Source organism: Oenanthe melanoleuca, chromosome 5 (genome assembly GCF_029582105.1).
Source record: "Oenanthe melanoleuca isolate GR-GAL-2019-014 chromosome 5, OMel1.0, whole genome shotgun sequence".
Taxonomy (NCBI): Eukaryota; Metazoa; Chordata; class Aves; order Passeriformes; family Muscicapidae; genus Oenanthe; species Oenanthe melanoleuca.
Window position 1 is genome coordinate 51,237,462 of NC_079339.1, and position 236,534 is coordinate 51,473,995.

Sequence of the window (236,534 nt, forward strand, 5' to 3'; positions counted from 1 at the left end):
CCCAGCTCCTCAGCAGATGCTTCCATGCCATTTAATGCCACTGTGATGAGCATCATAAGGCATAAACCTGGCATTAGGGGAGCAACAGGGACATAAGCTACCCCTTCTGGGACTTTTGAAGAGCCAGACCAACTCCTCAGGGCTGGAGGAGCTGCATGCTCTGGGACATGCCAAATGTGGCTTAAAAAAAACATGGCACAGCCACTTTGTCCCTGGGTGAACAGACTTAACTGCAAGACCAAACTTGTTTCTGTGCTCTGTGATAGGAGCTGGGAAACCCCTCTAGGGGCAGATGCCACTTAGTTATTATTTTATTTTTAATTCAATACTTATGCTCTGATCATCGCTGTTGACCCAAACGCAGCATGACAATTCTCCTACACACCCCAGAGACAGATGAGAAGTCCATTCCAAGTCAGCAGAGGGATTCCCAGGGCTGCTAAAGCAGATGGGAAGTAGATACAACACAAAGCAGATGCAAGTAATAGAAGGGGAGAAAATTGTAGGAAAAGAGTAAAGGAAACAGAAGGTTACACAGATATCTCAATATATCCTTTCATTCCTCCCAGATATTAATCAGTCTTGTCTCCAACCACAGCATGTCTTCTACTGAAGAAGCACCATTCTCTATCCTCCTTCTCTAAATGTGATCCAATATCTTCTCCCTTGACACTGGAAGTGGGGAGCAGGCACCCAGCTGTCACATTTGCAGCTGCCAAGGTGGAGACAAAATATTCAGGCAATCCTGGCTGAACCACTCATGTCTGCCAGTGATCAGCTGTCCATGTTGTCCTGTTCCACACATTCTCTGAAACCAGAGAGCTGCATGTACAAATCGACCTTTAACAAATTTTTCTTTCTTCCTCCATCTTCTTTTTTAACAAACCATCTCCCTAGATGGGTCACACAACAGCAATACTCCACTGCAGCAGCTCTTAAGTACAAAGATAGTTTGACAGATGCTACCACAGGACTGCTTAGAAGAAAAAACACCTTGTAAACTCCATTCTCAGATGATAAAATGTGTCACATGGATCATCCCCATCCCAGCCCAAGAGCACTATTAGTGTCAAGGGCAATAATAAAGAAGATAAGGAGTGCAGAAGAGCATGTGCAGCCCACCCTAATTCCCCCCGTCACTAACAAGTCAATGAATCAAAGCATGAAAGTGAATGCATGCAAAAGTGTTTAAAGCTGAAGAAAGCATCCCTTATTCCCTGACAGGGATGGAGAATGCCTGTGTCAGCAAAACAAAGCCTCAAAAGCAGTATGGAAAGCTGAGCCTGAAGCTGTGCTGGCAGCTCTGTGCTCTTGGGTGACTTTGGATAATGTCAATGTTCATTCTACAGGATGTGGATGGTGCCTCCTTTCCTGCACTGTTACTCATCTGGATTTGGCCTTTTTCCAAGTTCCCCTGGTAGGTGACCATTCTCTGCCCAGCACACAGGAACTCCCACATTTAGGCAAGAATCCTCAAAACTTAAGTAGAAATCCACACAAACTGTGCTTGGCTGCATTACACACAGAGGCAGTGAGGCAAGAGGCTCTGTAGTGGGCTCAAGACCACTAGACATCCTCTTTGGAATCAGGACATCCCTTGAGGAGATTGCAAGTGTCCTATTTAGTGACCCTTCTCCAACACAATCATCGTTACTGGTCCAGAATACTCCTCTTTGTATTTCTCTCTCTTGTCTCCACTTCAGAGGGCCTGTGATATTGCAGCAAATTGGCAGAGAATGAGAGCATTCAGGCAGTTTTTAATCAAACCATGCAATGGTTTCCCTTCTTGTTCTGCCAGACAGGACTCTCACCATCATGCTCTGTAAATGCCCTCTGTTCTGGAGCAGGAGCAGGAGCATCAGCCTGGAGCCTGACTCAGGTTCTCCATGTCTGGAAGGAAAGGGCTCATTCAGGACCTGATTCAGAGCCTCCTGACACTCAGGAGAAGGGCTCATTCCAGTCCTGATTCACGCTGCTGTGATCTGATTCAAACCCTCCTGGCCCAGCAGGGAAGTGGGACCGTGACTCAGATTTCCAGGTTTGGAGCAGCGTGACTCAGGAGACACATGGACCACAGCTGGGACAACTGCTCCAAAAACACCTCTGCTGCTCTGCTCTCTACTGGGGTCATGCCACTGCCTGGGCACTTGGGATGAGCTGTTCCAAGATGCACTTTGGAGCAGGTCACTACAACAAAGCTGCATGTTCAGAGAAGAGTGTGGCTCCAGGATGTTCAGGCTGCAGTGTCCCCTGGATAAATAGGTGCTAATCCACCTCTGGCAATCACTGCATTTCCAACCTGTTGCAAGAACCTGCCTGGCAGAGCCCCTCCTCCTGCCACAGAGCCAGGTCTTGCTCTGCAGACGCTGTTGGACTGATGCCCTTTGTGTCCTGCCGAGAAGAATGCAAGGAGCTTTCTCGGCTTCAGCAGCTCAGGGCTGCTGGGTTTTGTACCTCGTGCTTACACTTATGGGACCTGACAGTGGCTCTTTAATTCTTAATCCTTCTGAGAAGCAGACTGAGTGTTCCTTCCAGCTTGGATCAGACTGGACCTCATTAGCTCCTCTCACTTGGTGGCGCCCAGAGGAGGTGGCAGATGAACAGACCCAGGAAAATCACAGCCCATCACTGTGGTGTTACTGTCATCCAGCCCTGTGAATTTTATACTAAATTGGAACTGAACTCCTCCATAAAGCCCCTGAGGCTTTCCTGGTATTTCTGATTTTCCTTGATATATTTTCCTTTTTTGCCTTCCAGATTTCCACTTGTGTTCAGAACAGGAGTTAGGGTGGACCATGGCATGCAGAGTGCTGTGTGGTCTGTCTGAGGGTCCTCACTCTCAGTAGTGGTGAGTGTTGAGTGGCTCCACATCTTCAGGGCAGGTATGTGGGCATGTCTACATGGGGGAGGCTGGAAGCTTTAGGAAATCTTCCCTGACATCATTGATGAGCAGTGAGAAGAGCAACCAAAGGCTTTAAAGAATCCAGGGCACGATCCATAATGTGATCTTGTGAGCAGAAAATTCTACTGGTCCTCTTGGTAAGCACACTCCTTGCATGAAGCCTGACCAGGTCAGCTTTCAGGGGCTCAAGGCATCAACACATCCCATTGGATCCTGATCCACATTGCCCACTGCTGTGTGCTCAGATGGGGCTTGATCCGCCTTCCCTGGGAATCTCAGATGTGTGAACCACATGAGAGGAGAGGAGAGGGAGAGGGAGAGGGAGAGGGAGAGGGAGAGGGAGAGGGAGAGGGAGAGGGAGAGGGAGAGGGAGAGGGAGAGGGAGAGGAGAGGAAGTTTTCTCCACAGAAAGAGATTTGTATCTCACACTACTCTGCAGAAAAAATTAGCTGGGATGGAGGTGGGCTGTTGACTTTGTCAGCTGATTTGTATCTACTGGGACCAGCCTGGAACCAACAAACACCATGGCTGCAGATTGGGCTTGTGGAAGCTGTTAGGTACTCCAAAAGGAACAATAATGATCAAAATCAAACATACATAAAAATATCACTAAATATAGCAACATTTGACCCCTTCCCACAGACCTGGGAGTCAAGAACCAAAGAAGGAAACCAGGATATCTCCAACATCAGCTGCCTCTGGCTATTAGCAGAGGGCAAGAGTGAATGACCAAGCACTCTGGCTTGAAGCCTTTACACCACTGAGGGTCCAGCCTCCTGTAAGGAGAATTTTGAAATCTTTGAAAGATGAATTCATAGCAGATCCCAAGATGCAGTGAGACCAGTAGGAACTTCTACCATGGAATTTTATACCAAGAAATGCAGAGTTTCCTTCTGCTCTTTAAGTTTTCTTCCACAGAATAGTGTCTAGTTCAGAAAGGGAAAAAATGCCTGGCAGACTGAGTGCTGCCTGAGCACTCAGAATGGAAAGAGGCAGAACTTCTCCTAGGCATTGCAGCCCTGGGATTGTTTGTCTTACTAAAAAAAGTGATCCTAACTTGTTTTAACCCTGGGATCCCCATCGTGTTCCACAGTGCACATCAAATCATTCACAGGGAGCTGAGGCTGAGGGCTCAGCATTGCAGATGGAATCATCCCCAGCTCAAGAAAAGTCCATCTCTATGGGAACAGAAAACAGGCAGGGCCCTTTGTCTAGGGGGGGAACAGGATTATTTGGATTGGCTTTCCAAAGAGGCAAGCAAGGACCAGAGCCAGGTACCAGCATCACTTCTGAAAAATCCACTTTTTAAGAACTGAGAAAAGTTTCATTGTTATTTGCTGCTTTTGTCTTGGCTTCGTTAAGAGTAGCAGGGCCAGAGAGGAGGGGCAAGGTTTGTTAAGGACTTAAGCCTTGTCCAGCCTTCACACAGGATCTCAGCAGAACTTTATTTCCCTCATGTTGCTCATACTGTGGGACTTCAAAATGCACCAGAGCCTTGGCCACTAAGCATCAGCCTCCCAGCAGTTAATGCAAAACACACCGTAGCACAGTTAAGTAATTCTTTCTCACAAGATGCAGCTGCAATTTGTCCTTCACTGTCACTAAAACCAAAAAAAGCTGGGAGTAAACTGTTCTAGGGCAGAGTTAAGTGACCAACAGTTTTGCTACTATGTTGGCCCTGAATGTATTTTTTTCCAGAGATTGATACAGGCTGAGATATTTGCATTTGCTCGCTCACTCTCACATGATCTGCAGTGTTCCACTCCCCGAATTTTCATCGAGAGAGGTTTATTAGCAGATAAGTAATCTGTGCAGCCACGTTACCGTTTTGTTCTCCGAAGAGCAGCATGTGCACTGCAACAAATCACTGGCACAGCCAAAATGCAGAAATCATGGCTGCAGGCAGCAGGAACAGCAGAGGTCACAGCACTGTCACCTCTCCTTCCAGTCACATCCAGCACCTTGGGCGACCTTGCTGACATTTCAAGCAACACACACAGCATTTATCTGAGCACTGTGTGAGCCAAATGTAGTCCCACACACGATAAACTGAGCCTCAGCTGCCTGAGTGAGAGCTCTGTGTTTGCAGGTTGTCCTTTTTCTAGTAAAATATTTCCTGTCCCCTTTTTCAGTAGGGGCAAAGCTGGTTGGGCAGAACTGAGGTAAGAGCAGTCAATCTGAACACAGTGAAACAAATGATTGATCATGTGGTTTATGCTGAATTAATAACCTGGGCCTCTATTGATTTCGTGGTTGTAGCTCCACTGGTTTCACTGCCCTCTGCCTGCTCACATGAACTTTCTTTTTGGCCACTTAAGATGCCTTTGTTAAAGGATGCAGCAGCACACCACTGTATCACCCTGCACTTGCCCTGTTCCCAGCCTCATCCTGAGCACAAGTCTGCTGATGCCAAGGATCTCTGCACACTGCAGAGGCCTGCTGACATTCAACTCACTCCCAAGATCTTTCTTTTAAATTAAGAAATCAAGAGGAAGTACAATCATCAGAGAAATCATGCTTTTGTATTATCTGCTACCCATCTTTGGAAGGTGAAGGTAAAAAAAAAAAAAAAAAAAGCTTTTTGTGAAAAAAATAGCCCTTAGCTGAAAGAGATTCAGGCTCTTGTTCCTCAGGCAGAGAAATCCCAGCTTAGTTATTAAAGTCACAATCATCTTTCTCTGTTTCTGATTTTTTTTGTCCAATATATACTCAAGCTCCTGGCCCCTGCTCTTATCTGACCTTTACTGAAAGACCTTTCTTAGATCTGGCTGTTCTGTACCACATTGCCAAATATCTCCTACCTTTACCAGCTGCATGGGAGCTGATTTAATTGCTCTTTTAAAAAATCATCTTCCCCTAGACATTTCTTTTTGTAATTACCCAAGCCTTTGTTTCCCTTTCACTGTCTGATAAGTGCTATTTATATCCACAGCTGCTGAAGTATCTTCTTCCCAATAGCAGGTGAAGAAGGTTCCTATCACAGCACATGCTCTAAAAATCCTAATCTGTTTTCTGAAGTCATTTGATGCTACCTGTCTTTTGTCTTCTGGAAACTGCCTCTCTATATTTTGGTGGCACATACTAAATGACAGGAATATCCCTGGCAGGGGGAAAGTAATGAAAATTAAAGGAAAGCAGCAGGACAATACAGCTAAGCTGATTGCAGGGCTGAAAGTGGTGGTCCCACCTCCCCTCACCTACTAGAAAGCACTGGGTTTTCTCCAGATATGTGGAGGAACCAAACAGGTATCATCCTTTTCCCTGTGGGATTAGTTTTTCACATTGTCCATCCCCTTAAACCTCCTCACTCTACTGGCACGAGAAGAAAAGTGGAAGCAGCAAGGGGAGAAGATGGAAGAAAACAGCTATCCCATACATCCCTAGAAGTATGCTTGGGTTTGGAGATCTTTATCCTGGGGTATTTTATTTTGATGGAGTTATAAATCTCCCCCATACTTAAAGGAGACTCATGGAACTATACACTAGTGATTAAATAAAGTCCATCCTAGACAAGTGGAGAACAGACTGGCTGAGAAGGAAGCCATACATGAGGTCAGTTGCTGCTGGCCTTGTAGCCTGTGCTGCAAACCTTATGCAATGCTGCAAACCACACTCAGACTATGCTGAAAGCCTCACCCAGACCCATTCCACACAGCTGCACCCAGGCAAACATTCCAGGGTCAGCAACACCTGTGCTGCAAAGACCAGAGTCAGATTTTCAGCTGTGATATCACAAAAATCAAACTTCATTACACCTGGAGATGTTGAGCCATTTGTCTGTCCTACCATAGGGCAGGATTCACATCTGAACTCAGACAGGCTTGGATCCCTTTTGTGTCTGTCAGTCTTCAAAGCAATTGTGGTTAAAATTAAAGCTTGTGTTAAAACTGACCCTCATACTAGCAATTTCACTGTAATTATGGAGAACCTTTTCTATTTAACCCTACACAACAGTGCCTTCAGGCTCTGCTGTGTGACCAGTGATTAAAATTAAAAAGTCCATCCTAGACAAACGAAGAACAACACAACAGAACTGGCTGAGAAAGGAGCTCAAGTACAGCTGTCTGTAGCTTAAGGGCTGGTTTCTGCCACATGTGAATTTGCAGACCAAAGCACTTTGGAAAGAACATGGAACCTGCCCACTGCAGCTGTGCCAGGCAGCACAACTGCTATAGGTCAGTCCCGTGGGTGCCTCCATATCCAAGGGAGCCATTGCAGGATTCATCCTTCAAAATCTATGCACATTGCCTGGGCATACAGAAAGGTGAACCAATGTGCAGCCATCAGACCTCAGTCTCAGGAGTTTTGCAATTGCTCCTTGTACCAAAGGAGGAATGAGCCCACTGTGGGTCTATCTGGACAGAGGTCAACAAGCTGCCCCCCAGCAAATTGCTGATGGTGTCTGCTGGCTCCAGCTTCATCAGGTGCACTGCGGGCACCAATGTGCTACACAAATTAATTTTAATTCAAGTCCCAGTACCTTGTGCTCAAGTTCAATGTCCTGGCCTCTCATGTGAGACTGACAAAATGTATTGTGGTTCTGGGAGGTCTCTTAACTCTCCAGTGCCAAATACTTTAAAGGGCTGTTGATGCTAAAGGGATGATCTGAGTTATTTACACCAGAGGCAGCTGGATTGAGCCACTGTAACATCCATGGGGACAACTCCCCAAATAAACATAAAAAGTGCAGAACATGTAATGATGTGTCACATGAAAACAAAAAGCAGGCACTACTGTGATCCCCAAGCTCCATGCCATAAAGAGAGGCAATAATTCCATATTAAAACAGTTACAAGGTTATCCAAGGAGGGGAAAGGGTAGGAAGCCAAAACTGAGTCATGAGAAAAAGAGAAGAATCTTCCTGTTAGAAATGAAGGAAAAGTCTTCAGAGTGAGACAAGCCCTTGGGAGCAGACCAACCCCTGGAAGGGATCTGGAATGGCACAGCGAGGGTGTTGATGGACTTGAGTATGACCACATGGGTCTGGATTCTGAGGGCAAAAATGCCAGATTTGTGCTGTGCAAACACCTCTGCCAGGACATTTATTGTGGTTTCTACCTACTGTGCCAGGCCAGCATGCCAGTGCCTGTGTGTCACTGAGAGCAGACAGCCACTGTGAGACACTGTGTCTTGGGAATGCTGTACACATGTGTGCACTGGGGATGAGGAAATGTCTAGTGGTACATTATGTGTCACTGGAACTGAATAACCTCTACTCACAAAAGTCACTCTGATTTTGGACCTCTCTGCCCAAGTTGAGCACAGAAGAAAATGTTCAGAGAAACTGCCAGGTGAAAAACAGTCCTTGCCTGGGTGTTGCAACAGAGGGATCCTCTTGCAGCAGAGGGATGCCAGGAGCACATCCCTCAGTAAGCACCATGGGGCCAGCAGGAGAGACAGCCCCTCCTCTGCAGCAGGGACACAGCAGCAAAGGCCCCTCTGTGCCACAGCCTGGCAAGGGCAGGAAAATGCCCTTTGCCTTCCTCAGTGCACTCCCAGGGCCTTTATCCAGGAATGCTTTGTAAACAGAGGTGTGTTTGCTGCAGTGTGTTCCCGACTGGGCTGGCTGGAGCTGCCCTGGCAGGGCAGAGCGTGGAGAATCCGCCCTTCATGTGCTGCAAGGCAGGTGCTGGTGGCACAGTGCCAGGGACAGCCATGCCACAGGGCTGGAGGCCCTTTGCTGCTCTCAGAAGATGTCCACATTCCCCAAGGGGTTCTTGTCTGTGCCTGAAGCCCATTCACATTTATCTGTGGATGCAGAGGGGCTCCCACCTCAAGGTGCTCTGAGCTCCCCTGGGCAAGGGCTGACCCTCACCCACCACCTTCCTCCTCAAAGCATCCCCCCAGTTTTCACCAAAATGACCTGGCCCCATTCCTAGTGGCATCCCCAAAGGCAGCACACATGGTGAAGACCTTTGGCTGTGCCCAGCCCTTGAGGATTGAGTCTCCCCTGCAACAGCCCAGTGCTGGCTATGAGAAATCCCGTCTGCCCCATCCCTTCCCAGGACAGATTTGCATATTGGGTCAGGCTAGTGTTTCCAGCCACTTGATTTCCAGGGGATAATATTATTCATGAAGCTATTTGCAGTCCCCAAATCCTTGGTTGCTGTTTGTTGCTTTCTTTCTCACTCCCTCTTCCCTACTTTTTACTCCCCCCTTGGCTGTTGGTCTGTTAAAAAAAAAAGTTTCCCTTGGCTGCACTTTCAGCAGGACATTTCAAAGTCAGGCTGAGATGGGTATTAAATGAGGATAGATGCCAGGTTCCCTTTCACTACATCCCAAACTACTAGAATAGCACTGAAAGCTGTAAATTAGGTCAGCTTTGCACAACAGCTTCCCGAGCCTTTTCTGCCTTCGGGGGACTATTGCTTTAAGCAGATCTGGTGCAGCCTGTCTTGGGGGACTGCTGTGATGCAGTGGCAGCTCTCCAGGGCTGCCCCCACCTCTACATAGACACAATTTGGGACCCAGATCTGCCCCTCTGAGGGTGCACAGTCGAGGGGAGGCACAGGAACCCCACAGCACCCCAAGGCTGGGGCCTGACAGTGATAATGAATGTGGGGCAGGAACCCAGCCCACAGAGGGGACAGGGTGGGTGCAGGCAAGATGGGAGCAGCAGCTCCTGGATGAGCAGCAACAGGCTGAGCAGCAGTGCTGAGGCCTGAGATTGACTGGGGGAGATTCCCATTGAGTCCTGTGTGGCTTCCAGCACATCACTGAAAAACCTTCTTTTTGGATATCAAAAACTTCTTTTTGGATACAGCCAGTGAAGCAGGAGGATTCCTGGTGCTGAAATGATGCACCCTGCATCTCTGGACAGAGGGACTGAGAGGCAGCCATCTGCATGAGCTCTCTTCTGCCAGATAAACCATTGCCACCTTGCTACACCATTCACAAGGTGAAGCCAGCTCCCTTTCGTGAACTATTAGCTCCCATATTTTGAAAACCTGGAAGTGAGCAAGTGGGAATATGGCAGGAAATATTTTAAGAGAGATTCCTGTGGAAGAGAATTTATGGTGTCATATGATTTTTCTGACTTTGCAGAGCACTTGCTGGTGCAGCACTGAGAAGAGCTACAAACAGAGCAAAAATATGGTTTTTTTCCCCAGAACACTCACCTGGCCCTGCAACCCACAGCTCAGGGATGTTCTCATTTAGGAACCATGTCTGTGTGTTTAGTAGCCCTGGGCATATTTGCTTTCAGTGAGTTTGTCTAATTGCTTCTTGAGCCTGTGTAACCTTGGGGTGACAAGTCCCACCCTTCACATTTGTGTTTGGGCAGTGTGCAGGCTGTCTCCTCTCTGCTCACTTGATTTCAGAGTCCTGCCCCAGCCCATGTGGCACCCTCAGCATCTGTCACCAGATGGGACAGGACCATCTCAGGGACAGGTATGCAGAGAGGAGAGAAGGAAAGAGGAATAGGTCCAAGTCCTCAGCCATTAATGGAAACACAGGAGCACGAGGAATGTAATTAGTGTCTTGGCACAGTGCTTGGGAAAGCCAGAGAGGCACATCAGAGAGGGGAGGAGAAAGGGATCAGGGGATAAGCCAGGGAGCAGAGATCACAAAAACAAAAAGCAAAGCACTGGGCCAACATTGTGAGGCCCTTGAAGGCTTGGGCAGCTTCACCATTCCTCTTCTGGTGGCTTCAGGGACCTGGGGGACCTCTGGGGATGTAGGAGACAAAGCCTGTGGTGTGAAAAGATTCTTCAAGGACCTGCAATCCTTTCCAAACCCCTTCTACCCTGAATGCCAATACTGTGTTTTCCATGGAAATGTCAGCAGCAGGAGAGAGAGAAGAGCTGTGTCCTGGGTGGGAAGGGCAGGACTAGCAAGAGCAGCCTCACTCCCTTGCACAAGTCTAAGCAAGTACACAGATACAGATTAGATAGGAAAATCTTCTCACTGCCCTGACACTTGCAGGAAGCACCGTGAAGGTTCACACATGGTATCCCCTTGAGACCTTTGCATGCCAGAGAATGGCAAGAGGAGATGCAGAGGGGAACAGAGAGCTCCTTACTACCCTCTGTGGCAACATGGTCCAAAACAATGAGAAAACAACCATTTTCTACCCTGAATTGCAGCAGCAGAGCTTCAGCAAAGCTCTGAGTTGGTTAAAATTGCAGGAGTGGGCTGCAGCTCACTGTCCCGGCTCCCTCCCAAACAGTGATCTGTCATCCCACAGCACAGCCACTGCATCCCAGGATGAGCACAGGGCAAACAGGGAGGAGAAAAGGCTTGGACTTCTCTGCTGAGTGTTTATTTGCAAGATGCTGTTGTGTTTGGAAAGAGTTCCAGGCAGGATGTGCCTGCAGTAAACATAGGAAAAGGGCTGACGCTGGAGTCGAGTGGAAAGGCTGGCAGTAGTCTCAAGTTTAATTAAAGTGGCCCCTCCTGGGGTAGCATGTGACTCTGAATGATGGCTGATAAAGACAGGCCAGCTGCCCAGGGCTCATTTCTCAGCGTGCTCTGGAGGTGCCTTGGCCTTTTGGGTTTTCTTTCTAGGAATGGCCCAAAGAGACACCAGATACATCTGGGAAAAGACACACATGGATTTAAACACTGCAACATCTGACAACTTTCTTCAACCTCAAAAGCGTGTCTGAGATAGAAACAAAGCCTAAGTTGTCAGAGAGAGTTGTGCACAGCCTCTCTCCACTGCAATCTTTCCTCCTGGACAGGGAGAAAGAGGGATGTTCAAGCAGCTCCAGGCTGGGTCAGGCTCTGTAATGTCACAGTTTCCATGCTCAAAATGGCTGAAGGATGTGGATGGATTTTCCATAGAGCACTGCCCCCTGCTGTGGGCTCACCATTCCCACACACTTCACTCCTCACAAAACCTCCTGGTAGGAAGAAATCTGCAAAATCATGGTGGCCTCACAAAATTCTGGGTCATTCATTGCCCGTGTGTGTGCTCGATGTCCTGCCATGGAGCTGCAATGAAGTGCGTGAGGTTTAACCAGGGCAGGGGCTGGATTCTGCACCTGAGACAGCCTGGCTGTGTCTATGGGCTGGGCATGAGGGCTGGAGAGCAGTGCCGAGGAAAGGCACCTGGGGTTCTGGTCCATGGCAAGGTGATCATGAGCCAGCAGTGCCCTGGCAGCCAGGAGGGACATTCCTGTCCTGGGGACATCAGGCACAGCTGGACAAGGGAGGGATTGTCCCACTCTGCTGTGCTCTGGGACAGTCTCACCTCCAGTCCTGGGGGAAATTCTGGGTATCACAATGTGAGAAAGACATAAAGCTATTAGAGAGTGTCCAAAGGAGGCCATGAAGATGGTGAAGGGTCTGGAGGGGAATCTTTGTAAGGAGTAGCTGAGGGCACTTGGTCTGTTCAGCCTGGAGAAGGGGAGAGAGCTCATTGTGGGCTTCAGCATCCTCACAAGGGTAGCAAAGGGTCAGGTATTGATCTCTTCAGTGACAGGACCTGAAGAAACTGCGTGAAGCTGGGTTGGGTGGGTTTCTGTTGGATATCAGGAAAAGGTAGTTCATGCAAAGAGTGATTGGGCACTTTAATAAACTCCCCAGGGAAGTGGCCACAGCACCATCCCTGACAGAGTTCAAGAAGCACTTGGGAGTGTTCTCAGGCACATGGTGAGATTCTTGGGGTGTCCTGCTCAGGGTCAGGAGCTGGACTCGTTGATCCTGAATGGCTCCTTCCAGTTCAGCATATTCTGTGAAAACAAAAGGAGGAGAGAGGGACAAGGAATTCGGTCAATGTATCCCTTTACCTCCACAAAATCCCCAGCTGATACCTGAGATCTGGGGGCATCTGGGTGTGCAGCAGCTGCAGCCCAGGCCCTTGACACCAGGACTTAGCCTGCAGCAAGGCACATTGAGTGTCTGACACAGCTGGGGGTGACAGGTGGGACCAGTTGAGCCCAGTTGCAGCAACCCTGGGGCAAACCCACATGCACATGATGGGCTTGATTTTACTGCTCAGCAGGGATGGAGGGAATACACCTCCAAAGCATCACTCACCCTGGTGGCAGGGAGGTGCTGGCACCAAGCTGAGCCCTCAGCTGTGGTGCTGGGGAGTGACAGCCCTGCTCAGCAGTGGCACAAGCACTCTGGGAATGTCCAGGCTGCTCACAGGGATCCATGCTGTAGGAGCTGTGTCCAACAAAGTGCTGCTGTCACCAAAACTCTCCCAACCAGTCAGGACATAAGAGTGCCCCCCAATGACATTGTATTTGCAGCCACCAGACCTCTGACTTGCTGGCAAAGAGCATGTCCATTTGGAACAACAACATGATTTTCACTCTGTGATTCTTTTCTCAGCTTTTTCCAGGACTGATGTGTAAAGCTCAGGGTGAGTGTGGTAACTCACAGGTCTGATTTCTGGTAACTCGATCTGCTGTTGAGTGAGTGCTCTGCCTGCAGCTGTGCTGCTGGACAGCCTCCTTTTTAGGGTGGATAATGTGTTTCAAAGGTGCCCTCACGTCCTATGGAGGTGATGCTGGCCTCATTTCTGGTGGATGAGTGGGGTAGCTAAAGACCCAGCCTTTCACCTGCTCAAGTCCATCACAGCTTTGCACTTGTCTTCAGGAGAAGCTGGCAGCTACTTTCAGTTAAAGAAGGAAGAGAAAAGCTGGAGGAATTAAATAAAGGCCTGTTAGAATCCAAGCTGCAGGAGGAAAAGCTAGTATTTTTATAAGGAGGATACAGAGAGCACAGGAAATTTTGGAAACTGCATGGATTTTAGATTAAATGAGCTTAGTGTGCATTTACTCTGAATAAACCATGAAATATCTTGTCAAAAGTCTACCCTACAGTAGATTGTAAAGTATTACATGGTAGATTATAAAATGACTAGTGGGAGAATACCTTGATTGGCAGATAAGAAGAGGTGGCTGCTGTAGTGAGATTCACAGAACGAAGCCCCAGGGCACTGCTACCTACAAAGAGCAATTCCACCCACACCACAAAGGGAAGGGAGAGGAGAGTTTCTTACACGGCTGTAATTGGGACCTTGGGAAGCAGAGATGGAGATGGCTCTGGGAGAGATTTTTTTTCAGCCAGGAAGAAGGCTTTTTTGGTTGACATTCACACTTGGAAAACCTGTTGGTGTTGGTGAACTGCCAAACGCTCAGAGAACCATTGCATCATTCCATGTTGGTTTGGGAGACACAAGGCTGGATTCTGCAACCAGGCATCTTATTCCTTACGTCAGCAACTCCCAGCAAAAGGTAGAAAATTTATCTTTGTAGTGGCATCTGTGGCTGAGCTAGGAACTGAAATAGCAGGTACTGAGTAACTGCTCTGCTGGCCTGGAAAAGTCACCAAGGTGATGCAGTGTAAGGTGTATTTCTGCATTCTTCATCCACTTTGCAGTCTTCGACAGCCAAAAGAAAAGGTTTGGGATTGATTTTTTTTTTATCCTTCCCACTTCCATTTGTTTTCTTGATGGCTCAGTGCTGTCATTAAATTAAATTTATCCAGGCTATAGGAGAGTGAATTTTTGCAGGGATTAAAATAGGCTAACATTATGCCATTGAAAAATTCCTTAGCTTGCTACTGAATGAAAGCTCAGTGCTGACCTGCACAAGTATTTCTGCCCAGGAACAAAAACAGGTCTAAAAGACAGAACTGAGAAGACAGCTGGCAGGATGGAATTAAGAAAGAGAATGTCAGCTGCCTCTCCAGGGACCAGGCCTCTTTGAAATGAGCCCTGCCAGACAAAATAGAAGTCTTGTTGCTGGGCTCAAGCAAAATGCTAGCAAAGGCCAGATCTTGTAAGCCCCAAGGCTGGGGTATATCAGTGTATGATTGAAGGGGTAGGAGTGGGTGGAATGTGAATGCTCCAACTCAGTATTAATGCTCACTGGTCTCTGCTCCTCAGCACACCCAAGAGAAAGGAAATGAGTTTGCCCTGGCCCCAGGACTGGCACCCATCAATGCTGAGGGCAATCCCTGGTGTCCCTCTTGTGCCAGCCCCCTGCAAAGGACCAGGGGCAAGGAACTGTGCCCAGTGCACCAGGAAGATGGACAGGAGTGTTCTCCCCACTGTGCCATGATGATCTGTTTAAAGTTTAAATAGGGTTTCCCACTAAGAAGCCACTCTGTTAGCTGGTATAGGCAGACTTCACATGAGCTGAGGATCTTATTGAAATGCCACCAAAGGGGAGGAAGGTTTTCCCTTTATCATACTGGTATGACTGAAATCTCAAGGCCAGAAGGGGTTTGGACAGAAGGAAGGATTGTAACCCACCTCTGACCATAATTATTTCAAGGCAGCTGTTCAGGCAAGGCATGGGCACTCTTTGTCCTGCCATAATTATTTTTGCAAGGTGTTTTGGTTTTTTTAATTGATATATCCTGGAAACAAACTATATAGGAAGTTCACTGTTATAAGATTCACGCTGCTAACCATATGGGTCCATACTGTGTCTGCTACATAGGACAGATTAATAACAAACCTGTACTTACTTCTGTGTAGATAAGAATAAATATTCATCCCACCAGCTGGTAAATTCCATTTCAACTACTGTATATAGTTATATGACTAATTCCCTTAGTGCATAAATTGTTCCACTATAACAAGGATATCTGTTTTAGACAAGAATAGCCATTTAATTTATCTACATGAGTAGCTATCCCAATACAGATGTATTTATACCAGCACATCTGCAAGAGAGCAGATCCACCCTGCTCAAAAGGAGTTTTGCCATGTTAGCTGTGTGCACAGCTCAGCATGAAGGCACCTCCCAGCAGAATCTGTCAGAGAAAATATGGTCTGCTATAACACGTGCTCCTCTGCAAGACCCAGTGAGTCCCTTTCCTCCAACAGTACAGGGAGGTGAACAACAAGTAGAGCCAGTGTAGAAACAAAAGTAAAACAGATTACCTCTGACATCAAGAGAGCTTCAAAGAAATCGTGTCTTTCCTCCTGTGGGGAAAGTGGAGTTGTTTACTCCTCTTTTGGTCCAGCAGCAGTGGGTGTAATTAAAGGCATGGCCTGATTTGTTTGACTCATTGACAGCCTGAACAGCCACCTCATGTTTTGTTTGAGCACACCAGCAGCCAGCCTGTTTTGCAGGCTGAGGTTTAATGAGGGAACAGCCCCCATTCTAAGAAACCTCTCTTTTCCCCTGGGCCACCAGGTTCTTTCAGCATTTGACACTTCCACAGAGCTTTCCCCCCTTGTGGGCTTTTCACATTGCTATTTTTGGGAGATTTCAGACTTGCAGCACAACCTTTGCCTGTTCAGTTTCTCTCTGACTGTAATAAAGCCGCCCTGCACCCCTAATCATCTCAGTTTGGTATTAAATTATCCATCAGAGCTCCTTTGGTAGCAGAGGGAGTTGATTGTACTGTTTTTACAGAGGATAAAAATAGCAACCATTGCAGGCAAGGGCAGTGGGGAGGGCTGAGGCAAATGGAGGCAGCACTTCTACTGTGACTGAAGTTGATGCCTTCACCTGCAGACAGCAGGGACTGGTAAAAAAGGATCTCGTTTCTGTAATAGATTGAAATATAAACAGTGGTGTCTGAATCGGTGCTGATGGCTTTGATCTGTTAGGTAGGGAATGAGACACTGGATACTGAAAATTGCCCTGCAGTACCCTGAAAACTCCCAGTCACCAGCTCAGAACCCCAGCCTGTTTCTTCAGCTGGCTCCATAAGACAGCCCTGCTTCCCTTTTCAGTGCCAGCTCTGCACCAAGCTTGCACTCCCATCTTTTCAGGAGCCACAATGAGCTCCTGGGCTCTGACAGGGGAGAAAACAGCTCCTTGGAATTTCTGCAGCTGTTGAACAAGTGGGGCACCCTCCTGTGCTGCTCTGATGAGCCCCCAGCCCCTGCCAGCCCCCTTGCAGCTGCTGCACTCCTGATCCAGGCTCTGACATCCCTTCTCCACCTCGCCCATTGCTATCATCAGTGCACTGTGGCAGCTCTCTCTCAGACCTGGCTGACAAACTGCCTGGAGCCCAGAGGCAGGGCTGACATGCAGAGGCAGGAGTCATCTGGGAGAGGTGGGATTTGCCTCCTGGAGCAGGGAGGAGGTGGGATTTGCCTCCTTTGGCCCACGCACTCCAGAGCCCCAGTCACCAGAATGTGGTGTGCTGCTTTCCCTGCTCCCTCAATGGGCTGGCCCAGGAGAGCACAGCCATCTGGCAGCTCCCATGTGTGAATGACGCTGCTAAAAAAATGAGGATTTCACATTCAGATCCTTTTTTTTTTTTTTTTTTTTTTTTTTTTTTGCAGAAGTGCCAATCAAGTGTGTGCTACTTGGACTGGTAAAATGGTTTAAGAATTTTGCCAGGATTAATGGAGCTTCATACAAGATAAGTGGAAAGAAAATCAATAGGAGCACATTCCCCTGCAAGTCCAGGTAATTTTGTGTCCATATTTCAGTTATTCTGGGGCTAAAGGTGTAGAAAGACCCCAATTATTAGGAGCACTTCAGGAGACAGCAGGAGAATACAGTGCACCTAAATGCAGAACAAAGTACACCTTTGGGTAGTGAGTTTATATCTTTCATCTAGAGAAAGGGATGTGCACTGGTAGCAGACAAAAATCAGTTCTCCTTTTCCCTAGGATGAGGTACTGGTGGCAAAAATTTCAGGGATCTGAATCTACATCCTTTGGTACAAGAAGAGAAAAAAAAAAAAATAGAAATAGGTAGTGAATCCTTTACTCTTTCCTATCACTTTTTAGGCCACTGTCAGAACTTATGAACCCTCTCAGACACACACCTGTTCATCAGGACCTCCCAAGGGACATGCCATTTATTGATCTGTCATCACCTTTTTGCAGTATTAAGCTTTTATTAACCAATAACTGGATGCTTGTGTCTCAGAAATATTGATGCTCTGCTATTTCAGCACTGCACATTTTTTGGGCAATCTTTCCCCAAAAAGCAGAGATCCCTGTCCATCCCCACCCCACATGCTTTCTGGGAGTGCCTGTGCTCTACAGCTCAAGCAATCTCTGGGAACACATCTCATACTGTCACATGCAAAAAGCTGGATACCATTGGAAGTGAGACATGGTGCTAAATTCCCAAGAACTTGCTTGGAGTCACAGAGCCAAGCCACAAGTGTGAGTGCTTCAGGCCAGCTCCTGGGGCTGGAGTCATGTGCAGAGAGCTCAGGGGTCCCGCGTGGGAGCAGAGGAACTCGGCACAGCACGTGCAGACAGCTGCAGTCTCAGAGGGACCCAAACCAGGAGGATCTGCCAAGTCCCCCAGGCTTCCAGCAACACAGACATTTCCAGGAGTGCTGGATGCAGGAGAGCCTGGGTGTGGGACTGAGTGGCCACACTAAGGCTGAATTTGGTGCAGACCAACTGTGAGAATCTGCCTTCGTGTTTGTGTGGCTAACCACAAGTTATTCAGCCCTAGCAAAGTTTTTTAACTGTTGGAAACACTAAGGCACAAAGGAAAAACAGTCCAAGATGATCCTGCTTTGCTAAAACTTACATCTGCAACTTATAAAGCAAATTGCCATGGTAAACAGCAATCAGTGAGGCTGAATCATCTCCCCATCCTCTGCACATTTTCACTTTGACATTTGTTGTCCTTCTTCTTCTGTTTAACGAGCGAGTGAAAGATATTTGAAACTCAAGTCAGGGTGTCCTAGCAATTCAAAAGTATTATAAAGAAAATAAATGCATTTAATAACTCATTAAAACTTCTCAGTGCAAAGAGAGAAAATAGAATGATTCACCTGTGCTATTATGAATTTTATTCTGGTCTGGAGCAAGTCAGAAATAATAAATCTAAAGATCTAAAACAATTAATACACTGCTTTGTGTCTGCCTTTCCTTGCCATCAACTCCATTAAACTTTACTTGGATAAGTTAAGCTTTGATATTTACATATTATGCATGAGAGATATGCATTGACATACAAATACATGTAATCTCAATATCTGTCTATATACATAAAAATTCTGAGATAAATAATGTATAAATAAGTATATAAATAATAACAATAAATATACAATTAACATATGTAAATTCTGATATATATTATTTAGGAGAAACCTGTAAAAAAGATGAGCATTTCATACAGATGAGTTTTGTGAAGATAGCAATGTGATGACTGGTCTCTGGGTTACTAACATTCCATTAGCTCTTTTTCCAGCCTATTACTCATTTCAGGAAAAATGTGTCTTTCTGAATAATCTTCATTTGAGTGCCATGTCATCCAAAACTTCACGAGGCAAATATCAAATTCAAGGAGCAAGATAAGAGACTTTATATTCTCTGTGAATGTCCCAGTGGTGTGCAGACAATACCTTTGCTTTTTTAAATAGTAATATATTGTTGCAGATTCAGGGCTAAAGTTATTGCTAGTGCAAACTAAGCAACTCTTCACTGACTTGAATAACATGCAATAAAATCTGGCAGGAACAAATCAGACCTAAATCCAGCCTGGAAAATATGGAACAGCCAATGCAGTTTTTTGCAAACCTGGTGATCAGGGTGGTTGGAGCAATGGCTTGCTCTGCAGAGAGGAGCTGTGACATGATGCATAGAGCTGTAGGCTCAGTTATTTATAAATCCTTGGGAGATTGGTGGGGATCCTAGTCAAAACCCAAGAATGCACTGAAAACATGAGAAAGGAAATCATTATACAAACAAGGTTTGTATACAAACATTATACAAACAAGGAGCTCTGCTTGTCACCCAGTGCCAGCAGGACCTCTGATATGCTTTCCCTGACCCCACGAGGTGATGATGATGGAGCATGGCACTGACACTGAGCTAGGGGACTAATTCCACCTGAGGAATTACCTGTTCCAGTGTGCAGTGCAAATGCATGGACTGATTCCATGGTGTGCAGCCCTGCCATGCCTGGCCTGCAAGAGGTAGTGAGACACTGAAAGACACTGAAGTTACTGAGACACAACAGGGACAGGGGACCCTGTGGGACAGAAATGCCTTTCTTGTGACAGCTGTCTATCTGTGGCAAGCAAGAGAGCTGCCCAGCCAGGTGTGTCAGCTCTAGGGAAAAAAAGGTGAACAAAAACAGGAGGGGAGGAGGGATGTTGAGGCATGGTCTGAATGAGCTATCACTGTTATTCAAGTGCAGATTTAAACAACAGGTGGATATACATATTTATAGAGTGCATAGCTGGTAACTGCCTGGGTTTGGCTGGTACATCTCTGTGTGAGAAGCAGGAGATGAACCCAGACAATTATACCTTGAAGGGAGCCCCCCCAGGTAAGACTTGAAATTATACACTACTCAATTCCAGTCACAACCAGCATCCAGTTGCCTGAATTTCCAGAGGGACATCAAACTCCTCCTGACACATCCTCATCTTGCCCAAAGCTTCAGTGGTTGCCATGTCTTGCACTCCCAGTGACATCTCCTTGCCCAGAAGCACCTGCTGCCCACTGAGGGACAGGAATTGCCAACAGCAATTAGCACTACCTGAAGCTACCCATTTTTCCATGAGTGATTTTGTTCCTTATACACAGAATGCCCTTTTATTTATAAGGGGAAGAAGAAAGAGTGTTTGCTTCCCAGCCCAGGGAAATGCTGCAGTCAGGTCATACATCACTGTGTAAGAAAGTCAAATAATTATTCCCCTGACAGAGGTACGACACTCTTTACAGAGATGCTTTACACTTAGTTATAATGCCTGAGGCATCACATTTTCTCTGGGATAACACATGGCAGCATATTTATCCCAGGGCTTGTAGGACTCCATGTTGTTCTTCATAACTCACAGGTATAAAATTTGTCCTTGTGACCTTATGACATTCAAGACAACACAAAATCAATAAAGCACATTGAATCATCAGCCAGCTTAAAAAACTAACCCAGCTGCAAGCATCGTTGTAACAGCGACAGATGAGCGTTACTATTAAACAGTCAGAAGTGTCATTTGTCCCCAACCTGCTCCATTGCTTCGGTCTTTGGGGTATTTCAGAGCAATTCCTTTCCATCGTGTCATTTAAGCAGTAAAGGGGCATCTTTTATAAGCTGAGAAAGGGCTGCGGCAGCAGCTGACATGATTTATGTTTAATAAAGGCCCTTTTAGCGCCAGGAAAGAGGGGCCCTGCCAAATCTCAGGCGTCTCTCGAGCCGCTGCTATTGTCCCTGGGGCAGGAGCACTTTTTAGGTTCCCTCTCCATCCCTGCGAACAAAAGGACAGCTGTACGCTTGGCTGGCTCGGGACGGGGCGCTTTGTGCACCATCAGTACCCTGCGCACATCATTCACGGCTCTTGAATAAAGATGACCTCTCGCAGGACGGGATGAGGGGGGAAAAAAGCCTCTTTATTCAGCAGGGCTTGAATTAGCATGAGGACAAGGAAACCGTTCCTTGGAAGTCACAGGATGAGCCAGATAAATAAACACGCAAACTACAGGTTCCCTTCAAATAGTGGGTGTTCGGGAGTTGAGCTGTAAAATCCAAGGGGAGCTGTAAAATCTAGTGGGAGCTGTAAAATCCAAGGGGAGCTGTAAAATCCAAGGGGAGCTGTCCCCGCTCGGAGCGCCGCATGTCCCGGCTGCTCACCTGCTCCTGGAACAGCTTTTGGGGGTTGTGGCCATTGCGGCCCTGCAGGAGGACAAGTGAAACCTGCAAGGTGGCCAGCGTGAGCTGCTTTCCACCACCTCGATGCTTCCAGCTCCCTCGGCCCGAAGCCGATCATATTTGCCTTTATGTTCCCGTATTTGCGCAGTCTGGCGGGTCGGGCAGCGGGCAGACAATAGCAAACCGAATTTTTTCACATGCTGGGTTTCCAATTCAGCAGCTTAGCACCATGTATGCCGCTGCAATTAAGAGCCGTGGGAGCAGCGGTAAATGGAGTTCTCCTCCCCCATGCCTCCCTCCTGCCCGTGGAACAGGCTGTCTCTCGCCACCCACCGCAGCAGCACAATCGCTGCCCTTATACTGCGAGCCCGGCTCCGCGAATTGCCCGTGACCCAGCGGCCAGGGGCACGGCAATGAGCACCAGCGTGTCCTCCAGACCCAACCTTCACTTCGGATTAGTTTTCAGCTGGAGTCCTGCTGTGCCAGCTCTAATGGCCCTTAGAAACACGGATTTCTCTCCTGGAAGTCTTAGCAACAGCAGAGTGAGCTTGGACTAAAGATAAGGTAAAGGCGGAAGGCAAGGAGTGAAACAGAGTTTAAAATTAAATTAAATTCCAAAATGGTTTTTGAAGCAGCATTACCACCTTCTCTGGGTTTTCAATGCTCACGGTAGCTGCTGTTCTCCTATATGTTTCACCTCTCGAAAATTATCCCATCTCTCTTTTTCTCTTTTTTAATTGCACTCTTTTTGCCGAAAAATAATTTGAATATGTGGCACTGGCCGTAGTTGGAGGCTCCGAGTAGAGAAAAACGTGAAAAAATACATTTTATTTCAGGATTTGTGATTTTCAAGTCAGTCTCATCACTTCTAGCCCTCTGCAGCCAACAGCACAATGAACAAACCAGAGTCTTTACTGTCATTCTTTTGGTCTGTAAAAGTTTCATGACTCTCCAAATAATCCCTGGCAGAAAAATGCACAAAACACAAAGCAAGGCAAATTAATGAGATGGCATCAGCCTGCTCCAGTGGTCTGGGTTACTTTGGGGTGGAGATTAACACAGGGCAGCTCCAGCCTTAGGCAACGAGGTGATTTGTGCAGGTGGGCATTATCCTCCTCACTCTTAAAAGGACCAGAAGCCAAGAGTTTTACCCCTAGGGTGTGGTTTATCATTGGAAAACTAAGTATTAGGACATCACTATTCCATGTAAAACATGCACATACATGGAAGGACATGACACATTGAAGACTTCTGACAGTGGGTAGACAAGAAATACTGCTGGAATAAAGACATTTCCTGTTGTACATTAGTCCTTGCACTTTAAATGACAGAAAATGAGCCATTTGAAAGATATTTCCATGTAAACCACTTGCTTATTTTCTCCTACTCTTGCCTTCTTCCAGCTCCTTACCCTGCACCTCAAATGTGTCTTGTTTGCTTCAGTTCATCTCATGGGGAAAACAACATTCTGAGTGTAACTGAGGCTGAACTCAACATCTGCAGCAGGAGCCACTGATGTGATGGCAACACACCTGCACCACTAACAGCCATGCTGGAGCTGCAGCAAGCAATGAAAGAGTCCACAAAGGAACTGAAACACAATAAAAATTTCTGAATAAGGCCGTGAGAAAACTCAAGTGCATCAAAGGGGATGCACTAAAACTGAAGGAACTTCTGAGGAGAGTAACTAGTGTGAAAATATTATCAAAAGTGCTTGTTATTTAAGAATGTTATTAATACAAGGGAACTCCTGCCATCATTGGAGGTACTCTGCCTCTCAGTTTCATTATGGAAATGCTTCCCTCAGGCTCCATCTGCCTGGTTTTCTGCTGCAGATGAAGGTGACCCAGAGGGAATTTGCTACCACACAACTCCTACAGCAAAGCAAGCCTTGCTGCAAATCAGGCAGCACAGCCTGGCGAGCGCTGCCTGAGGAGGCTCTGACAAGCATAAGGCTGGCAGGACAGCACCATCAAAAAATCCCCATGTGACAGTGTGTGCTTCCTCCTCATGCAGCTGGACGTCCTGGCAGCAGGCTGGAGTTTGGGAGAGTGATATGACTCATGTAGGGCTTTTTCTGGGAACATGCTCCAACAGGACATAAATTATAGTGAATGCTTGGATTGGGCACTGTCCTGGATGCAGGCAAGGCATGAGAGCTATATACAAAGGAGAGGCTCCTACCAGAGAAATCAAAATGCTGCAGGTCCCAGTAAGGGAATATATATATTTATCTCTCATCTTCCATTGCTCTTCTAGAAGCATTCACAGATTAACCATGCAGTACAGCTGGGAATACTATAGCAAGCTTCACTAGTCAGTGTTAGCAGAAAAAAATGAGGCATAAAATGTGAAGTATTTCATTAAAGGCCAACAAGAAGTCATAAACAGACCTCCTGCCTGTTTTTCAGTACTCATGAGGAAAAAAAAAGTAAAGAAAACCAAAACCCAAAAAATATTTGGAGTTAGGCTTTGCCAGCTTTAAAGGAAAAGATAAAATACAGAGGGACAGACTTGGCACTAATGGAAAATTCCCAGGTGAGGCAGAGGGGTGAGACCCTCAGCCTATAAGTAAAGCCAACATGACAAGCAGATTTCAAATACAAAGCACCTTTTAAATATGTACATAAATTAGACAAAATTAATAATCTCATGGTTTATGTGTGTTATAACTCAAGAAGATGAGAGTGAATAGCTGTATCTCAAGCATTGACTGTACCATGGGGGACTAGGATTTTCTGGCAACCTCTATGCCAGTACAGTTCAGCAAGCAGTTGAAGTGAGCCTCTTGCCAAAAGGCTCAGTCTCATAAAAATTGTTGGTAGTGTTACACACCCATATGACTCAGGGTCTCAGCTTGTTCAGCTTTACTCCACAACAGAAAGAAGCACAGATAGGCCCTCCTAGCTTAGACCAACAGAATTTATGAGAGCCTATCACCCTGCAGGTTGTAGTGCCAGTCCAGCTGCTGGCTGACACCTTTGCACTAGTTCTTGGAGCTCCAGGTGGGATGGCTGGACAAACACAAGGGAGATGCTCAGTGTCTCTGAGAGACTTTGCCCTAAAAAGCCCTGTGGTTCCTCTGCTGCTGCTGTGAGAGGACAGAGGAGACATGGCATGAGCCAGCAAGTTGCCAGGAGTATTCCCAGCAGAGGATGAGCTCAGCACTTTTTCCAGCAGGATGTGGGGCGAACATCTGTTCAGGAGAGGTTTGGGAAGGAGATTCCCTTCTCCCTCAGGCATGCCTGCTTCAAGCTATGGAACACTACATCCCATGGAAAGGTTACCCAAGGAAGGGCCATTGCCTCCTCTCCAATGTGCAAGTGGTTAGACACATGCAGTAGCTCATTTTTTCACATATCCATGGAGATGACTCCCTGTCCTTCTGGCAGTTTTCCATCTTTACTAAGCCCCAGCAGCAGCTGAGGGGTGCAGCCTTGTGGGGAACATATGGGAGCAGGGGAGGTAGGAAGGGGACAGCAGCATGTGAAGGAGCAGAGCATGTGCTGGAGACTCCACATCATCAGTGGGACAGGCAGCCTGGAAAAATAGGATTTCAAGAGTTGTTTTCTGCAGCCTGGGTTATAAACCTCAAGGTCTATAATCTGTTGCAGGGGGGAAATTCAGGTGCTTTGTGCATCTCCTGCTGGCTTTGTATGGACTTTCTCCAGCTTCTTAAATTTCTAACCTAGTTCTTGCTTAAAAGGCTTGATTTCAGTGGGGGGCCATGAACTCTGCCTGGTCTGTGGCATGAGCCACAAGAAGAGCAATGGCAGAAACTTGTGTTTCCTGGTGAGATGGCATTTGTGTGTCCCTGGTTGGAAAGAGACGTGCAGGAGGCCCCTGAGTACATCTCCCTCACTTCCCTCAGCTCTGGCATGTTCTGAGCAAAAACATGGGCAGACATACACCCAAACCATACTTTTTGGAGTATGAGTGGTCCCCAAGTACCTCATTAAAAAGAGACTTATCTCAAGCCTCGACACAGGCTTTAAAGCACTGAATCCTAGTCTTTGCTGTAGTGTGGCAACTTGATGCAGTGTTTACAAACATTTGCAGGCATAGCAGGATAAAACAAATGCCACCAGTCCTCCAGAAAAACGCACGATTTATTTCCTACTTCACACACAAATATTTGTGCTGTTCTGTCTTTGAGAGCTGCTGAGTGAGAGCAGTGCAGCAGCCTCTCCAGCCGGCTGAGCAGGGAGCTCTGCCTGCACACAGCCCCATATGGGCACAGAGATAGTGGGAGTGGTCAAACTGGGACCCACAGCAAATAATCCTGTAAAAATTCATTTTGTACAGGCTGCTATCTTTCTGGATGGGAGGAAGGTTACATTTATACTAAGTAAAACCCTGTAAGGACTTCAGAACTTCTTTTTCCTTTTTTTTTTTTTTTTTTTTTTTGGCTAAGAAATAATAAGATAGTGTTTATAGTTCATCCATGCAGAATTAATGGCAGATATAAGAGGGAAATTTAATGAATTTAATGAAAAGCTTGTAAGCATATAATTCTATGTAAAACTATAAAAATTTCCCCAAACTCTCCAATCCATCCCATCCTTCTCCCACCTCCACTGCTGCCCTCAGTGTTACTCAAAGGGCTGCCCAGGCAGAGGGGCAGTGGGGAGGGTACCCAGTCCCTCTGCTCCCCAGAGGGAGAAGCCAGCAAAGGAGAATTTTGTTTCTTCTCCCACACTCTCAGCACTGAAGCAGCTCACAGAAAATTACTGGGAAAGACAGATCCCACAAAACATCAAACCACCAGCTGGAAAAAGTGCAGATAAATGCATGGTTTCCTTCCCATCCACAGCACTGCTAAGGGGTTTTTCACCACAAGCAGATGGGATGGGATATAAATACATTTACAGCTCAGGGGAATTTGCTGCATCACCTCTGCTGCTGCAAGTCTCTCTGCAGGCTCCTGTTTTAGGGAGATTATTTCTCCCAGGTCCCAAAAAGGGAGGTTGGCCTTGGCAAGGTAGGATTTATGTGAGGCTGTGGCTGCAGAGAGAGGTCAGCCTGGCATCATCAAAAAGGCTTTGGGAAGAGCAGGCAGCAGGACACAGCACTGAGCAGCACAGCAGGGTTGAAGCAGACCAATCCAGCATCCACAGGGAGACACAGGATGCAGGGAGGGCTCAGCTTCCCCAGTCTGGGGCAGCTCCCAAAGCTTCTTTGCTTTAGTGCAGACAAGAACTTGGCCTCTATTTCTCCCCTAAAGCGTGTTTCCACTCGTCATCACTTCTGTGTCCATGCTGCATTTGCTTGGACTGATGACAGAAGCCCTGTCTGAGCAGTAACCACTCACATTTACTGACCAGGGCAGGCTCAGATGGGGAGGGGATGAGTCCCTGCAGATCTCAGCTGCTCACTATGCACTTAGGTTCCCTTCCCCAGACAGACCCAGGCAGCTCATCCCTCCATCTGGGCACTGCTGGGAGGATTAGTTGGCATACATGACATGGTTACCTGAGATAACCATGAGATAATCCAGCCCAGGGCTGGATTCAGTGGCTGAGGAGCTCCCTCTGTTTCTAATGTTTGCACAGACTTCTAAGCCAGAAGCACTAAGCACTGCACATTAATGTGCAGCAAACTGTTTGCTGAGGGCCAGATGCTTACAGCAAAGAGGGATGCAGCTGGGGAATGCTGCCAACGGATAGGATGAGCAGTTGAGAGGAAGGGGTTGGAGTCTGTCTGTTAGCAGGAATGGCATTACAAGGATAGCTTTGATTTATTTCCCCTTGCAGAAGGTGCACATGGTGGGGTTTGCACCCCAGGCTCCCTCTGCAGCTGTGGTTGCAGCACCCTGGGATGCTTCAGCTCAATGCACCAGCATTTGACCTGATGTCTCACCTGGTGCCCAGGGACCTTCCCCAGGCTACCCACACCTTGCCACCTTCTCCATGACATTGCCATGGGCAGTGAGCCACGGGGCCCCTCTGAAGGCAGGCTGGAGAAAAGGGGAGGTGACAGGGACAGTGGCAAGAGAAGGGGGTGCCTGAGGGCTGTGGCAGCCTTGCACCCCAGCCCCAACTCCAATCAGGCATTGTTTCCCATAAAGCATGGGTCACATTAGCCAGACACAGGTGACATTTATTTCTTTTCCTGCCTGAGCTGTGTCTGAGTGCCTGTCCATATGCTGGCTCGCTGGCAGCCCTGGGCACCCGGGGTGTGCTGTGCCCGTGGTCAGATGGTGAGTGGCTTCACCCCTGCAGGGAGCTGGCTCTGAGCTGCATCCTCAGGTGCTGGCTCTGCCTTCCCAAGTCCCATGTCACCAGCTTTCACCACAAGCCAGCCCCAACTGTGGCATTATGCCCTACCAAGTGTCACTGGGGGACCCTACTACAGCTTCCAGCCCTGACAGTAATCACATTTGGACCTCTTTGGGATGCTTAAAATGAGCAGAGCAGCCTGGCCTGTTTTACAGAAAGCTGCTGCTCCAAGTCCCAGCCCTGCTCTCACACTTAACTGAGAATTTGCCTTGCTCCTATAGTTGCTCCATTTCTATTTCCCTGCTGTGCTCCCACCATCACTGCCTGAAGATGTAAATATCTATAAAAAGCAATCTCTGTGCAAGCATCATCTCCATCGTGTCCCACAGCTCTGAATAACACTGAACATGGGACTGCTTTGTGGTCACTACCCAGCTGTGACTTTAAGGGGCTGAGAGGGACGCCATGCTAAAGATCTTCCCACTCGCTTCCTGGGAAGAAAGGAAAGAGAAAAGAGACCAACTAGTCCTGATTAAAGGCTTTTTTTTTTTTTTTTTTTTTCCCAAAGCGGTCTCTGCATGCAGAGATTTGGTTCAAGGAGCATTAAAATCACTGCTGTCAGTTGAGAAAGAAGGGGCTGGAGGGAATCTGGGCCATTGGCATTGTGCAAGGGTTGCTATGGCAATCCTGCAGAAAGGCAGCTTAATAGGCTTTCTTCCCAGGAAACCCAAAACTGCGGCTCGCGGGCTGCAAAGCGGCGCGTGCAAAAATATTTTCATGAATAGCATCTCTGTGGAAAATTTTGTTGGCTGTTTGCAGCCTCTGTTGGGAAGCAGGGCGGTGAGGAAGGTGGTGGAACATCACCTAGAGGTGGCAGGTGACACGAGGAGGGGACAGGGACACGGGGACCAGCGGTGATGCGCAGGGAACGGCAAATCTCTGCACAGCACAGGCGTGTGAGACTTAAAAACACAGAGCATGGTGATCTGCCCTGGCACACCGAGAGATGCTTTAGTGAACAGGCAGGACCAACAGGCTGGCTGCCCTGAATTCTCTGTCTCCATTCACTCTTATTCCCAATGCAAAGTTTCGCTGCCTCTCCGCTCCCCCCTGTAATATTTATCACATTAAAAAAATAATGGTATCACTAAAATATTCATGAACACTAGCTGAACATCCTGCATTTTTCAGAGGAAGCTTCAGAGAATTCCAGTGATTCAGGGCTTAACTGAAAAATCCTTAACTATTGGGGATTAGGGAAACATATTCTATCTTAATGGAAGGAAAGAAAGACTGGGGATTAAAACATGAGACTGTGAGAGAGGATATCTCTGGCTTTGGCAGACCTGCATTTCATGACGTCTGGAGAGTCACATAAATCCCTCCATGCTTCTGTCCCTCCCTACCACCTGTAAGCTGGTAACATTACAAGCAGTTATTTACTTTTCTGGGTACTACAAGATTTCATTATTTTGGTGTTCTTGACAGCATGTTATATAATATATATTTTTATATATAATTTAACATAAATTACAATCAAATATGCATGTGTCCATCTTGCTGGGGAAAATATAAACGGCTCACCAGCCTGGCATATGGCAAGGAAGATTTTCCCTTTTCTTTGGCAGTAAATGCCTTGTGCTTTGGAGCAAAGAGAGCTGAGTATCTCTTTGCTAAAGCCAGGAAATTCCACGTTATCAGAATGTGTAGCACAGAGCTAACCCACAAGTCTTAAAAGGTCATGAATTAGGTTTAAGCTGCTGTACTTTTTGCTGTAGCTCTTATTATCCATTTCATCTGCAATTCCAGTGAGGATCTCTCTCAGGGCACCAATAATGAGAGCATCAGCTGAATAAAACCCTGCACTTATTATAAAAGACAGATGTGTGGCCAGGAGAAAAAAAATTAAACCAGAATTATATTATATTTGAAAATCAGAAGAAACCATAGAAAAAATTACTTGGGATGAGTCAGGATAGGAAAACAATAGATAAGGGTCTGAATGCTGTGCTCCCCACTGAGCTTGCAGCCGTCTGGCAGAATGATGCCATTTCCCTGTGTTATGTAAAGGGATTACTGCCCTCACAACACTGAGAGTCTGAGCTCCTAATTTTTAGATTCAAAGTCAGGCTCATGTATTAAAACAGAAATCAGAAAAGGGTGAAGACTTTGGCATCCAACTTTTTTTTGTGGGCTCACCTCAGGAAAAATGGTATGGCTGCCTTTTACTTCTCTCTGTTAACAGAGACAAGACAGATGTAGGAAATTTCAAACAAGTTATAGCAGTCCTTCCTCTGTCACTAGCAGGCTGTGATGCCAAAAATGTAACAACACACTAATTTGTAATAGTTGGGGAAAATTATGTCTAGAGGAGAAAAGCAATGCCTCAAGGCCCCACAACCTGTGAAGGTTTTTTGAACTTCTTCTTGAACTTCAACATTAAGCTTCTCTCTTAACTTCATTATGTAACTTAATTAGATTATGTATTGCTAAAAATTCAGAACTTGGTCTATTTTTTAACCTATGAGGTAATGAAAAGATGGTATGGAGGCAGAGCTGCAGCTGCTTCATTGTACCCAGGTGTGCAGTGGGGAAACTCCTACAAGCTTGTTATCTCTGTTCTTTGTAGTGAATGACTACAGCACAGTGCCCTCTGTTTATCTTTCAAGCCCTTTCAGGTAGTTAATGCACAAAAGGTATGAGTGATCGATTTTTTCAGGAGCCAGGCAGCACATGAATAATTTTAGCAAAGTCTTCTTCCCTGGAGCCAAAGCTGGAGGAGAGATTACAGACCTTCAGGGACCTCAAGCAGATCTCTAAATTGAAAGCTACAGTGAATCCAATTGAAAAAAAAAAAAATCAATTTTCATGTGATTATAACTCATCTGCATAAAATGAAGTTGTTTCACTGCTTTTTTTGGCAAGCTTAAGCTTCAACAAGTCCTTTTCTTCACACTTTCAAAATTACTTACTTGCATTTCTCATTTTCTCACCTTTGTTTCCCTGAAGCCCTGAATGTCAGAGGATCAAAGAATTATTTGGGTTACTGGCTTAGGGGTTGCCTGAAGCCTACAGTGGGACCTTGCTTCCCTGAGCCTCCAAGAGCTGTTGTTTGGAGCTGAAACCCCACTGCATTATCTGAATAACAGGGGCTTCCCTGCATTCAGAAAACCTATTCTAACAGCAGCTACGAGCACTTAATCCACTCAGTTTTGCTCCCTGAAGATTCAACCAAAGTTTACCCAGTGCTGGCTTGTCTGAAGGCATTCAGAAATTGCCACAAAACCTCCTTTGGAGCAAGCTAAAGCAGCCGGGTGATTACAATGGATGAGCTCATGCTTTTCCCTGTAACAAGCACGGCTTTGTTCATAGCTCTGGGGATGGGAGCCGTGAATGGCAGGGAATACACTAAATATCAGGGTCAGATGATGCAGGAGTAAGGAATTAAATTGTTTTCTGTGGTGAGTAGGTCAGAAAAGTTAAAAAATATGTTTTACAAATACGCTGGGCAGAAGGGGAGAATACTGAGCAGAAACCATTCAGCCCTGCTGTCTTCTGCGTGTGAGTAGTATTTGCCATCTGCCACAGAGCCTGATCTCCCTCCCATTGATGCCAGTTACAAAATCCTGGCTTCAAGCAGCAGAACAGAGATTTTATAGTCTGCAGTGCTGTTCTGCAGTGCTAACCACGAGTGCTTTCATTTCACCCTTCAATTGTGTCACTACAGTTCTTCCTGTAGAAGCACTAATGTAGAACCAGCACACTAATAATAAACTAATGCTGGTATATCTAAGTTAAAAATGCTCTACTGCTAAAAAATTATCGAGGAACAAACCAGGAAGGTATTTGAAATATTAAGCTTTTATCTAGATGTGTGATTCTAGAAGAAAAAGCTCTCAAGTGAAATTCTTCCCAGGTGAAACCGCATACAGAACAATAGCAGAGACTGCAAATACCATTAAATGGCTGAAAAGGTTAAGGATTTATGTAAAAAAAACTGGAGATCTTTAATTCAGGTTCCTATTTTGAGATCAGCTTGATGATAGGAGATTAAGACAAAGACAGGCACAAACTCAGAACAGATGCCAAGATATGCTAGTTTACTACAGGAGAACAAATAGTGGAATTATTCTACTTTGGCAAAAATATTAAGCCACATAATAAATATTTAGATAAAGAAACATTAGGAAAATATATAATTTCTGTACTTCTCTTCTTGGATTCTTGTGTATTAAAACAATGCAGTAGCTGGATGATTAATTTTGCAGGATTAAAGAAAGGGAGTTAACCTGAAATGAATCACAGCTCATGAAGTTTATGTCATATTCTTGAATTGAAGGAATTTCCTCCATCCCAGGAACATTGTGAGTGACATCTCTGCTGAACAGCATGCTCAGAGTGCCACCTGATGGCTAAGCCCTGCTTTTTACTCATCCAAAATGTAACAGGGCCATCCCTGAGCTCATGGCTGTTTTCCTAAGTAACAAGAAAATATTCTGCTTAATTTGCAAATGCTCCTTTGTAGGTGTATCCTCAGTGTTACATTCCCACCAGTCTGATAAAGCAGACTGGTCCACTCTGGATCTTCACTTCAGAGGATGCATTTGGGGCACACACTGTGGCACTCAGTGGGGCAGGGATTGAAATGAGGTGGGGGACACCCCACCATCCAGGGAGGATGGGTCTGGGAGATCATTCACAGCTCCAGGTCACCTCCAGAGTGGAAGGAAACAGCTCCAAGCTTCAGAGAACCAGAGCCTATGGATTTCAAAAGATGCCTCAAAATCCACATTTGTGAATTAAATGAGACAGCCTCAGTTAATACTTCCTTCTGCCTTCTAAAATTCCCCCAGATTTGCAGTTGAGGATGACTTCTGGAAGCATATGCTGGATGAGCCAGGTCACATCTACTGAGCTGCATCCTGGATCTGATTCCTTTCTATTGACACTGGAGAGAAAAAGACAAAATATGAGATTCTTGCCTGGCCTCTGCCAGGTCAGAAACAGCAGCCTCTTTCTTCCTTCAGCACTCCACATAGAAGTGAGATCTTGTCCTTGGATGCCTGCTGGAAACAGGGCCATGCTCACACCTTCCCTTTCACTCATCTGCAGGTTTTGACAGAGGGAAGGAGAGCATTTGCTCTTCTCACTGAGGGCAGCAGGCATGGACTTGCTTTCTGGGGAGGGGATGTCCAGGTGCTCTTCCAGAGACAGGCACAATTCCAGCTGACTTCTATTAAAAAATTATCTCATTCTGATACCCAGTTTTAATGTAGAGTGTCTCCACTTTGCCACCTGCATGGGCCAGCACCTGTCAAGTCATAATGCAGCCTGAGGTTTGACTCTGTAGCAGAACAGCTGCAGAGGCTGATGCCAGAATGCAAAATAAGAATGACTGAAATATTGCTTTGTGTTCCTACATATCTCAGGAGAAACTGCAGGCAAGGCTTATACACAGTAAGCCATGGTTTTATCTTTCCCAGAAGGAAGCAAGAAAGAAGCTCATCATTGTTTTTTAAATAACTATATTTAGTCTGTTAAACAGTGTGTCTCACTCCTCTCCTAGGGCACGATCAGATAAGATTTCAAAATAAGCATTCATTATGCTACTGTTTGCAGGAAACCCACATCAAGGACAATCTTGCTTTATTTTAATCCTTGGGGGGTAAAACACAAATCCCTCTAAAATCTCACACTCTTCACAGAAAAACAGAAGAGGCAGCATTATTTATAACAGATGAAGATATTGATCCAAGCTGATATATAACAAAACAATATTTCACTATGACAATAGTGGCACACTAGAGCAGAGGAATGGAAACAGGTGGACTCTTCACCCCTGGAGAAAATTCAATTGGAAAATGCCTTGAGCACCTCCACCTGAGTTCAGCCAGGCCTGTTTTGGGCAGGAGGTGGGGGGAGATGACCTCCAGAGGCCCCTTGTAACTCAGATCATTCCCAGTTTCAGTGATGCTGACAAGGAGACACCCTCTCACTGCTCAGCAGCCCATGAATTTGGCATTGCCTCTCTCTCCATGGGAAGGCTGCAGTCTCTGATTCACCCAGCAGTCATGTCAGGCCAAGTCCTGCAGCATCACCCCTTGGGGAGCTCTCCTGGCTGAGGCTGAAAACATGAATGTGTGCTGTCCCACATTGCTGTAAACTCACAGAGGTCATTACCACTGAGCAAACACAGGGTTTCAAATCCAGCTGACAAAACAAAGTTTGGGGACCATGTAGCACAACCTTTCCTTTTGAAAATCCCCATTAAATGTAGGCACATTTCTTACTCATCACAAGTTTCCCACAAAACCTTCCTCCAGTCCATACATCAGAACTTATCCCCTTTTCAGCATCCAAAAGCAAAGCTTTTTATTAACTGCTTCTGTCAGCTCATTCAGATGGGCCAAAATGCAGTCCTTGCTGGGCCTGTCTGGACCTTTCTTCTGCTCAAGATGGCTTTTGATTTCAACTGCTTCCCTAAAGCCCCTCTGAGATGGACAAAATAGGAATTTCCAAGAGATGCCTTCCCTCCATTCTCTTACAAAAAAGACTCCCAAGTTTCTCTTCAAGTCAATTTTACATTTATTATATAAGTTAGTTCTGCTTTGTCATTGCAGCCTGTGAACATGTGGCCCTCTGAAAATAATTAGTTTTGTACGGTGGATATCTGCTGCATTTTTTGACCGGTTTGGATTGGAAAATTCCTGACCCAACACCTTTTTCTGCTCAATTTTCACTTTATAGTTGCCAGATTTAATAGCTGCTCAGAGTTAACTGCTTGCACTGCAAAGCCCTTCAAGGTCTGAAAACCTCAGGGACAGCCTGTGGAGGGCCACAGGGACTTGCCTGAAAAGACACTCAGTGTTCCTTATGGGTGATGGTTGACATCACAGATTTCAGCCTGATGGTGCAAGGAGAGAGCAAGCACTCACAACATGAAACACACCCAAAGCAGGGAGGACTGGACTTCCCAGCTCTGCTGCCACTGGGGTCCCCCAAGATCAGAGTAGGTCTGGGCTAACAGCATCCACTGCCTGCCCTCATGACCCTATTTCCATTACTCTCACAATGTCAAATATGATTCACAGACTCTAAAAACCAGAGGGAATGCTGCAGCACTTTGGTGGGACTCCTGAGTAGCCCAAACCAAAGTCTCTGCCTCTAACCCCAGCAGTTATTCTTAGCTTGTGATGTGGACAGGTATCTGCTGGGACTCAGGCTCATGACATGCTGTCTCACGTAGAGTTACCAATAAGGAAAATAAATGGGCTGTGTGTCATGTCCAGAGTTTAATTAAATGGGTATTGAATAGCTCAGCTTCCCCAGTGAGCAAAAATCAGGAGGTACTGGGACACATCAGCCTCCAGAAATGTGTCATGGTATCACTGGTCACCATCCTCCCTCACCAAGGTCACCAAAGCATTTGGCAATGCACCAGAGTTTCCTACAGCCTCTGAGAAGAGTGTGACCAGCAGAGCCACCAGCTGGCACCTTGTTCTTCAAAACTCTTGAGGTTTAAATAGGGAAAGGAAGGGAGGAGATGAGCCCATGTGCCCTGACATTTCTGTTCACACAAACACAGACTGGCTGAGGGCTTGTGCTTGCTCCTCATCAATGCAACATTGGAAACAAACCCATCAGCTGAAACACCTTGCCCTTCATGCAACCCAAACCAGTACCAGCCCTGCAAGCTGTGACTTCACTTCTTTCCATGAGCTCACACAAACAGCTGCAAGCCATCCCCAAAAGTCACAGCCCTGACTTCCATGGAGGTGAAGCAGAAATGAGGGAGATGCCTTCAGGAGCTGCTGGTGGCAGAGGCATCCTGCAGGGAAAATCCCTGGCTGCAGGAGTGTTAATGCACCCCCAGAATATGTTCATAAGCTCCTTCAGCAAGCTCCCTGCTAATCCTCAGTTCTGAAACACCTGTGGAAGAGCTGATTACAAAGTGCACATGGGCTGAGGCATGGACAATTTGTGTTCCTTCTTCGAGCATCCCAAGGGCCACATGGAGCCCACTGACCATCACACCACCAGGGCAGGGGTGAGCTCACCCAGTGCCTGGACTCAGTCCCTCCATTTGGGGCTGCTGGGACACATGTAACTCCCCATGCTGATTAAAAGGACTGTGGGAGTGATGCCTTAAGTTTTCTGTTCTGCTTGGGTGTGTTTTTCTGTTGTGCTTGTTGGTGAATGCAAAACAGTCCTATTCCAGCTAAGGACTCAAGGACAATCTCTTCAAACTTCAGGCCCTAAGCATAAACATAGTGAAAAGAGGAGGGCGAGCAAGCAAGGAGGATGAAACTTCACAATTTGAGGGTATTAATTGGACAGCTGACTCTTATAAAAACGTGAGATCTCGTGACCAAGGCCTCTTTTGTTTCCATCTTGGAGCCATCCAGGCAGGAGCCATGACTGGTACTGCCAGGGTGTGGCCTTTGGAGGCCTCTCAATAAATATCCATTTATTCCCCTTAACTCTGTGTAGCCTCTGTTCCAGCTCCTCTAGGCATCAGGAGGTGCAAATACTGGAGGGGACAGAGGCAGGTGGGTGAGGGGGCCAGGGCTGCAGGAGGGTGCTGGCTTGCCTGTCTGTGGGTCTAATGAGCCTAAATACTTTGATTAAACACTGCTGAAAAGCATCTGTCATGTCTGCCACTGATTTGGCTGCTTAATTCAGGATTCCTGAACAGTTACAGGGCATTGTGTCAAAACCAGAGAAGACATTACATTTGCTGCTTGCAGCACTAAGGAATTGCTGCAAACCTTTTCCTTTGGGGCTGCAGAGATAGCTCTTAGGGTCGAAAACAGAGTGGATAAAAAGTGAGCTTAACCTAAAGACATAAATGTGGAATGCCTCATGGGAAGCATAGTGCAGAAAATGGCAGCAGTGGGATTCAGGAAAACACAAATTAATTGCTGCAGCTCAGGGCATGGAGGAGCAATAATACTTTTATTTTGTACAGAGCTGATGTTTCCAAGTCCCTTTCTCATTGCAGGTCACTGGAAGCCTCTGGAACATCTCCCACCCTCTTTGAGCTGAAGAGTCATGGAGCCACACCACAATAGCTTGTACCTATCGCTTCCTCTCCTTTTATTGTTGTTCCCTCCTCAAAAGAGATATCTGTGTCCTGTCTACAAAAATGCTTTGAGACCCTTGAATGCAGAAGTGCAAAGAGGATCAGGCAGCTGCCACTGCTGCTGTCCTCAGGAAGGCAGGCAGGGCTGCCAGGCTGAGCCTTGGCTGGTTTGTTAGCAGCTGAATGTGCAAAAATTAATTAAATATATGTAAAGCAGAAGACAGGAACCAAATTCCTTTAGTTCATTCCTCAAAAGTACATAAAAAATGTGAATGCTTTCAGGTTTCAGATATGGGGAAAAATCCAGGAAGAACCTGTTTTTCCTTCCTGGTTTTACCTGGTTGCTTATCCTCATTATTCTCCCCTGACATTTGCCAGATCTCCTCTTCTTCATATCCATCCCAACTACAGAAACAATGCTCTGTTCTTTCTCCATGCAGCCAGTCTCCCTTACCTGGCACTCAAAAGTACGAATACTCAGCTGACTATGTGACTACAGATGGAGCCACAGCCTGCACAATGAAAAGATCCATCACTCAGAGAATGAAAACCCGGGGCAGAAGGAGCATGACCTCGCAGGAGACACTCCTGGAAACAAGTGAAGCAGTGGTTATCTGCCATGCCATGCCTGCCCACTTCCAGGCTGCTCTCAATATCTCACACCAGAGCTCTCAGAAGCTTCCTGGCTGTACAGGGAATGTGGATTTCCCTCTTGAGCCTGGAGCCACAACCACTTGGTGTCCGCAGCAGGAGTGTGAGCACAGCCCTCCCTGCTCACAGGTGGAGCTAATGTGTTAAATGACCTTCTACCATCTCATGTTGTTTGCAGACAGGACTGTCAGGCCTGGCTGGCACTTGTCCTGCCAAGTCCCTGAGGCAGATCAGTGTTGGCAGACAGATGGAAAATCGCTGCCTCCCTTCTTAGCTTTTATTTGAGGAGGTTAAAAAAAAATTCTGCTTCTTACTGGCAAAATTTGTGAAGTTAACTACAGGAGATTAATAACTACTAGATTTTTTATATTGTTTGAGACTACTCAGCACAAGGATAACAGCTGCTTTTTGCTTCTGAGAAAGGTCTGGAAAGAAAACACCACTCAGCTATTCAGCCAGGTGCTTCTCATCAAATGAAAAGTCATTTGCTTCACAAGGAAATGCTTCTAAATTTGGATTCACCTCAGCAGGAGGGTACCAGGTACGTGCACTCTGTGCTGTGAAGAAGGTCAGAAGAAAAATCCATGCTTCAAGCATTAAATAGTGGGCTAGAGAGGGTGGACACTGGTGGGGTAAAAAAATAGGGAATGCAATATCAACAAAGGTAAATGAACATTGAACAGTGTTGTGTGCTGGTACCAGTGTGGCAGCAGTACATCCTCTGTGGAAAGCCCTGTACAAGCCTATTTTTATCCTTCTTCTTTGAGTCAGAAGCAGCAAACACAACACTCTGGCGCCGTCTCCAGACAGTAGGGCTGGTTCTTGAAAAAAACATTCCTGTTAAAGCATCTGCATCTCTCACACCTACCCGCTCACATTCAGCATCTCCAGAGAAAGTGGGCAGTGTTCCAGCCTCCTGTGGAGGAACAAGAGGATTTAGTTTTCTCAGTGCCCTGGGCATTAGTAGCAGGTTGGTGCTGCAGCAGCAAGGCTGGGGCTCTCCCAGGGCAGTGGGGTGCAGTACAGGGCAGGGACACCTCTGTGTTTATCTAATATACCTCGGGTGGTCACTGTGACACAGCCTGAACTCTCAGAGATGGACCACGGATCACACTAGGCAAAGCAGCCAGGAATGAATTAGTGCACAGATAAAGCTCTTTCTGGTGAGACATGAGAGACCTTTGGAGAAAAAGTGAGAAAGTTGTTTATTGAGGAACATGCAGGCTGGTGAAATGTGCCCAATGTGCTCTGAAGACAAAGACCCCAAGGAAACCCTACACAGACCATGCTGGGACAGGCTCCACACAAACACAAGCTGACACAGGGGAGGATGTGATTTTGAATCTGAAGGACAAAGCCAGCACAAGAACAAATGGTTGGTTGTCAGCAGCCCTAGGTGGCAGGGAGGCTCGGGACCAGGGTGATGGGAATATTTTGGGAGGAGGTTGGTGAGTTAAAGGAGGGGATGTGGAAGAAGTGGTGTTTGCCACAGCCAGGGCCAGCAGGCAGCAATCCCCACAGTGCCAGCCAGAGCTGTGCAGGTATGTGTGTGCTGGCTCTGGTCCTTGGCATGGCAGCCAGCAGTGCCTGGCTGGAGGCTGAGCTGTGTGCCCAGGCACAAGCCTGAGCCCCACTCTGGCTGATCTCACATGAAGGGACTGTGCTCACCCTGAGCAGCTCTGAGCTGTGTGCCCAGGCACGAGCCTGTGCCCCACTCTGGCTGATCTCATGGGGAGGGACTGTGCTCACCCTGAGCAGCTCTGAGCTGTGTGCCAGGGCACAAGCCTGAGCCCCACTCTGGCTGATCTCACATGAAGGGACTGTGCTCACCCTGAGCAGCTCTGAGCTGTGTGCCCAGGCACGAGCCTGAGCCCCACTCTGGCTGATCTCACATGAAGGGACTGTGCTCACCCTGAGCAGCTCTGAGCTGTGTGCTGGTGATAGAGCCCAGGAGCTGGAAGGGTGCCCTGGGTGTGTCCCACTGCCTATCACCACCAAGGGCCTCCGAGTGCCTTCATTTGCTTGCCCTGCTGTACAAACAAGATGGACAGCAATTCTTGGAAATGCTGCCCTTCTCCACATGCTGAGCCAGCAGGAGTGGAAGAATGAAGCCCCCAGCACACTGTGATTCACAAGTACACACCAAGCAGAAACTCAGGATCAAATTTTTGACTGAGACTGCCTATGGCCCATTTCTTTTCTGGCCATGCTTATATTTATTAGCTGCTGTTGTTGTAAGGCAAATCTCCTACTGTTTTATCATCAATATAGGGTGTTCTTGGGAGGTAAGAGCTGGCTTAGGTTGGGTCTTCAGTTCATATTGCCCCTGAGGTAAAAGCTCACGGTCCCAGGCAGTGCTGGTTCTGCTAAGCAGGTCATATTGCTGTTACCATCTGGCCTTTCATGCCATCTCCTGCACATACAAATGACTTTGCTGGCTAAGTAATAGAGTCTGCATTTATAAGCCAGAAACAACCGAGAGAGAAAAACCAGCTAGCTAAGCACTAGGGTCATGATATTTTCTGAAAGGAGCTCTATTAACCTAAACCTCTTTCTCTATTAACCTAAACCTCTTTCTGCTTACTGAGTTCCTTAGTGCTTCTCCTAATATTTACATTTGTGAAGGGCTTTTAAAAAACCCTTCATGACAGCATTTATGTTGATGAGTTGTATTTAAGAAATATACTCAGTCTGAAAAATGCAGACACATTCATCTTCTTCCACTTTAGTGTTTCATTTTTGGAAAATCATGATCTTTTCTTGACTGGGCACATGATGAGAGCAGCTGCAGTGACCTGTTTGAGGCGTTTATCAGACCCCTCACAGCCTCAGTCCTTCAGGAATTTAACACTAGAGGCTGAAGACATATCAGCACCCTCTAAACATCTGCCAGTGCTTTCTTGGCACTGGGAGCAGACAGGTTCTCCTCTCCCTCTGCACAGGCCAGCCCACTTGAAGTGAGGAGAGGCTGAGGATTTTGCAAGTCTGCATTCCAGATAACTTTGGAGAACCATGTGTTTAGGGATGAAAGTCAGAACTGGGTTCTTTAGATGAGGGGAGGAGCTGAATCCTGTTCCCTACAAATCCACACACAGTAATCCCTCTGACTTCCTGCACTGCCAAAATGCCATGTTTGTTTTATTTATTCTACTAGTTGTTTTGCAAAAAGGTGAAGCCAACAAAGAAGTAAAGGCCCTGCTGCTTTCAGTTAGAAAAGTGACAAGCCAGGTTGGCAATAAAAGCCCTGATGAAAGCTGAGGAACTGCTTTTCCTGTTCTGCACCCTGTGACAGTACAGCAGCCAAAAAGCACTGCAGCTTTTTTTGAGAAGTGTGTCACGCACTCCAGTTATAGACAGAAAGCAGCAGATTAGGTTGTGCCCTGTTTCTTTCAAGACTCTCATGGATTTAGGGGACCAGGCATGAGTCTAGTGCCCAAGCACAGGACCATGTGAGACAAAATGGGCAAGCAGAGAAGAAATGGAATTTCTCACACCCTGCAAGGCAGCAGCCGTGCACAGCAGAGAGCAAGGATCTGGAGTGATGTACAGAAATAGAAATCTGGTGCTGTGCCTCCCCCTTCCTTCCCAAACAAACCTATTTCCACCAAACTGCAGTGACACCTCATCTGAGGGACCTTGTGGCTTCCTGCTCCAAAGTAGAGCCTGGTGAGATTAAAAGGTCACAGCAAATACCAAATCAGAAGGAAAATCAAGGAGTGGCACAAGACACTGCAAGGTGTTGTCAGGGTGGGTTTTCCACCTACACGGAGGAGGAGAGATGAGAAATCCTACAGCAGGGTGATGTGCTGCCTTGAAGAAAAGAACAATGGTCCAAGCAGACAGCAGACACTCCCAACACACCCAGCAGCTCACACAATGCCTGGAAACATCCAAGTGCCTGCTGCAAAGAAATGAAGTGTTTTAACCCTTTGATGTGAGGGAAGAGGCTGCTTTCATCCAGTCAGAAGCTCCACAGTTTGAATCTCAAAAAGAGCTGGGGGTGCCTTTTTAGTCCTGTGCTTCTCCAGGTGGGCTGATGCCCTTTGCATTCCACAATGGGAGGATGGAAGGAGTTTCTTCCTACAGGATGACTTCATGTGAGGGAGAGTCTGGGATTAAGCTAAGGCTGGCAACCACAAATGGGAATTGCAGTGCAGGTGTTTGAGCAGGAAGGTGAGAATCCCATGGAAAGGCCTTGGAGACACCAAAGCTGACATCCCAATATTTGCATTCAAAAACAATATTGGAAACAGGTTCAGTGATCTGTGAACTGCTTGACCCCTGGGAAGGGTTGCTCTGATGTAAATTGTGGTGGCTTATCTCTGCAGTGGTGGCTTATCTCTGCAGTGCCTCTATGCAGGGTTGGAGCTGTGGTGGGACACTGAGGTCAGGCTGGAAACTCCAGTTCAGCCCATGGCTTCAGACTCAGGCAGGTACTGAAGTCATGCACAGACATCTACCCTTCTCCCCAGGGTCACCAGTGTAATTCCTCACTGTGCTGGGTATTGAACAAATAGAAAGATCTAATCACTAGCCCAGGAACCAGCAACTCGAGGCCAGATATCAACAGATTTTCCCATGCCTGTAGTAATGATTGCCACCCACTTCTACTTCCTTCTAAATACTGCCTTGGAAGCTAGAACACAGATCAGAAATACAGAGTACACAGAGAAAGCTTCTCCTTAAAACACAGCCTGGCAATCACTAATGCAAGTGATACAATGCTCTGTCTGCCATAATCCAGACTATGTGGAAGAGAATGTGTCCATTGCCAAAGAGCTACACAAGCCTATAAAACCCCAGAGAGAGTGCTCTGGATTGCATGGGCAGATGAGCATGCCAGAAAGCAGAAGACACTCCTATTTTCAGCAGCACAACATGTAACACTAAGGAGGGGTGTGGGAATAAGGACAAGGCCTAGCAAAATGAAAAGTTCCTAGTGCCTATGGACATCTCTTTAAATGCCCTGTTAGAGCTTTCTGAGCAGCTCTTTTTCTTCAGATGTTTGGGAACTATCTCTGAAGGAGGCCTCATTTGGAGGTTTCAGACCAAATAGCTGAAATGTGCCTGGCACAGCTCTCACCCTTGCTGCAGGCAGGCCAGGGGCAGGAACCATGCCAGGAGTCCTGCACATGATGGGTGAGATCAGACAGGTCCAGGCTTAGGCAGGATCCTGTGCTGAATGTGAGTCAACTCTGTGATGCTCTTGCAAGGGAAGTGTTCTTGGCTGAATTTATAGGACTGTAATAGCTAAAATATGAAAGGCAATTATGCCATGCTACTAATTGTCAATGACTCCCCAGCTATAGTCCTGTGTCCATTTTTGGGGATAGTACTTCAAGAAATAGGCCTGTGGTGAGCATATTTGGGAGAGACACCTCAGCAATAGAAATGTCAATAACATGGGGTTATTCTGTGATGGAATACTGAAGCTGTTTGGGTGCTTAGTCTATAAAAGCAACTGCTAAAAAGGGAGCTGAGGAAACAGCTATTTTCTGCCAATAATAAGGGATTAGTTATTTATTACTCACCATTACTTATTCTCCAGACTTATGAAGACGGAGTAAGAAGAAAAAAAACCTCTGCACTATTTAAATCTTTAGATGAAAAAAGGAATCAAGCTGTTAGGAAAAAACATGCTAATTATAGAAGTAAAGAGCTAGAACAGGCTGCCAGCAGATGTGGATTCTCTGAGAAGATTACACAAATATTGGTCACTCATGATCTGTTGATATTAATCCTCTCTTGATGCAAAGGTTTTTCTTGAATGCTCTCCTTACATCCCTCCCAGGTTACTAATTCTTTTGTGGTCTAAGTCACCAATTCTGTCACTTTAATGTCTGCCAGACTCCTGCTGCCTGGGTTCCTATGAAAAAATGCCTTCATTTGGTGGCTGTGGGCTCCTGAAAATGTGTACTCCCACACAGACAGTGAAGGCATGCTAGAGATGATAATCTAAATTTTAACACCCTGCATACTGGGTATGGTGCAGCCTCTCCCACCAACTGGCCTCCAAAGCCAATTAGGAACAAGGAACAGCCCTGAGCTCCCCAGGCTGCTCTGAAATCAACCTCACCAATGTCAGTGAAATCTGTTGAGGCTGTGACAAAACTAGGAATGGTATACTCAGAGTAGGGTTTCTATTATTTTCAGGAAATTCTATAAATGGGAAGCCAGATACTGAATAAGGAGTTTCAAAAGAAACACTGAATAGCTTTTTAAGCATTGTTGTTTAGCCACATTACCATCATAGGATGGCTCCTTGTCTGTAAGAATTTAACAGAACCTTACAGCTACTCTGAAATGGACATTATGTCCAAAGCAGGGTAAGCTAAATTGTCTTTTTTCCCCATTTTCAGTCTGGCTCATTTCCATCTATTTGTATCTTTGCCCACACCATCCATTAGCTTAAGTAATTGTCCTTTTGTCTTTGATTCTTAACCTATTTAGAGAGGACAACCTTACATTTTTTTCTGCAGTTTTCGTTTTTCTGGGTTACAAAACCAGGTCTTTTACTGCCTTCCACTGATGCAGGCCCTTCACTCTTCTGGTCTGTGTTGCATCCCTTGTGGTCATCAAGCTTCCCTAAGTGGGAATTACCAAAAGTGTACATGATATCTCAAAGGGGGTTCCTTACTCCTCTGATATTTCCCTTGCTGTAATGGAGATATTGTCTCTGGTGCATTCTAGGAACATCTTCATCATCTTTATGTTCATACTACAGGGATAGCTAGAAATACTCAAGAAAGCTCTCTGTGAGGTAGTGTCAAAACTGAAATGGCTACTGGAAGTGACCACTCAAATTTCCACATGAAGCTTTGTACATCTTCAGTGAGCCAAGATCAATGTGCCTTGCAATGAATACAAATATTGCATGTGCTAGTTCCCAGTCATACAGCATCACCCTATAAATCATCATCCCTTTTAGCATCATCCCACAGTAAGGAAGTCAGAATGCAACTGCATCATGAACTTCGGACATAAAGTGGCTATTAGCCATTTTGTGGCTAAATTTGTACCATTTGATCAGAAATTGCACACTTGCTGAAGGTCCAGACCTTTTCCACACTCAGGTCCTTAAGACATTCAGCAGCTGATTTTGCTCTCTGGATTTATAGGAATGCATCCTTATGAACTGAGACCAACACCAAATTTTCTATGGTTTAACCTTGTCCTGTGGCCCCCTGTTTAGCAGAGTTTGTCTAAAACATGGGCACCTGTGACTGTTATCCTTGATTATTTAGACCTGGGGCCTTGACCCCAGCCCTTCGGCTGCGTTCCTGGCCAGCTCTCAGACCTGCTTTAGCACCAGCCTTGTCCTGTGATCTGCACTCCTGGCAGAACCTGGATTTTGTCTCAGGTCCTGCCCTGCCCTGCTGCCTCCTGGAACCCCATGCCATTCTCCATTTTGTCTCCTACCTTCCACCAGCTGAGTATATCAGCAATATCAGTATTTTTAGTCACCTTGTTTGCTGTTCTTCTACTTCCTCATGGTTTCTCATCTGTTGCTGCAACCTCCTAACATTCTCTTTTTCTGTACCAGGAATGAAGTTCATAAAAGTCCTCCCAGCTGCCTTGTATCTCAAATAGCTTCTTCTCAACTAGCAGGACCTTCGTCTCAGAGAGCCATAACACAGTAAGTCATGGAGAACATGTATTTTTTCAGTGTCTCCAGGTCTGACCAAGTGAGGAAAATTTATCTTTTCCAGAGAAATGCACCCTTAATGTCAGATGTGAGGTTTGCACCAGGACAGAGAAATAACTCAGCTGTCAGTGAAGTGGTGCAAACAATGCCCACAAAAGCATTAGTAACTTGGGAAGAAACTCATGCTTGGGAAGAACAAGATGGACCAGATATGATGAAATTTGCCACAAAACTGAATTAATGGTTATAAATGAAAAGACAGAGATGAATACAGCAGAAACACAATGGCTTTGTAGACACAAAGGAGACAATAAATTGGCTCCTGCTTTGAAAAGGGATGCTGAGAAATGTTCCAAAACACTGAGTTGAAATGAGGCTATTCTGAGGCTTTCTGAAACAGCCACTGGCTTTACTGCATGTCAATAATCCTTCCAGCTAGTACTCTGCAGACTCTTAGTGATCCCTGGGACTTTTAGAAGCTCCCAAAAGGCAACAGTGGTCAGCAGATTTTAATTAGCCATATATATTTCTGGAGTTTATACCTTGAAGAAGGTTGAAAACCACAGTGCACAACTCATGTGAATGTCCACTTGTGTATATATGTGCAGTAAGATTATTTTGAGTTTATTAGATATATTTTCTTAAGACTTTACTGTTCTTAATAATGAAAACTTGAACATATCTATACATGACAGCAATGTAAATCATTCTCCTACACTATGGCCACACTTACTAAATAGTCTTCTGTTTTAACTGATGATTTCAAAGACCTTTGCCATGAATTGGAGTGGACTTTCCCTGCATAACCTTTTAATCTAGTTTGACTACTATTACACTTGCCTAAGTAAACTCCTACTTCCAGTCGAGTGAAACCATCAGTGAGAGATTCTGATCTAAAAACCACTCACACATAGTTCCTTCAAACAATGACACACCTTATTGATGCAAAAACACTCCAACACAGCAGAGGTTGAAAATGTTCCTAATCCCCTTCTGCACTAAAAACTATAAATTGCTAGAGAACTCAAATGGCAAAGCAAGCTGGGCATGAAGATGATGCCATGAAGAATGTACTGATAATAGGTAATACAGTTTTACAATTGCAGTGCTACAGAACTAATATTAATACTTTTATTTCTATTTCCTTTGAAACAATACATCCAATAGTGTACATGTATGGACTCCATGTTGGAAGTTTTTGTCAGAATTAGAAAAACTGAAAAAATTGCAAAGTACTACTTATAGTTTGTTTTGGATTCAGAGAATAGAGATTTTCAAAGGAGCTCAGCCTGTTTGGGTGTATTTGCTTGGTAGCCAAGCAAATCCAGAGCTGAGAGGCAATTCAGCTGTGGCCTATAAATATATTGCAGACTACACGCTAGGGGAGAAGAAAAGCTTCTCATGAATATGTTTATGTTGGAAATTAGAAGGTTACTCAGTCCTCACAGCAATGATGCTTTGGAACAACCTTTCACTGGAGAAATGAAGCAAAGCCATTTAAAGTGGCTTCTTGATTAGCTGCAGGGATGATCCTGTGGCTGGCTGTGACAAGAAATGAGTGTTTGGGTCTGTGGACAGGCTCCTTTTCAAAACATGCCCTTACTTGCCATGGTGGGAACTTTAGATGCTGAGTGTTTTGGAAAATCTGTGTTTTACTACATGTCTGAAAGTGAGCAGAGACTATTCATAAATATCCATTGATGATGGAGCTCTTCAAACCTCCTTTTCATGTGTTATTAACATGAGGCATCTGGAAGGTAAGAGACACTTGATCACGGGCTCCAGCTTGATTTGAATAAAACGTTACAAAGAATTTTCTTTAAAAACCTAATAAATTCAGCATAAACACACAAAAGATATCCTACTCAGACTTGCTGGCAGTTATTATACAACCCCTTCCAATTACTGGGTTATTACAGGGTATAACCTTCGTGTTGCATACTGCTTTATGCAAGCCATGCTGATATTTCATGTTGCCAAGACCACACATTTCAGAGAGAATGACGGTAATTATGGTATCCCTGGAGATGGGTGGCACCCTCTTGCCCAAGGGCACTCCAAGGCTAACCCCCATCAGCTACATCTTGCCCAGGAGGAACACTTAGGGTGACATAGGGTGGAAAACAATGTGGAACTGCAGGGTGTAGACAAGGTACAACTGCACCAAGCCAAAAGGGAGCTGTGCTTTGCTTGCTTTTCTTCTCATAAAACTAAATTAAGTTAACCTGACAACTACATTAGTTTTTTGTTTTGTTTTCCTCCAGCCTTTCTTGTCTCTCAGTTCTTTGGGGTTTCAATTTGGTTTATGCACTCTTGGTGGCCATAGATTGGTTTGGGGTATGTGTTCTGGACCTTACTAAGGACATTGCACTGCAACATGGTGTTTCCTCCCTCACAAGATGCTTTTGATTAGCTGCCTGAAATACAGGTTTCACAAGGAACTCCTGTGGTACAGAATTTTGTCTGGCAAAACTAATTGAGGAGAAATGGCCCAATTAAGAAACTCGTTGTACTTTTCCATTTCTAATGGCAAACTGCAACAATTTATGTCCTGTAGGAAGAGTTTGCAGACCTAGAAAAGGTCCTCATTACTTTTTGAGCTGTCAAGCAGTGCAACTCATGCAATCATCTGCACTTGGCAGTCCCCAGAAGCAAAGGCTGCGTAGAGAAAGGGTAAGTGTTGTGCAAAGCCTTCAAGAAAAGCACAGCTCATTCTCAGCTTCTTCAGTTAATGACCATCTTTTAGCTGACATGTACATGCCTACCCATATAACTGAAAGAATTGTGGACATCATTGTTTCATGTAGCAAATCAGAATGATACCCAGCCCCACTACAGCTCAGCAAAAGCTTTAAACATAATTTCTCAGTTTCATCTAAAAGTGAGTGTTTCAGGGAATATTCCCCTAAGAATCCACTTTCTCAATGAAAGCTCAGCAGCAGCAGAGGAACAGACACAGAGCTCACTCAAAACATCAGCTCTGAAAAACATTTGATCCTGTCTCTGCCACCATTTCCCCTAGCAGGAATGTTTTCCTGGATCTTGCCATTTAAATGTCTCCTACTGGCAGCAGCTTGAACCCCCAGGCCTTCAATCCATGAGCTCAGCACTAATGTCCTTCCACTCCTTAAGTTCTCAGCCAAGAATTCTCCAAAGGAGAGGATACACCTAAAATAAATAAAATAATATATAAATATAATAATATAATAAAATAATAAAATATGGTGTTTTTCCAGTTGAACCATTTCAAGCACCAAAATACAAACAAAAATATTCTTACAAGATGAATTCTCTCCCTTGACAAGTAAACAGGCAATCAAGACAGGTCAGCAGCTGGCAGAGCAACATCTAGAGCCATGGCCCAGAGGATTTACTGGTCTTTGAAGAATGTATTTTCTTCAAATAGTATCTATTGTTTAAAGGGAAAGAAGACAGTGAAGTTGTTACCTATGGGAACATTCAACCTTTATAAACCCTGCTCTTATCCAGTATTTTATGGGTAAGGCTTTTCCAGACCCTGTGTAGTACTTTGACGTGACTGTACTTTGTACAAAAATACAAAGCCAGACCTTGGCATTCTTTTCCTGCCTTAATGATTCTATGATCACTTGTGACATGAAAATGCAATTGAAAGCTACTGGTTTATTTTCCATACACGATTCATTTGTATTGCCTCCATCATACCCCATTAGTGAAGCAGAAAATTCCTACTTCTTTGTAGGAGTTGATACTTGACACCTTTGCTTCTTCCTCCTCCAGTTATTTAACTATGCAAGTTGATCTAATGACTTGCTGCTACTGAAATTCTTACCATTTGCTCCCTAGCCCATGGCTGCACCACCCCTTCACTTCACAGCAGCTCTGGCCTACGCACATTTCTAAATGCTAGTGTGGTTCATCAAACCCCCTGCACCATTTTTGTCGTTTCTTTTTTCCCATTTCATTGGATTAAATCAGCTCACTGGAGTTGGCCAAGCAGCAGAAACTGCATAAAGCCAGCAGCTTTCTGAGCAGAAAGAGAATTCCCAATTTCCATCAGCAGCAAGCCGGCAATGTAGCTCACTGCATTTCCAAAAAACACACTGAGCCAACAGAGAAATCAAGGAACCTGCCTCAAGTGCACAGCCTAAAACCAGATTAGCTGAGCTCCTGCTGAAGGCTCTGGAATCCACACAGACTTTGCATGAAGTCTCATGCCATCAATTTCACCAGCTCATCTGCTCAGGCAGCATCCTTCAACAGCAAAGTGGCAAGATCTGAACACTGCCACGAGCACTGCTGCAGTGATCATCCAGAGCCCTGGAGGCTGCAAAGCTACTGCTGAGGAATGCAGAGAAAACCAGTAGGCACCAGATTTAGCAAGTAGGAGCGGTATCCACATGAAGAACTTTATTTTAATCAATACAGAAGTGAAAAAGCAAACTTTTAAAGGAGGGGGGAAAAAAAGAGAGCTTTATGTATGTATGCTTAATAAAAACGCTCTAAACCAAAAATAATTTACATTCTGATAACTCACATTCAAAAATAAATAGAGAAAGGCATCAGGGCATAACATTCAAAGGAATATCTAGTAAAAGCAGTAATGTATTTGTATTAATAATCAAGAATTTAACACTGCAATATTTAATCTTGGATCTGTGAACACAAATGTCACCTCCTACACAGCAGTAACTGAAGACAGGTACACCATTAGGAGCACAGACAAGTTTCTGTTAAATTTAAAAGGTAAGAATTGTACTTAACAAAAATCTTAAAATGAAATCCACAGTTCTATCTCCAAACAGAAAAACCACTCTGAGTGGCAAATAACAAAAAATAAACACTGAAATAACTAAAGAAAACTAGTTTAAAAAGAAATTTAGTTAACAAATAGGAATCACGATGCAAGATTACCTCTCTCCCAGAATATCCACTCGATTATTTTGCTCTAAGGTACGTAACACACCACACAGAAAAGTTATTTTATTATAGTATAGTACTAAAATGCAGGCTTTTGCCATTTGGTCCATTTACATTTTATTGATTATTTTAGCCTGCTGTATTGGAAAGAAAAGTGTGTCTCTCAATCTTTGGATACAAAAACCAGAGAAATTACATTCTTCAGCATAAAAGCAAATTTTTTAGAAACCTGTGCATTTCTTTTTTGGTTTTTTTGGAGTTTTTTGTAGGTTTGTTTTTTTTTTTTTTGTTAAGCACATATGTTTTATTATTTTCATTCATGCAACAACTGTGAATTAATCCCATTCCAGATGAGGATTTTACCATAAAATTTAAATAGTCAATTTATCAGAGTACAGAACAAAGGAAAAAAGCTTAATCCACATAATATCTTGCTACTGGACTCTACTCAGCCAAATTACACTAACCTTACAGATTTGCATTCTTAGAGATGCAGGCATAACAATTCATTCAGGAAAACCTAAAAGACACATTTATAATAGAACAGCTCTGATAACTATACTTACTCATTTTTACATAAGAGGCTCAAACACTTGTAAAACTACATGTATCTGCCAGAGAATACAGACACTAAATTGTTTAAAACAAACTACAAGTAACCACTGCAGACCTGACAGTAATACTAAAGAAAAATTATTAATATCATTACAATATCAATTCCTTATCTTTCCTAAACATGTAAGTGCAAATCACAAGTTGCAATTCAAACGTATAGAGAGCTTGAAATGAGTAAAATAATTCAGGTGTATGAACACCTGCATGTAACAATATTAATATTCTGTGTTAGCCACATAATATTCAAATAGAGATTGAAATTTTAATTAGGGGAATATTTATTTTTTTAGTGAAGGAGAGTTAAATTCAATGGGGTTGTGTCTCTGAAGGAGCAGGAAGAATCCTCCAAGAAACATTCTGTCATTGCCAAATTGTGCCTTAGGCACTGTACTCAATTATGTAGGTTTTGGCAAGCAGATTTGCAAAGCAATCACCTGTACAATCACAAACAAAATCTATTCACACTCTGAAGGTATGCAGCCTTCAATCAACATCTCACAGTAGGTTATGAACAAACATATTATTCTTGTAGCAATAGGCACAGAAGACCTGCCCAAAGTCCCCCCACCTCCACACCAATGCTCTAGTTTTTAAGCAGAATATGTATTTCCCAAATTTGATACTCATTCTCAGGACTCTATAGGACAACTGTCACCTATTGTATTATATTAGCTTGACATATACTCCAGTAAAATTAGATATATACCTGAAAAATCCAGTTTGCAAAGATTACAAATATATCAAGCTGCCAGTAAATAGTTCCTATATCTACATATGAGGGTGCAAGTTAGCAGTGTCATAAAGGCACTTGTCTCTCACAGACAGTACTGTCTTCTCTAATCAGTCAAAAATAGATCTTAAAAATATTTATTGTAACATCCGAAATGGTTTTTACTCCTTAAAGTGGTGCAAATCATCACCTATAGAACAATAATTCATTAGTTCATCCTGAAAAAGCTGAGTGCAAATTATCCATAATTGAATATATCTTTATATATATATCTATATTCTTTATATATATCTACATATACTTAAATCATTTTAATGCCATGCTCTCAAAAATGCCAAAAAACATGCTATAGTAGAAATGTGAATGGCACTAGCAGCCACAAATAAAATGGTAGGTGCACAAAACAGTAAAACCAGCTAATTTATGAAGCTACTAAATCAAGTGAATGAGTTGCAATGAGAGACATTTGCCACAAGTCTTTCCAAGACATGCTTGAAGCCACACCTGACCATGTAGCACGCACTAACATCATTAGGGACATCTTTATAGCTGGCTACCTAATTTTACAAAAATAATTCCAAAATGCGTATTTCACTTCAAAGTGAACTCTGTTTCTGTTTTTGCCAAATGTGATATCCAGATGCAACAGCAGAGTTTAAAAAGACACCTAAGCAGCCACTAAATAAAGTTCAATGCAGTTTTCAAGGGTTTATGAATGGCAGTTTAAAATCCTCTAAATCCCCTTTATCTGTTAGGTATAGGACAGATTTTCCTCTCCAAGTCTCAGTACCTTAAAGCAGTAACTTGAAAGAATTTCCACCAACAAAAGACCTGGTTTTGCAAATCAAAGGGCTCAGGTATTAAAAAAATTGACATAATTGGCTTTGCCTATGTAAATGCTAATTTTCAGCTGGCACTATAGCTCCATTAACTGAGAAATCTAGATGGTATGATGGATGGAATAAATCAAGTACAATCCAAAAGCCAGCAGGCTTTTTGCCCTTAGTACTTTATGTCATAACAGCACATTAACAGTACATCCAGACTGCTGTGAAGTTGCTGGATGCAGCTTCCTGCCTGAATACTAATTTTCATGTCCAGTCTCCTGAATAGTTTTGCCAGTACTATACCATAAGGAAGTTTCTGTATCTTAGAAAAACCTGCATTCGCTGAACATTTCAAAAGGCTACTGAAACCAAAACAAGAAAGAAAAAAAAAAGAAAAAAAAAAAAGAAAGAAAAAAAGGAAGCTATTTGATCAAGTATTAAGCTATTCCTTCAGAGAATTGCACTTCTTTGCTTATAGCAGTGACCAGAATTGCTGATGGTGTACTGACAGTTGCCATGGTAAGTGGGTGACTGCGTGGGATAGCAGACATATAGCCAAGTCAACTGCTTATGCAATCTCCATGATTTCAGCAAGCACAGAACACTTTATTATGTGCTGCCAATGATCTTCATAAAGTGCTGAAGGGAAGAATGTTCTTCTGTGTCAGGCCATGGTTGTTTCAGTATTCCCATTCATCTGTTTTCATGTCCAGATAGTAAAGAATATTCTGTGCCAGCTTTACTGCCTGCTTCCTGGCAGCCTTACACCGCTCATCACCTTGTGGATCAACAGCATCCAGGGCTAGAAGTTGTTTTGTAAGAAGTTCTTCCAGTCTCATGTAATTTTTATCTGTTCTGTTTCCATCAAATGAAATCACCTCTTGCTGAATTTGAGACAAGTTTCCAAGTACAGTCCAAATTGATTTATAAGACTGATGTTCAGCAGCAGTTTGCTCTGAAAACATTTGCCTTTTTTCCAGTGCTTCCTTCAAATCAATATATGTTATAAGAGTCTGAACTTCAATTACTGCTCTTCTCCTGGCCTCTCTAATACAGGGATTTTTTCCTGCACTCACTTCATCTAGGTGGGCAATTAGTCCCTGTAACTCTGCTTTGGATCCCAGATACAAATCAGAAGCATTCTCTGTTTTTAAAAGTAAGGAATTAATTTCCTTCATCTTCTTACGGATCTCTTCAATTTTTAGAATGGACTGATTCTGTGCCAAATCATAAGCATGTGTAGAATTTGCTTCTTCATCCAAGTCCAGGTATCTCTGCAATTTATTGATTTCTTCTACTACTTCCTTTCTGTAATTTCTTATTTCCGTGTGACCGCAGACATCTAAAGCATCCAAATCAGCAATGAGGCCTGTGAGCACACAGGACAGATGCCTGCAGGTGTCATTACTACTCACTCCCATGAGAAGCGCAATGAGAGTTCCTCTGGCTTTGTTCACATCACACATTACAGAGTTAATTTTGGAGACAGAAGGATGTGCATCATTAGAGAGTGGCAGGGACAGCTGTTGCTTTACACCACTCTCTATAATCTCCTGGACAGCACATATCTTTGTCAGAGTGCGGTACCTTGCTTTGCGTAGAGAAACTTTCCCTCCTGTTTTCACCTGGGTAAGCCTCAACACAATGTCCTGAATTCCGTCTTCAAATTCATCACTGATACAGTTTCCTCCTTTGTAAAAAGGCGTGATCTCACGTTCCACAAGTGATTGTGCCTCCTTGAATAAAGCCTCTATTTCCAGTCTGCGTGGATGGTTTGCATTTTGTTCCAGTTCCTTCAGCAGCCTCTCCGTTTCCTGGGCAGCTCGCTTTCTGGCTTGCTGGATGTCCCCCTTGCCTTCGGTGTCTACAGAATCTATTTCAAAAAGCTGTTTCGTAAGGGTTCTTTCCAATTTCTTGTAATCTCGGTCGGTAGACAGACCGCTGAAGAGAGCCACTTGCTGTTCAATCTCTCTAACTTCTTTCTGTATTTCGTGTAACCGTTTTATGGATGGGTGTTGGTTACCCATATCCATTCCTCTTCCCTCCTCCACCTCCAGATGAACTACAAGGAAAATGAGAACAGGACTTGCTTAAGTGCTACAAGAACACACATTTCAACTTTCACATTCTGAAACACTTCAGCATTACAGCGATTTTAAGTCTCTTCACCAATAGTATTATACCACTTGGCGGATATTTCACAGCCCTTTAATTTTTTACACCTTTCTCCCGGTCGGGCCGCAGGGGCGATGATTGAGTTGCCACACGCCCAGCTCTCGGCTGTTCACCCCCAGCCTTCCGCCCTGCCTTCCCCACCTGCTCTGAGCTGAGGCCGCCGCACAACAAACAGGGCACCCGCACAACAAACAGGGCACCCGCAGCCCGGGAGAGAACCGGGGGAGGGGGAGAGCAGCGGCCGAACCCGAGCGCCCCCGGGGGCCACAGCCCCGGGGCAGCGCTCCTTCCCCTCACGTACCTTGCTCTCCTTCAACACACGCTGCCCCCTGCTCCTCCATGGCCGCAACCTCCCGCCTCCCCCGCGGCGGGGCCCAGCGCAGAGCGGAGAGGAAATGACACCGGACCGCCGCCGAGGCACCTGCGGGAGGCTGCTCCCCACCGGCCCCGCAGCGAACCCGCGCGGCGCCCGCGACCCGCCGCGGCCACGCACTTACCCGCCGCCCGGCGAGGACCCGCTGCCCGGCCCGGCGCTGCGCCACGGGCCGAGCGCCGCGAACCGCCCGAGCCCCGCCCGGCCCGGCCGCGCGGAGGGAGGCGGAGGCCGAGGCGGGCCCGGCCCCGGCCCCGGCCCCGGCCCGGCCCCGCCCCGCCCGCAGCGCCCGCGCGGCAGCGCCGTAAAGCGCGGGGCCATGGCGGCCGCACGGCTGCTGCGGGCCGCTGCCTGCCGCCGCCTCTCCTGCTCCGCCTCCTGCAGCGGCGGCCGCGCGGCTGAGCGCGGGGAGCGGCCGGACAGCGCGGTAACCCCGGGCGGGGGGCGGCAGCTCCTGCGGGGGCCGTGGGGGAAGCCTCGGGGGCCGCCGGAGCTCTGAGTGGGGAGCGCTCCCGGGTAACGCCGGCGGGCGGGGGCGGCCGGCAGCAAAGCGCGTTCCCCGCGGCCTCTGTTTTTTGCAGTGTTTGTCGAAGCCCCCGTGTCTGTTGCTGCAGGGGCGCTGAGGTCCGGGCTGTTGGGTAACGCCAGGTGTTCCGAACCTGGCTGGGGCAGGCACGCGCCTGTGTGTGGGCACATGCATGCAGGAAAAACGCCGGGCTGAGGAAATCTTAGAATTATTAAATATGCTGAGTTTCAAAGGATCCACAAGCATCACGGAAATCGAGTTCCTGGCCGTGCACAGAACAGCCCTGAAAATCGCAGCATATGTCTGCAGAGTTGTCCAAAAGCTCCTTGAGCTTGTCTTGCTCGGGGCCGTGACCCCGTCCCTGGGGAGTCTGTTCCGTGGCCATCAGCCCTCTGCGTGAGGAGCCTTTGCTATCCAGCCTAAACTTCCCCCGACGCGGCTTCATCCTGTTCCCTCGGGTGCTGTCACCGGTCACCAGAGGGCAGAGATCAGCACCATAAAAAACACACACTTGCTAGTTCTCTCCGTGAAATATTTTAACAGAATAACAGTGATGGAAAAATGAAAACAAACAAAGAAGTTGATTTAAAAAAATACCTCATGGTAAAATTTTACCTCGTGGTAAAAGAGTTAAACGTGTCTTCTTTGTAGTGCATTTTTAAGTAAAAGTAAATTGTAAATGTACGCCAGTGGTTTTGGTCACAGTAAATAAATGTGCTCTATTTCTGAAGTTGCTGTGCTTGCATGCTGTAAGGCCCCGTGGCGTTTGGGGATTTATCCCAGATGGAGACGTTCCGCTGATAACGCTGGTGTCTGTGTTCCCCAGGGCCTGGGGTTCCGCCCCCCCGCGCACTCGCGCAGCGACTGGATCGGGCCCCCGGACAGGCACTCCAACCTGCGCCCCATCATCTTCTACGTGCCCCCCGACGAGTCGGCGCTGGAGCGGCGCCTGCGGGAGGCGCGCCAGGAGGCGCAGGCCAGCAACCAGCGCTTCTGGGCACGGCACAACCGCGCCTTCCGCCAGGTGAGCCGGCCTCGCCCCGCTGCTGCTGCTGCTGCTGCTGCTGCTGCTGCTGCTCAGCGCCCGCCCGCCCCGAACTGCGGGGCTTGGCCTCTCTGAGGTGGGGCTCCGTTCTGCCCGCTCTTAGTGCGCTCAGGGTCACGGAGGAAATTACGGTTTTGTCCTTCATTTCGTTAAACGATGCACAAAACTCAAAATCCCGCATGTTTTATTGCTGCTTAGTGGCATAGAGTATTTGCCTTTTTCCTGTCTTGGACTGAAAGTGTAAAGTTGTAGCCGCCCTACATTCAAGACCTGTCTGTGACTAGAGCAGCTGTTGAAAATTATTTCATGACTGGTTTTTCTCTTATCAAAGTGAGAGAAATTTGGTGTAATTACCAAGACTACGTGAGGTCAAATATATGTCCCATTTCACTGGCAGTGTATCCCAGCAAGACTAAAGTCTGTCTGTCTTCTTTCTTGATTTTAGCATCTCTCAGCCAGTGTGGCATTTTTTGGAAGAACGGTAACAGTTCAGTAATTCACCATCATTTATGATGTTGAACATCATATTCTCTCAAAACTTGCAAAAATCCCCCAAAAAATGCTTGTTTTTTTTAAAACCACAGAACTGTTAAATCTGTAAAACTCACACACAAATGATTAATGTGCTTCCATCTAAATAATTTTAATTTTCTTATGCTGCGTGTTTTTTTCTATGCTCGAAATCTCAGTTATACAGGTACAGCACATTTCCTTAGTTTCTTTTATAAACTCAGAGTTTAAATCCTGTCTTTACTCCAGAAATCAGTTTTATAAGTATCAGTAGGACACTTGCATGCAGGTAGCAGGATCTAAGTGAGCAGTTTAACTAACTCACTGGATTAAAAAAAGTGTTTAGTTGACACTTCCAAGTATAACAAATATTGCTAGTTATTTCAAAGGGTGCTGAACAGCACATTGCTATATAATTAAAAACAATGGTTAACTTCAAGGACTGACTACATCCCATTCTAATGTGGAAAAACATGTTTTAGGAAAAAGAAGAATTTATTTATTCAAGACTGAAAGCCAAGGGTCTGGAAATGAGAAATGAATCAGGTTAGTGAGATCTTTTTTAATAGTTTAGGATACATTCTGCATTCTGTTTAACTTCAAATTTTGTTAGTTTATGCTTTTTGTGTTCTGTCACAAGTCTTAGGGGTAGGATTTAGAAGTGTTTTCAGGAGCGTGATAAAAAAAGAGATGAGGAGCTTTTCAGAGATGTGCATGTGGGGGTCAGATCATCTGTTGCACTGTTCTCCCCCTAATTCCATTCCCTCAGCCAGGGGGAATGTGCTGAAATTCTAGCCCAGCAATATAATAATTGTGTAGCTTGAGGAGAAATAGACTTTTTACTTTCACACCTCCTAGACCAGTGAGCTGGCTGAGATAAACATACAGAGCATTTGCCTCAAGTGCATGTTCTGGTTAGGTGGATAAACTCAGTCTTTGTCTTGAGGTCCATGGTGTGTCCAATGAATACAGTATTTTTCCTTGAGGGAGAGTAAGACAGCTTCTGGGGAGATGGCAGCTGCTATCTGCCTGTGTCTGCCTGAGCACAGTAGCTGTAAAATAGTTGTCTCTCTAATTCATTGTGTGAAAATGAAAACAAAATGCCTTCATAATAATAGTGAATTGGGCATTGTAGTATGAGGTTGAACACTGTTTGCAGAATAATGATCTGTTTGAGTTTAGTGAAGCATCTGCTCTGACGTTGTGTATGTCACAGACCATTATTTTTCTTTTCTGTTTGTATCCTGGTGATCAGTGTGTGCTTGAGAAGTACTTTTAATTAAGATCTATGTTGTTTCAAAAACACTTCTTTTATATTGCTATTTTGTTTTGGTTTTTTTTTTTTGCTTTTATACTCTAGAAATAAAAGAAAATGACTACATACTTCCATTAAAAATAAATTTGTATGTACTGCATGCCTTTAGTCAGCCATTCTGTAATACAACTGTGTATGTTTGTAAAAATGAAAATATACATGGACAGTTGGAACAAAACTTACTTTTTTATGTAATGAATCAGTTTTGCTGATACCAGTATGAAGAAACAAATTAACTATAGGTATTAAGCTGGCAACCTTCAAATGGTTTTAGATTTAATTTGTCCCATAGTATGTTAATACATTAACATACTAGTTTTTAAAATAATGACAAATAGAACCAATCAGTAATTTACATTTCTATGATCAATCTCAAGAGCCTTAAAATGCATTTTGGAACAGTAACAAGTTGAATGTTGCAATTCCGTCTCCCTCATCATATCCATGTTCCCTGGGGCATTGAAATTTGATATTACTTTAGGGACATTTTGTGCCAGGTTTGTGTAGGAATTGTCTGGTAGAGTTGAGAATATTTACTGGTTCTCAGGATTAGACATCAGTGCTGTAGCCATAAGTCTTCCTGTTCTTCTTTTCATATTCTGGTTATGAAAGTGGCGTATTCAAAATCATATTTGCTTCTTCTCAAAATAATTGCCTGCTAGATTGTTTGGAAGTCTGACATCTAAGAACATAAACTTTTTGCCTGAAGTTACTTGAAATTTATCAACAGTAATAGAAAAAGAATTACATCTGAAAATACCGTGTCAATTGTGGATAGTATTCTTTTGATATTTATGGACTTGCTTTAGGGGGGGGAAAATTAAGTTACTAAATGCTCTTATTGGTACTGTTTAGGCTTCAGCCCTGTGAGAAATTTTTTTATGCAAAGGATAGATACATTTAGATCTATGAACATTTTCATAGGGGTTCACTGGTTGCCTAAATAGTCTAAGAGCTGATAAAGTTTATCACTTCCACAAGTAATAGGGGTTTAAAAACGGTGCCAGCTTCAAGATGATCAGTATTTTAAATCTGCTTTGCTCTCTAGGTAAGTTTTAAAAAGTTGAAAGATAAAGGCTTATTAACTTGTTCAGGGTTACACAGAAAGCTTGTAGGAGCAAGGAGTTAGACCTAACATCTGAACCCAGTGTTTTGATCCAAAGATCCTTGACTTTGTTACACCAAAACCTTTTTTCAGGTCAAAAAGCAACACTGAATGCAGAAGAAATGGCTGACTTTTACAAGGACTTTCTAAGTAAAAATTTTAAAAAGCATTTGCAGTATAACAGGTATGTAGAAGGTATTTATGTTGACCATTATACATTACAGTTTAAGTAAAAGGTATAAGATCAAGTTTAAAATTTGAACATATTTTCCACAATTGGTAAAACAGCACAAACCCCTACAATTCTTGAAAATTATTTTTTTAATGCTGTTATTAGAATTTGACAGGAATTTGCATTATCATTTGAGTTCTGCTGCTGCTTATTGTTATTTTAGTGGAAAGATAAGCTCAAGTCTGAGATATAAAGAGACAAGATCAGGCACATTTTATTATCTTAGGGCATGGGTCTGTTCATGCTGCTAATTGAAACTGATAAATATGCAAATAGACCACTTGAAAGTTCTATATAACAGATTCTAGCTGTCTGTTAAATAAGGACAAGTAAATGTGATTTATCTCAAAGGAAAATCATTTAATAGGAAAAATACTTAATAATCTTGGGTCTATTATTTTGCAAGTGTCTAGTAAAAAGTGATCAGCTTTTGAGTTTGGCAAGGCATAAATTGATCACCTGACTCGTCCTGGGTAGAACCTCAGCTACAGCTTGGTAAACCCACATCCAACTCTTCACAGCATCTCCTGCATTATTTCAGTGTTAATGTGTGTACAACTCCATAAACTGGGGTGGGGATCTGAAAGGGGTAAAAAATTACTTACAAACACACATAACCCTGCAAGTAGCCGTGCACACTTGAAAAAGGGCTAGAAAGGAGGGAGGAATGGGAAGGTGGAGGAAGACAGCACTTAATCCAGGAATACTGACCACTGAATGTGAAAGTACAACTGCAGTTTCCTCTCTGTACTTGATTAGGAGATTATTGGGCTCAAAAGTGTCAGGTGTGCCTGGGTGCCTAATGGGCTAATGTAAGAATTCTGCCATCACTGCAACTGATCTATAACAAATGGTGGCTTAAGTTTCTTTGTGTGTATTGTGCATAAACCATAAAATACTACCGTATAAGAACAATTTAACAAATATCTATTTATATTTAAATATGCACAACTTATCTTGCCCACAGAGGGGCAGGGGGGAGCCCTCACCATAATGCAAAGCAACAGCATTAAAAGTAAGAAATTGTTTTTAATGAAAGGATTGTCAATACATTGCCTATAATTGATAAGTGGGAATGCAAATAGTTCATCTTAGAACTGGTCACCAGTTGCCATTGTTGCACTGACCTTAGGATACTGTCCCACCTCCAGGGTAAGATAATTCAGGCTTTGTGCTTAAACATGACCTTCCTTGCTGCTGACCTGTAAAATCAAGTTGTGTCAGCTGCATTGTTGTAGTTTTAAAGTGGAACTGCACAGCCCTGAAAACAGCAGACCTTTTTGCAGTCAATCTGATTTTGAGGGGTCATATTTATAAAAATCTGTTTATGCATTTAGCTGTATGTTCTTTTGCAGTATTGCCAGCTGGGCTGAAAACTGGCGGCTGAGGTGTTGCAACTTCTAAAATTTAGTTAAAATTGATGCAATGACTGTGCATAGATGCCTTGAATATTTAGTTCAGGGTACTTAGAATGGAAATAAAATTTAGCTTTGGAAAAAAATTAAGAAGGATATAGGAAATTAAATGTGAAAGGGGAAAAGAAGCAGTTGCGATGTTAGCATGATATTTTTATTTAACATGACATTTGAAGGGGTAGCTCAGTGCTGCCTGTCAGTGTGAATTTGGCTGCTATCCTCACTGAGAGGTTGGTGTCTCAGGCTTATGTTAAATCTGTGCATGCAAGGTTTGCCCCAGACATCGCAAGAGAAGACCCAAATCCCAGTCTTCTAGTTCTGGAATTCTGCATATCACATTGGTTCTTGTGAGCATTTTACAACATGGGAGCGAGATCCTTGTTAAAAACTAGAAAAAAAAAGTATATTATTTTAATTTTTAACAGGGGCAAGAACTTGAAGTGAGTTCTCAGAGGTTAAAAAGGGCTGATGCAGACTATACTGTGAACAATTTGAATTGGTTTCAGAAGCCATGCATGATTCATAAAAATTAAATTATTTAAGGATATAAAGACTAACTTTGACAATATTAAAGGCATTATCTTTAAAAGATACTGCAGTAGAAAGGTAATGTTTCCCATATTGGTTTATACCATTAGCCTTTGAAGTGTGAATTGATTTTTTTTTTTTTTTTTTTCTGCCCTTGTATGAGACCAACTTCACCCTTTTCAACACAGGCATCTTCATCCACACACAAACAAATCTTATCTGAAGCACAGCATTGGCAGGAAGCTATCACCAAGACAGCTTGGTGATCAGCTTTACTTCTGAAACATGAGACATGGTTTTAACTATTTTCTCTCACCTGATTTCAAATACATTTGCAAGCCTGTAATCCAAATGTAATCTGTTCATGAATGTGGATATGCACATAGACTTTTTCGTAGGTTATTTAACTCTTATTAGGCAGGAAAAGTGTTACCACAAAGAAGAGAAAATGCAGGTGATCACTGAAATGTCATTTGTCAATGCCAAAGGGTATTTCAATATAATTGTGTATCTTCTTCCTGTTCTTGTTCTGTGTGCTGATGATTTTCTTGGCTTTGGAATCCTAGAGATTGGTATAAACATAACTTTAGGATCACATTCCTCATGGCACAAGTGGCACTGGTGAGAGCTCTGAGGTGGCTTCGTCGGAGAAAGAAAAATGTAGAACAGTAATTACAGATCCATGAAGAATGCAACACTATATGCTGTAAACCTGTGGTTTATAGCAATGTTCAAAATCTGAATTGTTGATGCAATAATTACTTGAATTTGTTTGTAATCTATGTAAATAAAGGTCAACACCAGTCTTAATTTATAAGCAGTATGTTGGTTTCCTTTATACCCTTTATTCCAAAAATATCTAAAATATTTCTCCACAAAACACAACCAAGAAAACTTTTAAAAGCTGTTCCTTTTTCATATCAGATGGAATGACTTTCCTGTTTTTACTATAGAGTTATGGCTGCTAAATAATATGAGATTCAGTGTGCTGTACTTGAACTCTGGTCTCAGAATGATGTCTTTACTGACTATATTAGTGTATAAAGACAGAAATGCCTCATTTTGCAGCAGTTGCTTGCCTGGTGCAGTAACTACCTGTAAGTAATACAAAATGGGCAAAGAAACAAATTTGATGTGTGGGTTGGAATAATCCTCTCTTCAGTGTAATTATTTGCTATTTTTAATGAAGATTTAAGATTTTATTAAATATAATGCAATAGGATCTTAGATTTTTTTTCTTAAATTAAGAGAAATGCGCCTCCCTTGGACAAGAGCTCCTCTGATCCATGATTGGTAAATGCTACATGTATGCCCTGCTTTCTCTTGGTTCATTTCTTCCAAAAAAATGTGGTGTTCTCACCAGTTTCTCCAAGGCACTGAAAACAACTTGCCTGAGGGTTGTTTTTGTGGCCTCCAGGTAGGCACCATCAGTTGGAAGGAGCTTGGTTCAAGTGAAGTCCTAAAATTTTACGCCATTTTTTATTTTTAATTTAAAAGAAGTCTCATTCCTCACTATCTTCTCTTTGTCCATTTATACAGTTAAATTATTTTTTTTTATCCAGTACCTACTAAGAGGATTCTGTTAAAAAGAATGTATGCTGTCAGATGAAGTGTTTTCCTAAAGCTGTGCTGTAGGGAAGGTTCTGCTTTTGAAAACATCATCTCAGTAGCCATTGACCTATTTTCCATTTCTAAACATGACATGGTTTATTCGCAGACTTTTTCAACTGGAGCAAAAAGAGCTTTGTCCACATCAGCTATAATAATTTCTCTGCAAAATGAAACAAATGTTATTAATACAGTAGCAAATCAGTGTTTCATACAACTATATTGTTGGGCTAAAGTGGCCACTGAATTATGATTTTAAGTAAATGAAAACAGTCATTAATGGTGCTTGCTCAGATAATAACCAACACATTGAAAATATTTGTGAATGTTACACTGCATCAGTACTGTAAAGGGTATATATTTACTAAAAATTTACAAAATGCCATGTTTAAGAAAATAAATTTCTGATGTAGACTACTGTGGGTATGTAATATAATTCTTCAGGACTTTACAGTAAATTATATCTTACAGTATGTAAACTTTGACCACAATGTGAATACACACTTTAATAGGTGGTTTTGATGTAAAACAATAATTGGATAATACAAGAAAATATCCCAGAAAGGGAGAGAGCAGAGCCCCAGTGGACTGGTGGATAATGGCCATATGTTCTGACAGCCTGTGTATAACATCCCTAAGGTAGTTTCACATATGCTTTAAATGGGTAGAGGTCAATCAAAAGCATTTTCATTTTCTGAGCTGCTCACTTCCATTAACACAGATGTTTTTGTGTCTGCCTGCTGAAATTGATTCACTACTCGAACTAATCCAGGGAAAAACTGTTCGATGTCAGATGAGTTAATGTGCCTCATCATGCAGATACATGTTGTTTGGCATGGGGGAGCTGTGGGAATTCAAATGGAAGATTTGGATTGTACTTCTGTAAATTCACAGTTAAAACTGTTTTCTGAACGTGTAATTTTAGTGTTCGTCACCCAAAGCCAATATCAGCATTCAATGGATCTTGCTAGGATTAAGTTGCAAGCTGCTTTGTCTTTTAAATACCTCTAGGGACAGTGACTCAGCCACCTCCCTGAGCAGCCTGTTCAGCTGCCTGACAACCCTTCTGGTGAAGAAATTTTTCCTAACATCTCATCTAAACTTCCCCTGGCGCAGCTTGCAGCCATTTCCTCTCATCCTGTTGCTTTTGACTTGGGAGAAGATTCTACAACCCCCTTTGGGGCAGTGGTAGAGAGCAGTAATATTCCAGCACCTCCCTGTCCTTCCTGAATTGAGGGGCCCAGAACTGGACACAGCACCTGAGCTGTGGCCCCAGCAGTGTTGAGTACAGGGGAATGGTCACTGCCCTGGATCTGCTGACCACACTACTGCTGATACAGGCCAGGATGCCACTGGCCTTGGCCACCTGGGCACACTCTTGCCTCATGTTCAGACACTGTTGACAGGACCTCTGTTTGTCTTTGTTGGCCCTCACACTATTGGCCTTGGCCCATCAGTCCAGCCTGTCCAGAGCCCTCCTGCCCTCCAGCAGATCACACTCCTGCCCAGCTTGGTGTCTTCTGCAGATTGAGGGTGTCCTCTATCCCCTCATCCTGGTCATTGATAAAGATATTAAACAGAACTGGCCCCAACACTGTTCCCCAGGGAACACTATTTGTGACTGGATACTAAATGGATGCAGCTCCATTCACCAACACTCTGGGCTCAGCCATCCAGACAGTTTTTAACAGTGAAGAGTGCACCCATCCAAGCCATGAGCAGTCAGTTTCTCCAGGAATACTATGGAAAACACCCAAAGCTTTACTGTAGTCTGGAAGGCAACATCCACAGGCTTTCCCTCATCCTCTCCACAGGAGATCAGGTCAGTCAAGCAGGACCTTCCATGTGATGACTCTCAGGCACTTCTGCGGTTTTCAACACATCAATATCCCTTGTGCCACTGCTGCCACTTGGATCTCCAGCCCCCATCTCCATCGAGACAGCAGATGAAAGGACTCCCCAGCACACCATCCCTCACACACTGGCATGTTGCCCCCAGGCTTTCTCCAGGCCTGGTTTTGTCCTTTTCCCCCTTCAAATTCATTAGGATTCTATGTGGAGCGCTGTGTCCCTTCATCTAAAACCTATTGAGGGAGTGAGCTATTTATCTGTTAGGTAAGTGTTGAGGTCTGATTTAAAATACCTAATAGAACCACTGTGAAAAGATGTTATTAAAAATAATCCATCTGAAATTTTGAATCTCATTACTAAAAACCACATGCATTTACTGAGGTAATTACATTTTGTGAATAGCCAAAAGCTGTATCATTTTCACCAGTGTTGCATTACTTTTGTTGGGATATTTCCTTTACTCAGAGCAATTGCAATAACACCAGCTGCTTTTAGACATTATTGATCATAAAACCTTTATACATCAAAGGAAAGCCAAGGAGATGCCAAAGACTACTAAAAATGAAATCTTTATGTATACAAAAGCCTGCTACAGTAACTGAAGCTAGTGAAATAGATCAAAGAGTGACTTTTCTGTGCACATTTTCTGAGTATAGAAAAAATACAGGGGAGTGTTCTTATCATTTAAGTATTTAGCTAATCCTGTCAGAAGGAACAGCAGTATTTCATATTCAGTAGTGTCAGCATATGCCTTTTTAGTCTCTCTCATGCACTCACTTAAGTCCACAATAAAGCAATGGTATTTTGGTAATAGTCAAATAGTTTTAGTTTGTATTGACTTGGGGTGGTTTTGTTTTGATAATCTGTGTAGGGTTTTGCTATTCACTGAATTTCTCCATTGGGGCATTAATTTTGATAGAATATGAGAGGAGTAAGAGGAAGTGGGAATTGGGAATTAAGCTGCAGACTGACTAAAGGCAAGGTTAAAGATTGCAGCATCTTTACATATGATTAATAAAGACCTGAGCTTCTTAAAAAAAGAAGAGCTTTTCTCAATTTCACTATCATTATGATATTTAAAAGCAATAGAGAAGACAGCTTCTATGTTTAACTGAACATTCTTAGGGATAATATTAAAATCTAGTTCAAACCTCAGATTTGCTATTTTAGTAACTGACCCTTCCTGGTCCCTTTTCAAGTGGCCTGTCCTGCTTGCAGTTCTTAGCTTCTACTGTCACTAAGCAAGATTGGTACCTTACAGGGTAATCAGATTTAGCCAAACAAGAACTTAATTTACATCCTGTGCTGAGCCCACAGGCCAATCTTTTGCATAAAGACTGGAAGATTGAAATGTTTTCATGAAAGGATAATATATGCCTGGAACTGTAATATGCATGAATAACATTTTCATACTAAAAATTATATCCACTGATCACTGCAAACTGATTCACAGAATAATAAACCCATAATTGAATATTCAAGTTCATTTCTCAAAAACAAATTAGTAAGGGAAACATAGCTCACTTTATTTCTTAACAGTTTATGTCTTCAGAAGAGTTTATAAGTGCATGGAATGTAATCATCTTGAAGTACATACTCATTAGTATTCATAATTATATAAATCACTTCTTTGTGCCTTGGCTTTGCATTCATTAATGGATTAAGATTTACCCAAGTATTGTGAGATTTACTTGACTGATACATTCAAACAGCAGATGCTGTGGAAGTACAAGAGTAGTACATCTGGCTAGAAATAGTAAAGGCAGAAAAACCACATGATCCATTTTCAAGTCTGATCTTACTCAGAAGAAGCATTATTGTGTAGTGATTTACTGCAGTCAAAATCAGTTTTGGAAGCCACATAAATGCTCTGAAGACATGGTCCATTTCATACATGGGCTTGTGTTTGTGGCTTGTGGTTCAAACCAAATACCCATTTAATTGAGTTTCTTACATTTTGCAGGGAAAGGCACAGTGATTTTGCTTGCTGGTGTGTGCAGGTTCTCATCCTTAGGATGGTCCCAGGTGTGCTGTGACCAGGGCCTGAGACAGAAGGAGGCAGCAAAAACATCTGTATGCATCTCCTGAGGCTGCCAGGAGGCAATTAGCAGCAGCCTGAGCCAGGGCAGCCCTGAAGCTGCTGTGATGGACCATGTCTGGCATGAGTTTCCAGCAGGCCCCCTGCCAGTCAGGGCTTTCTGGCATTCAGCAGTGCTCTGTTCACACCGTTGCCTCCAAAGAACCCACTGATATGATTCAGCTGCAGACTTGGCTGTGATACTTTCATCAGCTGAGCCAAAACACATTAACAGGCAAAACACAAGTTCCAGAATCATAAGAAATTCAGGTCACTATTCATATCTCATTGTAAAAGAACTTCCTGTTGACAAATTGTAAGAAATCCTTGCCATGGAAAAATTCTCATATGATTATCAGGGTGTAGCATACATTGGCTGTTTTTAAAGGTTCCAGAAAAGCTACAGACTTTAATTTCTGGAATGACTCAAATAATTAAAAGTCTAAATTCTTGGGAGAGAGCAGAGGATGTACGTGTTGTTTTGCAAAACAGACTTTGTAGTTAAGGCTATTTAAGAAGACAAAATCCATGAAATTCAAATTTCAAAAGAGACTGACTGCCTTGATTGCTTTCCAAGTGATTGTATTATCCTGGCATGTCATATAGAAAATAGCTGGTATGGCACAGCATAAATACTCTGCAACAAACCAAGTCAAGTCAGTTCTGACCTTAGTAACTCTACAATAAATACTTAGGAGAAAACACTTATTTGTTCAAAATTTTATAAGAATGGAAGATAAAATTGAAACTAAGTGCCAATGAATATGTAAGAAAATGTCTTCTGAATTTATCAATCTTCTTCTCACATTTACCAAAATAGCATGTCACTTTTACTGTCATGTTCTGGAAAACCTCCAGTTTCCTCAGGCCTCATGAAAAATTCCACCATGGAAAACAGAACAAAATACTAAGCTGACAAATGAGTAAATAGCCACAGGTGCCAATTTGTGCCAAGGAAGAATTCCAGCTCACTTCAAAGGAAAAAAAAATCAGTTCTGCCATAGGATATTGTAGAGTAACTTTAATTGACAAGAGATGCAGAAAATTAATTCATTTGCTGCCTCTCCCCTGGTGCTGCTTCTGCTTCTGGGAAAAAAGGGGGCTATTCAGTGTGACACATGAGGGTTTGCTGGGCATGTCTAAGTTACCACAGTATCTCAGCCATAAATCTGAGCACCACAGGACTGAGTAAAACAGGCTGGTGCTGGGACAATGTGGCTGAAGAGCTGCCACTGTGCAGAGCACTTTCCATCTCAGGAAGATTTTTCTCAGGCTTTTAAATCATGAGGTTCACTGTTTCTCTAAAAGCAGCAAAGCAGCTTATTACTTACTGACTTGAGTCTATAATTTATAGGTATTATCAAACAGCCACTTAGCACTTAATGTTCAATTTTGTATGTAATTGACAATGTAATTTCAGCTTTTATAGCAACTATATGTTTACATGTAAATTAGAATCTCACTTGTTTACAATATGAACTTTGGTTTTGGGCAGTACTCAACAGAATTCATAACCAAAAATTCAAAGAGATAGAAAAGAAGTGAAATTAATGAAAAAGATGGTTAACACAGCATTCCAGCCTCCTTTGGCTGCAAAATTAGTGGGATGGGGAAATGACAAATGTGTGAACCATCCTTTAAAGCAATTTAGAGTGCTTTCTGCATTGGTGCACAATAGACCTGGCAGTACCATTTTACAGTTATGTAGTTAATTACAAGGATGTGGGGCACGTTGAGCTGCTGCCCACAACGGAGCCATTTACGGGGTAGATTTCTGGTCAGCGTTATACACTGGGGAAGGAAGATACTGTTACTCATCAGCCTATTCGGTGTGAGTCATGGCAGCTTTCAAACATATGGTGATGGTGTGCTTTGTGGCCCTTCAGCATGCAAAATGAAGTGTAACACTGTGTAGGCAGTGCATTTCACTTTCATGGCTAATTTATATTTATCAGTTTTTCCCAGCTTTCTCTTAGTTTTTACCGAGGCATGTGTCAGTTCCTGTTTACAGCTACATTACCTTCAATAGGTAGACTTTGATACAAAATTGCACTATATATGTCTTTGAAACAATTTCAATATATTCAACAATTTAAATATATTTCAATTTCAGCTTTCATTAAAAATAATTATTTTCGATATTAAGGAATACTCTTATGTTAAAATACACAGATTAAAAATGGAAATACTGCATATGGCATGTTTCAGCAATTCCCCAGAACTCTCCCAGGAGGCTGTAGTTAATTGGTTGGCAGAGTGAACAGCACTCTGCAATCAAAACATCTCAAACAGTCCAGGTGTTTCAGGTGACAAGTGTCGTAGACAACCATAGCAGCACGGATTTTTTCCTCCAAAGAAATCACTACAAGCTCTACTCTGTGAATTTCCCTATGCCCAGCTGGCCATCAAAGGCCAAGAAGTCCTGCTTTAAAATTCTATTTATAAGTGTCCTCTAAAGTAAAATTGTAGCCTCAGAATATCTGTAATGACCTACATACCAATGAGGTAACTGCCTTCTTAGCCAGTTGCTGCATAAATTACCTAAATTACCTAAATTAAATCTAGTCCTTTTGGCACAAGGAAAACCTTCAGAACATGATGTGATGCAGCAGTGTCTGCCAAACTTGTCAAACTAACAGCATCCCTTCACTGTTTTTTTTTTTTTTACCTATACTGGTCAATAAAATACACAGATGTAGGAGGAATTGCTTTCTTCAGAAATTGACACCTACAAGGCTACTTTCTACGGCTTCCTTTGACATCCCCTAAATATTGGGGTACACTGAGTGTGGGTAGGCTAGAGATGGTAGGTTAGAGATGGGCCCCATGGGGGTCTTGGGCAAAACTATCACATGAAAGGCAGGTCCATGAGGTTGTCCAAATCATATGGGGAGCAGGGAGTAGTATTGGACTGAGAAGGCATAAAGTTCATTTAAAACCCTTCTGTCAAACTCTTCTCATCTCAGCTATCAGTCGCAGTTCTAGAGCTTTTGGAGGTTGTCCATAGATTGAGTTCATAAGAATATTTGCTCTCAGGTGACAGAAAAGCCTGCAGAGCTAGAGCACACCATCCATCCTGTAGAAGTGAATTATGCAATCATCTTGCTGATGTTTTAAGTGTAAGCCTTGATACCAGTGATGTACATATCTTGCTTTCTTCTGTGTCATTGTGAAGATACAGAAGAAATGAAGAGTGTGTCTATGGAATGCCTTTGAACTCAGTATTTTAAGTGGACTTATCTGTGAACAAGTAAGAAAATGTCTTGTTAAAACAGATTAAAAAATATAAAATTCCAATAGAAAATATAGGAATTAGAGCATCTGAAAGCTAAGCAAAAGCTCCACAGTTTATACTTGCTGTAGAAAGAAGGAGGCAGCAAGGAGAGAGGACTCATATCCAAACCCCTGGGAATAAGATCATCTGTCCTTATCCTGCATCTGCTCTGTTTCCCAGGAGACAGGATGAGGAACAAAATATCTAGCACAGGCAGTTCTGTTTGCTATTGATTTTTAGAGTGACTCTGCCCTTCTCAACCCCACGTCCTGTATACCATCCATCTAGCCACAGGCATATTCAGAGAAGCCATTTTCTGTACAGACATAATTGGTCATTGGCACAGAAATGACAGAAACTATTGTCACACAGCAGAAGCATTTCCATTTCCCTTTCCCTTGGGGCAAACTATATTACCATTAAATCCCCAGTGCAGCTGGGTACTGCCCCTGAAATACCCTCTTAACCAAGACAAATGCCAACAACAAAATTGGATGTAAGATGGCCTTCCATAAAAAATGGCCTCCCATGAAAAATGAGAAATTCCAATCAACCTTGGATGCCAAGTGAATTTGGTATAATTCCATATACAGCATTAGCTAAGGAACAGATAAAAGCATTCAACAGAAGAAAGGGGTATAAAAATTTGGCAACTACTGTGCCATGTACAGAAAAGGAATACATCAAGTGAAAGGGAGGTTACTGATAAATCTGGCTTGGGAACAAGTGTTTTGGATAGTGGTCACAGCACAAACAATTGTAGCTCTTTAGGCTACAGAGAAGGGCAAATTGAATAATCAGGGAGATGTAGAACCTCTTTTAAAGAGATTAAGAGTTCAGTTTGTTTAGCCAAGCAGATTGATGGTGATGAGGGGAGAAAGGTGTGCAGAATCTTCTACACAGATGAGTGGAAGAAGAACCAGCTAAGAGAGTTATGCAGGGAAGAATCTTCTTTTTCTACAGTAATTTAATTAAACATATAAAAGAGAAGTGTTACCTGTGAGGACTTCCTTAGAAATGCAAACACATAGACAAATGGGGCAAATTACTAGCCAGGGAAAAGAGCCAGGAAAAAAAAAACAAACACAATTTGGCACAATATCTGTATATATTACCCTTGAGAATGCACAGTGGAGGAGTGATGTTCTTGGGCAGGAAGGGCAAGATGTCTGCTTGGTTTTCAATGGACTTTGATAATTACATTTAGAAATAGACCAGATTAGGTGGTTATCTGTCATGGCTTTTAGACTTTGGAGATTTAGTTGTCTTTCTTTCATCAGCAGGTACAAATTTCTACTCGGAAAAGGTCACATACACTGGCATTAGCATTTCTTGTGATTAGCTTATGCATAAGCTTTAATAAAAGACAGCATCTGAAAAATCACAGCTTCCTTCTTTAAATGCATGTAGGAACCTCAGTGAGAATAAAGAGAATAGATCTCCTATATCTGTGTGAGGAAGCACCAGTTTTCCTGGTGCTGAGGCAAGTTTATATTCTAATCTGTGACTCTGCCTGATGTTGATTGGGAAAAAATAGTGCTTTTCCTACATTTTCAAAGTCTCACTTCTCAAAATAAGAAAAATCTTATACTGCTTAATGAAATTATTGCAGATTTACACTGGTGTATAAGTGAAATTACAGCCCTTACAGGTTGATTGTTTTGTTTTGGGTTTTTTTTTAGGAAAAAGCATTTTTCATGATGAAACTCTGGAGGATTTAATGAGAAAAGGTTATCTAAAAGTCTCCTTTGCCAAGGATCCTACAGTGACTACTGAAATTACCACAGAAAGAGTCTCACCTAATCTAATTGCAAGTAATCTGGCAGCCAAAGTGGATGAATTAGCAGATCTCTAAAGGAATGCTGACAAACCATATAGGTAATAAAGAGCTGGTGTTCTAAGAGAGGGAAGGGGATAGTGGGAGCAGTAAGAAAGCAGGCACTTAGAAATCAGTAAAGGTGATACTTTTTTCCACCTGCTTTTACCTACACCTTCCTAGGTTTGAACAAAGACACATGATTTTGTGTTTGGAAGAGTCTGTTGTTGTGTTTGTGGAACAAACTTTTTTCCTATCAATACTAGGCCTTATCCCAATATAAAGGTAAAAAAGGGAGCTGAGTCATAGTTGGGAAGTAAGGATATAGGAGGGTGAACAGGAAGTACTGTACCACAGAATGTTATTATTCCAGTAGTGACCAAGGCTGATATTCCATCAACAGACTGGTTTTTATTTCCTCTGCAGGATCTAATATACTTCTGCAATGGTTCAGTGGCTGAGGTAGGTGAATACAGAAATAAATGTAACTTCCTGTGACTCATATACAGCAATTAATAATCCTCATAACCTTGAATGAGCAACTGAAACCCCAGGAGAGAATAAACTCACTGAGAAGTGAAAGTATGGAGGAAGGAAAGGAGGAACATAAATGGAATGTTATCTTTCTTCACGCATAAGCACTAAAAGTCATGCAGAGTGAATATGGAGAAGAGAGTATTTCCAAGCTAGAAAGGTGCTGACTATGGAACATGGAAACAAGTGAGGAAGAAAGTTGCTTCATCTTTCAATGAAATGAGAGGTATGACAGAAGGCAGAACAGGAATTGCTGGTGGGGAATAGTGAGTATGTAGTGGTGTTAACATTCCCTCGTAGAGGTGGCATCCTATTCCTTGAATGCAGGGAGTAAAAACACAAATCTAATTATCATCACAAGCTCTCTTCTGTGAATCCTTAACCTGTTCAGAATTTTGAATTTGTTTAAAGTAGGATCTTGGAGAATACTGACACTGTGTGTAAACTCATATAGAATCCTTAGCTCCTTGTTCACTTACTACTTTGAAGATAACAATGGAAAATGGGATATATCAATATAGCTGTGTTGCTGAAATTGTCTAGTATTTTCTTCTATGTTCACATTAATATTCACATGCAAATTCTCTAGCTTTCCACTGGTTATTGTATTACCTGAGGTTTAGAAGTCTGTTTTTCACAACAGAACTATTTTAAAGCTAACTGAATATGCTGCTTAAAGCTTTCATTCAGTATGTTATATTCTTTGGCAGCAGCACAGCTCTGTATAACTGAGAGATGAAAAATATCTTGTTAACAAAATGTCCAGTGCAAGTATCCTGCTTTGTTTTAAAAAATATAACAGAAATTAACTGTTAAAACTTGAATTAACACTGCACGCTTTATTTCCTTGTTATTTCTCTGTGGAGAGAAAGCAGCAGGGAAAAGCAAACTGGCTTTCATTTGTTACAGCTTCCTAGAAATCCTTGTGACTCTGAAAAAGGAGAATTCACTTGCATGTAAATAAAGCTTATTGACTTGGGAAGCAGGATCATGATCAGTGTTTATTTTACTTAGAATTAATGCCTTGCCTGGCAGTGGGCTCCCAATGGTAAGTTCAGGCATTTGACACAAACACAGTCCTTTCACCCCAAAGTGTCTGAATTCCCTGATAAAAAGGTAGCTCTGCATGCAGTAATTGCACATATGAACAAAAGAGTTGGGCTAAAATTGTGCCTGGGACTGTGTACTTGATGCTTCTGAGTCTGGAGCACTGGGTTTTATGTTTCCTCTTTTCCATAAAGAATGTTCTTGTAGGAAATACAAACTAAAAACATATGCAACTGTCAAGTGGTTGTGATGAAAAGCCAGACAGGTTGCTGAATCTGGCCTTTCAATATTTATTATCACCAGGATGCTTTTAAACAGCACTTTAGCAGCAGTTGAAATTATTCCAATGTAATACTTTATTGTGGCCCATATTTCTAAACGGAAGTCATAGATTTTACAGACTACAAGATTATATTGAAAAAAATAAAATTCCCTTTTGGTGGGAAGATCCTCTAAGACAGAAGAATATATTTTTTTTAGTGCAATGGTGTGCTGGTGGCATTTGGCCAGCATCAACCCATCACAAATGGTAAAATAAAATGACCCACACTTCTTAAATGAAGTGAACCTGAATTTCTTTAGAGGCTTGCCCCATCTGTGGATGACCTCAGTTTGCTGTGTATATTTCTCACACTGTTGCACTTCAAAAACTAAAGAGCTTTGTGCTGCATTAGTTAAACTGTTTGCTTTTTGCTCTCCCACTGTGAATGACAAACCTCCCTCTCTCTTCCGGGAGAAGAAGGAAATTGGTATATTGAGACTAAAGAATCCAGCATTGTAAATAATTAGTTTTTGGGCTTTGTTTTGGTATGCACTCAGAAGTCTGCAGAAAATGTGTTGTCACATGGTGACCTTGCTGGTGATAGGCAAAGAATCATAGAAGTCACCATCCTTGAAGGTGTTTAAGCAAAGGGTCTAGTTGACATGGTGGTGTTTGGTCATAGGTTGGACTTGATGATCTCAGAGGTCTTTCCCAACCAAATTGATTCTGTGATTCTGTGATATACTAGAGACAGCATGTCTCAATAATTTAATCCAAAAATCAGGGCATGCAGCATAACTAGTTCCTTAAGAGAAAATGGAAATGTGGGCAGTGAATAGTTTTTACTGCTAGATGAACCTGGATAATTCTCATGTAGATGAGACAGGAAAAACAAGATCCAAATGAAGAGGAACTCTTTGGCTATTTCAGGTCAGGCACTAGCTTGAGGAAAAGTCATCTTCACTAAGTTTCTCCTGTGTCTATCTTGTGCTGCATGCCATAAACAGAGAGGAGTAACACTGCACTATAGCTCCATTGAGCTAATCAACCTTCCTGCAGGAGGGAGCTTATAGTGTGAGCTATTTATGTGGGAAATTGCCAGGATGCATATACTTGATTAGCTGGCATATTATGAATCAGGGTCATAGCTGGAGTAGTTGCTTTGTTCAGAGATGCTCACATCCCTGGGGTAAGCAGCTAATTGCAGGAAATCTTTTAAAGCAAATGTGTGATAGGAAGAAAGCAATGAATATTGTTTATTCAAAAGGCAGGAGTGATTCCTTTGAATCAGTTCTCTTGCATAATTATGTAATTAGGGCATGTTCTATTTTTAATTAAATCTCTTGCATATTCATGAGAATACTCTTAACCTGTGAACCAATTGGCGTAACTCTTTAAAATGTAGTTTGCATAAAGGAATACCCTTCAATCTTTTTTCCCCTTTCATATTACTCTGCAAATACATATTTCACATTGTTATAGTTAGGTTGTATTGCCTCTCAAAACTAAACCATTAACAAAAAAATTCCCAGAGAAAAGTTTTAAATGGAGATGAACACAAGAAACTGCTTCTTGGAAATACTTGTATCAAAATTGGGTTTTGCTGGACAGCTTGATCTGTGTAAAATATCAATCAGAAAGTGGAATTCAGAAAGTATACTTTATTTCACTCAGCTTTTCAAATCCAGCAGTGATTCTCTGTATTGAAGTCTGCAGACTATCCATGTTCCCCTAACATTGCTTTGTTTCTTGTGAGCTTCTGTGACTTCCTGTTCTTCTGCCTCTTTGACTACAGCATTAGCGTTGATTCCTTTTCTGACTTCCTGCTTATTCTTAGGAGTCTTGCTTTCTCACTCTTGTTCTCACATCTGCTATTCTGTAGAGCTGCTCAGCATTGTATGCGAGGGCAAACATATGTAAGCTCTGCTTTCCTTGAATATTTGAAATATTACCACTTAGGTGAGGCTGCATATTTTCATTTACTACTATACCTCCATGTTTTCTATTAGGTTATGATTCCCTGTATGTACTGCAGGGACTAGATGGTCATTGCAGGTCCCCTCCAACTGAATGATGCTACTCTATTCTATGTGAATGATGCTATTCTATTCTATGTCACTAATCCCTGGTGATTTACAATGTACATTTTACTGTTTTGCTATATTTAATTTTTTTTCCCTTTTTCTGTCTTAGACCCCAATTCCTTCCATCTTTCCTTTCTGAGCTTAACTTCTACTTAGTGGAACATAACACGAAGAAAATATTGTGGCCTTTCCATCCTCTCTAGCAAGAGTGGGAATGAAATTGGAAGCTGCAGAGAAATAGTTCTTGTGACAAGCATCACTAAGTTCTCACAGAAGTCTTACTTTTCATGTGTAAACCTGTGTAAGAGTAGGGATCATTCACTTCCATTCAGAACAAAGACAAAGGCATTGAAATATATTAGCAACACACACTGAGCTCTATGTGGGGGCCCAACCTTCAACACTGAACTCATCCTTCAGCCTATTTCTCTGTGAGACTTGCTCCATGAGCCGCTGCACATGCAGAGATTTTCAAGCACATTTAATAGTTATGGTTGGAAGAGACCTTCAAGATTATCCAGTCCAACCATGCCCCCAGCACTGCCCCTGTAACCCCATAACCACATTGCCCACTGCTATATCCAGTTCCCTCTTGAACACCTCCAGGGGTGGTGGCTCCACCACCTCCCTGGGCAACCTATTCCGGAGTGCTGAGGTTCCTCCTGAGCCTTCTCTTCCTGAAACTAAACCAACTCCTGTCCCTCAGCCATTCCTCATAAGACACATTTTCTAGACCTTTCACGAGCCTTGCTGCCCTTTGCTGAACATATTCCAGCACCTCAATGTCCTTTTTAAAGGGAATGGAAAATTGTCCCAGAGGCGTTCAGCTGAGATGGGGGCATCAGTTTCACGAGTCCTACAGTCACCATAACCCTGAACTTCTTTCCACCGCAGTAGGTCAAACCAGCGCCAAGAGCATCAGCGGCGGTGCCCGCTCTGGGCGAGAGCACCTCAGTGTCACCGAGGGCCCTGAAGAAACGCCGGCATCTGCTCTCCACTGACATCCACTTGAGGCAGACGAGGCAAATCTCAGCAAGGTTTAGCGCGGCCCGCACCGGCAGCCTCGGGGATGCACCTGAGCGCCCGAGTTCCCGCAGAGCATCCAGCGGCGCTGCCCGCTCCCGGGCAAGGATGACGCCATGAGGGGGCCGCTGGCAGAGAAGGGCGCGCGGGCGCTTGTGGGAGAAGGGGGGCGCCGCCATGTCAGGCGGGGCGGGCGGGGAGGAGGGAGGGGAGCGCGGGGCGGGACAGGGGCGGCGGCCGCAGCCGCAGCAGCAGCAGCAGCAGCAGCAGCCGGGGCGGTGGTGGCGGCTGCCGGCAGCTGTCAGCGCCCGCTCCGCCGGCGCCGACCACCGCGGCCCTGCCAGCGCCTTGCGGGTAGCACTGGGTGCGCCGCGGTGCTGAGTCGCTTCTTTCTCGCCTTCCCTCCCTCTCTCCGGTGCTCTCTCCCCCTAAAAAACCCTTTTCCTTCCTCCCTTTCGCCCGCCCATCGCTGACATCCTCCTCCGGCCGCCTCCCCGCCCCGGGCTGCGCGGCCCCCGCCGCCCCAGCGAGCGCTGCGCACATCGCCCGAGCTGCAGCACCGAGCGGTGAGCGGGGGGAGCCGCCCGGGCCGGGGCGGGCGGGCCGGGGCCCGGGCCGCGTGTGTTTGGGTGTGGGTGCATGGGGTGTTCTGTTCCTCTCCCTTTTTATCCGCCGCTGCGCAAACAACAAAAGGCTGCGCGGGCTCCCGGATCCCCCGCAGCGCCGGCGCTGACAGCCGGCCCCGTCCTTGCCCGCGCCCAGGACGAGGGGAGGCTGTTTGTGGCGTTTGGTCAGTTGCGCTGGGCTGCGGGCAGGGTACGTGCCTGGGGATGGGCATGGGCTCGGCTTTGTCCCCGTTTCCTCTGGCGGCTCCCCTCGGTGCTGCGGCGGGCGCCGCCCTGGGAGGGAGCGGGCAGAGCGGGCTGGGGAGGCTTCGGCCTGCGGCTCCGGCCGTGCGGCGCTTTGTCTGCGCCCCCCGCTTTGGGGCTGTGCCGCTGCCACTGCCCAGCTGCTGCGAGGCGAGGCGAGGACAGGTCTTCTTTGGGCTTTGTACACAGTGACCCGATTTATACATTGTAGGTCACCTGCCCTGCTGTGGTCGGAGGCGATTCGTATAGACTTAGGTCTTGCCCGGATTTCTGCACCTCTGAAATAAGGGAAGAATTTGTTAGAAACATGTTATTCTAACAAAAACATACAGTTGATGTAATTGATAACTAACTGTATCTTTCTGCACCTTTAAAATAAGGAAAGAATTGGTTAGAAGCATGTTATTCTAACAAAAACATATAATTGATGTAATTGATAACTAACGGTGTCTTTAGAGCAGATATTGGTTAGAAAGACACTGTAAAATCTTACTCATTTTGCTTTAGTCTTTCTGATGTTTCTAAGTAACAAGATGCTAGATTTGTAGATCTGCATAGCAGTTATATGTAATCAGAAGAAGGAAACTTCTTGACACTTTATTGAATTCTGTGTTCTAGGCATATTGAAGCATATTTTAATGACCAAGGTGACATCACCTAGTGAGATACTCTGGTGTGGCTTTTTGAAGGTGGCTAAATCAATAATGGTACTCCTACTCTTTTTTTTTTATTTATTTTTTTTTTCCTCCCCCCATGGTAGTGATTTCAGTTAGTGGATATGACGTAAAAGTAGTATCAGTACTCAAAATACTGGTCATGAAGTCAGAATACACACTCAGAAAACAAAACCGATTAGGAAAAAGGGAAAGTCTGTTGATCCAGTTTGCTTTAAACAGCAAAATTGTGATCCAGTGTCATTCATAAAGTATGCTTTCATGTTTGCACAGAAAAAAATACAAGAAATGAAAAGAGTTAAAATTTATTTTAAGCTTTTTTTGTGCTTGGCAGAAGGTTTAACAACAATTACTCTGCAAAGCAATTGTCTCTTTCACTTCCACTTTTGCATTTGCTCATCACTTAAATAGGAAACTTATGCACTAAGGGTGTCCATTGGAAGCTAAAGGAGAACCTTCGAGTTTTTAGACAGTTTAGCATTTTGATTAAAAAAGAAAAAAACAAACAACAAAACTGAAAGCAACATCTTTTAGAATGCATACTTGATTTAAAACTCTTCTGGAAAATAGCTTTATTTTAATTGAGTATGAATCCCAAAGCTTCAGTGAAACATGATAGAGGATGTTATCACCCTGGGATTACAGATACAATTGGAAGTTACACATTCAGCATTTACTGGCAGCAAAGAGAAAGCTGATCCATCTGGTGAGGCTCAGCAGAAGACCTTGTAAGTCACTTGCACAATTATGTTTGTGACCACATGGTTTAGGAGGATCTTTTCCATGAAATTAGAACAGCTATGGAGAGCTCTGGCAGTTCCATTTAGGTAGGCATTTCACATAATGCAGAAGCAAGTGGGTAAATGCAGGGAATTTAAGTTGTCTGTTCCTGAAACTTGCTCATCAATGCAGTATCATTTCTGCATCATGTTGCAGTTAAAGTTTGGCAACCTTCATGTTTCTGAAGGATGATGATGGAGCTGGACAATTACAGTAATCACAAATTCTAACCTCAATTGGAATATAGATTCCCTTTACTTGCTGCCATATATAAATTAAAAAGAGAATAAAGTTAACCTGCAGAGGTTCTGTGAAACAGCCTCATGAATTGTTTGTCAAATTCCTATGATACAGTTAGTAATGCCTTATTAATGGAAATGGATTCTTTTAAAAGTCTGTGTTTGACAACAGAGGAATCACATACATAATTTGTAATTAAATGTGCTGGAGTCCTAAACACAATCTGAATCTTTTTGACATAGAACAAAATAAACCGTACAGATGTTGAAGGCATTGAAGGAAAATTGCTGCTTCCTGTGTTTGTGGGGAGCTTGCCATGGTAATATCAGAAACCTCTCACTTGTGTGCTACTCATACAGTGCACATATCTCTCTGTATCTTTTTCTGTATGCACACATACCTACATATGTTGAGAGTCTGGGGAAATACTTAGCATTATATTCAGGTCTGAGTCCATTTAATGCAGCTTCTGTTTCTTTTGAAATGTGGGCTTGTGCAGTTACTCTTTCATCTCTTCTTCTGTTTGACTTCTCTGGCAGACATGCAATTGGATTTACTCTTGGATTAATAGCATCTCTCCAGCTGCATAGCTCATGATTATTTTAAAACTCAATTCAGTGTACAAATACTTATGAAATAGAGTTTCTATAAGAGGAGTGAAAAATATAGAAATTTGGGTGAATTCATAAATAAGCAAAGTGTACTTTTCTGCTTAGTGTTGAAGAGCAGAGTAGCAGATAGTGATGGGGATAAGCATGCTAGGTGTAGTTAAATTAACATCCTTTGTAGTCAGTGTGCTTCCAGGGTGTTGTTCAGTATGACACAACTGTTGTAAAAATGGACCAATTCCATCATCATCACAGTAAAGTGGGTAGCCACAGGCTTTCTCTTAATTCAGCCTTCATAATATTTAGTGTTTCCAAAGTATTTCTAATTGTTTTACAAGAACACAGTATTTACCTTGACCAAAGTTTAGAAAAACATTTCTTTTCAATGTTAGCTTTGATTTTCCTTCAAGCAAAAGCACGATAACATAGTCTAAGATATATTTGTTGTACCCAAGTATCAGTCAGAGACACCTTGTTCACTCTAAAAAGAATCCTATTATACTTCAAAATAGAACTGGTTGTAGTAGTTATCCTGAATCAGAGTCAGCTTCAGGTGTTTTCGAGGTAATAAATTCTTTCAATATTTTATTTAGTGAAACATTTTCCTTCTGAAAGTAGGATGTAGAAGGAAGTGTGGTTCCTTCGAAAAGTTGCTAAATAAATGGCAGACCAGAAAAAGGTGCCCTTTTTCTGACTGGGATTTACTGAGATATTTGTTGTTGTCATCTTCCGGGATTTAAATTGGGCACTTCATTGTGAGGATTGGAGCCAGATTGCAGATGCTTTCAGTGATACAGGAATTACTTCCAGAGGGTTTTATGTGAGGTGTTTTGTAGTCGTCAGGCATGAGATGACACTATACATGGGACTTTTTTGTGCTAGGCAATTAACATACTTAATAAGAGGCCAGACTGAAAGGGCCGGCGTGAGGACTGAAGGTAGTGTGTATGCCTCTAGTACAGATAATGTATTTGGGAATGTGAACAGAGAATGAACACTGAAGTACAGTTAACATTAGAGATGCTGATTTCTTTAAATGTATAAAGACATTTCACAGTTTCTTCAGATTCAGTCAGCTAAGAAAACAGATGCAGCTAATAGTATCTGTGTGTTGGTTTAATCACTGTTTGTTTCTTTGAATCCAGCTTATCTCCCAGGGATCCTGCTATTTAGCTGCAGTAAGAAACAATCTTTACTCTGGAAGCTGTATTTTGGCATTTGGCATGTATGTAGAATTGAAATGAATTTGGTTTGTCAAATAATTATTGTTGGTCGTGCTTCTTGCTCAAAATGAGAAAACATGGGATCATGCAATTTTATATTTCCAGTAAAAATGCTTTCCCTTTGCTGTCTGCTTAAATGGGCATATTTTGTACATGGTTTCTCAGTATTTGTCTTCCTTACAAGTGAAAGCACTAAAATATCTTTTGTGGGTAGACTTAAAAGTGAGCAGTTTAATATTTTGATTATTTTATAAATACTTACCATAAGCCAAATTCATCATATTTAGATTTTCTTTCTGGGATATGTCAGAAACCTGGCTGATTTTATTAAATTTTAAAGTGACTAGAACAGAGGATGTCACCAATCTAGCAGGTAGTACTTCCTTACTTATCTGTAGGATTGGGGTGGTGGCTAATTGTATTACATTTACTATGTGATGCACCCCAACAAACCATTTGAAAAGTTAACGCTGCACTTACTAATATTCAGAAGTGCAGGAAATGTCTGACATAAACCAACTTTTTGATACTATTTTAAAAGTTTTATCTACAAGTTAGTCTTTTTAGAGGACAATACATATGTTTTTCAGGACTACCAGATAAATTATTATTTTTATTCTTATCTTATTTTGTATGCATTAGTTAAGTACTAAGCGTTAACAGAAAATTAAGATTACTGGCAGTGTGCTATGATGTGAACTTGTGAGCTGTTTCACAGTGCAGAGGGTGGTGGCTTTAAGCTTTATAAAGGATTGAAGTAACTGCATTCCTGCTCTGTATCTTGAGTTTGCTCCTTCCAGCTGACAGTAGCTGAATGATTTGCAAACCATGTCATACAGATTAGGGACTGGCAGGGAGGAGCAGGGTGTGTATTGGTGTGGTTTGCTGTTTTGTTTTTGCTTTTCTAAATACAATATTATTTTAAGATTAAATGCTTTTATGGATGTTCCTTCATCAAACAATGTCAGCCTGAATAGTGTGGGAAAGCCACAGTTTTGTCTTTCTCTTCTTGCTTGAGCAGCTTCCATTTCAGAGAGGCTGCTATTACTTTGTCATCCCTCCTGGCTTTGCCACCAGTGGATTTTAGTATATCCCCATCTTTAATGTTTCATTTCTTCGTGTGCTTAAACTGGATGTTCCACCCTGCTCTCCCCCAGCTCCCAATCACATTTTGTGTCTGTTTAAAGGGAGAAGGGTTGATGAAAGAAGCAGATTCATTTCTCCCTCACAGTGGCAGTGCAGTCAGATTAATGCACTTGGTGGGATGGTAATCTGTGAGGATAGAGGAGGTTACAGTTTTGAGCTAGGAGGGGGACTACAAACTCCTATAATGTTTCTGTTGACAGAATAGGAATATATAATTGATCTCTAAGGATGTAGATGAAATGTTCTTCCATCTCAGTGCTGGTTTATGTAGTTCCACAGTCCTGCTGCTTGTTCCTTTGTACTTTTTCTATCAACACAGCTTGCTGCATGGCAGCCTGGGGAAATAAGTGTATTTTGATTGTGTTTATGGCCTGAACCTTTTTTCTTTTCTGTCGCCTCACTTCTGACAGTAAAATAATCCAGTAAAAGGCACATACCTTTATTTTGATATATTCTGGACAGGGATGTGAATGAAATGTATGGCTGGGTGAGGAGCATTTCCAGGTTATTACAGCCTTGGTGAGTGAAAGAATGCTCATGGTCTGGTGTTTGCAGGAAGCCAGACCAGATGATTCAGTGGCTGTTTCTATCTCTAAATTCCTCTGAACATAGAAGGCAATAATGTGTGGAAAATAAAAGAAAGTGCTGTTGTATATATTTGCCATTTCCCTGGATGTAGTTGCCCAATTCAGTATAGTAGCATTTCAGTATAATGAATATTACTGTATTGAAACATGGAGGGTGCAGAAGTTATGATGATGATTTGCAATGTGTTAGCTTATGTGATGGTGAACTAAAGGTCTTACTGGAGATACAAGGGAATGAATCCCCAGAAGGACATGTTAATTTTGAGGAATGATGTATTTTGGGAAGATTAGATGTGTGAACCTGAGGACTATGTCTGTGATAAGGCAGAATTGTGTTTAACAGAGAGGATGTAATAAAACTGCTTCATAAAATTCTGGTCTGGGAGCATTCTGGAACACGTGATACTGGCCCTTGGTTGGCACTCTTGTGGGCTTGAGAAATCATACAGAGGTGATATGTAATGTTTTCTTATGGTACTTATAGGTGCCATAGCCAGATGTCCTAATTTTTAAAGGATTTGTTGTCCATTCTATACCTTTTGAAAAGACAAGAGACACCACATTGTAACTTTGTGTCAGAGTCTGAGTAATTTGCTGTTTCTTAAATACATCTCCTTTCTGTTGTTTAGAAAACAGATAAAGGCAGATTAATGAATCAATTACTTTGGTACTTTTTAATCAGTTAGTATCAATTTTTCACCCAGGAATTTTAAGTAGAAATCATATCTTGTGTGTTAATTTTAGCACACACTTAAAATTTGGCTGTTGGAATACATTGTTTAACTAAAGAAAAAAATTCTTGGGTTTGGAATTTGTGCTGAATGCAGGTGGAGAGCAAAGATGCACAGTCCATTTTTGAAAGCAGCAGTTGGTAGGGTTTGAATTACAGTGACTGCTTGTACTTTGTGTGGCCATTGAATCTTGATCCACACCCATTTGTTAGGATAACAAACAGCTTGAAAATATGCTTGCTGACTTCTATTTTTTTCTTTTCCTTTTTTGTCTTGCAGCCTGTAGCCTGGCTGCACATGGAGCAGAGCTTGTGAGTGCATGATACGGTGCTTTTAATGGCATGGTTGTTTTAGGAGGCCACTGTTCTGCCATCCTTGGGAGAGTGATGCTTTCAAAACAGATTATCTAAGTGAGGTGGTTTAAAAATGATATGGAAATATGATTTGGTCCTCAGGTGTGAGTGCTCAGAATGCTGAGGTGCCTGGGTGTTGTATTAGGGCCTGCTGGACTGCTCAGCACCTCCCAACCTAGGAGAGTTCAGAACATCAGAATAAGACCTCCAGATCATAGAGTACTTAACAAGGAAATTATTTCCCATTTTACAGCTAAATCAGCTTTCTGCAGTCATTGGTAAGAAACAGTGAGTGATATGTGGTTGTTTTTCTAGGTGCACATCATTTGCTGTACTTTCTATGAATATGTAAGGTATAAAAAAATTATTAGTTGCCGTTGAAAATACCATTTTTGATTTTATATTTAATGGGTTAACATTAATTCTTTCTGAATATTAAGGATTATGCCTGAGCAGTTCAATTGTGAAACTTTTTCTGTGGTCTTTTTGCAAGAATTGGGTTAGTAGTTTTGCTTTTTTTTTTTTTCTTCTAATTATTGAAGGATAAGCAGGAGGAAGATATTTTCCCTAAACCTTGAAGGAACACTGCACAGTTTGTGCATCTTAATGTAAACTATTAAATGGCTTCAAAACTCGATATAAGGAGTCATTAAACCTAAAGGCTGCTGTGTGCTGAAACTTTGTTAGTGGATGTCCCTTTTATGTCTGCAGAAGAAGTTGCTTTTTTTTCTTGTTTCAGTCTGAATAACCCTTCTCTTCAATGTCATCAAGCATGTAAGAGCATTGTAGTCAGTACTCACAGCAAATTGTCAGCAGAGCTTCCCACATGGCTCTGGTGATATGAGGCAAGCTGTGACCTTCTCTGCCCTTCCTGAATGCATTTTCTAAATCTTTATGGGTATGCTATAAAAAGTAGATTTTGTTAAGGTAATAAAATTGATGTTACTAAGTGGAAACTGATAAGAGTTTTTAATGTATTCTGGAAGACTGATTAGATGGGAACATTCCTGTGTTTCTACTTAAGTGCTGTTTAGAGATTAGATAAATAAATAACATAAATGGGTGCTTACTTTGATTAGTCAATAAAGCAGTTCTTGTCCAAAAATAACAATGCAAAATGAAAAAACTAGGGTCAAGCTGAAAAAATGTTTTGTCTACACTATTGACATCTTCAAATTGCAAGAGAGGTAGCTTTTGATGTTGGTGTATTTCCTCTCTCACGTGCCCTAACCCTATTCCAGTCTCAAAGTCTCTCACACCAGCAAGAACCAGCCGTATCAAGAGATTTATCAAAATTCATTGAAGACATGGTTGTACTAGGTGACCGGTCCCTGAAGAGCCAAGTCCTATTGTCACACAAAAATCAATGTAGATTCTTGGAATATTGAGGGGAAAAACTATGGAATTTGATAGTGATGATGGATCTGTTGCTCAGACTTTCTTGACAGTATTTATTTTAAAATACAGTCAAAATTTCCTTTCAATCTACTTAAAATAGATAATTTTTGAAGCATGTCTTTGTAACTACAAAATACTAAACTACAATAGAATTTTTTAACTATTAGCCTAGATTTTTCCTGATGCATCTTTTATTCTTGTGACAAGACTTTTTAATAATTAAAGGTAATTATAGCTACTTTTTAAGTCGTTACACCTCTGCCTTCTGATGCATTTAAGTAAGTTTATTCTGTCTTTATGTAACTGCTCTTAATACAGTCATGATCATTTTGTTAAAGTTATCCAGTGAGGTGGCTTTGTTGTATGCAGAAGGCAAATCTCCTGTGGCCTGAACTGGTATGTTGTGTCAGTGTTTAAGGGAAGGCAGAAAGCTCTCCTTTCTCAAGATCCATTGGTGGCTGCTTGAAAGTGTTTATTAGTGCTCAGGGAAGCTAAGGAAGTGCTGCTTGCTTTGATGGAGACCAACAGACGTGGTTTCTGTTGACACAACAGTAGTACAGAAGGGAGACAACTCCCTTGCTCCAAGGGGTAGGAGACTTGGGAATTTGTAGTCTGCCTTCAGAGCATCCATGGACGTAACCAAATTTTTTAAAAATCAGCATTGGATTTGGCCCAACACTACCAAATAGCAGAAGAGGGTTGTGTTCAGTTTAATTATTCTGGAAAAAAATGGGGTTTGGATCTTGCCACAGGGCTGTTTCAGATTTTTAACAAGGAAATTCTGTACACCAGCATGTAACAGATAATAGCAGCCTCAATTAACAAAGAGTTATAAGCTTTACCTTTTGAAAGTCTGGCTTTTAGTGTAGCTCCTCTGAGCTCCTGACTGGATCTGTGGAAATGCCTTAGACACAGACACGCCTGTCAGATTTCTTTTGCACTTGCTTCAGCATTGACGAAGAGTAATCTTTGATGTGATACCAAATGCATAGAAGGGTCTTAATATCCATACAGTTTAATTTGAAATCTGAGATATTAAAGGGCTTGGAATGTATACAGAGAATGAATTTTTCTCTTGCATGTGAGTAATACATCCAGACCAATAGTAATGTCTTCTTCTCAGATAATCTACAGTGATTTTAGGATATGTTGCTATTCTGTGTTTCAATCACTATATATTTAAGCCTTTGGAAGGGTAGAATGCAGTTGGTGAGATATGCAAGAGAGAGGATACTTTCCCTTGATCCCTTTCACACAAATAATTGGAGTAGGTATAATAATGTGTAGGAGGCAGTCACATCATCTGAGGGTCTCAGTCTGCTGCAGTATGTGAACAGAAACAGTAAGATGGGGTTTGGCCTGCAGCATTATGGAATTCCAGATATGTTCAAGTCAGAAAGAGATTTTGGAATTAGATGGGCAGGTCATCTGGATTGTCTGCAGTTAAAAGGATACAGATTTGCTGTATCATGGTAATTGCTTGCTTGTAGCCAGTGTTTATTCAGTGCAATACGGTCAAGGGATTGACACCATAATCTTTTCTTTAAGAGGAAGAATAATCCGTGTAGTTAAAGAATGCTTTTATGTCACTGAATACTTTTATACTGCATGCAGATTTTTAACTCAATTAACTATTTCACCAGGAAGTAATAATTTCAATGAAAATAGTTTGCTTGCTACAGAAGAAGGAAGCCTGAGGACTGAAATAACTCTCAAGGCATTTTTGCCAATTGTCTTTGAAATGTACAGAAATATTGATTTCAAAATAGTATTAAGTTTGTTACATTTAAGAATCCAGGTGTGATTGCTGAGAAACAATGTTCATTAGTGTTGAAGTAGCTCATTTGAAATATAATCAAAGGACTCTGCACCAGAGCAAATCTTCATAGCTTGTACTTTCTCAGCAGTGCAAATCATCTTAGCTTGTGCTTTCTCAAAGAGAATTGTCAGCATCACCCTTGCTAAGGGTTTTATAGGAGCTATTTTTGATATCATCTCTTTTTTTAGCAAATATGGTTTGTTAGCCTGCGTTTCTCTGTAGTAGTTTTTTCATCTTCCAGAGAATCCAAAGATTTCCCCTGAAAGGTATGATTTTTATTTTTTTTAATAACAGACCCCAACATTAAAAGATTACAAGATTTATCAAGGTAGATGTACAGTGACTGTGTTCTTCAGCTAAACAAGTACATAATACTCTTCACTTAAACATAGTTTAATGCAGTGCATGGGTTTATTGGGAGCCATTGGAGTTTCCTAGAGGCTGACACTGTTTTTCAGAGGTGGATGCTGCTGTTGTGCAGGGATAGAACGTGAAGCCACACAGCCTCTTCCCACTGCTGCCATGTGGAGAGTAGGCTGCTCCTGGCAGTCATAAGAGAAAAGCAGAAGCCTTGTTGGAGATGTGGAAATTTCTGCCAGAATTCAAGGTTTTTTGTGTTTTACTCCCCTTAGTCAATCTGTCCTTTGCTTATTATTTGCTTATTATTAAAGTCCTATGCATTTCTTCAGAAACATCTGGGCTTGCCTTTAGAAATGCCAAAACTTTGCAGAGATTGAGTGCTTGTCCAGTTTACTTACCAACACAGACATTTTGTGATTAAGGCTGTAGGTCAAAGTCCAAATGTGATTCTGAGCTATTCTTGGGATATGTGCCCTTGACATTAAAGGACTACAAATGTCCTTTTTACAGTATTTACCTATCATACCTTCACTTTAAACCAAGTGGTGGTAGGACAGATTTCTGCATTCAGGGCTAGCTCTGAATTGAAGGCTGGCAGGAGGAGCACAGTAAGATTTTTTAAAAAATCAGATGCTTACTAGTAATTGGTAGAAATTGGCAGAAAAAGTGACTCCTCTTGGGGAAGGGGAGTTTCTGTGTAGCTTAATATTGGTTGCTAAGTCATGTGCAACTCCATCCTCTTACCTGCTTCTGATCAGTGGTTTACAGCCTCCAGGATGTGCTGCTAATTGTCCTCACCGAGTTATTTTAAGGTAGCTCGTGTACCTGTGTGGTACATGCTGAAGGTGCTTTCTGAGCTCACACATTTGGAAACCCGAGGCAGTGCAGAGGTGCAGCAGTTTTCTGTTTATAGAACTGGGTCAGTGAGTGTGCCTTAAGTCTGACCTCCACCAGGACACTCTTTGCAGGTGCAGTTCCAGATTTTCTATTCTATGCCGATTCAAATATAGATGATGAGAAGAGTGATGACTAGCACTGGCAGGAAAGCTGCAGTCCTGAATATGTCAAGAGAGAAAAGCTATTTTCCTCTGGGAGTTTAGAGAACATGTAACAGAACAAAATTCCTGAATATAAGGGATCTTTTTAAGTAAAAGGTAGGTAAATCAGACAAAAAGGGAAAGATTATAAATATTCCTTATGGGAATATGACTTGTGAGAGCAGAAATAGTCTCACAGGTAAAGAGAAATTTAACATCTTAAATCTGAAAAAACAATAGGTAGTTGTTGTTCTTTCAGACTTGGAGATTCTGACTGAAAACCATAACAGCAATATAGTCCAAACTGAGTGTTTGTTATCGGAGTGCTTTTACAAATACCCTTCTCAGTGTATGAAAGGCATCCGTGAGTGATTCATCCTTGTCACTTCTGCTGTCGCTGAGCTGCCTGCAGGAGGGGTGCGGCTGATGCAGTGTTCAGCACACTGCTAAGTCCTTCCCAAACTGTTTTTCATCTCTTACCTTTGTTGCTCATTTTCTTTTTGTGCTTGGAACAGCCTGTAATGTTTTGAGGATTGTTTGAGAAGGGAGTTTTCCACATTATGAAGATTAGCAATTAAAGCAGCTAGTAGTATTTGAAGATGGTGCCTTCTGTGATGTAATGAGAAGTGTTCTTGCTCTGAGCAGGGAATTAATGGCTTGTAATTTGCAACTCATACAAAATTGAAACAAGCACATGGCAGATGTAGGATGCTGAGCTTTGCCATTTAATTAAGGAGGAGCCAAGAGTGAAATTAGGATTAAAAGCCTTGAATGGATTTAGATTGTTAGGAAACAGTGAACTGATAGGTCTCTATTAGAGATACAAAAAGCTCAAATTAGTATAACTTTCTACCATAACTTTGTGGAATTTGCAGTGCATGTAGATTGCAGAGCCCCTAGGTATGGCTTGAGCCAATCTTGTAGCAGCTCTTACTGTTGGGAAGATGACTTACTTTTTTTTATGTGCATATTATTATTTCATTTTCAGCTATGTTGCCTGTTAGCTCTAAATTAAGAGATAAAGGTTAGGGAGAATTTGGCTTGACAAAGCAGTTTAGACTTGGGGGTTTTATAGTTTATTTATTTAAACTGTATTTTGCAACAGTAGTGATCAGACTCTAAATACATTAAAAATTTATCCTCCAAGCTTTTAGTACTTGAAACCCATTAAATAATAAAAATATCAATACAGAGAGGGGAAGTCCTTAGGGATTCATAAAAAGGAAGAAAATTAGAATGGTTTTATTTATTTGTTTTTAGGATCCCTGCAAATCTGTAGTCAAGGAAAGAAAATCTCATGGGTTTTTTAGAATAGAATTATTCCTAGATAAGTTTTCTTATGCAAAAAGGGTTTCATATATGTTTTGGCACAAGAATGTTTTTAGGTGATCTGCAGGAAAATGACTCCTCTTTAAAAGCAGCTGGATTAGGAAAAGCTCTTTAAGAAATCTTTAAATGTGAGCTGGAGAGCTGTGGTAGCTGTCTGTGATATGTGTATGTCTGTGGGAGAATTTAGGCACAAATTTGTGATGTCAGCATTACTGGTATATTTGGTTTGAAAGTTATATGAATAACAAAAAACTAAAACTTATTAAAGATAACAACCACTTAAGTTGTTTGTATATGATGAGATTATCCCAGTGGTTATATGACTGAAAGGCTTGGCTTTGCTTTCTTTGTGCTTTCTTTGGTTCAGACTCTTGATATTCTCAGTCCATTTCTTTGTTTTGAGCTCATGTTACAAAATGTTGTGGAAACATCTTTAGTAGAAGATGTTGTAGGGCTTTTTATGTTCATATGTCAAAGTTAACTAATTTTTGTGTGTTTTAAGGCAGTGACTTTATTTTTCTAAAAGTTGGAAAGCATTAAGTTACTTTTGTACTTCAGCATAGTCAATATTATCACTAAATAAGGAAGGAGGATAATATTCAAGATCTACACAGCCACATAATATAATAGGTAAATTTCTTAACACAGTTAATGAATCTGTAAATCTGGCTGCATTTTTTTTTTTCCTCATCCAAAATTCTATTTTAGAAACCTTTATACATCTTAAATCTTTGCTTTGTTTTTAATTGTATACTCAGCTAAAAACTAGTATTTGAGTCTAGAATTCCTGCCCAGGTAAAATTAGCAGAGCAGTGGAGTGCAGGACGAAACTTACAGGAGTTTAAGAAGCCTTTGCCTAGCCCCTTTTTTCTGTAGGGAAAATGTATAGGAAGAAACAGTTAACAGTTTTTGAGAAGTGACAATAGAAAGGCTGGGTAGGTTTTGTCTCCTTTCCTCTGTATACATCCTGCATACAAACTTCATTTGTTTGCTTCCTGTGTGGTGTTTGCTGCCTCAGGATATTCAAATCTAATTTACGGAATCATAGAATATGCTGAGTTGGAAGGGACTCACAGGGATCATTGAATCCAAGTCCTTGCCCTTTACAAAATCATCCCCAGTTTTATGATTATATATTCAAATATAGGCTTGTTTGATGAGCAGGCAAGGAATGATCTTTTGTAGATTACTTTTTTAAATAAATCGTGGAAATAGCACCACACCTTCACTTATTACCCTTAAAGGCTATTAGATATTTTTTCATTAATTTTACTCCTACAATGAGTCAGATTTGTTAGCAGAAAAAATTATGTATTTGTTATCCTCTTGTTCTCTAATTTATTCCCCAAGCACAATCTATAAAACTCTGAACACCAACAGACACCCCTCAAAAAAAGATTTATTTCTTTCCTGTCAGTGGGAGAGATTGGGATTCTAACATTGTTCACTAGAGGAGACTAGAGATTCCCTCTGGCTGGCTGCAAGGACCTTCAGGTCAGTCTGTGTCTTGATGCAGCATTTGGCTTGGTTCCAGCTCCAGTAGATTCCTTGTGCTGGTAGTGCAGAAGCAGTGGAAGCTTTTAGCTACATTTGGCTTAGAATGAGGCAGCTAAAAAATCTGGCACACTGGATTGAGACAGGAGGCATGTATTCATAAAGCAGGTCTGCTGCTGGGGTGGTTTTAGTGTGGTTTTGCCCCATCGTGTTTAAACCTGCTTTTCCTCTCTTCAAAAGCTGCTGGGCTGGCTTAGCCATTCTTAATTGTGGCTTCTGTGTATTCAGCCAGAGCTATGGGCCTATTAATTAATCTGTTAATTTATGGGTGTTAGTTTATCTGTATTCATCACTTAGAAATAATTTTATTTCTATAGAGGTGTTTCAAATGTGTAATTTTTTAATGTGTTCATTACATATATGTATGCAAACATCTACTTTTCATTTTTGCTGTAAAATGGCAGAATATTGAGGTGTGCAGAAGGAATTGCTGCTCTCTGTTTTCACATAAGATACACAAATAAGCACTTCATTAGATGTCTCTGCTGTTTTACTTCCTTTACTTCCTGACCCCCCAGAAGGGTCAGTTCTGTGCATTCAGAATGGAAATTGTTAATTGAGGCTGTGAAAGGGTGCCAAGGGTAATTAGGGTTGAGTTGTGTGCTGAAGTTAGCATAATCCATAACAATTTCTTGTGACATACGACTGTGTTAGAAGCATTTATTTATAAATTTGGTCCACATTAAATTGCAGTTCATTTTTCTGCACAGCTTCAGAGAGTCTGTACTTTAAAACTGTCTTTTTACGTTTTCTGGGTCATAATTCTCAGGTTATAAGTAGGAAACATGTAAATATCATTCTTCTCATTAGCTCTTCATGGGTTAATTTCTTATACCATGCTAGATTAATTGCTTTATACAGATTTATGTGTTCTATATTGATTTATTTGTGAATATGAAGTTATTGTATTAAATCTGGGTAGAACCAGGTTCACGCTTCACCAAATTCTGTGTTTTCAGAAAATAGAATATTAGAAGATAACCTGCTGTCATCTGTGGCTTTTTTTTGGTAACAAGTGGCTATGCCTTTTGGGTATTGTATTGCAGGAGATCATCACAGAGAGAGTAATTTGAGTACATGTAAACAGAAGGAACAGCCTTTTATTTTTAATATTATACAAAAGCTTAAGAGGACATCCTTTGGCTGTTGTCATGATGTGCATGTATGCATGTTCTTATAGCAGTTTTAATTCAAGACTTAAGTGGTTCTAATTTTTTTTTGCTTTCTCCTAAAATTAGACTTGTTTCTGTAGTACAAAGTTTTAATACAGTTTTAATTAATTTTAAATGTTAGCTTATCAATGCTTACCCACGTGTCCTCACGTAGATGGGATAATTTATTGCTTTTGAAAAAGCTTTCATATTTTATTCTAATTTATACTTCCTGGTTCATTTAACGTTTTAAATACCCAAGGTATAGAGGAGTAATTTCTCAAGTCTTTATTTTCATTATAGAAAATAAAGTAAAAATAATGAATTAAAGATGTCCTAGGGGATAGTTGTGAAGTTCAAAGTACATAGTGATAAAAGCTTTTGTAGTCTTTGGGAAAGGATGAGGCTGGTGTTTCCTTTTTACAGGAAAAAGATAACTTTTTCATGATTGACTGATGAATTCTTTCAGAAGGCTGGATGCTGTTTCTTCTAATTATTCAAGCTCTATGTTGTGAGGTTTTTTTAGAGAGCTAGAGATCAGTGGCATCTGCAAATAGCTATATTTATTATAGTCTGTATTTTATGCACCAGGTACTTTGCTTTTGCACAAACCAGAATCCTGGAGATGCATCCCTATTCTTCATCAGTTGTTACAAATTCTAATGCCATGTCGTAGTCTGTTTTTCTTTATATTTTGTTTTTTGGTTTATCAATGAGTGTTAATATTAAATCTGGAAATAGAAACTGGAAAACTTGAAACTGTTCAAACTCAGGACATGAAACATTGTGAAAGCTGCACACAACTATAATTGCATTTGGAATATACATTTCAGACTTCATTCACTTATAGATTTATATGCTTATTTTATTTTGCCTTTTGTATTAACTATCATACTCTTCCATTTCAGAATGTATGAAAACATGTCCACAATGGTGTATTTAAAGGAAGAGAAGTTGGAGAAGCTTACTCAAGATGAAATCATTGCCAAAACTAAGCAAGTGATTAATGGACTAGAGGCACTGAAGAATGAACACAATTCAATTTTACAGAGCTTACTTGAAACACTGAAATGTTTGAAGAAAGATGATGAAACTAATCTGGTTGAAGAAAAATCAAACATGATTCGAAAGTCACTGGAAATGCTGGAGCTTGGCCTTAGTGAAGCACAGGTAAAGTTGTGGTAAAAATTCAAGCATTTTCAGACATTTCTCTCCAGATATTAGGAATATGCTGGAATATTTACATTTTTCTTAGATATAAAGGACAAAATGTGCTGTAATTAACAAAGCTAGTTACTGTTCATTCTGCTGTGTTGCAGAACTAATTATGTCTTCAATGTTAAAGCACTGAAACTCATGACTATGATCCCTCTTGACATCAGTGAGACAGTAATGTTTTCTGTTTAGACTTTTCCACATCAGTCATTAGGCAGGTAATGTTGGAGCACCTCAAGAACTGAGCAGCAGCATTTTAACTCTAAAGGATGGCATAGGAGGGTCTCACACAAACACACATATAAAAATGAATTTGCTCCAGACTTTGAGCTCTGATGTAGCCTTAAATTCATGTTTATATTCTCTTGACTCAGATTTTTGTATAGTAGCACATGATGCTCTTAGAGCTTAAGAATCTCTGATGTTTATTGAACATTTTACTAAACTAAAATTGAAACTAAAAGCATTTCAAAGTTTTAAGACCTGAGTAGAGAATCTGAACAATTTTGACTGGTGCATTAAAGAGAGGACTCTGAGCTAATTTCTATGGACTCTTAGTCGATGAAGATACCATCTGAAGATAAGTGAAAAGTTGCATGTTCATTGAGTTGTCAGGACTATATTTACAGTACAACTTTATGAAGTTTTGTACCAAGTCAAAAACCTGAAACAGTGTGATATGACAGTCATCCCTGTAAAATAGCAGAATGTTTGTGAATGAATTGAAAATGCCAGTGAGTTGCTCCTACATTAATAGGCTTCCTGTTGGTCTATAACTGTCCTCAGACTTCTCTTCTGGATTGAGCTATTATTGTGTGGTGATCTGGAATTTGGGTGCATTGGATCATAGTGAATTGAGACTGAGAGAATGAAATGTGGGTTATCAGACAGGGGAATGTAGAAGCCCTGGACAGACTGTCAGGATAGTGTATATATTGTACACACTTTCATGCCTTGTATAGGAGGAAAATGCTAGAAGATACATGAAATAAAATTGCAGAAATTGAGTTACCTTTAATGGTTGTTTGTAGAAGATGTGCAGATGAACTAGGACTCTGAAAAGCTAGTTCTGATTCTTGGCTCTATCAGGAGCCTCAGATGCAAATGTTCCTGCCTTGTTTGCCTCACATGGTACTTTGTGAACTGTGGTGGTGAGGAGCCAAGAAGTCTGCATTTACTGCCTTTGTTAGGAAGCCAATTGCATTTCAAACTACTCCCCTCAGACCTGATAAGGTTACTCTTCCTGAATGCTTTGAGTTTTAACAATGTAGTAATTTTTAAAATAATTTTTTAAATACAAGATACGGAAATAGATGTTCTTTGTGGCATGCACATAGGTCAGGTGATGTGTTATTTCCATGAAAATGAAAGTAACTTTGCAGAAGAAGTAGTCAGACTTTTCTTCACTTATTTCTAGCGAATAAGACTACAAAATATTTTAGTTTGCCATTGTAGCTTGTTCAGTGTTTGAATACATTGACCTTAGTATCACAATTTTCCTAAATATGCGTTCTCATTATATAAATGCCACTGTTTGACTTGACTAAGTACTTAAAAATACTAGAACAATTTTTAATATGTAAATAGGTAGGTGCTGAAGTCTGGAGTTTTGGACTGGTATTAGGAAATTATACCTGGAGTTTTCCTTACCTTTATAGGAAAAATTAGTTTATAAAGGCTTAATGAATATTTTGACCCATAAAATTTCAGCTAAGGACACCATCTATTTCACATGAAATGCTTAGTTTAAAACCACTTAAAGGTAATTTTGTTTTTAATAAAATCATGAAATTGAGGAGATCAAATACTAGTAACTTGGGGATGTCTAACTGATCTAAAAGATTTATATTCTCACCAGTGGTCCATTCTTGCAAGGTGTGCATCCTGGGACTGCTGCCAGCTGTTCTACATTTGTCAGTGGGTGATTGCATAAACAGTGAAGGGAGAATATCTTCTGCTGGTAGTGTTTGGCTTTCACTTAGTAAGCTCCTTTTTCATTTAGCTTTGCTCAGCAAAAAAATTCCCAGTCCAAGTAAGCTGCTTTTATGGGTGTTCTATTTTTTGTCCTTAATGTGACTGTGTTTGAAAGTCTGCACACTCAGGCTTATGATTAGTAATATAAAGTGCATCTATAAATTGTGTATTCAGTTGCACATTTAGATCTCAGTTGAGTAAGTGTCCCTTTGAAGTATTACCATTATGCTGAGGTGTTCATTTTGAGGAGCTATAAGCATGTATACAAATCCTTTTTTTGTCTTGAAGATGCTAAATTAGAACTCCATATTAGTTCTTAGGTTATTTTTGTGATCTTGCAAGTTGAAAGTATTACTGCTCCATTTTATGTTAGTGGAACAAAAATTTCCAGTTCAATAATCTAGTTCAAATTTTTCATGTATTTTAAGATTATATTTAATGTTCAGGGAATTCTGAGACAATTTTAATTTCTGGTAGCATAGTGGAAAACAGTTATTTAGTCAAGAGTTCCTCTAGGTTGGGACCCCAGCAAGAGAAGGACTGGGATCTGTTGGAGCAAGTCCAGAGGAGGCACATGGCAGCAATCAGGGGGCTGGAGCTCCTCTGCTCTGAAGACAGGCTGAAAGAGGTAGAGAAGAGAAGGCTGCAGGGCGACCTCAGAGCCCCTTCCAGGGCTAGAAGGGGTTACAAGAGAGCTGCAGAGGGACTTTTCAAAGAAAAGATAAGACAAGTGATAGTGATAAAACAAGGCAGATGGCTTCAAACTGAAAGAAAGTAGGTTTAGATTGGATTTAGGAAGAAATTCTTCCCTATGAGGATGGTGAGGTAGTGGAACAGGTGCCCTGTCCCTGGGTGTTCAAGGCTAGGTTGGATGGGGCTTTGAGAACTCTGGTCTGGTGGAAGGTGTCCCTGCCCATGGCAGGGGGCTGGAAAGAGATGATCTTAGAGGCCCTTTCCAACCCAAACCATTCTGTGATTCTAAATGGTAAAAAGGTTTAGAGGAAAAGTGAGAGCCATATCTAAAAAGAATAGACATGGGAATGTTTACTAGATTTCACAGCTGACATAGGTTTAAATAATGAAAGCCTTGTATGTTATGAACAAGACTGCATTCTGGGGGAAGTATGTCATGTGACACATTCTGCTTTTCAGGTAATGATGGCCTTGTCAAATCACTTAAATGCAGTGGAATCAGAGAAGCAGAAATTGCGGGCTCAGGTTCGCCGGCTATGCCAGGAGAATCAGTGGCTACGGGATGAACTAGCCAATACCCAGCAGAAACTACAGAAAAGTGAGCAGTCTGTAGCTCAGCTGGAGGAAGAAAAGAAACATCTAGAATTCATGAATCAATTAAAAAAATACGATGATGATATTTCACCATCAGTAAGTACCTGCATAGTAAAACATTTACATGGGTTGTAATCTGCCTGTTTAACAAGAAATAACAGATACATTTCATTAGTCCCTAACATATATTTATCCTTAAAATACTACCTTGTACTAGTGTCACATAGTTTGCAGAATGATTCAGAGAGCTCATTCTTATTTTACTGTCTGCAGATAATAAAACACATGAAAAATAAAAGTGATAAATACTCATTTAGTATCATATAAGTGTGAAAGTGTGAGGAACTGGACCAAAGCAAAAATCTCACTTCTATAAACACAGCAGTTAAAATAAGTGAGAAATCTAAGCTGTGAGAGATTTTAAGTATCTGGAGGACTTGATTTATTTTGACTGTAGGAAAAATACTCAATTTTTGTCTAGTGAAATCAGTGTATAGCTTTTGTATCTGTTAAGAATTTACACAAGGATAAGATGCTACTGAATTCCCTTTCAAGACCATCTGCCTGACACTGTGATTATCTGCATATATACAAGCCCCTTGTGTATTCTTAGGTTTAGAGAGAAAATGGACACAACTTTAATTTACAGAAGGAACTTATTACTTTAAAAAACTTCTGATTAATTTGCCCTTTTTTTTATAATTTTATTTTGCTTTCTTAGGTCAGGTGGCACTGTAGAGAAGGATCTTATTTTGTGTGTTCAGACCTCAGTGATGTCTTGGAAAGTGCAGTTTCTCATAACTAATTATTTCAGCAATTTTAATGGTTGAAGATGGGTGGGATTTAGTAATGCTTAACTGACTGCTTGACTAATCCTTTTTAACATACTGTATGTGGTGAGAGTTGTTTTGGTCAGTTGCACCCGGAATTTTTCAGTTCTGTTCCATGACTTGGTATTTGTAGATGAATTTTCTAGTGAAGCTTGTTCAGAAAAGGGGCTGAGGAGAGAATATTGGGATTTTGATGTGCTACATTGTCAGACTGTGATCTGCAGATTGATTAGTGCTATTATTTGAAGTTTAATTAACAAATAGAGTCTAAGTAAGCCAAGCATCTTTATAGTTTTACTAACCATATGGACAATCTCTGTTTCTAGCCTTTTAAATAGTTAGTTATACAGATTCATTTTGAGTTTGGAATCAACACTTAAAATTATGAGCTTCCCATCTGAGATGTAGTTACATTAATTTGCTGGTTTTGCAGTGTCCCTGCTCTGCCATCATTGAATTTGAATGCCAGCAGCAGCAGTTGGCTTTTTCTCATCTGTGGAAAAACATGTTGAATGGAGAGCCAGAAAAATAAGAATGTGTTCTGCCTTTGGGTTTTCTCCTTACTGAGCTCATGATTTCGGAAAACTTCCACTATTTATTTTGTGTAGGTTCAACGTTTAGGAAACAGGACTGAGGGATGATCTGTCTCTTTGTTTTACATTTGAAATTTTCTTTGGATGCTTAAAATCAATTTATACTGATGGATTGTGCAGAAATTAATATGCTTCGATATGGAGACTATTGGAAATGAACTTACTTTCAATTGTTCTTGTTCTGTTTAGTTTTGGTTTTTAATTTTTGAACCTTACATCATAATTGCAAATTATTATTTGTACAGAAGTTGAGTACTCAGAAATTGAGGTCTCTTTATTCCTCTCCCTTGCCCAACTGTAACTATTTATGACTAAAAAAGGTACTATGGACAATTTTGTACTGAGTAGTGCTTACTCTTCACTGTGTACTTTCATCAGACCTAATGCCTCTGTGAGAGCAGATAATGTGTTCTTTTGTGCCCAAATTGAGACTGAAATCTAGGAGACCTCATTTCTATTCCTGGCCCTTCTGAAGGTGTCCTGTATTGTTGTGGGACAGTGTGTAAATACATTTAAATATAAGACCTTTGTAAAACTTTAGTGAAAATGTTATTCTTGTAAATTCTGATTGTGGGGTTTTCCTTTTAACATTGCTGATTATTAGCTGGACTGTCCTCTTATGCCTTAGATTTAATTTGTTGGGTTTGGGGTTGTTCTCTTGTTCTGTAGGAGGACAAAGATACAGATTCCACCAAAGAGCCTTTGGATGATCTGTTTCCCAATGATGAAGATGACCAAGGACAAGGAAGTAAGTGCACTTCAGATTACACTGTTGGTGTGTTTCTGCAGTGCAGAATATAAAGGTGCTCTTTACAAATATGTATCCATGCCTGGGGACCTCTAGGACACAGCTGGAGTAGTGAATGCTTCTGCTAGAATAAGGAATCCCATCATTGATATCCATTCTCTGTATTGGTATGTACAGAACTGGGGCCTAGTGTTTTTTAAGAGAGTTTACTTAGCTTCTGTAAAGGTCATCAGACTGATTTAAATTCAGAATTTGACCTGTTATCATTCTTTGGGGCCTCCAATGGTTAGTTGCAAGTGACTGAGGCAGATTCTGATCAGATAGTGAATCCTATTAATGAAATTTTTAATGATCTGATTTGAGATTTTTGTGGCAGGTTTCAATGAGAAATATTTTTATGTCTTCTGTCCTTTGCTAAGGTTGTCTGCATTAGTTTTAATACTAATTATGGAACTAATGTTTGTTGTCAAGTGAGCAGGACTAAGTAATATGCTGTAGAACTTGAGGTGGATGTTTGGTAGTGTGATTGAAAAAAGATCTTGGTAGATAAGTAAGCTCTGCTTAGTGGAATGTTTTTTTTTTTTTTTTGTGTATGTGTAAACATAGAACACATTGATGTTGTGGAGTAAGTGCAGTGTGCTGGGAGCAGAATGGTTCTTACTAGACAAATAATTTGAGTGAATATGCCTGAAGGGGCCCACCTAGCCCACCTATGCAATCAGCAGTTTCAAATTTCCTTTATGGGCATGCATACAAGATACACTGCATTCTTGTCAGCACAGTAAAGCTGTCCATAGCCAGCACTGAAGGGGAGGCTTGAAGAGTCTACAGTAGGTTAGTGTTGATCATGAACTCCTTCCTAGCTCATACTTGCTTCCCTGGAATTTTGTATTAGGAAGTTTGAGAGGCAAAGCTCCCTTACTTTGCTTTACAAAACACAAAGTTGACATGTTAGTGATTTCTCTGACCTTCCAAAAAAGGCTGAAAGGCTTCAGTGCTTTGGCAGGCAGTGACTCTGGATACAGGCTTGGACTCCTGTGATTCCACTGACATAAAAATGCTCCCACTTTATGTTCAAGTGTTTTTTGCTTAATAGAAAGGAGAGAATAAAGTCAGGCTCTTGGCTGGAGCCCTTGTCTTGTGCATTCTCTAGAGTTTAGTGAAAATGAATAAGAGCGAATATTCTAAATCTCAGAAATTGGTCAGGTGAAGAGAAAAGGGGTAGTATATTTTTAGGAGCAGTGAGTGAGTATATTTTTGGGAGTGCTGCAACAACCAAAGTTTAGGAGTTACCAGGAAATAAGTGGCTAAGCCTGAAGGTTAGTGAGTAAAACTTAAATGTTGACTTTGACTCAGGGCGTTTTGTCTTGCAGCTGTTATTTCTGACATCTAAGGTGTTTCAGTCCTTAATGTGCTAACATTAAGTGCTTCTTGGCGTAGCAAACAAAGGGAAACAAAAAAGAATTGTATTTAGAGAAAAAGAATAAAAGAAAAATCTTTTCTGCAGCTATTCAGCTTATCTATGTTACTGTTCCTTCCATATGAAAACAACGATATTTGAAAGTGCAAAATTATGATATAATCTTGAAAATGTTAATGATTTGCTGAGCCAAAATAGTTTCCTGCTTTCTTCATTACTTCATTACTTTTGGCCCTTTGAGCTACTAGAATTGTAAAAATAATAGTAATACAATACTGGACAGGATATGAAGAACAAAACAGTTGTATTTCCACTGTCATTGTTCAAGATGCCCTGACTGCTGTGAAGTATGTTCTAATGCTAATTCTGTGTATTGAAGAAATAAAATTCAGTGAGTCTCATTTTGTGCCACTAAGCACTCATGTGAGATGTTTTATTTACAGTAATCTTTTATAATAGTTGAAATTTTGTGATTTCTTTCAGTTCAACAGCAGCATAGCAGTGCAGCAGCTGCTGCCCAGCAAGGTGGCTATGAAATTCCAGCAAGATTACGGACCCTACATAATCTTGTTATCCAGTATGCTTCCCAAGGTAGATATGAGGTTGCTGTACCTCTCTGTAAACAAGCCCTTGAAGATCTGGAGAAGACTTCAGGTCATGACCATCCTGATGTTGCCACTATGTTGAACATACTTGCTTTGGTGTACAGGTTTGTATACTGCCATAAATACCAGTGAAATAAATACTTAGTATTTGGCTACAACCTTTTAACATGCAGACTAGAATTTTTTTCTCTGTTCTGTATTCCTTTTAAAATTATGATTAAAACCCTCAAGAGGTTCCCGAAATATTTATGTGTCTGCCTATAATTAAAAGTCAAACAAGTTGCTGTATTTTTGCCTACACCTTTGCTTTGGGAATGTAGCTGGTTTAGATTTTTTTTTTATTATTATTTTTTTTAAGTTTTTTTTGTCTACTGAGGGTTCATGTCTTGATTACCCTCTTCAAGGTAATCTAGAGGTAGAAGCTGGACATCAGTGTGGAAATAGTAAATGCTCAGTACAATCCTCAACTAATAAACTGCTTACAGTTACAGGCTTCACGGTTCTACTTCCTAATTTATGAATGTATTCTGAGTTCTTCCTCTTCTGTAGTAACATCTTTAGATCAATAGTGAAGTCAGTTTAATTTTTATGATTTTTTTATTCCTGAATCCCCAGTGTTAATTACATCTCTTTACAATTCAGAGACCAGAACAAATACAAAGATGCAGCAAATCTCCTGAATGATGCCTTGGCCATCCGTGAAAAGACTTTGGGCAAAGATCATCCAGCGGTTTGTATACATGCAATACCATAAATTTAGGTTTTTTTCACTGAACTTTTTTTCAACTAATTCTAATATCAAACTCAACAGGAAAGGTTTTAAGACCTGGTTTGTCTTTAAACAGTAGAGGTAGGAGGCCACATTATATTCTTCAGTGCTGTTTCACCATAAATAATTTGCCCATACTTGATTTTGGATTGCCTGGATTTTCTATGGGAAATTAATTTTTGAAGAAGGGTTTTAATTTGCTTACTCAAACCCCTTTATTATACTCAGATTGAAGGGGCACTTCTGATTTACTACTGCTTGTAAATGAAATGTAAATCAAGCTTTTACAGAATTTTTGTGGTATTTTTGTAGCCTGTGGGATGCTCAAAGTATAGATGTGAGAGGTACCTTTGTAAGAGAAGAATATGTGAAAGTGTGTACTAAATGACATTTCCATAAAGGAAGCAAAATTATTTCATGATTTAGGTGTTTCTTTCCTCTATTGTGTGTATACATTGAATAATAATTATTTTTTCCCTTGCAAATTTCAAGAGGTCTATCCTGTGCATGGAAAATTTGATAACATCAATGCCTTGCAGATGTGCTCATTCGTCATGTACTTGTATCAGTAGATTTCAGTGTACTTAGTGTTTATTTGCTGTTGACAGGTGGCAGCAACTCTTAACAATCTTGCAGTACTTTATGGGAAACGGGGAAAGTACAAAGAAGCAGAACCGTTGTGTAAGCGAGCTCTGGAAATCAGAGAAAAGGTATGAGTGGCAAATACAGAGCCTCTGAAGGGACTCTGTGAAGGAGAAAGCAGTTAAATGCTTGCTTTTTTATGCTTTGGTTGGGTAGATCTGCCAGATAAACTCCAGAGTTAACAATGCCTCATAGTTAGGAGTGTCTGAAATTCAAAACAGTAGGAAATTCCAGTAGTGCTACAGAATTGCTGGAGCACTCTGAGTATATGCTAAATTCAGTATTTTCTGAGAAACCTTCTTTAGCTTTTTCCTTCCCCTTTAATAGCTAAATAGTTTTTGATTTGACAAGAGCATTGGAATTAAAAAATGAAACTTAGCTAAAATTTTTGAATTGATTATTCTCTCTGTGGATATTTATTTTAGTCCATGAGACTGCATCTTCAGGTTTATATAATACTCTCCGTATAATGTTGTTTTGCTACTTACTTTATTCTTCTTATGGGTTGCTCTGCATCATTCTCAGTTTGCAACAGAATTGAATCATTTTCATATCTTTGAAATGCAGCTTTTGCTTTTGTCATCCTCACGTGGAATTGAGAAGGAATAAAACTAACATAATGTTTCTAAATTATTGATTTCTAAACCCTGACGTGATGATAAGAGAATGTTTTAATACAGTGTATTTAATTTCCAGGTCCTGGGGAAAGATCATCCTGATGTTGCCAAGCAATTAAATAACTTGGCTTTGCTATGCCAGAACCAGGGTAAATACGAGGAGGTTGAATATTACTATCAGAGGGCACTTGAAATCTACCAAACTAAGCTGGGACCAGATGATCCAAATGTTGCAAAAACAAAGAACAATCTGGTAAGCTTTTTCCAAAGTAGACCTGAGACAAAATTTCTCAGGAATTGAAATGCAGTTTTATCCACAATGTATTGTGTTTCTTACTTATAAAGATAAATCAAGCAGTATGCTGATACCTTTTGGGGGGTGTTTTGTTTTTAGGCATCCTGCTATCTAAAACAGGGCAAGTTTAAGCAAGCGGAAACTTTATACAAAGAGATTCTTACTCGCGCTCATGAACGGGAATTTGGCTCTGTAGATGGTAAGAAACTGAGTCCCTAGATTTGAATTGATGTTTTATTTTTATAGTTATGAAATAAAATTTGCAAGTTAATAGTGTCCGGAGTAAAATTGTTGTCTGTTTTTGGTGGACTTAAAAGGTGAGCTGATAGTATTGGAAGTACATTCATCATAAGAAAGTTTTTAGATACAGCAGCAAACATTTGATTCAAAAATACGAGGTAGACGTAGTGGGTTTATGTTTTATGGATTTTGTTTCTGACATAATTTATCTTGCACCCACTAAACCAAATTTTGGTATTTTTATGGAGGCAGAAAAATGTGCATCACTTTCTAGTCACAGGAAAGAGTCAATGCAGGATTTTTAGTGACATAAATAAAGACTTTGTTAATGCAAGCCTTCCATTAACACATTTATAGAATGGGGAAAATACCTGTAAATTGGGAGTTACACTGTACATTGAAGTAATGTTCATTTTATAAACTAAAAACCCCAGTAAAGAATTTTCATTGCATTCCATGACAGTAGCATATGCACCACTTAGTAGATGTCAAAGTAGTTGTTAGGATAAAAGAAATAAATTCATGTTTTCTAGCTCAGAACTAGACACATGACAAATGGGTGGCAGTATATACTGACTTCAAAGCTTCTCAGAAGTAACTGTTTCTAAGTTCAGATAAGAAAAGGAGACAGAATTGTAGAACTGTAAAAGAGGTGTGTGTTTTATTTATCTAATGCTTATAGTAAGGGGTTTTTGTGGCAATAGTATAATTCCCTAGTTCACAGCTTCATTTCAGAGTGGTGAAAATCAAATTATCAATACCTTGTAGTTTTGTTCTTCTATAAAATACTTTTCTTGTTTCACCAGATGAAAATAAGCCTATCTGGATGCATGCAGAAGAGAGGGAAGAATGCAAAGTAAGACCATTGTCATGAATCTCTTTTGGAGCTTATATTCTTTAATTTGCAAATCAGATACTTTTTTTCAACAATACCTTTGTTCTAGGGAAAGCAAAAAGATGGCACATCTTTTGGAGAATATGGTGGCTGGTACAAAGCTTGCAAAGTTGACAGGTGAGTAATGAATTTAAAGGACAAACAAGTCATTAATTCTCAACATCTCAGATTAAAGCATTTTTGAAAATGAAACCAAAGCAGGTTAGGACTATAAAAACTAAAGTACTAAAAATTCCAGGCCCAAGACTGATTTTCAGGAATACAGCAGCAGTTTTTAAGTCCTGAGGCTGCTTTTGCTCAAGGCTGGTTAGATAGATGCAGTAAGTGACATAAAATTTCAGCAGTTGTGTTCTTGGCAGTCCTTCAGGTGGCAGCGTAGGTCACCTTTCCTTCTGTACCACTCCTTGGCACTGCTGCCCTCCCTGCCTCTGCAAGGCCTCTGGAGAGGGCCAAAAATGAGGCTGCGAATAACTTCACCTTTACTTACCTAGCTGGCACAAGAAAACAAAGCTGAACTGCCACAAATGAGCATTATTTGAGTTTCTAAAGCTTCAAGAATATAGCTCTGTGATTGACAATGTATACTTTAAAGTGAAATGAGAGAAACAAGGATTTCAATTTGGATTATAGTTGGTGAAATTTTTTTTGTTTGCGCTAATTTTGTTCTATTACTGCAACATTTTTAACATGTAGGTGGTGCAGTATGAAAAAACCTGCAACTAGTACTGATAGTCAGTGAGGGTTTTTTGTATTGAGTATTTGAATGTTCATGTTTAACAAGCATCATAGCCTTTGCACTGTTGAAATCTCTTGTTTTCTCCATCCTGATTTCTGTGTACAATACAGTTGTTACAGTTGTTAATTTGTTTTTCATGTACTTGTTCATTCTGACATGCATTTTAACATTCTGCATGAGAAAATCTTTTCTCTGTTGTTACTGGAGCAGAGCAGTGTTGTTACTTCACTCAAAAATACTGTGATTGAGCTAATTCTGTGCCATTGAAACAAAAAATGTCTTGATGGAGTGTGAGACTTGTTAATGAAATGGGCAATTTTTTTGCTTTTGTTGTTCAAGCATGGTTTGAATGCATAGAAGCTGCAAATAGGTGTTAAGTAAAAGCTGATGAAAGAAACTTAATTATTTTTGTGACTAACACATGGTACAGTAATGGCCTCTATGCATGAATAAGCATATTTTTTGGAAGCTGCATAATTATTCAGTTGGATACACTCATCTAGAGCTAAATTTTCACCTTGAGGTGCAGCTGAGGAGCACAATGTTTTAGCATTCCTGTTTCAGGGATGTTGGCTAGTCACAGGGTGAGACATTGATACCCTTTGAAAGGGGTCAGCAGGTTATTGTGTATACATGAAGTACAGTATAGTGTATTTCAAGCTAGAATAAATTATTACAAAAATATAATAAACACCATATTAATTTTAGCTTTTATTAGTGAATTGGGAAGAGTTTACTGTGTGAGGATATATTTTGCAGAGAGTTATTTTTCTTTTCTTTCAACAGTCCAACAGTAACAACTACTTTAAAGAACCTTGGGGCACTTTACAGACGACAGGGCAAATTTGAAGCTGCTGAAACATTAGAAGAGGCAGCAATGAGATCTCGTAAACAGGCAAGTACGAAAATTCACTTTAATCATGTTTCTGCATTGTGGTCATGCAGATTTTCAACTTCATGTATGCAGAATGTAGAAACTTTAAGTGCTTGATCACCCTCTAATTTCAGACTGAACTGGTGATAAACAGATACATCATAACACTTGCAGTTTGGTTAATTGTTAGGGCAGTGGCACCATGTACTGGGGACATGATTCAAGCTGGGGATGAAATTATGTGGAAAATGAAAGAAGAGAAAACATTGTGTTGGCCAGCAGTCCTCATTTGGCTGCTTGTACTGGGAAACAGACTGTAGCTGGGGGAAAATGGGGAAGTTCTGGAAATCTCCTTTGCCAATCGTGCTGTTCTATTTTTAATAAGAAGCTGTCAGACTTACAAATGTTCAGTTTCTGCATACAACTGACTAACTAACAGAAACCTTTTGTTACTTTTGTAAACTAATGGGATAGATATTATAATTTCAGTGGGGACTTTCTTTTACTGTACTCTCTTTGTGCTCTCAGATCTACTGTTCAAGTAACCCTTTCTCCCTTCTCTTAGAAGGTAGAAGAGAGTTTGGGTTTGTTTAGTTTGTTGGCTTTTTTTTTTTTTCCCTTTTGAATGGTTTGATACAGTCTTTTATAAAAGTGTCTGACTGGACCAAAAAACATGGGTTGTCAGTTGGTATTAAAATGGGAAACAAAATAAGAAAATACAAGTAAACAGACAACATGAAAGTTCTTATTTTCATTTTTTTAATATGAGAATAAGACTTCTTTTTTTTTCTAGAAGCTTGCTGCTGAGTCTATTTTTGAGGATTCTTCAGAATTTCACTGTGCATCATACTCCACCTATACCATTAATCCATAATATATGGCAGTATACACACCCCTAGATTTAGATGTGTAGGAGGCAATGCTGTGTTACAGCAGCACTTTAACACTGCCTTTTGATTCTGGGTCATTCAAGTAATGCTCTTCAGTTAGGGAAAAACAGTTACATGGGAACAAGAACCTGACATCTCTATGCCACTAAAACAACTTCCATTCTTTTTCACACCCTTTTGAGAACTTTGGCATCCTTTTCGCTTTCTGTATTGTATTTGACTTTATGGATTTGCCATGCACATCCCTGTTGCTTTTGCTGACAGTGCAAAAGCTTCTACAGTACTGTAGAAGCTGCAGAATATTTTGTAAAGTATAAGGCATTCATCTGGGATCTTTTGCTGTCAGCAAATACTGGTTATGATATGGAGAAGGATTATTATAAAGAAGACAAAACTGAAAACAAGTATGATTTAAGTTTTGGTATTTTCTAGTTTCTGTGTTAAAAATTTTGCCTTTAGTACAGGGTTTTCATAGGAGGTACTTCAGCACTCTTAAGATATTTTAAGGATTATTTGGTAGTTGAATAGGCATGCTTTAATACAAAGTAAATATATTGACCATATATTTAGTATGTTTATTACAAGTTTGTGTTTTATGTCATTTCTTTCTGAAGGAAAATTATAGTAATGTCAGGTATTCTATGTCAGTATATTTTTTAATAACACAACCTGCTTCTGAGGTACTAGATATGAAGATACCTCTTCACAGGTGGGTGAAAACTGCATCATTTGATGGGTGGAAAACTTGAGAATTACATTGATGGCTCATGATCTATAAATTGCTTAAATATTTAACTGGTTGCCAGATTGCTTCGGATAACCAGAAGGCTCAGACAAGCAATAAGAAAAGAAGAAAAGAATAGCAATTCTTTTGGAAATTCAGTGAATTCTCAAAGTGCCAAATTGTGCACTTCATGCTGTGTTGATCCTTACAGTTTAGAAAGGGCAACTCGGCTGCTCTCTGAAAGCAGAATTGGACTGATGGAATTGTGGGCTGGTTTTACCTCTTGCTTGGTGCAGTTGTTGTGTGTAAATTGTAGATAAACAGAGCTTGTAACAAGATAAAGCCTCTTCCCGTTCTATCAAATTCTCAGGGTCTTGACAATGTTCACAAACAGAGAGTGGCCGAGGTGCTGAACGACCCTGAGAGCATGGAGAAGCGGCGGAGCAGAGAGAGCCTCAACGTGGATGTGGTAAAGTACGAGAGTGGCCCTGATGGCGGCGAGGAAGTGAGTATGAGCGTAGAGTGGAACGGGGTAAGTACAGTACACAGTTGGAGAGAATAGCTTAGGAAATCACCACCTAACAACTAGGGCTGTCCACTCACCAGCCTGCTGTGCCTTCAGGAGTTTCCTGCTTGATCTACATTATATTTTGTAATTTTGTAGAATCAGTTAATAAATGAAGAATAACATTTTGTCTATCATAATGCTAAAAAACTCAATTTTAAGGCATCTTTTCTGTTGCTGTCCTGAATGGTGACATTTCTGCAAGAATCCCAAGCAGTTGTATTTAAGGCTAAGTTGTGTAATGCTGATTGAGTGTCCTGGTTGTGGTCTGGTATACAATTGCTTGTCGGTGATTTGTTTTTACTGGTAGAAATATTCTGGCAATTAACTCACTTTTGCTTTTTTCTTTTGGTGCCCTATTTGTTTGCAATTTAAATGTTTATTTAAAAATACTTCATCAGCTGGAATCACAAAGAGTATTTGCTATGGAAATATACTGAGAGTTAGAAGTTTCAGAGTAAATTAAAATGACCAGTGTAACACTAAAATAATTCTAATCTCCTCCTTACCCAGCTTGCTGGAGGAAGGAACATAGCTTTTCATGCTGCTCTTCAGTCCATTTTAAGAGGCAGTGGCATCACATAACAATGTGATGGTGACTTCATGATGTTCCCATATTAAAATTTGTCTGGAGCCAGGACTTGTTCCTATTTGTTTCCCATGTATTGGCTTCACTGTGTTACACTGATTGTCATAAAGTAAAAGCATATATATATAATATGTATGTATATATATATAATGGGATTACATGTGCATTTTTCTAACCACTGTTTTCCTTTGAACTTTGAGGACAGTACAAGTTTTCAGTTATGACCTGGCTTATGTAGTTTGCTTCTGTCACCAGCTTTCCCATGCTTTATCCCATTGCTGGCAATGGGATACGTATTGCACTCTTAACTAACTCCCAGCTGCAGTTCTGCTGAAAATACTCTTTTAGATTATAAAAGTGGTGTTGCTTTTGCTGTATGGGAGGGGAAGTAGCCTACTTTGCAATATTGAGTGTTCTGAAGCTTCATTTCTCTTACAAAAGCAATCTTTTTCTCCCTATCTTTTTGTAAGCCACATGAGACAAAGCTTAGCATTCCAAAGAAACCTTGAGAAAACACATAGTGCTTTAGTCTTAAAGTTCTTTCCATCTTTGCTTTTGTCTCTTTATTACTGTTTTCTTGGCATTGGTGTTCTCAGTGCCAAGACAGTCAATCAGCATCTATTGTGAATTAATACTGCATCATTAATAAAGCCAAGGTCAGGTTTAATAACTCTCTTTTTAATTTTCATTTTGCCCATTCAGCATTAGAACTGTGTACTGTACTCCTCCCTTAATTTTTGCTATACTTTGCATGACTGTATGTTCTAAATGGATTAAACTTTTTTCTTTTATTGACATTAATGCATGCAGGGTTTGGATGGAAAGGGCCTTCTGGGGAAAAGCAATAGACAGTATTTCTAGGTCAATATTTGAATCTAACTCAGTGATAAAATTTACTGGTCTGAAAAACTAAATTTTGACATCTCAGGGTAAGCAGACTTCATTTTTAGTGTGCTGAAGTGGCATTGCTTCATTCTCATCTTTGTTATTTCTTTTTTCCCGCTCTTAAGAGAAGGTACTTTGTATTACATGTTCTATGTGAAGTGGGCAACTTTCTCTCCCTCCCCTCTGCAAGTGTTTCTCTCCCAGTGATGTTCTTCCCTCTTCTTTATATTGTGTAGGTTTTTTTACCCTCATGTGTTCCCTCCAGACAAAATACTCTGATTCATAAAGTGTAGTAGAATCTTTTATTTGTGTCTGCAGAGCCTGATGAGAGGCCTGGCTTTTCCATTTAAATTCTTCTGAAGTGGTCAAGCTGACTCTGTCTGAGAGAATAGGTGGAGTATGCAAAGCGACAAACTCAAAATTCTGTCAGAAGATGTAATTAAGGGCCTTCCATATGTAATGTAGTCCATATTAAGCATTGTAGACTTTGATGTAATGTCTTACTCTCTTAAAAAAGAACATAAATATATATTGAAGTAAATCTGCCAGTAACTAGTAAAAAAGACACATTTAAGTGAGGTATTATAGTGCATCTTTACATGTCACTTGTAAAGTTCATGACTTAAAGTGAGCAGAAGATACTTGAAAATGCAAGGAAATACTTGGTCTTAAAAATGTAAGGTGGGAAGGCCAAGATTTCAATCCCTTACTATACTTTTATATAAAAAATAACTGAGTACCTGTACTGACATTTTTGTAAACTGATCTTGCAGCCTGCTGCAGGACAGATGAAAATCTTTGTGCTACTCATTACACAGTGTGGAGAATTCTCTTTTCATGACTCTAAACCATATGCTTAAGAGATACAGGCTTTTGGGCAGGTAAGTCTACTTCCAGGAGTGAAGGGAAAACTATGGAAGTTTTCACTACCACAGACAAGAGTTACTCGTGTTTAAATAAGTGCCAGACAGTGGCATGTTGTGGTAGACAAAGTACAGGAGACGGTGATGGTGGGGAGGTGTAAGCAGCAGTAATAAGGTGATTCTCATTCTGAATGGCTTAAAAATTGGCAATTAAACTTTTCCACAAAAACAGCTTGTGAGTTTGTTTTTTGTTTACTCTGGACTCAGGAATGTTTGGGTTTTTTTATCCAGAGCTCATATTTTAGAAGTTTTTTGTTAATAAAGCAGTCAGTGTTTAACATAGGTGTTTGATATTTTTATTTTAAGTACCCAAAAGCTTGTCTGCTTACACCTAATGTTCTAGTTAGGTTTACTGTATAGAGTTATACTCTATACCTATCAAATTTGTCTTGTCTTTGGATCATTTTCAGTACTTTAGTATTGCTGATTGCAGACCACAGGAATAATTAGCCTTTTCACTAATCTAATACTTCTAGCTGGAATTTAGACTTCAGTTTACTCAATCCTGCAAAGCTGAAGTCTGTGTTTTAAGTGTGAACAACTTACGCAATTTAGTTTGCAACATAAATACTCAGATTAGGTCTTCTAATCACTTGATAGGAAGGCATTTTGACATTTCCAAGGATAATTTTAATTACTGTTCATTCAAGTTGTTACAGGTGAAGGCTCTCAAGATGGGTATCATGAACCTGTCAATAATGGTCTATGTACTTGCACAAATAATGAAAAGTGTGCAAATTGAATCATGGTTTATTTTAAAGGTGCATTTTTTCAGCTGCCTCACTGCATTAGGGACAGTAGAGAAAATTCCACTAGGATTAAATATATAGACACAAACACAGCTATGTCCTAAAAATATTTGTGAAAGTGAATTGACCCCTGCCAGTTGGATGTCTAGTTCCTTAAGAGAATGAAGAGAATTTTGTCTGGAGTTTAGGTGAAGACCTCTTTCTTCTTGCACTTTTGTTTCAAGGAAAATTCCTGACAGAAGTTAAAGCTGAAATGAATGCACTTTGCTCTATTCTTCCTGGTTTTTTTTCCCCCTTTTTTTTTTTTCTTTTTTTTTTTTTTTTTTTTTGATGTGTTAATGTCATCTGAAAAAAGATCCTTTTTGTTGTTCATGAAATGTAATAGCAAAGCTATTTCTTCTTAAAGGTGTTTCATATTTTATACAAATTGTAACTTGAATGCACAGCATCAGTCATGCTCATTTGTCGGTCCCATCTCAGTGATGTAGGTGAAACTGCATAAAGATGTAGGTTCTGGTAATTGCAAGGGCCTGCACTTTGTACTTAAGAGCTGTCCAAATAGTTAATTACTCTGGAAAAAAAGCTTTGAATTTGACCTAGAAATACTGTAAACTAACTGTTCAAAATGGAAAACTGTTGAATTTTTCCCAACAGTTTCATTCAGTTTTTCTCTCTCCGTTTCTGACAGGCCTAGATGCCTTTTGTGATTCTTATACTGTCTCCTGCATGACGGGCGTGCACCATCTTCAAGCTTTAACTTCTCTCTTCAGTACTGACTGCTGTGTTTTAGCAAACCCCTTAAGATTCTTGTCAGAGCTACACTTCCCTCTAAACTGGCCATTCCTTCAGTGCTGGTGTCGTTTTTGGTTTTCTATTTCTGTACCTGTGTAGCTTTGCCAGATATGTATCTAGTCATACCAAATGTTATTACAACCATTTGCTGTGTAATACATTAGTAAAAAAAATACCAAACAAGTAACAATGACCTTTATAAGTAGCTGTTCACTATGGAATAAAGGTAGTTAAAAGTATCACACAAGGTATTATTGAAATGGCATGATGGTGATCTTTACAGGAGAAAAACCAAACCGTAAAAGTAAAGCATGTTCTCCAAGTGCTTTAAAATGTATTTAGAGACCTATTATATGGTTAACATCAATATGGAACTCTGGATGTCTTCACTTACAATTATTCTAAAGTAGCATTGCTGTTTAGTCTTTGTGTGAGATTTTGGCAATTATGCTTTTCTCTACTAATCTTGGTGTTCAGTGATTTGTGTATTTGTCTTTCTAACTTCTAATAAACTCACTCCAACTCAGGTGTCTGTCTTTGCTTAGTAGTGCTTTTTTCTTTTTCAACTCTTCTTTCATAATCACATAGGTTTTCTGTGGAGTAGGAAGTGGTCACTTCTAATCTTACTAAACCGTTGGGGTTTTGTAAGAGTAAAACATTTAAAAATAGAATTGTGGTCACTCTTGAGAGTTTCTCTGGGTCAGCACAGCAGTGTAAAACTTGAATGCAATATACAAAAAATCAATTTCATTGTGGTTTACATTTTCTTTAGTAAAAGTTAAAAAAGAAGCACAGACTTGGACCATAAGTATTTCTGATTAGAAATATTTTTGTTTAGGGATTTCAGAGTTAATTAAATATGCTTGCAAGTAATGTAGTTATTTATTAAGAACAAAACATGTCTTTTTTCTTAGACTGATGGAATGCTTTTGCTTGGGGCTTGTACTCTGTTAACCACGATGTGCTCATATGAAATGGTGGTGGTGAATTGTTGGACTACTGTGGTGGGTTTTTATTAATGATGAATTGTGGCTTGAGCATGTCTTCACATTTAGAAATCTTTGTTATACTGTGGAAGGACCTCTTTTGCTTTGATAAAGTTGTGGCTATATGGTATTACACGTTTTGGTAAATGTATATAGTATGAGTACATATTAATATCAGTTAAAAAGTAATAATACATCACTGAAATGTTTTGCAGCCAGGCTTGTGGGAGGGCAGCAGGCTCCTGCAGTTTCACATGTATCCAATTTCTTTCAGGATGGCACTGGATCTCTAAAGCGCAGTGGTTCCTTTAGCAAGCTCCGAGCGTCCCTTAGGCGCAGCAGTGAGAAGCTGGTTAGGAAGCTGAAGGGAGGAAATTCCCGGGACAGTGAACCAAAGAACCCAGGGTAATTCATTATCTGTTCTTAGCTGTGCTGGTGTCCCTTGGTCTGTGCCCCACTGTAGCCTAGGGTAGTTCCTAGGGCAGTGTTCCCTTCCCTGCTTAGCTAACTGCATATCATACACAGCTATATCTTAAAGAAAAATAAAATAGGAATAACTTCTTAAACTTCCATTGTAAGTTCTATAACATCAGAGGATTTATATTTGCTTGTAAGAATTAACTCTGTTTAAAAAATAATTTTTTTCTTTTTGCTGCTTTATCTACTTGAAGATTAGAAAAGCTTCATAGAACTACTGATAAATGTTAGTTACCTGCAGAACCATTTTTTTCACATAGCAGTGGAGAATAATAAATGTTACTGATTTTTATAGTAAAAGCCTGAGTACAATAAACCCACAACTAACATTCTTGATATGGCTTAGTATCTTGATATATTCTTGATACAGCTTTATGTATTGCTGTGAGCATAAAGAAAATTTCCAACTGAAGCCTCTGTTGGTTTCTATTTTTGGAAAACTCAGATGTCAGAGAGCAGAGGAGAACGTTGAAAAACTTGAGCTTAGTTGTGCATCTTACATTTTGGTCTTACTGAAGTCTGGCAAAAATCTACATTTTTAGAGTTTATTTACTGAGTCTGACTGCTCACTCTTCCCAAATGATGATGGATTTGAATGTATATAATATTTCTTATAAATCCATAAAATCATTTATCACTTATTGGCTGCTGCAGAGTTGAAATGTTGAAATGTTAAAATGTACCTAGTGCTTTTCATAGTGGCACTTCTGGGTGTTCCCCTCACCCCCAACACAATTGCAGTTAGTTTTACAGGGCTTTTTGCCCATGTTGTGAAAAACTAGAACTCATTTAATTGACAGGAAACTGAGAGTGTGAACTTGTGCTTTAAAACAGTCATATTGGAGAACTTGGGGTAGCTTCTAATGGAGCAACTGAATCTGAGTAATGTACTAGATGATGATGGTATTACTTGAGAGAGTGACCTGGAGGCAGGGTCTCCCTGTGTTCTGGAAGTGCTCCAGTGAAGTTTTGTCTTACTGTTTTTATAGCTGTAAAACAGTGGATACTGCAGCAGTACATGTAGAATTAGCTTCTTTGCATATCTGTTTCAAATTCAGCCTGATCTGATTTGTAGAGTTGTTACTTAAAATTCCACTGCTAGGCACTTGATGTTGAAGGCACTGAATAGAATTGAAGGTCAAAATTCCTTTGCATTTATTGTTCCATCATCAAGAACTATCTCTGAGTAAAGAGTTTGGGAATACACTATGGAAAGCACAAGATTAGAAGAAGGAAATGTGTAAATGTAAAATGCTTTAGGGAAACAAAACAAAAGCAAGCCAGAATAGAATAAAAGAGAGAATTTCTTCTTTTTCTTTGGTGTTAGTTTTATGCATTGGTTTTCTATTTCTATTCACTTCTGTCCAGAGTTCATATGTCATAGTTCAAGTATATTGTTGTATGAATAGATATATTTATTCATAGATAATTTTGCATTTTCTCCTCATTTTTGTGAGATGTGGAAAGGCTTTCAGTTTTACAAAAGCCAGGAGGTTCATTCCTTATTTTCTGTAGTATTTATAACTAACTCTTTCTGCAGGTGAAGTAGCTCCATGTTTATAGGTGTAGAAAATGATACTTATATTAACTGAAGATATTTGGCTTTGCAGTGCCTGTTACTGTCTCCACTTGAGTTGTGTTACCTGACCAGAGTTCTCTACCCACCTTAACATGAGTTACCCTGTGGGGTCTGTAGCACCAGATGAGATTGCCTCAGATGAAGGCACTCATGTGAAACAAAATTGAAAGCAAACTGTATCTTCCTTGCTTTCCCTTTCTGACAAAATCATCTTGTTTTTAGATGTCACCATAGTTCTCAAGGAATAATTTCTTCTTAAAATTTGCAATAAATGTATTGCATTGACAGGCTTTTATGTAGATAGGCACTTTCAGTGTATAGGACAATACTATAATTTCTGTTCTTGCAATAAATAGAGTTTTAAATTCTGATCTATATTAGCTGGTTTTAATAACAAATGCAGGGATTTCTGGTATTAAACACCAGCTTTGTAGGTCAGAAAGCATTGCTTACATATTGATATTCCAAGAAATCATTCTGATTTCATTTTATGAAGAAACTTTAGTGAATAGGATTATTTTTTTTCTCCTCTGAGTGTAACAAAGGCTTATTCAGTTGTTACCATGCAGACCTTTGGGTTTTAATGTGTTTGATAGCTGAATATTTCAATACAGTCATAGCACACACATAAATCTTCCTTGCTGTGAAGGCAGCCACTTTAGGTAGAATACATCTGTGCCTCCCTCCTTAACAGTGCATTCCCTGCCTGTGTCTCAAGGGAGGCTTTACTCTGAACTTGATTTACACCTCTTGTTTATTCTCTGCTTCTCTAAGTAGGAATTGACAGTGCTGGTGTGAGCACTGAGTGAGAAATACTTGAATAACAATACACTCACAGGATGAAGGACGGACTTAGTGTCCATGTTGTTGCTTGATACAGAAGGTTGAAGAGAGTAAAATGGAAAACTAATCAGGGAAATTGTTTCTTTACAATCCTGCAAATACCTTTTTGACAAATAACAAGTATCTTAAAACTGGTATTTGAAACGTGATACCTGAAGCAAGGTATCAGTTCTTTATCCTATTTCAGAATTCAGTACTGTAATAATTTAACTTTGATCAGTGTTTTTTATTTTTTCACTTCAAAAATATTGACCATACAGCAGAGCAGTTAAGATTCATAATCTAAAAGGGAAAAAACAAGCTTTCATTATTGCTATTATTTATTCACCAAAAAAATACCTGCATATTCTTTGTGGAGTCATGTTTGTAACATGGAGGGAACTAAAAGTGTATTTGCCAGACTAAAGTTCTTAAAAATGTTGATTTAAACAAACCCAAACAAATAAAAGACCAACCCACAAACAAAGAAGTATCTCAGGTATGAGTAATTTTTTTTTTAATTGGCACTTTAGCAAGAACCTAAAATATGCGTGTGAACTTGCACTGGTGGATTTTCTGTTTCCCTGGAATGTTTTCCATAAACCTTTATGCTCTTTTGGAGAGTTTTCTGTAACATTTTGTTTGTTTTACAGATTAACTTCCTTTGACTTCATATATAACCCTTGTTGTACCTGTTTCCTTGAATAAATGAGAGGTGTACACCATGCATGAGTCCTCGCTTTGTTGTTGCTAACACTCATGTCAGATATTTAAATTGTGTGCTTCTGGCTTTGGAAACACCCAGATGTGCTGGGCAGAACCAGCCAGGCTGTGTCTGCTGCCCTGTGTTTTGATTCATTGTCCTGCTAAGCTTTTGCTTTACCAAGGCATTTAAAATTTGTGCTTTGAATGTTAGCAGTGTTGCTTCAGTAGAAAGAAAATCTAGTTAATATCTAAAGTGATCAGTATGGATAAACCTTTCCATGTTACTGGAAAGTTTGCTTTAGCCAGTTGTCCCAAGCTGCAGGGAGCTTCAGGGTTAGGGCTCATTGTCTTGTGATCAATTCATCAAGTATGAATTCAGAGCCCTCATTTAGTTCTGAAATTGTTAAAGAGCTCGTGAAAAATCAAAACAAATGAAGAATATTCTGTGGATTGGACAGGCACTGGTGTAAAGGACATCAGACATTCCATGATAGGAATCTTAGGGCTGATCTTGAATTTCACAAAGCACGCTTGAAAATATTTTTGTTAAATTTTTGGTATATTTGAGAAATGTAGGTAAATTATTCATCCTCGTTTCAAATAGCAGGAGATCTTGCAATTAATGTAGTTATATTTTGACTGTCAGTAGCTCCTGAGTAGGTGATGAATTTTTTCCCCTTATCCATTGCTTTCCATACCATATTCCAGGGTGCTTGTGACCACTGCTTGGAGTGTTGTAAAGCCAAAAGCACAACCAAAGTTAACAGCAGCAACCATCTTATTTCCTTTCACTTTGAAATACTTAAAACATTTGAAAATGCTTTTAAAAATTTATTACAAAGATTTAACTAAATGAGGCAGAAAGTACCAAACTAACTTTTGTTGCAGCTTTTTCAAGGTAAATGCTGCCTACACAATAAACTCGTGTCTCAGTTGTTTTTTCCTAACCTGTTTGAATGTTTTGATGCTTTTGTAAGAAGCCACACAAAATTGAAACTGATAATCAATAATTAAAACTCAGTCATTGTATTAATTTGATGCGCTTCAAAAATTGAGATTTTGAGTTAAATCAATTGCCTGAAATGTTTAAGCTCCAAGGAGCTTGTAATTTTGGGGGGTTTATATGTAATTAGAAGCAAGTACAAACATATTTGAACTTCTGTAGTTTTCACCTTAAAGGCTGTCCCTCAGATCAGTTTTGGGGCATTGTTCCCACTCCCTTCACTGTGCATTGCTCGTTGTTGTACTTGTGTTTTTAGAGCTGTAGTTTTCAGCCATTCTGATGAGTTTATCCTTGCATGTTCACTGTCCTGGTTGCAGCATGAAGCGTGCCAGTTCTCTGAATGTTCTTAACATGGGTGGCAAGGCTACTGAAGATCATTTTCAAGTAAGAAGCCCTACAATACTCTTACAAAAATAAATACTGTTAGTAGGGTTTGGGATAAAAAGAGTGTGATAAATAATAAACCAACAACTTCACAGGGATTGTAAGATCCTACTTCAGTAAGGTGTTTGAAGGCTGTGCTTAAGGCATCATTCTCTGACACTTTTGTGAATTATGATTAATTTTAAGAAAGGGTTCAAGTCCAGCCAGGAAAGAGCATTAGCTTTTGTGATAATAAGCACTCTCTGGCTTTGGACTTCTATTACAATGGATATTAAGCTTATGGAATTTCACATTCTTGTAAAAGCAACTTAAAAATACAAGAACTGTTAAAGCCCAATATTTTCAATATTTTTTTACTTCAGCCCCTTTATTGCAAAAAGCCCTGTCATTGTAATTGTTGTACATTACCAGGTGCCCTTAAATACTTCAGTTGTTTCTGAGGTGGCACAGGAGCAGTCTCAAAAGTTTGTCTGGTCTTCATTGTGCTTCTGCTAATAGAAAACCTTATTTTGCTTAACTGTTCATGGTGTGCCCAAGTGCTATTCCTCATTGCCTGTTTTTTACCTAACAAATCACTGTTTAAATTGTCCAATGAGTGAGCAATGTTCTTCTAAACACTGCTGTGTGTTTTACTAACAAAGTAACTGCTACTAATTTTAGGAAGATAAAATTGCTTCTGTACTAACAAAACTGTAGGTGAGGATATTCATCACCGTGTGTCCTAAAGTAGCAGGAAAGCCCCAGCTGTGCCTCTTGTACTCCCCAGTGGTGTAATGGTGTTGGAACTGTATGATCCCTAAAGAATATGCTGCAGAGTTCCTGTAGTTGGAAGCGTGAGCAAAACTTTGCCTTAAGGTGGGGTTCAGCCAAAACAAATCCAGGGTAAAGCACAATTCTCTGCAGAAGCAGTGCCAGGGTGTCAGAGCCGTGTCCCAGGTGCCCCTGACTGAATAGATCCTCAGTGTGTGTTCAATTGGTGTGACTTCCAGAGAGGGACATTTTGTTGGTGTGTACAACACAATAGTAAAATCAGTTCTTTCTTTTTGAGAACTTCTGTAGTTCCTCCACTATAAACACCTGTGGCAATTCCCATAAACAGGCTCTTGAATTTCTGGGAAGGCTTAGGCTGGTATACTTTATAGTATTGCTAGTTAAAAACTGGGGAAAAAGATGTTTATTGGACTCCAGAAAGGATCCCCCTATCCAGCATGAACAGTTCTCAGCAGTTCCTTATGTTTGTTCCCATTTGTTAAAACTAGGACTTTGTTTGTTTGCTTGAACTATGTGGACATCTGCTTAATTTATTTGTTTTTCTCCCCTTCACACAGGAACGAAATAATTGTCTGACAGACTCGCGAGCTCTGAGTGTCAGTCATTCTGATCTGGCGCATTGAGATTTGGGACAGAAGCTAGCTAATATTCCTGTGTGAATAAAGAAGCACTGAGACCTTCAAAGCTTTGGTTCCTCATCCTTGTCCATAGGAACTCCTAGTTTGTAGATGTTGTTGGTTTTTTTCCAATGGACTGCTGTTTTTTTAAATAGGGACAATTTTAAACACAGCATTAGCGAGTGTTTTCTTCTAAGGGAAAACTATAGATATGTATTGCTCATTGCACTGCTCCCGTTCATGCTACTTACATAAATTTCTTTAATAGATCTGACTATTACAGCAGCCAAAAAAAAAAAAAAAAGCAAAATACAAACACATTCAAAGCATACCAAAATGCAATGATGTTGGAAAATGTAAGCAAAATTAAATGTGTGGCAGTAAATGCATACAGTGCTGGAATGAGAAGTGGATAAATTTATGTGCATTACTCTAGAATTCCAGTTGAGCGTTCTGTAGTGGTGGGGTTTGCCCTTGCACCATTGATTCTTGTAATGGTAGAAGCCTTGGCTAGTAAAACAGCACTTAGACATGACTTAACCACTAGACTGAGCTATTAAATCTTAACAGAAGTGATGGCTGGGGTAAGTTACATTTAAGTAGAATGCATAGCAACACCTGTGACCATAACTTTTGATATTTTTAAGTCTTAGGGCACAGTAATCAATGGATATAGGATGGTTTGTGTACATTAGAATAAATGGAAAAAAACTTTGTATCATTGAAGAATATTCAAGTTTTGGACTGCAACTGTCCCAGAGCAGCTGTTGCTGCTCTCAGGGAAACATCGAGCCTCAGGTTGACTGTCTCGCTTGTCCACTGGAATTCACAATCCCATTCTGCTTGCTGAAAGTGCCCAACGTTTCCTTATGCTGATCCCAAATCCTGCCTTTCTCCACACCAGCTGGTGACAGCAGAAGCAGGCACTGCACACCAGGATGTCACACTGCAGGGTGGCTGCTCTGCAAGGACCACTCCATGCTAAGGGCCCCTGTGAAAGCACTCGATGTGTCACTGTAAGTGACCTGTGTGACCACATATCCATGGTAAATCCCCTTAGGTTAATATAAATATGCTGTCTGTATACAGGACTGCTGCTGGAACGAAGTATGTATGTTTTAAGGATTTTATAGACATTAGGATTTCCTTTTGCTTTTCTGTAAAGCTTGTAATTTTGTTCATCTTTTGTAAAAATTCCTATTTGTGTGAAGTTGGATGAGAAAGTAAAAAAAACCAAGCAGTGTGTGTATAAATGTATTTGTGGTCAAAGTTGTCAGTTGGAAAATGAACAAAATTAACTTTGGGAAAAGCTGGAAAATTCATTCAAGGTCAGCACCAACTGAAGGAAGTAAAATATAGGAACATAAGCAAGTTTTAGTATTTGAACAGGCTGTGAAAAGTCATTAGAATTAGTCTTAGTAGGAATTTTTGACTGGGTTTGCACCTGGTTTTAAGTTGGTTACAATAACTGATGCAAAAGTTGTCTGTGTAATGCACTTAACAATGTTTACCAGGAGGTACCGTCTGAGCATCTCTGCAAAGGAAGCTGCATGTGGTGCACCTGCTTTAGAGACAGTGTAGGAATGGTGAGAGATGATGCTGCTAATAATTATGTAGAAGTTTTAGCACATAGTGCAATTCATTAATGAACTTGAGCAGGAACAGGTTGTTGCTCGGTTATCTTAACAATAGATACTCATATAATGTTGACTCTTGAGTTTTAATCTTTTTATTAAGAGCTTTTTATATTAAAAAAATATGTAATATATATCATTCTTTTTTCCCTCCTAAAGTAAAACATGTTCTCTGCCCCCACTGGCAAACTGGGCTCTCTGCACAAAGGCAGACTGAGCTGGCTTTGCTGGAAGAACCATGTCAGGCTGCCAGCTGTGCCCTTGTCCAGCCCCTGCTCCACTTGGAGTCTGGCTTCCAAAAAACCCCCAGAGAACTATTCAGACACAGAACTGTTGTGGTCATATGGTATTACTTAAACTGGAGGATGTGATTCCCAAAGTCATCTTTCAACATGGAAGCAAAATGATTTTTGCAACCTCTCAAACCACCAAACCTGTGTAAATAAGCAGTAAATTATGTAACCATGCCAAATGACAATGTACAGTCAGTTTCAAAGTGCAAGACTGTGGTATGTTTATGGTGATAGTGAGGGAACTTTCTTGGTCAAGATCTTGCTGGTGGTGGCATTACTAATACTGTGCTTTTAAATGTTTTAATCCTTTATATAGTATTTTAAAGTGTGGTGGAAGGTTAAGTTGTTGAGCTAATGCATATTAAACAACTCATATTTAAAAGGTTTATTTATTTTTCTGAGAAGAAACAAATTTCAAGACTTCTTTAATCTATAAATCCCTGAGAATAGTAGTCAAGTCCTTACTGTTAGGAGCCAGTTACCAGTTTGAGAACTTTTAAAATACAAAAATCAAATTAAAGTCGACCTTCCCTGTATTTGGCTCATGGATGAGTTACTGTCAGGACATGGTTTGTGTGCATTTATATTTCAGATGGGCTTCTCGGTTCACTTTTACACAAGATTTTATTTCTGGATTTCCTTTTTTAAGGTTCCAGTTATAGCTAAGTCTGCATAAAGAATATATTCAGAATATCCAGTTGTATAATTTTGGGATGTCTTCAGCACCAAACTAAATCAACAGCTCTGATGAAACACAAAACAGGAAAAGTTTTCTTTTCAAAACTGACAGACATCTTGTTAGGAAAACTGCAACCTTGGTAGTGCAGTTGTTTTCAATCTGGCATTTTTGTCCTTGACTAATATTTTAAGAGTGAACTTGAATAAAAATGTAGCAAGGACTCTATGTTAGGCCTCAGATTCTCCTACAAGCAGTGGTGAATCTGGGTGTACAGCAGGATGTGGGATGAATGGTACATGGAATTGTTACTGATGGAAAGGTGCCTGTTGCCCTTCTGACTCTGGTTATTGGCAGTATTTGGTTTTGAGTTTAGATCTTACCAAACAGTCTTGTAAAATGTAATTGTTTCATGATTTGCTCCTCTTCTGGAGGAGTAACTGACCTGTTGCTGTGGTGTGTCTGCACTTCACAAAGCAAAAAGAGTCAGTTATCTACAGTTGGTACTTTTTCTTATAGACACCTTCATCCCCCAAGCATTCCTGAATCATAGTAAATTTAAATGGTTTTGAGCTTGAGAAGTATTTGTACTTAAACTGTATCATTTGAATCCAGAGATTTTGCAAATGGTGTGGTTCTGTTGTAAATATCTAGTAAAAGGTGTGTGCAGTGGTGCATTGACAGTGTGTTTACAGGAGTTGATGAGTTTAAGTTACTTTGGTTTTTTTTTATGCAGGTCACATGTTGTGTCTGAAGGCTGCTAAGAGTGGCATTTTTGGTCACATTAGTGTGTACTGAGAGAATAAATGTTAACAGATATGATGCTGAGTTTAGTTTCATTGTCATCAGTTTACAGAAGTACACGGGTTGGGGTGTGTGTAAATATTTAGAATTGAGGAATATCTCAAACATGTAAATTGGATTATTTTTTCCCCTAAAACCATTCACAATTGTGCCAGTACACTGAATAGTTAAGGTCAATTGTTTAAAAACCTGAAACAACAAAGCAAGAAGCCAAACAGAGTGTGGGGGGTCTGGTAGAGTTCCAAAGCTGGAGGGTGCTTGTGCTCACAGTGAGTTGCAACACTTGGTTACATCTGCTTGTAAATGAGAAATATTTAAGGAACCACAGTTTTTCAAGGGTCATTTAACATTTCTTTTCAAAGAGTAGAAGAATATTTAAGTAGTCTTGCAGGATAAAGACTTAATACATTCTAGACTGTAAATCTTCTTTGTAAAAACTACTTCAATTTTTTTGCTTGTATAGAATAAAAATCTCAGTTGTGAAACCCAAAGATGAATAAAGCTCTATAAAGGGAAGGTTCTTAAATTGCATTTATTAAAACTTAAGCACGTTTCAACACTTTTGACACAAGGCTTCAATAGGCAGGTGCTGTGTCTGGTTCCCATGAGGGTTTGCAGCCCCACTTGGGTCAAGTGGACATTCTGGGCTGTGCCTGGGGGTGGGACAGAGGGACTGGGCAGGAACTGGAGTGACTGGGTGTTGGTTGAGCCTCAGTGGGGCTCAGCTGCATTTGAGATTTCAGGGTTTGTGTGTGCTCATGAGCCAGGAGACAAACTGCAATGTACTCTGACTCAGCTGGAGAGAAATAACCAACAAAACAACAGGGTAATGACAGAGCACTTGAGCAGGTAAAATGTTACTTCTGTTTGTTAGTAAAAGTGTTTTTCACCAAGTAAACTGGAACTTTAATTACAGATCCATCTGTGACTTAACACTTCGGGGCCATTCCTACAAGCAGTAAAGTTGCAAAAAAGAGTGATCAAAATATTACAGACTGAGCCTTCAGAGGTTTCACAGTGTTGTAGGTATGGCTCACTCATAGCAAGGCAAACTCCTGGGATTGGAGCCCAGGATTTGATGAGGCTCTTCTGTAAATGAATTTCCAGGTAGGGTTTGACTCCCATTAATCAGCTACATCTCTGTGGCTGCTTTTCCCAGTCAGCACAACAGGATGAACATTACCTTGGCTGCAGTTCCAGCCCAGATACACAGGGCAGGAATAGGAGAGAACTGGAGTGTTACTTGTGCTGTGTTAGTTGATCTTTATTGAAGTTGTTAGGGAGGAGGCATGGAAGGTAAGGGTTTGAAGGAGGTGGTCCTGTATTTAAGCTGTGGTACTCTGTTTTTCATTAGAGTACACAAAGGCTTCTAAACTTCATGGTTGGATTTTATTATAAAACGCTGTGCAGACATTTCCAAATACAGAGAATTAAGACACCTTACAGGAATGATTTAGACACTTGTGCTCTTTGCACAAGGGCCCCTGAGACATCTGAAGGGGTTGCAGAAGGCACTGGAAGCAGCTCATCCTTTCTGCTTGCTTTCAGCTTCAAGCTGTGCCTGTTCTGCCCTGGAACTTCCCCAGGCAGTCACACAGGGTCTCTTTTCCTCGAGTCATATTCAGTTGTCCCTTGAGAAATCTGCCATAGTTCCAGCTGAGGCAGTTTTCAGCCATTCAGCTTCCCAGCACATGAAAAGATGGATGCATGTCCTGAAGGAGGATGACTGGGGAAAGGCAGGGGAGGCAGCTGTTTCAAAACACAGGGTTCCTTGGCTAAAAGACACCTGAGCACTGTCACTCCACAAAAACATGGAGTTCACATCTGGGCCAGCAGCAGGAGGAGGGGAAACACGAGAGCTTGGTGAGTGTGTATACAAGTGAGCATCACTCACAGATGGGAGCAGGCACCCACAGAACAGAGGCCTTTAGACAGTGTAACTTCACCTGGCTTGCTTTCACATGGAACAGAGCAATGGAGAAATTCAGCCATAGGAAGAGTGGATGTCATGGCAGTGGTCTGAGAACAGCAGCAAAATGTGACAAATAGCAGAAAGATGAGAAGACAATCCACATGAAGCTCTAACTGAGCAAAAATCATCTGAGAAGTGCAATAGCATCTGAATGGATGGAAAGAGCTGAAGGTGCCCTTCAGGATCACAGCTGAGCTGCAAGCCCAGCAGCAGGGACACGGGACATGAGAGGCAGCAATCCAGAAGCCCATGAAGAATGCTGATCCAGCAAAACACAGAGCAGGGCAGAGCATCAGGAAGAACACAGAAACCTTGCCCTCAGGCTACATAGCTTCAGCAATGGGCAAAGAGAACAGAGGGGTGGGGGATGTGTATTGCTGTCCTTCAGATGAAAGAGGCTAAAGAGCTTTTTCTATGAAGGGAAGATACTGGAAAGTAGGAAAAGAGTGGAAATGAACCATTAAAATAATTTTTAGAGTGCTATGAAGCCAGATATCCTCATCTAATACAAAGGCAGTGCAATTTTAATTATTACAGTAAGATGTTAAAATCAAATACCTTTATGGTATTATTTTCTTTAAAATTATAATAACAAGTGGTTTTAAAATAGCCATTCTTTTTCACAAAGCAGCTGTTCTATCCCTAGTTGGCAGCATGAGACCCAGAACTAGCAGCAGGCAACGTAAACTGACTGAATTTCAAGTCCTGTTGGGTCTGGAAATAGAGAAAGCACTAAACTACAGTAAATGCTGTTTCTAGATGAGCATGCTATTAAAATTAAATTAGACATGAGGTCTCCCCCATCATGGGGATTGCTACATCCCACTCTACTAGGCAGCCTCCACCTGCCCACAGCTTCCCTCTCTTTCAGAAACCTCAGGACACTCCTCTCACAAGGAAAAGCTGAATATCCAAGTGTAAAAAGATAATCTTTCACAATGTAGACAAGGCTAAATGTAGTCATACCATTGCTCAAATACTTCACCATCAGCTTCTCTGATCCTGGAAGGACTGCATTTCGCTGGTAATTCTTCCTGAAGCAAAGTTCTGGTACATTTTTGGAGCAAGTTGCTTTGCTATGCAAAAGGGTTATTTTATTCCTTTTACACCTTCCGACTGTATTGTATAGTAGCAAAAGGATGGAGGGAGATGAGGAGCAAAAACTACACTTAAAGTCCTCGTGCTTCCAGTGCAGTGTGATGCTGCTCCAGGTGAGTGTCCGGGCAGCGATGTCCGACTGACCATCAGTCTCATCAGCAGCTGGTTGGACCAGGTTATTCCAAGTGCTGGGGTGACTCTGCTACCCACTATCCTATAAAGGAAGTATTACACATTTCTGCATGCATGGATGGATTTCATACCTTCTGTTCTAACAAAACTTCACTAGAAGACATAATTTACTGTTTCTCTAATGTATGTTGAAAACTATAGGTCTTTGAAGACAGAGGTGACAGGGTTTACTCACAAAACTTAAGTTCTCCCTGTGGCAAGGAAACAGCTGCAGGAGAAGTGCTTCTATACAGAACAGCTGTTATTCTTTCAACTACAGCCAGGGGGAATACCTACCTCCATCTGGACAGGCCTCTCTTGCAGCAGGAAAACCACACGAGAAAAATGGTTGAACTTTTTATATTTGAAGTGTGTAACTCTTACCTTGGATTCCATTTGCAGGTATATTTAGAAATGTTGGGTAAACAGAACACTGTGTATGCATGACTTTCAAGCCAATGTTTAAAACAGGTTACCGAGGAAAAAGTGAAATTTCACCAGAAAAAGAACTACAAGATAACCAGACAAAAAACAGTAATTGAAAACCTTATCTTTGTTCTGTGTCAGGTTCCAAATCTGAAGGACACAGTGAACTTCTCACAAACACCCATTTATGTAGCACCCAGCTTATGCAGTAAATCAAGGTTATAGTTAGGACTCTAACAACAAATTTGTACATTTGAATCTTGTTAATATCTTTGTGTCAGAAGTTACTATTTTGGTTTTTTTTTCTTAGCTCACTAACACAGCCAGCTGCTTGGGTTTGGTTGCTATATTTTTAAAGCAGACTGAAGGTGCATTCAGTTATATCAGAGACAAGATGCAAAAATACTCTTGTGTAAGCAGGTAAGCAAGCAATTAACTCCAGGGTATTTTTCCTGCTAACTTGTGTTTAGGGATTACAATGTTAATGTATGACATTTCTTTCTCTTCGCAGCATGAGTTAGTGCTGATCTTCAGCAAACCCAGCACTGTTCCTCACATGATCTTGTATCTTACCCTGCAGTGACAGAGTGGCTCAGAGCTGCTGTGTTTGACATTGTCACACTGTGTGGATGGATGACTCACCTAAAACTGCACTGAGCAGCTTCTGACTCGCTCACTGCATCCGTCACCTGAAGCACAAAAACAAGGTTTGCAGCTGACCTGGGGTTCTGGGTTCATATTTAGCAAAGCAGGAGGGCAGGGAAGGGAACCAAGGCAAGAAAACCCAAGTTATCAGAGCATATATTAAGCCAAGTTAGAAGAAACTTATTCTTTCAAGGCAAACTAAAACGGATTTGGGAATTACAAGCAAATTACAGTGTTAAAACTAATTAGCAAGCTACAGCTTACATTAATCAAGCTACTTCTAGATGTTTTGTTAAAAAAAGCCCCAAACCACAAACTCCCCACACTCACAAAACTGTTCCAGTGCTGTAGCTGGAGATAAAAAGTACAAAAGCCCAGATCTCCCAAAAGTGCCCTGTTCTCAATGATTTCACTACCTTTGAAGTTTCTCAGTGGTCTGTCTGCACATTGACTTACCCCTTCCCAAGGCCATATTTGGAGTGTGAATGTTTCACCTCTGGCATTCAGATGCTCCTTAAATTTGTGAGTGAACTAAGAGCAGCATCTTGCCTTGTTTTCTCAATACTCTTTGTGACCAGTATCATTGTGGCCTTGTTTTAGTCCAGCTCAAGTCAGTGCATGCACTTTAGTGCTTCAGTAATCTCAGCATTTACACAAAAATGCTAAGTTCCACAGAAATGCAGCAAAGTCCCTGGTGCTTCACTGTCTCCTGGAATATAATTGTGCCTGCAGGGCTCCCAGAGCAATCCTGCTGGCAATGGCATTTGAAGCCAGTGATAAGAAATAACTCTGTTATTTTGCTTTGATGCTCTGTGCAGTTGCTATACATACCTATTTCTGTTACCTTTAGTAGACAACTTTTGAGAACATTAACAGCCTATAAAAGCTTTGAGTAATTAACATTTACTGAAGTGCATCAGTTTAAGGAGGTACTTCAGTTTCCATCAGGCAGCTGCCAGTGGTAAATACACCACCATGAAATCTGCATTTACACAGATTGCTCCATCACCCTCCAGCCATTTATTAAAGAAGCAATTTGATATCATACCTGATTAATGCACATGATGGGAGTCCTGAACCTAGTGCTCAAGCTGTGAAGCTGTGCCCCAAAGGTCTGCAGGTAGCGAGCCTTGAGCGCGGCCTCGGCGGGGCCGAACTCGCAGCGGAACAGGGCGGCCATGGAGTCGATGACCACGAGGCGCACCATGCCCCGAGCCAGCAGCAGGGACAGCCTCCTCGAGATGCACTGCTGGAAGGTGTCCTGCCACACACAGAGTGACAGTGACACAGGGCAAAGAACCCTGCTGGGACAGCAGGAGACTCAGCTACAGCAATCACTGCAGCACGAGCTCAGGGGGTTTTGAACCGTGAAGGCAGCTGGTGGGTCTCTAAGTCTCACCAGCAACCACATCTGGCAGTTTTACTGAGAAGAAAACTGAAGAGACAGAACTGTAACCTGCATTTACCTGCAGCTCTGACTTTACTGATACGTCAAAACCTGAAGGGTGTAGTACTACACTCCTTAAACTGTTCCTGTTTTCATAAAGTAATATAATGTTCAAGGGTTGGAATGGACCTTAAAAATCATCCAGTCCCAACCCCCTTGCCATGGGCAGGGACACCTCCCACCAGACCAGTTTGCTCAGAGCCACATCCAGCCTGGCATAAACACTGCCAGGGATGGGGCATCCACATGTTCTCTAAGCAACCTGTTCCAGTATCTCAGCACCCTCACAGTAAAGAATTTCTTCCTAATATCTAAATTTCCCCTCTCAATTTGTACCCTTGCTCTATCTACATTTCCTGACACAGAGTCCCTCTCCCACTTCCCTGGAACACCTTCAGACACTGGGAGGCTCCTATGAGGTTCCCATACAAGCTCTTCTTCTCCAGGCTGAACAGCCCCAACTTTCTCAGCCTGCCTGAGGAAGGAGTGGTTCTCACTGGACACAATACTATCATTAAGTGTTCCAAACCAGTTATAGACTGTGCTGCTCTTCCACTAATGACCCCTTAACAGTAAAATACTGCCTCAAATCCATATTGATAAAGAATCTTAAAAACATTTTTTGTACTACTACTTACCAGGTCTGCTGCCTGCTCAACAAAAATACTGTTTCCAAATCTGATCTTCTGTATGATTTCAGCTGGAACATCTGCACGCAGCTTGTGCTGTTGATCTATGAGCTGCTGCAAACGTTTGCTTGGGAACACATCTTCTGTACAAATGTAGACAGCTCCTGCAGCCCAGGAAACCACAGGACTCTTAGACACAGTTTTCTTATCAGCACACAAACTACATCAGATATTCTGCACTCAAAAGCCACAAATATGGACCTGGAAATTAGTGTTGGGTTTGTTGGGTTTTTTTCGCAACCATGTTGAATCAGTGATGAACAAAAACCCCACTCCTGTGACTTTCCTGCAGTTGCCTGGTCCTTCCTTCAGCATCAGCTGGGATAACTGGATTTTTCTACTCTCCACTGGGTGACACTCACTGTGCACAGCTGTGGAGCACCTGATCACCTGCCCTTGGGGATTAGAAGTATCACAGTTTATCCAACCCACAAGCAGAGTGACACTGCATAGTCTGCCTGGTTCAGTCAGAAATCCAAAACACAGCACCATGAATTTCATGCTAAAACACCTGTGCTAACTTGTGTTAAGACAACAGTTCCTAAGTAAAACATTCTGGCCTTCTCAGCTACCATTCCTATTTAAGCTGACTGCCTTTTGCACAATGTTGCCTTAATGCTGAAAGACAGGGATTTCTCTACCATGAATTCACAGAGAAATCATCTGCTTTCTAAAAACCAGACCTGCCTTGAGCAGGATGTCAGTTGTCCTCCCCTTGGTTTACTTAAAAAGATGGAATGTCAATTTATTCAGATTTTATAGTCACTGGGGTTCTTCAAGATGCAGATTTGCATTTCTAGATAGACTGATGCTCCATTGATTAAATAATTGTATTTTGATCTAGAGTAATTGCAGCATTCAGGACACTGAAAACAGTCACAGGTCCAACAAAAACCAAACAGAAATCAGCAATTTCATCAAATTTGTTATTCAGGCCAAGAAATGTGTTATGCTGGTTGTTGACAAAAAAAATACCACCAAAAAATCAACCAAACAGAAATAAAACCCACTAAAACCCCTCAACTTCAAAAAGAACAAATTTTGATTCCTATGATCATAATCTGTCATGCTCCAAAACAGTTTGTTAAGAATGAGTAGCAAATATTATTTTCTAATTCAGAATTCTAATATGGATATTAATTTGTCCCATTATATTCATGTATTACTTATTAATATGGGCATATAAAATAAATTCAGCCAACACACAACTGAACACAACTGACATTCCTAGAACAGCAGAAAGATATCCTGGAGGCAAAGGAGGCCTTTGTTTACTTCCAGGATTTCTTTGCTGCTAACTTTCTTGCACTGAGGCATACAAACAAGACTAGTACTAAATTTAATGAAGTAACTGTTTAAATAAATGTATTTCAACATCACCAATTATGAGAAGGGAAGTTTCTAAGCAGCAAAAAAAACCAATGCACCTTAATTTTAAAACAGTAGCAAAATCTTCCACTGGTACAGCAGAGTTCTGAAGGAGCTTTTAAGCACTGCTATTCTCTTCAAGTTTCCTAAAGGATAAAACTCCTCACATTTAACCTAAGCTTTAATTGTTGTATTTCTCATGGGAAGCTCAACACAAGAGTGCCAATAGGGTGTTGGGCATCTGCTTCTGCATCCCTGTTCCTTGATTTCAACACAAACAGAGAGAAGTGCAGGAGCATGGATAAAAATGTATTTGCATCCAAACTACATGCAGCAGCTAGCAGCAGGACAAAGGAACAGAAAATATAATTGCTTCTGCTCTGATTAATCATGTAATGTAAGCCACGGGCTACTCACAGCCCTTTAAGCAAATTAACAAATTTGCTACAAATTAAGATCATTTGTACAGTCCATTTTTCCACATGGGTGGATACAGTTCAAGAAATTAGTAAGTTTCCCCTCAGTATATTCCTCCACATGGAAAATGAATCCATTTTTACAGTTCAGCACTTACCAGACTCTAATCCACCATACTTGTAAGGATACTGCACACACAGGCACAGCTGTAAACTAATCTGAGTCTTCCCAGCAGAACTTTCCCCAGCAAGCTCCGTGATTCCCACTAAAGGAATGCCACCTTTCAACAAACTGTCTAGCACTGGACATCCCAGGCTCAGCTTCTGGTGCTGGGAGGTGAAATGATCTTTATCTTGGTAGAGCTGAAGTGCTGCAGGGTTTGGGAGTGTTTTTTAATGATTTAGAAGAAAAAAGAAGAAAGGTAGTTTCATTTATTATTTTTCCACCAAAGTTCATAAATACAAGGTTTGTACCTACAATGGATGCTTTTTTTGTTGATGGACAATTTCCCTAATTCAGCCTGGTCTTCCCCCACCTCTCTCTCCCCATCAGAGCTACTGCCGAATGTCTGTACAAATATTGACAATTTACTGAGTTCTTTCCTCCTCTCAAACACTTTTTTTTCTTTCTCTGCATCTAAGGAAAGTTACACTCTGAGAGGATTTTGACAGCAAAGGTTCAAGCACAGCAATTATGGAAATAGAAAGCTATAGCAAGTATAAAACAGCACAGCAGGCATCTGGTCAAAGCCTGAAGACACATGCAATCACAAAAAAATAGATTTTAAGTACAGAGTTGTCATTAAGAATTTGTAGGAGGAGCTATTAGGTCCTGCTTGTTTTGGAATGAGGTGCTTATGACAAATCAGTTTATGAAGCTTTTAATATACGATATAAGTTTTTCAGCTGATCTTAATCCAAAAGGAGAATAGTGAGAGAGAGGAAGAGAGTGTGAAAGAAAAAGGAAATATTTCGTTCCTGCATTTAAGTGTTTCAGACTGGAGGAACATTTTGTCCTGTTTCAAGCAGGCTCAATCCTGAAAAATGGCACCCATTCACTTCCATTCACCCCCAGGGGAGGTGTCCTTAGGATAGTGAAATAATTCACTACAGCATAATTAAAACACTTCCATTCTCATTCCAAACCCACAATACTGTGTCACTGAGGAGCCAGAACACTATTTTCTCCCAGTGACAGATAATTTGAGTTTTAGATGGAAGATGTTTTATGCCCTGACTGCATTACCTGTGAGCATGCTGTTCCTTCTCAGGGCATGAGAGACTGTTTTCAGCAGACACTGGATGTCTGCACTGGAAAGCTTCATCAATCTCTGCAAGTCTGCTCCAGAGAGGTTTAAAATCTCTTTCACTGATTTTATGTCAGCTGAAATAAGAGGAATTTTCATAAATACTTTTGGCTGTCTTACACAGCAAAGTTTTCCCAATTTCTAATTCTCATATACTTGAGGTTTCTCTATGCTGCATTCTTGTGGGCAGGCAACACTCACTTTGAATGTACCAACACAAGGCGTAAAATTATTTGGAAAATTATTATTGAAGCATGGGCAAAACCCAACACCTTTAATGACTCAAAAAAATTATTTATGAAATACTTAATTACAGTTCTAAAATGTTAGTGTCCTTCTGCCTGCTTATACCCACAAACACACAATTATGTCAAGGATGTCACTGTGGTGACAGATCTGTTAGTGAGACACTGGCAAATTAAATTACCTTTTTTCAGGGCAGCAATTGTTTTAGGGTTCAAGTCAAACTGGTCCCAATCCATCTCCTGACACAGGACAGCAATGAGCAGCACATCCCGTAATTATCTGTGATTAAAGTGGCTTTTATCACAGACACAGACAAGAAAAATAGAAATAAATCAGTGTCAAATGTTTCCAGGACTTTTTTTTTTTTTCTTCTATTTTAACAATATATTTATCAGTTATCTTAGAGAAGTAACAGTTGTTCTGGGATTATTATTTTATTATGAGAAATATTGACACAATTATTATTTATATATTGATATTATTTTACTATGGGAAGAGTGTGGCCAGCAGGCTGAGGGAGGAGATCCTCCCCCTCTACTCAGCCCTAAGTGAGGCCACATCTGGAGTGCTGTGTTCAGTTCTGGGCTCCCCAGTACAAGCAAGACAAGAAGCTACTGGAAAGGGCCCAGCAGAGGCCACAAAGGTGATGAGGGGTCTGGAGCATCTCTCTGATGAGAAGAGTCTGGAGAAAAGACAGAGAGGAGATCCCATCAATGCACATCAAGACCTCAAAGGTGGGTGCCAAGAGAGTGGTGCCAAACTCTTCAGTTTCACCTCGAGGTGAAGAACTCTCATACCCAGGGGGCAGAGCACTGGCACAGCTGCCCAGGAAGGCCATGGAGCCTCCCTCTCTGGGGACATTCCAGACCCCCCTGGACTCACTCCTGTGTCACCTGCTCCAGGTGACCCTGCCTTGCTGGGCTGGATGATCTCCAGAGCTCCCTTCCAACCCTCACTATTCTGTATCCCAGCCCTTTGGCACAAGTCTTGTCTGATGGCTGTTTACATTTATCCTATTAAAGAATTCAACCAATAATCCCAAGTCAAGAGCTACTGGCAGTGTTAATTGCCTGTAATTCTGCACAGTGCTTTTGCTCTGGACTGCGGCTCACAAGCAAGTTGGACAGTCAATTTATTTCTACCCCTCAGGCTTTACACGGGGCCTTCATTTTCAAATAGAAAAAAAGTCACACACAAGCAACTTGGGATGACCCAAGATTATTCATGCATTGGACAGTCAAACACAGATTCATTAGCTAAAAGCAAATTTAATATTAAATAATTAAAATCTGTTTCTTGTAATGACATCAAACAGCTCGTTTAATAGTTTGGTCCAAAACACAAAGTTTAGCACCATGGCTGCCTAGAAGAGTACTGTGAGGTTTTTAGCATTATTCTGATAAACCTCATGAAGGATCGCAGCAGACACCAGGACTTATATGAGAATACATGACTTTATGAACAATCCCTTGTTCAGCATAGGGGGGAGACTGTGATGGGTGCTAATAATAGAATAAATCTAAGAGAGGCAGGTGACTTTTAAGTAATTAATCAATTTAAAGCAACATCCTGAGAAGGTTTAGAAGCCGAAACTTACTATAATCAACCATGATAACGACGAGCCTGGACTGAAGGGCTCCAAACCATGGCGCACTCTCCGCTCACAGGAAGCCGCTCCACGGATGAGGCACAGGGGAGAGCGAAACACCGGGAGCGGGTCACGGTGCAGCCAGGGGCGTCCCACGGGCCCGAGGAGCGAGGGGCGGACGCACGGACGGACACAGGGACACGCGGACACATGGGCGGGCGGACACACGGACACGCAGACCCACGGGCGGACACACGGGCGGCCGGAGCGCGGCGCCGCCACAGGGCCCTCACCCCGTCACGAATCGCCCGCCGCCGCCGCAGCCAATCAGCGCGCAGCTTGCCCGCGGCAGGCCAATCAGAGCTCCCCTCAGAGACGGCCCGGCGGAACAGCCAATGGCAGCGCGCCCTCGTTCCCCTCCCGCTGGGCCGGCCGGAGGCGGCGGGGCCGGGCTGGGTCACAGGTCCGGGCGGGCGCTGCGGCAGCGGCAGCGGGCTCTGCGGAGCCGCCCCTCTGTGGAGCCGCCCCTCGTGGCAGCGGGGCCCGCGGCTCGGAGTGGCGCTTCCTGGAACTCGGGGTCGCGGCTGTGGCGCCCGCGCCCTTCGCTTCCGGGGTGCGGGGCGCGAAGGAGGCGGGAATAGCGCCCCAGGGGACACGGGATTGGCTGGCAGCCCTCCCGCGGGTGGGCGGGGCTGGCAGATCGCTTCTTCTCATTGGCTGTGTGCCGTGCCCGTCGCGCAGCGCCGCGCGGCCATTGGGCGGCGGCCGTGGCCGTGGCGCGGCGGCGGCGGCGCGCGGGGGAAGATGTCGGGCGGCGACGCGAAGAAGCTGGTGCGCTCCCCCAGCGGGCTGCGCATGGTGCCCGAGCACCGCGCCGCCCGCAGCCCCTTCGGCCTGGACGAGCCGCCCTGGGTGCCCGACAAGGAGGTACCGCCGCGGGCAGCGCCGCCGCGCTTCCCTTCCCTCTTCCTCTCCTCCTTCCCTTTCCCTTCGCTTTTTAATTTCACTTAGATAATGGGTTAAAGGACTCAAGCATGGGGCTGCCGCTCGTTCTTCAGGGATGTGCGGCCCCGTGGCGAAAATCTGCGAGAGATTTGGTGTTTCGAAGTGTAGCGAGCTGTGCGGCATTGCTTTAAATGCTTATAAAGGTGGTTCTGGATGCCGTGTGGGTTCAAAATTAATTGCATAAATTATTAAAGCAATAAGGCTGAGTTAGAATAGCCCTTCTCGCTTCTGGTGCGAATGTTCGTAGTGTTAAACAATCAGTGAACAGCTCAGTCTATTTCAGCCAACTTTGCTTTTAAATACTTTACGAGTAAACAAATGTGATGGTGATATTTTTAATTTCATATAATGAGAGTTATTTGTTGCCAGTCGCTGCAGCCAGATGCACATACAACATAGAATCCATTGTTTGTTTATTTATTTATTGCCAGCGTTCTGTGGTGTGGACACACGCCAGTGCATTTAAATGTGACCGGAATTAAGATTTATTTTACATGAGCCAGTGTGAGTTTAAGCCGGGACTCCTCCAGCAAAGCCGTGCTTTGGCAGATACGGACGCGCTCGGTCTGTTTTGAATGGGAACACTGAGTCCTCCCTTGGGTAGGGATGAAGAAGAAAATTTTTTTCCTCTTCCTGGTATCTCTTGAGGCAGAAAGTTCTGAGAAAACAAAAAAAAAATCTGGAGGCTCGCTCTGCCAGCACAGTTTGTGCAGCTCAGGCCAGCCTCTGCTGATATAAAGGGTGGGACTCGCAAGTCACTTGATATCTTGCCCAAAACAGCGTTTTTTTGGAAAGTGAGTATTCAGCTCGTTCTGCACAAGTGATCTGCTGCAGTACCCTGTGGGAATTTTCTCAGGTCAGACTCTTCCATACAGAGAAACCTCCTGGCCCTCAGCAGCACAGCAGCTGTCTCTGCCTTACCGGTGGTGGGCAGGTGAATTTTCCGTGTCCTTTGCAGGGCTCTGGGGTCTGGCTGTGTCGCTGGTTCTGAGCTTACAGCAAAGGCTGGGCGCTTCTTGGGCGGAGGTTTTCCTTTGTGCTGCTGCTGCTGCCTGCGGGGGTTGCTCCATCGCCTGCACTCGCCTGGAATTCCCGACACCGTCTTCATCAGGGGATATCGTTTGTGTAGCAGTTAAATTTAATTTAATTTTGTCCCTGACCTTCGGAAGTGCCTGTCAGTAGTCTGTGATTATAGCAGACCAGTCTCATTAAGGAACACAAAGTACCTCTAACTATGTACAACCATCGTAATTGAACTAAAGATTGTTTGGGGGTTGTGGTAGAATTTATTTAAAGTAGCTAGATGTATTTAGAGAATTGAGTCTGTATATTTTAGCTAAATCAGTCTGATGTGTGTTGTTAGTTTGAAGTTTGTATTACAGTTCTATTGTAGGTATTCATTCTCCTTAAAATTCAACTTTTCCCCTGTAGTCTGCTGGTCTATAGGCTGAGGGTGTTGAATTGTGACTGAATGTGCTCAGTGATATATTGAGAGGAAATGTGATAGAGGTAAATATTTTAAATGCATTTGTTAATGCAAGATTAAGAATATGAATTGTTATTTGCATTTGTGGCTAGTTATTTTACTAGATTTCTGGAAGTGCATTAGAGTTCTGACACTCCTTTGGTTAAGAATTGCCAAAAATGTTGCAAACTTTTTCCTTTAATAAAGTACATATGTGTTACACAGGGAAGCTTATAAATCCCATGGTTTTGTTAAGAACAATTAAGTTTGAAGAGACAGGGTTATCTAGGCAATGAATTAGTTGAGAATGCTTGCTCTTATTACCATGTCAGACATAATTAAAAATGAGGTGTCTATGTCCAAGACAAGACCTTGAGTGGTATTAGCAAATGCTGATCTGGCGTTTCAAATCCATTGGCTTTTGCTGTGCAGCAGTAACAATCACAAATCCAGTAGCTTTATTTTTCTTATGCAAGAGGAATCAACTGACTTATTTTTTTAAAATTAAGGCGACCTAAGAATTATTGCAGTTGGTTTTGTGTAGCTTATAAAGCATTGAAATATAATTCTATTTATCATTTTTATGTTGTAAGATTATACAGTCATTATACAGTAAGATTATACAGAAATACCAGTTACTGTGAGGAATTTGAAATGCAAGGCTGAAGCAGGACTACTGAAAGTTTTACTTTTGGTAATCTTATTTGTAATACAGGTAATGGAAGTCTGTCCCGAGCATCATTAAACTCGAGACAGAGCTTAAAATGTTGGTCTCTGTATGTGCTTTGTCAGACTCAGAATTTCTTTGTTAATCACCAGCAGAGCTTAACTGATGATATTTCTGTTAAGGAAATCTTGGACTAGAAATTGAGTAGTGTGTGTCAGTTTGCCTGCAGAGGTGGCCAAACCTCGTGGTATCCAGCTGTGTCCCAGATGTTTCCGTGTGTGCTGCAGAGGTGGTGGCAGGGCTCCCTGGGCTCCTCCGTGGCTGCAGCAGGGAGCTGAGCTTTCCTGGGCTGGCTCTGCTCTTGGCTCAGGCTCTTGGAGGAGCACTGGTTGTGTGGCAGAGCTGCCCTTGGGCTCCTGACAAAATCCAGGCTCAGGCAGTGCCAGAGAGGCTGTGAGCTGTGTGCCCTGTGTTTGCATCCTGCCCTTTCCCCCTCTGGCCCCAGCTGCTTTGCCAGGTGTGCTCCAGGTGGGGTTTCCTGAATGTTCTTGTTTGCAAAGGTTTGCTGTGTTAAGGAGTGTTGGGATTGCTTTTGGGTTTATCTCTTCAAAAGAGCAGAGCAGTTGTTGATTGCTGTGAAGTTATTTATTGTAAAGGCACATCAGTCTCAAAGGACAAAGAGTCCCAAGTGTTCAAGTCCATGCTAAAAGCTTTGGGTATGGAGTCCCAAGTATCAGTAAAGTCCAGATTGGAAGTACAACCAGCTCCTAGTGCAAGGCCCTGAGAGGGCCGAAGCTGCAGCTGCAGCTCCTCTCTCCTTCCAGGTGATGATGATGCTGGCGAGAAGAAAGGAGAGAGAAGAGTCTCTCCCCAGTGCACTGATTCTTATTTACAAATTACCCAATGAGCTAAAAACATGAATCTGAAGCATTTCTTCTAAAGCTATTAGAATTCTGGTTCTAGAACGTAGAAGTTTACGTATAATTTGTGCATATATCTGCTCTGTCTGAAGAATGTAAGCAAAATTCTTACTATATTTTTATTATGTCTAGAACTATGTTTTTGACCTCTCACTGAAGCTTGTTTTCCACACTAGATTCTAAGGCTTTTACTTTTTAGGGCACTTAAAACATATTCTTACTTAAACTGACTTACTTAAAACTTAAGCTTACACCTCTATTTCATGTCTATGTGGCTTAATATATTTAATTTCTCTGAAGGTTTTTAATTTAATTCTTGCATTCTGTTAGAGTCCCTCAGAGGGGCCTCTGTTTTCACACTCCAACGAAGGAGCTCAGCCAGGTGTTCCCATGTATCACTTCTTAAATCACTGTGTTATTATTTATGCAAATAAAGCATGTGAAGTATAACTATAGATTCCTGTCCATCCATGGGATTCTCACCTCTGGTTGGATCCATTGAATTATGGAAATAAGTTATCACACTTGAGCAAACACATGAGAAGCTTGCAGTGAAGCAGCTCTCAGTATTTTAAATTAATGCCAAGATCCAACAGCTGTTGGATGTTCTTCCATTTTCCTCTTGCTAGATGAAGTAATCTGATACTGGTATTGGTGGCTGCACATGAAATGAATGTACTTGTGACATGGATTCTTATTTAATTCCTTGCTTCACATCTTTTTGTTGAAGACATGAGAAGTAACTTGGACATTGTGCTTCCTTCTCTTCCTTAATGTGATAAAACCCCTCCAAGCAATAAAGCTTAATTCAGTACTAGTCACTCTCTAATTATGTCAGTGTATGGATGAATAGGAAGAATTCATCTTTCAAGATGTTCTCAATAAATATCTTGTCCCAGGCAAAGTAGAAGTTGACAAATGGTTCAGTTGGTTCTGGTTACTTAAAGCAGAAATACCTCAAAGGAGCAACATCTTGAGCTTGTTTGTGTCAGGTCATTTTCCTGGGAAAATCCCATTTTGCAATGCCTTGTGCAACTTGACTTGTGATTTATTTAGGACTGCTCTTTGTATATCTTTGTATAATGGGTCTGGATTCAGAAATACTTTTCTATAGTTTGTGTTATGTAAGAGGATGGATAATTTAGTTCCTTACTAAAAACCACTTTTATGTTTAGCATAGCATTCTGTATGCAATCTCTGTAGGACAGTATTTAGAAAAGTTTGTGTTTATCTTTTTTCCCCTCTAGTTTGTGACTTGTGCTTTCTGCATTTTGACAAAAACAAAATAAACAAAAAAAATCAAATCCCAGCTAAAAAAACCTTGCCACCACCAAAACCCAACCAAAAGCTCCCAAATATTTTCGTTAAGAGAGTTAATTCAAACTCAGGTAAATTCAAGGCATACCAAAATTATTGCCAGGTCCAGCTCCCAGGCAAGCGATTAAACTCCACGTCAAAAATTAAAACATCAAGGTAGAGCAGAACATGCTACTAGCTGTAGAGTTCTGCTTGTTACAGAGGTGAAACGTGGTGTATGCTGGCATTGCTTCATGCTGAACTTTATTATCAGTGAGTGTTGAAATCACCTTTTCAGCAGCCATTGTGAAAAGATGTGTTTGGATGCCTCAGTTCGATGTTATTTAAAACAGTCCACGAACACTTCTAGGGCTCTTTCGGTGGGATTTAAAAAGAGCTTGTAGCAAATGGTAACAATTTCAACAGGTAACAAATTCTGCCAGGTGTTTACTTCCACTGCAGTGACTGCCATTACTGTCTAATGTGTTAAAGGTCTGTTTAGACAGCAGAGCCTTTCATGTAAACTATTAACCTTTCCTTGCCAACTATTAAAAAGCCTACACTTCAAAAACACATGAAAAATTTCTGGAGAATTTTTAATTCAGCTGCTGTAATATTTTCTTGGCTGCAGCTGTTGAGCTTGTTACATTGATTGAGTATCTGCTGGAGCAAAAGTCCCTGAATAGAAGCTGTTGTAACCTGAGGGGATTTATAGAAGATAAGGGGTTAAGTATTGAAATGTGTTAATTAAAGGCAAAGGATGATTACTGTGTGCTTAGCAAACAGCACCTGCTCAGCTTAGGGCATGTGTTTGAGAGGATATTCTGCTGTAGTCTGAGATGGTCTGGTTTGAGGAGTTTTGGTTTCTAGAGTTATAAAACTTAGTACAGGATCTAACCATGTTCTCCTGAGTGAGATGTCAGGCATAATTTTGCATTAATATTTGCAAGTAAATATAGCAAAAATTGCCGTATAAGCCTCAGACACTGGGGTTTGATATGGTGGATAAAAATATGTAAAGTTTTGTTGAAAATCCAGTGACCTAAGGACTGGGTATCAGCCCTTTAGTAGTGACTTTCTATACAGAAAATTTTGATTGTCCAGCAGTCATTGATCACTTCTGGTTATTAACACAGTCAAAACTGTCACCCCTTAAACTCTGCTTAGTTGCAAGGGAGAAACTCCTTCAATTTTTTCTGTCATTTTTTTTTAAAGGAGTGTGGGTGTAAGTTTGTTTTAGAAGAGAGATATTTCAGGAAGTGACTTTTGTAGCTGGAATAAACATTAGGTCTTGGTGGCTTGGAAGAAAACCAAGTATCTCTTAGCATGTTTCAAAAATGTGTGAGTATTGAGAGCATTAAATTGCATAAACAATGATTTGGCGAGTCAGCAGAGCATCATAGTAGAGTAAAGTGAGGACAACTTACAGAAAAACAGTTGACTCTGGAATACAGGACTGTCTGGATAGCCAGGCATTATCAAGAATGGTAAGGAATTCTAAGATGTAGTTTTGCCTGCTGGCAGGATGCTCTATTCATTAGAGGGAAGTTGGCAGCTTTTTTTTTTTTTTTTTGTCTTGCAAATGGGGATGACATTATTTTGCTACATCAATATTAAATGAAAGCTGTCTATGGTGAAAAGATAAAGGATGAAATTTTATTTTTATGGGACATAATATAAAGCTCATTCTTTGTATATGATGGTAGATTAAAGATTAAAAGAAATTGTAGGCTAATCTTGATTTGTCCTGTTTTCTAGTGCCCAAGATGTATGCAGTGTGATACAAAATTTGACTTCATAACTAGAAAGGTAAGTTAAATCAATGAAAAATGAAGAGTAAGTGTTGCGAAATACTACAATGGACATCTCTTGAAAAGTAAACTAGAATTTGTCTTGAGTTTGGAAGAGAGAAATTCCAATTACAGTAGAAAGTGTAAACTACATAATTAGGCTCACTGGATGAAGATAAAACACTAACATTATATTATGTTTATTAATGGTAAGAGCTCACTGTGTAATGCAGAGTATGACATGGAGAATTCTGCAAAGCACCCTCCCAAAAAAGGCCAGCAGTGGTTTTAGGAGGGAACATCATTCCTTTGTGTAATTACATTGACACTTTGTTAGCACAGGCATACAAAAATGAAGAAAGATGTGAGTGTGACTTGTAGTGCAGTGACATAGTTCATGTTTTTTAATTTAATTATTCGGAGGGAGAGGGAAGGAGAAATTTTAAACCAGACACACTTAGATGTTATACCAGATGACAAGCTGTTGTGTTTCCCTTGTGTTAGCTGTGGGAAGCAATTGGAGGTAGCCCTGGAAAATAGATACTCCAGGGAATTTTGCAGAACCTTTGGAAAGAAAGCCTAGCACTGACCAAAAGTGCAGTGCTATCAGTTCCTTGTATCAAACTTTCAGGTTTGCTTTGAGCCACAGATCAGTTCCTGCTTGCCTGGGAGTACTTGTTCTGTCATGAGAACTTGCATCAGGAAGATCTGCTGGCAGTGTCACACCCCAGCAGTGATCTGGAGCACAGGCCACTGGTTGCAGATTTAGGGGCAGTGAAACACACTGCAATACTTGTTCTGGTTTCACAACCTCACTGGATTTGTGCTGTGTTGTCTGATACTTCTGATAAAGGGAATAGCTTTAGGTTCTAAGTATGAAGGTTCTTATTTTTTTTCCTTGGGAGAAATTTTAAAGGAGAAGAATGGTGTTTTCAGTTGAAGAAGAATACAAGCTTCAGTTGAAATTCTCCAAGATCTTTTCTCAGAAATGAGAAGGGACCTGGAATCCACTCTTCTCATGGGGTTTTATTGACAGGAAGGTGAAGGGTTTACTGGACACCAGAGAAGCCCTTTCCTGACTTTTCTGCTTCAGAAACATCTTTACAGAGTGCCAGCAAAGGCTTAGAGTGCTGCTGTTCATATTATACTCAGTCATTTGTGTCCAACCTTCAGAGATTCCTGTCTGCCACTGTAGCAGTTAATTTCTTCTGCCCCTCCCTCAACTTGCACATTTCACACTTTAGAAACTGTTGTAGTGACCTTATTTAATAGTTTCCTACCAGTTTCCTTTGTAAACTAATAAAGGAAATGTTCTCTCGTGCTTAGCATCACTGCCGAAGGTGTGGGAGGTGTTTCTGTGACAAGTGCTGCAGTAAAAAAGTGCCTCTGCCTCGCATGTGCTTCGTGGACCCCGTGCGCCAGTGCGCCGAGTGTGCCCTGGTCTCGCAGAAGGAGACCGAGTTCTACGATAAACAGCTCAAAGTGCTCATGAATGGTAAGCACCCAGTGCTCAGATGTGCTGCTTCTGTCTCCTTTGTGTTGATTCAAATTCCAGTGAGCAGCAAGAGCAGTGCCTCTTGTCCAACAAGCTGCGGGTTTGTCTAGTCTTCCCAACGCCTCTTGTTTTTCAGTTGATAATTTTGTGTTGCTGGTTTATTTAGAGAGAGGTTCACACTTCTTAGTCAATGTTTACAACTCTCAGTTTGTATTTCTTGGTCTTTATGAAGAGTGATTTAATTAAAGACAAATTTTTAATACCTGTGAGAATAGATGTGTGTACAGTTGGCATTTTTCTTGAAATAATGCATCCTTTAACCACATTCCTGTTGCATTAAATAAGGATGGAAAATACTTTGGGGAATATTTTAATATTTTCAAACAAGATACATTGCTTGTTTCAAGCTTCATCTGAGAGCTTTGATCTTGTCCATGGCCTACAGCTGTGGTTGATGCCAGATCATCATGAGTACTCAATATTCCATAGGTTTAAACCTTCATGCAATACAGTAATTCATGTTCCAATTACATTAAGAAAGCTGAAACTTCAGTTTTTAAAATATCCTGTGATCCTTCAGTGCCTTTTGATGATCTCTCAGCATGATGCTAGTGTGCATAATGGGTAAGCTGAGCCCCACATGTGATGGGTGTGGATGTTCCTGGGGAGATCCTGGGTTCAGAAGGGAGTGTATTCATCCTGAAGCACATAAATCATTCTGCACTCTGCTTTGCCAAGAGGGTGTAGATGAGTTTTTAAATCACATCTTTTAAACTGAAGACTTTTTTAAGGCTTGTCCTGTTTGCATTCATGTTCTGAAGTTGTTCCTGACTTGCTGCAGAGCCACAGATCGTGGTCAGAGATGGTGATGGGGCTGTAATGTCCTTGTGCTGTCCCTCTCCAGCCTTGGTGCTGCTGTCTCTGTCTCCCTTCAGCAGCACGGGGTCTGTGCTGGGGCTCAGTGAGCCTGGGTGAGCTGGGAAGTACTGAGGTGAAACTCTGGGGCTGCGTGGTTCAGGTTGTGGAGATGGATTGCAGATCATTTGGCAGGGCTGGATGTTATTTCCTTCATTTCCCAGGCCAGCAGTATTGGGATTAGGTAATACAGGGAGCATGAGGCATGGAGGAAGTAAAGGGGTCGGGTGTGTAGGGCTGCCTGGAGTTCTGAGTCACTTCTCTCATGGAGCAACAGTGACTTTTCCCATGCCAAAGCAGTTTTGAGGGGGAAGAAACACATCATAAAGACTGAAGTTCGTTGACCTCACAACAAGACTGAGCCAGTCTTCCGTAATGAAAAAGAGATGTCCTCACAGTATCTTAAGCATAGAAATGAAGGTCACATCCTGCTATTAAATTTTCTAGTATACAAACAATCATTTTTGTTACTGTGACCACAGAGGATCTTTAGTTGCCTGTCTTTGCCACCTCCAAATCTCTTCTCATTTTATTCCTCTTGGATATCATCTGCATTTCTACACATGGGAGAAATTGCAAAGCATGTGTGATAGGTCCTGTAAATCAGAACATGATAATTAAGATCAGCTTTTTATACTTGAGTGTTTTGCTGCTGTTAATCAGTTTAACATTTCAGTTATTCTCTTATTTCACTCAATTCAGTGTATTAGTAAATAAAAGTTGGCTATTCTTTCTGATACTTGAATGTTGTTTCCTGAATTCTGTATTAGAATACTAAAATATTTCTTTCCAGGTGCTACATTCTTTGTAACTCTGGGAACATCTGATAAATCTGAGCTCATGGTTTGTCGGCTTTCCAATAACCAGAGGTGAGAAAGATTCATAGAAATTGCACTTGTGAACTATAGCATTGTTGTACTTACAGCTCTATTATTACATAGTAACCTAAAAAAATATAAGATGATGCCCTGAGGATACTGGAGAGAGTAATCAGACTGAAAGGATAGATCCTACAATACTGGAATCTTTGAATTTACTAACAGTGTGGATCAAAATGTCTTGGAAGGGTGGAATTTCAATGAAGGGTAATATTTTCTGGTTGATTTCTATCTGTCCTCACTCCAAAGAACACATAAACAGCATCACTGAGAGATTGCTTTATTTTTTTCCTTTGATTTGGACTTAATATTGTAGAAAAAAAAAATTGAAAAAAACCTTTTTCTCCTATTATGTAGATACCTGGTTTTGGATGGAGACAGCCATTATGAAATTGAAATTATACAGATTTCAACTGTTCAGATACTTACAGAGGGATTTACTCCTGGAGGTAAATTTTTCTTTTAATATAAATAAACTATTAAGAAAAAATGTGAAGCTGCAGTAATTGAGCTAGACAGTGCATTCAGTGTGTAATTGTCTTAGTTACAACTGCTCTCAGAATAGAGCACAGTCTGAGACCCTGTCCCATGTGGCTGCTGGGATTTTGGGGGGAACACCTAAAGATTGAGAAGTTCCCCTACAGCCTTGATGTGGGAGAGCCTCTCGATAAACCTGAGCAAGGGTGGTTGTCATCTGTCCTCTGGGGTATATACAAATGTTTACTGATTTAAGAGTTCATAGCAGGGAGCTGTTAATTTTTGGTAGCTTCCATTTCAGAATCCAGCTGGGATTTTGCCTTGACTGGTACAAGCATTGTTAACAGAATGAAATGGGGGAGGGAGAGTAAATAATTAAACTATGCTTTCTTAATTTCATTCAAGATGAAGGGGAGGCCAAATGAAACTGGTAATATCTATATTGGAGTGCAGCAACTTACTGCCCCATCTCTTACCAGATTTTAGAGTATTTCAGGATGTACCTGAATGTGATTTGACTGAAATGAGAACAAACAAGGTCAGGAATTTCAATAATTGTTCTTTATCAACACTTCTGTCACTGCTGGGTTTTTCTAACTGCACAGCCCATCTGTGCATTATTCAGCCAGTACAGCATGTTAACTTGAATAAACTTACCTTGGTATTCAAATCAACCAGGTGTATTGCTGAGTCACTTAATGCTTCTGTAATTCCTTGTTCACTACTCTTCTGACTGCTTTATCTCTTTTCTGCCTGCCTTCCTTCCTTTTTGATGGTAGAAAAAGATATTCACACTTACACCAGCCTTCTGGAGAGCCAGCCTGTTACTGAAGGTATCTGCAGTGCCTTTCAGCATGACTCACCCAAGCATGTCATGACCCCCTCACCTCTTTCTTCTCTGCAGTGCTGATTATTTGCTTGATCCATAATTGCTGTTCAACTTGAGTTATGTTCAAGTCTGACATGTATCTGTTCCTTCCCATATATTTGTTTAATAAGCCAAGAGTGAATGTTTTGTAACACTCTGGAGAACTATGGCACTCCAGGCCTTCTTTAGACCAAAGTGCTGTTGTCCATGCTGGGACAAGGGAAGATGAGAATTGGTATCTGCAGTAGTCTAGAGTGTTACAGATCACCTGCTTCAGCAGGTTGTTGAATTTGGCATAGTAGAAATGAATATACTCCCTGTGTGCTGTCTGGAAAGGCTTTGCACTGAAACTGTTAATGGCTTGCTTTTACACAACTTTAAAAGAAGGGCCTCTTTGTTATGCAAGGTGTGTTTTGTCTTAGTAATGCCAGACATGGGCAAACTGGTCAAGGCTGTAGGTGTGTGATTTCCACTGGTCTATCTTTCAGTAGACCCTTAATCCATTATTCTGACCAGTAGGTGCAGAGAAGCAATTGATGAAGTTGAATTTCCATTTATACTCGGAGAGTAGAAAATAGTTCTTTTACAAACCCTGCTGTGGGCTTCTGATTGGATTAGTTGCATTAACAGCACCAACTAGATTGAGTTTGGCTTAGATTGTGATTTGTTTTGGCTCCTCAGATATTGCAGTTATAGCCTTCAGGGGGTCTCTCATGCAGATGCTTGTTTTTAAAAGAGCTTTGTAAAAGTGCTGTTCCTAGGGGTTAGTTTATGTTTCACTGCTGCAGGAAGTAATGACAGTAACATGTCATTCTAAAAGTCCTTGTTTAATGTCTGTATTTTTGCTTTGATTTATCCTCATCTCTGCAGCCTCAGTCAGAGAGATACAAACAGCTCGCTTACTGCACTGTTGTCAGAGCAGCATCTTTGATAGCAATTTCCTTCAGGAAGTAAATGATGTTGCCAGCTGTTCTCTAGCCTCATGTAAGCATCACTCCCAACATTTGCCACATTTGGGAGTCTGCTGCCTGCTGTGCCAGACTGTATCCAGCAGGACCCTGCTTTGCCATCAGTCTAATTGGACCCTAAGCCCACTCACTGCAGGTTGTTGTATGACACTCTGGTATCAATGTCTTGACATGGTGATGACAGTAAATCATGAGGGTGTTCCAGGTGTGTGGCTTTACCTGATGGCTGATGCATGTTCTGCCCTGGTGCTTGGCAGAGAGAGTGAAACAATACGAGGCTGCAGGTTCCACTGCCTGGCACTACGAGCTGTGGTCACGAGCTCCAGGGATCCAGCAGCTGCTTGTGCTCTGTACTGAGCAGTGAGCATGTTTCTCCAAACATGCTCACGAGCTGGAAAATGTTGTGTTACTTAGTTGGTAAAACCTGCTGCTGTTCTGGATGTTATTTCTCTTCTCAGGTGGCAACACTCGTGCTGTAGGAATGATCCTGCAGTACAAGGTACCAGGGTCGGAGGAGGTGATGCAGATGAAGTTTACTGCCGGTGAAGACTTCAGCTGTAACAAGAAGCTGTCAGCAGCCTGGCTGGCAGCTATGCATAAGGTAAGCAAAGCAGCCAAAACTTAGACAAGGCTGAAGAGAATCTTTGCACAGAGTCTTTAGCAGCACCACAGAGAGTGTTCAGCCTTAGGAGTATTTCTATTATTTTTTTATTAAGGACTTCAGGACCTTGTTGCTTAGAAAACAAGCTATGGCTGGGTGTAATGAATATGATTTTAGAGATTCAGAGACCTGAAGAATTTATGCACTCTGAAGGGTTTCCCAGGATCTCATGTATGTCATTAGATGAAAAGAACTGAGAATTTGGCTTTAAACTTCCTTGGATTTTGTTACTGGCTGAAGAATGTGCACTATGAAATACTCTTTTGAACCTAAGTTCAGCTAATTGTTTCTACTGCTTCATGAAGGTTCATATAAGTTGTTGATTTTTGGAAATGAAAGACTTTAATCTTTTGGTGCTAGGCTCTTTATGAGTAATGAAACTGAAGGTTCATATTTCCTAAGTCAGCATTATGGTAGAAAAAAAACCCAACATCACTCCAATCAGTCATCTGATCAATTGCTGATCAGAACTGTAACTTCCTAATGTGTATGTGTTGTGGCTCTTTGCTGCTTTATTGCCATTTTAGAACTCCCCATGTACCTGTACCCCAGCTATTACTTCCTGTCACCATGAAAGTGCATTCAGCACTTCCTGAATGCTAGTACAACCCTCAGATGGAGGAAAATAGAAGAAGACTTTAAAGCCCTGGATTTAAAGGAGGTTTTTGGAAGGGTAGGAAGCAGATAAAGTGGCTGCAAGTGAAACTTCAGTTAACTCTGCCATTTTCCCTTTCTGCTAGGCAACAAAACTTCTCTATGAGTCTCGGGACCAGTGAGAACTGCAGATGTGGCCTCCTGAGGGCACACACAGACACCAGCCTCCACAGACCTGTCTCTCACTTTTTATGCTGATTTGACAGCTGGCAATATTTGCTGTTCTTGACTTTCTCTCATTCCAGTGTGGTTCATTATGTAAGAACTGGCAAATTCAATGTGAGTATTTTTTTGAACCATGAGTATTCACGGTAGTGTGCAATATGTATACAGTTAATGCTTTAAACAGCCTCACCTTTTAAGACTTTGTATATTTTGTTAAGCCTTTACTGGCACTTAATATGAAAGTGACCTGCACTACAGCTAATGTACAGCACAACTTTTATAGTAACCATTATATATACTGTTTGCTACAGGAAGCAAACAAATGTGTATGTCTCTTCTGCAGAGAATAGCTTTTGGGTATAGATCTCAGGTTTTTCCCTCTATCCAAATGTTTAAAATCAATGTAAAAAAATAAATCTGCTTTAGATATGATTTTATAGAAATCACATGGATTTTTTTAAACATTTAAATATTTCACCAAATACCACCAAATTTGACTTACATGAACTTGACCTTGAAACTTCTGTAATAAGCTTCCAGAATAATTTTTAGTTTTGTATTTTCTTTTTTGGTAACTAGCTTTTGTTATTCTAACTGTAATGCTATCTGAAATTGTATACAATTTAATGTACAAACATGAATAAATTAATTCACTTATTTAAAAAAAAAGAGGTGCTATTTAATTTTGTAATATACAACTTCTTTAGTAACAGCCACCATCGTCTGTGAAAATTTTCACTTTTACTAAAGAAAACACTAATTTTAGTTCTAAGTTAATTTGTCCCAGTTGGAATACTGGGATACTAGTGCATAAGCACATTTTCAGTGAAGCTGGTAAAACAAGGAGGAAAGGTGGGTTGACAGCTGTAACCTTGGGAAGCTACAAATTAGTGTTTTTGTGCAGACTGACCAAAGCCACATCTGCTGTCAAGACCTCTATAAAGAGAATAGAGAAATGCAGCCATGACTTAGCAGTACTTTATTGTGCACATTTACATGTTCTCTGAATTAGTGTATCATAGGCTCTTGAAATCATCACATTCATGTAGCAAATTCTTCAACAATAATACCCTTTTCACTTTTCACCACAATATATACAGTTAATGCTGACCTGTGGTAAAAGCAAGTTACAGCACTGCAGAAATGGATATATAAATTATACACAGAACTTGTACATGAAGAGTTAATCAAATTGCATACTGTTAAATGGGAGAAAATTACAAGAAATATGGCTAAAACTTATAATGGGAAATTCAAAATATACTTTTGGTATATAAAATCATGTACAATTAAAATTCCAGTGAAGTGCCTGTTTGTGGGGTTTTTATTTTTTGCTTGAAACTACAATGTAGTGGAACAGGTTATTGCATAACTTGCCTTGGCAGCAGTTGTAGGCTGCCAAGAACCACAGAAACTGTCCTCAAATAAGCTATTGCCTTTCTTAAATCCTTCTCTAAACCTTGTTTCTTTCTTCTCCTCGACTTGGCATCTACATGACCCTCTTTCTACTTCTATCCAGTCCTTCATATTTTCTTCTAGACTGACTCAGGCAGACTTCAGGTGACACAGTATAACCCTTACCCAGACTCTTACCCTTTTCAACTATTGCACTTTCATCCCTGCAGACATACAAATCCCTTAAGCTGCTGCAACTTCAGAACTAACTGTTGTGTCCAGGCTGGACGAGCTCGGGGGGTTAGTAGGGGAACCTTTACATTCGTAGAGGTAACACCGGTGCTGTAGGCTGAATAATAATAAGAAAATAAAACACCAAGTGAAATATTGTGTAGGGACTTTGAGAAGTGTACAAATACTGTTGGTTTTGTTAGTTCTCTAGCTTGACTCTAAATGCAAATAATGCAAGATGCTAGACTAGGTAAAGCTTTCATTGGGGTTGTCTAGACTAGGATTTAAGTATTTAGCATGTTGCCACCTAAAATCCTAGCCTTCACCAAGCTTTGGTAACTACTTAATTATGCATGTAACAGGTGAAGATCTCATGTCCTAGAACCCAAAGAGTTGATTGGTAATGAGAACTCAACATTCACTGGTATTGAACAGAAATACCCAAAATCCCGACATGGGACAGTTGCTGTGGGGGGTTGGAGCAAACTGGACAGCGCATCTGCACTCTGCAAATGACACCTCTGAACACAGAACACAAGAAAGCTCCTACCACAGAACTCTGACTCAAAACACTGCGTTGGACGAGAGTTGGCGCAACACTGTCGGTACTGGAGGTATCGCTCTCCTCGTCAGTGCTGGGTCACACAGAAACGATCCTCACTCACAAACTGCAGATCTTGGAAATTGTGGATGCTGTCCATTGAACAAGAGAAAGCACCATTAAAACTAAGTCTCATAGTTTTATTTCTCTGTGTGAAATGATCAAAAATGATGGCTCCAGTGTATGTTCTAAGTTTCCAGTTACCAGCATGGTACTGCATTGTCGTACAACTGAATTCAAGCAAGGGTTCGCTGTCGAGGTTTTATTCGTGGATATAACTAAAAAAAAAACCAAAATAAAAGTATTAGGTTATGCATGGTTAATACCAACTTAAATAATTTATAACTAAGGGGTACTTAGGCAGAACTGGGTGATGAAGTGTTTTGGGGGGGAAGGTTTTTGTAAGCTTGGGGATGTTCTCAGGCAACTCCTGAAAAACAAGAAGCAGGAGGAAAAGGGCTGATTTACTTCTGCCACTGGCAGCAACATGGCTGCTCTGAAAATGACGTGGTGCATTTAGTTCAAGAGCCAGAACAGGCACAGGATGCTTTTACATAAGTACAAAAATTCCCTGTTGAGCACTACAGAAAGCTTATTTCCTGTTCTGCAAGGTTCTCTTAGGCATTTTGTCCTCAGTAGCTCTCTACTTAAGTCACCTTACATTCCTGGCCTCTCCTGACAGTGTTCCATCTGTCTGAGCAGCATAAACGATGTGCCCATAGTTGTCATCTTCAAGGCTCTTTCCTGGTTTAAACTCACACACACATACACCTATGTTTTTATCTTGTGCCAGGAATTAAAAACCTTCCCAAAGAACTTTCTAAACCAAGGCTTCAAGCTGCCTAGTAGAGCCACCAAGCTTTCCATAAGGGCTCTATATTTTAGCCAAGATGGAGAAAAAAGTCTCATTAAAGCATAAACTATATTAAATATATTGCTATATTAAATATACTAACTTGCTCTGTAACAACCAGCACCAATCTCCTGACAGTAGCCTCTCCTGTCTGTTTACAATGGCACTGAGGCCAGAGATAATAAAGATAATGTGTTGCACTGCTTCTTAGTGCTGTGGATGGTGCACAGAGGGGTTCTGACCAAAGATCCATCTTCTGTTCCTACTTCAGGTGCTTGAGAAAAATAGAAGGGAGAGGGTGAAAGCACTTACCCCGAGGAGGTTTTTAGGCACATAGCCTTCCTTGTCGTTGAGGCGGGCCCACCACCACTCCGTTTCATTGTCATCCTTGCGCCTCAGGATAGTGATGGCATCGCCCTCGTGGAATGACAGCTCGTCATTGTTCTGGGCTTCATAATCCCACAGAGCATACACCACCCCTTTATTCATCACTCCCAGCTTCTCCTGAACTCCTGTTAACAACACCAGATGGTAAAATAGCCTCTTTTTCCCCTCTGAGATTTTTACCATTGCCACAGTGGCCCAAATATTAATCTCCTGTTAATAACATTTCATGAACAGTTTTCAGCACTTCCATGATGAAATGCTGTCAGAAATTTACATGATAAAACAAAAGCTTACAGAATAATTTAGAGAATGAGTTTTTTTTCTTTTATTATACATGCAGTGGAAACTGCTTCCTACAGCAGATACTTGAGGCTTTCAGAATTCACACAATGTCAGATCTGACAGAGCCTTGCCTTAATAAAGCTTAAATCCTCTGATGGAAATTAAAAAATTGTCTGTTCCATTGAAGTGCTTTTCTTGCAAAGTATATTTTAGTAACTAAGCACCTTCTGTAAGTTAATTACTCAAAGTGTATTTCTTTCTTTGTGTGATCTGCTAGAAATTTGTGCATCTGCAAGTTAGGAGTCTCTCTGTCAAAATACTTAACAACTCACTGTTACAGTCAAAACCTCCCTGTACAAGCATTTCCTTGAAATGAAGCCAAATTAAAACTTTAAAAATCTTAACATTTGAAGGAGCCTGTGAAGTAATTCAAAACCCAGGACTAAAACCAACATCACAGTGAAAAGGAGATTCTGGTTTTAGCACTTTGAAAGCAAAGGGACATGATGGGCCATATCATCCAGTCTGGGGCCTAAGCAGATGTTTCACACAGATCACAGGGACAAATCTGGATGAATCTTAGGAAAAAGTTGGTGTCACAGCTTACCATACAAGAACTGGGAGCACTGAATATAACCTTCTTCCATCTCCTCACACTTGTCCGCAGCAGTTTCTATATCACTTATAGTTGAAGCAAAAATAGCTGCCCCAGATTCAACCAGTAGTTTACAGAGATGAACACTATTGCAAGAAGCTGCACAATGCAAGGGTGTCCTGAAATAAAGCAAAAAAATGTCCATGTGAAAAAAGAAGCTTCCATGAATCCTGACTTTCATCTTGACACATAGAGCCTGTGTATTTTAAAAGGAAATTTTTCTTTATGTTTATGGTATGTCTATGCATTGTCTAAAACCTGTCAAACAACTCAGGTGGATTTCAGGATTTACCTGACTCCAGTAAAGCCAAGCATTATGAAACAGATGATAGCAAAACTAATAATTTTCACAGCTTACAAAGCTGCTAGGTGTAAAAGGGTATTTTCCAATACAAGGAAACCTGAAAGCTAAAACAGAGGTGAAGATTCATTCACATTCCTCTCTAAGACTTCAGGAATGCTACATCTACCCATAAGGTGAGATTCTTCAAGAACATCAACATCTGTAGTGGGATCTACAATGAAAAAACTTTAATTAAACTTTTGTAATTTCTTATTTATAGTTTAATTATTTCAGCATCTGAACAAGAAATGCAACTCTACTGTAAATCTAATTTATGGTTTAAGTGTGCTCACTTGGGAGCTGAATATGCCGTATGCATTTGAGTTCATCTCTACCTACAGTTTAGGGAGTACTCATTTGTTGGGGACAAAGGGAAGGAAATTGTTCCCAAAACAGGTCTCAGCTAAATCTTGAATGTGCCTCTAAATGGTGCTTCTCCCAGATACTAGGTTAAAAATCTTGACACTTACCACCCATCACTATCTGCTGCATTTACATTTACACCAAAATCGAGTAAGAACTTCACAATGTGGTGATGACCAGCGCACACTGCATTGTGCAAAGGTGTAATGCCTTCATCATTTGGTTTACTGGGATCATCAACCTGTTGAAAACATAAAATAGTTCAGCACTTTCTTTTTCCTGAATACTGCATAAGGTTGCCATTGTTTAAAAGCTTACCTCATATATGATTCGTTGTACCAGATCAAATTCGCCCTCCAAAGAAGCATCAAGGAGGAGAGCCAAGGGATTGAACTTCACTCTCAAACCATGGCCTGTTCTTTCTGAGTTGGGTTTCTTTAAGTTGGTACGTTTTGTCTGAGTAGAGATGAAGGTTGGAAGGCATCATTTCAGGTTGTACAAGTAGAAAAATTATTCATTTATGAATCTTGTCTTTCTTAAATGGTATTTAGAACTATGCAATCCTTTCTATTTTAGTCTCTAAGTCAAAGGCTTGATACATTACTACATTTTATGCAGTTAAAAAACAGAAAAGCAAGGCAATATATTTCAAAGCCTCTAATTAAAGATAGTAAGTACAAGGAATGAAGTACTTAAGTCAGTGTTTTAAGCACCCTCATCTTAATTGTATCTAATATAAGCTGTACATATTACTGGTGGATTATCTAAGACACTGAAAATTTGGCTTAGCCTGGAAAGCACCACACAATTAAGCCAGGGTCTGTACTTAGAGGAATCAATGCCTTGAATTAGCAGGAGCCTGTTGTAGATCAGGACTGGCAGGTCGGGAGTTTTGTTGTAGGAATGAAAAGTACAGAACATGAAGCTATTTTATGTGACATTCTAGCAGGTGTTATCAGAAGCAGCATTTTCAAGATCTGAAGCACATTTAAATGTGTTTTGAGAATATTCTGAATCCCTTACATTTGTCCTTGTCACTTGCTGGGGAAAAATAATCTATTATTAACTACAGCTTTTATAGAATGCTTTTAGTCTCTAGCTCTGTAGCATCGGTTTTCACTTATGGTCCTATATAGGAAGGCTATTTCAGTTTGGAAAATAAACCCTCCACATTATGAATAATATTAGTTGCTAGCATATCCCATTCTCCCAGAAGTATCCTGGCCCCTATGCTCATGGAAAATCATAAAAGCCTTGTGCACACTGCAGTCAAATTCTTAGAGGAATGCACAATTCCTACCTGAACCTAAAAGTGAGGATGAACCTTGACTTCAAAGAGTGAGTTATATCACAACAACAAAGAATAAAATCCATTTCTTTATGTATTTTTCAATTCCCCAAATGTGGCAGATTTTGGTAATGGCAAGTATTTAAAAGATTTTAGTGCAGCTGGTGGATGGACTTTGGAAGCAATTCAAATAATGTGACAAGCCCATTAGAAGAACATTTCTGCTAGTTGTGCTGCTGCTGAGCTAGCCCTGGTCCATCTCCTCTACAAGGGCTAAAGGAATGCAGCTTCCCCAGAACAGCTATTTCAGCTTGCCTGCAAATTAAAAAGCTTTGCACTGATAATTGTATGAAACTAACAACAAGCTATCTTTGAAGGCCTGGATGAATTAAAAAAAAAAAAAAATAAAAATAAAATTCTGCAATTCCAGAATTAGTTCTACAACAAGAACTTCAAAAAAGTTGAAAAATACATACACAACCTCCTGCTACCTGTTTGCATATTTTCCTTATTAAGCAGCTAGAGCAGTAAAGAAACTAATCCATCAGAAATCTCCATGGAACTTCCCCAGTTTTCTTTCCTTTTAATATCATGAGACTTCAAGTGCAAAGATACCTCTGAGCACAAGCTTACATTATTCCAGTTATGCTTAAGCACAAAGTTAATTCTGTACTTCACAAAGTTGTTCTTTTGCTTTGTTACTTACTGCAGGAAGTGGAGGAGGAAGTGCAGGTGGCAAAGGAGCTTCATCTTCTACTGGAGTACTGATCTCTGGTGTGGGACTGGGTGACTGCTCAGTAGAAGGAACTATAGCAAGATTGTTGTTGTTGTCTTCAGTTGTATCAGGTGTTTGATTTGTGGTTTCAGTGCTTATCAGCTCCTCGGTAGCAGGAGAAGGTAACTCATTATCATTGGCATCTGATGAAGGGGGAGGTTCATCAGGGACAGGAACTGTAGGTTGCACGGGGATTGGTTCTTCAATATTGCCATTGGTGCTGGCGTTCCCATTATCAACGTCAGCTAAGTTGCCTATGAAGTCCTGTGGATTGCTTGGCTGATAGAAAGGAGCACTTTCTATCCCTCCAGCCAGGGTATTAAAGCGCTGGTACAATAACTTTTGTATGTTTGGTCCACTCGGGCCCTCTGGCTCGGTGATGGAGCTGCGTTTCTTTAATGGCCTGGGAGCATTGGCCAATTTCCTCCTCAGAGCCTCGAGGTCAGCATCGCTCTGATACCGCAGGGGCGAGTGCACAATGGGGGTGAGCTTAGTAGGACTGAGAGGACGGGGAATGTTCTCCACGTTGCTGTTTTCACTGGGTGGTGGAGCATTTTCCAACTCTTGATCTTTTTCAGTGACCTCAGTCTGAGGCTGAGGTTGTGGCTGTGAGGGAGACTGGGCAGGCAAAGAGCCATGAAGGAATGGCAAGGGTGAGGGAGAGGCTGAACCAGACTGTAATACAGGCTTTCCATAAACTGAAGAAAAGAAAGATGGAAAACAAGAAGTGTTCTTAAATTATATAATAAAATATTTATAAATAAACTATTGCTATTTGTTTGACACTAATACAGAAAGAAAAAAAATTGTTCTGGGGACTGTCAAAACAGAAGTAAATACTTACCTGTTGGTGATGCTGATGCTTCTTACAATTATAAGCTACAAGTAGCATCTGGAACAGTTTTCCTCTTTCATGAGGAAATAAATAGTAAGAGAAGAAAAACTCTTATCTAGACACTGGTTTTTCAACTTATTTACCAAAGTATTGGTAAAGTACCCAGGCTATATTGTTCCAATTGTATCTTGTTTTAAAATTTAAAGATAAATCAATGCACACTTACTGACAGGATAATTTTGATAACCTCAAAAATATATTGAATTATTTTGCTGCTATGCTGCATACACAAAAATAACTTTCCTCACAGATTTAGACAAGTTTTCCAAAACAGTATGGGAAGTCAACTAAGCCAAACAAGTAGATCTTAATATATTTCAAAGAAAAAAAAAAAATATATATTCTACCTGCTTTTACTGACTTATTTAAAGTATTGTACACAGCTTGTTGGTAATTCTTTGGTGGTGTTGCTTGCTGAAGATACACTGAGTAGATGGAACTGGAGTTCACTGTCTGTGGCCCTTTTCTGGGAGACTGAGGTCTGGATCCTTTATCAGCGAGAAAAGGTCTGATTGCCACAGTCAAAGGCAGTTCTGGCCTGCCCTCTCCTCCTGGGAACAAGGGGGGACCAGAGGGTTGATATGTGGGGCTGGGAGGGACAGAAATTCTCTGCTGGATCTGCTGTGAAGAGCTGGGCTGGTGCACGTTGCTGGGCGGCGGGAGCGGAACCGGCCTCTGCCGATTTGCTATGCTGGTGCCAGGTCTGGGCAGGCTGCCATCCTTCCTTCTTTCTAGAGAGTTTGTAGAACCTGTTCCTAATGGAACTGGGCTTGGATAGGTCCCATAGTTCTGAGGCAACTGCTTGCTTACACCAGGAACTGTTGGTGGCACCTTCCCCAGGTCAAGACCCTGTGTAAGAACAATAAATAGCATATGCCATTTAATTAAATAAAGTACTTCTGAGCAAGAACATTCATTTTCCAACATACCCTACTAGCAATCTTGTGGGGCAGAAAAGGAGTCAACAATCTGTGCTCCTTTATCACTAGATATTATTCTGCCTGAGTTTATCTGAGGATCTCATCATACCTCAGACAAAGGCCACTGTTTAAAGGCACTTTCAGCTGACACACATTCGTATCAATTCAGAACTATTTGCATACATGCAAAACCCGATTAACTTGTTCTAGGTTCCAGATCCAGTGTCTAGTTGATCTTGACAACACATACAGTCAGTTTACGAAAACAACTTAAAGACCAAGTCCTTATTCTTTAAAGATTACAGTCTTAAAGAATTCAAAATGTACTAGCACAACTGTGAAGACAGACACAACAAGTAGTCTCACTTAAGGATGGATTTAATGACTTCTTTTGTGAGATTTTTATGAGAAAAAGAGTACATGAAAAAAGTAATAATCTATACAAAGGAAAAAACTAACAAAGATATGAATTAGAAAAACATGAAGGAGGAGGGAGAGGATTAGAAGAAGCAAAGAGATAAAAGGGGAGACTAGATACATAAAAGAACAGGAAGGAATACGAAGTACTGACGTTGAAACAAACCCACATATTTTAATGTGATAAGAACAGAAAGGAACAGAAGAAATACAAAGGTAATTTTCTTTATTACTTTTTAAATAAACAGCAGCAGGGAAATGGAGTGTGTATCTAATTGAAGTGAGTTCAGCTATGAAAGCCAAAGGTTCATAATTTCAGCAAAGCAGATCTATAAATATATCACACATGAAACCCACCAGCTTATCAGTACTTCCTAATACTGAAGTTGGCAAAGGCTGGCTGGATATAGTTCCTTGTTTTAAAGCAGTATCCATGCTCGATTCTTTCCAGTCTGTGTTGGAGATCTGAGGGGGTTTTACCACAGGGGCTGAACTCTGTTTAAGTATCGGCCAATTTCCATCATTAGCTTGAAAACAGACAAAAATACTAGATTTAAGATAATCCATACTAGCATTGCAAACAAGCAAAACAACATGTGAAATAAAAGAGCTTAGATTACAGTGGGATTAGTTTTATTCTAGAAGTGAGATAAATCATTATTAAGATTTGATTCAGAAATCAATACTGAAAGCCAAATCACTGCAATTCGAATGTGCTGCAACATTCAAATTGCACTGAAAATTTCTATAGAAAAAATATGATTTAAATTTTGGCTTGAGTGTTGCAAATTCTGCTATTAGAAGGCAAACAAATTCAGAATAAAAATCCTTGCAGAAACACTTAATCAACACAATTCTTTGGATACTATCCAGAGACACTGTCAAATTACACTAAATGTTAAGTCTATGTAAGCCCCGAGTGGACTTACTCCAAATTTAAACTATGGTTACCAGATTCATGCACCCATAACAGGATGTAAAAACTCCCTTCAACAGCAGGGTGGAACAAAAGCACACATTCCTTTGCTGGAAGTGATGGTTAACTCACCTTCTGGCTTTCCTCAACATACTCACCCGATTAGAATTGCCTCAGAGATTTAATATTAAATAAACTTATGAAATCAGCTGACAACTTTAACTCCCAGTGTCAAGACACAAGTCATAGGTTTTTACCTTAATCATATGCAAAAAATCATGCATAGCTGCACATAAACTGAGGCAACAAACCCTTAATGAAGTCCTAGACGCATTGATGTTACTTTATAAACTGCATGAGACTATTTAGTTTCAGTTCTCTAAGTAAGCAAAAGAGTTCAAGTAGCCTGAGAATTAGATATGGTTTATAGTAACTAAATAGATCCCATGTTAGATACTAAGGATTTTATTTGCCTCTACAAGATTAACCTTTAGGCATCTCTTCCTCTAAGGAGGCTGGAGATCACTCCTCCATCCCTATGGCTTGTAATTGTTGTAGCGGAGCACTTAAATCAGTAAAGGTGACATGTAACACCTTTTCACTACAGAATAGCATCTAAAATGGAGGGGGATTTGGCATGTGTGGAGATTCAATCAGATTTCTGGACCCCACAGTAATACAATATCAAATGAAAATCAGGTATTTAGAGGCCAAGTTTCTTATTTCAGTTCTAAGCCTCTAGAAAACTGAATCAGCAGGGCTATTTCTAGAATTCTCTGTCTAGTACAGTAGATAGTCTTAAAATAAGCTGCATAGGAACATTCTAATGAGAATGAATTTTCCATCAACACCCTACTTTCTATCCACAAGCCTTACTCTCTTTGTTGAGTATCTCTCAAAACAGGATTAACACATATATTTTTACACTGAGACTACAATATATAGTCCAGAAATCACTTTTCACACTTGCAAAATGCCAGGAAGTAAAGTAATGAGGCCCAGCTTTAATACTGGCATTATCCAAGAGCTGAAAACGTTGTGGGTTTTGTTATTGTTTTAAATCAACTGGTTATCAAAAGTGAGACCAAAAAGGTGTCTAAACACTTAGGCCTCACATAAAGGCAAATTTTCCAACTATGCACTGAATTAATGCTTACTGTACAAAATACACAAGACATTTGTACCTCCAGTAAGGTTACAGTTAAGTAAAACCTTTGTCTTGAAGATCAGTGAAAGGTGTTACAATTGATTCATGCTGAACATGAAAGCATCTGGATCTGTAAGTTTAGTTATGAGGAAAGCACTTACAGAAACAACAGCAACAGACATGGCAAATTTAAACATCTTACCTGCAAATTCAATACTTCTTTATTAGAAAGACAGATACATAAAAACTTATTGTAATCAGCATGTTTACACCCAGATTCTGAGGTAGCAGACTGCAAGTAAATTGAGACTCTCTCTCTTCTCTCTGACCTACACTGTGAGGGTGGGGAGTCAGTAACACAAGTTGTCCAGAGAAGCTGTGGATGCCCCATCCCTGGAGGTGGTGTTCAAGGCCAGTCTGGATGAGGCTTTGAGCAGCCTGGTCTAGGGGGGTATGATGCCAAAACCCTCCTGACAAGGCCACCCTAGCTCCTGCTCTCAGCTGCCCCACAGCTAACTGGCTCCATCTTCCCCTCCAAATGCACCCTCTTGCCTGTGCCTGTAAATATAACACCCAGTGTATTTCAGGTCTCACCAGGACATTGTGTATTTACATAAATAAGACAGTGACACACAGACACAAAAGGTTTTGTGCATTTTCTCTGACTTTACCTAAAATTTTGTAGTTCTGGATCCAGGTACTTACTACAGCAACTGAAGCACACTCCAAGTCCAATGGAAGGACGCAAGACTCTGGATATTGACTTGGACAGAGTGAGCTTTTATCCCAGCTCTGGGGTCAGTGCAACACAGAAACTTGAAGTTTCCCACAAAGAAACTCAAAGTAAGCCTGTATTTTATACATATATCCAATCCAAAATATTCTAAAACATACTTTAGTGATTACTGGAAATTTCTAACATTTAGAAAATTTTGAAATTTTTCAGAGAAGAAAACTCATCCCTGGTATACTGCTCCAGTACTCCTGGGATGAATTTGCTGCAAATCTGTTTCCTTCAAAGATGAAAAGCAACTTCTCAACCAATTTACATTTCAACAGCATCTTCTACACACCAGATCACAACACAAGTTCTAAAGATGCTGTTTAATATGCATCTGTGTGCAAGAGCTCAGATGACCATATTAAAAACTGAGTTCTTAGCTAGCCAGAGATCTTCTACGGACTCACAGTGCTGGGTGTCAAACAGAGTAGGTGCCAGGCGGATGACATTGTGAACAGCAGACTGAAGAGAAGTGGGAGGTGACAGAATAGGATCCACTATTATGTCTAAATCAGAAACCTTCCAGGTGTCTGGAGATTTTTTCACACACCCACAGTCTGTCTCTACCGGATGCACCAAGGCAGAACCAGTTACACAGAAAAAGAAAGAAAAAAGTGGTGGAAAAATTATAACAATGACAATGGAGAACATTAGAACAGGAACACTTAGATAATGAGAAATAAAAGCATGACAGTTGAAACAAATTCTCAATTTCCTTTCTTCCTGGGAGCATATACGGTTCTCCTTACATAAATCTATTTTACAGAATCTTATTCAAGTACCTCCAAAATAACAAATACAAAGTCAGTCCTAAGGCAGAATAATTACTTTTATAATATTAAAAGTCCTGAGGTAGGTCTAGAAGTGAGTATATATATTTTGGGAGGTTGATATTGCAAAATTGTGGGTTTTAGTTGGTAAACTTAAAAGTTAGGAACTGTCCTTTTCTATATGTGGAAGAAGGATCCATGAATCTAAAAACAAAATCTGTACCTTCACCCACAATTAAGTCATTCCATATTCTTGAGACTTTTCCATAAAACCACGGTGATGGGGTTTGTACAGATTTTTGAATACTTTAAGCTGATAAAGGTATTATTGCTAAATCACTACTATCAATGGGAAAAATTGGAGTCTTTTTTTTAAGTTCTGTTTGGCCAGTTTTACTTCCTGACCTTGAAGGGTTTTTTTCTTTGGTTGCAGGGGGTTGGAATTTCTGACATTCTTTCCTACAGAGATGTTCAGATTGCCTTCTCTCCCTCTCTTCCTCCCTATCTGGAAAGCATGATGTGAATTTTGCTGGAATATTCAGTTTTAAGTACTTGAATGAATGTGAATGTTGCAGCAGCGTTGGTCTCCTAGTCATGTCTTATCGATACCCTTTTTGATCTTTCCTAGAAGACCAGGTAAAATAAGTTCTGTGGTTAGACCAATGGGATCAGGCATTTTTATTCATACTATGTATATTTTCCTACCTTATAATTTCTTAAGAATTCTGACTTTTCTAAGGTATGAGCAGACAGGTGAGATTTGCTAGAATTTAGAACTTAAGACACAAATGTGACCTGCTTCCTTCAGTCTCCAACACAAATTAAATAATAATTCTATTAAAAAAAACTTTAGATGGGATTATTAATGATAGGAGCCAATTTTGGACACAAAGTTCTAGGGAGTTCTGGAGAGGCAGCTTCTTCACTAAATATGCAGAAAAATGTAAACAATATCAATGTTATGGTTATTCCATTTCAGAAATGCTTCAAGGACCACAAATTCCCACATCTCAGATGGAGCAAAAACCTCTCATAGTTTTATTCTATTTTCCTATTTAGTCTTCTTCTGAGAAGTATTATTATTATTTACTCACTAACTTTGTTTTACTTGACAAAAAGCAACATACTGTAAATAGTTATTTATAATACAGTTTTTCACAAAGTTGATTTCATTATTATATTCAAACACACAAACTAATTGAAAAAGCTATTAAAGACACAAAATAGAATCGTGAAGAAAACATACTCCTTTTAGGGATCTCCCAGTCAGTAAAATTTCAAAGAAAACACTCAATTTCCTAAGAAAAAACTATGGAAAGAAGCAAAAATACCACAGATCAAATGACTGATGTCCAATTCCTGGAACAGTATTAACATATCTGAAACTTGCCTCCTCCCCTACGCCAATTATGCCAACACTAGGTCTCTTAAGATTACTCTTTTTCTTTATTGCCCCTTTTCAAACCATATGTATTAATAAACATCACACAAGTACTTACCAGATTTTGATCTTCCATGCGTTGAGTTAGGAGCAATGGTGAGAGACTGTGGCTTAACTGGATCTACTGGTACAGTGTAAGTGCCAGCACTGGGAACTTGGATGTAAGGTCCTACTGCTGCCACCCTTCCTGAGGCACTCAGGGATGACTGGGGCGATGAAGTTCCATTAATACGATTCAACTGAAAACGATCAGAAAAACTGAAACGTCAATGTCCATTTAATCCAGGCCTTTCTGCATGAACAGGGAGATCTAAACTTAATTATCTAGAACCATGCACTGTAGCTAGGACACCTTAATAATTAAGTTATCATACCCTATGTCTCTACAAAAAGAGAAAAAAAAATAGCAGAAAGCACAAATTTTATTCTTTAAAATCAACACCTCAAAAATTAAATTTCTTAGTCACAGCACATACATCTCTGTGTCTTTCACTGTGCCTTTCTCAAGCAAATGGTCCAAAATGAGCTCTTAAATGATCAAATATGCATGTGTTGGGGTTTTTTTTTAAGCAATATCTCCAGCTAGTAATACATATGGAAATCCAGAATTCATCTCTTAAAATCTTTTTGAAGCTCCAGACAACTACTAAGTCTAACTTTATCAAGCTGTTTATATTTTTATCCATTTTCCATGCTGGAAAGTATTCTATAAAACCTATTTTTTTAATGCATTCATGCTTTTAAATGCATAGCACACAGTCATACTTTCCTTTCTAGAAATAGAAACTTTTCTGATTTCTTAATATAGTATTGTCTGTACCATAAAGAAAAATAAAACTAAACATATTTTGTCTTACAGTTTTTGGGTATCTATGAAAAACCTTAAAATAGTTTTAAGAGACTTCTTATTTTTATCATAGGTAACTGTATTACTTGAGTGGGAAAAAGTGAGATTCTATGTAGTTTTTATAGGCCCTTGATAAACTGAAGTGTGGCCCTTTTAACAGTTTATCTTACAGGAATGTTTTCTTTTTGACGTGCCTCAACTTTTTTCTTGTACAGACGTTCGCGCAGCTCATTGATTCGCTTGTCCATCATGGCCACCTCCATATTGCGTTTGTTTAGGAGTTCTTTCTGCTGCTGGAGCTTGGAGTTCTGCTCCTGGTTAAGCCTGTTACGGATCTTCAAAAACAAAAAAATGAAAAAAAAAAAATAAAGCCCCACTTGTCAGAACAGTTCTCATTCTGTCTCTTGGCAAGTTGGTTTTTAATGCAGCATTTAAAAAAACCCAAAGGAATTTGGATCAACAACTTGTTCTGGTGTCTCTAATTTACCCTTCCACACATCCTGTCAAATTAGCATTTGCAATCATGAACAACACTTAGAAGGAAACTGTGAAAAAATATCTTAAAAAACCATAGTGGAAGCCTATTAAATACATACAGACTGCATCCCATTTATAGAAAATGGATTGAGAAATTAAAAAGACATTTCAGCAAACTCTACTGTGAAGAACAAAATCACAGAAAATGTTTGTTTAAAGTTATGCTTGCCCAAGACAGTTTGTCTATCACCAAAACTAAGTGATACAAAACTTGTAACAGAAAAGATGCTATTGATTCTGTTTCCAGTTCCACATGAGACTTCATGATGTCTGGAAGGTGGTTAACTGAATTGCTAGTGCAGGGACTGGGCACAGATTTTGCTCTCTGCATTGGGATTAAATTGAAACCTTCACAGCAGTTTTCCAGCAGATTATGAGGTGGATTACCTTTATGGTTTAAATCAACCATGGCACTCTTTATAATTATTTCTCTTGCTTTGCCACTGGCATTTTTTCACACCTTCAATAACTCAGACATTGTCTCAGTGCTCCGATTTTCATGGTAACGTTACAAGCAAAAAACACCCGAGGCAAATTTAAGTCTTGATAAACACATATGGGATCATTGCAAAGCACAAGAGAAAAATCTTCATCTATTGAGCGTCTTTCCACTTAGAAATACTCAAAGGCAGATATGCCTTTTATAAATGGGGAAGGAGTAAAAAGAGAAAAAAATGGCACTTATTCCTTATGCATGAAAACAGGATTGATTCATTTCTATGCTGGATTTTCTTATCTAAATAAATGAGACTAATTTTGAAATTTGAAGTAATTTAAAAATATTTAATATATTAGAGCTGTTATCTTGATCACAATAAAGCACATGAGTAAATAAAAACCTTCAAAATCCTGATACATTAGCACACAATTTGACAAAAATTTTCTGTAAACTGGATACTTAACTACTCATGTGAAAATTACACTCTAGATATAATAAACAGATATAATAAATAGACAATAGTGAGGCAGGGAATACTGTGTAAATATACTGCACCTATGTTGCACTATCTAGCACAGGGAATACAGTGCAGCTCACATTTTTGATTACTCTATTAAAATGTGTTATTTAATTCCTATGTATTTTGTTTATTCACACCAGAAAATATAGCTATATTTTTACACTATACTATTAAAACTACAGTTATGTTTCAAAGTTGAGATGACATCTAAGAGAGCTTCCTATACACAGATCTGTGAAAAATAGAGAAGTACCAAAATCAGTTTTGCAAAAAATTTTTGAGAGATTAAAACAAGTAATAAATTATGTGGACTTTCAGTATTTCGGTATTAGGTACTGAGAAACACCCTTCAAAACATTTGCACACTTTGTATCATTATGTGTACAAGAAACAAAACAGTTTTAAAAGCTAATGAAGCTCTTTCTGAGAAAAGGTTGTATGCTAGCTACCTCACACACTAATAGCATTCCAAATACCACTTTTATGAAGTGTAGCACAACCAAATTTCCACTCACAAGAGAAGTAATAAAACTTTTAAAATCTACAGTTGTAATTCAAATAGCATCTTTGTGTTACTTACCTGTAGCTCTTGATACAACTTCTTTAATTCTACTGCTGCAGGCCCTGTCATTTGTCCATTGTAAGACTGAAACCCATTCAGTTTCCCTTTCCTTAAATCATCCAGTTGCTGAGTGAGTTGATCCACTTTTAACACTGCAGCCTGCAGCTCCTGCTGCTTTTCCTGGAACATGGCACTTATATGCTCAATTTCAGTAGCTAAAATTAACAAGATAAAAATAACAAAAAAACAATTAAATAAAGTAGAAGTTGTTGATTTTTAAATTCTACAAGTACTAATAAACACACCACACTAGCTTTACATCTAAAATACACATAAAAAAAATTTGTATTGCAAATTTGCTAACAGTCCTATTTCCTAACAGTTAGAGAACAGACTTACTCTGACTTTATGTTAGACTACATAAAAATAAGAGAAAGTTGTCGCACACAAATTTGATGGAAACACAGAACCTCTATAAAATGAAAAACATTGTACCAGAAAACCTGCTTCAATACTATACTGACTTACAATATAGCATTATTTGCTGGTCATGCAGTGAACAGTAATTAAATAAATTAAGAATTGCACATACACAAATTGCCATTCATCATCTTGCTGTAGTCCACTTGTCCCCTCATGGCACGGATTTTTTTCAGCTTTGTCTCTTGGGTTTCAACACGTTCTTTAAGTTTTTGAAGCTTTTCACTCTCAGAAACAGACTGCTGCTGGCGACGCTCTTGCTGCTTCAGGTATCTCAAACGTTGTTCCTGCAAAAGGAGATTTTAAACAAGAGATGTCTACTACCCATTTATTTAAAAATACCCCAACACATTAACTTAGAAAACCCTATCATTTTGATCAGGTTTTCTACTTCCACAAATCAGAAAATGTTGTATTTCGATGAAACATATACCAATCCTAGAAAAAAACTCTTTAACATCAATTAACAAATCTATTTAAGAGCAGAGGTTCAAGCTTTTTCTAGACAAAAAATATCATATTTACATAGATATGCAAATACAGCCCTAGTCTGAACATTCATTCAAATACATATGTGATGATTCCTCTGGCATTTGTTTTCTGCCACTATTAACAGTTTTCGTGCTGTTGGCAAAATAAATTTCCAGCGCTGCTACCCAGATTCCCAAAGATGACAAAGTATGTCCAACAGACCATTTTAAACAAGACAATCTGCTGTAAGAAAATGTTCCAGTTCTAAATAAAAGTTCTTCTGCTGGGCACACAAGGAAAAAAAAAATTTGGTATTACTTCCATCAAGAAAGAGCAACAGAATCAGTAGATTGACTGCTAGGTAATCCAAGCATCAAAGGCATGCTGTATAATATTGCAAACAACATCAACTATAATGTCAAAACCATTAAACTTCCTCCCCACTCTGCAAACATATGTAGGTTCTTTTGTCTCTGAGACTTGGAAATGCAATACATAAATTTTTATGAATTTGGCATATTCTCACCTCACTCCACCACAACTGTACTGGAGTGAACGAGCCACTAAAGATGAGCATGGAGTCAAACCTGTTCTGTCACAGATCATGAAGGGGACCACACAAAAGACAAACAAACCCTAGCAATATTTTTATAAAGACACATGACATAGGTTTCTCTAGCAGTATTTATGCCAAAAGACTCTGTATTGCTTAGGCTAAAATGTTTCTGATAAACTGATTAACTGAAAAATGATTAACTGAAATGACTTAGTGTGTTTTTCTCTATCCATGAAACTTATGCTTGCATATATTGAAAAAAATTGGTCTGTATATAATTATTACCTTAGCAACCAACATTTGCTGTTGGTTTTCAATCTGTTGCTGTTGTCGGGCAGCCATATCTTGCAGTTCAGAAAGAGTGAGCTCGACACGTGGATTGCCAACCTGCAGAACAGAAAATGTTCCATGAATGTGTTGATGTGTATCAGGGCATTCTGACCAGAAAACCTAAACCCTCACTCTTCAAAGGCTCCTCCCAAGTCCTCAGAGAAAAAGGAATGATGGGCATCTGTGAAAGAGTGAGGAACATCAGAGCAGAAAAAGAAGGGACACAAACGATGCAGAGAGGCAGAAAAAGCAAAAAGTGGAAAAGATGAGAACACTAAGAGACAAAACAAACAAGAAGAGAAAAAAGAACCCTTATCCTACATTTAACTCCTCTCTGTTCAGGTATTTGGTAGCACTGGCACACAGTCCTGGTAAGGCACACATGATAACACACATGGCAGGTATTTAGGCAGTAGGAGAATCTGAAGCTGCTTTCCTACCCTAAGATTTTCAGCATAACTGTCTTGGCAGTTTCAACTGCTGGTTCATGTTATTTATTCAGCACAGGACAAAACCACTAAGAACCTTAGATAGAGTGTCACTAAGCTCACATTCAAAGATGGTGAAAATTCTGATATATTGGGGCCATTTAGGGTAAGGATCTGTGAAAAACAGTCTGTACAACTGAAGAAAAATAAAGCTGTTCCCCTTCAGATAAGTAAGTGGCTATTACTTTGAACAAAATGCAAAGTATTAGCAAGGTTTTCTCACTCTCTCTTTTGCATTTCAAAACTAACACAAGCTACAAAATTAGGATAGAGACGAAATTATGAAAATTCTTTAAAATCATACCATGTGTGTGACCAAATCTCATGTGTTTTAAAAAAATGAACGTATTGCTTCAGCATATTCATAGTTCTATCAACAAGTATGATTTACATTTATACACTAAATTACTTCAATCACAATTTTTTGTATGCAATCTCAAGAAAGAGAGTGCAATGTATCAAGAAAAAAATCCAGAAGCTGACACTTGCTACTCAGAAAACCAAAACTCATAACCTTAGAATTGCAGGTTTAACCACAACTTCAAAATTTCCACAGAAAGAAAATACTAGTCTTTGAAAAATTATGAAAAGAATAGCCAACATCTGTTTCAAAGTATTTACACGTAATTCAGTTAATTTTATTGGATCAATGTAAAAGCTGGACTACTTCACTCTAATAATTCAGTAAACAATGTAATTTTTTCACCAAATCATATGGCTACACTATTAGTAAACCAAATAAAAGCTTTTATTTCTTTTGCTATTATAAAAACTATTACTAAACAAAATAAAAACATCACTTGCTACCCACAATACAGTCAATACTGCTGAAAAATAGAAGATAATTAAGTACTTTGGATATATTGATAAATAATACTGTTTCAAATGCTTATAAAATGGAATGAGGTTTGAACATTTTACAGACATACAGAAAAAAAATACCCAAACCAAAACAAGCCCCCAGTGCCCAAAATCACACATCAGATTATGGAACTGATCACACCTGATCCCATTGGAAAACTGATTTAACTTCTCTACTTTTCTGGACCCATCCTACTAATGCCCAGCGATGTATACCTCCTGCAGTACTTGTACTTTACTCCCAGAAACATCTTTTTGACATCACTTTATCTCAGGCACTTTGAATGGCTTTTTTCATATTTCTACATCAAATTCCTGCATATGTATTAGTTCTCCAACCAATGGACAATACAGAACTTTAAACTTCATTTAGGAAAGGAAGATACAATTTGTTTTAAAGTAACTGAATTCTTTTGTTTTCTACCTGAATTAATATTTCATGTTGCTGCATATAATTCTTCAAGGAAGATGAACACCTCAAGGTCAATCATTAAAATGAGCCAGATTTGGATCACTAACTTTTAAGACTGCTCCATCTCGGATACATGATATAGACATGTCAGCTAAAATGTTTAGATAAAATTATTGTCCCTGTTTGAACATTTCCCACTGAGTAAGTTATGAAGTGAAATTATCACGCTTACTGGAAATGACAACAGAAATTCCTCTTACTAGTGAACATTAATGAAAAGATTTTATAGTAGAGAAGTAATTAAAAGAGGTGAAGTCCACTCAAGATACTAATTTGCTATTTCAACACAGGAAAAAAAAATAGAACTTACTAGTGTATACTTTTATTATTAGCATGACTTATGCAGAGAAGAATCCTCCCCAATATTCTTTCAGGGCAAGTAACTTGCATGCACTTGTGGCCACCGAGAGAGACATTTTATTATTAATTACTCACTGAAAGGCACTAATTGGCTAAGAAAGTAAGGAAGCTTCTTCAAGTGCCATTCACAATCCAAAATGTGCTTTCTTGAGACAAGAAAAAGCAGAAAACCAGATGCTGCTCCCAAAACACATTCAGGTTCTGCTGACTTCACTTGGCATGATCAATTGCCAGAAAAATATAAACTTCTACATCTGCTTCTGCAGGGCTCTGCAGGCAATTCTTACAAGGGGCTCAGAATGGCATGAAGGCTTCTCTCTGGATCACTGATTTCTCAATACATGTATGGGGTTTTTCAGGAATAAGCAACTTACATCAGACTATGCACAGTTTTCCCAATGCTTCCTTTCTTTCTACTTTGATTACCAGTTGAAGTTAAAAACATTGATAGCTCATTGTATTACCGGTAGAAATTTTGAATATAACACTGTCCAAGAAACAAAGAGAGGTTTTATTCCACTAAGTAATCTTGTTAAAAATACATCCAGACTCAAAAAGTGATATCTGTATAGGGACTGTGAGCATTTCAAAGAAAAAAAAGCCATTTCATTACATGAAAATTAAAGATTTTCTAAATGGACAATGCAACCTGGAATGCAAATGACAATAAGAAACTGGTTGTAAAGGACCAGAAACTAACAAAAAACCCCAACCAGTTTAATCCAAGAGCTCAGAATTTTTACTGTTCTAAACAGGCATATTTAGAAGTCTCTCTCATAATGCCTGGCAAAAGTACTGTATTATTTTATATCATGTAAAATATAGAAGATTAATTATAAGATTAATGCAAATATTAGCATTTCATTGAATAAGCTATTAACTACTGTAAAATGTTTCATTTAGAAAGTCTAATGTCTAAACTTTTTATAAATGGCAAAGCACAAGAACATGGGAAACTGTGATAATTAACCATTTAAATATAAACAGCCTAAGAGAAATCTTTTAATGTTCACCTCACTGAGTACCAATCTGTATAGCTTTCACTTCAAGAGCTACACTATACTTAGGGGAAAACAAACAGCTGAGGAAACACAGCATTTAACCTGTAACTTCACTCGCAGTTTTTTCCTTTTCATCCACATGGCAAAGCAGCAAACAGAGAGAGCAGAAGTCCTCTTCAACATCAAATCAATTCTTTTCAGATTGACGTTTTGCTGGTTTTAGGTCACCAAATCAGCATAGCTTCATTTTTGAAACAGCATGACAAACACTAAATCTTTCTCTTGTCCAGGTCTAGTTAAATCAATTAGTTTAGAGCACTTCATATTAGTTGAGGCTGCTTGTAATACTTTGTATGCAAACACCACCACAGTAAAAACGTCTCAATCCTTCTCCAGAACCTCAGGCTATGCCAGGCAAAGACAGCACTGCGTCTTCAGTTCTTTAATGAGGTTGCTGGTTTCTCAGATTCCTAAGTTTGTGCTGTTCCTAGTAGTTATTAACAATTCTACCCACAAAGTCAAGACACTCACCTCTCATAACAAACACGAGCCTATCACATTTAAGGTCCAGACCTCCTCCTTCCTCCTGCAGCAAAGGAACCAGACCTCCTACAGAACCGACTTCTGAAGGAGGTACTAAAAAGCCACTACAAATACCTACTCCTCCAGATTCCACAGATTCATTTGCTACATGATGATACATCAAAGCAGACAGTTTTGCTGAATTGTAAATTTCTTTTCATTGATTCACAGCAGCATTTACACAGGGATGAACTCCTAAATGAAATGCCATAGAGCAAACACTGCATTATTAGGCACTGAGGAAGTATTATGTATGTCTCACATGAGCAAGAATAATTTACACCTATATTCACCAATTTCCTAATATTGAATGGGATCTTAAAAAATTGTATTTATGTTATTTAACACGTACCTTTTAAAAGGGCATGATGAAAGATCGAATTTGTAATGAACTCGATTTCATCTTCTGACATCACCCTCCTACTACAAGCTAATATTTTACCATTTGATGATTAATATTTTTGAGACAGGTGAGATGAATAGTACAGTAGTAATTAAACAGTTTAGGAGCCAGTTTACAGCCTCATAACAAATCATACCACAGGTATTTAATTAAGGAAACGCACCTCCTTTAATATTTATTTCTACATATTAGTTCTTGTCACTCTGAAATACTTTTTCTTATTCCTCCCTCCTTTCTGTGCTGTTTAATATCTTAATCTCCTCAGTCTACATACTTCTGGGCTATTACAAATGGCTTACTCATTGGCAACTCACAATAATAAATGAAAAATTGCACCTGAACTCAAAATATTTCTTTGACAAGCAGGATGTACTGTAGTCAAGGGATGGAAGCAATAAGGGCAGATTCCAGTGTTTTTTTGCCTTTACTCCCAACAGAAAACTCTCTTTTAAGAGGAATCTAATTATGTCAATATTAAAATAAAAACCCTATGAGACCAACCTTTTGAATAGATTATTTTTTTAAAAGATGATAATTGGGATGTGGTCTGATTTTATGCATTTTTTGCCTCCGTGCTTAACCCATTAAGATATTTGTTCTTGATAATTTCCTCAATTTGCACTAGTAAGAACAGCTACTTTGAAAATAATAATAAAACGTATACTAAATCCACACCAGAGACTGTTATGATTTCAAAAGAGCTTTAAAGGACAAACTGAATATTCAACAGCTTTACAGGCCACCATAAGGATTGGAGGTCTCATGCTTTCTGGTGGTTCAACAACACCCAGCCACCCAAACAGCCAGTGTAAAGGATAATATAACCAACTAATTGAAAAAGAAAAGCAGAGTAGTACAAGAAGTTACTAATCATTTCCTGTTTAATATCTCTTTGGATCTTTTTCTAGGTTTGCAACAACCACTATGTCATTAAAGTCCCTTATCTATTTCTTCCTTCTTTTTAGTTCACACCCATCTCCCACACAAATCTTCTGAAGTTCCCTTCCCAAAACCCTGCACAAGGAACCACAGGTTCAAGTAACTCAAGCTTCCTGAAACTGGCCAAGCTCCACCTTCTCCTGTGCATATTCTTGTGCACTCAATCATGTACTATGAACTCTCACATATTTTCTAGTCTTCTTCCTATCATTCACCCCTCTCACCTCTATCCTTTCACCCTCATTTAGTACTTCTCTTCTTGTACTTTGTTCCACCACTTTGTTCCTCTCTTGTCACAGTCAGAAGTTAATCTAAGGTTAAACCACCAATTGCCAAGGTCAATGTCACTTAAATTTGAACAACCAGCACACAGAGTTTAAAAACCTGCGCCTTAGCTTCTATTGTGGAGCCCAGAAGAGCTAGTTCTGGCTTTGGCTATCAAAATGGCAAACCAGAAAGTTTTTCCTTGTACTGCACTACTTTCAACCATCTATTAATTTATTAAAAAGCCGATAAAGAGCAACTACTGAAGATAATGCAGCAGATACCCAGCTCCACTGTTTATTCTTTATATAGGCTGACACTCAAACTGTTGTACAGGTAAGGAAGATTTTGGCCAAATTACCTTTATAGCAAAAAAAACCCCAAAAAGAACCCAACAAACAAAGAAAACCTCCAAAAACCAAACAAAAAAAACCAAACAAAACCCCCCCGCAAAAAAACCCTAAAAAACAAACCACCACCACCAGAAAACAAAAAAAAAAAAAAAACAACCCAAAATCAAACCAAAAGGACAATCCTTCTCAGAAATCCTATATACCTTCCTTCTTGTAATATTAAATAGTAACCACATCCTCAAGGAGAAAAAATGTGAAAGGAACACTCTTTACCCAAATGGGGACAACACTAATATATCAACGGCTGAGAAGGTGGGGATGCACACCCATCACCAGACCAAAACCACAGTACTATTACAGGCAGAAACTGCAAGAGAGAAAAATTCCAAGAAGCAACTTTGAGCTCATGAAAGAATTTTCGTCCCTTATGTAGGCTTCATTAAGGAGACATACAATTTTAACACGGCAAAAAGAAAACATCTTCACCATCCTAATAAGAGAGGACAGCAGAGACAAGAAAGATATTGCAAGCTGCTCCTGAGAAGGCTTAAATGGCTACATGAAAATGCAGAGTAAATACTTAGGTTTTACTGCACATAATGGAAGACTCAGCTTTCCATAATCCACAGCAGTTTTAAGTTGCTCTTACTTCCTAGGGCACAGGAGGGAATACAAAACCTACTTCCAGACTAGGGATTTACCTTTTCAGAGCTGTCAAACACCAGAAATCTACAGAGCTACATGACAAACAGAACTGGCAGAACTGGAACTAGGTATATGAGCATGTGGGCAAAATGAGAATGAAGTGTATTACATAAGCGAGCATTTCCCCAGAATGAAGTAGAATGACAACTATAAAATGAAAAGTTGGAGTGCTCTCCAGCCAGTGAATTCCAGACTGGGATCAGAGCTCTGATAATTCTCAGCCTCCCCAAACTAAGGAGCTGTCACCACTGTGGGCCATCCCTGCATTTCCTCCCCTGTGAAGCATTTACAGCAGAAGAACAACTCTGGCTGAGGAACTCCAAACTGCCAGAGCAGGAAAGAAAGGAACAGCTTGCTTTGCCTGCTGAATCTACCAAAAGCCTTCCCAATTCTCCAGTGCTATCTTGGACATGAGCAGCAGATGCGCAGACGTGTTCCATCTTTGCCTTAAGCGTCATTCAAAATAACAAAGTAACAAAGTTTATTTATTTATTTATTTATTATTTTAGTTATTTTTTATTTATTTAGTGGGCTCACTTGGCAACAAAGCTTTAAGGGTTGCTGATGAGAATATCCAACACACATCTTGGGTACCTGTCCTTGGCAAACAGTCGTGATGAGTAAAACAGATGGAAGATACCCGAGTTTATTATGTCATTCTTTCATCAAATAGGTCTTATATGAAAAGTAGGTGGCCTCCTTGTGATCTCTGAGGTCAATTGGAGGAGATGGAGCATCTGCTGAAGGTTAGTGATTCAGACCTCCGTACATTTCTGAAATATATTGGCCCTATATATCATCAAATTCAAGGATTTTAATAAATTTTTGACATTTTTCATAAAACCTAATCTTAGTGACACACACAACAACTTGAAAATCCTTGGTCTAAACTCACGTGTAATGCTATAAAAAGACAAAAGAAAGTATCTGTTTTTATTTAAACTAAGATAGAGTTCTTGCTGATGTCGACATGGATGATATTATTTCCAGTTTAGTGGGTTTATCCACAGCTCAGCCTAGCATTTTTTTAATTGGGTCAGAAACATGCCGATAGCAGAAATCCATTTTAAAGAATCCAATGACAATAGCACGTGCCTTTTTTTAGCTTAATGGAAATGAAAAAGCTAATTAAACCCAGAAAAGATACCCAGAATATTGGGAATTAAAGAAAAATCTACCTAGTATGTGCTATCTCATGATAATAAAATAATTCTGCAATTAACATCACAAATGGAATTGGGTAATTTTACCCCAAAATGCTATTATAAAATATTGTATCATGCAAATAAATGCACTAACAGTTTCTTAAAATAAAGTTGCTTCAACCGCATCACAGTTTGCTGAAAAATGTCACATTATCTATAGTTGATAAAAATCTTAACCTCTCTCAATCTATACTATTTCATTAGTAATTCCTCCAATTTGTTGATGCTTATGAGTCACTGCATAATAAAATGTTTAAAGTCAACTCAGTATAAGCTACAGACTCCAGATTTCTTGTTTTTCCACATTAGTTTCTTAGTGAGGCTGCTGTCTATTTTAAGCAGAACAGCTAAGAAAAGGCAGAACTTCACAAAAATGAAAATAATGTTAGAATAGATTTGCAAAACTAGAAATAGATTTAAGCACATACTGAACATCTGCTGCATCTGAAATAGACTGCTTATAAATTACTTCTAGTAATTTAAGTAGCATCTGAAACTTGTTCATTTAAAGCACTACTTTCTTCCTTGTCCTTGCAGCCACTTTTAAACAGCCACAGAAATCTTAAGCATGTTTAAATTAATTTCAGTGTTGGCTAAAATATCCAGTTGCTGATTTTAATTAAAACATCAACCTCATACTCCTAAAACTAGCATCTTAAAAGAGATTATGCATTCTTGTTGAAATATCAGTTGTGCACAAAATTTCAGACCTTTCTACAACACCAATCTTTTTACTCATAGTGATTTTGACAAGTTACAATAGACAAGTTACAATACACATTGAAAATACACTGTCTAGATCCTTTAAAAATGGTCTTGGAACTATATTTTTCTGGGTCTTTTCTAACAGGAATAGCTTATTCTGATAGGATTGCTAATGATGCTTAAGATGCAGTTATCATTAATCTGAATAATATGCTCAGCATCAATTCGGTGTTTATTGTGCCCTTAATTGTTTCAATACAGTTTTTCTGTTGAGTAACACTGTTCATCTGAGAACAATATCATAAAACATTTCTAAAACACAAAATCACTGAAAATAAGTATCCTGTAACTGAAAGATGTGTTGTGACCTTAGCGTACAACTTTGTACTTCCCATAAAACCAAACTCTCAAAAGCAAAAGTTGACCATGACATTTTGAAATAATGAGCTTTTGATAAAGTCTTAAAATATAAGAAAGATAGCAAATGCATATAAGAAAATCTGATTAAGAATTTTAATTCAGAGATAAGGTGTTACAAAACCCGAGCTGGTCTGCATTCCGGTCATGTGACAATAAACCCACAATCATTTAAATTAAAGTGCAAGAGCTACACAGCACTTAAATAACATGCCCACCAAAGTGCAAAATAAACAAATTTTGAAAAGTAATTCATTACCTGTTCACTATTTTCCCATCTAATTGCAAGAGAGCACATCTTTATTTCACAGCACTGCCCATCAGCTGTAAACATTTCCGATGCTTCGACACGCTTCAGCTCCATCTTTCTGCTATTTTCTGTCTACACTACTGGTTTAACAGTCTGTTGTGAACACGCCAAAACAACAACTCTGCACATCTTATGAGTTCCTGCATGGCTTTTTGGCTCAGGGCAATCAAGAGTAGGTAGGATGCTTTTTAATCTTATTCCATATGGGATCCAGGTTTCCCCAAACTCTTTATCGATATGAAAAGCTGTCTCTCTGCATTCATCAGCAATCAGCTAACGGAAAAGGCTAGTGGATTTTGCCAGCAGTAAAAGACCTAATCACGGCAAGATCAAGCCAGCTGTCAACTATAATCAGCTTGATTCATTGCACTTTTCATATTCAATGGAAAATGTTGAGCAATACACAGTTCTCTCACAGTAATCAGGTTAAAATGAAAATGTTAGACTATAGACAATTTAGCTTTAAAAACACATGGGCTATTTGTTCCTTTGTATTTTTGTAGTATTACCAATGCTGGGCCAAAACTGAATACCAAAGAGATCACGAAAAGAATTGATTTTTGTATCTAATTTCACTGTTTAAAGTGACAGCAAACCATACCACCTGAAACTTAAAGAGTTTCTTTATTAGCAGAGACTGCCTAAGATAAAAGGCAAACAGTAGAGCCAGAATAGATACCACAATCTTAAGCAAATAATCTTTCCAGTGTTTGCTTTTTGCTTTTCTCTACATAATTCAGCTTTTTCTTAAATCTTGCATGCAACAAGATGAATATATGAGCCACCAACAAAGCTAAAGCATGTGTGCAATAGCATAAATCAAGAATCTGCAAACCAGAGAAGACTGTAACAAGCCAAAACCTACACATAAGGATTTTTAAATATTAAACAGAAAATACTAAACACATTAAAAATTTCTTACGGATCTACAAATCAGGATACTGTAGAAGATAAAATCCCAAAACATTAAAAGCTGTAATTTACCTTGTTAAACTCACAAATGACAGGCAAGTTCACCCTCTCTTCCTTCTTTCAAGAAAGTAATTCAAGCATGATTCAGTGCACTTATACAAGAGATCCAGCCAAATGGGTCTCCATAAGAACACTGAAGAACTCTATGTCCAAGCACGATACAGAGACTATTACAGCTGGATAAAGAACAGGCTTATTTTTAGCAAGCAAGTAAAGGTATGAGCTGTAGAGTAAGATTGTCCACTAGGAATACAAGAAGAAGAACAAGTTTAACTCCCTTGCTCCTAAATTAGCCAGAGGGACTTTCATTTTTCTCGGCTTTGATCCGAGGAAGACTGCAGGGGGAACAAACTTAACAACAATTAGATCTGGAGGTAGCTGCAGAAACAACAGAGAAATGGAAAGGCTCTCTCGCCTGGGAAAAACATGCAGGTGGGAAATAGGTATGCCTGGTGTCCAGAGGCAACATGGACAAGAAACTAAATGAACAAGTCAGTGAACATGGAGAGGTGTGTCACAGAAAGGAGGCCACAGCAGCGCTGCATCAGAAACACCACAGAGACCATGGAAAAGATGACAGAAAACACTGATCTGCAAATGACACAGCTACATAAAAGACAGAACTTTAAATGTGGACTGAAAATGAATAGCTGGCCTTGCACGGACCAATAGAGCTCCTGCTCTGAACTGAAAGCTGTTCAGAGACAGAACAACAATTCAAACTCTCAAACTTTCACATTTCAGCTCTCAGAGACACGCAGTGAATTTCATAACCAGTCTCCTATAAAGATCTACAGAAACAAAGGAAAGGACAAGTCCCACCTTCCTTTAAATGACTTGATACTAAAATATTTGGTTTAACTTAAAATGATATTAATGTTACTGCAAAAGGATATAGCTGTGACAAGGGGCATTGAAGTGTACAGTACAAGTGTAAGGGCTGCTCAGCAAGACTTCAGAAAAATAACAAGTCTTAAAGTAACATTTACTTTGAGTTAATGTGTATAATGTTATACATCAGCTGAAACACTCATTCTAGATAGTTCTAACTTTATATAAGAGCCAAGCAGCTCAGAATCTGTATGTGCAGTGACAACTGGAAACAATTCTTCACATGCTTCATTTATTTAGAAATCCAGCAAAAAGATTTAATTGTATTGTTCCATGTCCACAACACAAACACAGGAAAATAAATACCATAGTTAGAGATTAAACAAACAGACAGACTTCTCCCTCTCCCATGGATATCTGCAACTAATTATTGGTGTAAAACTGCAAAGTCATGAGTGAGGAAAAGCAAAGGTAGACCTGTAAAAAACAGGAATTAGAGGCAAAGATTCAGTAAGTGGTGCAGCTTAGGTATTTTCTCCTCTGCAAAATGGAAACACATCTGTTGGTTGTTATGAACTAGAAAAGCACTTGTTGAACAGAACTCTCTCTTGATGCACAGAAGAACAGCAGAACTACAAAATCTGTACACTGCAAATAAGTGTGTGTAAATGTCTGTATAACACAATACATATCTCATATCCACAGCCATCTAGATAGATTTCTAGTATTTAGAAAGACAGAGGTTAAAAATTACATGTAGAAGACATGGAGGAAAACAGTTCTTTCACAATGTTCCAAGTAGGTTCCAAGATGCTCCCTGGTCCCAACAAGTCAAATAATCCCTAGATTCCTCAAACCAAACTAAGCCACATTGTAAACGTGAGTATTAGTCATAAGCTAATGTTAAACATAATTAAAATTGCAACAGGAAAATAATCATGGAGTAAGTGCAATGAAACTTATGAATTTATTCTCATAAAATCTAAACATATAGTAACTTTGTCCATGATGGACTGAAATGTATTTGAGATTGCATAGGACAAGTCAAAACACTGTTTTTATGACATTCCAAATCCAAGAAAGATGTGATTCTGTCTAAAAGGCCTCAGAGGGAGGTATGAGGTCAAGAGCATTTGAATTCCCTACAATTTAACAGAAATTCTTTCTATGTGATCACACAATTAGAAGTTTTGTAGAGATGCTCCCCTACATAACTATCCTTTACTGAGGTGTTAAAAGACTCTGATTTCTAGTCCAGCATAAATTCAAAGCTATTTTTATGCATTAAAATTAGCTTTAGATTTTTTTCCTGCTTTCTAATTTAATTTTTTTTCCCTTAAATCCTTTAGTTGGATTAGTTTTTCTATTTTTTTAAAGAGCAACATACTGCCAGCTGTCTGGAAAATGCTTCAGATAGACTTAAAGAACTCTATCAGTCTGTGGAGAATCCAAACTCTATTAACTCTGACCTAGGAACTGAACTAGGAATTTGATGGTGCAAAAGGCTGCTGTAGGGGCAGTAAGGCTGCTCTCTCTCAGAGGTAAACAATTTTTAGAATCTATTCCTTATACAAGGGAACACCTCTGACAGCAAGAGTAGCAGACAAGTTTTTGTCTCTTTGACAAAGGCAACAGAAAAATTGCAGCAGAAAACTGGGAAAAACTGAATCTGATTTAATTACCCTTTTATTAGAAGGTCAAAAGTTTCCAGGAAGCTTACATGAATATTCCTTCATTAAAAAATACTTTTCTGTAACCTGTTAGAATTGTTTGTGCCTAAATTGTTTAAAATCATATTTTAATGGAATTATTTGCTTTGACTTTGCTATGAGACCTCTGAATCTAAATTTCAAGAGTGACAGTTTTCTGTTTGCTTTAAACAAATTTGTTTAAAACCTCTCTTATGTGAATGGCAGCCCCTTTCAAGCAGACTGTAAAATGTTATAAACAGAGTGCTTAATACTTACAAGCTTATATTAAATTGAATTTGCAGCTCAGCTTTGAAGAACAACTTCTACCCAGACTAAGCTCTTTATCCTTCCATAGTTCAAATGAGAAACTTAAAGCAAGTACATATAATGTATTTCTCATCTAAATTTATTGCTTCTGTTAAAAATGTGGCTTGTTTGTCTTTTTCCTCAACATTAGATTTTGTCATACCTTCACATGACAGGCTAAGGAAGCTTATATTATTTTGCATGTGCGAGAATAGTTGCAAATGCCCCCCCACCCAATAACAAAATGTACATTAGATGTTTAATGCCTTTTTATCAGGTCACATTCATATGGATGAAATGGTTAAAATTAATGAACAATATATAATTCTATTCAGGAATTTTGGCACCACTTGTAAATCTATCTAATCTCTAAGCATAGAATTGGACAAGTCACACCACAGGCACTCAAAACCAGTGTAGCCTTACTGCTGCCATGATGGAGTGGAATACAGAAACTGCATCAGAGGGTATCCACCCTCCATTAGCAACCATACATTCTTTGAAATTAAATCAGTGCTACAAAAAAATTGCCTTGTGTATACATGCATACAGAAGCTTTAATGCATCTGTTAATGGCATTTCCCCAAGAATTCCCTCAGTATAAGAGTCTCCTGATACTAAAACAGCTGGACTACCTGTTGCAATTTTTGCTAAAAGCCTGATTTGAGACACTTTAATAGAAATAGTGAGTATGAATTCTGTTATTTAATCAGCACAAAACTTTTAACACTCAACTTCATCTACTGGTCACAGCTTCAATACTAAGAAAATTTGCAGAAGTGTGTCTCCTGTTTAGCAAGATGATCAAGTTTTTTTCCTCTACACAAATTTCCTTTATACTAATGTTAATAAAAATTTTGTAGTGAGATAAAATGAGGTTCCACTCTGTATTTCTTGGCAAAGGCTTCAGTCAACATCCATTAAGAAAAAGGCTTATTCGTATCATTCTCTCTAAATCAGGGGACCAATTTTAGAAACAGCAAAAATATGTTTAAAAAAATCGGCACCAGGGACCACAAACAGAGACTTTATGCTGCCCAAGTAAGTTACTATGTATAAAAATAATTTATATTTAAATTACATTATTATTCATATATTATTCATATCATTCGTATATAATATATACAGCAAATATATACAACTACACCAAATGAGTATTTCTTCATATACAGACTGTTTTCATTACACTAATCTACTTTTATTCAGTCCAATGCATTTGACTTCTGTCATGTTCCTGTACCACATCCTTTTTTTACCCCCTGAGCGACATCTGTTTTCCTGTTTTCTCATCTCCAAGAAATTTCTGGGTTATCTGATTACCTTTTCATCTGGACAACTGTCATAATCCAGTCAGTGCTCCTTCTGGGAGAAAAGCATCTGATCCACATCTCCTATTGAGGGCCAGGCAGCTCAACCAGGATGGGGCTCCCCAGTCCCTCTCCTGTCTGCCACTGACCCCCAGTGGTTTCACCTATATTTGCTCTGCCTCACTCTTCACAGACTGCTGCTGCTACTATGGAATGATGCTAGGACATCTGTAAGCAAACAAAGACCCAGCATCTGGACGACCACTGTTTCATGGCCACTAATCATAGAATCACACAAAGAATGATTTAGGTAGAAGGAGTCTCTGGAAGTTATCTGGTTCAATAAGCCCTGACTGGAGCAGTTCAGACTGCTCAGGACTTTATTCAGCTAGATCAAAATTCCACAGACTCTGAACAGTCTGTTTCAATGTCTGTTACTCTCAATGACATAAAACATTTTTTCCCTTTATTTATTTAGAATTCCCCTTGTTACAACTTGTGTTCAGATCCAACTGGCTCAGTGACACAAGCTAAAGAAAAGGAGGAAGAGGCAGCTGTTCCCAGAGAAGAGAATCTCTCCTGAGACACTGTCCAATCTCTGTGGCAAAAGGAAATGTTGAGTTATGTAAGTCTGATCTTCACGTATCTGTACCTTTGTGTACTGGGAGAAAGGGATCAAGTCCTGACTACAGCATAATTCCACTTCTAAGAAATAAATTTTAAACAAAAAGGAAACCCCAAAAGGTCACTTCTGGAATAAGAGCATCTGTCAATTTACAAAACCTCACAGAGTTTTTCCTTTAGACTTTCTTATGCAGAACGCAAAGCTCCCAGATGAACACTTACAGGTAAGTATTCTTTTTACAACAACACATGTTTCACTGCTGGAAGAGACTTAGCCTATTCTGTTTTTAATTTGAAAGATAATCTAATGAAATTTAAGCATTTACATAATATTATTTTTAGCTATCCATTATTTAAATAATTGATGATCGAGCACATATAGTTTCAAAGAACAACAACAAAATCTTACTGCATATGACAAAATTTCAATTAATAGAATCATCTAAATTTAACTGTATAGATTACCCATAATTTTTTCCAAGACTATTGGTTCAATCAATAAAGCTAACATTCATCTTAAAGTTTTCTATGCATGTCACTTTTGCAGGTCTCCCCAATATTAAGCAAAAAAAATCAACGATTTCATCCTAAAAGCAGTACATGTAATAAAAATATACCTGTATGCAGAGTAAAAATCTGAGCTGTCTTCAATGTTCCATTGGATTGTGTTGATTTTAGGGCCAGTCTAACATTCAGCATGCCAGCAACAATGAATAAGCCTAATGCATTACGTAAGTGTAAGCTGATTAAATCCTTGATCCTGAAGCCACCTCTTTTTTCCCCCCTCCCCCTCTGATTTAAAACTTAGCACAATTGAAAATTTTAGTTTTAAACACTTCCAAAACCTAATTTGTACCATTTTTAGCATAAAACCCACTACAAATTTACATTACTAGAATGCCTTCAGGTTTTAGTCTTTCTTCTATTTTCATAAATCTAGTATTTAATGAACTTTATTTCCCACACCTGGTAAAAGTCCTTTTTAAAGTGATCAGTTCCCCAACAAATTTTAATTTTGTGGCCAATTTTTGGGATTTAAGAAAAGAAAGAAAACCAAGTGTCCTGAATGGAAATATGACAGAAGTTTTATTCTAGTTATCAAGTCTGAGCTTTACCCATAAAAACAGCAAAATCAATTCAATACAGAGCCATGATATCATAAAGCTTAGCCCTGCCAAGTGAGACTCTAAGGCATTCTGCACATACCAGCCCTGATTTCCAAATGTACTATATCTCAAATGTAGTATCTGAGCTACAACCCACATGGAGGAATAGATCAGGAGAGGTCATGAAAGAGTTATGTTCCTACAGCAGTTTACAGCACCATGATCTCACTACATTGTCAATATGACAATGGCAGCAGGATAAACGGATCCATGCAGCAGAGGATACCAGCCAGTGTTCTCTACAGAAAAGGAACGCAGAAAGCAATACATGATTAACTGTTTTGAATAGGGAGAAAAATTCCTTCCCCCAGGTCCACATGCCCTACACAAAACAAGCTGCAAAGAGCTGCAAACTGACTGAACAACTCTGTTGCTACATGGGAGTCTGTGTGAATCTCCAATGTTAATTATCAGGCAATATACAAGCACAGAACTGTTGAATCTGCACAATTGTTTTTAAGATTCTCAGCTTGAAAAAAACGATTTGTTTGCTTTTAAACTTTAAGTATTATTTTACTCTGAGAAAGAACCATATGCACATTTGTAAAGTGATAATGCTTCATTGAATTGGTGAGTTCAAACGTTTTTATTGAAATTTTTAAATGTTTAAAAATAGCTGACTATAGCAGAGTCTTGGTAAAGGCAGCAGAATGGTCCTGAACAAACAAAAACAGACTATGCTTTGCTGAATCTTCATTAGTATTGAAGATGAGACACGAAAGAAGAAAGTAAAGAGTTTCAGCTCAGGAGTAGAAGACTTTTAAGTCACATTAATTTTAAGAGATACACTATGTTCTATACATAAAAGAAAAAAATATTCAAGCCAGGAATCACAGGTTGCCTAGGGTATGGAATTTGTATTTTAAATTAGAAACCTAGTAATATATTAGTTAAAAAACTCCATGTGTAGAAATGAATCAAATGCATAAAAACCGTATAAAGTGATGGCTCTGAGGGGTATGCAAGCTCTTCTACCAGCAGCTGAAAACACCCCAATTCATAAATACATTCTTGTATTTCAACATATAACAGTATGTCATTAATCAGTATCAGTGAGATAAATCAAAGAAAAGGTATGTGGACAGGCAATATATGTGTATATAAGTGAAAGAATACTTCACACAGAATGAATAAAACAGATTAGAACATAAATTAAGACTCCGGGGCTTCTCACAATTTCTTTCTAGACAGAAAATCCAGAGTTGATGAAAAAGACACATTGTCCCATTTACTTCCTAACAAAATCAAAACAAAACCAAAATCAATATATTTTTCCCCAGTTCTCACCATAACACACCTTGAAAAGTAGTAATTTAAAAAAAAAAAAAAAAGTATATGAGTGGTGTTGATCCAAACTTTTAAGATTTATTACATACCCCATTCTCTGTTCTTTTCTCCACAGGTATATTTATGCCATTTCTTTGATTTTGCACTTGACGTCCACCTAAAAGTAAAGCATCACTATTAGTAAAAAGCTCGGTTTTCAACACAAATATGTTTTACTCTTGAGTCTGTTCTCAGATGTTCTGGGAATTCCCTTCAAGAATTTGTATCAAGCTTTTATCTGTGAATCTTTCTTCTGCTAGTTCCAACTCTTTCTTACTGAAGTTACTTTTTGCAAGCACTGAATCAGTAGAGACACAGCTTTTACTTCACAGAAGTCCTCATTTAAAAATATAGGCATGCAGCTCTATTTTCCTGACTTCTCTTGGGCAAAGATGTCATGGAAGGCAATGTACTCATAATTGTGTCCATGAGAAGCAGTAGGAAGCAGTAGCTTCAACTGAATACATTATGAATTAGCATAGTAGAAGAAGCTTTTCTAATGTCTAACTTATAAACAACTTTAATCTAGAAATCCATCCATAGCCCAATAATGAATTAAAAAGCCTTGCATGTATGGTTCAGAAGCAAGGCTTTCATTGTACATTGAAATTCTTTGGCTTTAAGTGTATCTTAAATTTCTTAACATACTTTATATTTGTATTGCCCAATGGATAAGAGGCTATTTTACAAAGTACCAAATTAATACAAAATTTTCTCATATTTTTGGGTCTGCTACTTCTGCATTCAAAACAAGTAGGTACCTCTTCAAAATAAGAGAAGAAGCCTCAGCTGAAAGCAATAAGGACTCAGCAAAGATCTGAAGTCCTGTTGTTAAAAGTAGTCAGATTAGTTGAATGAGTCAGGATAATCTGGGCATACAAATGCACCTCACCATGACACCTTTCCTGTCCTTCAGACAGTCTGACGGCCATTAAGTCTATAATGTATAGACTCAAAACTCTTCTCATAGATTAAGTACAGTCTACAACAGTAAGTTCAGAAAGCTAAAACACTTGCATTTTTTCATTCCACTCTTTTAAGAAACCCCACTTCATAGGGCACTGTTTCATATAAGCACTTCTCCTATAGAACCAAGTAGACCAGCAATTCTTCAAGATGTAAATTATCACGACTATTAATATACCTACATAAAGTACTGAGAAAGCAAAGGCACTGAAACCTCTGCCAGTGATGTCTGTAAAATAAATTTGAGTTTTTAAAGGAGGCAAAGGAGTTTACCAAGTCCTTCTCTGTGCAACTGAAAGAACAGCAGTTAAAATGAACCATTCTACCCTCTCAAAAAGTTGGGACTTTCAACAAGAAAAAACTACATCAAGTATCTAATATACAGCAACTTTATTGGATCCAAATCAAGCAGAATACAAGTAAATTTTGCTAATACTCAACAGACTGGCAGAAATTATTATAAAGAAGCGAAGTGGAGAACAAGAATAAAGATGTCCCTGTTCAAATGGCTCAAATGGTTCAAAATGGCTTAGGTACAAAGAAGCTGTATTACATATAACCACTGAAACTCACTGAACAAACTCACTTCAGAAATCTTTTAAAACTGTTTCAGTAACAACACTACAGGATAAATGTACTTACTCTGCTCATTGCTTTCAGCTGGTGACTCTTCATGACGAAGAAAGAATTTCACCTCTTCCCTGCGGGGCCCCCACTTCTGCAGGTGGTCATACATCATGTGATCAAAGGGTATGGGGCGCTCTAGAAGCACAAAACCAAAAAAACCTCATCACAACTCCTTAAAATCAAGCAGGGTTATGCACAACTCTTATTAATGGTCAGAACGTCCTTTTTGGTAGCAATTCAATCTATCCAGTGTATTTTGTCTTACACTAAGTCTAAGAAACAGGCACCAACTGGATGTATGGTATTGAAAGCTGTCCTGTTACTGTAAGACAGCTCACTGCTCCACAGCACTACAGAACTAGCTTGCAAATCCATACCAGTGTTTAGAAACCCTCATTTAGGAAATAGCAATTTGCTCCCCATCACCACCACATTGGAAATTTGTTCTATTATTAAAATGATTCATTCAATTTGAACTTCTGGGTTTCCACACAGACAAAAAGCCTTATCATTATATTGACATTTCATGTCCTAAGTACTTAAGCAGGTACTCCCACTCTAACACACCTTGCCAGACACTAACTTCCAGTATATATGAAACTACTGGCAACTCTTTGAACAAATAAAAACTAAGTTATATGCAACAGTCAGTCTCTCTGCTTTTCCCCAAGAAAACATTTGCAGAGAGTAATTATTTCTTCTAAATTGATCAAACATATTATTAGTAAGAGGCTGCACACTATATATTTAGCATTTCAAAATGAAAATACATTTAAGAAGACAAGTTTTTCACTGCTTCCATAATTACATCTGCATTTATTACCAGATGTTTTTATTAAGATAATAAAATCCCTGGTTTTAGATTTAATACTAGTTAAGGTACCAAAATGCATCTTCTAACCAGAATAAAATTATATCATATACAATACTTTGTTGTTAAAAGTGAAATACTTTTGGCCTCCAAAACCCAAACTACGCTATCTCCTACTGGGAAAAGCACCACTAAGTTTTGTTATCTATTTCATACTTCACTCAGACAAAATGATTCAAAGATATAAGAGAAATCTTGGAAAAGGGTTGGGAAAACCAAATCACAAATATACCTTTATCTAATGAAATTTGCCTAAATGTATATACATGAACTACATAGATGTACACATCTTGATACTCTTGGGATACTTAAATGCAGTACTTAAAGCACAATACATTTTTATCAATTGTTTCACAATGCACTTAATACAATAAACTTTTGTTAAAATGTGTCATGTCAAATAGGTATGTGATTAACACAATTTAGCCACAGTTAGATCTAGCTGCTTTCAGTGGGGAAGATAATTTAAACCACAAGCTAATCATATTCATAATGTGATTGGTTACTTATCATTCTTTAAAAAAACCAAAGCAAAACAACAACAACAAAAAAATACCCCAAAAAACCAAAAAAACCCTGCCCCCCAAAAAACCCACCCTCCCAAACCAAAACACAACTGAATTTAAAAAATAGATGATTTTGCTTCACTCCTTCCTGTTCCTTGCTCTAGTAGTGTCCTAGAAAGATCGTCAATAATGTTTAAGCACACAATAATAAGGTCAGTGGCTTATAATGCTCAGTTCTTGAAAAGGAATTTTAAAAGCACGATTTTCAGGTTTTTCAACTCCTAATGTAAAGTTTCAAGTGCTTTGAAGCATATCCACTGAAATTGCAGCATGAGTCTTCTAAAGATCACTGAATGTAAAAATATTTAAGTGGTTTAGTTCAGAGACTTTAGGAACAAGTTATGGATCTTTAGGAATTTCTCCCAAACAGAAAAACTGCTAGGCAAACCCAGCTATAACAGGGCTGGGCTAATTCTGGAATGGTGAGGAATAGCTGCAGCTTCACTCCTGCTTGAGCTGGTATCCCATTAAAAGTAAAGCCCTGATCACAGGAGTAAGTTTCAGTCTTCAAAATCCGTTTTTACCCTGCCTTCAAGGATCCTGCTATGTGAAATAAACACAGTCATGCCTCCTCTATATGAAATCAGAATAAAAAGTAATGGAGTTTCTTCACAGGGGAGTTTGCTGCAATATCTGGAATGAATTTTTCCTTGCTCAGGTTTGCAGAAGTATACTCAGAGTAAGAAACTATTTCTTTCACACTCTCTTGCCTCCTATGTTACCACCACACTGAGGAAGGCCAGTTATGGCCAGTTGCTGAAGGGCATTCCAGGTGTAAATGAACTGAGTAATTCAGTACTGCCTGGATTTAAAGGTTGAAATGAATTCTCTCTTAACATACTACAAGTTCCTGGCATCATACCTGTGTTTGACCCTCCTTACTGACTGCTATTTGCAATAATAAGAGAATGAGGGAGAACATTCTGGTTTTGTCTCCTGTTACAACATGAGAAATCCTTGCAAAAAGAGGAAGCTTCAAACTGACAAAGCACAGTCATATACTGACATATATGACTGACATATCGGGCAGAAATGCTATTGGCTTTTTCAACTACCACTCATTTCAAGAGACTGGGAAGGAGAGGGAATAGAGAATGAAATACCAAAATCAAATGTGAATAAATGAAATGCTTACGCCATGCAGCTGTGAGAAAAATCAGTTCCTTGACTCTAATGCAAACAGCACCTAAACTATTTTACAACTCTTGTGAAGACCTCAACCATTTCTTTGTCACACAAAAGCAGAGAGATAAAAGCTACAATAATAAATAAACCAATATGTTTTCCAACAGCTAAGCTATTGTTATCTTCCTCTCCACTGTAGAAATTTTACATAATTTTTGGATTTTAGTAACATTTTTCTGGAAGAAAATTGGTCTCTTATTGTCTAAAAATAAAATCAAGTGTTTATCATTTACTTGTACATAGACATTCAAAAAAGGAAGACTGTTTTGTAAAAGAGACAGTATTTTGTTAGAGCAATACAGTTTACAAAGGCTTTTGGGCATACAAACTGTTATTTGTACCTGATGATAAGATTACAGTCCACAGGCCCCAATGCTTTGAATTTGAATAGACATGCATTATTCATCTGGGCTACTTAAAAGAATCTGTGGCTACCTATAGAGCAGAGGAGTTAAGAATATTTACAAGAGGCCAGGTAGACTTTCTCTTATGGAGAGAGGTGTAATTTGTAATTTGTGCCACATGGAGAGACTGCCAGGAAAACACTGGCACCATAAGACTACTTACAGTGTGTGACCAAATCTAATGTGTTTTTTCAGCCCATGTTCTGCTGTATTAACTTCCGTTTTGAATTTTACTTTCCAAAATGTCCTCTGAAAGAACACTTGCAGATCATTTGAGGATAAGGGTAAGGGATCAGAGACAGTGTAATAGAAGATATAAAATATGCTTTTTCCACTGGCACAACATGCAGCAGTTTTACTGCAAATTGCCTCACACTTCCCACTCAGAACCATAGTTTAAAATTTGTTGTTGTAACTGTCACATTTAACTGTTCAGACGCTTGTTTTCTACATCAGATCTCTGCTCCAGGCAAAATTATTTTTAAAAACTTCAGTGGAAAGAGTTCAATTTAGCTCTCAGAAGAAGTGGAAGGAAAAATTATTGTATATATGCCCATGTCATTCCACTGAGAAATCTATGTACACCAGACTTTGGGTTAAGAATCTGAGGTCACTAATTTTGTAACAGCATCCTACATTTAAGAACAATGAAATAAACATTTGTGTTGAAAGTCCTATCTGAGAACCTTAAAACCAGTGTGCAGGGTATCATTTTTGCTGACACTACAGGTCTGTTTTAAAGACCCAGAAACACATGCGAGTGTTTTAGTTTTTCTTTCATTCCCTCTGGTATTTTCTATTCTACACGTTCAGTGGAATAGATCTATAGAGTTATCATCTTGGGAATTTAGCAAGTAAAGCTTTGTGAAAGCACCTTCATGTGAGTTTTACCAGAAGCTCAGACCTAACAACAGGCAGAAGCTCTGGGAAGGCTTCTGCTCCTTCACCAAAGTGTCTGTATGTAGATCTCCACTTCAGAAAACTGGGTGTGCTCCAGTGCTCAAAATTAACAGAAAACAACCAGCTGAAATCAGTCATCTCCTTGTTCTAGTCACAGTAATAGCCAGATCTCCACTGACTTTAATGGGATCAAAGAAAGAAAATTCTCAGGGTAGATACCCAAAACTTAGTCCCTCCATTGCAATTTCATGGATAAACTCCATTTCCCACTTTACAGAAGCTGGTAGTTTTGATATCTAACACTTTGAGAAATAAAATATTACACCCACAGATAAAATATTTTCTCAGTCTTAGAATTTATCATAGAAAACCTTTGCAAGGTTTAGGTGCTCCAGGAAGATGCTGTGGATCACTTTTCCAGTTTCCGGTCACCCTTTAAAGCTAGTTGACAACATTCTTTCCTACATTTTTTAAGAAGTACACCTTCAAATATTGTGAAAGCAAAAGAAAAAATAATACCACATATGACACTTTCACAGGCAAGGGATTGCAAGATATTAGGAATATCTGAGTGTTGTTGAAGTCTGCAGATCCATTTTAGGAATCTGTGATGCACATGGCATCATAGATTCCATAACCTAAATTTCCAATTTGAAGAAGTTTAAACCATTCTTCAAGTTCTATCCTTAAAGACAAGTTTTCTAACTAAGTGTATACTGAATTTGTATTCCTAGAATAGCAGGCATACAATTCTTAATCCTTCCCCTGTTCACTCTTGCCTAAACTGAATTCCCACTCAGGTAGGAAATAACTTCAGGTACCTTTTCCTTTTACAAAGTCTTAGAACAGTTTAGAAAAAGATAAGGCATAGTTTTCCTAGGAGGAAAATATTCTGGACTGCCATTGTAAAGTTCCAAAGGCATCTGAATAATGTCTGTTGTGTCTGTCTGGCAAAACAATCCCCAATCAAAATAAAAGACCTCTATAGAAAATTTAAGAATTCAGTATCAAGTTATTACCTAATCAATCTCTACACAGAACAAGGTGCATTAAACAAGGGTCGCTGTAATAACTAAGAGACAAGAATTGGGGATTGGAACTAGATGATCTGTAAGGTTCCTCCCAACCCAAACCCTTCAATGGTTCTGTTATATGATTCTATGAACATGTCTGTTATTCCCACCCATCCACCAATCCTACTTACATCCATACATTGATAAATTATAACCTGGAGGTTTGTACTACATGCAACTACAAGAATCCATTTAAAAACAGAATCTATCATGCATGGATTTTGACACATTCCTGAAAAAAATGCCTGCCTCATTATTCTGTGAAATAATAGTTGCAACACAAATAGGATATGGACACTACTACCCACTCTAAGAGAGGCTGTCAAATCTTTGAGAGAAAATGTTCATGAATGGGCAAGAGATACTAACTATGTCCCATTCTGGCACAATGCTGTCTATGATACTGAAGGAAAAAAAATAAATCTATACCCTTTCTTAAATTTCAGCCAGTGTTCATAAGCTGGCAGTGAGGAAATAGGACTGGAAAGAATGCAGGTGGTGATCTGCACCCACTGACTTAAAAAAAATCATCATGAGATTCCCTGCTGTCATTTAAATACTCTCCATCCTATTAGAAAAACAAATACAGAACACTAACAGGCCTTACACATGCAATTTATTAAATGCTTCATGCTGAGGAAGAAAACAGAAAAGAGTCAAGAATTACCTTAATCTCTACAGTTATTTGAATTACCATCTTTTGTGTCAAAGTCTACTAGACTAGAAGAAAAGAGTAAAATACGTAATTGATATAATTAGTATTGAGAAGTCACTCTTTTTTTTATAATTGGTGCACATATTAAAATCCATTTCCAGTGAACATTTTACTTACCATTTCCACGCCATACTTCAGCCAGATGGCAGCTTCCTTCTCCAGGCTCTTTGCAGAACTCCACTACATCGCGACAGGTTGTTTCTGGTGTAATTGGAACTTCTGTCAGAATCTGTTCATTGTTGCTCAGAAACACAGTTAATATCATCTGAAACAAACAAAAAGAAAAGTAGCAGAATATTAAAAAAAGGAGAAACAAAAATAAGATTATGGGTAATTTTTTTCTCCCCTCTGTAAATGGAAATGTATGCTTAGGATTGGTAACCACATTCCAAAGTTGTTTTCAGTCTCCTGTAACTTTGACAAAGATTTCGTCCTTTGTGGGTGTTTTTTTGCTTTTTTTGACAGTCATCGAATTGACAATTTCTTTTTTATAAAAGCTTGAGTTGAAATGCTTTAGTTCTGTCTGAAAATAAGGTTGGGAAGAAAGGAACAAGTTTCAGCTGTGTTAGATGCTTGAAATCATAGCATTTAAATGTCAAAAATAAAGTCACACTTTGCCAAAGCAACCAGAAGCTTCAAGATGTACTCAAAGACAAGTATTCCTAAAATGCACTAAATACTCTGAAAGACACCTGACCCTAAGCGCCTGCTTAAAATTAAATTAATCATTTTATACATTCTCTCTGCACCCTAATTCCCATCTGTAGTCACAACACTTTTCTGTAAACAGTGGATGGAAAAGAGAGAACACCATGTTTTAGAAGGCAAAAAATACCATAACAGTAAGCGTCCTTAAAGAACACTATAAAATTAGTAACTTTGCCTGCAATGAAAGTTCTTCCAGACCTTTCCCATAAATAAAATGTGGCATCATATATTGAACCTAATAACAGCTCTTCATTAAATGAACACTCTCCAGGTAAACAAAACTTGTGCTTCAATTTGCATAGGCAACTCTTGAAAACATTCAGCCAGACTGGAGACTGGCATTAGTAACAGGTAGATACTGAGTGAGAGAAGTCTGTCTACTTTAGAAATAGACACAGGACAAATTCCAAGAAAGCCCAGGCTTCAAGCTCTCCTCAGTCCTCCAGGCTATTTCAGTTCAGGCTTCTACTCTTCCTCAGCCTGCCAAATTTGCATGCTGTGTCCTGAAGTTTTCAAGTATCTGCAGTACACAAAAAAGCAGTCAACCAGAACTAAAATATACCAGAATTCACCCCTGAGTTTTTCCAACAGCAGCAGAAAGGAAGCCATGGTAAAAGTTATAACACAAGCTGGAGGAAGCTACAGCATGAAGCCAACAGATAATAAGGAGAATGCCTGTAACCACCTACTGTAAACAGCTCAAAACATTATTGTTCCTCCAACTGAAGATTCAGTCTCAACATTCAGTGACTGTGGTTATATAACAAGTAACTGATGTTGAATCTACTAATGGAATTTGACCTCGTATTTAAGAAGAAAGAGCCACATACATGAACGTAAACCAACAGGCTTAGAAGAAACCTTAAGAGGTCATCTAATGCAGTCTCTTTGCCTCAGGCAGGATAAACTATACCTGCATTATTCTGCAGAGATGCTTGCCTAACCTGTTCTGAAAAGCCTTTCATGATGGAAATTCTACCACTTCCCTAAGCCATCCACCCCAGAAATCCAGGACTCCTGTTGCAAGAGGAAGTTTCTTAAAGTCTAGTTGAAGTTCTCCTTACCACCATTTAAGCCCCCTAGCTCTTCTCGCCACAGGGGAAAGAGAAAACACTTTTTTTTCCTCTTTTCTTTTTCCCTCCATGGTTAAATTTAAAGAATGTGCAATATGCAAGTAAATTAAGTAACTTAAAATATATACCAGTTTAACAAAGTTATTAGTGCCAGTATTCCAAACAGTTTCTCCACAGCACTTGATAGCAGTTTCAGAACAAAACCTAAACTTCTGAAACTTTTTGAGAATATCAAGAGACCTGAGCTTTACTGCCTCATAATCACTTGTGTGGAAGACCTGTTTTCTTGGTATGAAAGAATATAAAGAATATCTTAACATCATGTGATTTTACATGGTTTCCAGGTTTTGATTTCTTTAGTGCTGTAAAAGTAACAGTGGCCCAGAAAACTTGTTTCATGTCTTCAAGATTATACATCTGCTTCTGCAGACAGACTGAAAGAGAAAGAAAAGCCTTGTAGGTGTGAGTTATCCTATTTATCTCAGTCCCTTCTCCATAAATTCCAATCTCAAGCACTACATAAACTCACAGTCCCCTGGGCAACACCAGAACAAAGTTCACTGTACCTCACGCACATCACTTGACTGCCTCAGCTCAAAGGGCATCAGTTATGTCTTCTGCAAAGCTGGGTGTCACAGTTTCAGCCCAGGGAAAGGTATCTCACTAATGAGGAAGCAAGGTGCTCCAGCCAACTATTGGTGCAACACTTCTCAAGGAAACTTGACTGAGTAAAGATTTTCAACAGGTTGTCTGAGTAATACTAAAGGAACTGAAACACTGCTGCAAAACAAATATCCTGAAACACACACAGGAAGACTTGAAATGTTGAACATTAGTACAATAACTATAGGTATGTTGCAATACTAATCACATTTTCAAGTCAATGTCATACCTGTCCCTGTTTGTGGTGGGAATGGGTAAGAATCAGAGGTATTACATGGTGATAAAATACAAATAAGCTTTGATGGAGCCTGGAAATTTACTGCTGAGGAATGCAAGTGAAGAATACACGTGAAATACCCAAGTATACCCACTGAAGTAAACCAGTTCCATTAAAAAAACATTCTTAGCCAAAGATTAGGACACAAAAGAACTAATAAATTCTTCGATTTCTCATTTAAAACTGATTTCTAAATAGGAGCAGCTGAACAAAACCCATCTTGTAAAATTGTGATCATAACCATTGTAGCATCTCTTTCATCATCTCTCAATTCACAGTTTTTAATATGTGAACACAATGTCACACAAGGATCAACCTAACACACATGAGCAAATCATCTCAGGGATTCTAAATCATGTCTTTTTTCCACAATAAGCATCAGGCTCCAAACCATACACTTCTTTCTTCTCACCACACACATGAGTATTACCTGTTAGTCCCCTCTATGGCTCCTGCTACCAAACTAATTTGATTCCAACTTTCACAAATATTAATTTCTTCTCGCTGGACTTTTTTTCTTATGCATCACATTTCAGGTCTTTTCCATACCAAATAAGCTACAGCAAACCTCCCAAGCTGTCTTCAAAGCTACTATCACTTCATTTCTCAGCTGACAGATGACCTCTTCTTAGGACTTGGAATCAGTACTCTACTCCTCTGTCCAACAGATTCCTGTCTAATACTTGCACACATTCCTCTTAGCGTGGTCTCTCTACTTCATCCATTCCCTCTTCAAGCCATACTTCCTGTATTATTTAAAGGATACATTTTATTATCCCTGCAATTTCTCAAGGAGATAGAAACAGGGATAAATCTACAAGAACATTTTCCTTGCTTATTATCTCACCTCTTTCTACAGTTGAATAATGTCACCTACAAAAATTTCAATAGGCATCACTCACACAGATGACAGTTTTATCTATCTAGACCTGATCTCCTGCTGAGGATACTGAAATGCTGGCAATCTTCAATTGACTCTCAAGAATGCCTAGCTGTCAATTCAAGTTCTACAAGGCTGTAACACAGTCCTTAGCCACATTTCTCCAATGATTCCCTGTTTCACTCATCATAACACACAGGTACCCAATCACCCTGAGCTGCAGTATAGACATCTTTGACAAAACCATTTTCTCAGTCTTCGGCCTCAGATCTAGCTCTACTTTTCCTGTACCATATGTAAAACAGAGAAAAGTGTTTTTTCCATGAAGTGCTCCAGCTAATGCTCTCTGTCTGCTAACTTGCAAAAAACATTTTCCAACTTTTCACTGGTGCGCCTTTTTCACTCATGACAACTGTCACAACAAAAATCACCCTTCATGCCTACAGCCTTGACCCAGTTGCCCTTCTGTGTCAGTCCTGATAACCACAGTTTATTTGTTTTCACATCACTTTCAGTCTTCTTTCTTATCACTTTTCACTCTCTATCAAGAAATTTAGGTCAAATTGGCCCTTCACACCTGTTTGTTTCTACTCTCCATGTGCTTAATATTAACAGGTGGGTTTTTAATTTCTCCAGTTTTGTCCACCATGCCTTATATGCAACAGCAAAGCAACCTCATTCTTTTCCTCGGAGATCCTCCTTTGCTGGTCTGGCTAAAAAACCACATCAGACAAGTCTAAGTCATTAATATGCTGGAAAGTGCTGCCAATGAGGTGATAAATACTGTTTTGTCTCCTTAGACTTCTGTTCATTGCTTTCTTCATGCCTAACCAAGATTCCAAGAGCTGTGCAACAGAGATGCATTCAACTTGTCTACCACAGCAGAGATACCACAACTCAATGCCTCACATACAGCTATGCAGAAACAAATAACCCTTCAAATGGGTCTGATGGCCTTTCTTCTAAATGAGCTTGGTCCAGCTGCCCTAGAATCCACCTTGATCTCACTACTTGTGTTTTGCTATTTAAGTTACACTCTCCTAGTACAGTGTGCAATTACTTATGACTGGCATAAAACTAGACCACCACTCCAAAATCGGCTGATGTAGCATGTGGATTCTTAGTTAAAATAGGGTCTAGAAAGCCAAAATTCCAACTGCTGAACAAAGTCTTTGCCTCACCATTTTTCTAGAATCTTACTGAAAAAAACCCAAATTTTTTTTTCATCTTCAGGTAGAGAACTAAGAAAGCATACGGTTTAGTAAAACCTCTTAAACAATTTTTGTGGAGACAAAAACTACATCTCACTCAACTACTACTCCATGTTACCAAGACCCGAAACACTGAAGCTTGAAAAAAAATAAATAGCACACCCACACCTCCTTGCCTTACGCCCACGCTAATTTACTAATTCAGGCAGCTGATAATATTTATTGTAAAAACAATAACAAAGTCCATAGAAGTAGGCATTTCCTGATATCCTACTCACACCAAATTGAGGTATTTAAGCTATCAGAAAGGAACTAGTAAGTATTATTTAAGGACATGCTGAAACATTAGAATTGAAAACAAGATTATTTTCTAAAGTAATATCGATGTATTCTACTAAAAAAAAAGGAATTGAGCTCTGTGGATGAAGATGGCAAACTAGTCAGTTGGCTTTTTATTTTCTGCATAACCATATTTAAACTAAATCTATGTTTCCAAACAAAACCAGAGTTAATGGCAAAAACTGATGTGAAGATCATTACTTTTTCTGCATGTAATTTTATGTCCATAATTTAAAAAAGAAAGACACATATAGGAAAGCTAGAAGCAAGATCACTCCAGCAGAGAACCAAAGGTAAAGGAAAAACACCCCTGCATCCCAAGAAAACGAAAATCATTATTTTTTTCTCTTTGTGCAATCTATTACTCTTACTACCCAAATTTAGAATGCCTACATGATATTAGAGAGGGGATAATAGAGAATTTTTTTAAAATTGTGTCAATTTAAGAATTATCAAACATATAACTGCAATTTAAAAACTTACCAGGTATTTAATATGGCTGAAATCACATATACTGTTTAGTCATATTAGACTCTCCTTTTGCCTTTTTTGGTCTTTAAACCAGCCTAGAAATTTCATTGTGTAAATGAACATGAATAAGCCAAACAAAAAACCCTTCTTTTCTAGCAGATCACTGAACAGACATTTCAAATACAAGGCTGACACACAATGAACTTAAGTAAAAAACAATTTCTGATAGAAATGTCAACTTCAATCCTTCTGTTTCACAGGAACTGGAAGGCATTATCTTCTCACCATGCATTTTCCTTTAAGAAAGAGTTCCAAAACATTCATTCATGATCTTGCAATGCTTTGCCATTTCAGAGCTTTTAGCGGTGCCTACAACTGCAAGATGAGAACAATCACTGAGGACTTGTTTGAAGTGAATCTCTCTAGAGACTTCAGCATCTCCCACGAATTTTAACAACTTTTGTCCTTGATTTTGCTAACTTGAGAGTCCTAGGAATTTGCTGTATTCCAGGTGCTACTACAACAGTTTTAAACTGGAAATTCCAAATCCATATCTTACTGACATGTCATAGTCACATCAATCAAACATGAACTTTGAGGCAAGCAAAATGTGAAAACATAAAAAATCATTACTTTGGTGATGAGATATATTAATATGCACAACTTTGCACGTAGAATGGTCAAAAAAAGTTACAAGTTATCAATTATCTCATGCAAGTTTGCTCATCTGGAATTCATGCTTTTTTATAAAACTTCATCAGCTACAGCTGTAGACATTCTAGTTGTACATTTCAAGCATTAAAGCAGAGTTTTAATTTTTGTTGCAATAGGAACACAGCCCATTTTTATGATTACAGACTTAATTAGGTAAAATTTTAAGCAATTACATTAAAAAATCCCATGGACTATAGAAACTACAGAGCTGTTTGAATTACAGCCATCTAAAGATCTTTTCTTGACTCAAGTCACAAGTATTTCTTTATACTATTGAGATCTCAGAAGAAACAAAGCCCGAATACATCTCTGATGTTATTATGTGCAAATCCCAGAAAAACAGTAAGATCAAACAATTTCACTTCTCAGCATTAATAAGAAACATTTAAAATCCATCTAATCAACAAGTTACCCACCAGCATGCTTTTCAATAATTATTTATCTTCAGAATGAAAGTGTTATTTAAAAAAATAAATCTGTTGAAGGATTTCTTGCAGTACGCTTATTCAGATTAAAGCATCAGGACATACAGCAAATTTATTATCAATTACTGTGGTCTTCACCAGAAGATTTCTTTTCTCTAACATCTTGTTTCTGTTCCCCATAGATGGGTGAAGAGATTGCTGCAATAAATTTCCATATTTCTAAACAGTTTTTCTAACATCCTACTCACATTCAAGTTGCATAAACTTTGAGTTCAAGACAAAATTTAAAGCCCAGTGATGCTTTTGAGTGTATTAGTAAAATTCAAAAAGGCAGTGCAACCAACAGACTTCAGTTTGCACAGAATACAAAAAATGAGCAAAATTTTCTGCCAAAATGTAGACTTGTGAAACCAATAGTTTCTTACTATACTTTCAAATTTGAAGCCAGCTGCCTCTATATGGCCTGCAAAAGAATCCACAAAACCAGGAGCAAATCTCAGATGCTAAAAATGTAAAGTATTCAGCCATGGGCTAATAATGAACATTAAAACCTTAAATTTTACTATTGGTACACTCAAGCATTCATGAGATTACTTAAAAATATGAGCAAGGTCATATTATTTACGGTCAACACTTTTGATCTTGATCAAATCTGAAAATTCCATGTTGCCTAAATATACTTCAATATACTTACCTCACAAAAGCTTTTTTTTTGCATCAGCTCTTATACTAGTTACATTAAGTTGCAATTTTGCAATCAGTGAAAAAAAAAACATTGATCCACATTGAGATCCACCTTCACTGTGCTCTGCACTAGACAAACTGCCCACAGAAAGCACAACCAGTAACCTGTCAGACAATAGTTGTGCATAAAATTACTTCTCTTGCACAGGAATCATTTTAATTAAGTATTTCACTCCTCTTACTGAGGAGTTTAGTTCCTCGTATAGAAATGCAGAAGTATAGATTTAAAAGAAAATCTTATAAAAGTGTAGGGAAATCTTGTTTAAGGCCTACATGTTGTGAAGGCTTAAAGAACCGACAGAACCACAGAGATTTCCTCTCAGGAGTTCCAGGACTGTTGCCTTTTCTCCTTTGCAGCTGTCATATGTGACAGCATATAAAACAGGACTCGGGCCATTTCAAAAACCTACATCTACCTGGTATTTATTTGCTGAGGGGATACTTATGACACTTCCTTTTCTTTGACAGAAAAAGAGCATCATTGTAGATCTGGAATCTGAAGCCCCTTACTCCTGCAGTGGTAGGCTTTCTGTAGGGTAGGGAAATAAGCCAGCATTTTACTAAAGGAAGGAAACAACAGCTATCATCAGCTAGACAGATCCACAAACTGTTAAATGAAAGGTACACAGCAGTTCACTGAAAGACTTGCAGAGCTCTAGGAAAATAATATCTAATGAAAACAATAGCAACTAAGAGTTCACTTGTGTAAACAATGAAAACAACCCACAGACTACAGGCTGTGAGAAGCAAGGTATCAACAGGGCTAAAAAAACAACTGACCTAACAAATGTTAGGTTTCTAGCATCTGTCTAGGACAGAAGAGTGATATCATTTAGACATTATAATCATATATCAGATTTTAGACTACATTTTGCTATATAACAAGTCAGAGTCAATCCATGGGAGTGAATCACTGCCAGATCTTCAGACATTATCTTTAGGGAAGCTGTTTGTTATTTCTTAAAACATTGAAATACCTTGTTTTAGATTCAGACAGGAAATCAAGCAGGAGCTGAGATTTAGATAAAATTTAAAAGGTGGGCAGTAAACTTGTGGCTACAGCAGGGGAAAATGATTATAGTTTAAAAGAGACAAATGAAAAAAACAGACTGCGTTACATATGAAACTGCTATTTTAGAAAAGTGTCTGTCCAAGTGCAATATTTATCATCATCAGCTAAAGCAACACAGCCTGAAGTTAGAGAAATCTATAAAACATGCCTCTTGTGATGTTTTCTAGTGGAAAATATAATTTGGCACTTGCTACAGAATACATTCAATATCCCTGCATCATATTATCTTTTGGCTTGATTCCTAAATTGATACATCTGGAGAAACAGCAAGAGATCTTGTTGTTGCTCCTTGACACAAATAATTCTACCAAAGGACTGTGAAGACACCAGTTACCATGCAAGAGACTTTGGAACACAGGGACAATTCTAGGTACTCTGACAAATTCTTGCTGAGCACATTTCTCCATCACGCAACACAGATTAAAAATGGAGAGACTTTAATTCTTCACAAAACCGGGCTCTGAAATTTTGCTTTCTTTCACTACTTAAAAGACAGCGGGGCATATGCTAGCTTTCATGATATACACAATTATTATTAAAAGGTGGAAGACTTGAAAGACTTTCTGTTCTAATCAGTTGATGCTTACAATGTTCATGACAACTAATATGTAAGTTCCCATCTTGCAAATTAGCATTATATGATTGCTTATAGGATTATTGCACATGGGTCTTACCATCTATCAGCCAAGAGCAGAAAACTGATCTTCTAATCAAGCAGCTCTGAAGAAGTTCCAGAGGTTTTTTTTTGATACTTGCTGTCTTCATTAAGGATACCCTTTTTTATCTTCTGGATTTTTTTTTTCTGTGAATTTTCCAATGACAAAGTTCTAGTATCTAGTATTGCCTGCCTAATTTTAATGATATTTATCTAAAGCACCTTGAAACACACCAATTAAAACCAGCTGTCAAAATTTTGTGCTGATTAATTAAAAAGTAAAAAAAAATATAAATTCTAATTTAAGAAACTAGCAAATAGCCCAGCTATAACAAAGGATTTTGGAAACTGATAAGGCCTATAAATATGATAATTCCACAAATAATGGATTCCTACTAACGTGTCAGAAAACTGCAGCAGTTGCTGCATTTGCAAATGCACAAAACACTACAATAAACAGGAAAGGTCAGAAGGTTGGAGGATAGCAAGACTCCTTATCAAAATAAGGCTGCACTGGAACAGTGAACTTTCCAATTGTCCATAAACTCCACCAGCTCCAATTAATAAAACATGATGCTCACAGTTCTACTATTCTTCACATCTTCAGGTCAGGGTCCTCCAAACCAAATGGTTAAGAGTTATGTGGGGACCCCCCAGTACAAGGTCAGGTGTGACCTCACAGCACCCCAGGAAATGGAGGGAGGAACCACTGTGGCACTACAACTGCATCTCATTGTACAACATCGCACACATCACTTAGTTCTAATGTTCAGAGGTCTAAATCTTTCATACCTGACAGGGTAATCAGTATGCCACACCTCAAAGGCATCACGAGCTTGCTAAAATAGTCCTTAAGTATAAACTGCCCATTCAATTTAATCAACTGACGAGATATGAATAACATGTTAAAAATACTCTTAAATATTTTATTCTCCAAATCATTAAGGAAGATGTGGTTGAAGAAAAACACAACTGTAGTACTGCAAAATTTGCAGTACACCCAGGTGAACTGGCAATAAATTAAAACCAAAACTAAATGAATTCAGGATGACTCAGCTTCAGAGATCCTTTTATTACATAATAATCTCAGCTTTCCAGTCAAGGGGAAAAAAAAGTTGTGTTTACTAAAATGAAAGGTTTTTTAAAAAACCCCACCCAAACCAAAGAACCATGCACAAAAACCAACAAAAAAACCCCCACTCACAAACCCAAACCAGAAAAAACCAATACACACACAAAACCTCCTGAAGCCCAAACTCTGCAAAAAAGGACACCCTCCACTAAGACTTGAGAACCAGATGACAGATAAGAAAGACAAAAAAATTTAGTATTTTACTTTCATTGAGTGGGGATATGGAGCAAAGTCCCATTCAAGCCTTTTTGCATATTGGCATTAGCAACAGTGCAATTTACTTGGAAAGAAAGCTCAGTCTGACAACACCAGACAATGCTGAAGAACAGAGCTCAGTGTGAGAGTTTGAGTCAATTTTCCTGAAAGAAAATCTTCAAAATCTACATGTAACAGAAGTGTCCCACTGAATTTGTATCAGAGAACTGAATGTTCTCAAATTATTAAAAATATTTTGGCCAAGGTTAAGGACAGGGAGGTGCTGATGTTTCTACAGTCTTGTGTCGACCTTGTAAACAGCTACAGCAAAGTCATCCAAAATCCACTGAATTCCAGAAAAGCCTGGCCTACCTACTGCATTGAAAAATCATCCCATTGAAAAAGCATAGGATACAAAGACAGGCAGGCATTTGTATCTTTCTTTTACAAACCTTTCAACAAAATATGAAAAAACACCCCACCAAACAAAAAAACCTAATCCACAAACCAAAACAAAACCAACCAACAGGGTATTTTTACTAAAGATCACGCTTTTTGTCAAATAACAAAGGTGATTTGCAGCACCAAACATAATTTCATCATTTTACAAACAAAGAACAGTTTCTACAAAATCTACAGACACACAACCATATGTAGTGCTGCAAATGGAACCAGCACTATTCTTTCTCCTTTATTTTCAATAGTGTGAGTGCAGAAAGTACTACCATAGCTTTCTTCCACTAAGCAGGAAGTATTAACAAAATACTGATTGTTTAGTGCATTGCTTTCAGGGAATACCAGCCATTCAATCTTAGATGTAAAGATGTTATCTGGCTTGGTAAAAAAATAGTAAATGAAAAGTGAATACATCCTTGGGGATTCAACAGGCAAGCCAGCAGAATTTTCCTTCCATCAGAGTGGAATAACTTTTTCCAAAACATTTCTTTACTTTTAAGGTGGCAGATTTAAAAATTAAAAGCTATTGTTTAATACTCAGAAGTCTATTTTGGTTGAATAAAAAACTACTACTACATCAAGCTATGCAAGGTAAAATTAAAAATTTGAGGCATTTTATATACAGAAGAAAGTCATATAAGGCAATAATCCCTGATCTTCAAGTAAAAAATCTCACACACTCACACACACACACTCTAATCCATTATAAAGATTCACTGCTTGGTTTTACAAAAAGAAATCCAAAATCCTTTAAGATTACATCAAATAAACAAAAACAAATGTTGTCCCACCTTCTCTTTTATAATTCTGTCCTTGGTCCACTGTTTAGGTTTAAGTCCAGTCTTTTTCTGTAGCCAAGATTTCCTTTTTGATGCTTTTACAATATTCTGAAGAACCATCCTTAAAATATTCTTCATGTGTACAGTTGTAAATAGCAGTGAATATAAAAATGTTGTGTAAAGCTAAAACCTAATAACAGTTTATGTGCAACAACTACAGGGAAAATCTACTTAAATGGAGTATTTTTGGTCTACTGGCACATGAATTCAGGCAGCAATGACGAGCAGTGATAAGATGTTCTAAAGAAACAAGACAGGCCACAGTTGTGACAGGAACAAGATAGGCTAGATCAGGTTTCACCTAATTAGGCAAGGTTGCAGAAGGGGAGTTCTGTTATCCTCACATTGTGCAATAGTAGTCTTTGTTGCTATTATAATAATGACAAACAGTATTTATCTTAAATAAATTTACATGTAAGGCTCTGACTGTCTCAAGAGATCCAGAAGTGATTTTCCTGTTGAAGGGGGCAATGACAGGAGCAGAAGTCTTAAGAGCAAATGATCCTAACAATTGTCAAAAGACATTTCCATGACACATTTTCTTAAAACAAAAAGTGTTTTAAATTGAAAAACCAGTTTAAAACCAACACCACCATATATTTATGCCTAAATACTATAGTTCAGGCACTACTCCATTCTTGGCAAAGTCTGTCTTCTTGCTGGCCATAATTCAAGCAGCAGAGAATATAAACAGTAAACTATGTTTCTGACTGTCTCGTCATGTCAAGGGACAGCAAATGTTTATCATCTTTCCTGTCAACGCTAACCAGGATCGGATGTGGGCAATAGGCAGTGCAATGGCACCAACAGTGCATTTAGCCCTTACCCTACAACTGCAGGAGCAAAGCTTAATTCTCCAGCCTGATCCACTCCCTTCCTAGAGCAAATGGAGAGAGGAGAGACCCAAGTGTAAAACAAAACAAAAATAAACCCAAACAAACCAAGCCACACTATGAAGTATCAGCAGAACCAGACAACCCATCTCAGAGCTGAGCCACATTCTGTGCAGCACCTTGCACATTAACTGCAAGAACATTAAAGTAGGGAGCTCTCAACTTCGCTTGTGAGCCACAGCATTTTTACTTACCCTTCCCTACCAGCAGCAGCAGAGCAGACAAAGCTAAAGAGATACTTTATTTAAAATGCTTCTACATTCAGAATCAGTACTGTCCTCCCATAACACATTTTGTCACTAACAAAAAACATTCTGATCCCATGCAGTATTCTTCCTTCCTGCTCAGCAAACATGTACCATGTTGAGAGATTTATTGAAAATACCATTGGTAGAATAGTGTCAGATGTTTGAAATGCTGCAGCTTAAAAAAATTAACCTATTAGCACTAAGAACATTTTAAATAAATGAGAAACTCAAGGTTATTTCTTAAAAGGGGAGGGTTGTTTTGCTTTAGGAAGGATGGAAAAAATCTAATCTGGTTGTTCTCCAAAACCAGATTGTATCTTGATCTGCCAGAAAAACAAACTATCACATGAATAAATAATTGAGAGGAAAAGCTGGGCCTGTTTTAACACATATTGTGCTGCTCTTTCAACCATGGCTATGGTCTGAATTATTCTAAACTGCCCCCTAAACTTATAAAAGCCTGACTTAGGAAGGCAAGACAGACATGCAGACCAGCAGTATATGGGAGAATCAAACACTAAAGCCTGTCATATTGGATACTTGGGTTCTTTCAAATAAACAAATTTATTTCAAATAAAATAAACATGTGTCACTGAATTTCCCTTTCTTCCTCTCATCCCTCCTGAAATAACTGAAAACATCTGTGTGTAATTTATTAAATCAGATAAATAAAAACCCAATACAAACACAGAGTAGTCCCTTATGTTTTATGAAGGTATCATCTCCACACTGAGTACCTGATCCAGTGCAGGCATTTGGCTGCTTTAGAACTGTTACTGTCAGATGGGTAAATACAAATCTAGGGTATATGTAGAGAAGTAAGAATACCAGTCTCTGGTTGTTTAATGTATCAGCCTCAAAATCATCAATTAATGAAATGGTATTTTCCTCACTAAAATTTCAAGAAATTTTGAATGTTCTAAATGAAGGAGGTAAGATACATGCACTGTTTCACTGACATAAGTTGTTCTCCTACATTAAATGCAAAAAAATCCCATGTAAGATCCAAGAAATCTTGCCCTGTGTGACAAAGCTCATCTGTGGCAAATCTATACACCTGCAGATTATGTAAATCACTCAGCAGGAAAGTAATTGCAGACTGTGATCCCACTAAAGTATTTTATATTAAAGACACTCGTGATCTCTGAAAACTACATAAAATGACGTAGGAAAAAGGATATAAAGGAAAATTCAAAACTCTAATTCTCTAAAATGTATACAACTTTGCATCAAATGTCTACACAAAATGGAAAACCACTGAATATAAAGCTAGAGATGAAAACTGATGGGCATGAGCAGCTAAGAATACTTGGAGAAGTAATGAACAAGTAAGAAGAAGAGTTCAGAAAGAATATAACACCATACTGCATGCAAGGTATCAATAACTTTAAATTAGCAATAACTTCAAACTTTTTTAGTAACTTTTGTTTCACTTTGCCTATTTTACTCTTTCACTATTGTCACTTCTCTCCTCTTCCTATATAAGCCATATTGTAAATGCTGAATGTGCAAATGTACAATTTATTTAAACATGCTTAACTACAAATATACATGATTGTACAGAGGCTCTCTGCTTAGCTTAAGTTTTTCCATATTTGTCTAATATTAATCTAAACAGACACATTAATATTACATCCTGATGAAAATTAACTTTATGATTTGCATCCAAGACTTAAAAAACCCAAACACCTTGGGGTTTTTCCTATGTATTCTCTTTCTGTTCCTGCAGTAGGATCAATCAAAAATCCATGGATCGTACTGGAAAAAGTAAAACAAACAAACATAAAAATGAAACCCTGCAACAATAACAACAAAATCAATATTTTCACAGATCATTATAAATTAATAACACTAATGAGACAGGTACCTAGGTTTACATATCACTTCCACTTCAGTAAACTGACAACCAAGTTTATACATTCCTTAAACCTATTGCACTGAGGTAAAAACATAATGTTCCATTACACTAACAACTGTACACTTAATAACCTACACAGAGAATGAGTTTTGGGGAGCATGTTTCCTTTTCCCACATGAGGATGGAGTGTCTGGAAGGGATTTTGCAATCTGCTCTCCAAAAGAAATACAGTGGCACCCCTAAGCCCACAAGAAACCAGACTGTTTATTCCAGTATGATTACACACATTAATATATAAAAACATACAGATCTACATTAAAACATCCATATTTCTGCTTTCTTTCACATATTTGAACACCTCTTGTCTCACAAGAAAACTGCATTACTTAACAAGAAGAATCACTTTGGTCCCTACTTCAGGTGGGGAGGGAGGAAGAAAAATTCAGACACATCAGAAGACTCATCCCTGAGCACTGGGAGAGGCTGTAGAAACCTCAGTGCTTGAAAAATTTCTAAATCATTGGAGAGATAATAAGAAAAAGCTGACCAAAAGCTTTTTCCTGCTGGGAGAAGATAAGGGCAACTACATGCGTGCTCCAGATCAAGCTTACTTGTAATTTTGTGTCAAAGCTTCTCAGTTCTTCAGAACTCAGAGAGCGAACTGAGCAGTATTTGGTAGCTTCAGATAGCTGGGGGAAGGGAGCAGCAGCAAATGGGGGTAATCCAGTAATGCCTTGAAGACTCAAATCACAAAGATTTGTCAGGTTGAATTTTATAAAACACCCAGAAACATAAAAATACCATATCAGAAACACCGTACAGTAAATCCTCTGATTTAGTGTGTCTTTTATGTCCCTTAAAGTGCTTTTTAAGGTTATAATTTTGAACCCTAAACACAAAAATCCCTCTATCAAAATATTCTAAAAGTTGGTACACATGAAAGTGGATCCAATTCAAAAGTACTTTATGTTTAGCTAAAAATGAGCAAAAATAAAATACTTTATATATAAATTAAATTATTCCAATGTAAGTGTTGAATTGGATTTCAAAATCACACTGGGATAAACAGAACAGTTTATAGTTTAAACAGAATTTAAACTGATTTAAACCTCCTTCACGACTTTACCCCCTATCACTTTGACAAAAACAAATACTATTGCTCTCCACCATCTGGGGGGTGGGGAAGTAAAAATAAAGTACCGCAGTCAGGAATTTGGCAGGAAGAGAGCACTGCAAACAAGACTTAAAATTTATTTGTTTGAGTGTAAAGCTTGGATATGTATAGCACCTTCCCGTATCCAACAAGCCCTTGCTGAAGTGTTAATAAATAACTATAAAATGATAGCTACACTGCACTATTAGAACATGAAAAAACTATTCAGAAAAAGGACTGAAAAGATGGCTAGAATAGACTCAAAACCATGAGATATGGTTTTAAAATAATTGCATTGATCCTGACATGATTTAGAAGTGTAAAGGAGGTCAACCATTACAGATCTTTTTTTCCACAATCAGGAGTATGTGATTCAGACTTGCAGCTAAAATTGACTAAAACTTAGATGACTTGGGACAATAAAACAGTACATTAGGAAATTAAGCATCAGGCGTCCTGAGACATTCAGAGCTGCATGCAGAGATGAAGCTGCACACAGAGAGGAGTTTCATAGTTTATTTTTACAAGACACTGTTTCAAGAACTCAGTCATCTCCCAAAGCATACCTACAGTCCAACTGTTTGGTGCCTGAATAGTAATTAACCTGTTCACTAGCCTGAAAAATCATTCAAAATTTCATTTCTAAGAATTTGCATTTTAAATACGTAGCAGTAAAATGTAACCACTTCTCTGTGGATAGATCTGAATAGCAACTTTAACGCTAAGAACCTTGGTTTGATTACTTTGACATATACTTGCAGGATTAGCATGCAATGGCTTCACAAATGCTTTCTCAGATGCCCAAAGAAGGTAGTTAAGCTGTCAGTGGGTAACAGTTTCAGTCAAATAACCACTGGTTGAACTGTTTAAACTCGCTGGGATCCCAGTTTCCTATGCTGTCCATACCATCACATGGTTTATGCTCTGGCTATTACATTATTCTCTCTATAAAACACTAACAGCCTACCAACCATTTTACAGATTCAATTATATCATAACAATGTGAAAATATCTTCTCCTTATATTTTATCTTTTCAAAGGAAGTGATTAAGATATATGAAACATTTATTAAAAACATATTATGACAACTTTTGGGATTTAAGTAATTTGAAAACCCCTCTGCCACCACCCTGGTTAAGATTTCAGAAAATAGTCAGATATGCTTTCTGAAGCATGTTTGTTTATAAAGTAGTAAGCATGGAGGGAGGAGGAGGAGGAGGCAAGGAAAAATAAGTTGAATTATGTTGAAAGCACCATTAGTATGTTGAAAGTATCACCTGCAGAGCAGCAAAACGAACACCAACAGGTGCAGCACCGTCTTGAAACATAAATTAGACAAATTGCATTAGGAAACTGGATTAGAAAAGGATTTTCTCATGCAAAAATGCATTCAAAATATAGTCTTTTCAACTTAAACTGTACCTGTTTCTATAAACTAAGACTTTACCCAGCTTTTTAGAGAAACTTAAAAAAAAAAAATCTATACAGGTAAGCCTGTACTTAATGGCTTTGGTAAACCTTGCCAATCTCAAACCACTCTGTTTCTCTCCGTTTAAACACCAGAGAGCAATGCAGGCAAGACTTTTCTCCACACCTTAATGCAGCTCTGTCTACCTTTCTCATCTAATATGGGAACTCTCAAGAATTCTCAGCTATTCATCTTAGTAAGTCTGGACAGACACAGACTGCATTTACGGAGAACAAGGCTTACTGGTCTCCCAGAGTCCAACTGGCTCCCAAGAGATTAGAACACAGAATTAACTCAGATGCTAGTCAATGCACTGGGCTTACGAGCATGAGATTTGGGACTGGAGAGGCTCTCCTAGATTTGCCTAGCAGAGATCTCAGAAACTCACTGTTTACTGTTCTGACTTCAGAGAGAAGGGAAATTATGCTTCTTTGCCATTTTGGACATAGATCTTGATGCTTTTGGTATGAATCCATCTCCCCATCCATATTCATTCACCACCATGGAGTCGTTTCAGGCTACAATATCCAAACCTAAACTGATAAAAGTGATTACAGCCTTCCTGCAATCTACACACTTCTGCCCTTTCTTGTGATGGTTCCAGTGCTTATCTGGCCCTGCACTGAGTCAGTTTCAGTGTGCTCAGCTGGCAGAGAAGTATCCTGGCAGGAAAAAAAAAAAAAAAAAAGAGGAAACAAAAGAATGAAAAAAAAAAAAAAAAAAAAAAAAAGTAAAGGCAAACAATTTCCTGCTGAGTTTGCAAACAGCTCAGCACAGAAACAGATAAATACCAGAGAAAGCCCATACAAGAGAGGGGGCAGCAGGGATGCAGGACATCAGCAACCCCTGCAGTTACATCCATTTCACCTACACAAAACTGAAGCCTCAGTTTCTTCCCCCATTCTCAATTTATAAACGAAAGTTTAATCATGTGTACACTGAAATCCTTTTGTCAAACTTAGACATAAGGATACATAGGTTAAATACAGTGTCTACAACATATGCAAGTTTAGATGAGATTGCTTCCTGCTGGAGTTGTAATTCCTTAAATAAAATATTTTATAGCTACAGACACTTCACACATAAATAGAATTCTGCTGCTAAGCAAAGCAGTGAATTGGAAACTAAAACAAAAATCTTAATTGTACTTCCACTATCAAAGAACTAGGCTAGAATACACTATGAATCTAGAAAATAAGGAAATTATGACAGACTAGCAACTGCCAGTTAAGTTTTATTGGTTTTCCATTTTTTATGCCTCAGCTTTATATTTGCTTCTCAAGATTTCCTCAAAGACCATGTATTTTGCCAAAAACCAATATCCCTTACTTTTTCCCATTTCAGAAAAAAATGTAAAGCATCACTAGGTATGCAATAAAGATGTGGAAACTGGTGAAACCATAACTTATCTCTGAAGTAACATTACTGCACTGCACTTTAGTTTCACCTCACTGCTCTACTTACCTGTTCAAAATACATCGCCTGGGGTAGAGCGCCACAATAAACTAAACTGAATAAATAAAAATACTTGAAGAGAGAAATATTGATAACAAAGAAGGGGATGGGCAAGTGCAATCTTAGCCAATCAGTCTGCTCCCTCCTGTACCAACAAGGACAAGGCAACATTCAATGCAATACCCCCACACACACGTACATGCATACACTCACAAATATACCCACGTGTACAGAAATCTCCTCAATCTTCTTTGGATACAGATATTTTCACATTTTTAGTGAGCTGGATGGGTTTACTGAGACAAGCAGTGCAGTCCATTCACAGCCAATGGTGGGAATGAGCAGCAAGGAAGAGGAAGCAGCCTCTTCCAGAGCAGGAAATGGTTAACCCAGCTCATCCCTATTGTGAAACCGCAGCCCCAAAAGGAATCAGCTGCTCTGACATCCTACTGCACCACAATGATAAACCTGCTCTCCAGTACAGCAATTGTACCTGCTTCTAAGCATGATCTAAGAAAAATAACAGGGTGACCTAAAACCCAGGCAAAATGACTGAAATTGAAGTTCAAAACACTTTTTGTTCCTCCACTAAGCAGTTCATATTCCTGCTTGTCCTTTGAGTTATTACAGAATTTATGCTTTGTCCTCCAGGTACTATTGTTGCCTTTGACACACAAATCTGCTTCTGAAGGATGGGGTCTATTATTGCACAGTATAATTCTATTATTGTTGGTCATAAAAAAATATCTTCCAGAACCTCAAAAAAATTGAGCACACTCCGCTGATAAATTGCCTAACACATTCAACATTATTACATGCTTTCAAGTTTAATAGATGATAATGGCAGATTTCCCAACTCCCAGAAAAATGTATCAGCCTGAAGTACAGTTAAAATTCAGGCCTTAGAGTATTTGTTTACTTAAAAATGTTACCACAATTTAAGAACAAATGAAACTCTGGATTCAAGGCTGATGGAAAAACTGTTCATAAATGCAGAAAGATTTCAAAGATATTTGGGATTACCTGATAATATAATTTGTCAATTTAAGAAAAAAGTTAAAATCTGCTTTTGCTGGGGTCTGATACAAACCCAGGAGTGAACCTCTTATATCCCAGGCTAGCACATTCATTTAAGAGGTTAAGTATTTTGAGCTATTTTGTGCAAGTAATTAATGTATGGTAATACTAAGCTTTTAATTTAGACAAACACATAAGACTTGTAAATTCCAACAGTGAGTCATGAGGGAAAGGGAGCAAGATGCCTTCCCCTCACTGCCTTAATCAGGCAATAATTTATTTCCTTCTTCAAACCCCTGTCCTCAGCAATGATTTTTTTTATTTTTAAAGATCCCTACAGTTTATATAGTAAAAAAAAAAAAAATTATCTAACCCTCCCAGACATTTAAAAAGATAATGAACATGAGCACTGATTTTAATGCCAAGCATTATTAACGAAATCTTCAAATTCTTTACAAAAAGAGCACTGCCTTTTTTCTGTCTATGGGCAACTCTTGGTTGGTAATGGGGGCTGCTCCACAGCTGTATGCATCTAAATATAATGAATAAGCAAGGTTTTTTAAATTATGTATTTCATATGAAACTTGGCTTTGTTAGATTAATCAGTCTGTTGGAATAGAATTTTGTTGTCAAACAAATAGTTATTTTCTCTGGAGTCTGCAATGGACAACAAACTCATCTATGTTAACATATGAGAGCATCCTTACCCTCAAAATTCTCATACATTTCAACAGACCCACACATATCTAACAAATACATTTAAATATTCTATTATCAGACTCTCATGTGTATTGTACTTTTTGTTGACATGGTGAAGCTGATGAACTTATTTTTACCACAGAACAGGCCATATTCTGTCAACCTAAAAAAATAGTGACATGATCCAAAAAACCATGAAATGGCCTTTAAGCTTTGTTGCAATAAATAACTCCATTAATAATGGCTGATAAACATGCAAATTATTCTCTACAGTCAGTTCAGATTTATTCAGCAAACAAGGATATCAGTACTGCTGAGAACTATACAGTTCAGAATTAATCACAACATATTTTATCTCCATATCACCGAAAAATGCTCATATTAATGAAAATAATAATGAAAATATAATGAAAAATTCATAATATTGATTTAAGTGTATTAAAGTGACACATATTCCTCTACAATGTACAGTTATATCAGTAGCAACCTCCCTATGCAAAGAGAACAGAGGATACTAATTTAAGAATATTTTGGTATTAAATTATAAGCAATATAAGAAACAATGCCCACTTTGGACTTCTTGGGAACTGTTTTAGACTGAACACAGGACAAGTGTATACTCATTTTAAAACAAACAAAAAAAGCCCACCAAACCCCCGACTTTTCCTTAATTCACTAGCTTAATTGAAAAATAACTCCCGCAGATATTTGTTGGAACTCATAGTTCAAACAGATATCCATCTTTGCTTTGTATTTTATCAGTCATATTATTCATCTTCATGGGTCAGGAGCTTCCATATAAATTCTCTAGTCTAACATAAAATATGCATTAGTCATGGGCATCTTCATAGAAGACTTGCAGTGTCCCACAAAATGAACTGGAAAAAAAAAAAAAAAAATAAACCCACTAAACACTCTAAACTTTTCACTCTCCCTTCTGTGAAAACAACCATCACAACTACCTGATCCTACACACACAGATGTGTCCAGCAGCTCTAAGCCTCACACAAAGTCCCATAAGGTTCCTCCTGGATGCTTTCAAAAATGTAAGTGATGGCTACAACCTCACTGATATTCACGAGTTAAAGGCAAAACCAGAAAAGCTCTGCTAGGAGAACATGCAATACCAACTCTTCCTCCTAAAAGATTCGATCCATCACAATTTCTTACACAGTACCCACCACCACCTGTCTCATCACTTCATTGATGATATACAAACTCTACACAATTCTTTACTGTGCTGTTAGCTCACATGCTGTGAAAGAATTATACCCAAAGCTAAGGGAAATAAAGGGAAATGTTATGTGCTTCTCCAACGCATCAGTTCCTTATTGCGTTTTATTTGTTCGTAAGTGGGAAAACAGTGCTCTCATAAGTGATTTTTTTCTTGTGTGCATCCTTGTGCTCAAGGAAAATGTCAATACTTGACAGAAAAGGTAATTCTGAAACTACCATCCAAGAAAATAAAGCATTAATTGCATTATTTAAGGAAATGTTTCCAACACTCTTTCAAACACAGACTCTAAAATACCACCAAAAAAAGCCTCTCTACTGGGGCAAATAGACAAAAATATACATAACCAGGTTCCTCCAATGAGTTTATAGATTATGTGGCTGAAAAAGAAACTATAGCCTCAATTTTGCAAATAAATATAACTGTAGCTGTTTTAACCCGAAAGACTTCACCTTTGAAAAGATACTAGTTCTAGGTTTGCACTTTATTCCAGGAATGCAAGAAACACTAGCCTTTATTTTTCAGTGAAAAAATATTCCTCTGTTCAAGGCATACTTATAGGAACATTTAGCAGAGATGATATTCAGTGTAGCATCATAAGCATAGTCCTTATCTCCTGAAGGCAATGAAAGGGTTTATGACTGATATATCTTGTCAGCAAAGCAAAGGGAAAAAAACAAACCAAACCCAGGTGAGAAAACTGGAGTCTAAATCATTAATTCTTCTTCAAGCCAAACTGTGTTCAGGACCAAGAATAGTTATTCTATATTTTTCAGAACCAGATTAAGCAATATGAAAAAGTATAATGAATAAAATCCTTGTTAAAAAAGGATGCTGAAGAACAGAGTGGGAAGTATCCCACTCACAAAAGAAACTGTAATTGATAAAAACCTCTGAGAAGTAACACTGTTTCCTCATGTGAGGGGAGAAGAAAAAAACACAACAGACACCAAAGGAGAAAAACAAGGACTTCAGATACTACTTCACTCTTAAAAATGGTTGCACAAATGCAAAAAAATTATCAATGGAGAAGTGGCCCCAATCAATTACTTCAAGTCTAATAAATGTGAATCTTAAGAAACCACAAAAGTTTGTTAACATTTAGCTTTAATTTGTCGATGCAGAACTATGGTGATGAACTGTTGGAACAAGTAGGTAAGTCTAAAATCTCTCCTCTTGCCATTTTGTGCTTTTGTGAATTGTAGAAAAAAACCCTAAAGCCCAGAATATCCACAAACAAAAACCCAACAGGTTTAGGAGGGGAAAAAAGCTTCCACAAGTATGAAGTCAAGGAATTCTCTAAGGTAAAAAGTCAGATCACTAACTTTTCTATTCTGAGAATACAAAAAATTGAGTAAAAACCTAAAACACTTGGTCCAGTTCTACAGCCATTTGTTCACATTATTTTGATATTATATGTTGATGACTCCAGTGAGTGGAGCTTGGTTTTTTGATCCTTGTAGTCCAGCTGGGACGAAAAACTGAGACTGAAGGCACTGCCATGAGTCCATTTAAATATACATTATATTTAAATATACACATTCCTCACTGATAAACTGTCCATAACAGCATCTAAAATGTCTTTAGAAAAATAAAATATTTATTATTTTAGGACTTGGATTTAGTAGGCTCTAATCTGTAACATTACTACCCCTTTAGGAAGGCAATTTGTTTTTATTTAAATTCATCTGTCATTCAAAAATGCTTTGAAGTGTGTTTCAAAAACACAGTAAAAAGTCTGAATCTTCAACCACCTTCCAATAAACATAAACAACTACCACATTTGAACAAGCAAGAAGGTAACACGAGACATTGGCAGAAACACTCAAATGGGTAAAAAGAAACTTTCTAAGAAGTCAATCACTGCACTACCCAAGGTATGACGTTAACCTGAAACCCACACATGGGTTACTAATGGGAAGCAAATACATTTGTTCTGACTTAGCATGTCTTTGGCATGCTGGGTTTTCAACAGGAATTTTATGAATGTAAAGCATAACCCAGGCAGAGATGGAAGATGAAGCTGTCACCTTGTTTTTCTTTCTACAAGCTAACATCCATATGTTTACAGCACAAGTCTGTAATTCCATGAAGTTTGTTGCTGGTTCCTAACATGCCCAGTGCACTGTATTTCTCATCAGTACCAATACAGTATTTTGGCACCCAGCAGCTTCAAGTGCACACGATGTGAAAAAGCTTGTCATAATACCTGGCTTTTAAGCACTACCTGTACTCCTCAATCTGAAATTTTACACCCAGTTTGAGCTATTTATTTTCTCCTCTCAGTCACGAAACAAATTTAGAGCAATAAAATCTTGTAAAAGATGTCTTCAATGTTCTCACAGAGAAACATTCTGCTGCAGTGCTTTGGCTGCAAACACTGCAGAGGAACTGTAAATAAAAAGCTAATTTCTACTGGAAATAGAGAAAACATGGGAGATAGCCCCTTATAACGGAGTATCTCATAAAGACACATTTGAGATCAAATAGAGTTTGAAAGAAATCAGCAAAAGGAATGTGATTGTTTATTACTCCGTCCCAGAGGATCTTGTCATAAAACGAACAGTCATCAGGAACAACTCTCTTCTGAACACTGCATCAGCCCACAGCGACAGGGGAGGGGAGCGGGGGGCAGGAAACGGACAGGGATTCTCTCACAGAAGACAATCAAGGTTGTTTGCGGGAAAATGAAAGGGTTTGTCTTCGATAAATAAGCGAGGGTTTCACAAAAGCGGTGACAAGACCCGAGGAGGGAGCCAGGCTGACACGGTGCTGCCGCCTGCGCTCGCTTGACCCCGGCAGGAGGGCCGGAGCCGCCTGCCCCGGGACGGTTCAGCCCTTCCCCGCACCTGGGCGGCGAGGGACCGGGATTTGGGTATAAAATCCCGAAACAAACAGACACACCGCCCGCACACCCACTCACCCAAACACAGCGCACCCCCCACGCCTCACGGCGGGCCTCGGCGGCCGGCAGCGATCCGGGGGCTACCCCCGCGCTCCCGGCCGGGGTGCGTGAGGCGCCGCTCCGCCACAGCCCGGGGGGACGCGGCCCCCGACCTGTCACGGCCGGTGCGGCCCCGCAGGCGGAGGGGCGGGGGCAGGTCGTGCCCCCCACAACCAGGGACGGCGGTGACCCGCGGCCCCACCCCCGGCGCGGAGCCCGCCGACGTCTCCGCAGCCCCGCAGCCCTCAGTCCCGGCTAGCCCGGGGATGACGGCGGCGCCGCGCACTCCATCCGCCGCCGGCAGCCCCGCAGGAAAAGGCGAGGCGTCCCAGCGCCCGGCAGCGCGGCGCCAGGCCGGGGAGCGACGACGCGAACTCTCCCCGTTCTCACTCACCGGCATCATCTCCGCAGCCTTCTGCACGCCGGGCCCGCTGAGCTGTACCGGGCCTCTCCTGCCGCCGCCGCCGCCGCCTCTCTCCGCGGAGGACGCCGCGCTCGCCCTGGCGGCTGTGACAGGTGCCTCCCGCGCGCCTCGCTCCGTGCAGCGGGCGGAAGGAAGAGGCGAAGGCGGCGACGGCGGCCGGGCTCCCAACCCCCTTCCTCCTCCTCCGGAGCACGGCCGCCTCTCCCGCCTCCCTCCCCGGGCGCTTCCTGCTCTGCTCCGCTCCACCCGCGCCGCCCCGCCACGGGTTAACCCCCGCCGCCGCCTCCCTGCCGGGGCGGGGCCGCGCGGGGAGGCGCTCCGGGGCCGCACGTGACCGCGAGGCCGGGCCGGGAATGCGGGACCGGGACCCGCGCCCTCCTCCCGTCCCCGCCGGGACCCTGTCGCTCCCGCAGCGCCGTGCTGAGCGTGAGGCTCGCCACGCCGGTTCTCCCCCGCCCGGCCTCCTCCTCCTCCCGGCGCTCTGCCGCCCTGCCCCCGGGCCGGGCCCCGGCGGGCGCCGCCTCCTCTGGGCGGGCTGCCCGCGGCCGATTGCCCCCGGGCCCGGGCGGTGGAGGAAGGGGCAGCGGCCCCGAGCGCTCGGTGCCCCCGGAATGCGGGGAATGCGAGGCGGCTCCGCCCGGCCCAGCCCCGCCGCTGTAGCTGCCCGCGCCCCGCTGGGCGTGCGGGGGAGCTGGGCGGTTACACGAGCTCGGTGGTCTCCCGTGCCTGTGAGCCCACAGCTTGTCCTGGTCTAACGAATCCACCTTGGATAGCGTCATGTCTAGCGTCACCTTCCTTCCACCGTCCCTTCCTTGAGAAACCTGTCTGATGTACAAAACTCCGCTTAGCAGCAGGAGGGGAAGGTATTTTTGTCCTGATGTCAGACTCATGAGATCTGGTCTCGTGTTTGAAAGTAAGGTTCAGTTTCCTTCATTTTCTAGTCTCTCTGTGGAGTTACAACAGCAAAATGAAAGTTAACAGCTTGGAAGAAGCCAAGCTCATCTAGAAGTCAAAACATCACCATATGTCAGTACTGCAACACACGCAATGTAGACAAATTTCATATTGCTGTGAGTCTTAAATCCTAATCTACAGCATACATGGACCTACCCAGTGCTCCAACTGTTTCTGAAAATGGCTGGTTTCCAGTCTTTGTTACTTTATTTGCAGAACACCATGACAAATCTCAGCTAGGAGTGGAAAAAAATGTTAACTTGGCAAGTTTTTGAGGAGCTTAGATAATGTTTGTGTAAGTCTTTGAGGGTAAGTGGTAATAGCGTAATAATCTCAATGTATGAGCCTGTATGGTAAGCATAACCTATTCATGTAAGATTCTGTAACAGATAATCGTGTAAATTATCTTAACATATACATGATATACATGCTTAAGATTTCACTGTGTATCCTTCTCAGTGCATTTGCAGGCTCCGGTGTCAGCTTTGTGACAGGTCAAAGCCTCTGCCTCTTTTACTAAAATAGTCCTACAAGGAAAATCTGTTAGCATCAAAAGCCAGTACTTTGCCAGTTTAATGTTATTTTGCAAGTACCAGTTGGAGTGCTACTTGTTGGCAATGACACAAATATCATCGTCAGGTTCTTGCAGACTGTGATTCTACCTCACACATGGAGCTTTGGAAACAGGTTAGTCTGTGGTACTTCAAACCCCATAGAGAATTCCAGAAGAGTATTTACCCTGCAACTAGGCTGACTTGAACAAAACAGGCTCTAAAAGGATCACAGTCATCTATCTTAAAAAGTGGGAGGGAGTGATTTATCTTCATCAAATTCATATTGAACTTTAATCAACAAAATAATATGAATGAATAGAAATTTACTTGTCCTCTTACTACTTACAATAATTCTTATTTTAACAAACTAGAAATTCCAAAATTCTTACACTGAGGGGTTTGTGCACCTTTTGTCACACTTGTTCTATAAAAATTAGTCTTTCTCATTAAACAAGTTGATTTTCATTGCCAGCAATTCTTAAATAATGGTCTATAATGTGGGGTTTTTTTCAGTATATTTGATAGCTGACATTTCCCTGCATTCAGTGAATAATAATAAAAAAAAACAAAACTAAATTTTCCCACTATTACTTCTCCACTGCAACAGCAGGAATGGCTACAAAATGAAAAGTGGGAGAATATGATGTAGACAATTGCTGGGGATGCAGACACTCCTCCATACCACTCTTGGAATAATGGCCTGTAGTATAAAAGTTTGTCATTGTGTTGCTTTTGGCAGATGAAGGTTCAGCCAGTGCAGCAACCAGACAGACTGGATACTGAGAGCTTGCAGGAAATGTCTTCAAAAGGTAGAGTATGTACTTTATATGCAAGTCTGCTCCTACTCCTATTTCTGCTTCCCTTGAAAACAGCATTTGTCTCAATTCTTCCCATCTCAACTTTTCTATAGAAATGTGTAAAGGAAAAAAATATTAACCAATATTTACCAAGTATAATACTTAAAATTCTACCTGCAGCATGGGAAGTTATTTAACGCTTCTCCCACACAAAAATCTTTTTGGGAACCAGTCTCTTAGCAGTCAAGAGAAAAAGCAGCCTTTCTAAAATTTTCTGATTCCAGCTTAAAACCAGAAATCTGTTAACTGTGAGCAGAAAAAAGGTCACTTATAATGTAGATTTTTTTTTTTCTTTATTGCCCATGCATTTACACACCAATGGATTGGTCCAGTTTTGTAGAAATTGTGGTGGTTGGCCCAAGGGGCCAGTGATATCTACAACTCAACTGCCTTTCTTCGATAACTGAGGTTGCATGAAAGCAGTCAGGATTTGGGGAATGCCAAAGAAGATAAGGGAAGAGAATTTGGTTATGGAAGCAGATGAAGCCAGAGGTACTAAACCCAAATTATTTGTTTCCAAATCCACTTCCTTTGTGAAAGGTGTTCTAATTTTGTCAATGTCTCTCCAAAGGAAAGGGTTTGTGCTTATTTATTGGTGTAAGTATTAACACTTTTATACAAATACCTTTTATTCTCCTTTTGGTTCTTAAAAAACCTCAGCAATTCTACTTAACTTTACAAATTTAAACCACTGTATCTTAACACACATTTATTCAACTTATAATACATAAAAACCCGAAGAATTAGTGCTTATTGGTTATGGTATGGTGAGTTTCTGAGATGTGCAGAAGTTGTATTTACCTAGAAACTGAAATTTGATTAGAATGCATAAACTGTCTTTTAATGATTTATTAAAACATTTGGAATTTATGGGTACATAGAGAAAAACAACCAAAACATAGTGTGTATTTAACCTAGGTTTATTGGGAAAAAGGGTTTTAACTGCTGTTAATAAATTGCCAGGCCTCTTATTTGATCATTATTTTTCTTAAGACAAGCAGAGATTCCCAAAGATACAGGTGGCAGACTAATGAAATTTTCAGTAGCACTCCTGCTGAAAGTTTGAATCCTACTTATGTTTTCTAAGTGTCTTCTAGTGAGATTTTCAAATGTAGATGTTTATTTAAAAATTAGTATGTCTGAATCTCTCCTACTTTTCTATGCATAGACAAAAGAAGGAAAATGAGCTTTCCTACCTTCTGCGATCCAAGTGTTCTCCAAGTTTTGCATTCACTTGTTAAGATGTTTTTCCAGAGCATAGGAAAATGTTTTCACGCTTTGGAGGTGTCACAGGAAAATAATTTTGAATAATGTAACACTTTTTTCTTTTCATGTGGTATTATTTTAAATAACAGATACTGCTATTTATAGCCAGCAACAGTGACAGAGGTCAAATACTTAGGGTGGGATTCATCTTATCCAGCTTTACTAATGTAGGAGTTAGGTGTGTCATTTCAATCAGTCATTGAGGCTGTTTCCACAGATAAATCGGGAGGGGAGGGGAGAGAGGCAGTTCTGCAGGTAATTCATTCACATCAAGATACTGATCCACTATCTCAATCTCTTGGGCTTTGAAGGTGCCTATCTCTGTATTGATTTAGGATGGAGCCTGCATGACTAGCTCTGATTGAGGAGCAGACTTTTGGATGGCTACAGTTCAGATGGGTTCTCTCACAAATGGCAAAATAAAATCTCTAAAAGTGAGGATGGGTAGAAGCACTGAGGTTTTTTGCATGTATTTAAAGAAAATGATGTCTCTTTGCTAAATGAGTAAGTGGATTACTTTATTACAGAATACAACTCTCCTTTCAAAAATTGTATTTTGCATTTGCTGTAATGCAGGAGGAACTGGATCTGAGTAGGTAAGCAATTTATGAAGCTGAATGACAGAAGTACTTCTAACTTGCCAGGCAGTTCATGGGCTGGCTACAGTGCAGTGTTGATACAGTGCAGATGATACAAACAAAAAGACTGAATGTTTAATGGGGATTTTCACAGCAGGAGCCTAAAATCTTTAGTAAATACAGTGTAAACTAAGAGAGTATATGCAAAAGAAAGGTATATTATTCTGTTACTGTGGACTTAAGTTGCCTTTCATTCCAGAATCACGCTGACTTCCTAAGGCTGCAGCAATAAAGTGTTTGTACTCAACAACAGTCATATGCTGCCATGCTTGAATTCACATACAGCCAAGGCATTTCAAACCCCACCAAACCTGTTCAGAGATAAATAAACTACAAATAATAACCTAAAGGAAACACTTTGATGTCTGCTTGGTATACAGTATTTAAGACACGTGAACAGGAGAAAGATACTTTTTCATCACTGCCTTGTAATATTCTAAAGTAATGTATGCTGGACTAGGTGACTCATGATCTGAAGTTTCTATAGCCCAGCACTTGATGCATCATTCTGAGAAGTGTAGCAATTAAAGCAGGAGTGAAGCATTATGTGTGTTTAGCATAGCTGTGTGCACTTCCTGGGATTTGGGTGTCTGGTATGTCATGTGTTCCAGCCCTGCATTTGGTGGATTAGAGGTAATTTTTTTAAACAATAACAGAAATTGTATACTTAATCCAATACACGTGATGCAAAAGCACGTACTTAGTGGAAAATGCTGTGGTCTCATTGGGACTGTGTTGCTATCCACTCTCATAAAATTATTGCACTAAAAGGTATTGGTTTATATTGTAGCTACAGGAATACGATACAGTCCTGTAAAATGACATGCTATCATCTTTACAGATGGAAAATCTTGTTCTGCTCCCCTGTAATTTAAAACAATAAAGCCATTAACCATATGCAGAGAGGTGGAGAAACAAACACTTTAAGGTCCTGGGAGATGTTCTCTCTACGTTTAGACTTTATAGCCATTTGGGCTCTCAGGATGTTTTTTAATAAAAATGCTTTATATTGAAATTTTCAGTATGTCCATGAGTGCAAGTATCTGAGATGAGCCAGATGATGGGTTATCAGTGGAAACATTAATTAGGGACAGTCAATCCTTCACTCTCTACTCTTTTATTTAAGCGTTACTGTGTTTTGCTACTTTGTTAATGTGAGGAGAAAATTATAGGCCACGTTTTAAGATGGAGTCCAGCTTTTTATTTGTTACTGTAAGAATAAAATTGTCCTCATGTATCTCTTCCATGACTTAGTCAAGTACTTAAGTGGTTTTTAACAGTTTCTATATGAAGGAGTTTCAAATATTTCTTATTCAGCTAAAAGGCTAATGCAGAATTCTGATACATTATTAGCTTCCCCCTCATGCTGCAGAAGTTTTGGGTTGTTAGTCTTTAACTTTTCTATTAATGACATAATTTCTTTCTTTTAGATGGCCAACTACTTATTTAATATAATTAAAACCAATCTCCTTTCTTATGTTTACTGCTTTATTAGATGGTTTGTTTTCACATTATATTTGTGTTGCTGCAATATTCAAACCCAGTAATTCCCAATTTGAAATGTGCATCTCCTACTACAATTTGTCCTTACTTACTTTTCTTGAGGTAAATAGATCTAGTAAGAACAAAGGTAAAGGGAGTATGATGTAATGAAGCTCCTGCTTTCTGCTGTTGAACCTGGTAATGGGTGAATTTGAAGGACTGCAGCTTGGAAGGGGAGATGGGGGAAGTCCTCTGCTCAGTTCTGAAGTCTGGGATATATTGAAAGGTATTTTCTAGCAATTACTGACAAAGTGATGTGCAAAGGAGGATTAGAGAGGAAAACATGTTACTGAGCAGAAGAATGTTCATGTAGAGTAAGAGAAAAAAATTATAAATCAAATTAAATGTGTATTTAAGAAAACCCCTTATCTGTTTATACTGAGTATTTAAACAACTACATTATTAAGACTACACTACTGGAAAATAACATTCTTTCATTCTTTACCTTTTTTTTTGTGTATGTACTTATCACAGATTTTACAGATTAGAATACACAAGGTAAGTCTCTGAAAATACAGTACGGAGTATTAAATCTGTTAAATAAAATTGTTGATATAAAACAGGTTCAGGATTTAACACACATCTCTATAGAAAACATTTCTGCACTCTTTCTCTCACATATATATATCTATATCTCTATATAGAGATATAGATATAGTGTGTGTATATATATATATATATAAACACCACCTTAAATTACCTTTTTTTTGGCTTTTTGATTACCAAAAATTGTCAGAGCATGGCTGTCTTCTATAGAGGTATATACAATTTATTGTGAATCTGAGTTTTTCAGTCACAAACACTATTTTAGTAGTGCATTTTAATAGAAGAGCATCTGCACTCAGGTAATCTGACCAGCAGATGTAATCTAACATTTGCAATGATGGTTTTTGCATGTTATGAAAATAATGGGTTTGTGCCTTATTGATGCTTAAGGTTCATGCCTTCTGTTTCTGTAAGTATTCCTTTTCCACATAAAGCAACAATGTTCTAGTCCAGGGAACATATAATGAGACAAGTTGATTCTGTCTCCAAGTGCCCTGTTTTGTAATCTTCCAGAAATACATTTCTGAATATTTTTTTTTTTTTTACTACTGTGATCCTACAACAAGGTTTACTACAATTCTTAGCTGCATAAACAGAAGAATGTCAACAGTAGAAGCAGATGAATTGTGTAGGGCATTGATGGAACCTTATTGAAAATGATTCAGTGAAAAGCTCTAGAAATTGTGACAGTAAAAAATGTATCACTGGTATATGTTTAGAATCTATTTTAGGTTGACTTATTCAAAGAAGATACCAAAATATGCAGCTGAACCTGGGAATATTTAGAAGGCTGGAAAGAAGTGTGTTCATCACGGAGGAGTACACCCAATAATAACCTACTTGCTGAGGGATGATTAGATGCTACTTTAAAGGTTTGTCTACTGCTTATGTCTCAAGTTCAAAACCAGTATTTCTATTCTGTAAATGGACAAGCTACAGCACAAGGTACTGGAATCTTTTTTTCTATTTCTTCATTTCCTACAGGAATAATTTTTTTTCTTACCTTCTGCCTTTCTTCTACAAAGGTCAGAGTACATGTTTAACATACTAGCCTTAATTTAAAAAGAGGTGTGATAGTTAGCATTAAAATAAGAAGACATAATTTGAAAGCAAAGTAAAAATAATTTTTGCAAGTTTCCTTTTCTACTTGCATTACTCCAAAATAATTACTTAAATCAAAGTATAGTGAACAGTATTATGTCTTGGTGTTTACGTAAACCAAGAGTCAGGTCCTTTCTTAAAATTGGTATGACTCAAAGTCTTAGCTTACTTAAAGAAATGCAGAATTCAAATTTTAGCTAATTATTTTAAAAAAGAGTCTAGAGATCCTAACTGAGACTAGAAGAATTTGCATTGTGATGTATGTGATGTTGTATGTGATATGTGGAATACAACATCAGGAGTATAAGGAGAGAATTTTAGTCAGGTTTAAGAGAATTTTAAAAAGGCTGTTTCTCTGTAAAACTGCATTAAATTAAAAGGTACACCTGAAGCATCATGAGTAAGGAATCAATAATAGTGCTGAAAAAAGCATAGCTTAAGACATATATATCTGTATGTACAAAATAAACAATAGAGTTAATTATGGAAGTAGAAATGCTTTTGGTTAGACCTTCCCCAAAAGGGGATCCTGCCCTGTATTCTTGGTCTTCTATCAAATGCCTGTTCACATTCTAGTCCATTTTATTAATCCCTCCTTCTTCCTCCCATAATACTCTGCTTCTTTTCAGTTTAATTGTTGCCATTTTACTTGTTTACATAGCATTCCATATGAAATACCTCACAATTTTTTTTACTTCATACCTAAAGAATTCCCCCTTAATTGCAGCAATTCTTAGTATTATCAAAAGCATGCTAAACACAACAGGTTAAAACAAGAAATGAAGACGACAAGTAATACTGCAGAAAAAAATCTGTGTAGGCAGCAGTCACCACAGATGGGATTCATTCAGTATACAGCTCTTAGTTCTACCACCCACATAATCCCCATTATCATTTCCTACCAAACACACTTCATTAGCTCTGAAGAAATCTCTATTGTCTCTCCTAGCAGATCACTGAAGGCACTGTCATGATATGGATATAAAAGTTAAAGGTCATATCAATTAAAAACCATTCCTTTACAATCCTTTAGAAGGTCATAATAATTAAGCATATTTTCATTTGATGACAACCAATAATATAATTTGATTAACTACTACCAATTTTATCCTTTATAAGTAAAAGTATTCTTCCTGCTAGTACTGAGCATTAGGATATCATCATCCAGTGGTTCTCCCTGTTCCCCATTTGTTTGTTCATTTGTCCCAATTAATTAAGTGATAGTATAAACTCGAGAAAGCAATGTGCTGTCCCAGAGGAAGGAAGCAAGGCTCTGCCTTTGCTGGAGCACAAGTTGTCATTCCTGATTTCTATACAGGGTGGAGTTGTGCATTCTTTTTATTGCTCCCACTGTTGATGCTGATGACAGTTCCTTCAGGAGAGACAGTGCTTTGATCATGTGCGTAGCTGTGGATGAAGGAGGAAATTTGCATTGCCTTCTTATGAGGGACACAATGACTTAATGAACTTGGCTGAGTAAATGGGAGGATAGAAATTCTGATTATCTGCCCTTTTTCTGCAAACCCCATCCCCCAATTGTTGTACTATAACCTAGTTATAAAGCAGCTTTGCTGTAAATCAGATGGATCTAAACTAAAATGAAAAAAAACCCCAACAAGTGCTTGTTTTGTTATTTTAGAGGGGGAAACCCCATAAAATTATGTAAAATCGCCTGATCTGATTCACAAATAGCTGTTATCAGCATAACTATGAGGAGCAAGGCACTGCAGTGTAAGGGTGCAAACTCCACAAGCTGATGTAGCTGCTGGAGTGCTCATACTGTTAAAGACAGAATTTAATTAAAATGTCTAAATCATCCATTCTTGTGGTGGTCAGTTCATTTTGAGTTAGGAGAGAGTAATTGTTTCCAAGTACTTTGCCTGCAGCAGTGGAGTAGACTACACAAGACTGTCTTATTTATGAGTTTTTAATAAATTACCTAATCAACCATGTGGCTTTATGTTCTTAAAAATATTAGCTGCTAAATGTTAGTTGCTAAAGGTCATGGAATTAGTTTGAAGAGTTTGCTGTTCAAGCACTATCTTGTCACTTCTTGTTCCTCCATTTAATGAATTGTTAACATACTTAATGCCTCAGGAAATCTCCATCTTACTATTCTTTCCTTCCCAGTAACTTCACAGATTTCTGTGAATGAAACAATAGAGGTTTCAGACATTGATTTCCTCTGTTTCAGTTCAGCCAGCTGGTGGTGATGTCACACACAAGCACCTGTGTCTAACAAGCACCTGATACTGTTCCTTCCTTAAGGACTAAAAGTTCAAGACACATGTACATACCAGCTCTGTATCGGCATTTGTACTATAAACACTGCATTGCTATCATGATTCAGATAAACAGGAGACTTGTTCAGCTGTTTTAGTTACTTTGGATCATTTCCTGCAGCTTTACTCATCCTCCCAATTAACATGAATACACATTTGGGTTTTTTCCAAGTTAGCCATTAAGGAGGTTAAGTAGGTTGGGCCTTATGACTAATGTTTCCTTGGCTCTGACTGTATTTTGCTGCTCCCCTAGAGTATTCTATCATACTTTATTAACATGCAGGAGAAACTCTGAGATTCCTGATTCTAGGACAGCACTTGAAATGTTCTAGAAATCCCAATCTCCAAAATGAGAAATCCCAATCCATAAGTAAGATCCAGTATGGAGGGGCAAATACAGAAGTACTTGTACTGTAAAAAGACATCTTGCATTAGCATTGTCATTATTAATACAGATTCCTGCTGCTGAGCTTTCATGTTCTGTACTGATTAAAAAAAAAAAAATTATCAGCGCCACAATAAACTTAGTCAAGGGGATGCTGCAGTAATTGGATGAGGTTCTTCAACCCCTAAAGATGTTTGTTGTTCCACTAACATGGTAAAGGTAGTAAACAGGTTTTGTTACTGCTGATGCCTCATGACAGGCAACAAATCAAGAATGCAGTTGCTTAACTATTTTACTACATAAAGTTCACATGTAATCCTGTTTTAGAAATGTCAGCAATATAAAGAGGCAGCAGCTAAAGGAAAGCAACATGATCCATCAATGTGCAGTAAGTATATCCCTCACCAGTGTTTAGTTGTGAATCATGATGAATACTACATCCATGGATTAAAGTCTTGATCTTACATAGTCATTTGCATAGCAAATGGGCTTGTTCAGGAGCTGAGTATTGACTTTTTAGACACCTACCTAGAACAAGAAAATATTTTTAAGTTAGCTTTAGAAATCACCCTAGCTAAATTACTAAAAAAGAAAGGCACGTATAATAAAATAAGAGTATTCAATTCAAGGGTGGGTACTTCTTGATATGTTTGTCTACTTAGGGCTATGCTCCATGTGCTAGCACTGCAATGAAAATTGATTACTCTTTCCACACCTCACTGTAAATATGAAATGGCTCTTACAATGCCTTAGTTTGCTTTCCTCTAAAGTGTTTTACAATACTTCAGCACAGAGCAGCAGGAAGCATAGAGATAGTACTACAAGTGTTACGTTATGGGCGTGTTGATTTCTGCTTTGGAGTCAAGCCATTGACTAAATTTCCTCCTTCTATATGCTACTCAAGTAAAAAACCAAAACATCTATTTAAACAAACACCAGTCTCACTTCCCCCATCTTTTGCAATATTTGTGTTAAGGATCACAACGGAGAGAATATCTGTAGCCTTCATAGAAATTTCTGACAGAGAAACACCAATGAAAGAACCAGTTGCGTACGGCATTGTTTCAGTAGAAATTATCATTTTTATAACCCAGATACTGCTGCTCATATCTACGTTCTTTCCCTACTAGAAAATCAAGCAAGTCAGATAAAAAGAAGTGTTAAGACTTGAAGCAGATTAAGGTTACCTAGAAGTGCAGTTAAGTGTGCACCAAGGGCAGGTCAGCAGCTCTTCTTGCCTTCCAATGTAGATCAGAAGATGCTGATGTACCTCAGTGGCAATGGTCTGGCTATGGTGAAGCAAATCCTGCAGTGATTAATGTTTTTTTCCTGGTCTGTTTGCCTGAGCTCTGTAATTGAAAATTGCTAAAGCAGGTCACTTGAAGTATGTGTGGTATCTTAGGAACTATAACTTAGTGATCATAAATTTGCATTACAAATGCTCTTACAGCTCCTTACTTGGCATAAATTTTCAATCTGAACTGCTTATTAAATATACCACAACTCATCCATCCTGTAATTTCCACTGGCCTAATATCTGTTCATTTAAGTTCCATTTTCTTCTAGTTTTTATTCTCTATTCCCTTCTTTTGGATGCTGTTGATTTTATGTAAAAAATCTAGTAGTGAGTTCTTCCAATTTCTCACATTTCTCCATGGTGAGGAAACAGAAGAACCAATATAGAAATGATTAAAGAAATCAGCTAAAACAGATCGAGGTGCAACAAAGAAAACTGTGGAAGGTGAAATAAATGTCAAAAATATAGGAAGGACAGATGTCACCTTTTCAAATTCAGTGATGCTAAACTTTCCTTCTTTAAAAAAAAAAGCTTTCAGAGAAATAAAACAGGCGATTTTACTATACTCAGACGGTATAGCTGTTAAGCATAAATTTTTAAAAAATTAAAGGCAACAGTGTTTGGAATGTTTACCACCAGCAGGTAGGGTTATCAAGTTCCTGAGTGTTCAAATACAAAACATTTAAGCTATGGCCAGATACTGCAGTCAGGAGATTGAAAAGCAAAACTTTAATCAAGCTGAAAGATTTAAGATGTTTCAGTGAAGTAGTTAAAAAGATGTACGTAAGCATTAAGTCATTAAAATGACTTAAGCCTCTTAATCTTCTCAAAGGCAGATTAGGCTAAATTTAAACAAAACATGACATGAAGTCTAGTTTTGGTTTTACACACTATGTATCCTTGGTACAGAATTCAGTATGATTAGTTCTGAACACTGATTTCTGTAAGATAGTATATGTTCCTACAGTCTCCAAAATACACTTGCTATGGAGTTCTAACAGCTATCTGCAAAAACCACTAATGACCCATCCTAATAAAATAACTGCTGCCGCGATTTCATTTTTCCCTTTAAATTTTGAGGTTTTCATCCATGTAGTATCAATTTTCTTTTATAATATGGGCATGTTATTCCTTTCCAAAACTTGTGATTAAAGGAAAAGCCTTTCAGAATAATTCCTTAGCTCTGAATATGAAGGACAAAAAAAATATACGGGCTTTTAAAAAATATCTGTGAACATTTTGCATGATGTTTTCATAACAATGTAACTTTTGCTTTTAAACCTTGCAGAACTAAGAACTCTTTAAAAAATGTAAGGTTTGAAATATAATTTTTGGTACCCTTGATTACTGCACCACAAGTTGACAAAAAGCTGGGGATTAAGTCCTCTTACTTGGCATCCTATTAAATGACATTTTTAAAGTAAGTAGGCAAAAAAGCTATTTTTAGGGGGGAAGAAAGGAATCTAATTCCATTAAGAAATTTAGTTATAAAGATAACATGGTACTTAAAACTGTAGAAGCTTATTCTAAAAATTAGGTTAGCACTGCAGTCCAGCATATATTGTCCAACACCATTAATTACTTTTTGCTCAATGGATTTATTCTTTTTCCAATTACAGCAGATGGATCAGATACAGTTCTATCATTCATTTCCCTATGGTTGTAACTCGCTTCATTTGTAGTAGAGCTGATGAACCACCAAATTCACATTCCAAGAAGAGAAGAGATCTTTAATGATGGCCAGAACCAGAGGACTCTGAAATAAAGACATGATTTAGGCTGTTCAAACAGTAAAGCAAATCAATTCAGGAATGTAGTGCAGGTCCTAGAACTGACAAGTGTACTTACATCTGAGTACAAGAATTGGCTATTCATATGAAACAATACCCTCAGAATGTGTACATAAGTAAATCTAGCAAATATTAAAAATTCTCTTTTGCAAGTTTTAAAGCCCTATTACAGTCAAACACACGCATTCTTCCTTGGTTTTGTTATGGTTCTTCCAGAATTGAAGTTTATTTACACTATTATTATAAGTCTGTAACAGGCAGTCTAAGTCTATTCTAAGTCTATAATAAGCAGTATTTTCTCTCATTGCACATTTCAAAATGTAAATAATGTTTGCACATATAAATTCAACTGGAAGCAAATGGGCTCTCTCTCATGGTGCAGAAAGTGAACTGAGATACAGCAGGTCTTTAAAAATAAATTCCAGAAGAAACTATCCATAAATACCTAAACATTACTTCATAAAGATACAGAAATACAAATTCAAAACAGAAATTTATACTTTCTAGTTTTCTGACAGCTAAAATAGCAGGTACTCTTGAAATTATGCTGATTTAAGTAATTCCATTGTTAGTAGTATTTGAAAAAATGCCTTGCCTGAAGAGTCAAGATATAGAATTTCCATTTTATCCCTAAAACCTACACAAAAGGTTATTTATCTGCAGATCCATGGATGTTTCTAGGTTATCAAATTATTAATACAACCAAAATTATTTATTTTAAAGTAGTATTTAAGCATTTGCTAAATCTGTAACTTTAGCCCTAAATTTATCTAGTGTGAAATATTCCAAACTAATTTTTACTGTACTTATTTTACAATTACATCAAGGTATTAGGTATCTAATACTTACTATTTCCTGATGATTTTTTGCCTGGGAAAAAAAATAAAAAAAAAAAATCTGAGCAATGGCGATTCAAAATATATTTCCTATTTACTTTTTGCAGATAAATTTTAATTAGCTTATCATTAGCTTAAATGTTGCAACTGTACAACATGTACTTTCCATGGTACATTTCTGTAAACTTTATATTGATTTTTAAAAGTTGTTTGTTTTTAATTAACCAAGACACCATGTATTCAGAAATTACAGTCATCAAGATTTCTTCTGTAAGTAAAAATAAACTTCTATGGGATGTTACTATTTTACTTAATATATGGATATATACCCACACAAGATATGGATGTAAACTGACGTGAAATGTTTGCTTTAAAATTTTCCTTTTTATTTTATATTCCCATTGTAATTGTTGTCTTAAAATACTGGGTCACAGTGATAAAAAAAAAAATCTTTGTAAGGAAGACAGTTATAAAAGATTGTACAATCTCCATCCTTGTAAATCCTCACTTAAATTATGAATAAGGTAATAAGCAAGCCGATCTGTGATTAGCTGCTTCAAGCACTGGTTTGGACCAGATGAGCTCAAGACATCTCTTCCAATCTGATTTATGCGACAACATACTCTTCTATAATTCCATGTATTATTTGCAAAATTATTTCCCAAAGTGAAGAAAGGGCTACAGCTATTAAAAACTATTTTCCCTTTCAAATAAAGTTTAGGATATAGTTGCCATTTATCCAGGCTTTTGGCCCTTGAAACTTTACACCAGCTCATCTAAGTCATGAATTAATGTATCATGACGTGAAGGGAAGTTTGAAACAGTCTGTCCATTTTGAACTCTCCTTGAAATAATTAAAGAAAAACTTAAACTTTTTTTTCTTCCTGTCTACCTCCACTACTCATATTTACTTATTAGTCATTAAGTACCCATTCAGATCAACTACTTATATTTACCTAAACTTTTAAGTGCAGTGTATCAGTTTTGGAATGCTGCACATTATTTGGACAAAGCTAGAGAAGTACTGAGGTAATATCTCTCAGCTGTTCCCACAGCAAGGGGTTCCTTTCTCTGTGAACTTTGTCTACAACTTACAACACTTCATTGTTCACAACACCCAATAAAGGGTTTGACTTGGGATTTATTGAGCATAGCCTAAATTGACAAGCAGGGCCTTTAAGACACCGTAATCTCTTGTACACTTCTGCTTTAAGGGACCAGGCCCATTTGAATTTACTAGATATTTTGTTTCCTTCTTTGAGAAAGTCATCCAGTGTCACCAAGTAACATACATCCTCATGTACAGTGATGTAGCTCTCATTTTGTGGTGCCATCAACCCAAAACAGTTTCACAAGTTCATGTGAGAAAACCTTTTAAAAACTATTTTCAAAATCTCGAGCAAGTAAGTTAGATCTGCATTTTAAAAAACAATTCCTACATTACCTGATCTTCATAATATAAGCACAGTTACACTGACATTTGAGTATTTTTGTTAGTGGAACCTTCTACAATCAGCATTTTAATCACCTAAATTTTTATTGTAAAGACCTGGCCTTAAGGAAGAATGTTAATTTCTTATTTACTGACTGTCTTAAATGACTGATTCCTGTTGTAGCTATTCTCTTCTATAAAAAAGATTATAACATGTGACTTACCCCCAAATGAAATCTTGTAGTAGGCATAACTCGTTAATGCTACACCAACCCATATTTCTTGATACACAGTAGAGAAGTAGAATTTCATGGGTAGCAATGCCTTTGGAATCATGGTCTGCACCATCTGAAATTTATAAGAAGTGTTTTCATTTTAACTTTTGCAGCTGCATTCTTACCTGCTGGATTTTTAACATACGCATATATTCGCACACACACACACACTACTGATGTGTATCAGTAGCAGTTTACAGGTTAAAAAAAATCCCCAAGCATGCAAAAGTACTTCCTCCAAAGTAAAGAAATGAAAATTCAGAGTTAAGGTTACAATTGATAGGCTAAAACAAAAAAAAAATTTAAATTACAGTTGATGAAAGGGTTCAAAGATGAGTCAACAGAACATTTACAGAGCAGCAATAGCTAGACTTCTCTCTTCCTATCAGTAACAGCTTCTTCCTAATGTTTCCAGAATCCCTCAGGAGGAAGTCTCATCCCAGACAAGCCAGAGATGCTCCTTCCTTGCACTACCGATTTAAGTTCCCTCCCTCACAGCTGTCTCTCCCAGCATGATAATTTCTACTCAAAATAGCGACATAAATGATGTTAAGCCAATGAATTCATGCTTTATCATGACTATTTGATTTCAAGATATGCCCCAAGAGCAATAAGCCTGTGAGTGTTGCCGGTTTTTTCCTTTCCATGCAGCTTTGTAAGACAAAGAGAAAACTGTAGAAGGTTTTAAAATAAAGCTTATCCTAACTCCCATAAATGTTAGTTCACATTTGCACCACACTGCACAGAGATGCTCCATATTCTACTGTCTTATGCACAGCAGATCACCCATGAATAGTCACTATTCATGTTTATTACAACCCAATAACATCAGCTATACCCACATACAGACAGGATATGGTAAACCAGAGACCTAGGAAAGAAAAGCAGAATTAAACTTCACTGATGAAACATTCAGTTATCTGCCATTACTAAATGTAAAGCATCGTCTGACAAACCTCTTAAGAGGAGAGGGTGCAAGGGCAGCCAGTGTCAAAACAACTCTAAAAATCTAGGTGTTTCTTAAAAAATTAAAGCAACCTGAGGCAATTCGTATACAATTACAGACAAACCCACAATTACATTTGTTTAAGGACAGTAATTTCAACCATTTATTATTGTGGCAAAAGTTCCTGAAACACCTTTGTGCTTTCACCAGCAGTATTAACGACACTGCTTTAAGGACACTAAATTTCCAGTGTTTGTAGTTTCAGATGAACAGTGGACTACAGATACTCTGCTGTAGCAGAATATCAAGACATACTAACGAGGAGACTGAACAGAACAGGAACGAAAGATTTCCCCATCGCTACAGAACACAGGGAATAAGCAGCGCTGTTTCCACTTAACACCGTGCCAAAGCCCGGCAGACCTTTCCTCACGGCCTGCGCGGCAGCAACGTCGTTCTTAGTATTTTTTTTCCCTGAAATCTACCCGGAACAACCCTGCGCAGCCTGGGGCACCTGGCCCGCCCGAGGCCCGACCCGCCTCACGGGCAGCGCGGGTAACGGCAAAGTTCCAGGGCCGCGGGCCGCACTCCCTATCTCCCTTCTTCCCTTCCCAGGCTGAACCAGCGCTGCCCCCATCCGAGACACCCCGAGCGGTGCCCGCCAGGACCCAGCCGGGCTGGCCGGGCCCGGACCCACCGTGCGGGAAGCGGCGAAGGTCACACTCGGGAACGGCACGGGGACGGGTCCGGGACGGCCGCGGGGCGCGCCGGGAAGGGACGGGCGGCGGCCGGGCACAGCAGCGCCCCCTATGGCCGCGGAGGACCGGAGTACCCTCGCACGGCGGCGGTGCCAGCTCCGCTTCCCTCGGAATCACGGAATGGGTCAGGCGGGAAGGAACCGCAATGAGGCACCTGGAATAACCTCCCTGCGCAAGCAGGGTCATCCCAGAGCATGTGGCACAGGAGTGCGTCCACACAGTTTAATATCTCCAGCGAGGGAGACTCCATACCTGGTCCGGGCAACCTGTTCCAGTGCATGGTCACTGCACAGTGAAGTTCTTCCTCAGGTGGAGATTCCTGTGCATGAGTTTCTGCCCGTTGCCTCTTGATCTGTTGCTCGGCACCACCGAGAAGAGCCTGGCTCCATCCTCTTGCCACCCTCCCTCCCTTTAGATATTTATGCACACTGATGAGGTCCCCTCTCAGTGATCTCTCCAGGCTGGACAGGCCCAGCTCCCTCAGCCTTTCCTCAGGAGAGGAGCTCCAGTCCCCCAGTCATTCTCTGTTGTCCGCTGGAACTTCTCCAGGAGCTCCACATTCCGCTTGTACTGAGGAGCCCAGAACACAAAACTCCACATTCACCTCCCCTGGGCTGAGCAGAGGGCAGGATCACCTCCCTTGATCTGCTGGCAATGCTCTTCTAACGCAGACCTTCACCTCATCCTGCTTCCCAAGAACAATCGCAGCAGGTGTCCCGTGCCGGGACAATGCCAGGAAGGGCCTGTCACAGTCTGTGTGGCGTGTCCCTCAGGGAACAGCTTGTCCTGGAGGAGCGGGAGGCGCCCGCTGGGCCGTATTTATGAGGTCTGAAGCACCTCCTGCTCTGCAGGGAAGGACGGGGTGACTGGAGTTCCAGAGCTGTGCTCGGCCATTGTTCTGTGGGCGAGGGGGGGAATGACTGCCAGGCTCCCGTGGCTGTGAAAGGAAAGCAGAGCTCAGAGCTTTATTGTGTGTGTTAAAGTGCCTTAGTGGAATCACAGAGTGCAATTATTTTCCTACTGAGTGATTTACATAATCTGCAGGTGTATAGATTTGCGACATATGAGCTTTGTCACACAGGGCAAACAAGACTTCTTGGATCT

General features: G+C 39.8%; 6 protein-coding genes across 35 annotated transcripts; 3 read left to right on the forward strand and 3 right to left on the reverse strand.

Annotated features, from left to right (window-relative positions):
• Window positions 1–50,161: 50,161 nt before the first annotated feature.
• Window positions 50,162–54,846, reverse strand: BAG5 (BAG cochaperone 5). Of its 2 annotated transcripts, none has more exons than XM_056493390.1 (2): window positions 54,736–54,846; window positions 50,162–54,125 (listed from the first exon to the last, which is right to left on the reverse strand). In XM_056493390.1, the coding sequence occupies exon 2, from the start codon at window positions 54,094–54,096 to the stop codon at window positions 52,744–52,746; it is 1,353 nt and encodes a 450-aa protein (XP_056349365.1). In that variant the 5' UTR covers window positions 54,097–54,125; window positions 54,736–54,846; the 3' UTR covers window positions 50,162–52,743. The 2 variants fall into 2 exon arrangements, with proteins under 2 accessions (XP_056349365.1, XP_056349364.1); XM_056493389.1 differs by lacking the exon at window positions 54,736–54,846 and adding an exon at window positions 54,540–54,730.
• A 44-nt stretch (window positions 54,847–54,890) lies between these two features.
• LOC130253963 (cytochrome c oxidase assembly factor 8) lies at window positions 54,891–62,104 on the forward strand. The gene is made up of 5 exons (XM_056493032.1): window positions 54,891–55,038; window positions 55,964–56,161; window positions 57,175–57,238; window positions 59,206–59,296; window positions 61,854–62,104. Exons 1-5 carry the CDS (start codon window positions 54,931–54,933, stop codon window positions 61,957–61,959), a joined length of 567 nt encoding a protein of 188 aa, XP_056349007.1. The 5' UTR covers window positions 54,891–54,930; the 3' UTR covers window positions 61,960–62,104.
• A 14,962-nt stretch (window positions 62,105–77,066) lies between these two features.
• On the forward strand, window positions 77,067–123,846 carry KLC1 (kinesin light chain 1). 22 transcript variants are annotated; one of them, XM_056493038.1, is made up of 17 exons: window positions 77,177–77,429; window positions 91,435–91,511; window positions 93,631–93,892; window positions 97,064–97,294; window positions 99,291–99,369; window positions 101,273–101,498; window positions 102,037–102,124; window positions 102,772–102,873; window positions 103,502–103,675; window positions 103,817–103,916; window positions 104,764–104,813; window positions 104,902–104,969; window positions 106,375–106,483; window positions 108,447–108,608; window positions 113,840–113,970; window positions 118,469–118,535; window positions 119,864–123,354. In XM_056493038.1, the coding sequence occupies exons 3-17, from the start codon at window positions 93,632–93,634 to the stop codon at window positions 119,927–119,929; spliced, it is 1,914 nt and encodes a 637-aa protein (XP_056349013.1). In that variant the 5' UTR covers window positions 77,177–77,429; window positions 91,435–91,511; window position 93,631; the 3' UTR covers window positions 119,930–123,354. The 22 variants fall into 22 exon arrangements, with proteins under 22 accessions (XP_056349024.1, XP_056349033.1, XP_056349014.1 ...); XM_056493041.1 differs by lacking the exons at window positions 77,177–77,429; window positions 91,435–91,511 and adding exons at window positions 77,682–77,939; window positions 78,351–78,439; XM_056493046.1 differs by lacking the exons at window positions 77,177–77,429; window positions 91,435–91,511 and adding exons at window positions 77,717–77,939; window positions 78,351–78,439 and having other exon boundaries at window positions 108,471–108,608.
• Window positions 123,847–123,865: 19 nt separating this feature from the next.
• XRCC3 (X-ray repair cross complementing 3) lies at window positions 123,866–134,802 on the reverse strand. Of its 3 annotated transcripts, none has more exons than XM_056493064.1 (8): window positions 134,713–134,802; window positions 133,297–133,409; window positions 132,809–132,946; window positions 131,721–131,933; window positions 129,728–129,882; window positions 128,691–128,903; window positions 127,640–127,686; window positions 123,866–126,614 (listed from the first exon to the last, which is right to left on the reverse strand). In XM_056493064.1, exons 2-8 carry the CDS (start codon window positions 133,349–133,351, stop codon window positions 126,392–126,394), a joined length of 1,044 nt encoding a protein of 347 aa, XP_056349039.1. In that variant the 5' UTR covers window positions 133,352–133,409; window positions 134,713–134,802; the 3' UTR covers window positions 123,866–126,391. The 3 variants fall into 3 exon arrangements, with proteins under 3 accessions (XP_056349039.1, XP_056349040.1, XP_056349041.1); XM_056493065.1 differs by having other exon boundaries at window positions 133,297–133,394; window positions 134,713–134,800; XM_056493066.1 differs by lacking the exon at window positions 133,297–133,409 and having other exon boundaries at window positions 134,713–134,799.
• ZFYVE21 (zinc finger FYVE-type containing 21) lies at window positions 134,761–149,596 on the forward strand. 3 transcript variants are annotated; one of them, XM_056493063.1, is made up of 8 exons: window positions 134,761–135,630; window positions 141,815–141,865; window positions 143,173–143,341; window positions 145,050–145,125; window positions 145,492–145,583; window positions 146,391–146,444; window positions 147,906–148,048; window positions 148,849–149,596. In XM_056493063.1, exons 1-8 carry the CDS (start codon window positions 134,761–134,763, stop codon window positions 148,882–148,884), a joined length of 1,491 nt encoding a protein of 496 aa, XP_056349038.1. In that variant the 3' UTR covers window positions 148,885–149,596. The 3 variants fall into 3 exon arrangements, with proteins under 3 accessions (XP_056349038.1, XP_056349036.1, XP_056349037.1); XM_056493061.1 differs by lacking the exon at window positions 146,391–146,444; XM_056493062.1 differs by lacking the exons at window positions 146,391–146,444; window positions 148,849–149,596 and adding an exon at window positions 146,091–146,149 and having other exon boundaries at window positions 147,906–148,008.
• A 295-nt stretch (window positions 149,597–149,891) lies between these two features.
• Window positions 149,892–218,505, reverse strand: PPP1R13B (protein phosphatase 1 regulatory subunit 13B). Of its 4 annotated transcripts, none has more exons than XM_056493034.1 (18): window positions 217,942–218,505; window positions 192,842–192,989; window positions 187,026–187,145; window positions 185,468–185,535; window positions 168,085–168,186; window positions 166,885–167,059; window positions 166,311–166,507; window positions 164,429–164,569; window positions 163,446–163,626; window positions 161,584–161,739; window positions 158,690–158,859; window positions 157,343–157,844; window positions 156,032–156,798; window positions 154,356–154,493; window positions 154,145–154,278; window positions 153,284–153,450; window positions 152,320–152,519; window positions 149,892–151,432 (listed from the first exon to the last, which is right to left on the reverse strand). In XM_056493034.1, exons 1-18 carry the CDS (start codon window positions 217,948–217,950, stop codon window positions 151,391–151,393), a joined length of 3,417 nt encoding a protein of 1,138 aa, XP_056349009.1. In that variant the 5' UTR covers window positions 217,951–218,505; the 3' UTR covers window positions 149,892–151,390. The 4 variants fall into 4 exon arrangements, with proteins under 4 accessions (XP_056349009.1, XP_056349008.1, XP_056349011.1 ...); XM_056493033.1 differs by having other exon boundaries at window positions 164,405–164,569; window positions 217,942–218,336; XM_056493036.1 differs by lacking the exon at window positions 161,584–161,739.
• Window positions 218,506–236,534: the final 18,029 nt, after the last annotated feature.

What these genes read in the sequence shown, in the direction of transcription:
- ZFYVE21 (XM_056493063.1), top strand. Translation starts at nt 134,761, where the DNA reads ATGGCGCACTCTCCGCTCACAGGAAGCCGCTCCACGGATGAGGCACAG. An exon ending in CCTGGGTGCCCGACAAGGAG is followed by an intron (nt 135,631 to 141,814) that starts GTACCGCCGCGG and finishes CCTGTTTTCTAG; the next exon opens with TGCCCAAGATGTATGCAGTG. An exon ending in GCTCAAAGTGCTCATGAATG is followed by an intron (nt 143,342 to 145,049) that starts GTAAGCACCCAG and finishes ATTTCTTTCCAG; the next exon opens with GTGCTACATTCTTTGTAACT.
- LOC130253963 (XM_056493032.1), top strand. Translation starts at nt 54,931, where the DNA reads ATGGCGGCCGCACGGCTGCTGCGGGCCGCTGCCTGCCGCCGCCTCTCC. An exon ending in ACAACCGCGCCTTCCGCCAG is followed by an intron (nt 56,162 to 57,174) that starts GTGAGCCGGCCT and finishes AACATGTTTTAG; the next exon opens with GAAAAAGAAGAATTTATTTA. An exon ending in AAGCATTTGCAGTATAACAG is followed by an intron (nt 59,297 to 61,853) that starts GTATGTAGAAGG and finishes TTGGAATCCTAG; the next exon opens with AGATTGGTATAAACATAACT.
- PPP1R13B (XM_056493033.1), bottom strand. An exon ending in AGAAAAGAACAGAGAATGGG is followed by an intron (nt 168,187 to 185,467) that starts GTATGTAATAAA and finishes TCTGTTCTGCAG; the next exon opens with GTTGGCAATCCACGTGTCGA. An exon ending in TAGGAAGTACTGATAAGCTG is followed by an intron (nt 157,845 to 158,689) that starts GTGGGTTTCATG and finishes GTTCTTACACAG; the next exon opens with GGTCTTGACCTGGGGAAGGT.
- BAG5 (XM_056493389.1), bottom strand. Translation starts at nt 54,579, where the DNA reads ATGGAGGAGCAGGGGGCAGCGTGTGTTGAAGGAGAGCAAG. An exon ending in GTGTGTTGAAGGAGAGCAAG is followed by an intron (nt 54,126 to 54,539) that starts GTACGTGAGGGG and finishes TTTTCCTTGTAG; the next exon opens with TTCATCTGGAGGTGGAGGAG.
- XRCC3 (XM_056493064.1), bottom strand. Translation starts at nt 133,351, where the DNA reads ATGGATTGGGACCAGTTTGACTTGAACCCTAAAACAATTGCTGCCCTG. An exon ending in AAGGAACAGCATGCTCACAG is followed by an intron (nt 131,934 to 132,808) that starts GTAATGCAGTCA and finishes CAAACCCTGCAG; the next exon opens with CACTTCAGCTCTACCAAGAT. An exon ending in CCATCATGTGCATTAATCAG is followed by an intron (nt 127,687 to 128,690) that starts GTATGATATCAA and finishes TTTGTGCTTCAG; the next exon opens with GTGACGGATGCAGTGAGCGA.
- KLC1 (XM_056493039.1), top strand. Translation starts at nt 93,632, where the DNA reads ATGTATGAAAACATGTCCACAATGGTGTATTTAAAGGAAGAGAAGTTG. An exon ending in CTCTGGAAATCAGAGAAAAG is followed by an intron (nt 102,874 to 103,501) that starts GTATGAGTGGCA and finishes TTTAATTTCCAG; the next exon opens with GTCCTGGGGAAAGATCATCC. An exon ending in AGTGAACCAAAGAACCCAGG is followed by an intron (nt 113,971 to 118,468) that starts GTAATTCATTAT and finishes TCCTGGTTGCAG; the next exon opens with CATGAAGCGTGCCAGTTCTC.